This window comes from Rosa chinensis, chromosome 4 (genome assembly GCF_002994745.2).
Source record: "Rosa chinensis cultivar Old Blush chromosome 4, RchiOBHm-V2, whole genome shotgun sequence".
In the NCBI taxonomy this organism is placed as follows: Eukaryota; Viridiplantae; Streptophyta; class Magnoliopsida; order Rosales; family Rosaceae; genus Rosa; species Rosa chinensis.
In genome coordinates, this window is record NC_037091.1 from 14024205 (window position 1) to 14312408 (window position 288204).

At 38.3% G+C, this 288204-nt stretch overlaps 16 protein-coding genes, 5 long non-coding RNA genes, 1 other non-coding gene and 2 pseudogenes across 53 annotated transcripts; 11 read left to right on the forward strand and 13 right to left on the reverse strand.

Moving 5' to 3' along the window:
- The first annotated feature begins 10124 nt into the window (after nt 1-10124).
- On the forward strand, nt 10125-29939 carry LOC112196721 (U-box domain-containing protein 34). The gene is given in 10 exon segments (XM_024337129.2): nt 10125-10966; nt 11151-11252; nt 11459-11659; nt 25525-25632; nt 25725-25849; nt 26280-26370; nt 27676-27777; nt 28290-28715; nt 28944-29334; nt 29337-29939. Coding segments are annotated over 10 exon segments (2226 nt in total). The 5' UTR covers nt 10125-10648; the 3' UTR covers nt 29699-29939.
- A 1245-nt stretch (nt 29940-31184) lies between these two features.
- LOC112197702 (pentatricopeptide repeat-containing protein At3g42630) lies at nt 31185-33106 on the reverse strand. Of its 2 annotated transcripts, none has more exons than XM_024338490.2 (2): nt 32821-33106; nt 31185-32459 (listed from the first exon to the last, which is right to left on the reverse strand). In XM_024338490.2, exons 1-2 carry the CDS (start codon nt 32935-32937, stop codon nt 31302-31304), a joined length of 1275 nt encoding a protein of 424 aa, XP_024194258.1. In that variant the 5' UTR covers nt 32938-33106; the 3' UTR covers nt 31185-31301. The 2 variants fall into 2 exon arrangements, with proteins under 2 accessions (XP_024194258.1, XP_040373425.1); XM_040517491.1 differs by having other exon boundaries at nt 31185-32464; nt 32821-32981.
- Nucleotides 33107-63290: 30184 nt separating this feature from the next.
- LOC112197010 (FCS-Like Zinc finger 14) lies at nt 63291-67057 on the forward strand. The gene is made up of 2 exons (XM_024337528.2): nt 63291-64290; nt 66482-67057. Exons 1-2 carry the CDS (start codon nt 63737-63739, stop codon nt 66642-66644), a joined length of 717 nt encoding a protein of 238 aa, XP_024193296.1. The 5' UTR covers nt 63291-63736; the 3' UTR covers nt 66645-67057.
- A 322-nt stretch (nt 67058-67379) lies between these two features.
- Nucleotides 67380-69724, reverse strand: LOC112197011. The gene is made up of 3 exons (XM_024337529.2): nt 69533-69724; nt 69359-69439; nt 67380-67577 (listed from the first exon to the last, which is right to left on the reverse strand). Exons 1-3 carry the CDS (start codon nt 69644-69646, stop codon nt 67566-67568), a joined length of 207 nt encoding a protein of 68 aa, XP_024193297.1. The 5' UTR covers nt 69647-69724; the 3' UTR covers nt 67380-67565.
- A 26107-nt stretch (nt 69725-95831) lies between these two features.
- On the reverse strand, nt 95832-103694 carry LOC112197514. 4 transcript variants are annotated; one of them, XM_024338232.2, is made up of 5 exons: nt 103218-103694; nt 102707-102779; nt 100694-100770; nt 96842-97952; nt 95832-96624 (listed from the first exon to the last, which is right to left on the reverse strand). In XM_024338232.2, exons 4-5 carry the CDS (start codon nt 97947-97949, stop codon nt 96605-96607), a joined length of 1128 nt encoding a protein of 375 aa, XP_024194000.1. In that variant the 5' UTR covers nt 97950-97952; nt 100694-100770; nt 102707-102779; nt 103218-103694; the 3' UTR covers nt 95832-96604. The 4 variants fall into 4 exon arrangements, with proteins under 4 accessions (XP_024194000.1, XP_024193999.1, XP_024194002.1 ...); XM_024338231.2 differs by lacking the exon at nt 102707-102779; XM_024338234.2 differs by lacking the exon at nt 100694-100770.
- A 6280-nt stretch (nt 103695-109974) lies between these two features.
- On the reverse strand, nt 109975-116134 carry LOC112199879 (biotin carboxylase 1, chloroplastic). Its single transcript, XM_024340855.2, has 16 exons — nt 115683-116134; nt 115493-115547; nt 114722-115047; nt 114306-114447; nt 113838-113936; nt 113690-113746; nt 112990-113061; nt 112653-112742; nt 112478-112537; nt 112020-112205; nt 111834-111926; nt 111672-111753; nt 111240-111346; nt 111042-111117; nt 110761-110870; nt 109975-110299 (listed from the first exon to the last, which is right to left on the reverse strand). Exons 2-16 carry the CDS (start codon nt 115535-115537, stop codon nt 110243-110245), a joined length of 1602 nt encoding a protein of 533 aa, XP_024196623.1. The 5' UTR covers nt 115538-115547; nt 115683-116134; the 3' UTR covers nt 109975-110242.
- Nucleotides 116135-117844: 1710 nt separating this feature from the next.
- LOC112197469 (cytochrome P450 CYP73A100) lies at nt 117845-119698 on the forward strand. The gene is made up of 2 exons (XM_024338158.2): nt 117845-118714; nt 118913-119698. The coding sequence occupies exons 1-2, from the start codon at nt 117873-117875 to the stop codon at nt 119646-119648; spliced, it is 1578 nt and encodes a 525-aa protein (XP_024193926.1). The 5' UTR covers nt 117845-117872; the 3' UTR covers nt 119649-119698.
- Nucleotides 119699-120187: 489 nt separating this feature from the next.
- LOC112197468 (DExH-box ATP-dependent RNA helicase DExH10) lies at nt 120188-127946 on the reverse strand. 3 transcript variants are annotated; one of them, XM_040518076.1, is made up of 17 exons: nt 127761-127946; nt 126583-127587; nt 125376-125690; nt 125141-125245; nt 124964-125032; nt 124497-124664; nt 124308-124379; nt 124100-124216; nt 123366-123575; nt 123098-123256; nt 122694-122783; nt 122455-122547; nt 122119-122272; nt 121772-121920; nt 121598-121693; nt 120750-120842; nt 120188-120523 (listed from the first exon to the last, which is right to left on the reverse strand). In XM_040518076.1, exons 2-17 carry the CDS (start codon nt 127552-127554, stop codon nt 120413-120415), a joined length of 2973 nt encoding a protein of 990 aa, XP_040374010.1. In that variant the 5' UTR covers nt 127555-127587; nt 127761-127946; the 3' UTR covers nt 120188-120412. The 3 variants fall into 3 exon arrangements, with proteins under 3 accessions (XP_040374010.1, XP_024193925.1, XP_024193924.1); XM_024338157.2 differs by having other exon boundaries at nt 126583-127661; XM_024338156.2 differs by having other exon boundaries at nt 126583-127556; nt 127761-127945.
- A 123-nt stretch (nt 127947-128069) lies between these two features.
- TRNAP-AGG lies at nt 128070-128141 on the forward strand. Its single transcript has one exon. It is a non-coding gene; the product is annotated as a tRNA-Pro (tRNA).
- Nucleotides 128142-134653: 6512 nt separating this feature from the next.
- LOC112196873 (auxin response factor 19) lies at nt 134654-141330 on the reverse strand. Its single transcript, XM_024337334.2, has 14 exons — nt 140786-141330; nt 140372-140490; nt 139740-139838; nt 139586-139642; nt 139351-139506; nt 139187-139271; nt 138996-139086; nt 138609-138773; nt 138347-138469; nt 138047-138122; nt 137794-137932; nt 135776-137658; nt 135487-135677; nt 134654-135364 (listed from the first exon to the last, which is right to left on the reverse strand). The coding sequence occupies exons 1-14, from the start codon at nt 140841-140843 to the stop codon at nt 135226-135228; spliced, it is 3381 nt and encodes a 1126-aa protein (XP_024193102.1). The 5' UTR covers nt 140844-141330; the 3' UTR covers nt 134654-135225.
- Nucleotides 141331-153268: 11938 nt separating this feature from the next.
- On the reverse strand, nt 153269-176572 carry LOC112196928 (disease resistance protein At4g27190-like). Of its 21 annotated transcripts, XM_040518556.1 has the most exons (22): nt 176195-176572; nt 173331-173413; nt 169469-169563; nt 169248-169348; nt 163514-165900; nt 162312-162701; nt 161684-162160; nt 160346-161081; nt 160099-160163; nt 159844-159994; nt 159701-159759; nt 159554-159627; nt 159065-159151; nt 158846-158956; nt 158239-158317; nt 157513-157716; nt 157255-157325; nt 157044-157108; nt 155076-155270; nt 154873-155005; nt 154056-154326; nt 153269-153938 (listed from the first exon to the last, which is right to left on the reverse strand). In XM_040518556.1, the coding sequence occupies exons 5-9, from the start codon at nt 165896-165898 to the stop codon at nt 160114-160116; spliced, it is 4038 nt and encodes a 1345-aa protein (XP_040374490.1). In that variant the 5' UTR covers nt 165899-165900; nt 169248-169348; nt 169469-169563; nt 173331-173413; nt 176195-176572; the 3' UTR covers nt 153269-153938; nt 154056-154326; nt 154873-155005; nt 155076-155270; nt 157044-157108; nt 157255-157325; nt 157513-157716; nt 158239-158317; nt 158846-158956; nt 159065-159151; nt 159554-159627; nt 159701-159759; nt 159844-159994; nt 160099-160113. The 21 variants fall into 21 exon arrangements, with proteins under 21 accessions (XP_040374490.1, XP_040374485.1, XP_040374493.1 ...); XM_040518551.1 differs by lacking the exons at nt 158239-158317; nt 158846-158956 and having other exon boundaries at nt 176195-176241; nt 176346-176572; XM_040518559.1 differs by lacking the exon at nt 158846-158956 and having other exon boundaries at nt 158239-158508; nt 159565-159627.
- On the forward strand, nt 166049-166701 carry LOC121052750. The gene is made up of 2 exons (XR_005810102.1): nt 166049-166410; nt 166658-166701. It is a non-coding gene; the product is annotated as an uncharacterized LOC121052750 (long non-coding RNA).
- On the forward strand, nt 170936-172531 carry LOC121052749. Its single transcript, XR_005810101.1, has 4 exons — nt 170936-171188; nt 171472-171503; nt 172056-172210; nt 172339-172531. It is a non-coding gene; the product is annotated as an uncharacterized LOC121052749 (long non-coding RNA).
- A 438-nt stretch (nt 176573-177010) lies between the features above and the next one.
- LOC112196931 lies at nt 177011-181538 on the reverse strand. 3 transcript variants are annotated; one of them, XR_005810099.1, is made up of 6 exons: nt 181448-181538; nt 180744-180925; nt 180486-180556; nt 178543-178921; nt 177807-178134; nt 177011-177695 (listed from the first exon to the last, which is right to left on the reverse strand). XR_005810099.1 is itself a non-coding variant. In XM_040518570.1 (6 exons), exons 2-5 carry the CDS (start codon nt 179330-179332, stop codon nt 177915-177917), a joined length of 465 nt encoding a protein of 154 aa, XP_040374504.1. In that variant the 5' UTR covers nt 179333-179611; nt 179768-180373; the 3' UTR covers nt 177017-177695; nt 177807-177914. The 3 variants fall into 3 exon arrangements, 1 of the variants encoding a protein (XP_040374504.1); XM_040518570.1 differs by lacking the exons at nt 180486-180556; nt 180744-180925; nt 181448-181538 and adding exons at nt 179329-179611; nt 179768-180373 and having other exon boundaries at nt 177017-177695; nt 177807-178078; nt 178543-178646; nt 178729-178921; XR_005810100.1 differs by lacking the exon at nt 180486-180556 and having other exon boundaries at nt 177012-177695.
- Nucleotides 181539-185463: 3925 nt separating this feature from the next.
- LOC112197685 lies at nt 185464-190988 on the forward strand. Its single transcript, XM_040518652.1, has 9 exons — nt 185464-185570; nt 185722-185745; nt 185901-186154; nt 186288-186410; nt 186926-187007; nt 188467-188501; nt 189491-189580; nt 189684-189731; nt 190915-190988. The coding sequence occupies exons 1-8, from the start codon at nt 185464-185466 to the stop codon at nt 189728-189730; spliced, it is 762 nt and encodes a 253-aa protein (XP_040374586.1). The 3' UTR covers nt 189731; nt 190915-190988.
- Nucleotides 190989-192493: 1505 nt separating this feature from the next.
- Nucleotides 192494-196343, forward strand: LOC121048855. Its single transcript, XR_002935736.2, has 7 exons — nt 192494-192558; nt 193109-193269; nt 194074-194281; nt 194480-194538; nt 194684-194773; nt 194983-195227; nt 195324-196343. It is a non-coding gene; the product is annotated as an uncharacterized LOC121048855 (long non-coding RNA).
- Nucleotides 196344-208175: 11832 nt separating this feature from the next.
- LOC112198847 lies at nt 208176-211075 on the reverse strand. The gene is made up of 5 exons (XM_024339949.2): nt 210341-211075; nt 209549-210226; nt 208658-209396; nt 208481-208551; nt 208176-208366 (listed from the first exon to the last, which is right to left on the reverse strand). The coding sequence occupies exons 1-4, from the start codon at nt 211073-211075 to the stop codon at nt 208526-208528; spliced, it is 2178 nt and encodes a 725-aa protein (XP_024195717.2). The 3' UTR covers nt 208176-208366; nt 208481-208525.
- A 5897-nt stretch (nt 211076-216972) lies between these two features.
- On the reverse strand, nt 216973-241933 carry LOC112200619 (disease resistance protein At4g27190-like). 3 transcript variants are annotated; one of them, XM_040517935.1, is made up of 4 exons: nt 241635-241933; nt 241459-241492; nt 241078-241098; nt 216973-219608 (listed from the first exon to the last, which is right to left on the reverse strand). In XM_040517935.1, the coding sequence occupies exon 4, from the start codon at nt 219601-219603 to the stop codon at nt 217168-217170; it is 2436 nt and encodes an 811-aa protein (XP_040373869.1). In that variant the 5' UTR covers nt 219604-219608; nt 241078-241098; nt 241459-241492; nt 241635-241933; the 3' UTR covers nt 216973-217167. The 3 variants fall into 3 exon arrangements, with proteins under 3 accessions (XP_040373869.1, XP_040373868.1, XP_040373871.1); XM_040517934.1 differs by lacking the exon at nt 241078-241098 and having other exon boundaries at nt 216973-219605; XM_040517937.1 differs by lacking the exon at nt 241078-241098.
- On the forward strand, nt 219809-222831 carry LOC121052600. Of its 2 annotated transcripts, XR_005809577.1 has the most exons (4): nt 219809-219976; nt 220715-221076; nt 221853-222146; nt 222326-222831. It is a non-coding gene; the product is annotated as an uncharacterized LOC121052600 (long non-coding RNA). The 2 variants fall into 2 exon arrangements; XR_005809576.1 differs by having other exon boundaries at nt 219809-221076; nt 222326-222830.
- Nucleotides 241934-246964: 5031 nt separating the features above from the next.
- LOC112198850 lies at nt 246965-249674 on the forward strand (annotated as a pseudogene).
- Nucleotides 249675-251359: 1685 nt separating this feature from the next.
- Nucleotides 251360-252167, reverse strand: LOC121052786. The gene is made up of 2 exons (XM_040518653.1): nt 251789-252167; nt 251360-251692 (listed from the first exon to the last, which is right to left on the reverse strand). The coding sequence occupies exons 1-2, from the start codon at nt 252017-252019 to the stop codon at nt 251360-251362; spliced, it is 564 nt and encodes a 187-aa protein (XP_040374587.1). The 5' UTR covers nt 252020-252167.
- Nucleotides 252168-256899: 4732 nt separating this feature from the next.
- On the reverse strand, nt 256900-261588 carry LOC112198851. Its single transcript, XM_024339951.1, has 7 exons — nt 261435-261588; nt 261123-261127; nt 260300-260602; nt 259677-260153; nt 258265-259012; nt 257884-258137; nt 256900-257391 (listed from the first exon to the last, which is right to left on the reverse strand). The coding sequence occupies exons 1-7, from the start codon at nt 261586-261588 to the stop codon at nt 256900-256902; spliced, it is 2433 nt and encodes an 810-aa protein (XP_024195719.1).
- A 2191-nt stretch (nt 261589-263779) lies between these two features.
- LOC112198852 lies at nt 263780-265496 on the reverse strand (annotated as a pseudogene).
- Nucleotides 265497-266015: 519 nt separating this feature from the next.
- Nucleotides 266016-267607, forward strand: LOC121053039. The gene is made up of 4 exons (XR_005810550.1): nt 266016-266116; nt 266867-266971; nt 267118-267153; nt 267272-267607. It is a non-coding gene; the product is annotated as an uncharacterized LOC121053039 (long non-coding RNA).
- The last annotated feature ends 20597 nt before the right edge of the window (nt 267608-288204 follow it).

The following is a 288204-nucleotide window of genomic DNA, read 5'->3' on the forward strand; positions in this document are numbered from 1 at the left end:
TGGAATTTCTCGGGCCTCCTCTTCTGCTGAAAGGAAAGATATAAGTCACCCAGTGATTTCAAAAGCCTTTCTGGGCACGCCCAAGACTTATTTTGAAGTGATGCGGGACTGCGGGAGGATTCTGCCTCAAAACGGCCTGAAAAGAGTCTTTGCCAGAAAGACGAATGCGTCAGGCCTGAGGGGTCGCTTGCTCATGAAAAGGCAGAGGCACAGTAGGCGTCCAGGTTTTCGTTCTTTTTTTTTTTTTAAGAAAAAAAATAAATTGATGAGTACACAAAGGGAGATGACACATTAAATCTCAACTACTCTAACTAAAAAAAAGGACTTATACATACCCCAAATAACCATCAATTATAGATACCATGAATCGATTGGGGCTCAACTGCAACCTAATAACCTATCCCAAAAGTCTCTATATTTCCTTACAGCCAACCTCAAAAAGAGACGATCATCTTCTGACACCATATACCAAAACTGTCTGTATACGTGTAGGGGCTTCTCTCCATTACATTAACATCAAGAAAACATCGAAATTAAAAACAACTAGTCCCTAAATATGACACCATAGTAATGGCAGAACCACTGGACCAAACCAAACAACCCCAGTTCAAAAAGAGTACGAACTAATTAAACCTAATCAACACCTAACAACCAAAATAAAACCCTATAAAAAAACTGAAAAAAAAAAAGGTCGCCACGAACCACCTCATTTCTCGCAAGAGTCGACAATTAACAGTGAACAACGATCATCGGAAACTCGAGCAAGTGCCAAAAGGACATCAACCATTTGTATTTGACACCACCATTCTAGCAAACCCATCGAGAGCATATGCAGCGCCATTCCACCACCACAGCAGCAATCCACTTATCCAAACACCACCCTGACCTCCATCGGCCAAAGTCAGAAAATCCATATCCCTTCGAACCCCAAGCCCAGCCTCCGAGGAACCCAAACCAGATCAGCAGAAACAAAGAGAGAAGCGATCTCCGGCCAAAGACCAGAGAAAAGCCGGATCTCGAAGAACTCCGTTGAATATCCCGAGCAACCCAATCTATTTGGAATTTGTCGGAGAACCAGATTACAAAAACACAGCCCGTACGAGACTCCAATCCGAGAGGAAAAAGAACACAGCCACCTTCTGCACTAGCCTACATAAACCTCGACTAGGGAAACAAACCAACCCGTTCGGCTGCACCAAAGCCACACCGACTGGGCCGGCATAGCGGCACCGTCGAACAAGCAACGAAACCAAGGTGTTATCTGCCAAACTCTTTTCCCTTTTTTTTTTTTTTGCCGAACTCTTGAATAGGTTTTTGCAGTTCCCACGATGAATAGGCGTCCAAGTTGAAGACGCATGTTTATGAAATTTTATCTTTAAAGGGACGTGTAGGTTCCGGCTTCTCTAAAGTTATTGGTGAAGCTAAATTTGGATCATTAACATAATCTAATGGTTTAAATGTGCCACATAAGTGATTTTTTTTTTGTCATTTTTTTTTTGAAAGGGATTTGGGACTCAGCATAACTGGAAGGCACAGCTCCACACCCATACTCATTTATTATGATATTATTTGGACTCCGAGGGGACATAAAACCTGAACTCCGAGTCACATAATACAACTGATAACATCCTGAATAATCACAGGTGTCTCATCTAACCATACAACATCAAGTAAACTAGCCTTAACAAGGTGAACTAGAGTGCTTGACGATCAGCTACACCATTTGCATCTCTATAAATATGTCAGACTTGGATAAACTGGAAGGTAGACATATAGTCCTCACCGTCCTCTAAGACCCAGCCAACTTCAGATAAGTCCTCTCCTCTTCTTTTGAGGGCAACAATGAGTAGGATAGAGTCGCTCTCAATCTCAATTTCAGACCATCCTTGCTGTATACCAAGGAGCAGACCCGCTCTACAAGCTTCAAGCTCCATATTCAGGGCTGAGTGAGCATGCATAAAGGGTCTTGCGAAGGCTGCGACTCCCACACCATCCTCATTCCTTACAATCACCCCAACACCACCACTACCACTACTAGGATCAAAGGCTCCATCAATATTTATTTTGAGCCTCCCACTCGAGGGACATTCCCTGATTATATTCCCTGAAGAACTGAGCCCCCCACTGTGCAGCAAAAACTGGACAAAACACACCACCCTTCCATATAACTTTGTTCCGTTCTGACCATAATGTCCATAGGGCTGTAAAGAACACATCTAACTTTTCAGAACCCAGTACATCCATCACATGCAAAAGCCATTCCAATCGTGTAGGAGCAGGATAATCACATATATTGAGATCAAGGGCCCCACTAGACCAAAAACAACTTACCACTTCACAATCTTTATGGGCATGCAAAGGAGTTTCAATAGTAGAATTGCAAAATACACACACACCTTATGTCCTGCACGGGAATGTGTCTGTGGGCAAGGGCAGACCTCGTAGGAATAGTGCCATGCATTACTCTCCACACACACACCTTAATCTTAGGTGGAACATTGGCACCCCATATAGCCTTCCGGTACTAGCGCATATGCCCTCCCGGCACCGAGCTAGACGTAGAAGCCCTCAGTTGGCTCCTTAGTTTTCTTTGTCTCGTTTATTTCTAATTTTCCTGTTTTCAGCACAATCTCAAATTCAACATCAATCAATCTTCATGCTCCCTCTCTCAATTTATTCTTACCTTTACGTTATAGTACCCATGGCCAAATTGTACAACAACATCTAAATAAGTATGATGCTTGATAGCGATGAAAAAGTTAAATCAAGATATTGAATTCGTCAGACCAAAAAAAAAAAAGATATTGAATTCGAATCAGATCAAGAGGCTAGGGTTTGTTCTTCTCCTCATGAAACATATTTGGGTCACATCGCAGATTCGATAAAAACATTCTCACTTATCCCAAATTCCCCACATGCGCCATATATTAAGAGCATGGAACTTGAATTAAAGGACGAGATCAATTATGGATTAACAACCCCTTAGAAAATATATTAGAAGTAAATTTGGAGATGAACTCTACATGAGAGCAAATGGTTTTTTTGGTCTACGTGAAGAGAAGAATTTAACAGCAAGAGTGGCCATCAATTTTGAAGAAAAACCAAAACCCAGAAACAAACCAGGCCACAAAAGAAAAGAAGGAAGAAGACTGACGTTCTAGGACCTCATTAAAATAAATTTAAGTGGCGACATTTAAATCATTAGATTATGACTTTAGAGAGCCGGATCCTGTTGTGTATTTAGAGTAGAAGACTTATTTTGGGCAATGAAAAGAGTTTGAAATTAGCTAAGTCATGCGACAAGAAAATAGAAATTTAAAATTTAAATAATGAGAGAAAAGTATAATAGAAAAATAATAAGAGAAATTTTAAAGGGAAAAAATCACAAACATCGAGTACCCGAACTTAAACTCATTCTACACTTTAGTACCTCAACTTATTACTTCTATATAACATTCATACACGTCATTACTAACACCGCTAACTCAAGTGCTACATGGCTTTTTTCTATGGGTGTTTTCGTCCATTTACATTGGCACAAGCACTAAGAATAGAGATGGAAAACCAGGAGCCCGCAAGCCATGGAAATACGGATGCTTGGAGCAAACTTATGACATTTTGTGACATTCATGGCCATTTGTTTCCATGACATTTTATTATCTTCTTGTGTTGGAAAACAATTAAAATACAAATGATGTTGCTCATTTGAATATTTTGTGTAATAAATGGTTTTGCTTTTGAAACAATGCAAATGTCTTATGGAGGTTGTTAATCTATTTGAACATGGTTGTCTTTTGAAGCAATGAAAGTGCATCGGATTGTAAACAAGCTTGTTCATTTTCGTTTACTTGGCAATATTCCAAATCATGATTGCAGTCAATGTATTTTGGAGGGAATATTGCAAACCATGAACAAATAATTTGGAGAGAGTTATAACTTTTGGAGGGAACTGATTTGTGACCACCACTACTATTATGATCCAAATTAAAATGGGAAATGTACGTGTTAATTCATTGTTGTTAATTTCATGCTCCATTTTTTTCAAGGTTACCTTCGAGCAATCAAACCCATTTATACATACATTTCCATAACTTTGCACATGTAAAACGTGGAATGAAACATTTGATAGAGAGACATGAGTACATGATCAGAATGTTCCTCTTGTCCAAAATTCTACCTGATCTAGTGAAAGCTATGAGATTTTTAGAAGGAAAACATTAAAGGACGAAAACACCCATGGCAAAAGGTCACATGACACTTGAGTTGACGGTATTAGTAATGGCGTGTATAAATGTTATATAGAAATAATAAGTTGAGGTACCAAAGTGATTTATTTAGAAGATGAGGTACCAAAGGGTAGAATGAGTTTAAGTTGGGGTACTCTTTGTGACTTTTTCTCAATTTTAAATCAAAATATTGACAAGACCGAATAAGAATTGGGTTTTCCAAACTTGTATTTAGATGAAAAAATGGCAGAGTAAGTTTAATCGAAATTGCTAGAGTTAGAGCAATCTAGCTATGGAGTAAATAAAAGAGTACTTTTGCAAGACGAAGGAGTAGTTGATAAGAAAATGTTAAATAAGGCGAATAAAAATCCGTTTAGTAACATTGTTACTCAAATTCTTTTGGATCATCGGTCCAAGTAGATGAAATATTATTTGTAGAGGACATGACGTCTTAAATTCTACCCATCGATAAGAACTGAAGTAAAATAAGAAAATCATAAATATGAGCACACATAGATTTCAATATTATGCAAAGATGTTATCAGAGCTACAAGGACCTCCTCAGGTCAAGGTAGATGCTCGGGTCAATGGTGAACTAATTTGTTGGGCTAGGTTCACTAGCACTAGGGGTATGCAAAACATGGTACAAACCGGGCCAAAACCGAAAGATAAATATGGTTTGGTTAAGGTTAAAATTTAAAAATTGAAAGCCGGTTCACTACTGAACCAAACCATTTAGGAAATGGGTTGGTTTGGTTTCTCTTGTGCTTAAATTGCAAAACCTGAGCCGACCAATATGTTAGAAATATAATAGTAAAAAAAAAAAATATATATTTAATAAATATATATTCATTTGTCTAGTTTATTTGTGTAAGTTTTAAATCTCTAACTTTATTCTTAAAATGATATACTACCATATTAAATCCAAGGCCCAAAGGCCTAGAACTCTAGTATGTAATCGCTACAATCACTTTGATTCTCTCACATCACATCTCTCAATCTCTCATTCTCTAACCTTTAATACTAGCATATTAAGCTATTACTAATGGCTAAGCCATCAAATAAGTGAATCACTTTGAATCTATTCTAAATTTTAGTTTTTGATCGAATATTGGTTTTGGTTTTAATTATTTAATTTTAACTTTAGTTATTGTTTATTTAACATAATTTTTATTATTGAGATTGAATTTTACTATGATTTTTTTTTATATATAATATTATTAGTTAAACCGCCTTACCGACCGAACCAAACCATCTTTAATTGGATTGGATCGGATTGGACTATGCTTATTTTTTATGATGGTCGGTTGTTCAAAATGCATAAATCGCTCACTTTGGCATAGAGATGGTTTGGAGTCAAAACCGATCCAATCCAACCGTGTGCAACCCTAACTAGCATACTTGTTTGTTGGGTGTCTAAAGTAGATTACGGACCCTAACCCTAAGTTATTTTTGGCCCCAATAAGGTCCAAGCCCAAGCCATTTCCCGAAGTCCTTAATTAACAACCCTACATTTGATTGTGAAAAAAAAATATTATTTAGTCCAAAAGTGACGTTGAAAATTTCACGGGGCCTAAAACCTATAAGAGAGTTACTATTTCATTATGTTCAAAATGGGACTCGGATCAACTAAAAAATTTAGCAGTTTCAGTTTTTTTTTTTTTTTTTAAACTCCAATTTAGCCAAATGATGATTCATTGCAGAAGGAAAATTAAATTAGGTGCTTTCACATTTGTTTTCTTCTCAATATATGGTACTCCCAAAGGTGCGTTTTGTAGTTCTATTATGGGTAACTTGTCAGCACATGCAACAGAGGCTTTAGCGATGTTACATGGGTTGAAATTCTGTTTAAATGAAGGAATTAGAAGGGTTGAAGTGGAGAGTGATGCCAGTAATATTATTCTAGCTCTCAATAGCCATGAAATTGATCTTAGCATGGAAGGCCCTATCTTAGATGAAATCAAAGGTTTGAGAGCGAGTTTTGAAGCTGTCAGTTGGAGGAAAATCCCTCATACTAGTAATCGAGTTGCTCATGTGTTGGCTCAAGAAGCACTGAAGGATAGAAATACTAGATGGCCCTCCATGGTTGGAAAAAGTTGTAATGGAAGATATGTCTAGTTGATGCAAGGGGTGTGGTACTCTCTTTACTTGCAGCTCCTGTGCAAGGCTTTTAATGAGATCACTTTTTGCCCCTATTTTTGATTGTACGTAATTTTGCTTATGAATGAAATTCTTATTCAATAAAAAATATATATGAAATTGAAATGGAGCAGTTGCATTTCAATAGTATTTAAAAAGGGTAAACTGAAAGTGTATTTCATTAATTCTCCTATCTATAAGTTGTGAACTTATTATCTAGTGGCTTCGAATGTGACCGTAACCATTGTTGGACTCTATAGCTTATGTAGTATATATGCAGTTAACTTTCTTCTTTTAGTGGCGTGTATATATGTTGCAAATTAAGAGCATTTTCCCATATCACTCTAGTGAGCTTCTGGCCTTCTTTGGATTTGGAACTAGCTGGGAGGCTCAGTCCTCACACGGAGGTACTCTATGGGTCAGAGCATCTCCAACAGTGATAGCTATCTTCAGAGCTAAAAGTAGCTAAAACTGGAATATAGCTAGTTAAATATTGAGTTATGCTCCAGCAGTTAATCCCAAGTTAAATTTAACTTTTAGTTAAATTCTCTCTCCTCTCTAGCTAAATATAGCGTCTTTTTGTTAAAGTTAAATTTAGATTTTGTTTAGCTAGTCTGCTGCATATCAAACTTAGCTTAAAATTAATTAAATTTCAATTTTTTTTAAATAAGTATTGTGTTGGAGATGCCCGAATATAACTGCTGGAAGGGTCAATATATAATAGGCTTTTTGTCAATTTACCCCATTTTTAGATATTTTTTTCCCACTTACCCCATTTAGTTTTTTTTAATTCTTTCTTACCTAAAATACTCTAAGGAGGTCTTCTCTAATACCCCATTAAGATTTTTTTTTTGTTTTTTAATTTTTTTAATACCATTTTACCCTCACCCCTTTGTTACTTAGAGAGTGAGAGAAAGAGAGAGAGATAGAATGGAAGAGAGATCGAGAAACCATAAAGACTTCGCCGGAGTCCGGTCAACCGCCACTGGAATCCGACCAACTTTCCCTGGATTCAGGTCACCTGCAGCCGGATGCATGCCAACTTTAGCCAGATTTCAGTCACCGGTCGCCAGATTCCGGTCACAGGCTGCTGCCCACCTAAATTTGCTGAAAATCTCACCGGAAATGTTTTTTTTCCCCCAAATAGACATCTATTGCCATAGAGGTATACTGCCCCCCCAATAGACGTCTATTGCCCCAATAGTCTATTGCCCCTAATAGACGTCTATTGCCCCCAATAGACGACTATGGGGGCAATAGACGACTATCAGCCATGTATTGCTCCCCAATAGGACTTTCAGTCGCCAAAATGGAAACTAATCTCCCTAAATTTAGACAAATACAACTTTGATAACGGAAAAAAAAAAGAGATTACATCAATTCAAAACGTCTATTGCGCTCCAATAGCCGTCTATTGCCCTCCATTATAGGGGCAATAAACCTCTATTGCCCCCCAATAGACATTCAAATTTTTTTTTTCCTTTCCTTCTGTGCCGTTACTTAAAAAAAAAAAAATCTGATCTGATTTGGGCACCCAGAAAATGATCTGGGCACCCAATCTTCTTCTTCCCTGATTAACCGGAACCCTCTCTTCTTGCTACACCAAATCCCCCAGTCTATCGAAAACCATACTCTTCGTTTCGGCCTCACCATCTAAAGCACCGGATGTTTGTCCACAACTCCTCCTCAGGTGCTGAAAGGATCGAATTGGAGACGAGGCTTGAATAGAATTCGATCTGGCCGGTCACTGAAACAAATCCAAACTCGCCAGAGCCCGAGGCTGAAATGACGGCGGCTGGTGGTTCTGCAAAACGGAGCTGAGGCCCTCGCCGGATAGGGTCTTCGGGTAGAGCGGTGGAGATCGATCTTATCGAAGCCGGTGATGACCTTCTCAATGATGTCGCGAGTCGGACAGATCCCTGTTGTTGTTCTGCAAATCGTCAGGTCCAAAGCAGACTGTGTCAAACAGTGTAGAGCAATGGGTCTTCTGCGTCGCCTCCACGGTTGAATTAGTCGCCGTCCGGGAAGAATAGATCTCCATGTCACCGTGAAACTTTCTCCGGTGAAGGTGGCGGGTGATCTGTATGTGATTATGGAGAGAGAGAGAGAGAGAGAGAGAGAGAGAGAGAGAGAGAGAGATGAGAGAATGACATAAAATGAAGTTGTTTAATTAGACTGAGGGTATATTTGTCATTGTACTCTGAATTGGGTTAGTGAGAATACAAATTTATTGCTGGGGTAAGTGGGAAAAGTTTAGCTCATTTTGGTGCTTTTGGGCAAGGACCCTATATAATAATCAAATGATATTTAAAGGGCAAAATAATAATAATAAAAAAATTATTAAAAAAAAAAGAAAAAAAACAGTTCTATGAAACTTCTTCACAACCGGGAAAAAAAAGAAGGAAAAAAAATCCATCCACATCACCAATTGGCATATATGGGTAGCATTGCTATTCCAAGAATGCCCTTCAATCATAATTACTAGAATGAATTATCAGCTATATGTTAGTTTATTTGTAACTATTTATAAGTTAGGAAGAAAATGTGTGACATCAATTTTCTCATCGAGGTTTGCAACATCTCTAGATACTTTTGTTATGTTGGTGGACTTCGTTAATATTAGGATCGTTAAACTTCCCGCTAAAAACATGGTGCATAAAAAGGGTAGCTCAGAACCGAGTTTGTTTGGATTAACTTCTATTAGTTTTCATTAAGAAATCACCTATGGTCCTTATTGAGCAGTTCGTACTTAAGAACAGAAGGGATTTGAATTACAATATGCTGTTTCCGAATTCTAAAGGTCTTTGATTTTTAAGGTTTCCCTTGCCTCTGCATGTTTGGATCAAAGAATAACATGTTTTCTGTAGACTCATTTAACTTGAAGGAAGGAGGAGGTGGGAGGGGGGAGAGAGTGATGTGGAATTCGAATAGCAGCAATAGTGGAAAAAGAAGACAATACAATGGGGGGCCAATAGCAGTAGGAGTATCAGGAGACAAAGCCAGCCAAAATGCTTTGAGATGGGCCATTGATAATCTTGTCACTCCTCCAAGCGACGGTGTTGTTGTCAAGCTTATCCATGTCGCTCAAGGATCACCATGTCCCATTGTCTCCCCTGGTAAATCTCTCTGCTTGTGTATTATGTAGGTTTCTAACTCTGATTTCGAATGACTCCTTACTTGTAAGGAGTTGGGCATTGTGGGAATTTAGTGGGAAAGCCAAACTATTTACTTAAGCGTGGTGAGCGTGTGATTTAATCTTTTGAAACTATGCCGACTTTTCTTTTGAATTTTGAAACGTCTTACAGGATCTTTGAGAGACAAATTATCAAACAACCTGACTTCGATTGTCTATTTACTTATATATTCCCTTTAGATTTTGACTTCGTTTTCTAGTTGCCTATCTCCCTACTTTTAATGGTCATTTTCTGATAGATTGTTATTCGTTTTTGCTTGTAAAAAGTTGTAATTGGTTGGCAAAGGGTATCTTATAGTATTTGATATAATAAACCTAACAAGCACAAAACACATCTGCTTTAATGGCGATTAGGGAACAGTGGATTGATTAATGAAGGGCAAGCTTTTGATCCTATTGAGGAAATTTTACTTCCCTTTCGTTGCTATTGTACACGCAAACGAGTGAGTTTTCTCAACTTTTTTTCTTGTTACATTGGAAGATATCGAAACCCTGATCATCTATAAAAAAGAAGTTGATTGAATACTTAAACTTGTAAATAACTCCCAGTTAATTGATGTCTACAATGTCAGGTACCCTTTGAGATTGTTATACTCAAGGATCATGATGTAGCCAAGGCACTGATCGATCACATTTCCAGCCGTGGCATCGGGAATTTAATTCTTGGTGCTTCATCCAGGAATGGGTTTTCTAAGAGGTACGGCTACCATTACCAATCAATTTCATCTTTTCCATTTAGTGCTTTATCACATTATATCTGTTTCGTCGAATTAATGAACTTTTTTCTTTTTCTTTTTGGGATCTGCAGACTATTCAAGACATCAGATATTCCAAGTAGTGTGCAAAAGTTGGCACCGGATTTCTGCAATGTATTTACTATCAGCAAAGGAAAGATATGTGCAGTGCGTGCAGCCTGCCGCCGAGTGCCTGCCCTGCCGACCCTCCCGGAAGAATCTAATTACATGTAAGCATTATAATTGCACAACTACTTAGATGAACTCATATCTGCATCTGCGCTCTTGACAACATGACATACCATATATGACTAGAGAGCATTACCTTGACACTTGGTTTATAATGATTCTGATGCATGTCATTCTCCAGAGGCAGAGCCGCAAGCAGCAAATCATATGACGAGGTCTCAGTGCAAGAGCCTGACATGGACACTGGCCACTCTTTTGTAGGCTCAGAAAGACGAAGTACTGATAGCATGTTGTATTCTTTCTACGAAAACTTTGGGCAAGCTGAATCGACCCAAATCTCTTCTATGTCCTTGAAGGTGGACATCACTGAATCAGCATCAGAATCAGATTTCGGGAGTTTCGATGGCCTTAACACTATGCATGAAATGCCATCAGCGGAGCAGCACAATGGCTCAGGAAATCCATTCTTGTCGCAGAAAGTACTGGTTAGAATTGCACATTATTTGAACCAAAGAAATATATATATGAAGACTACTACTTGGAAATTACAGAGATAAGGACAGAAAAAAGAACATTTGAAATGTGGATTTACTAGGGATGAAAGTGAATTCATGTGAATTCATGCATGTGGTGAGAAAAAGACTTATTCTAATATCTTTATACTTGCAGGAAGAGATGGAAGAAGAGATGAAAAGTCTTAGAATGGAGCTGAAGCAAACGATAGAGATGTACCATGCAGCCTATAAAGAAGCACTAACAGCAAAGCAGAAGGTACTGGCCAGCTAGAACCCTCAATCATAAGTTTCTAACTACTTAGATGAATCCATATATTATGCAAGAGATCTGGTGTACAAATTGTTTTACTTCTTTAGGATTTGAATAGTCTCGAAGTTATTATACTCCCTATGATACTGTACAGTAATGTTTGATAGATTATCTTAAACTCCATGTACCACAATCTTATTCATTCTATATAGGCTACAGAGCTCCAAGAGGGGAAAATGAAAGAAGAACTGAGGCTAGAGGAAGCACTACTCACCTTAGAAGCAACTACAGCAGCTTTGAAGAACGAAAAAGAAAAGTCTAAGGCAGCGATATTGGCAGTAGAAGCAGCTCAGAGGCTTGTTGAGGAAGAGGTGCAAAAGAGAGTGAATGCTGACAAGATGGAGGAGAACAAGGTTTTGGATACTTTTGGCCAGTTCTTTTTAGCTCTCAAGTACCAAAGCTTATTTCATATCGTAGTTGCTTTGATTTTATTCTATGTCTACTTCTCAATCTTTTAGTGAGCTTGTCACTCTAGTTGGGTAATCTTTTAGCTATGCTAGGATTCCTGCATTACCCAGCAATTAATATAGTTAGTGCAAATAACAAGGAAATGAGACTGTTAATGAATTCAAAGCATTGAAATATTGAGGTACTCTACCAACGTGATGTTGTTTCTTTCTTTTTATTGAGAAAAATTAGAGAACAGTACCAGAATAACTGAGTTTAATATCTCAAACCTGCAGCGTAAACTCCCCTACATCCCTTGCAATGCCCTCTCTTCAATCCCAGTAAAAAAACCTCTCTAACTTGGTATTCAAACCACGGAAAAGATCAGAAAGAGTTCACACAAGAATTTGGCAATAGAACCTAAAAGAACGCCTAGATTCTAATGTAATCTATCAGCAGTCGAACTAGGAGCAACATGCCAACAGAGGAAGATATCCTTTGGAGGCCAAAAGATATGAGAATGCATTATGTTAAAATTATATGCATAATAGACTCTCACTTTCATATCGAATGCAATGACACTCGTTAGAATAATAGTCTACCAAAGACGAAAGTAAAATGTCAATCTAGCGGTCCGTAATCATCAGACATGGATAGAACAATGTACGTACTATATTTTGTTACAGTAGAGGGGAATCGAAAACTAACCTGACTTACTCTTAATCTATCAGTCAAATCTAGCTAGCTAGGAGCAACATGCCAAAAGAGGAAGATTTCCTTTGGAGGCCAAAAAATATGAGAATGCATTATGTTAAAATTATATGCATAATACTCTGTCACTTTTGTATCGAATGCAATGATTAATAGTCTACCAAAGACTAAACCAAAATCTCAATCTGGTGCCCATAATCATTAGACATGGGTAGAACCATATAGAATATATTGTTACATTAGAGCAAGTTCAGCGGTAAGCTTTTGCCCGGGTAAAAGCTGGGAATGATGATGTGTTGACCAGTTTGCTTCCACCGGCCCATCTTTGACCAGGCAAGTCTTGCCTTTTCATGACCAAGGCCAAAGAAACGGGCAAGCCCGTGACTTATTTCTTGACCCAGGCAAAAGCTCTGCCAGCTGGGCCCAAGCTCAGCACATGGGTGACGTCAATCACTGACGCCCATACCAAAACGCGCTGGACAAACGCGTGGAGAAGACAGACCAAGCAGAAAGCGCCGCAACACGTGAGGAACACGATTTTGTCGCCTAGCGAGAACAAGTGGGACGCTCTGTTGACGCGTGGAATGTTGCCGTTGGATATCAGCAAATTTGAAAGCAACGGTCCTTTGATCTGGGCGGTTGTTTTCAATTAAATGTGTGGATCCGACGGTAATGGAATTAATAGCAAATTTGAAAGCAACGGTCCTTTGATCTGGGCCGTTGTTTTCAATTAAACATGGGTGGATCCGACGGTAATGGAATTAATAGCTATGTATAGGGTTGTAACGTTAAGAAACGGTAAGAAAAAAAATTGTAAAAAATTCTAAAAATTTCTCTATAAATACCTAGCATTTTCTTTACATCTCACACCCAAAATACTAGAGTTCATAGTTACACCTTCCTCTTCTTCATATAGCTCTCATCATCCATATTTTTCATTATCCACTATGGCCGAACAAAGGGGAAACACACGTCCACTGGCCGCACAAGATGGAGATCAAAATGAAGATGAGAATACCCAAGACAAAAGGAGATGGACGGATGAGGAAGATGTTCAATTGTGCAAGTCTTGGAAAGTTGTAAGCCAATGTCCGGATATGGGCACAAATCAGAAAAAAAAAAAGACTTATGGTTGCGCGTGAAGTGACACTTTGAAGCAAATTGGCCCAAGAGCCGATCAGCCCAATTTTTGCAGGGAAGGTGGAAAATTTTGAAGGTTGAACTCTTTGAGTGGCATTGTGCATTAAGGCAAGCGAAAAATTGGTACAAGAGCGGTTCGAATGCGGTTGATGAGGTATGTATTTGTTGATAAATCATTTAATTTGTTGATACATTATAGTAAAATCATGATAAATAATGTAGTAATTATAATATCGTTTTAATTGTAATAATTGTTTTTCGTTATAATTAAAATAATTAGTTGATAAATAATGATGAAATTACAACGATGTTTATATTTGTACTTATTGATTTTTAACGCAAAATGGTGAGATAATTTCTTATTAAAATTATGACATTTATAATAGATGACCCTTCATAATAGCGTTTATATTTGTACTAATTGCATTTTTTAATGTTTTCTTTTTAATTACGTAGCAAGATGAAGCACAAAAATTGTGGCATGCTGGGATGAAGAGAAAAACTGGAAATGCCAAAAGACACAATTTTCAAAGCTTTGATAGTTACGCTGTTGTGGATGGCTTTGCACAATTTAAAGACATCCCTAGCCATACATCCAGAGGAACATCAAATGAAGGAAATCAACATACGCGCACACAACCAATTCCTGGAAATTCTCCCATCAACTTGGACATGGATGTAGATGAGGTAATTGCAGGTGAAACTGCATATCCTAATGTGAGGCCTCAAGGAAGGAAAGCTGCAAAAGAAGCAATATGGAAAGGAAAGAAGGTAGTGAAAGATCAAAGTCCTTTGTCAAGCATTCTCGAGAGTATAGCGAACAACCAAATAGAGGCAACCGCGGGCAAGAAAAAACTAGATGACGAATTCGCTCGAAGTCTCCAAGAGGAAGAGAAAAGAGCATGTATCCTCTTGCAAATCGAAATGCGAAAAGGGCAACTCCTATTTCAAGAAAGGCAAGATCGAATTAAAGAGAGGGAAGAGCGAAATAAAGAGAGGGAAGAGCGTATTATGGAGATTGATACAAGTAAAATGACGCCAAATAAAAAGCGTTATTGGTCAAGAAAACAAAAGAAGATAGCGGAGAAAGAAGATCTTGACGAGCAGCCGCCACCTTCTATGGGTGGATACTATCTGCAACCAAATTTTGGTGGTGCATTCCCACAACCAAATTTTGGTGGTGCATACCCACAACCTCCTTATCCCGGTGCATACCCACAACCACCTTACCCCGGTGCATACCCACAACCACCTTGCCCCGATGGATTCCCACAACCTCCCTTAACCGGTGGATTCCCACCACCTCCCTTCACCGGTGGATTCCCACAACTCCCTTACCCCGGTGGATACTATCCGCAACCACCTTACCCCGGGGGATATCCTACACAACCACAATTTTCACCTTTCTCTACGGGTGATTCCACCAACCCTAACCCTAATGATGAGCCTTCAAACACAAATTGGATTCCTAGAGAGGATGAGGATTATGATTTGAATAATTAGGTTATTATGCATGTTGTGTAATTGTATTGTACTTATTCCTAGTTTTTCATTTATGTAAGCGACAATTTAATGAAATAAAAGTTGTATTTGGAAATTCCCCTTATTAAAGCACACACCTTATATTCAAAATCATAGCACATAATAAACATAATACAAATATCTGATTTCTGGAAAATTTCAAGGAAATTTGTCCGTTGTGCCTTCACTCATTTCAAGATAAATTATCGGTTGCTCATAATTTGTCCACTGAAAATATTTTTGAAAAAAGTAAATTTGCATAATTATGACATTAATTATCCATAAATCTCCATTATTATCATCAAATATATTTTATTTTTTAAAATTTTTTAAAAAAAATCCGATAAACAGTTTTTAAAAATGAACAGTAGAATTAAACAGTGAAAACCCATAATGAACAAAAATTTACATGAATAGTAAAATGAACAGTGTTGACCGGGCAAGAAAAAAACGGGTGGAAACCTATGTCCAGTGGCAGTGAATAGTAACTTGACTGGTCGAATTCTTGACTTCTCAACTTTGCCTTTTCTTGACTACGGGTGAACTTGCTCTTAGAAGAGAATCGGATACTTAACTGGCTTACTCCTAAGTCCTAACTCAATTTTCTCTCTCTCTCTCTCTCTCTCTCTCTCTCTGACAGACATTTTTTTTTTTCTTTCTTTCTTTCTTTTCTTTTTCTCTTCAAAAGGATAAGCCTGTTGAAATTTAACAAAAATTACTAATGGAATTTGAAATTACTATAACAGCTGAATGACAGGATCCTGTTCAGCAAAACAGAATGACAAAATTATATCCATTTGAAAAGACATTAATAATATTACGTAATAACCATTAGCTAGGAGCCTAGGACTGGTCATTTTAAAATTTATACATGTCCCCTCCAGTAGAAATAAGAAACCCATCACCTTGCATTAGGTAGGGTGAGGATTATTTGGTTAAATTCATAAATAATTTCAATACTACTATTACTATTGAGAAGTATTAGCATTATTGTTAGACGACCACATTACCCTAATATGTGAAATTGTTCTAACATGATAAGGAATCTCTGTTCAAGGCATTCTATGCTTTTATGTCGATTGTTAAGTCCATAGTTTAACACGTAAGAGAGAGTGACAACTTGAAATATATTGTTAACTCATTTACTTACTAATATATAGAATAATTTTGTCAGTTTTGTTTATTAGTTATCTAAAAATGCCTCACTATATAAATGAACAGGAACATGAAACAAGCCTGCAAGATTTGTTAGGCTTAATTTGGTGTGAAGGAGAAGTTTAGAACCACGAAAATGCCTCAAAGGCTCAAACTCCTAGATTTGTTAGGCTTTGCTATTAACTCCTCTAGGTTCTTTGCTATAGCCTTTTCCCTATAGTGCATTTCAAGTTTGCTAAATTGGGAAAAGGTAGCAGGCAGAAGTTACAACTGCCCTTACCCATGCGGGAATATATGAAGCCTTATAGAGCATCTCTAACGCTAAATTTAACTTTTTATCTATAAATAACTAGTTTTTGTAGCAAAACTCAACTTCAACAGAGTAGTTAAAGTTAAGTTAAATTTAGCTTTTGATAAATTCACTAGTTATATTAACAAATAACGTATATCTAAAGAACTTCTAATATTTCTCTCTTCTCTTTTTATCCACATGTCACTTTATGATTTGATAAAACAAATGAAATAAATAGTATTCTTATAAAAAAAATTAGTTATAGAGTAACTATGTTTTACTTTTATAGTTAATTTAACTCAAAAAGTAGCTTACATTGTCGGAGATGTTCTTATATCCTTATGTGATAATTTATCATAAATTCATATTTGTAGAAGGAAAATCAGTTTTGTGTGCCTATTCAAACTATGATTAGTTTCATGGTTGTAATAGGAGAGAAGGTTATAAAATTCATAGTCCTACTCAGATTAGTTTTCCTTTTAACATTAGAACATGTACTCTGTAATCCCTATATATAGGGCTTCTATTCTCAATAATGAAAGACAAATCTCTCTTCAATCTCTCTCGAATTCTCTTTTCCTTAAACACGTTATCAGCACGAGTTCTAACCACAAAAACCAAAAATCCAAAAACCGAAATTCTCTTCAACATCACCTTTTCACCGTTGCACCTAGCCCGAGCTAGCCTAGCCACTGCTGCCCACCTACGCACCCTTGTGCCGCCTAGTGCCCCTGCAGCATCGCCGCAATCCTGCTGCCCCTGCAGCACAGCAGGACGCTCTTTCCTGTGCATATTAGCATGCTTGAACGCCCCGAAACATCTTGATCGGGAGCTCAGATCAAAATATTTCCTTCATCAAAGTTGTTCGTCTCTGTCTCTTCTATCTGACCTCCGAATTTCAGCCTTATCGGAGTTGTTTTGAGATCTTCACTCTTCCGCCAAAGCAAGCAGCTCCTCCAGCCTAGCCTAGCAATTTCCAGCCACCTTTTCTCAAGAAACAAGTTTTTCAAACTGACGTTGCAATCCTACACATCTAGACCACACAGCAGGGATTGAAAGATAGTTTGCAAACCCTGACCCAGGAGCGATAGTACGTCTGCAATCCTACACACCTGCATCAACACGCGTGTATATTGAGAATTTCAAGTTCCGAAATTCATAAGTAAGTTTTCACTAGTAAGTTGTTCTCGTTTTTGAAATTTAATTTACTTTTCTTCGGGGACTTACAAAATCTCTTCTTCTACATCCCACCTTTCTGTAATGTGGGTTCGATTTGCTAAAAGCAGAATCGTGAGGACTCACGCTATATACGAACTAAGAGAGTTCGTAATCTTCGGACTAAGAGCGTCCTTCAGCATCGATTTTTACGAACTAAGAGCGTTCGTAGGCTACGGACTAAGAGCGTTCGTAAGCATAAAAATTCCATATAAATGTCATTGGTTTCAATCCAAATCCAAAAAATTTGGACACTATCAATAAAGACAGTGGTTATAACTCTTTCTCACTAGGCGTACTCAAGAGTAATTGTGATGTCTAGGAAAGGTTTGAACCGAGAGAACGGTTTTAAAAGTGAGCAACGCTCCACCAAAATCTCGCCTTACCTTACCTGGTTACAACCAAATTGGAATTACCAAACGAATTGAGTAACTACTACTTGTCTAAGCTTGATTATCCTTTTTGGATTAAATTTAGAAACTTTGACGTAATCATTAGCTTTCATTGAAATAAAGTGTCGATTTTGATTCGAACTTTATTCATTCAAGTATGTTTCCCGGAGAGCTAGAATGTCTCGTGGATAGTGCTACTATGCAGACCATACTTCGGAATAGGCAGTTATTTCTTGAGATGATGCCTACTCGATCTTCAGTGACTACGATGGTAGGGTCATCTAAATTGATTCATGGTCAAGGACCAGTTCAATTCTTGTTGCCACAGGGCACAACGCTCCTAGGGTTGAAAGAACCCTTTTGAGCTTCAAAGATATAAAATCCAATGGTTTTCATGTGGAAACACATTGTGAGAATGGACAAGAGTTCTTTTGCATAAACTATAATGACTACGGACATAAAAGAGTCTTAGAGAAACTTATGTGTCGATCTAGTGGGTTGTATGCAACCATTATTCGTATAATTGAATCCAATCATGTTATGAGAGATGGTTTATGGGATTCCGACACGTATAGGCTTTGGCTGTCACAGGCCGAACTTTGCAATGCGCAAAGCGGACCGTGCGGCACTTGCTAGCAAGCAAGTCAGCCAAGTGAGTACCTTGCAAGGAACAATGAAAGCCACACGATATTAAAATAGTGCTAGCAACAAGCAAGAACACAATTATATAAACGTTGGGCAACCACGAAGAACAATGAATATTTGAAAGGAAAGATCAAAGGGCAATCTCACGAGACACAGATGATTGAATAATTCCTCTTTTATTGATGGTAAGACGGCAAGGGAGGCAAAAGTACATGTGCTTACCTATACTAGTTCCGTAGTCCAAACTATGCCGACTAGGAACCCCTCCCCAAAGAGCATATCGGCCTTACATAAACATGGCAGGAGGAAACATGAAAAAGGCCGAGGAGACTAAATGCTAAATAAAATAAATTACATAATTTGTAAATTACCAAAACACCCCTAGCACACAAGCAAACCAACCAAAGGCTTGACTAATGACCCTGGACAAGGTTGCTTGCAGCATTACAAGTGCGGCCCTTAACACTTTGGCATGACCGTTTGGGACACTCAGGTCATGATATAATGATCCGTATATTAAAAACTTCGCACCGACATCCATTTTTCAGAACGAAAAGAAGTAAAAATCGGATTTTGGACTCCGAAAGAGCCTCTGCGCCTCACGGTGCCGTTCACCCCCAAAACCGGCCATCCTTGGCTTGCGCCGCCGTCCCCCTGCGGCCTCAGGGTGGCATTGACGCCACCAATGCTCTTTCAACTCCAAACTTTACTTCTAAAGTCAATTGTGACTTCGTGGCTCAACCAAAATCCTCATTGGTTGTTTCTAAAGCCCATCATTCGTCTGCAAAGCTTGCTCTTTAGCAAAATTAGGATCGAGACTGATGTGGCTAAAATAGCCTCACAATTTAACCCTGAAAAATGTAGTTGTTAGTATAGGGATAAGCAGGGATCGTTCAGTCCGGGGATTGTAGGGTACACCTAAACAAAAAGGTCAATTTAAATTAGTAATTAATAAAACAAGTATTAACAAGTATTTATCTACAAATTTATACAAGAAACAACCATCAAAAGGGGGGATTCAACTTTTGGTTTCTAAGTTTCTACGAAATAAAACAAAAAGATAAATATATACACGTGATCGACTTCTTCACACTCAAATCAGAATTTCCAAACCATATCAACATGCAATGAATTATTTCAATCTAAACAACCTAAAATCGTGCCAACACTAAATATCAGAAATGAATTCGAAGTACAAGTCTGAAGAGATCGAGTACCACTTTAATTCTTCTTTTGAATCTCCTAAGTAAGGAAAAGTCCGTAACTTAAAATATTTTATAAAAAACATCACGTTAATACTGAAGAGCATCCGGCAATATTAAATATGAATCATTAAGTGTAATTAGAATTCTGAATCCAAACATGTATGCATCCATAAGAAGTTACAAACGCACAAACATGTAGCATATAATTTCGACCATTGCACATAGCCTTTACCACTTCAATTTATGCCCCAAAACGATTAGGTGAATTAGAACACAAATTTGGCTTTATTAACCTGCAGATTAACATAGTTATTCAACCAAAATCATATGCTTAAAGATATAAAGGATGGCACAAAATCAGATTATAAAGATATCATAAACAACTCAAGAGCATAAAGAAACAAATCTGAAAATTACTAACATAAACTCATTCTCAACAAAAATCCAATTCCAATAATAAAGCTCATAAACGAAATCTGAAATTCAATACTAAAGAGTACGAAAACAGAAATAAGGGCCATGAATTACACTTTTTGATCTTCAAGGAAGCTTGGAGAATGTCAAGAGAACACAAGGCTTGGCCTTCAAGAACACGAACAGTCTTGGAGAAGTCCTAAAGCTCTTCACGACAAGAGGCTTTTTCTGATTATTTGGAGAGGGTTTTGGAGAGAAAAGAGCTAAGCTAATGAACTGAATTTTGTATGAAGAAGTGATGATTTTGGAGTAGAGAATGACTGCTATTTATAGTGGAATTCTTACTCTTGTGATGCAATCATGGCCAATCATCTTGAGGTGATTTCTCCTCCAAATTTGCTTGATTTTCTCATGACAATGTCTTGATTTTTCTGATCTTTTTTCCCCTTAATGATTCATTGTATATTCCTTGAATAGTGACCAGATACATCCCTTATTCCTCTCCTTTAAATTGCACTAATATCTTCTTCCAATTGTGCACATAATGAACTCCTACAATCAAGAAAAATCAGAATTTAATTAGTGTTATAATCAATAGTAAATAAGATAATCAAGAATAAATATTGATTATAAACACTCCCTTTTATCTCCTTTAATTCTTCATGATTTTTGTTTTAAGTTTTCCTTGAATTCATCAGTCAAGAGTTCTTAATGTGATGGACTCTCATTAAAATATAAAAATCAGAAATAGAAAAGTTCAAATGAAGAAAGTTTCCTAAAACAAAATAGGAAATATTTCCTAAAATGAAAGAGGAAAGTTTCTAAAACGACTTGTCCTTAATTTACGCTCATTTTTGCTCTTTTTCGCCTGTTTTCTCCATTTCAGTCCTTGAATTACCTAAAAACATAAACTGTGTTATAATTATTAATTTTAAGAGAATAACTTAGCCAAATGAGGGAAAATACATATTAAAAACGTCACACTTTGTGCTCCTATCAGAGACCATCCTATGCAAAGGACACTAAAGAAAATATACCATTCTTGCAAAGAATCCAAGGTGATATTTGTGGACCTATTCAACCACCATATGAACCATTTCGATATTTTATGGTATTGGTTGATGCATCAATAGATGGTCACATGTCATGCTATTATCCACAAGGAACGCTGCATTTGCTAAACTCCTAGCCCAAATTATTAAGCTAAGGGCTCACCACCCTGATCATCCTATTAAGTCTATAAGATTAAACAACGCTGGGGAGTTTACATAAAAAACTTTTGATGATTATTGCATGTCCATTGGGATTGAAGTTGAACATCTAGTTCCTCATGTTCACACCCAAAATGGTCTCGCAGAAGCCGCCATTAAACGACTACAAATGGTTGCTAGGGCATTGGTAATGCGCACCAATCTCCCTATTTCTGGTTGGGGCTATGCAATATTGCATGCAGCTGTGCTTATTCGTCTAAGGCCCACTGCCACCCCAGATGGTGACTGGGTATGAGCCTGATGTCTCACACTTACGCATATTTAGGTGTGCAGTCTATGTGCCAATTGCGCCACCACAGTGCACTAAAATGGATCCTCAAAGACGATTAGGCATTTATGTTGGATATGATTCTCAAACATTTGTCCGCTACTTAGAACCCTTGACAGGCGATCTCTTTACTGCTAGATTTGCGGATTGTCACTTCGATGAGATAGTTTTCCCGTATAAGAACATAAATGTTCAAGAGGAACAACATGAATTGTCGTGGTCTGTCCCCACTCTGTCTCATCTTGATCCCCGAACCGCACAGTCCGAAATTGAAGTGCAGAGGATTCTCGATCTTCCGAACATAGCAGAATTGATGCCTAATGCGTTTTCTGATATCGCTAAAGAGACGAGGTCACACATACTTGCTGCAAATGTGCCTGCATGGATTGATGTCCCTAAAATTAGAGGACATGACGCCATCTCAGGGGTACCTGAGCATGGCGCCAACGTCCCCTCCCATGGTGACATTGTGGCTAGGCCCACGGCTCTTGCTAGGAAGCGCGGGAGGCCCATAGGTTCGATGGACTCTGGCCCAAGAAAGAAAGCGAGTTTGGCACAAAATAATCCATTAATCATCGATGTAAATAATCCATCTCATGAGAATATTCCGGATTATGGTTATGTCCAAGAGACATCATTGGGGGACGCTCCAATGTCAGAACCAATTCCAGATAATAGAGAGATCTCCATGAACTACGTACACTAGTGTACATGAGATGATGGATAGAAATTATATGGCAATTGATGATGCATTTGCATATCATGTTAAGACAAGGAATCATAGAATATGATCCTATCAAACCTCGCTCTGTCAAAGAATGTCAACGAAGAGCGGATTGGCCTAAATGGAAAGAGGCGATCCAGGCTGAATTGGATTCACTAGCAAAGAGACAGGTATTTGGGCCTATAACGCAGACACCCCCAGATGTAAAACCTGTTGGCCATAAATGGGTCTTTGTTAGAAAGCGTAATGAGAAAAATGAGGTGGTTAGATATAAAGCTCGCCTCGTGGCGCAAGTTTCTCACAACGCCCTGGAATCGACTACGAGGAGATGTATTCTCTCGTAATGGACGTTATAATGTTCCGCTACCTTGTCAGTTTGGTAGTTTCCGAAAAACTTGACATGCAGGTTATGGATGTGGTTACAGCATATCTCTATGAGGATCTAGATTCAGAAATATATATGAAGGTTCTAGATGGACTTCAATTACCCAAATCAAGTGGCTCTAAACCACGGAGCGCATTTTCAATAAAATTAAAACGCTCACTATATGGATTAAAACAATCCGAACGGATGTGGTATAACCGTCTAAGTGACTACTTGATTGGGAAAGGATATATTAATAATGAAATATGCCCATGCATGTTCATTAAAAGAACAAGTTCCGGATTTGCAATCGTAGTAGTTTATGTCGATGACATGAACCTAATTGGAACTCTAGATGAGTTAAAGAAAACTGCTAAATATTTGAAATCCGAATTTGAGATGAAAGATCTTGGGAAAGCAAGGTTTTTTCTCGGTTTAGAACTCGAGCACCATAGTGATGGGATTTTGATCCATCAGTTTGCATATACTCAGAAAATTCTAAGTCTGTGAGTACTTCCATGATTGGCAGTAGTCTTGAGCCCGAAAAAGATCTGTTCCGTCCAAAATATGAGGACGAAGAATCATTATAGGCCAAAGTGCCCTACTTAAGTGCAATAGGCGCATTATTGTACTTAGCTCAATGCACAAGACCGGACATCTCCTTCACAGTGAACTTGTTAGCTCGACATAGCTCTGCGTCAACATGCCGCCATTGGATTGGTGTAAAGACAATTTTTCGATACCTTAGAGGTACGATTGATATGAGCCTATTCTATCCCTACAGAGAAAAAATGAATGACGGAAATTTGGGATCGGACCCTAAGAGGCAAAATGCCACCGTCCTAGGGTCGGCCGCTGGCCATGTTGCCGCCGCCGCCGTCCATGGTGGCCGGCGTCTCCCTACTCCCCTCCATCAAAACGACAACAATGTTTTGATGGGTTTTACTGATGCAGGGTACCTCTCTGACCCTCACAAAGGTCGCTCCCAAACAGGTTATGTCTTTACCATGGGAAGCACTCTAATATCTTGGAGGTCTACGAAACAGACCCTTGTTGCTACTTCCTCAAATCATGCAGAGATTATTGCTCTACATGAAGCTGTGCGTGAATGTATATAGCTAAGGTCTGTAATTAGACATATTTAAAGAAGTTGTGGTTTGAAGTCCACCACGGATGAACCTACATGCATTTATGAGGATAATGCAGCTTGTATTGAGAAAATGAAGTTAGGTTTCATCAAGGGTGACAACACCAAGCATATATCACCTAAATTCTTTTATAATCAGCAACAACAATCACTTCTAAAGATTGAACTGAATCAAATCCGATCAGAGGATAATATAGCGGACTTATTCACTAAGTCGTTACCTAAATCCACCTTCGAGAAACATGTGAAGAGCTTCAGATTGAGAAAATTATCCGAACTCCCATGATTGTAGCAATCAGGGGGAGATATCGACATCAGGGGGAGTTATGATGTCTACATGTTCGATCTTGAAGAAGTGAAGGACGTGTTGTACTCTTTTCTCCTCCTCAAGCTTGTTTTTATCCCACAGGGTTTTTCACTAGAGCAAGGTTTTTAACGAGGCAACGGACGAAGCGTCACCACCAAGTTTGAGTGGCACAAGGGGGAGTGTTGAAGGAAAATCAGTTTTGTGTGCCTATTCAAACTATGATTAGTTTCATGGTTGTAATAGGAGAGAATGTTTTAGAATTCCTAGTCCTACTCGGATTAGTTTTCCTTTTAACATTAGAACATGTACTTTGTAATCCCTATATATAGGGCTCCTATTCTCAATAATGAAAGACAATTCTCTCTTCAATCTCTCTCAAATTCTCTCTTCCTTAAACAATATTCTATAAACATAGATATTATGCTCAAATCAGCTTAATATAGGAAATTTGGTAATATTGCTACCGTTAATTTCCTCCATAACACTCTTCTGGAATATGGATATTCTCTAGCTCTAGAACATTGATATATATATATATATATATATAGAGAGAGAGAGAGAGAGAGAGAGAGAGAGAGAGAGAGAGAGTAACAAAATTAACTGGTTTTTGAGAGAATAGCTTGCATAGTTTATGTGGCAAGGCATTGCCAGTTGTTATGGGGTGATGCAAGATCTTCCAAAGAGCATAAGTTCTCAAGCATATTAAGGTTCTTCATTGTGGGTTTGTTTAGTTCTGATAATCTAAGATATTCTTAGCTCTAGTTTGTAATAAAATTCATGGTAAGAGAAATGAGAAGAGAGAAAGCAGAAAACAGTACCATAGAGGCGGTGGCAGTCGCAATCGACAAGGACAGAGGAAGTCACCATGCTTTCAAATGGACAGTTGAAAATCTCCTCACCAAAGGCCAATCTATTACACTTGTTCATGTTAAACATATAACATCTGCGAATTCCACACAATGTAAGTCAATCTCTTTCAGCAACTGTGTATGCTTATGTTAAAAGTACAACAATTTGCTTTTGTTTCTCATTTCCTCTGTTTTCCAATCTTATGGTGCAGCCAGGGGGCATTCCCACGTCTGGAGAGAAGGAGGAGTTCAAGATAGTCAACAAAAACCAATTTGATGCTAAGATCAACGAGTTGTTTCTTCCATTCCGCTGGTTTTGCGTAAGAAGAGCTGTGAGTCATGCTTCTTTAAGTATCATTAATCTTGCTTCCCAATATAATTACTTATCCTTGTGATCTGATTTTTGTGGCAGATAAAATGCAATGAAGTTGTAATTGAGAACCCTGATGTACCAAAAGCACTGATTAACTATGTTTCCGCTAATTTAATTGACATTTTGGCACTTGGGGCACCATCGACAAGATACGGCCTTCTGCGGTATACGTCAATGATTTCTTATCAGAGTTTTCTTTTAGTTTTGTATGCACCACATTAAATGTCATTGCAAAAAAGTATCAAACAGAATCAGCATTAGCCAGTATAATCCACTATACCAATATGAGTACTAGTTTTCAAGTCTCATGTATATTCTTTTTTTAGTTTCTTCTCCAACATAACAGGATAAGTAACCAGTTATTTATATTTCATGGTGTGTGCTATGAGTTTTACAGCTAGCTTTAAGTTCCAATATATTATAACAATGTGAGCACCTACATCTATATGTCTCAACCAAAAACAAGTTTAGCCAGATCAAACTTTCGCCAACGAAATCAAAGTTTGAGAAATATATGTGGTATCTGATTCTGCATATTTTAATCTAGACTGGAACGAAACAAATAACAACAACATACCTTTGTTCTTGTCACAGGTTCAAAAGTACAAATGTTTCAACCACAGTGTCAAAGGCAGCACCAGAGTTCTGCACTGTGTATGTCGTCGGAAAAGGAAAGTTATCATATGTGCGATCTGCTAACTGTTGTCCACACCCAAAAGCTCCTTCATGTAAACAAATACAGCACCAATACAGCAATGTTTCTGAAGCAAATAAAAGCAACCAGCACCCCAGACGTTAGTTGACTTCCCATGAATTGTAGCATCTTGTTATTCCCTACCTCATATTTATCTATAGTTATGTCATTTCTCACTCAAGTTTCTTTGGTTATCACAGAATCACAGAGGACACAGTATCTAGCCAATAGCCATCTAGATAACATTGAAATCAAGTAAGCCCTTGATCCTGATACACTGATGATCTGTGAGTATGTCAGAGATGAGTGTAGATAGTGATGCTAAAAACAATTAATAATGGAACTGTCATTAAGATTTAATCGTCACCGTCTTGTTCCCCCATTTCAATCTCCCAATTTTAGCTATTTTTATTTTCATAAGTAGTCATCACCAAATAAGAAAAGTCAGGCCATCCGCTCACCCAGGGATATTAAAACAGTAGTACTTAGCTGTCAAAGAGATCTAAGGCTCTCATGCAAGCAGTAATGGAAGGCTTAGCTTCTACTTTTGTGACTTTCATTTAAATATGTCTCTGACTATGCTCTCATATACTCACTCAAGCACTATATGTATCTGTATCTCTGTTACAAATTTCACCCGGGTGCTCCCTCGATGAAGTTTTAATTAAATGTGTTAAAAGGGCTCTAAAGGCCTAGATATTTGTAGATATTTGTGTGTCTGTGTGTCTGTCTCTGTGCGTGCGTGTGTGTGTGTGTGTGTGAAAACATGATTAATGAGAGGACTAAAACAATGTAAACTATTCAGGTCACCATTCACCAAAGGAAACGCTTCAATGAGCAAAACATATGAACTCTCGACAGAAACTGATATATCGTTTGTCAGTAGTGGAAGGCCAAGCACAGACTGCATGTTTCCTGCTTTCTCTGAGAGTCCAGAATGAGGACCTCGACATTCAATCAGTTCATACATGGACTACAGAAGACCATCTTATTCAGGAGGCAAGTTTATTGACATGAGCTCTTCACAATGTGAAGTCTCATCATCCTCAATTAAAAGTGGAAACTCATGGTTATCACATAATATGGTAAGACATGTTCCAGCATAGTAAACTTGGAAGCACCAATACAAGCTTTGATAAATGCTTCCAACCATAAACTTTATTATCAGCAGAAGTCTACTAATTTATATGTTGTCGTATTGTTCATTCAATAACTGATAATTAAGATGCACACTTATAGCAACAACACAGCCAAGCAGAAAGAGTTGAGTGTATTAATACTTGCCTTGAAAATTAGGATGAAATGGAAGCTGAGATGATGAGGCTCAGGCTAGAGCTTAAGCGAACAATGGACATGTACAGTACGGCCTGCAAGGAAGCCCTCACTGAAAAACAAAAGGTAACTATTGAAAACCAGTATTTTGTGCATTGAATTTGCTTGAAATCAAGTTTCCATCAACTGAAATACAAGATGGCAAGCTTCACTCCGAAGGATGTAATGAATTTCAAGTAAATAACTGTAAATTATCAACTGTTTCTTTGAGTCCATGCCCTCTATGCACCTAACATGTTCACAAAGCAGACTTTAACTTCTAAAAAGAGGCTTGAGAATCATCATCTAGCACGCCTGATTGGTACAGTGGGCATTATCCATAATATTTCTATATAGCTCAAAATCTCTCACACACATATGCATAAGGAACACTTCATATATAGTCCAACTGTGCATCTTATGCCTTTTATGATACCTAAAAGAGCAAGCATATGCAAGTTGATTGTATTTAGCAACAGCTGGAATGACAAAACTACAAGTCCAACCACACAAAGAGATCATGGATTCAATTTAAGGAAAATAGAAATCTTGGGTTTAAAACAACTTCAAGCTTAAATTCTAATAGCATATCATCACAGAAAATGCAACTTCACCGATTGAAAATGAAAGAAAAGCAGAGATTAGAAGAGGCACGAGAAGCTGAGGAAGCTGCATTGAAACTTGCAGGGAAGGAGAAAGCAAAATGTCAGGCAGCAATGGATGCTGCAGAAGCAGCTAAAAGGATTGCAGAAGCAGAAGCACAACAGAGGAGGAATGCTGAAATGAAAGCCCCTAAAGAAGCTGAAGAGAGGATGAAGGCACTAGGAACAACGACATACGATCCCAGATACAGGAGATACACAATTGAGGAGATTGAAGTAGCAACAAATAATTTTTCACACGCTCTAGAGGTTGGGGAAGGAGGCTATGGGCCAGTATACAAAGGTGAACTAGACCACACACCAGTGGCAATAAAAGTTCTACGTTCAGATGCAGCTGAAGGATGGTCCCAATTCCAGCAAGAGGTTGGTTTCACACGATCAAACTACACTTTGTTCATATATTTCACAGATAAGCACATTTAACGGATACTAAAATCAGGCACTTCCATCTTAAATGAATTGAATATTGAACCTTTACAATTTTCCAGAATAGGGAACATATTGTCTGAAAACAAAAGCAGCTTGATCCAAAGGCATTTTGTATGATCATATACTATTGTTGATATATCTTACAACCTTTTGATTATGCAGGTTCATATATTGAGTTGCATACGCCATCCCAACATAATTCTTCTTCTTGGAGCCTGCCCAGAGAATGGATGCCTGGTTTATGAGTACATGGATAATGGGAGCTTAGAAGACCGTCTCTTTTGGCGAGGTAACACCCCAGTTATTCCTTGGCAGCTAAGGTTCCAAATCGCTGCAGATATTGGCACAGGACTGTTGTTCCTTCATCAGACCAAGCCAGAACCACTTGTACACCGTGACCTAAAACCCAGCAACATTTTACTAGACTATAACTATGTCAGCAAGATTTGTGATGTACGTTTGGCCAGGCTTGTCCCTCCATCAGTAGCTGATTCTGTCACTCAATATCATATGACATCTGCCGCTGGAACCTTCTGTTATATTGATCCAGAGTATCAGGGATAAAATCTGATATATACTCACTTGGGGACATGTTCCTACAACTAATAACAGCCAAACCACCTATGGGTCATCACGTTGAGCGGGCTATTGAGAAAGGGACTTTCTCTGAGACGCTTGACCCTGCCGTTCCTGACTGGCCAGTTGAGGAAGCATTGTGTTTTGCAAAGCTAGCTCTACAGTGTGCTGAAATGAGGCAAAAAGATAGACCGGATCTTGGGAAGATTGTTCTTCCTGAGATTAACAGATTGAGAAAATTAGGTGAGGATAGCATGAATGGCGTTACAGTTGGTAATGGTGAAGTATCTTCAGCTAGACAAGTGAGTACCATAGCAGACCTAGCATTGCACTTGAAGTAACTGCATGGATGATTTTTTAGGAGCATCAAACATCAAAATGCCAAAAAGAAACCATTCTAGACTACTGTTTAATGAAAAATTAAGTAAAGAGCCGGTGGAAGCTTCATGTTGGGGTCTTTCTATTTTAGATGTTTTTTTAACATTTATTTTCTTATTTTGGTTTCTTTAGGAGGTCATATATCTATCAAACTCAGGATATGATAGCTCAAGGAGCCGTTCAAGTACATCATCTTGTCCACGAAGAAAATCTTCCTTGGATTAGAAGCTTCTCTTCGCTAAAAGTCAAATGAGTTTTTCAAGTTTGTATATATTAGGATTTAGGACCCAATAATATGAGCAACCAAGCCCAAGCTTGTATCCTGGCCCAGAATAGCGATTTCGGTTGAGTAAGCCCATATCAGGTTCAAATATGTAAACGATGTCGTTTATTCTGATAGTATGTCTATCACTCCTATGTCATGTTGAAACATAGTCATACCAAATCAGCTGCTTCACCTGTGAAGTTGATGATTTGGTATGACCAACTATCACCAAATCAGCTGCTTCACCTGTGAAGTTGATGATTTGGTATGACTAACTATGAAGTCGATGATTTGGTATGACTAACTATGTAGCTGGATTCCAGCCTCATTGTCAAAATTATCCGAAGAATTAGATTGAATTCCTTTTGGCTTTCTATATTCTTAGTTTTCCATTTCTCTTGGGATTAGAACCCTAACAGTATCAGACCTGCCAAAGAGAAAAGGTGAATTCATTACACTTGGAAGTAAACTTGGGGAACATGCTTAAATTTCTTAACAAGCCCCAACTCGTTTTGAGTTCGTTAATAAAAGACACTGGATTGGGAAGGTAAACTAGGAATTCCCTAAAATATATGTCTACAGACACTGGATTGGGAATGTACTGTGCTGCTGTTGTGAGGCTGTTATGGTTCTGATATCTGTTGTGGAACTGTTAGTCGTTTGGTTGAGATTTTTATTCTGTCTGAACTGCTTTGCTTGGTACTGTATATTCATTCATAAATTTCCAAAAAGAGATCTCTTCTTTCGCAAGGACATTTGATGCTCGAGATTGCATTTCATACAAAAAAGAAAGGCATTTTCTGGAAGGACATACGGTTAAACTAATGCTCCGGTGATCTGTACGTAAAATCTTCTCCCATCATACATGATAAAGTTTTCCGGGTAACCGCTATTTTGAATAGCTTAAACTACTAGGTAAGTTCAGGCTGGCATCTATAGCATGATGTTGATACGTCATCCATCTCAACAATACACAACAGCCTGAACAAGGGGAGCCTGCATAAGATCTATGAGATCAGGAAAACATTATGATTATCTCGAATGGGCCTAACAACAACAGTACTCTGGCACAACCATGAACCGTGTCCATGCACAATGGAAGATGAATATTGGAGCTGATAGACCATCTTGTATAATAATATGCATGATCCATTCAAATGAGAATTCTACGAGAGTCACGAAGGTCACAAAAATCAAACGATCATCATCCATTCGTTTATCCAAACAATCGAGAAGTGTAACCCCAATCAAATGACAACAATTTCTATAAACATGTATTTACACATCGTGCAGGTCGCTATTCAGTAATTCCAAAATATCTGGTCCCTCCGATATTGCTTTTTCAAATATACTGAAATTAGCTTCCTATAAGTCCATTCCTTCTGCTTCCGAAACTCCAAAAATGCCTCTGAGCTTGCATGGAAGTCGCCTTTCCCCAGAACTTCAAATACAAATGGATCTGTTAAGACTACTGGAGAATCATCCAAGTTCATTTTGTTTAAAGCAAAATACAAGTTTCTTCCCAGTCTTCTATCCAAGTATACGTCAACAACACAACCACAAGTGACAAGATCAGGAACAACTTTCTCATGTTTCATGTGTTCAAGAGTAAGATGGAGATCCCAGAGTAGAGACATTCTTGAAAAAGCCAGAGCACGAATATTAAATGTAGTGAGATCAGGGTGGAATCCGGCTTCCACCATTCTCAGAAATTCTCTTTGTAAGCTTTTCATCTTAAAGTTGGCAGCATAGGATAGCAACAATAGGTTCCATAAAAGATTTCCCAAGTTTCTTCTACCTAGACCAACACTCTTCAGGAACTCAGCTAAACTATAAAACTTCCTTTTCTTTAGATACGCCAAAGACATTGCCCTGATTCCCTCTTCCTCTATCAAAAACCTGGACCTCTTAAGGCGACCATAAGCGGTCTCCATCTCAGTCAGAGAACCAAAAATGCTATAGTACCTAATGAAGACATTACCAGTGGCCGAGTCTACCGTGAAGCCCCTTGATACCATTTCTTTCAATGTATCTTCCATCAATTTAAGCTGGCCTCCCTTCCCAAAGCAAGAGATAGCTAGTGAGTAAACCTCCGGTAACAAACTTAAATTCCTCGATCTGATCTGACCCACAATTTCATTCACCTTTCCGAAACATCCCACATTGCCATAAACATCAAATAGCTCCGCCACAACCTGAATACTAGGCACAAAAGAGCTGTTCAACATTTCATCCCAAATTGCCTCAGCTTGAGGGAAAAGGCCATTCTTCGCATGACATAGCATTACAGCAGATAGAGTGGAGTTACTCGGCACAAGACCATCTGATTTCACCTCAAGTAAAACCTCCTGAGCTACATGAGGCATCTTTTGTCTACTTAAACTCTGTATTAGCGGTACACAATCTACATAATTATCTTTCCCATTGGAACACTCCTCCTGCTTCCATGTCCGGATTATCTGTTCTAAACACGCACACCAGAAAGAAGAATTCAAACACAGATAATATGAATCAAGACATTCAAACCAACTACAATCACATGTATTTAGACCATGAACTAACTGTAATGTTTCAGCAACTTCAACTATCTTTAACTATAAGGTTTCAGGCAATCACACAAGTCAATCTACATCAAGAATATTCATCAAGACTCAACTGGTGTTTACTACGCAAATTCTGGGCCGTTGTTGGTTCAAGTAAAAAGACCCAATTCTCACAAAGATAGTACCTTTCCTGCTTTTTAAAGTGAACTGCAACTAGTTTTAATTAAATTCAATAGAACTGAAGTAACCCAAAATCGAATGCTCGCAAAAGACTGACCTTGCGTGCTAGAGCTCGATTTTGCGAAGGTTGTGATTGATGGCAAAAAATAGAAAGACGTTTGGGGTTGAGAGACCCCGAAACAGAGGCTGTCCTCAGAACAAGAATGGCCTCCATTTTCGAACACAGCAAAGTAGTGAGTTTAATCTGTAATCTGTCCAGGGTTACATTAGTCTGTGCTGGGTTTCGGACAGTTGAAACTTTACAACTGTAGACGCATCCTTTTTATCTAGATGATACCGTCAAACCATTGACCCAAAAGAATGGACAACTATTGGGCTATGGAGAGGAAAACTATTCTATAGTCTCATCCATCACGAATACAATGGTTCGGGTTAATATCATATTCTATTAGTCTGAAACACCGCATGATAATGTAACGTGATATTTAGGAATTATAGAATAATAACTATATATCGTACACTTATTAGAGTCGGTTTGTAGTACCATTAAACGGTTAGCATTTTTTTTAAAAAAAAATAAAAGAGTTGCTGCGCAGCCTGCGCTGCCCTCAAGTTTTGGTTAATGAAACTGTCAAATATAAAGGGGAGACATTAAGTCTAAACCCCTTATTACAATAAGCATCTAGAGAATGTCCTGAAATAATATCGGGAGTCTCTACAAAATAAATCTATTCAACAACGCATCATGTTGAGTCACAAATTACTTATGCAATTGTGCCCCATAATTATGAAAGTTGATTTGTCTTCCATGCTATTTTACCTTTTTTAATCAATTTCCTTTTATTTGTAGGAAACCTTGCATTGAGAATAAAATGACTATTTGAGACTTGAAATGTGGAGATTTGAAGCTAGGAGAAGAAGACACGGAGATTGGAAGAAATTGCAAATCGACTTTTCCGACAAACTTTTCCGGCGAGCCGCCACTCATGGAGGGCCTTTTCTCCAGCAAAGGAGGACCATGGTTGTAAGAATTTCTCATCACTTGAAATTCAAATATCTCCCTACACCTAGTCTTTTTGTCACCTTGCCAATTTGGGACCATTTGGGGGACAATGGTGTAAGAGCATCTCTTGCACACTTTGGGACCAAAGAGGACATACATAGCTGATAAAAGAGAGGCAAAAGACCAATTCTTCAGCATTCTTGACTCCATTCAATCATCTTCATCCTATCCAATATTCATTTTCTCTCTAGAGAAGACCACCATTTCCACCACTACAACCTCCATCTCTTCCACAACTCACCTTAGAGATTCCAAATTTCACTATTCTTACCAATATCAAGAACTTAGAGCAAGGAGAAGGAGGTGACTACCACCATCATGTTCTTGGAGACCTATCTTCACCACCTCTTCCGGCATCATCAATAGTCACCCTTTACTCCCTATCTCTTTATGTATTTGGTGTTTAATAGAATGTTGAAGCTTGTGTATCTAGCTATGTGTGAGTAGTGAACTAGTTGGGGTTAGGGTTGAAAACCCTAGCCAAACTTGCTTGGATTGATGCTTTTGTTTATAAATTGATGCAAATTCATGTTGTCATTCTCACATGCTAAGTCAATAGTTGAATGCATTACTTAGACCTAATCAATTTGAGTTATGTGTTTGCCATGACATGAAGTTTTTCCAAGAGATTGATTACCTTTAGGAAAAAAAGGAGCATGAAAGCACACCATGTGTGCATGTGAGGGTAGTGAGATAAAATCACCTAAAGATAGGATTGGTTTGCTTGCTTGGTTATCTAAACTCTAAGCTTTATGCATTTAGGGGCAAAGGATTGAGACCTATCCGGTAATTGAATTTGTCTCTAGGTAGTTAACTCTAGACTTATCCGGTTAGAGTTAATAAAATGAAAGGGGTTTAAGCCTTAGTAGTCCTATCCGGATGCTAAGAGAGTAGTTGGACAATTTGCTTTGCATTATTCATATTCAATTGCTTTAATACTTGCAAGGGAGGCAAAAGGTGAAACCCGATGTCCTAACTCCCATCCATTTAACAACAACTTGTTTAGTTTAGCTTAGTTTATATTACTTGCTTTCATTGTTTCAATTTGAATAGAAACCAATCTCAAAATCAAAATCAAATCTCTACACACCATCTTGCACATACTCACCATGAACTTTGGTTCACTTGTGAGCTTTTGTTTGTGATTGTACATTTGCATATTCTTCTAGTTTTTCCTTAGGTTTTCCCTAGCTCGGAAAAGATTTACCAATCCTCGTAGGTTCGACATCCTTACTTAATCCCCTATTCTATAATTTGTACCTCTTGCACTTGAGGGTGGTTTCAATGCTAACACATCAACTAATAAAGAGTACTCTACTAGCTACCCTATTTGCTTTGACATAGCGGTGACATAACGGATAGATAACTCGATGTGTAACCCGATTACAATGTAGAATAATTACTATAAGCACAGTTGACAGAACCCGACCCGAGTTTCACCCCTAAACCCGGATACGAGCCTGCGGGACCCATTTCAAAGGAAATCCAGACGAAAAATCAGCAGAACCTCCCCTAAAATGGGCTAACCAAAAATTTCACCAAACCTGGACATGCTTAAATTTTTGCTTCTACTCAAACACACATTACCATATTTACATTTCAAGCATATATGTTACATTCAGAAGGTACGAATTCCATCACAACCTCAGTATGATAAACATCAACTCAAACAAAAGCATCCACCAAATTTAAAAAGGGTTATCCGAGTAACACTAATAGCTAAGCCGATATCATACAAGGTAGGTTAAGTAATAACCTACGGACAAAACGGAAGCGCTGATTCCAAAGTCTCTAGTTCCTGGACGCGATCTCGGCCAATCTGAAATCTGGGTATTTGAAAACGAAGGGCCCAAGGAAAAACATATAAAATCCATTAGAGTGAGTGGACAAAACTAAAATAAAATCTGAAACAATTAATGGAATGCTTCCCCATTTCTCTTTTCAACAAAACCAACATGCAGCGAGATTCCATAATATTTCCAACTCAATCCTTTTCCAAGAAAACTCATTTGATGATTAGGAAGGACTGCTTCCTAAGCATCTCATGCCATCTGGGAGGGACTGCCACCCAGATGACGCATCGCAAGGGACTGCCAACCGGAATAGGAGGCGGTGGTTAGATGGGACTGCCAGCTAGCCACAGGTAGTTAGAAGAGACTGCCAACTAACTACCTCATGTCATCTGGAAGGGACTGTCAACCAGATGACGCATCGGATGGGACTGCCAACAGGGCTGTAGTCTGGAAGGGACTGCCAACCAGACTATTACCTAGAAGGGACTGCCAACTAGGTAAGATACGCATGCGCCAAAACTAGCCTCCTTATCAACTACTTTCTTTTTTAAATCCTTTACTTTCCACAAAATCACATTTACTCAAAATAGTATGCCAACTGAAACTTAATACCATGCTGCATGCATTATTTAAACAAAATAAAAGTCCACTCACAAGTGAGTCCCGCAGCTAATCCTGCTGCCTGCCTGTGTCCTCCTCGTTCGAGGGCTCAGTATGTCCTGTAATAATTGGGCATGATAAAATTAATCTCACAAAGGAAATCATAAAAAAATTAAAACTCATTCCCTTGAAAAATTAAGTAACTCGTTACTCAACAATTCCTCTACAAATTTCGAATCTTTCCAATTTGGATATTTAACATCCGACAACGGAAATCCTAACATTCTCAACATCCACTAATTTCTTTTTAGCCTTCAAAAGTCTCTTGTAACTTCTCAACAATTAATTTCAATATCTTAACTACAATTTTAACCAATAAATAATGAATAAATTCTCCCTTTCAAGTTCTTCAAATTCTCTCTTAACTTCCTTTGATCCAATTCATTTTCTGAATTTTTCCCACAATCGCAACTACCACAAAACCACAACACTGATTGCCATGACCAACTTAACCAAATCTCTTGAGACAAAAATCCAAATCCAACCACTATAACTAATTACAACAATTCCCAAAAGCTCCAACTTAATATCCAAATCATAAAAATAAATTGGACTTCTCCATTAACACACAAATTAGATGTTTTCATAGAGCTGCCAGCGCCCCAAGGCGCCGTCGCCCATGGCGATGCGCCACCGCACAAACCACCACAACCGGTCAAGCTATTTTTACAAAACAACCTCCAAAACCAGCCAAGAATCAAAAATATACCTGCAACAGCCAACAATTTCCAACGATTTTGGCCGGAAAATTCAAAACAAAAACCAAGAATTCGCGGTTACTGTTCACAGTATCAAACACCTTCAATTCTTCCTCCACCGGCCATGAGAAGCTGCAAAAGGTTAGGGATGAAGATTAGCATCACCCCAGCACCCAAAACCCCAAAGAAATCCTGCTGGAAACCGCCAGAAAACTGAAGATCGGAGCCAAACTCCGGTTTTCCCCATTTTTGCAATTCTCTTCGAAACTCAAAAACCAATGATACCTAAGGTGAAAAACTTACATATCTAGGAAAAGGAGGGAGGGAGGATCATGCCATGGTGAGCGGTGTGCACTGGGGTGGCCGGACGACGTCAATTTTTGTGGAAGAAGGTCGGCGGCGAAAGAAAAAGAAAGGGGAAGGGAGAGCTCGGGCTTGTCCCGATTTTTTTTCCTCAATCTATCACTTTCTCTCTCTTCCCAACAAAAGAAACTCATTTAAGAAAAAACTCCACCATAAAAAAAATAGTAATTTCCATTTTAGTCACAACTTTCCTGATATAACACCGATTTAAACAAACTACGTGTCCACGAACTCAATTTTCCGTATACTACAACATTCTTAAAGAATTTTCTTAACTCAACGGACAAGGACATAGTCAATTTCTTGGTCAATAACGGTAAAAAGTAACTAGTAAAAACTTTAAGGTACGGGGTATTACAACAGCTTTCCTACTGTGTTGTTGCCGGAGGATAAATGCGACGACACTTAACTTCACCCTACCACTAGGCGGTAGTGACCATTTGACAGAGAAAGGACCTCGCCGCCTACCTAGAGCAGACAAGGCACATTGAGTGCATATACAAGCATAATGCCCGACTAACCCTACACAACAAGTCTAGAGATTTATTTCACAGTAAAGACGCGACCAAACTAAACAACTGCAGTAAATAAAATTAAAAACAGAAAATAATATAGCTGGGCCCAAGAAGGGAACCCAAGCCCAAGCAACAATCCAAGGAAGAGGAAGCCACGGTAGCATGTTAGAAAGATTAAGTTTTTTTTTTTATTATTATTTTTTTTATGCAGAAAGAACAACAGGAACCAAACTACAACATGAAACCTCTCGGAATGCCCCTGCCCAGTTGATCCAAATGAAATGCTGGGGACACAAACAGGGGAAAGCAGACAAACCAAACAGAAGGACTAGGGGCATTGTGAGCCAAATTAGCGAGCCTATCTGCCACAAAATTAGCTTCTCATCAACAGAATCAAATTGAGCCGCAAGTCTGTTGATATCCTTGAACTAGAGCCTTAATCCTCCATGGGATGGCAGTCCTCAAGTGAATGCAATCCAAGAGAAGTTTAGAATCACCTTCCACAATGACATTTTGATACCGATGTAACAACATTGTATGCAATCCATCCCTTAAGGTTGTAGCTTCAGCAACAAGAGCATTAGTGCTACCTAACCGACGACAAGCAGCAAACAACGGGTTTTCATTAGAGTTTCATAGCAGAAAGCCAATGGTAGCAACATTTTGTCTGACTGAACCATCAAAATTAAGCTTCACATGTAACTAGTCAAGTGGCTGCCATTTGATATGGAAAAACTTTGACACTTTAGGACAAGAGAACTTCGGGTTAGCCTTACAGTAGTTGACCCCCAAAATAAAAGCGCCAAACACCATTTTATTAGCTGAGGGCGTCAGATTCTGAGAGATCACTTTATTTCGAGTATGCCAAATAGACCAAGCAATTAAGAAAACATGACTTAAAGCATTAACATCTGAGTAGTGATTAGTAACAACATCTAACCATGCAAATAGAGAATCAATCATAATATTGGGAATAAGCATATTGGCTAGTTGCCAAACCTGTCTGGCAAAAGAGCAATGCAAAAAAAGATGATCAAGAGATTCTGTAGCAGAAGTGCAGAAAGGACAAGCAGAGGGGATATTAGGATTAAAAACAGAAAGACGATCTCTAGTCTTTAAACATCCTCTAATAAGAGACCAAGCAAAATAATTTACCTTCAGGGGAATATTTAAAGTCCATAGTTTCTATAAAAGAGGGGCCATAGAGTGAGCAAGGGTATGCTGTGACTGCATCCAAGAAGCACTTTTAACAGTAAAAACGCCAGAGGGGGACCGGCCCCAAACAAACTCATCTGCAGTATGAAACATTGGGATAGGAATAGCCACTATTTGACTAACAATGTCATCAGGCAGAAGCTGTAAGAGAGCATCTCTATTCCAAGAAAAATTATGAATAAAAGAAGAAACCTTGAGGGACCAATCCAAATCATTTCATTCATGTTCAGGAATAAGATGATATAAAGGAAAGGGGAGTACCCGATTAAAAGACCAAAATAAAATAGAATTACCATCGCCAACTATCCATCTCAAGCCTTCACAAAGAAGGTCTCTAGAATCTAAGATTCCTTTCCATGCTAAAGAAGCTGCAGTCTTTTTAGGAATTGTGAGAAAATGATGGTGTTTAAGATATTTTCTTGTCACTATCTAAACCCACCAATTCTCAGGTTGGGTTAGTATTTTCCAACCAAGCTTAGCCAAGGCAGCTTTGTTAAAACACTCTGCTAGTCTAATTCCAAGGCCTCTTTTCTGTTTAGGTAAGCAAGCTTGCTTCCAAGCAATAGAGGGCTGAGTATTACCCCAAAACAAGGATCTACATTCTTTATCTAATTTATCAGTAAGCTTCTTAGGACATTTAAAACAGGACAAAATATTGTTGGGCATACCTGAAAGGTTGGATTTGACTAATGTTAGTTTCCCACCTCTTGACAGAGTATGGGATTTCCAGCCAGCTAGCTTCTTTTGCATTTTCACTATAAGATCGTTCATATTTAACGGATCTTTCCAACAGATTATATTATGCACACCCAAATATTTCCCAATAGAGGATTTATGATGTATTCCTAAATAGTAGATTTGTGGTAATTGATTTGTTGGCCAGAAGCCTTAGCAAAAGTAGAGAGAATGGTAATAATTTGCTTAGCCGCAGAATGAGAAGCCTTGGCAGAAATGAGGCAATCATCCGCAAACATCAAATTAGAAACTCTATAACCATGAGTCGAAGTAAGAATACCCACCTGGGAACTTGCACTCTCAACAAGCTTATTGAACATTTTGATAAGCGGTTCCATTGCTAAAATGAACAAGTAAGGCGAAAGGGGGTCACCTTGTCTGATTCCTCGAGAAGGCCTAAAACAACCTTGAGAAACTCCATTAATCAAAATAGAAAAAAAAAAAAAAAAAAAAAAAAAAGCAGTAGATAAACAGTTTTTAACTAAGTCAATCCAGCTTTGGTTGAAACCAAACACATGAAAAGGTAATCCCAATTCAAAAATCATACGCTTTTTCTAGATCTAGTTTTATCGCCATGAAACCGGTCTTGCGATGTTTCCTGTTGAACAAAGAAAAATTTTCATGGACAATGAGGATGTTATCATGAATAGAGCTACCCGGAGCAAAAGCACCTTGATTTTGAGAAATACATTTATGTAACAAAGGTCGAAGACGCGCCAAACCCAATTTGATTTTCAATTAGATTTTTTGTTTATTTAAAGTAAGTAAATGAAACCAAACTCAAAGTCTGAAACAAACCGAATAGACTCACTATTTTTGGTCCAATACAGTATATGAGGGCCAAGGCAGTTGATCAATTTATTCTCAACAAGTTCGAGCGGAGAGCATCCTACGAAACCCTACGTGCAAAGAAAAAAGAACAGAGCAGAGTTCGAGCGATCTCTCCCGGCCGAAAGTCACCGGCATTGCTGCCGCTGTGTTCCGGCCCGAGAGAGGATAGTGATTCTGGCTAGCAGCGTTGTTCTGTGGCAGCGGTTTGGTTCAGGGTTGGAGAATGGTGGCGGGATCTCGGAACGGACTGATCGATCTCCATCTGTTCTTCTAGGATCGAGGATGAGGGCAGGCGTGGAGCAACGCTGGGGTGGGGCTTGCTGGCGACGGGTGATGGCTACATTGCGGCATCTGGGATCTGGGCAGCGGCTGGGACTTCGGTCTCGTACGTCTGCGTTACGGTGTGGCGTGGTTTGGATTGGGGGTGGCGCAGAGAGGCTGCGTGGTGACGACATAGCACGATGGCAGCAAGCTTGGTGGGCTCTAGCGCTGGGTCCATGGGGGGAGTGGTGGTTGAGCCAGGCGTTTGCTTTGGGGCCTTGCTGGTGGTCTTTAATGTCTAATTATTTAGTTTCTTGTTGTTTTCTTTCCGTTGTTTTTGTGGTGAGGCATTTTGATTTAGGTTTTGGCTTAGTTTAATAAGTCCCTACTCTTTCGAGCTAGGGTTCTGGAGTCTTGGTATGGTAGGTGTGTCATGTTATTCCTAGGATTTCAATTTACTTTTTTATGGTCAAAGTAATGGGGAGATGCTCCTGCACATGGTCTGCCGGTTTTGGGTCATGGTGTTGAAGGGAGTAGCTTTCTTCTTGAAGTTGGTTGTGAGAATGTGCTTTGTCTTCTAGGTTAGTATGGATGAAGTGCCGTGGATATGGCGTTATTTCCGGGGACTATATATTTTACTCTCGATGTTATCTTGTTGTCAACGTGGCTGTCACTTGCTCTTGCACGTGGTCTAGTTGGTTTGGGACACAGTGTTGATGAAGGGGAAGTGGTTGTTTGTAATGTTGCCTGCAGGGATTAATCGTGACTCTCGGAAGTGGTCTTATGTTGTAGCCCAAGTTGAGGGGTGATTAGGTTGGTTAGGGGTTGGGCCCGTTTGGTTCATGGATGTCATCGTGGATGACCGACCCGTAACGGAGGTTGTTCTTAGGAAGAAGAGTGGGGAATTTATGTCCACCACCAGATGTTCCCATTTGTAATCGTATTTTATGGAATAAAATGTTTCTTTCATTCTCAAAAAAAAAAAATATATATATATATATATATATATAACTGCCACATCAATTGTCACGTCATGTATTTTAAATGGCATATATGTTTTTGAAAAATATTATATAAATCGTAGTCTAATGAACAATATTTAAAGACAAAAAAGGCATTGCATTGGAAAAAATACGAAAATCTAAACCTAGGGATTCGTGCATAGCATGACTGTGTCTGATCGCATTCAGTGCAGGCCTCTGCTGGTGAGACGGTCCCAGTTCTCAATTTCCAGTTCGAAAACAATTTATATGCTATTGTGGTAATTCGACGTTGAGCTAGGTAAAGCACCGCGTCGGGGCAAATCGACGTTGGTTTGCTGGAGTCAGCTCAAGTTGTTTGTCAGAGCCTAATCGGTGCTTTGCTGGCATTGGGCTAGCAGCTTGGTCGCAGAAGAGATCTGCCTAAGGTTTGCTACCTCTTATCAAAGTTTATGGTTTGGTCGAAAGGTTAGTGGTGGTAGGGATAGTATCCTGGGGTGGATGTCCTCCAGACTGGGCGGCAGTGATGCGGGTTCAAGACGCGACACAAGGCGATAACCCGCATGACTATTGGGCTTGAGCCTCAAGATCTAGGCCTTGGTTGTATGAGGGTCTCTGTTAGGCCCTTGTTAGTAGGTTTGAGTCTTCTGAGACTTGGGCCAGGTGGGAGGGTGCCTTGCCAACCTCATATATTACTTAGTGCTTTGGGCGGGCCTGACCCAAGAGTTTGACCAACTTGAGTGGTTTTGGGCCTTTTATGATCTTTAAGGGCCAGTTTTGATTTAGATCATGATTCTGGTGAAATTAGTAAGGGTGCGGCTATTGCCACCCTACCATTTTCTTTGTTCACCGTACAAATATTTGAATTATTGAAAGACTATATTACCAAAATGCAAAATGACTAATAAGTACACTAATTTTCTAAAATTTAAATCTTTAAGGAAAACTAAATGCATAACTAATTAAATACAAAACTACTTAATTTCTCTTCTGATAACATTAATCTTTATCTTCTCCATCCAAATTTTAATTTATTACAATTTGCTTTTTTATATTTTTGTTGCGTCCCCATCATTAATTCGTTATGAGAGTTTCTATTGGGACCTCTAAATCTGCTCACTTGACCTCACTCTATTAAGAATTATAAAATGACATATATAACCTACTATAAAATGACTATTAAGGACAATAATTATACCTAAAAAAAATTATATTTATTTTATGTAGACTTTTCAATTCAATAATATTATATTGTATTCCTTATTATTTTCCTTATCTATTTTCATTTTCCAATTTCACTACATACTCATTAAAGTATTCATATATATTTAATAAGAATTAAAAATATGATTAAGATCATGTGACGTAAAAATATATGATATATATGTTGAACACATATTGGCGAGGGAAAACAAAATAAATCCTTTTATGATTTATGACCTAAATCTAAAACAATCCATTATATTTGCAAAAAAAAAAAAAACAATTAATCATGTGGTACAAAAAATACAGAAAAAAAAAAACATTAAAAAACGAATGAATTTTTTTTTTTAAGAATAAAAACAGATGATTTTTTTTTTTTTGCACAGCTAAAATAGAAAAAAAAAATTTAAACTAATAGTTCATGGCATTTTCTTATTGATTAGAAATTAATTTTTGAAACTCAAGTTTGATTAAGAAATGTATATTTAGTTAAGATTTATAGAATGATTAAATCATTGAAATGACTAAATTTTTTTATTTTAAAGATAATAATTTGTTTACAAATTAAATGAGTAAGGTTATTTGAGGAAGTTTAGTGAGGTTTAGTGAGTAAATTTAGTATTTGAAAATTTGATAAGAGGTGTAAAAAGCATAGAGGTCAAGTGAGTGAATTTGGAGGTTCCAATAGAAAAACTCATTCGTTATTCAATTCACAAAACCATTAGTGTTAACTTCATCAAAATCTTTATAATACTTTTATAAACACCGAAAGTAAAAAATTTAAAACACGAAGAAAAAAATCAATCTTTTTTTCATTGCTCATAGTAGCACTTACTATTTTTTTTTTAATATGGATTGAAATAAACAAACATTGAAACTGAATGGGGAAAAAATGGAAGTAAAGCAAATTATGATTTTATTAGGAAACTTTAATATAATTTAGGACATCTTTTTAATTGATATAAATTAAATGAGAAATTTTCGTTAAACAAATTTCTTTTTTTTAAATTTGATATGTCATATGATGGAAGATATTCCTGGATAGAGAAATGGGTTTGATAAGTAAATCTAATAATTGAAATTAAAATGTAGGGTGTAATGAATAATGAGCAAGTAGGGTGAACAAAGAAAATTATAGGGTGGCAATAGCCTTACCCAATTAGTATGGATAAGGATTTGACTCGTATTTGTTTGCTAAGAAGTAGTAGCTTTCTGTTTCATACCACAATTGCGTATAGGCGGATGGAGGGTTAGTCGATGATTTTTTCTTAGAAAACACGGGGTTGTTCTTTATTTATAGGTTCGCTTTAAAAAGCAAGCTCAAATTGACTTGTAATGAGTTTGCAGTGGTTAGATAAGAGCTTAATTGTTACCCTTTTTTCTAATGCAATGACTTGTAATGAGCCAATTTTTCTGTTTTTAAGTATTTGTAGACTCATAAAAAATATAATAATAAAAAATTTTAAAAATTGTTGAATTTGGCCTTTACCTGTTGTTCTAATCCAATGAACTTCTATTTAAAAATAAAAAATATAAAAAAATTAAATCATAGATGTGACAATCGATGGAAGCATTTGAGATGATAATAGTAGCTCCACCAAAACCTATATTAATACCACCTTTTCAACCCCTAAGGTCCTAACTTAATCCCTAAATCATACTACACAAAACTCTAAATCACTTTCCTTCTTTCTGTAAACGCTATGATGAGTATGTGTGGTCTTTGTTCCCCATTTCCCTTATTTAATATGAGATCCCACAAAATATTGAATGGTGTTTCTTTAAACTTTAAAGCAAGTACTTTAGCTTCGAGTTTTGATCATTTTTCATCTTAATTGTTGTGTTGTCTGCACTGGATATCGGTCGAAGAGGAAAACTACAAAGTTCAAGAACACTTGGAGTTGGCTTTCCCATCAGTTTCAGTGATGCACGAAGATGCTTGAATATATATAATCAACTTTGAAAATGGCAATCAATTAATTGATTATTGATTAAGTTCTACACCATTAGACAAACCTTGATCAATTGCCATTGCATGGATTAGAAGCTACTTGGCTACTTGCCTAAGAAAGATCATCAAAGATTAATATTTAAACTGAGCATATATGTAGGAAAAAGCCAGATATGATGTTTTTAAATTCTATGAGTACCAAATTCTTAGAATATTTGTGTGTAGTTAACAAGATTAAATACTAGAAATGTTGGAGGACCATCATAGGGTTTTTAATTCATGGTAGCTTGTTTCCACAAACTTGGTTAGTGGTTAATTAGAATTGGAATCTTGGAGATCAAGTGCTCTATATATTTAGCCTTAAAATAAAATGGTAATGCCATAGTAATATTGAATATACAATTCAACCATTGGCAGATGAAAAGGAGAATGAATAGGTTTTATGCTTTTGGGGTTATGTCCTCAAAAGCCACACAAGAATGCTTTTGTGGGTTGGTGCTTTTTTTAGCTGAGTTGCATTATAAGACCGTGGGATAAGTACTGATATGTCAATTTGTTCAAGCTGATCATGATCTATTATGTATATTGAGTTATAGACCGTAGCTTCACTATATTTATCATTAAAAATAGGGAGATGATTACTGTGGAGAATATGTGTCATTGAGAATTTCTGACCACTTTCCTCAACCAAATTGGTGTTTGATGTATGATTAGCATATTACTTTCTCACAATTACCATGCATTTATTATATAATTATAAGCGAGTCTTTTAGAATTCAAACGATAAGCCAATGAAAAATAACTTCATAAGCTGAATTTTGGGTGCTCAACAAAAACTCGAGAAGCTGAAGGAGAGTCCTAAGCTCAAAAATCCCAAGGAGTGATATATGAGAGCTCAACATAGGGTTTGGGCGGGTAACAATCCACTTCGAGGAGAGCACATGTTGTTTAAACAACATGGTTAGGGACTAAGATTATGCATGATTTACCTAGTTTGAAAGGAGGATACGAAGAGTAGAGCATGGCCACCACCCGTCAACAATACCATAGTAAATGCTTTAGCAATACTTTGTATTAGGGCTGATTACACTATGCAAGTCTATTCATCTCATATTCATTTCAGGTAAGTAAAAGCGACATTACTCTTTCAATGCTTCCTCGACATTACTCCTTCATATTCGTAAATAATCCTCGATTTACAGTAAGAAAAAGAAAGATTAGAGTTCATGGTTTTTGGTTCTGGCGTATGCATCCATGCATGGTCTTGAAGGAGTCTCATGGGACATTGTTACGGTAGATCTTTCCAAAGTGGTGTATCGGATTTTGTCTTGGAAAAATGGTGCAATAATTATTAGAGAACCAGGTTCGCAAAAGTTATAATCACTCAGAGTTGGAGTTGTCCCCCTTTATAAGTGCTTTTATATTTATGTGACGAAGAAATGTGAATCATTGACCTCAAACTCACATATGTCGCCTTTCTCTTTGTTGGCTTTTTGCATGGTGGCCTTGGGGGCTTCTAGATTTTATGGTGTTTGATAATCCATCCTTGCTTTTTCATACTTCTGCAACTTTGGCCATAACCTTGGATATTCTTGCAATGCCTCCCCATGTAAATATGTTTTTATTATAGGGTTAATGCTCATACACCCCAAATTTGGGAAAATACTTCTCATACACCCCAGTGTATTATTTTTGTTCCCTTTTACACAACTTTTTCTCACTTTCTTTCCTACCTACCCGTCTTTTCAAAATCCCTACCATTAGTACCCCTTTGTGGTTTTGGTCTGTTAGAGTCTGCATCTGCATATGTCTCTTTCATATATTTATATATATGTTGTTTTAGAAACGTGGTGGGCCCATCAGAGTTTGTTTCATTTGAATATATGTATGAAGCTGACAATCATCCTCTAATTCGAAAGGTAAACAGTACAATTTACTATTCATAATTTCAATTGTAGACAGACTTGAGCTTGTTGCTATATGCAAACATACTACTAAAGAACTGCAGAAAGAGAGAGAAAAACTGAGAAAATTAAAAACCTATCGGGACAGCCTTGATAGAGAATCTCCCAATTACTGGGATATTATTTATAGACTTCAGACTAGAATCTATAAGATAGAAGAAGAGATAGAAAATCTCCTATATGTTCTGGAAGAGGAACAAAAACCTCTGAATTATTTGAGCATTGGTTAGATCCGCACCTCACTGGTATCAAAGCTTGTAAAAGGCTCAAAGGAGAACCCCTCCTTAATGGGGACAATGTCAGAATTGTTATTAGAGAAAATAAATTCTCTACTAAAAGCTTCTGATGAGAAATATCAGAAGATGTTACTAGAAATATCTAGATGTCAGTCGACACTAGAAACAATACCTGCTATAATCCACCAATTAGAAAGATTGGAAAACAAACTGGATTATATCAAAGATCTTCCAAAAACGGAAGAAGAAAGACTGACAAGTGTCAGTAGAAAAATCAAAGAACAGCAAAAAACGCTGGAATCTATACTGAAGGACAAGAAATTGCCTACAGTAAAAAAGAAGACTAATGGGTTCAAACCATTAGAGAAACCAGACTCAAATCGTGTTCCTAACATGATTTTTCTGGAACCATCTACTAGTCATACTAGTATCCGGTATGAAAATCCGGAGAATACAGAAAAAAGAGAAATGAAGATGTTAAGCATCTTTGGAAAAAGAAAGGAGTTCAACTCCTAAATTCTGAAGAATTTGAATACAATGAAATCGAGCATGAGGTAAAAAACTCCTCAATTCCAAAGCTAGATTTCAAACAGATCTACCGACGGGGAACATTTGACCTGATGGACAGCCATCATTTCAAAATACTTGAATTCACAACCCCCTCAACAACAGGAGAAACAGATCTCTTGATGATCACCCCTGCTGAAGTTGCCAGAGCACAAGCAAAGCAATATCAATTTATGCACATTGGAGCAGTCCAAGTCGGCATAAAACTATTGGCAAGAGAAGGCATCAACTGTTCAGTCCTATGTGTCCTGCAAGACAACAGATTGACAGACTTCCAAGCTAGTCTGTTTGGGACTTTAGAAGCATCATTATGCAACCAGGTAGCATATTTCAACTGCTTCCCCAACTTTTCAACCAGCTTGAAAGATGCAGCCCACTGCCTCAGACTGAGAGTCAAGACAGACGGGATCTCAATGAAAGAAGAAATGCAAGAATTGGCAATAGTATACAGAGTGTACTATAAACTGATGAGCACCACAGTGGAACCAAAGACAAGGATCTCCAACATCCCTGGTCTCACTACTGGATTCCTCACCAACCAGAAGAACCATTCACAGCAGATTCACAAGGTTGCTTGGAATGAAGTAACTTTTCCTCTTGAATGGAAACTGTCCGGTCCAAAAAAGCTGCCGGAACGAGCAAAAGCAAAGATCTACGAGAGTAGACGCACTGGAGAAATCAGCCTCAACTTTGAAGATCACAGGAAAAGTGATGTCTGTCCTGAAAACATCAGGATAAACAGCAATCTTCTGAGAAGAAGCTACAGCACCAGAGAAGCCGGTGTCAGTGGTACAAAACCCACTATTGAAGAACCAATATCAGAAGAAGATCTGGAAGCTGATCTATGCAGACCAGTCCATATGCTCAGAGCTGAGAAGCTCTATGATCTTTACAAAGAAGCTGAGAATTGTGAAAGTCCTGAACGATTAGAAAAACTAATCGAGGAAATGAAAGAATTCAAATGCAGAAAGACAAGAAAAGTCTTTCCTTACCAAGATGTTGAAATGGAAGAAGGAGGAAGCTCCAGAACTTTCAAAAAAAAAGAAACAAGGGAAATGAAACTCCCAGTTCAGAAAGCCCCCACGGGTAAAAAAGGAGAAAGAAATTCTCAAAGATTCGTCCCCGAGGACAATCTGCCAAGAGTTCCAATCACGAACTACGGCATCTGGTTGAATCTAGACAAGAGTCTAGACAAAAGAAAAACCATTGACCAATGGGTAGATAGCCTGATGATGGCTTCTGCACTGACCCTTGGAAAATTTGAAGCACCAGATTTGCAGGTGTACTATGAAACTACTCTCACCGGAGTAGCAAAAAAGTACTACCTATCATTCAAGGAAACTACCAGAGGAAGAGACTGGCTTGAAGAAATAAAAAATTCAAAGTCTCCGTATGATTTTGCAGTACCCCTGTACGATCAATTCTGTGGAGATCTCTCAAATCTGAGTGAGAAAGCCAAAGAAACGGCAAAGTCGAATATCTATGCTCTCAAGATCTGTGACATGAGATATTTCGAAGAATACCTGAATGAATTTCAGGAATATTACTGTACAATTGGTGAACTAGAGAATACTGATCTAGTTAATCTGTTGCACAGAAAGCTCCCTGAACCATGGAGAACAGCTGTGAGAGAAAGCATAGCTGAAAAACCAATTGAAAGATTTTCAGTTGGAGGAATTGCCGACAGAATCCGGCAACTACTGAAGGAGCAATGCAAAGCCAATCTTAGAGCTAAGATGGCTAAGAAGCAACTCAAAGGAGTTGAAAATTTCTGTTACGGAATACTGGATATGCCCACAAACTGGGGATGTCATGAATCCAAATTCCACAGAAAGAAGAAAAAAGAAAAATATTACTCGAAAAAATTCAAAAAGAGTAATCAGAGAAAGAATTGGAGATTCAAGAAAAGCTCCAATTACAAGAAGCAACAGGATGAAGATCCAAAAAAGAAATTCTTCAAGAAAAAGAAGAATACTCAGCAGCATAAACAACCTAGCAAGAAAGCTTGCAGATGTTGGTTGTGTAAAGCTGAAGGACACTATGCCAATGAATGCCCGGAAAAGGGTAACAGATCTACTAAAGCTCTCTTTGAAGAATATGAGCAAATAGTAGAGGTAGCAAACATGAAAGGCTACGAAATAGCCTATTCTGATGATGAAGATGACGACAGGTCAGTCTATTCTGCCTGGTCTGAAGAAGAAGAAAGTTCATCAGAAGAGTCTGAGATAGATTCTGAAGTAGAGTACTTCGAATCCAGACAAATGAACGTTTTGAAAGTCAAAAACTGGGAAGAAAGCAAGACAGAATCCTTCATGTCTTCTTATCAGGTGAACCCTGGTTCATTCGTCTGTGACTACTGTTTATGTCACGAGAAGAATGGTCTCCCTATGTTCTGCGAAGAGTCTAAGAAGACTTATCACAAAGAATGCTTCATAGCTGAAGCAAGAAGAAAAACCAAGAATGGTCTTGTCAGCCAATGGGTTGAGCAAGAATATGAAGAGTATTTCGCTGAGAAAAAAGCGAAGGAAGTTGAAACTCTGTTCCAGGAAACCATGGAACGAGCAAAGACTGTTGCAGCAACTGTAGTCCAAGAAACGACTATGGAACAACCATCTTCCTCAGAAATAAAGGAAGAAATCATCGGTGAAGAAACAATCGATGAAGATATTGAACTGGTTGAAATACCAGAAAAGGTTCATCTCTTAGACAGACAAGAGATAACTGCGGATACTGATACATGGGATCTACTTGGCCAACCTTCCGGCAAGTTCGATTACAAAGTCAGATATGATCCTCCCCCCTGGTTCAGTAATCCAGACAGCAAGGAGATAACTCCTACAGATTGGGATGATGATGACAAATCACCCACTCAGGAAAATGTTCCAGAAGAATGTAAACCATTCATTCCAACGGAACAAGCTCAAGAAAATGAGCTTCACCAATCGAAAGTCGTCTCTACAAGTAGATACAGCAACTACATAGAGATCGGACTCAAGTTCCCTGATCACAGGAAATATCATCTACATGCTTTTGTAGATAATGGATCAGGCTTTACTGTTGCAAAGAGATTTGCAATTCCAGAAGAACTCTGGAACGAAGACAAGAAAAAGTCAGCTACTGGTGTTACATTCGATGGAAGCCATCTCACCATGAAGAAAGTAGCAAAAAATGTTCATATCACCATTGGTGGAGGAACATTTATCATCCAGAATGTTTGGCAATCTGAAGGCCAAGGATCTGATTTCTTGTTGGGCAATGATTTTATTCTCCAACAACGATTCATTCAGGATGAAGAAGCGATAGGCTTCAGAAAAGGAGAACGGGTGTTCAGGGCTGACCGCCTCCCACATGCATTCAGTGTGACCGGTCCCGGTTTTACTACTCAGTATCAGAGATCGCAACAGAATAGTGGTGATCTTACCCCCTACAAACCCAAATTTCAACCCATACTCCAAATCAAACAACAAGAAGAACTGCTTGTTGAAGAATCTTCAGAAGAAGAAGAAGAAGCTAGTGAAGATGAAGAAGCTAGTTTCATCCACGAGCACAACCTCAAGCACTTTCAGAACAAGCTTGAGTCTCAACAAATTCCCACTCTTGACAAAATCAAGAAACTACTCGAGCAGAATGTGGACACAAATCCTCAGAAGTTTTGGGAAAAAGACCCAGTGGTCTGTGAATTGAGATTGCATGACATGAATGCTATCTGCCATGTCAAAGCCATTCCTCAGTACAAAGAGGAAGATCAAAAAGAATTCAGAAGTGATATTGAAGATCTCCTGAAGAAGAGATTAATTCAACCTTCCACTAGCCCTCATCATGCTCCAGCATTCTACGTGAGAAATCATGCAGAGAATCTAAGAGGAAAAGCTAGAATGGTTATTGACTATAGAGATGTCAATAAGAAGACTGTCAAAGACGGATATCAGATCGCTCAAGTCAGAGTCCTGATCAACCAGCTCAGAGGAGCTAAAGTCTTTTCGAAATTCGATGCAAAGTCGGGTTTCTGGCAGGTCAAGATGCATCCTGAGAGTGTACCCCTCACTGCATTTGGAACACCACAAGGTCATTACGAGTGGCTAGTAATGCCTTTTGGTCTCAAGCAAGCTCCCTCAATCTTTCAAAGAAAGATGGACAACATCTTCAAGCATGTAGCGGAGTTCTGCGTCGTCTACATAGATGACATCCTGGTCTTCTCCAAAAACAGAGAAGAACACATGAAGCACCTCCACGAGGTAGCAAAGCTGATAGTCCAGCATGGAATTATCCTAGGTGAGAAGAAAATCTTCTTTATCCTCGATGAAGTTGATTTCCTAGGAATAAACATCAAGAATGGAGTCATAAAGCTCCAACCTCACATCCTTGAAAAGATCTGGAAGTTCCCAGACAAAATTCCTGATGCTAAGAGTCTAGAGAGATTCCTTGGTGTCATAAATTATGGGAGAGATTTCATCCCTAGAATCTCAGGGTTAACAGCAATGTTATCTCCCAAGACAAGTTCTAAAAGAAAATGGAACTTCACAGAAGATGATGAAAAGATCGTGAAGCAGATAAAAAACCTCTGCAAGAACCTCCCTCCTCTTCAACAACCAGAAGAGAATGATGAAATTATCCTCCAGACAGATGCGAGTGATAATTACTGGTCCGGTGTTGTTCTGGCGAGAGCGCCTGGAACTAACATTGAAAAGATCTGCAAATTTTGTAGTGGCAAGTTCAGCCCTGCAGAACTGAATTATCCCACAGGGGAAAAAGAGATTTTAGCTGTCAAGAAAACAATTTTAAATTCTCCAGCTTATCTGGGAAAAACCTTTACTGTCCGCACCGATTGTGCTAGAGTAAAGAATTTTAAAAATTTTAAACTTGACAAAGCTGCTGATAGAGGAAGATTAGCCAACTGGCAATTGTTTCTTAACCAATATGATTATACTGTTGAATTAATTGCAGGAAACAAGAACTATCTTCCAGACGCATTGACCAGAGAACTGGCAATGTTCAGCCAAAGAGAAGACGACGAAGGTCGTAATCCCAGAAGCAGAAGGACTGGGAAAGAACAGGAATCTGAAGAAGATCCAAAAGAAACCAAGGAGAAAATCCTTAAAAGGTTTCTGCTAAGCTCAAAAGGCTTGGCCTCAACTGATCAATCCCAGGGTAAAGGATTGGCTAGCCCGTCTCAAACGGCAGACGGTAAAGGCACATCAAGACCGTTGACGGCTGCTGCTTTGCCAAAAAGCAGACCAACTCCTAGTGGAGTTATAAATGTTTTTAATTACGAATTAAGAACTTTTGATACTCCTGTGTTCAGAACTGGCAGGAGACTAGCGTATCACCAGAAGGCAATCCTGGACAATCTCTTATTTGCCTTTCAAGAAAGAAGCAGTGGATTAATGTTCCCAGCTCTGTTTGCATTAGCTGAAGAACTCTACGAGAATGGTAGACCACAAGGTGAAGAGCTTCATACACAGCAGAGTGCTGTAAGGAAAGAAAAACTATCCTTCCTTGAAAGTCCAGAAAGTGCTAGGGTCCCTATCATAGCACTCAATGAATCAGATTGGTATGAATTCCATAATCTGATAGGAAGGCACAATCCTGAAAAACTAGTTCCTCCAACCCTCTTTATTGTCTCAGGACCATATGTTGGAAGATACCTGGTAAATGTTCAGAGTGAACATCCTCAAGAACACAAGCTATGGCTTGTTGAAAATGGTTTTGTCCATAATTTATGGACTAAAACTAATGATGATCTGAGAGGCTTGCCGCCTATTATTGTCAACACGGTCAAGAACATCAGAAAAGACAACTGTATGCTTCGTCTGAAGTTCAGATCCACACCTCCTGAATGGATCCAGAAGACAGATGGTGAAGTTGAATATATTCCTCCATATCATTATGTGAGAATTATTCAAAGAAGATATCTTCAACCAGCCTGTGTAGCATACAACGGCCAACCGAATTCTAGCATTCCCTGGATGAAGGCCATGGCTCTTGACTACATCAAAAAGATCATCTCTGAAGACATCAACAACACGTTCCTGGCAGCAGGAGAAAAGACAATTATCACTGCTTACGATCATCCTGACGTAGTCAGCAGCGATATATTCCTATCTCTAACCAGAAAAGAGATAGACTCGACAATGGCATGCATGCGGTGGGTGGAAAAGCTTGAAAATGACAACCACTACAAGATGTATGTTGATACAGACGTCGAGGATAATGCAACAACAACCCGCATGGCCCAGACAGACAACAACTCCTTTGTCTTTGGTCACCATTCTGAAACGGACGAGAACATGTGAAGCCACAGGTGAAGAATCAGCACCAAAATAGCAACTGTATAACTTTAGACTTTTCTAAAGCTACTTTTGCTGTTTCCTTTTCAAAAAGAAAAGGTTAAGTGAAAAACATTTCACTTTTTCCTTTTGCTTTTCCCTGACCGACCTCCACTAGCAGGAGCACTACGAAAAGCAGAAGTCACGGAGTTGTCCTGTAGATTTTTGTATTTTGAATTCTAGTTTGAGTTCCGCTCCCTATATAAGGAGCTTCAGCTTCTCTTAGAAGGCATTCGAAGTTGAGATCAGAAAAAACTCCTCTGATAATAAAAAATAGAATAGCAGTGTGCTTCCTTTCCTGTTTAGGTGTGAAGTAGTGTGCTTCCAATACAAGTAAGTAACTGTTCTCATTCTTATAGCTAAACAGCTTTTGCTGTTTACCTGAGAATGAGGCTCTGATTGTTTAAAGTTTTATATGTATATTTGAATAAATAAATTCAGATGGATGTTCACCCACTTCTTTAATTTATAAAATGTTTATGTCATTATCTTTACATTTTGTACTCATATTTATCATGCACAGTTTACTATGTCAAAGTTTGAACATTCGAATGCATGCATCCCATGGAAAGCTAAAGTTCTAAAGCTTTACTGTTCAGCCAAAAGAATCAGTTTTAAAACAGAAAAATTAGGACAAGCAGCAGTGATTCCGCCCTGTGAGTAGCCGTTTAGACAGGAAGTCGTTAGGCGAAATGTGGCATGTTGAAGGCTAGTCTTGTTTTTGTTTTAATGTTTTTTATTGTTTCCTTTTGACTGAATAGAACGGTAGAAGAATCTAAGGTCAACATAGGATACAGAGGGCATTTGTTTGTTAAAACTATCCATGTTAGTCTTTGTCTTTTGTCAATAGTGAAATACCAAAGTGTTGGGCAGTTGGGAAAAATACCAAGGATTTTTGGGTATGCGGGAATTACCCCTTTATTATAGAAGCTCAAAGATGACAATGCCTCTCTCTCTCTCTCTCTCTCTCTCTCTCTCTAGGACTCTTTTAGTGAAGCTTTTTTTTTTGTCATATTAAGGGATTGATTATTAAACCAATTTTTTTTATCACATATCGACATCTTTACTGTTTAATTTTAGATCTATATGAGTAGATCACTTTTGTAAATTTTCAGTGAAATTGATAATCTATAAAATTTTCGTAATTGTGATTTACAATTATATGCATGAATGGTTTAAGTTTGACATATTTAATTCGTCCATTGATTTAATCTAGTTCGACACCTTAACAGTCATAACTTTGGAGAAAAATTTACAAAATATTCCATTTTAGAATCTTAAAAATTGAACGGTTAAAATGTCGATATGATCAAAAAGTGAGTTCCACAAAAGATTCCTTAAAATGATAAAAAAAAAAAAAAACTAAATCCCTTAGTGGAATGGCTTTACACACACGCACACACATATAATTAATTAAAAACAAAAATTCTTTTAAAATAGTAAAACTGTAGTTTACTCAATTCTTCACATTCCTTCACCGTTTAGACTAACACCAAAAATTTAGTTTTATCCTCTACATTTTATAAACAGAATACTCATTGCATGATAAAGTGATCCTTTTTTTCTTCAGTAATGTGGTAGAAAGGGCATTTGAGATTAATATTCTTTTTTAATATAAAAAAAGAAAGACCGAACCCACACTCCGGGTTCCTCAGTCAACGTTTTCGTTGGGATCGGGAAGATTGTGCCATTATGGTGGCGGTTTGGGAGGTGAGGAAGGGGGAGATTGCGGTGATTGTCGGGTTTTGGCTTGTTCCTCCCTGGCTTGGTTGGTGGAGTGGATTGAGGGTGCAAGTTCAGAGGCTACTATCTGGTGTCGTGGTCGTGGCAGTGCGGCTTGTGTCTGATCATATTGATCCAATCTGGGTTAGGTCTTGTGGATCTAATCACGGGAGGATGGTGGTGATCCTGCAACTCTAGCGGCGCGGCGCGGCGCGGCGCGGTTGGTGGTTCATCGCCCGTGGCTGTGGTTGGTTTGGGACAGGCTTGGTGGAGGCTTATGGCTCTCTTGTTTCCAGGGTTGAGACTTGGGTTTGGGCCCGGCCTAGGCTGATTTTTTTTATATAATTTTTTTATTAGTTTCATTTGTTTTCGTTTGTTAGTGTTGTTTTGCATTTGACGTGTAATAAATCTCTATATGTATCTTATAGGGCTAGTCAGGCTAAATGTATTTGTGTGCACTCTAAATGCCTTGTCTAGTCTAGCAAGGTGACGGTCCATTATTAAATTGTCGCAACCTCTTAGTGGCATGATGAAACTAAGTGTAATCAGATTTATTATCTAGTGGCAACATATTCTTGTGATTTTGGTAATTATGTTTTGCTACAATCGAGTTATCTTTCTGGTATTTTTTGTTATGTCAAAGCAAATGGAGTAGCTAAGAGAGCACTCTTTGCTAATTGATGCTTGTTAGAATACATGTATTTTTGTAGAGACTCTTAATATTATTTTCAAGATGTTCTCTAGATGCTTATTGTAATCAGGGATTTAGGCACAATATTCCCTTTTGTATTCGACAATTTCATTAATCAAGACTTGTAAACAGCCGTACTAGCAATTCATTTATAAATTATTTTTTTTTAAAAAGGGGTCAATTGTTTGTTAATGGAAGGTTTTGAAAGAATTTAATTTGGTGAAATGTGCTCATAAACATAAATAATGAAGATTTTAGCGGAGTAAAAATAAATAAAAACACTTTTTTTCAATCTTTTGCATAAGACACACATGTGATGTACATTTTTTTTTTGGAAAATTATAATATCATTAAGGGACAGGCCCGAAGAGCCCAGCAAAAACTGAGGCCCATAAATACAGCCCGAAGAAAGAAAGGTTCTCTTTCAACTAAATCAGAAACTGAAATAGAGACAGAAAGAAAAACCAAGAAAACTGCAGATAGCAATTAAACAACAAAATCAAGCTACATCCTCCGCCATCGATGCGCACGGGAGTCCATCGTTTCTCAAGACAAGTGACAAAGAAGGTGGTGGCCTGTCAGCCTGTCTGTTAAGACCCACCCTCGACATGGCAAGCGAGGCTGCATTGTGCGCAGCCGAATTCGCTTCACCGGGAATCCATTCCCAGGTAACAGCTTCAAAAAACTTACTTCTCTTGTGGATATCATCAATGATGGGGAAGATTTTCCAGTTCTTAAACTTGGATAATGATTTGAGTTCAGATATCACTGACTAGGAATCCGACTGAACTCTTATTCTTTTTAGATTGAGTTTAGATGCCAGTATCACACCCAAGCGGACCGCTTGAGCTTTAGCTATCTCTACTGATCCACATAGGAGTTTATCAGAAGACCCTCTAATCGATAGGCCAGTCTCATCTCTGATTATCACTCCCAGGCCCTTATTATTTGGCTGGGTCCAAGCCGCGTCATAATTGACTGCCACATAGCCCGGAGGAGGTGGAATCCAGTTATGACAATCAAGTGAATCAGCAGTCGGTTGGCAACGAGAAGCGGTGGTGTTGTCCCAGAGCTCGAAAGCCAGCTTGCTTACAAATCGGATCACTTGTGAAGGGCATGGCTGCATATGTTGGTAGACCAAATCACGCCGAGCCCTCCGATTGCCCAACAAATGTAGCTGATTAAAGTAAGTAGCTATTTCTTCTCTGAAGATGTAGATATTGTTTCCATCATTGTCAATATCCAGGAATCCAAATTGGTGATCCTTTGTTTTTCAATTGTAATCCTCGCTGGCGAACCAAACCACACTTCCTTTACCCAGGTACATATATAGCAAAAGAGTATGCTCTATAGATTCCTCAAGAGCACCACAAATGGGGCATAGTGGTAAGGACATAAGTTTCCTTCGAGAGAGATTTAGGAATGTAGGAACTGCACCACTGAGGGCTTTCCAAAAGAATGACTTAATCTTAGGCAGAGTAGTCATACTCCATATAATCTTCCAAACCTTGGTACTGACTACATGTGATGATCCCGACTTGTTGGCCTTTGGGGCAGCAGTGGGCTGGGAGTGAGCCCAATGGTATCCGGTTTTAACCGAGTACCATTCATTCCGATTCCATGGCCAGATTAGCTTGTCCTCTCCATCCCTATCACCAATTGGGATGTTTAGTATCTTTTCAGCTTCGAGAGGTTGGAGAAGATGTAATATGCTCCCAAGGTTCCAAGAGTGAGTGTCCCAATCAATGAGTTCATGAACCATTAATGGGGTGTTGTCCTGGAGTGAACCGATCGAGTGGAGTGGTCGGATATTGGGAGGGTTCAACCAACTATCCTTCCAGATATTCACCTTGTAGCCATTGATGACTTGCCAACTAGTGCCCCGGAAGAGATGGTCTCTTGCTTGGAAAAGACCAGACCACCCCCAAGATGCTCTATACCCTTTTTCAGCATGTAAGAAATCACAATTAGGGAAATATCTTGCCTTTAGGACCCGGACCCATAAGGAATCAGGATGATCAATAATCCGCCAACACTAGAAGAGCTAGGTTGAAATGGTTTAGATCCCGAAAACCCAGACCCCCGGCTTCCTTAGGATTGCAAAGAGAATTCCAACTGCTCCACTGGAGTTTACTGCCATTATCGGACTCACCCCACCAAAAATTACAATTAATAGAGTTGATCATTTCACATATACTCTTTGAGAATTTGAAACAAGCCATGGGGTATGCATGGATAGACAAGGCAGCAGATTTTATTAGGACCTCCTTTCCTGCAGCCGATAAGTTCTTCTCTTTCCAACCCTCAAGCTTTCTGCTGATACGCTCCTTGATGTACAATAGAGCTTCTTTCTTGGATCTCCCCCATATAGTAGGCATCCCTAGGTAGGTACCCGGATTCTCTGCTTCCATAAAACTCAATAAGTTACACATGAGTCTCCTAATTTGAACCGGAGTGTTTGAGGTGAAAAAAATGGTAGACTTTTTTTTATTGATCAATTGTCCAGATGCCATGCAGTACTCATTTAGGATTCTCACCAAATGCCAACAATTCAACAGAGTAGCCCTTAGGAAGAAAAGTGAGTCATCAGCAAAGAAAAGGTGTGATATAATAGGGCAAGAACGTGTCAGCTTGACTCCCAATAAGGACTGATCCTGAACAGCCAATGTTAGGCGTAATGATAAAACCTCACTGACAAATAGAAAGAGGTATGGTGATAGTGGATCACCCTACCTCAGTCCACATCTAGGGCTAAAGAACCGCCCCGGATTGCCATTCAAGACCACAGAGAAAGAAACCGTCAAAACACACTTCATTATCAAGTTAACCCACAACTGAGAAGAACCAAATCTTAGGAGGGCCTCCTCTAGAAATCCCCAATCAACCCTATCATAGGCCTTGTTCATATCTATTTTTAAACCAAACTCATGACAATCACCTTCTCTCTTCAGCCGAAGGTAATGATATGTTTCATGGGCAAGCGAGACGTTGTCCTGGATCAACCTTTCCGGAACAAAAGCATTTTGATTGGGGGAGATCAAGAGAGGAAGTAATGTTTTTAATCTATTCGCCAGTACCTTAGCAAGTATCTTGTAGGAGTTGTTGCAGAGACTGATTGGTCGGAACTGTGAGGTTGTCTCAGGGTTAGGTACCTTAGGGGTTAGCACAATGTGAGTTTGATTTAATTGCTGCAAACTGATCTGACCCCCTCTAAACTCCTTGGAAGTGTTAAAAACCACTTCATTCACCAATTTCCAGTATTTATGGTAAAAGAGCCCTGGGAAGCCATCCGATCTTGGGGCCTTGAGTGCTCCAAGCTGTAGGGCAGCCCTCTTAACTTCCTCGAGAGTGAAGGGAGCAATTAACTCGACATTTATTTCCTCTTTAACAATAGGTGAGACCCACGGAAAGCATCTCCCCACACTCTTTGTGTATTGCTCTAGAAAAGACACTTAAAATGAGTTTCAAAAGTTGCCCTGATCCGTTGCTCTCCCGTAATCCACTCACCCCCGACATCTTGAATTTTTAAGATACGATTCCTTTGTCTTCGACGAAGAGTTGATAGATGAAAAAATCTTGAATTAGAGTCCCCAGCTTTGAGCCAATTCACCCTAGACCTCTGCTGCCAGAATTTCTCCTCCCTAAGCCACAAAGTTCCCAATTTTGATTCAATCACAGCTTGTTGTTGGTCACTGCTAAAAGGGGCTGCCTGTTATAGTTCCTCTAGTTCGAACAAGCAGGCCTTGATCTCTTCTTTATTGCAATTTGGGAATCGACTTCTGCTCCATGCTTGAAGATTCGAATTGCAATGGTTGAGATTCTTTTCCCACTGAATAAAACTTGGGAGATTAGGATTGCTACTCCAACTATCTTTTACTATCGAAAAGGACTCTTCCTCATCAGCCCAATATGCCTCAAATTTGAAGGAGGCCTTCCTTCTTCTTGTGCATGGGTTGGCAGTAAATAAGAGAGGATTGTGGTCCGATCCTAGTCTTGCAAGGTGTATGAGGCAAGAGTTTGGCCAACGAAGGAGCCAATCTTGGCAAACCAGGCATCTGTCAATGGAGAATAATCACCCCATTCTCTTTCCGGGCCCACGTAAACTTCTGGCCTTTAAATTCTATACCAAAAGAGAGTTAGTAGATAAGAAACTACTTAAAAATCTTCTTCTGTTTGGGTCCCATGGTGTTCTGCCCTCCATTTCATAATGAAATAACATCTCATTAAGGTCACCAATTACAAGCCATGGACACCCATCATTCCTGAAAAAAGACTCCTTTTCAGTATGGTAAGGGGGACCATACATCCACGTAACCCTAACCACCGATCCGGTTTCCAGAAGAGTAATCTTCGAATCAATGAAATACTTTGAATAATCAGTGACTTCAACCTTGTAGTCATCTCTCCACCAAAGGCACAAACCCCTCGCTGAGTTGATAGGATTAACTGTGTACTCATGGCTAAAACCTAGCTGAATACGGATACTATTTACATAATTGTTGCACTTGTGTGTCTCAGAAAGAAAAACAAAGTCTGGTTTGTGGGAGTGGGTGGTCTCCCGAAGTGATTGTACTGTCAAAGGCTTCCCCAAGCCTTGACAGTTCCAAGTCAGACAATTCATTGAGACCTTGCAGCTGCACTGGGCCAGCCGCCACAACCCTAGAGGTGGGTTAAATCCTCCATACCTTTAGTTTCCATAACAATACTAATCCCTTTGTCTCCTTTTTCCTTCATTGCAGGTATTCCTTGACTATCAACGGGGGAAAAAGTCCCTTCCTCCATTGACTCAGAGTCTTGTTCAAATGCTATTGTACCTTTGCCTCTCCCCCTTTTGCCCCTACCTCTTCCAACCCCTTGCGACAGGAGAAGGCCCGGGCTCTGCAGAACTTTTGTTTTCTTTGGGGTGTTCTTGGTAGTAGAGGTGGAACTAGTGGAACCCTTGTTTCTTTTCTTCAAAGTTTTATCATTATGGGGCTGGTCTTGTTTACTAACATCAAGGGAGTTGATGGCGGGTGAACCTAATTCCACTAGTCTCACGGAGGAGGCCTGTTGGGTTTGGACAACAAAGCTGTCTAACGAGGCTGGTACAGGAAAAAAAGGGTTCGCATTCAAAAAATCCTCCTTCTCACTAAAAGCCTAAGGGGGAATCACCTCTGGGTCAGCCCAAGATCTTTGATTCAGGCTCAGCCCATTGAAATCTCGTGAGACACTCCCATTACGGTACATTGCCCCATGAGCCTCTCAATTAAACATGTCAGGTCCCCCCTCTCTGATACCTTGGTTTTGGTATCACCACAGTGGTCAGTAATTCATCACGTGTCCTTTTGCTGGCCTGTAAGGTACTGTCACCATCCATGGTTGAAGTGTGTGCCTCCTTGTACCTATCAGTGCTCACACGTCCCTTTCTACTATCATTCAAACTAGAAAGTACATCTGGATCACCTACTCTCCGGCGAAAGATGTCGGAGGTCGGGGCATAGGGAAACTCTAAAGGAAAGGAAGATTGAGTATGCATGGGCTTCTGGGGGGATTCTGCACAGAGAGAGGTATCGTAGACAACACCGAGTTTGATTAATAATGGGTTTACCTGATGTCTGCAGGAGGTGTTAGAATGCCCTAGTCTCCCACAATGAAAGCAGAAGACTCTGAGGCCTTCATACTGTAGTCTGATTCTGGAAACTTTAGAGGTCGAACGGGGGAGTTGGACAAATGTGGCAAGGGGGAATCTCGTGTCAAAATCCACTATCATCCGGAGATAGCCTCTAATACCAACAACTTTGGGCTCTTCAACTTCCAAAACAGAGCCCAGCATCTCACCAAGCTTTCTTCCATTGATCTTTGTCATTTGGTCGGGGGGTATGCCATGGGCCTGTATCCAGTAGGTGGCACGATTGGTATCAATGTCATCAATGGAGTGGAAATGAGGACAGTGCCTGACTGAGAAGCAATAGCCTTTTATGTTCCAGGGGCTCTCGTCAATCAATTTACTTTACATGTGATGTACATATGCACGCTATGTATATACAAATTAGATTTCATTAATATTAATATTTGGATTCAGCATAAGAAATGTTGACTTATCAAGTTTTTCTCTAAAAGAAATTGAACTTTTTATTTCAACAAAATTGACAACTTCCTAATAAAATAAAATAAAATTCTTATGCATTCTACTAAGGAGGTTTTATTTTTTATTTCATTCTTAAGAAAAATTGTGAACACCGATTATAGTTTGGGAGTCATGCTCTAGTTGTCAATTAATTAGTACTCAATTGTGTATAAATTGTTCTTAAATTTAAATCCAAGAGTGAAAAATAATGAGTATTCCTGCTTACCAACCAAGACCAACCTCACATTTTGATGATTTGAGTGCGGGGAAGGATTCAGTGCACCGACGTGCACTTGCACTGACATAAATAGATTGTTAGATTATATTAAATACACTCTTAGGTTATTAATAACAATATTGATTATAAATATCAAGAGTTGAGATCATCTTACTTATGTTGGGTCATTTACATCATTGGTGCATAGAATAATTTTCATTTGGATGCTAGTATTGAAAAACAAAAAAAGAAGAAATCTCTAAAATGTATTAGCCAAATCAGAGAGGACTAATTTGAGAAATGCTACAGACGAAAAGCAAGGAAAGCGACAACCAATAATTATTACAAAGTGAGTAAGTACCAGCACAATTATTTCCAAGTATTAATTTGCATTACCAAAAATTGAAAATTACTGTTATGGTAGGAACTAGCAAGCAGTTGTTATATATTTTGCCCTTCTCCTCTGAAACCAAAGGCGTTAGAGAAGACCAGAGTGAGAGACCTCAGAGGTGGTCTTCCTCTGCATCTCTCTCTCTCTCTCTAGAAAGTCTCAAAGTCCCATTGATTAGAGAGAGAGAAAGAGAAGAAGGTGTACACTTCTCTCAAAGCCTTTTTACACTGAACTTTGTCAAAAACAGAATTCCTCTTCTTGCTTCCACCTCACTCCTAGAGTTTTCAGATTTGCACTCAAAATATAGCACACAATTCTCTCTCTCTCTCTCTCTCTCTCTCTCTCTCTCAGATCTCTCCAAGCTTTCATCTTTACCCAAGAAGAGTCAAGAACTCTTTATTTCTATCTATCTCTCACTCTGCTTTGTCAATTTTGTTTCTTTGAACCTTCATCTCTCTTAAATTGAATCAAGTTTGGACTATCTGATCATCTGAAGGGAAACCCAGTTGGGAATTTTCCGGCAAGATGGAGACTTTTTCCGGGAAAAAGAGACCCACAATCAGTCTTTCTCTTTTTACTTCTTTCTCCGAGTCAATTTCCAGTGACAAGTCTTCGAATTCGATCAAGTCCCCTAGAAATTTCCAGGATGGTGTGGTTGGGCTTGGCATAGTGGCTGCTATGACTGATTTGAGCAGCCCCAAAGAAATACCCATGTCTGCAAAGTCACCCAAATCGAGCCCAATTCCCATAGTCTCTGCAGCTAAGCCTGCTGCTAATTTCAGAGGTGGGCTTGTTGTGGAGAAACAGCTCCAAGGGGTTGTGGTGGATGAATTGTCTGAGAGCTATACTTGTGTGATTTCCCATTTTGGGAACAATTTGACAAAGAAACGTGTTTACTTTGATGACAAGCTCAGTGGAGTTGTTAATGATTGTAGTGATTGTGAGGTGAGAAGTGGGGTGTTCTCTGCTTCACCATTGAGTGTTGGTGAAGTGGGGAGAGAGTTTTGGTCTTCGGATTTTCTCAGTTCTTGTTATCTTTGCAAGAAGCAGCTTCAAGGACTGGACATTTTCATGTACAGGTATAGAGAATATCAGAATTAAGTAATTTTTTTCATGTTCTTATGATGCAAGTTTTAGGAATTTTGACATGCATATGATCAGTGTTTAGTGTGAATTTGGCGAATTTTTCTTTTTGGTTTTTGATGTTTGATTCACGACTGATAGATATGATTTAGAAAGTTGAGTGGATTGTGAACCGTGTTGATGTTTTTGAATCTGGGATTGGTTTTTCTTATTGATTATGTAGAGATTGTGAGTTGAAAATTAATTTGAAGTGATGAATGTTTTTAGAGGTCTGGATGAATTGACCAATCTTCTCGAGGAATGATGCGTTTGGTTTTGTCATAAGAATTAAGAAATAGATTTTTGGTCTCAATGATAAATGCTGAATAGGTTGGTCAGTTCAGTTCATTTACATAAATTTTGGTCTATGGTTGGTTTTTGGATTGGATTGGAGGATGTTACTGATGGATCTGCATCAGCAGCTTGATTACTTTCCATGTTCTTTTACACGTTTCACTAACAACAAGTTTTGCTTGAAGTCATCTCCTTAACAATGATTTCATCATGTACATTTCCCACAGTAATTTGGGCAGAAGCTATCTGAATGATAAAATTTCTAGTAGAGAATGCTTCTAGTTTTGTTTAGCATTTCAGAAAAAACTATTGTAAATTCTTACGTGATTGTTACTCTCTATTATTTGCAAGGAATTTGTACAGCTTCTTCTAAAACAAACAAAAAAACATAAAAAGGAATTTGTACAGCTTAACTTGGCTGATGTGTTGTTTTGGGTTTGTCATTGTGCAAAACTGCCAATAATTCTTTCTGTAATTTTTTGAAGAGTAAAAACACAAGTAGGCTAGGGAAAGTTGGAAATTATTCTATGCACCGACGGTGTAAGTGACCCAACCCTTATAAAATAATCTCAACCCTTGATATTTATTATCAACTTTATTTTTAATAAATAAAAAGTGTAGTTAATGCAATCTAACCATTCATTTATGTTGGTGCAAGTGCACGGCGGTGCTCTGAATAATCTCTGAGGGAAAGTAGCTTTTTAAAACCAAATGATAACTTGCAGCCAAATCATTTGAGTCGGTCAATCTTTGTTGGACTGTAGCACCTCTTCCATTATTGATATTTGCATTTGCATTCAATTTGTTTATTATAGCTGTTTATCTATTTGTGCCAGTCTGTAAACCAATCATCAGTTTGGCTATGCTTTGTCATTTATTTGTTGCATGTTTAAGAAGTAATGCCAGGTTTTGCGTCTTATAATTCATTGCAAACATGCCTTTTTAAAGACTTATGATAGGATGACAACTGTTTCCTTATTTAACACTTTGAAGTTACATATTTGATTACAACCACTTGTATAATATGAAAGATGCCATTATGCCGATCAAATATTGTAGTTACTACTAATCCTATAATAGAATGGTCCTTCTTCTTGTCTTCCTGGCAACCCCAAAGGTGTTAGTGGCTTTTCAGTTACATAGAATCTATAATTTGGAGAATCAGCAAAAAAAAAATTAAAAATTAAAAATTAAAAAAAAAATTTCAATACTACTACTGCTTTGTCTTCCCATCCACAAAATGAAGGATTACTGTTTTGCAATTCTGCACTCACCAATTTTCTTTTTCCTGCTAATGTCACATTGGGTGGTAGCTTATGTTCTTTGTTGGACTTCAATGACACATACCTATAATTAACAGTTCACTAGAATTTCTGTGATTGGAAATTAAGATCACCATTTCCTATCTTAGAAACGTTATCTTTGAGTTATGTGCGAAAGCAAACCTCTATCTCTGTCTCTCTTAGAGTACAAAACGCTCATTCAACATTCCATTGATCGGACATTTTTGCTGTTTTGTAGAAGAAAAATATCAGTACTGCAGAAGAATTTTAGGTTGACTAGTTTTGCACACCATTCAATGAGATATTTTGATGCAATTCTTAATTGAGAAAAGTCCACTTGCTTTTGTTGGTTCAGATTTCTGATTTTTAGGTCTCTTAATTGAGATATTTTGTGACAGTGATAGAATTATCTTTTGCAACTGTGGTTCTTGTCTGCTACTGCATGTGTGGTGTTGAATTGCTTGGGATGACTTTGAAAATGGGGATACTCTTTGCTATATACTTGGCATCTTCTAATCTAATGCCCCTCAGATTCTTCACTAACAAAAGATTGAATGGTCCTTGTTTGCAGAGGTGAAAAGGCATTTTGCAGCACTGAGTGCCGTGACAAACACATTCGAAGCGACAATTACAAAGAGAAGTGCAGATCTGAAGCAATAAAATCACTTGATTACTCTGTATCATCACCTTGCTCCAGTCCTCTGGTCTTCTCGGCCGGGGTTGCTGTGGCATGAACATTTTGACATACCTTTTATAAGTAAATAATACAGTAAGGATGAGAAAGGTTTATCCAAATAAAGTGGTATAACTGGCATAAGAAACAGTAGATAATATTTGAGAGGGTTCAAGCAGGTAGTACCTACTTCGTGCATCTACTACTCGAATTGCAAGTATTTTTCAATTAAATAGGATAAATTTGGTGGAGAAATTAGTAAAATATCAACTCAAGGAGTGAGACATTATATAGATTTTGCAATTTAATGGAGGTCATAGTTATTACTTGTACCTGTTGTATACTTTATGCTACTCTGCTAAACGTTTTTATTTACGGGGTCATAATGTGAACCGAGTGTGGAGATGGACTTGTATATCAAAGTTTGATGAGAATCATTTGTCCTTGTATAATAATGCAACTCTTTTATCATCATTTTTGTTATCTTACATCCCGTTCTAATGTTTCCCATCCACAATTGGAAGTTTAGAACAATGGTACTCAGAAACGAACTGTTTTTGCTGTTGCATGGGCAACTATATAGGGAGAGAAATATCTCTGTCTTCGCTAGTTATAGACGTGGTTGGTATGGTTACAGTGTAGAAGTAGAAATGATAATTAGGAACTTTGATCAATATTCAACATTTTTTCAAAATAATGACCGGGTCAAGCACCGCAAAATGTACACTGTACTGCAGAATTTGTTAGTGTGTATAGGAGACGGTGCATGGTAATATCCGAGAAATACAAAGATCACTGTAGTGCATGATGCTATGAGCAGCAAGTGATTTTTAGTAAAATAGTCACATAAACTCGGACTTGACCGTATAGGGAGTCAGCACATTGTAATTTCAACAAACAATAACGTTCAACCTGGCATCAAAAGCCAAATAAACTCAATACAAAGAGGCCAGCTTTAACTTCATTAAGCTCCAATAGAAATCTAGTCCTCGGCCTGCAAATAGAAGAAAGATTTCCTATTAAAAAGCTGTGCAGAAAATTAAAAAGAATGTATATGAAACAGATCTGAACAACCATTTACATATGCAAAAGCTCTTTCCTACAAAAAGAAAAGAGTGACAATCCCAATAATGAGATTTTCCGGATGCAGGATCAGTATATACAAGTTTCATATTGCCGAATGGTGACCATGCTGTCAAAATTGAAATTTCCTACGAGATTCTCTTGTTTGTGGAACTGGCAGCAGTAACTACTTACATGACAACTCATGTTTCCAGAAAGTGGTACCCTTAGTTATGCTTAAAACACATGCACATCAGTTATTGTGGAACTGGCAGCAGTAACTACTTACATGACAACTCATGTTTCCAGAAAGTGGTACCCTTAGTTATGCTTAAAACACATGCACATCAGTTATAACCACACCCCAACTAAGGACTAATAAAAATACATAATAAAATTGGAACATGTCTACCTGTATGCAACTCTAAATCTCCACAAGCAGTCTAAGCACAGCGTTATTTCCTTGGTTGAAAAAATAATCATTCCATGCAGTGAGGGAAAGTTCTCAGAAAGCATGCCTCTTCCATAGAATACAATGTCACTATCAATATTGATCATTTATTCGATTCGAAGGAAAGATTCCCATTCCTTTTAGAAGTCGACATATACATTGACAAAGTCAACACAGTCATAGGGGTTAATACAAGTCTAAAAGGAGATTGATCTGTGGCAATTATTGATGAGATGTATTAGAACAGAGCCATTAAGACAATGAACTGCTCCCACAGAATTATCTTTGTTGGGATGCAGTCCTTCTACTCCATTGAGAAGTATGAAGGCCTACGATCCGGGCTGGCCTAACCAATACCCTTGGAATCCAACATTAATTGACATATGAAAATGCTCGCAGAATAGTTGCAATGATGCAATGCTTGCACAGGAACAAAATCAGCTTTAACTAAGAAATCAATCTTTAAACACATGATCCCCCTTGCCCTTCCAAAGTTCTGTGACTCCATACCCCGTATCTAATAAATCCCCAAAGCACTTTGTCCTTCACCTTTAGAGTGGCCTATTTCTCTTAGTTCAGAGTCCAAACCTTTACTCGCCATATGAACATAACTATCCTTGCCTTCACACTCTCTTCCATTTCAGTTCTTGAATTTCTCCAACCACACTGACTCACATAGCATCTAAGTTCTTTCACCTCTTAATTTCCCACAAAAATCTCACTCAGACCATCAAACTTTCACCTCCATTTGTGCCAATAGACTCAATACACACACAAAACAGCATCGATGCAGGCAGATCACTGAGTTTTGTAGACAAAAACCAACACGTGAAATCTATATCAGCATCGTGTCTATCCCTCGAGACCTAGATCATAACCGACAAAACATCTTCCACCTTGGCATAATGCTTTTCCCAGGTAAAGAAACAGACCCTATCAGAACGAGACTAACTTAAGTACTTAACTAACTTCTAACATAATACTAAGTTCACGATTTATGGTCTGTTTCTTGCATGTTCGACATTTCGAGTTATCTCAACATTGAAAAAATGTGTCACCAAATTCTGAATCAGTAAATTCATCGAAACATGCCCAATGTGCATTGAAAATTCAATTGTAAAGTTTACACGCAACGAAATGTAGACATTGCTGAGATGGGTATGGAGCTAACAATCAATTCTAACAAACTAGCATAAGAGAATCAGAAACTGAACGATATTGCTTATACAAATCCAATAAACAAAAGAAAACCCAAATAATACCTGAGCAGCCGGATTGGGATTCTGATAAGAATGCTCCAGGTTCACGATTCTGCTTTCAAGAGCAGCAAACTTTCGCATCACCTACAAAAAACCCAAAAGAAAAAAAATTAAAAAAGAAGAAAGAAAGCAAAAAAAAAAAAAAAAATTGGTGGGTTTGATGAGGTTGGGTTTTACATCAGAGGAAAGAGCGGTGCGGTCGACAATAAGATCTCTCCAAATAAGGTGAGAAATTGCAGCTCCGGTGGAGGAGAAGCCGAGAGCGAACCAGAGCAAACGAGCTCTCATCATTTTTTGGGTTCTGGTTTTAATCGAGGATTTCTGGTGAGAGATTTTGACATTCGTATTTCTATTTCATGTGTAAAATATTTTTGTTCCAAAAGCTCCCCCGAATTTTTACTTTAGTCCCGAGCATTTAGAAAAATGAAAAATCATACTACGTGTACGTTCGACACTCGATAGGAATTTTTTTTTTTTTTTGAAATTCAGTCATAGACATTTCATTTATCTTAGGGCAAATTTTAACAACGGTACACGATAAAGTTTTAAAGAATTTAAATGGTACATTACTTTCAAAACCTGACACACATTTATCACATAATGTCAATAACATCGATAACTCTATGTAATTATTTATTTTTGAAAGGGTAATTTGGGATTCCCATCCCCCCTCTCTCTCGAACACGATCACAAGTCCACGAGTCCACAACCAACATGATTTTAATAACATCATCAACCCTATGCAATTATTCATTTTCAATGGATAATTTTGGATTCCCCTCTCTCTCTCCCTCTCACACACGGCCACGACCAACCTGAAACACTAAAGTAAAATACCAAACCCTCACAGTTTTCCATCATCTTTCTCTACCATTGATTTCTTCTACCAACAATAGTCAGAGTTCCAATAACAAATGTTATGGAGATCAGGGCACATGTCAAGGTTGTAAAATCAGAAGAGTGGTGCCTTTGTGGGTCATCAATTGAAGAAATGGAATAATCCTGGCCTACAAAGTTCTGGATTTCCTTGGAGAAACGAAGCTGGGAGACCCGAAATAAGAGAATAGGGGACTCTACCAGAAAGTTGATTAAATGAGACATTGAAGAGTTTTGCCAAAACAAAATAAAAAGACATTGAAGAGTGTGCGTCACGTTCTGAAGCTCCTGAGGAATTTCATCTAATAGTTCTTCTTCCATGGATTTCAATCCTGAATTATGAGAACTCTGAAAATACCCTCAGCAGCGATGACTCCTCCCTGCTGGAGGGGAAGGACGTTACAGATGGTGGTGGAGTGCATGAGGTCTTGGTGCATCTCAATCAACGCACTGCCGGTGTAGGTCTTGGCGCTCCAGGGCCTCCACGAGGACATCGGCGCCTTTTCTAAGCTGGTCAGGGGCAAATAGGGAAATTAGAGGTGCTGGATCTGGAGGAGCAGTGGTTGTAGTGGTGATCAAGGTTTTAAGTTTCTCCGAAATTGCTGAAATTTCCGTCGAAATTTTCGTAAATTTGAAGTACCGAAACGAAATTCATATGCTATATCATTTCCGTCAGGAGTTTCCCAAAATTTTCTGTACATTTCCGCGAAATTCTTAATTTCTGAAATATCTACACACAAAAAATATATTAAAAAATTCACATCAAAATTTTGTCCGAAATTTCTCTGAAATTTCTGTGAAATTCGTTTGTCATTGACAAAATATGAAATTTTGATTTTTTTTTCCAATCAAGTTGAAATTCGATACAACAAAACCCTCTTTGCTTTATCTTCTACCAAAGTACTCATGCTCCAAGTCTCCAACCACATCATGATTCTATTTGCATTGAGGCAAATTATGGAAGTGACGGGAGGAGTGGCAAATCATGGCACTATAACCAATATAGTAGTGATGATCATACTACTTATCCTGGTGCAAATCGTGAATACAATTTTAAACTAGGGATGCACAAGGAAGACGCGATAACCATTTGTCTCTAAATGAGTTTGAATCACTTTCTTCAAGTCTTGACTCAATGGACATTGGAACTCAATATAGTGATAACCCTAACCCATTCCATTCTCATTATCCTCATCATGAAATGAGTTCTACCTCAGAAAGTACTTACAAAATTGGATCAAGCTCACAAGGTGGAAGCACATATGGCATTTTTGATCATTCTTCATCCCAAATGCCATATGCTTCATACAATGAAACACCATATTGGGTAATTCTACAATATCCAATATATGGATTGCATGTGGGAAGAGATCAACACATATACATTACCCATGTGATGAAGTACCAAAATCATTTCCAAAATTCATGTACTTAGGAGCAGTATGCCAGTATTGTATGATACTAAATGGGACCAGTTCAACCACATGGATCGAACTACATCATAGTAGCTCTTATTACTAATATTTTATATTGCTTTTGTTGTACTTGTTCATTTTCATTCATGGGATTTTGGTATTACATCCCCCCCCGGTTGTATTTTTCTAATTATTAGTGAAAAAGGCGTGATGGCCAAGCCTCTCACTGGGTTCCAGCCATTAAAAAAATAAAAAAGTAAATCACATTCACATTGTCAATATACATAACATTTATAATTACATATAGATAAAAACACTAGTTTAGCAACTTACTACAATTTTAGTTAATTACTCGTCTATATAAAATATCACAATTCTATTATTTATGTATAATTTTAGAGAGGTTATATTGTAAATAGGTTTATTATAGGTTAGTTTAGTCTATATAAAAGTTTCATTCAAAAATATTATTTTATAAATGCAATTAATGTGATTTCTTTATTTTTAACAGAAATCGAAACTTTCTTAAATTTGAAGTACCGAAATCGAAACCGAAACCGAAATTTGAAACCTTGGTGGTGATAGAAGTGGTGCCTTTTTTTTTTTTTTTTGGGGGGGGGGCATGGGGGAGCTGGAGATGTGGAGAGGGCGGGAGGGTGTGTGTGGTATCTAAAGATTTTGTAAAATTAAATATATGAATACATATATTATCGGGAAGCCTAAGAAGTGATAATTTATTTCAAATATCGTTATGGGCTCTAGGATGCAAGTTTACCTTACGGAAAGTCCTTAAGTAGTATAGAGAATTTCTTTCGAGTACCCAAGTTAAGTATTATAATTTTTAGAAGATTGAAAAATAAGGGAATTAATTAAAATTCAAGATGGGGCAATTCGAGCCATTGATCTTGGTACCGCTTGATTAGGACAGTCCATTTTAGGTCAATTTAGGTATATATAAATACCAAGATCAGGTGGGGGAGGGAGAGCAGCATTGTTCCCATCTCTTTCACGATCTGTCTAGAAACCTCATGAACACTCCCTTAAAAGAAAAAAAAAAAAAAAAAAAAAAAGAAGAAAAAAAGAATGTTTTCTCTCCAGCCTCATCAGCGACAACGATCTCGTCACTGGTGAAGGGAGATCGCCCAACCAGTTTTTCTTAAATACTATGTATCGATGGTTTCGTCAGGGGATCGTCACTTGATCTTTGGTTAAGTTGTGACCATGCGATCGTTGTGGTGAATCAATTAGGTTTCAGTCATTCTGATTATAACAGTCATCATTAATATCGACCCAGGTATTGATCTAGTAGATGTTGTAGTTTGATTTTCTTTTTTATTGATGCCTTGACAATTAAAAATGGGCTAAATACTGTTTAGTACTATGTGGTTTGAGTCCAACATCGATTCAGTCCATCGACTTTCAATTTCATCAAAAACATCCTTGCATTATCAAATCTCATATAATAGGTCCTTCCGTCAATTGGAGCGCTTGACTCGCTGATGAGGCATGCCATGTCAGATCATGTACGTGTTGCCCCTGCCTCTATTTTACCTCCAGATCCAGCGCCGTCCTCCATAGCTGCAGGGGGTTCCCGAAAATCAAATAAACAAAAAGAATATCGACTATGTCCAATACATCATAACATCGCAATCTTTTACCTACGGTGAAGATAAAGATCAAGGGTATTGGGGCTCAAAAATACCCCAGGGAAAGCAGATAAATGTTGGTGCCTAGAACAAAAAGAGTAGCAATGTCAAAAACAAAAGACAATAACATCACATTACAAAATACAGATTACAACAAAACTTTCAAAAGTAACAAATGACCGGGGAGAACAAAACGTCGACAATCACTGCTTCCAAAGCACTATTCAAGGACAAGAAATTCTTCTCGTAAATGGAATCAATAGTCACAGTGTTCGAAAGCTTCCTTCGCTTATGCTTCTTTTGCAATTGCTTCACACATTCCGACCTTTTCTTCACATGCTTATCCCTATTTTGCTGATGCCATGCCTAATCAAATCAACATAATTCTGATAAATTTTTATCATCCCTAATTTTCTCAGCAACTAAACACGAACCGTAAGCGAGAACCTAGATCGGCTAAAAACCCATACATGGGAGAGATCGGAGAGCAAAATCCTGTTCGTAACGCCGTTGGAGTAGGCACTAGAGGTCTTGAGAATCCGAGAGGCAATCCAATTCCAGCTGCGCCAGGCTGTCTCTGCCGCATTTTCATTGGGATTCGAGAATGATGGTGTCGGTGCCACGGACGCCGACGGCGGTGTTACCCTCTGCTTCGGGACCCATGCAAGCACTTAAAGAAAACAACGTCATTAATTTAATTGGAATCTCAGACAATGCTTCTCCGCTGTTGATCCTCCCCTATGCCCCCCACAGACTGCCGTTAAATGTAGCCACTTTCGACTTCGCGAACGAGGTCTGTCGAACCCTCAATCTTCTCAATTTGTTCAATTGCTGCAGAGTCATCCACACACATGACGTTGAGGCATCGATACAACGTTGGCTCATGAGGTCGTGCTGAGAAAAGAGAGCTCTTGGATCCAGAATCTCTTCGCTGTCAAATCATCAACACCATGAAAAAATTGCATCAACACCAAATATGTAGGGCGAAAGTGAAAAGTAAAATGCAAAAGAAGAGTTAGAGAGAGAGAGAGAGAGAGAGAGAGAGTTAAACCAGATTCTGATGAGGTCAATCTGGTTGAGATTCTTGCGGTTCATCTTGGCATGCATGGTGGTGGCCATCCTTGAATACAAAAAAAAGAGAACGAGTTAACTTGAAACAAAGAATCTATGAAGAAATAATTGAAACAAAGAGAACGTTGCATTTTCGAAGAGTTTCGAGCCAAATTATGTAGAAACAGAGAGAAGATGCAGAGTTTCGAGCCAAAGCCAAGTTCTTCTGGAGCTATTAAAGGGACAAGAGCAATTTTGGAATTTTGCCTGATAGGTGGGGCCCACATGATCTGACATGGCATGCCTCGTCAGCGAGTTAACGACTCCAATTGATGGATTATTGATGGAATGACCTATTAGATGAGATTTGATAATGCATGAGTGTTTTTGATGAAATTGAAAGTCGAGGGACTAAATCGATGTTGGACTCAAACCACAGGGTACTAAACAGTATTTAGCCCATTAAAAATATACAAGTTTGATTGTGGACACAGTGAAATTTTTATAATCTCACCCTAAATTCGGACTAAGTTCTATTTAGTTCGGGTTTGGAGCGTTACAGTGTGTGCTTGTGGGGGCAAGGGATCGGGAAAGTGGGTTTGGAGATTTGAATGAAGGAGGATGAGAGGGTTTGAAGAAGAGGAAGAGGGTGGAGCTATGGTCGCCATCGTTGACAAGGTTTGGGTAATTCCCAAGAAATTTTCTTCATTCTTATATTTGTTTGTTTTCTTATTTTTCATCAGTTCTTGAAGACACGGATTTATCCTTACACATTTGACAGAAACACACTAACTAACGGAGCAGGTAATGACATGTACCAATTTTGGGTCGGGTTTAGAACATCATGTACCATTCTAAAATTTTAGAGATTAAATGAATAAAACTGCAGAGTGGGCCATTTGTTGGGTACTGTTCTTAAAATTTTCTCTTTATCTTAAACTATAATAGTTATTACATATCTTTCCGCTGCCATCTATAGACATACAAGAAATTGTGGTTGTATCACGGTGGTACATCGGGATATGTTCACTCATTAGACATTCAGTGCTCATTTATTGCAGCAAACCTATGAACTATGATAACATTAAGACATAGCACCTAAGCTAAGTAAAAAAACTTAAAATTGGTAATTTTTATGGCAACCATAAGCGCATTTAGTTGGATCCCTCCTTTATGGTCTAAAGTTCGAAGACCTACATGGCCGGATCCCGCCAGCCTGGACCGCCCTTAGGTCTAAATCCAAAAACAAATTTTAGTCACCTGAACAGGCACCTCACTTAATTTAGGCCTCCAGATTTGTTTGAACATCCAAATCAATTTGGTCACCCGACAAGATTTGGCCATCCAATGTGATTTGGGCCCCCAACTAGAAGTAGGCACCTAATTTTCCGCATGCTACCAAGCATGCACGACGCCCTTCTCTATGACCTCAATCCTTGGCAGACCAGCAACCATAGTGCTGTGGACACCTTCGATGCACCACTTCAAAGCCAGTGCCAGGCTGCAACTAGCATCGATCTACTTCAAGCCCTGTCACGCCCCGAATTTCAAATCACAATAACAAAACAATTTCAAACAACACAAGAACTCCGGACGTGATGGTTTGGACATCAAACAAAACAGCTAAGAAAATTTTTCTTTAAACAAACGCAACCGACTATGTCCCGAACCCACAATGTGAATATATACAGACTCGTTTTTTAGAGTCACATATTATACTACATAGATTTTACAAATTAAATTGCGTTAACAACATAATAAGTAACCACTCCTCAGAGCTTACTACACAACGTAAGTCGTAACAATAGTAAAGCCACAAAATTAGCTTCCTACTCGATGCTGCTACAAGGTCTCAACTTCAGCCATTATTTTCCTGACCTGTAGGATTAACCCCTACACCATCAAATAGTGTACCGTGTTGCCACACAACAAACCCTGTAAACTTATGAAAGCTTGTATGAGTAAACTCAGAACCCACAAAGCAGAAACACATTCTTAAGTCACCTCAACCTAAACAATAATAAGCATAACTCACAACTACAACCGTCAGGTTCATAACCTTCCATATCATGCTATGTAGGTCAACTCGTGACTAAAACCACATGCTTTGATGCTCAACCTAGCATCCAATTACACAAATTCCAGTTAGACAAAACCTCCTCAAGAAATGTTTGAAACCATTTTAATGCACTACGGCAAATTACAAAATCACACTCCTTTCCTCCATGCAGGGTGCATTTGTCATCAACTTCACATCAAAAGTAAAAAATTCAATGAAATCACCTTCCTATCCTCCCCACAGGGAACACTCGTCACCACTATAGCCCTTCAAGTCATTCAAACCCTCACTAGTAAAATTAAGAAGAAAGCAAGGCAATCACAAATCAAATAAAGGTAAATCAATTCATAGTAACCCCTGCATATATTTTTTAGTTCAGAAGGTTACATTAAAACAAACAATTCAAGTCATAGTAATCGTAACAACTCCATGTCCCACTTCGATAGGTAGCTCCGATCATCACGGTTACCATCTCATTAGTTGTTACCTTAACAACAAACATACCTTCTTCACAGAGAATCATCACAGCAACCGTCTCCATCGTTGTTAACGTAATAAAATTCAACTCCTTTATAGAGCTGTCATCACACTGATCATCACGCAAATTTCACCGGTCATCACTCAGATACTCCCACATTCTTCACACCGAAATCATCACAAAGATTCATCACACTGATTTCACCAATCATTACACAGATATTCCTACATAAGCTACCATATCTTAAATCACAATTTAAGATAGTCATACTAGACCCATGGTATCTGAACAAATGAAGTTCTATAATCACAACTCAATACACAATTTTATTATTCTCAACAATAATGAACTCAATTCCAATCATTGTTTAAAATCTAAACAAATGATATTCTATAATCACAACTCAATACACAATTTCACTATTTCCAAACGATAATGGACATAATACATCATATGCTACCCATATCACAAAAATTGCACCAATACATATATATTTCACGCAAAAACACACACACACGTAGTCATCCACTCAGGAATGCCATTAATACAAACTATAGTCATAGTTAAACAATAACTCCAAGATAATATGGTAACCTATTCATAACAAATATTGTGAGATTTACTTACCTCTGAATCCTGTTGCATCTTCACATGCTAACCACGACAAGCACAAATTGCGGCAATCTGCTCAACACAAGTGTGTCAAGTACCTGAACACATACGGTCTCAATTAAGTGCAAGAATCACAAAGTGATTAAAGTCCAAACCCCCTATTTGAACTAAAATCATAAAGTAATACCAATCGAGGCGAAACCTTATCTGATACCACCCAAAGTCTTCGAACAGTCCTACGATATACTAAACAATTCAAAAACGCTAAAAACCCTAACATGCTCATACAATCTCCAAATCCTACATACCATGTATCAAAATGTTCGTATCGACAAGGAGATGATATATAAAACTAGAAACTGCCTTTGACATGGCCGAAAACACCACCAAGGGCCGTCACAGGCGGTGGGCCATTGGCCAAACTCAAAACCACAACAATCCAACTGTTCAAAATGGAGATAATACCAAGTGGAGCAACTTTAATACCTGGAGTTTTAACCAACTCGGCCTAGATCGGCCGGAATCAAGCTCACAAGCTGGAATCCACTGTTCACATCTAGTTGACTCTGCTCTGGCATGAATAGTCTGAAACCACCACCATGGATCGAACGAGGAAGCTCCCACGAACCAAATAAGACCAGGTTGAGCCGCTGCTATAGCCGGAGGAGAAAATTCTTGTTGGGTCTGACTACCTCTACCTTTGCCACCTCAATGCCCCACCGTGGGTGAGATTCGATGCAAGCTACCACCATAGGGAGGACCGCGAGGCAAATCTTAGTCGATCTTAGTTGGCGCCGTCGCCTGAAGTCGCCGGAGTTCAGAGTTTCGATTGGGTCAGATTTGCTGGTCTAGGTCAGGTCAAACGCTTTGAGGGGAGAGAAGAAAGCTTTCCGGTTTACTATTTTTGAAAGGTTTCCAAAAATATCAATTAATGAATATCTCAAAATAGAAATTGCTATTTATAGGAATTTCTAAAAATGGAAGAAACTTCCGCTGACCATAACTTTCTCATACGAATTTCGATTTTCAATTTCCACATATCTACGAACTTGTATCGACGCGCTCTACATTTTTCGTGAATGAAGTTTTTAGAGAAACCCAATGAATAAAAAGTCAACCTTTTGACCCCTCGAAAATAAAACGTTTCGAGTAATTATTCGTCTGAAATACCTCAACCTCATCCTCGAACTACGTACTCGTACCAATAACCACTGAAAAATCCTCGAAAAATAATAACTAATTTCTGGGGTAGTACAAGCCCAGCCTCTGTTGTGAAATTTTAATTAAAACTCGCAAGCGCACGAATCGTCGTTAGTATAGTGTGCAAGTACGAGGTCGTTCCAACTAAGGATTGATAATCAATTTAAATCTTAACTCAATTAATCCAAACACAAAATCACAAAAGCACAATGAACAATTAAGATAAAGAAAGTATTGTTTTTAGATTTTTCGAATAAGGAAATAATGTAAAACAAACAAACAAACAAAATAAAGTTTATAAGTTGAAAAGCAAAGATGATAAAACCTAGGGTTTCGGAATCAACCACTGACAATCATATTTATGTTTCAATGCAATTAACAAATTCTTTTATTTCTTTTGATGACAATTCCCGTATCTAAGTCCAGGTACGGCACTTAGACCATAGTTTTCCTTAAGTGTATGATTCTCTCCAGGTACGGTAGAGGTCGTATATCCTAACATGCAATTTATCCAGGTACGGCATAAATTTAACACATAGGACTCATTACGTTCTAGAAAACAAGAGAATCATGCAAACCATTACTTCAGGTACGACAATAATGTAATTCACAACTCTTAATCACAAGAAGCTAATTTGAATTATATTGCAGGTACGCCTCAAATTCATCTTCTAATTACTAGATGCAAAGTCCTAAGGTGATCAATCAAAGAACTTAAACATAAAACATCAATTCAAATAGTGACTAAGAATTCATCATAAAGAAACTATAAATCCATCAATAAATCATCAAAGTACATAAATAATCTTGCTAAGGCATCATCTTAATCCTAGAAAAAGGTTTAACAAAAGATAACTAAGTAAAACATAGAAAGAAGATAAAAAGAATGGAAGGGAAAATAAGGGGAAAGATGGATGAGTCGTCTCCGCTCCTTAGGCATCTTCAATGTGCTCCCGAGACTCCCTTCTCATGTAAATTCGTGCTCCCTTATATAGGGAAGATTTCTGCTCATCTTTGGTTTCATGGTTCCTTGTAAAACTTGGGTTTTGATTCCTTTCTTTATTTGGAATGGGAAAACCTTGAAATATCTCTTGTAGAAGTAGGAATAAGTTCCTCATTTAATATTCATCTGAATTAACTTCCTTGAAACATTAGGATTGACAATCTTGTGCCACGGAACTTGAGTTCTCCACTAATGGTTGTAAATTCCCAAGCAGATTTCCTGTCTGACCTATCTTCACTCAAATAATTATAACTTTCTCCAAAAGTATCGAAATCAAGATCCGTAAAATTCTACAAAAAGTAGATATCTGTAGATTTCCATGCATATAAGGTTCATTATCTGATTCGATCTGGGTAACTCCCAGTAATTCGGTGAAGTTGGGTGTTCTGCACAGGCAGATTCCCAGTCTCAGATTGCACATTGTCTTTTCAATCCTAGTTAGCTCATTTAAGCTTCTTTTATTCTGTTAATGCTCAAAGTTCAGCGGCAGCTAAACCTTTGCTAACGCCGGTCCGATGGGCGGACCGATACTTGTGACGTTCTCAAAGCCTCTGCTACCTGTCAAGTAAAATACAAAGGGCGTCAGAGGGAGACCGCGCTGGGCGGCCTTCTACTCTCCGATGCCTAAGTTAGTCGATGTATTTATGTTGACAACATAACAGTAGGTAAGTATTGAATGCGTAATTAATGAGGAGAGAGAAGAGAACCTTTTATAGGTGAGAAGAAAGCTGATCTTCTCCTTGTTTTCGATGTGGGACTGATGTGCTTCAGTTCTCAGCTTCAGAGGCTTCTGATGCCATCTTGACACGGCGCGTGGCGGCGCGTCGGCAGTGATCTGGGGGTGATCCGAGGCTCAGGCGGTAGCTCTCCTGGCAGTGTATCTGTAGGCTATTCCCTTGGCAGTACAATGAGCGTAGCCCATTATAGCTAATTATGCTTGTCAATGTATATGTATGTACATATTCTTTCTATGGAACAAAACCTACAAAAACACTAAAAGATGTAAATGAATTATAAATAAGGAGAACTAAACACAAATATCAAGATTAAGAGGCATAGAAATATATGACAATATGAGCACATCAGCCTCAAACTGCCAAGATTCCCATAACTTGAAAACCTGGCACCAATCCAGATCGACAGCCATCTCGCTGTCCCTGCTGTCAATCGGAGCTCCGTGACCTGATAACTAGTTTCACCTCCCTGCCCAGCTCTATTAACATGCTTTTTCTTTTGCAATACTTAATAAGGTCTCTCGAGCCTCTTATTGGCTTGTTCAGAATTGATGCACCCAGTGGCGGAACTAGGATTTGTAACTTGGGGGGGTCCAAAATAAGAAGTTAAAAAAAAAAAACCAACACTAAACAAAGTTAAGCACTCGACGGATATTGCGTAATCTCATTAAGAAAATAAACCATATATATATACACATAATGTAGATATATACAAAACATTAATGCCCTCTTAACACTTAAGGTTCATGCGACGTCCATTCTTTATACATTTTTGATTTGTTTCCTATATAGATTTAATCTCACTAATCGAATTCTTTTAAATTTTAGTAAATACTTAATGAAAAGTATTTTTTGGTAAGTACATAATTATCAGATTTAATTAACATTTCTATCTCTTGTATTACAATATACTTTTAAGTTTCTTGTTCATCATACGTTTTAGATTTATGTATTTAATATATAATTATAATTTATGACTACGTAAGAAGACTGAAGGGGGGGGGGAGGTCCAATTGGGTAAGATCGCGCAAGGTATATATGATTTCATTGAAATCATTCATTAATTAGCGTATCAGCTTAAGTCTTAGGGGGAGTCCGAACCCCTGCAGACCGAACAGTGGTTCCGCCACTGGATGCACCCAGCGAGAGCCAATCATCAAATCTCTTTTTACCGTCTAAAGCTGCGCTCGACTTGGATGGCTTGATCTAGATCAAAAGCGACATCCTTCCCTGCTACCATGCATCGGAAGGCCCTACCACCCACCAACAGCCAACATGAGAGTCCGACACTCACTCGAGAATCCATAATTGATTCCCTCTGCAAGAGAGGTTGGCTTTGTTGGGTCGCCGAAAAAGATCGGTGTTGGAGGTTTAAGGACAGACTGTAGAGTGTGGAGAAAAAAACTCCACATAGAGGGGAGGATAGCAGAGGCAGTCATTAGAGAAAACCAAAGCCGACGCGGCTAGGTCTTGGATAGAGCTGGGGCAGCATTTTTTAAATTTAAATTCTTAGAGCTTAATTATTTTTTTTTTGTGGGAACTACAGAGTCTTCACTGCTCTATTAGTTTTTATTAAGCATCCTACTTTTGCTCAGACCTATTGTTTGTACAATTTGGGCAATATGTGTTTACAGGAATTGATTCCAATAGCTAAGTACTCCTGTGTTTACTAACATATACAAGTATGAGAATCAGTATGGGTCCTATGTCAATGTCAGGATTCAATTCTTGAATATCCAAGACTTTGAAATAAGGGGAGAGTAGTTATTAAAGTAAGTCCACCAATGCCATTTTAGCCTAGTTACCAGATCAATTTGCCCCCAAACCCCAAACATTCACACTAGAACTTAATGTAAAAGTCAGATCTTAACATATACGAGAAGAAAAGTAACACACGGTAGCAAACATTTCTTCTTGTTTGGAATTCAATAAATTACTTTACCTTTTGAATTTATACATTTTATTAAAATTAATGATATTCAAACTAACCAAGTTAACATACTTTCCTAATAAATAAGATTGGTCCTTGAGAGAAATGTGAATTTCTTACAAAAGGAATACCATAAAGTTCTTTTTTCTAAAAACGTGAATCCTTATCAAATCAAACTTAGACAGATTTGATTTTGTTCCCATTGTTTTCTTACAAACTGTAACGCCCCGAATTTTGAATAACAAATTTAAATCCGAAACATAAATAATCAACTAAACAAAATTAAGGTTCTGAATTTTTTTATTTTTTAAATAAACACACCACATGCCACTCAAATTACAAAATCCCGAGATCCTCTAGTTAATTATTACAACACACTCTCACAAAGTAAAAATGTAAAGCTCTAAATGAGCATAACAAAAACTCACAAAAAGAAATGCGAATAAACAATGCTACTACCCTAAACAACTCGATCACCGCCCTGATTCTCCTGACCTACAGGATTATCCGCTACACCATTTAAATAGTGTACCAGGATTGCAAACACAAAATCCGGTAAGTTTCTTGCAAAGCTCGTATGAGTAGATTTAAAATAAAACATTACGAATTCATTTATGTAAATTCATTTATTAAGCCAACCTCAAATCGATAAATCAATTACCAAATCATAAAATCAAAATTAATTCCGATAATAACCAAGGGAACTAATCGTACATCTTTCTTCTCAAAACCCCGAAGTCGTATTTAAACAAATACGGTGACTGACTGACTAGAGTTCTAACTGTATCGTAGCCCATCACCTGGCCTAGGTTATGGCATCCGACATACTTGTCACTATCGTAGTCCATCAACATAGTTTAGAACATCCGATACGTATACTCAACCTAGCCCGTCACTCGATAAGGGTCGTGGCATCTATTTTACTCAAACGATCGTAGCCCATCATCCAACTAGGATTAGAGCATCCGATTCCCTCATACCGGTCACTACGTCGACCCTAAATCCAAAATCGAAACATATAGAATAGCTTTCACACCTCACGATTAACATATCATTACTCAACAATTAAATACGGAAATAATAGCTTGAATGATAACCAATCCATTCACATTCATTTAATCACTCAATGTCACATCATTCCATTCATATATATATATATATATATATATATATATATATATATTCCACGTAAATATATATACGTAATCATTCACTCAGGAATGACCACTAATACCAACTATAGTCCATACATAGTGAAATCGAGAATTTCATTTTTATAGTTTAAATACCTTTTACTCACCTACGGGCCGTAGAAGAACAAGTCCCCATATTTTAAAACAAATATTCATTTCCATAAAAAATTTTGAATCCATTACTATATAAATAAAGTAATTTCGGTTCATAAAACGAACCATGTGAGATTTACTCACTTCTGAACCTGCTGCGTCTTCTTAACAGCCCAAAAAAATGATATGAAATTGTCCACCAATATGATCCGTCAATCACCTAATCAAACACGATCTTAACTTAGCAAGCGATTCATAAAACACACTTATACGACGATCCAACGGTCAGATTATAGTTTAACGATGATCCAACGGTCAGATCCAATTTAAATGATGATCCAACGGTCTGATCCTCACGGACCGTCCTTGAGATCATCCTATCAAAATTATACGAAAATCCAATGGTCAGATTGAAATTAAACCAGGATCCAACGGTCAGATCCTCACAGATCGCTTTCCTAAACGCTAAATCACAATTAAACGAAGATCCAACTGTCGGATCTTCGCCCATAACCACACAAAGTCATCGGTACAATCATACAATCAATAAATCAATATTTGAAGCAAATCAAACGGTCAGATCCTCGCGGATAGCAAACCGAAGATAACGCGTAAATCCGTAAACCTAGCATGCACCAACTTCCTCCAAAATGACCTTATAATATATCAAAACGACCATATCGATGCGTAGATTAATAAACTGAAAGAAAAACACAAAAAAGGACCCCCGACACGCCGCCGCAAAATGTGGGTCAATGTCGGGTCAACCACCTCCGATGCAAAAGTCGTCAACTACAAACTTATTCATATTGAAGAGATGAGCAACTTTCAAACCTAAAGCTAAGCGCGATTCGGTCTAGATCGTCCTAGATCAAGCTTTAAATTTGGATTAATCATGGCCATTGATTTCAAACCCAGAATCACTGTGGACCGTCCGCTTTCAATGCTTGATCTAGCGGCCTACACTCCAAATCGTGATGAAAGACGGGTATGGTGATGATCTAGAGGAGGAGATGATTCTAAAAATGCCAACAAAGCGTCGAGGGGATGCCGGAAAAGACATTTTCTGGCCGAATCCCGTTTTGCGCCTCTTTTCTGGCCGAATCTCGTTTTGCGCGACTATGGGTGTTTCGATCTCGGTCTGGGGGTGGCAGAAGAGAGAGAACGGAGAGTTTTGGGGGGTTTGAAACGCAAAATTTGGAAAATTCTTTCCTGATGAGAAGAATCAGAATTTTCCAATACTTATAGAAAATATCTAATTTTCAAAAATTCATAACTAATTCATACGAACTCCGATTTTTGCATTCCATATATGCACGGGATCATATCAACGGGCACTACAACTTTCATGAAGGAAGTTTTCTAAAATTCTGAACGTATAAAAATCAATTTTGTAGTAAATCCCTAAATAATGTTCTTTTCGAAAATAAAATCGATTCGAATATAAATTTCTCGTTCTACAATATATGAAATCAAACCAAAATCACAATTCAAATAATGGTTCAAATGACAATTTATGAAAAGTAATTAAATGAATTTTCGGGTCTTCACAATCCACCCACCTTAAAGGAATTTCGTCCTGAAATTCAAGCACACTCATCGACAAACAGCTGTGGGTATTCCGCCCGCATGTCAGACTCTAACTCCTATGACGCGTCACCTCGTCATGATGGCTCCACAACAGTTTCACCAAGTCATCCTCCTTCCTACGAAGTCTCCTCGTAGACCTATCAAAGATACAAACAAGTTCAACCATAAAGGTCACATCCGTGTTCACCTCGATAGTACCGTGATCAATCACATGAGACTAATCCCGAATGTACTTCCTGAGCATAGATACATGGAAGACATTGTGTACACTGGACATGCTAACAGGTAAAGCAAGCCGATATGCCAAGTCTCCGACCCTTTTCAGAATCTCAAAGGGTCCAACATACCTCGGTGCCAACTTCCCCTTCTTGCCAAATCTCACCACACATTTCATAGGTGAGACTTTCAAGAATGCATGATCACCCACCTCAAACTCTATCGGTCTTCTCTTCAAATCAGCATAACTTTTCTGCCTACTCTGTGCGGTACGGATCCTGTCTCGGATGGTAGTGACCTTCTCTGCAGTCTCCTGAACAAGCTCGGGACCCAAGAGTTCCTTGTCTCCCACTTTTGCTTAACAGATAGGAGTCCTACATGGCCTACAGTAAAGAGCCTCATATGGAGCCACGCCGATACTAGAGTGATAGCTGTTGTTGTAGGCAAGCTCTACCAATGGCAGATGATCCGCCCAACTTCCCTTGAAGTCCATAACATAAGCTCTAAGCATATCCTCCATCACCTGATTCACTCTCTCGGTTTGCCCATAAGTCTATGGATGAAAAGCAGTGCTCATGGCTAAAGATGTGCCAAATTCCTTATGGAATCTACGCCAAAAATTCTAAAGTGAAATGAGCATCCCGATTTGAAACAATAGCCACAGGCACACCATGAAGTTTCACTATTTCATCAAGATATAACTTACACAAAGCATCACCTCAGTAAGTCTTCGCCACAGGAAGAAAGTGTGCTGACTTTGTCAATCGGTCAACAATCACCCAAATCGAGTCATAACTTTGTCTGAACCTAGGCAATCCAATCACAAAGTCCATGGAGATCTCTTCCCATTTCCATACAAGAATTGAAAAGTGTTGCAACATCCCTGCGGGCCTCTGATGCTCTGCCTTCACCCGCTGACAGGCACTTTGAAACATGCTCTACTACGTCTATCTTCATCTCCTTCCACCAAAATTGTCTACGTAGGTCCATATACATCTTAGTACTCCCTGGATGTACCGTGTATCGAGATCGATATGCTTCCCGCATGACCTCCTCCTTGAGGTTTTCAACACTTGGGATATACATTCTCACTCGAAATCTCAACCCTCCATCTGCCCCAACAGTCGACTCAGAAGAGCCTTCCTCATTTGAATCAGCAGTCATCTTAGCAACCCTCAAATGAGAGAACTCATCATGCACCTGACTCTGAATGATCCTGTAAATCAATGTAGGCTGCAAAGTTATACTACCAAGAAAGACTCCCTGCTGTCCCCATGTTGGCATAAGGTCAAACTCAGACGCAGTCTCCAACAATGGCTACTCCTGAACCATAAGGGATTCCATGATCCCTCAGGGTTTCCTACTCAAAGCATCTGCCACTACATTGATCTTGCCGGGATGATACTCTAAAAGTGAGATCATAGTCTTTGATGAGCTCCATCCATCTCCTCTGCCTCATGTTCAACTCTTTTTGGGAGAATAGATACTTCAAACTCTTATGATTAGAAAAGAGTTTGAACTTCTCACCATAAAGATAATGCCTCCAAATCTTCAAGGCAAAGACCACTGCAGCTAGCTCTAGATCGATCATGAGTGGGGTAGTTCCACTCATGCACCTTCAACTGTCTAGAACTTTATGCAACAACACCACTATTCTGCATCAACACACACCCCAAACCCTGATGAGACGCATCACTGTAGATAACTAAACCACCGCCACTAGTAGGAATAGTCAACACTGGAGCTGTAGTCAATTTAGTCTTCAGCTCAATGAAAGCCTTCTTGCATTCATCCATCCACACAAACTGAATGTCATTCCTGTTCAACTTGGTCAAAGCCGAAGCAATACCAGAAAATCCCTCAATGAATCGCCTGTAGTACACCTGCCAATCCAAGGAAACTACGGATCTCTGTAACAGTAGTGGGGCGACTCCAACTTATCACGGCTTCAATCTTCGAAGGATCCACAGAAACTCCATCTTTCGAAACTACATGACCAAGGAACTTGACCTCTTTCTGCCAAAATTCACACTTCTCAAACTTTGCATACAACTCTTCCTTCCTCAAGGTCTGCAGTACAATCGGCAAATGCTTCTCATGTTCATCGGACGACTTTGAATAGATCAAGATGTTGTCAACAAACACCACTACAAACTGATCCAGATAAAGGCTAAATGTGCGGTTTATCAAGTCCATGAATGCTGCAGGTGCATTAGTTAGACCAAAAGGCATGACAAGAAACTCACAATGCCCATACCTGGTCCTTAATGCCATCTTAGGGATATACAACTTCTTCACCCTCAGTTGATGATATCCAGATCTCAAATCAATCTTGGAAAACACAATAGCCTCCCTAGGCTGATCGAACAAGTCATCAATCCTAGGTAAAGGGTACATGTTCTTGATGGTCACCTTCTTCAGCTGCCGATAATCCACACATAACCTAAGTGAACTATCCTTCTTCTTCACAAACAATACTGGTGTGCCCCAAGGAGAAACGCTGGCCTGTATGAACCCTTGTGCAAGTAATCCTTCAATCTGAACTTTCAACTCTTGAAGTTCAGTTGGAGCCATCCGATAAGGTGCTTTCGATACAGGAGCAGTACTTGGTATCACATCAATGGAGAAGTTCATTACCCTTTTTGGAGGCAACCCTGTATCTCTTGGAACATCAGCATACTCTGAAACTACAGGAATCCCTGCAATCACTAAAGTACTACTCACTGATTCAATGTGTGCCAAGATCCCTGCCCTCATGGCAATGTCGGATTTCAGACAAAGGTAAGGAAACACTGGTTGTCCAGGAACATGGAAAGACACAATCATCCTAAAGTAATCAATCCCTGCATGGTTCGGGCTCAACCAATCTAAACCCAAAATCACATCATATGTGTGATCCGAAATCATAATCAAAGATGTAGAGAACTCTCTACCACATATCCTAATAGGGCAATCATCACAAAACATATCAACCTCAAGAGAGATGCCAAGTGGCGATGTGACACACAAAGATCTAGTGAGAGGCATAGCAGTCAAACCCAACACATCCAACACGGAACTAGATATAAAGGAGTGGGAGGCCCCGGTATTGTTAGCTAAATAGCCACCCTCAACTATAAGGGTCAAGTTATAGTGTAGGGGATATCATACCCAAGGGATTGGAAAACCCGCTCTAGCTAAGGAAAACCTAAATGATGCTAGATGAATATGCAAATGTACAAGTCATAAATAAGGACTCACAAGTGAACCAAAGTTCATGGTGATATATGCAAGATAGTGAGTGGTTTGCCTTTTTTTGGCTTTGGAAATGGTTTCGAATCAAATTAACACACAATAAAAACTTGAAATGTAAACTAGGCTATGCTAAACTAGATGTGACAGATTGGATGGAAGTTAGAGCTTTAGGTTGTTCACCAAAGTCTCCCTTGCATGTTTTGATGTTCAAACTATAAGTAAAACAATCCCAAGTATCCAATTACCCTCTTAGCATCTGAATAAGACTACTAAGGCCTAAACTCCTTTGATTTTATCAATTCCCATCGGATAAATACGAACTAACTACCTAAGAACAAGTTATATTACCGAAAAAGTATCAATTCCTTGCTCCTAGATACATAAAGATTTGAGTTTATATAATCAAGCAAGCAAAAATCAATCCTAGGTCTTGGTGATTTTAACTCACTATCCTGACATACACAGCTAGTGTGCTATCATGCTATTAATGTTCAAAGCTAGCTACTCTCTAAACATTGTTTATGTAATGATAAATGCAAAGTATTCAAATTAGCTAGATTCAAATACAAGCATTCACTTCTTGAATTAGCATGTGAAGATGATCATGGAAAATGTATTATATAAGACTCAAACATCAATTCATTACAAGTTTGGCTTGGGCCTTCAACCCTAGCCCCAACAAATTAACTACTCACTCATTATCAAATACATAAGCTTCAACATGTTTATGAACATAAACTAAAAAGTAGGGATAGAGAGAGGACTAGTGATAATCAAGTTGAGGATAGTGTAGATGAACTCATGAAGGCATTGACAACAATGATGGTGCAGATGAACTCATGAAGGCATTGAAGATGATGAGCTCCTCTCCTTCTTCTTCACAGGTTGATGATGGAATATGAGATGTAGAGATGATCAAGTGGTGAAATGGTGGAGTAGTGAAGCTTTTTGTCTATGAAATGGAATGGGTATATGGAAAAGATGATGAAGTTTGTGGTGGCGGTAATGGAAGTTATGAATTGATGGTAGTGGTGATGGGGGTTTTGTGGAGGAGATGATAGTGGATTGTGTAGAGAATATAGAGAGAAAAAGATGTTATGAAGTGGTATGGGTGGTGCCTTAAGAGTGTAATGAATGGATGCTTATATAAAGAAGAGAGAGATAAGTAAAATGATAAATGAAAGAAAAAGGGAGCAGCTCAACCATTGAAGAAGCATGGAGGTGGAGTATGAGAATGGTAATAGATCCTAAAATTAAGGGAAATGGTTATGGACGAGATTGAATAAAAATAGGGAAATAATGATGAGCTATGAGAGTGTAGAGCATAAAAATATGTCTTAGGAGAAGAGAGGAGCATTTGCTCTCTTTATTGTGCATGGGAAACATGAAAATGAAGAGTGTTGGATTGGTTTTGGGTCACCAAAGTCAAGATGACAAGCATGAGAATTTTCTTTTCCTTTTCTCCTTCAATTAAATCCCCACCAAAATTTCAGATTTTGCCTTTAACTTCTTCATATCAAATGTTCAATGATAAGTGTAGATTATCCTGATCAAATTTCAGAAGTTATGGCACGAAGCTTTTGCCGGAATTGCTTCAGGAATCCGTACATGTCCTCCTTTGCAGTTTTTTTTTGTCTTTTAACCAGTAACTTGGACTGATCTTCTGAAGGCTTTCTACTCCGAAATAACTCTTGAACTATTCATAAGAAATTATCCTTAGGATGTCTAGAATGGATCTGGAAAGTTTCAGCTCATTTGGAGTTTGTTTGATTAGGCTGCTGCCCCTCCTTCCTTATTTAGCTCGCTTTCCCCCAGCCGGATTAGGAAAATGTGTTAAAGTTGACTTTTCATTTCCATGCTTCTCCATCATTTCCCAGTATGATAAAAAACATAATAAATATTCATATAAATAAACACAAAGTTTAAGCAAAAGTCCAAGATTAGGAAAATAATGGAATTGGATTAGTCAACATCAAATTGGACTTTAGAACAAGTAATTTCCATGTTTTAGGGCACAAATATGTATATGAATTATAATCCAACAAATACCCCAAACTTGAACTTTGTTTGTCCTCAAGCAAACTAACCCAAATCCGACACTACAACAATTACCTTATCAAATTGGACTTTAGAACAAGTAATTTCCATGTTTTAGGGCACAAATATGTATATGAATTATAATCCAACAAATACCCCAAACTTGAACTTTGTTTGTCCTCAAGCAAACTAACCCAAATCCGACACTACAACAATTACCTTATCCTTCCAACAATTCCTCAAAGAACACAATATAAATAGGGCATGGAAATCAAGTTCAACTTTTAAAGCTTCATGGTTTATGGATCAAATGCTTGGGTTTTAAAAAGTGTACCTGATTTGTCATTTCAATGTATCAAAATTGAGAATGCATGTCAAACTATGTTAACCATAAACTCACAAGATATTCACTTCTTTTTTTTTTCACACAAGTGTTTAGGGGTTAACTATTCTACATTCAAAACAATCTCACGCAATACCACCATATACTTGCTCTTCAATCTTATCTCCACTTATCCACAAAATCTCATCTTGAATGAAAAATGACTGTTATTCGATGTAATGAGGCTTAGAGTGAGGCGTTAAAGAAATAAAATGGAATGGAAAAATAATTTTCAAGCAACTTAATAAGCAACAATCTTTTTTATATTAAGAACTTAAGAACTAAAGATGCTCAAAATTTTCACTTTCTTACCACTCCCCCAAACTTGAACAAAAACTACTTATTTAATTGAAATAACATTCTTTTGAGATTTTCTTTTGTTTCTCCTTTTTTTGCTTTCTTTTCAACTTTTTTTTTCACTAATATAAAGTAAGATTGCAAAATAAAAAATACCCCCACACTCATTCTTTTCCGAGTGCCCCCAAATTTGTTTCTTTTAGCATCATGACATAAACAATCTCGTATTGCTCATTAAGTAAACTTGAAAGGGTAAGACAATTGTTTAAGTTAAAGGGACATACATTTATGGTGTGAAGAATTGAAAGGCTAACATAAAGGCTCAAATGACAATCTAAGGATATTTAATCTTTTGGGACATACTCATTTGGCCATGGTGGATTCGTAGATAAATTATTTTCAAGATGTAAAATTGAGACAAAGAGTTTCGAAAGATATGAAGCAAGTTCTAGAGATGCAAAGCAAATGAGATGTTCACTCATGAAAAAATTAGTGCTTAGAACAATGCATGCACTTCAATTAAGCTCAAATCTCACTATATGGCATGTAATAGCTCCCACAAGTCTCACTATGCTTCTCAAGCTCAATATATTGATATGACAAATATAGATATAAATGAAATCAAACACTTGATCCATAATGGTTTATTTGGAAAAATAAAGCTCATAAGACTCAACTATGCTTTCTAGCCCATATTTCTATTAAGCTGAAGTTCATCATTGTTGTTGGAAGGAACCTAAAAGAAACACAAAAAGCACTAGAAAAGAAAAGACTATTTTTTTTTTTTGAATATAAAACACTAACACACATTTCCCCCACACTTGAACTTAACATTGTCCCAAATGTTACAAAGTATTTTCTTGAAAGCAATTTCAATGGAAAAGTCTAATCATGGAGAGGAAGAGCCAACACACATTTACACACAAAGAATACAAACAAACTAATAACTAAGTAAGAAATATATGCCAGAAATATATTTGATGATTTATATTGATTGAAAAAGTGATTTGGAGTTGTGATGTGACATTTGTAGTCGTGCAGGATTTCTTTAAATGTTTTGTTCCGAGTGTCAAATAGTCTCAAGTCCGAAGGTTACAATGGTAACCTGGGTTTTGTTCTGAGGGCCAAAGGGTCCAAAGTCCGAAGGTTACAGTGGTAACCTGGGTTTGTTCTAAGGGCCGAAATGTCTAAAGTCCGAAGGTTACAGTGGTAACCTGGGTGCAAAAATATCGTAAGGCTGAACCTCGGCCAAGAAGACAGGTTACGATTCAATTAGAGCTCTAGTCTGTCGTAGTTTCGGAGAAGGTTTTTGGGGTTCTTTATTTTGTGTTTTCGTGAGATTTGGATTGTTATTAAGTTGTGGTGTTGATATGATCGTATGAGTTGTCCTTGAATTGAAGAACTATTATTCATGTGGGTTGTGTCTGTTGATTTGAGTTTACTCGTATGAGCTTCAAAAGCTTACAGGGTTTTTTGTAATACCCTGAAAAATCCAAATTAAATTCTATGGATTTTTAGCAATGATTTCGTGGTCGTGCGCACGAGTACGAAGCTTGGGGAGGTTGTGGAATTAGTTCGAACGATTTTATTTTTTAAAAATGAACGTTATTTAGGGGCTCGTGAAAATTGACTTTTTATACATTCAGAATTTGGGAAAACCTCCTTCATGAAAGTCGTAGAGCTCATCGATACAATCTCGTGCATATACGAAACGCAATATTCGGAGTTCGTATGAATTAGTTATGAATTTTTGAAGATATTTCCATTTTGGTATAAAACCAATTTCCATTTCCGGAAATTGCAAACGAGGACACAATTTTCTGAAACCAGAAAATCGTCCCCCTCTTCTCTCCCGAGCCCAGCCGCTGCAACTCCCTTCACCGGTAAATTTCTTCACCGTCCGACCACCATTTGACTAATTTCTTTAGGGGTTTTGCTCACTTTGCTCGTGTCTAGAGTTCTGTGGAAGCCATCAAACGTGGATCGAACTATAGCTCAAGTTACAATGCCGAGAAGAGGTTGAGACGAAGCCGAAATCGCCTCCAGTCACCGGCCTTCGTTCTCCCTGCTCCGGCCACCTTTGGCCGTGGTTCCAAAAGGGATTTTGCACTTCAAGGGACGTAGATCATCTCTCCCCAAGTGGTTCTCATCTATTTCATCCGTGGAGATCGAATTTGATCGATTTCAAAACTAGGATTTTTCAGATCCAACTGTTTTCGAGGTAATTTCTATCAAATTGGCTTATAATCCGACTTTGATGCTTTGGAAAATTTGAAATTGATGTTGAGATGAAGAACTTTCATGTTGGAAGTTTTGTTAAATTGTGACTTTTGTTCGGCAGCAGCGCCACCACTGTGATGGTGGTTACCAGCGACCTCTGGCCACCCCAAGGGCAGTTTCTGCCCATTTTTGTGTTCTACATGTCGATACGATCATTTCAACATACAACACTTAATTTTTTGGAGATCGTATGATTAATTTATGAATTTTACGATTTCGATCTTTCAATTTGTGATCTGTGAAGATCGGACCGTCCGACAGACTTGTAGTTTTAATATATTGATCATATGACTATCCCGATGACTTTGTGTGGTCACGGATGAAGATCCAACCATTGGATCTTCGTATATTAGTTAAATAGCGATTCGAAAGGTGATTCGTGAGAATCCGACCATCGGATTGTAGTATAATTTAGAATCTGATCCTTGGATCGTCGTTTAAGTACATTTATGAGTTGTTGGCTAAGTTGAGATCATATTGAATTAGGTGATCGACTGATTGATTCGGCAGACGATTTGTAAAATCGTTGTTTGAGCTGTTAAGAAGACGCAGCGAGAATTTAGAGGTGAGTAAATCGCACGTGGTTCATTTACGAACTAAATCTTGTATTTTATATTTATTCTTAATTGTGAAAATTATTTTATGAAAATAAATGTTTGTTTTAAATAAAATGGACCTGATCTCTACGTCCATGGGTATGTAAAACCAGTTTTATTATAAAAATGAATTTCTCAGTTTTTGATGCATGTGGACTATAGTTTGTATTAGTGGTCATTACTGAGTGGATGACTACGTATATATATATTTACGTGGAAATATATATATTTGGATGGGGTGACATTGAATGAATTGATTAGTGATAGTGATGATTGATTATTTCGAGCACATATTTTCTGTGAAAATACAATATATCATGTAATTGTTGATGTTATTGTGAGAAAGCGTAAGGGAGTCAAAGTATAACATTTGAGTCAGATAGGATGACGTTTAAATATTTGATCTACGGATCGTGTCACAATAGTGACTGAGGCAATATTATTGTAAGACTGAACATTTGCCAAGGTGACAGGTTACGAATCAGTTAGAGCTCTAGTATGTCTGTCATCGTATGGCATGAGAGTAACATGCGGGTTACTTGGGATCATGAATACAAAATTTGTTATTGAGAGGATGTTGAGTGTGAAATATTGCTTGGGAATGGTAGAAATTGAGGTTGATTGTTTAGAATTATGTTAAGAATGCTTTGAGTTGTTATGTTAACTTAAATTGTGCAATTTCTAAATTTACTCATACGAGCTTTCAAAAAGCTTATCGGGTTTTGTGTTGTTACAATCTCGGTACATTATTCAAACGGTGTAGCGGATAATCCTGCAGGTCAGAAGAACCAAGGCAGTTTAGAGTATTTGTGATCATGCGGTTTAGAGTATTAGTATTTAATTTACAGCATTTGTATTTGTGAGGTGTGTTATGCTCATTTGAGCTTTATAATTTGATTTAGTGAGAGTAAGATGTAATAATTAACTCAAGGAGTATGTGACTTTTAATATTGAGTGGTGTGAGGCGTGGTTGTTTATGAAAAAAATTCAGGACGTTATTGTTTGAGTTATTTAATTCATGCTTCGGATTTGAATTTGTTATTCAAAATTCGGGGCGTGACATTTTGTGTTTGCAATCCCGGTATACTATTCAAACGGTGTAGCGAATAATCCTGCAGGTCAAGAGAACCAGGGCGGTGATCATGCGGTTTAGAGTAGTAGTATTTGATTTATAGCATTTGTATTTGTGAGGTGTGTTATGCTTATTTGAGCTTTATAATTTGATTTAGTGAGTGTGCTGTAATAATTAACTGAAGAAGTACGTGACTTGTAATATTGAGTGGTGTGAGGCGTGGTTGTTTATGAAAAAAATTCAGGACGTTATTTGTATTAGTTGTTATTCATGTTTCGAATTTGAATTTGTTATTCAAAATTCGGGGCGTGACACCGCGCCCCAACAAATTAACTATTAACTCATAATCAAATACATAAGCTTCAACATGTTTATGAACATCAAACTAAAAAGTAGGGATAGAGAGAGGACTAGTGATAATCAAGTTGAAGATGGTGTAGATGAACCCATGAAGGCATTGACATGGTGAAAATGGTAATGGTGATGATGATTCCTCAAGTAATGCTAGACTCCTCTTTTTTTTTTTCAAAAGTTGATGATGAAATATGAGATGTAGAGATGATCAATGGTGAAATGGTGGAGTGGTGAAGCCTTTTGTCTGTTAAATGGAATGAGTAGATGGAAAAGATGATGAAGGTTGTGGTGGTGGTAATAGAGGTTTTGTGGAGAGATTGAGTAAAAATAGGGAAATAATGATAAGCTATGAGAGTGTAGAGTAGAAAATGATGCCAGAGGAGAAGAGAGGAGCAGCTGCTCTCTTTATTGTGCATAGAAAACATGAAAATGAAGAGTATTTGAGTAGTCTTGGATCACCAAAGTCAAGATGACAAGCATGAGAACTTTCTTTTCCTTTTTTCCTTCAATTAAATCTCCACCAAGATTTCGGATTTTGCCTTTGACTTCTTCATACCAAATGTTCATTGATAAGCGTAGATTATTCAGGTAAAATTTCAGAATTTATGGCACCATGGTTTTGCCGGAATTGCTACAGGAGGACTAGGAATCTGTACAGGTCCTCCTTTGCAACTTTTTTTTTGTCTTTTAGGCAGAAACTTGGACTGATCTTTTGAAGTCTTTCTACTCTGAAATAACTCTTAAATTATTCATCAGAAATGATCCTTAGGATGTCTGGAATGGATTTGAAAAGTTTCAGCTCATTTGGAGTTCATTTGATTAGACTGCCGCCCCTCCTTCCTTGTTTAGCTCGCTTTCCCCTAACCGGAGTATGAAAATGTGCTGAAATTGACTTTTCATTTTCATGCTTCTCCATCATTTCCTAGTATGATAAAGAAAACATAATAAATATTTATATAAACAAACACAAAGTTTAAGCAAAAGTACAAGATTAGGAAAATAATGGAATTAGATTAGTCAACATTAAATTGGACTTCAGAAAAAATAATTTCCATATTTTAAGGCACAAATATGTATATAAATTATGATCCAACATGTATCAAACAGTATTCTAGCAAGATAGTTATAAACAAGAGTACCTTCCGCCTCAGTGCCTCTCTGGCCAATAACGAAGACTCTAGCCGGTGCCGATGGTAGTAGCCTCTTCTGGTTTCCCTGTACCCTACCCTGAGATCGGGTACACTCCCTGGCAAAGTGCCCTTTCGCCTTACATTTGTAGCATACTCTGCCACGCGGTTTCGTGCACGCACGAAAGATGTGGCCATGCTCACCACAGTTATAGCACCTCACAGGTGCAGCTGGTGCAGCAGGTGCAGCTGGTGCTGCCTGTCTCACAGGTAAAGCCTTAAATAGAGCTGATGCTGCCCTAGCTGGGGCCTGGTGCTGATAACCTATCCTGGCTAGGGCCTGTGGATGGAAATAAGTTCGCTGTCGCTTCCATGACCCACTTCCATGATCCCTGGAACTGCTGCTCCTTACAATCGCCTTCCCCTTTCCGGGGGATTCCCTCACAGCCCCCTGTTCACTTGCACAGATGTTGGCCGCTTGTTCATGGGCCATGGCACTAGCAAAGATGTCTGCTTTGGTAGCCAACCGAAAGGGATGCAATATTTCCCTAATCCTGTGATTTAGTCCCCTTAAGAACTTCTTAGCCAAGGCTCGAGCATCCATCTGCGGAACGAACCTGTATAGCTGGGTGAACCGTGTCTCATATTCTCTCACCGTCATGGCCCCCTGTGTTAGAGCAATGAACTCGAACTCTATCTGCTCCCTCGCTGAAGCCGGAAAATACTTATCTCGAAAGAGTCCCACAAAACATTTCCAGGTCAAGGTGGCTATATCCTTTGTCTTCAGTACAAAATTCCACCATTGTTTTGCCTCATCCTGGAGGAGAAATGTAGCTACTATCCACTTCTCAACGTCAGTACAGATAATCATTTTAAAATAGGTCTCCATGTTCTCGATCCAGCATTCGGCTAGCATATAATCTGTACCACCAGGAAATGTGATTGCCCCCAATCTCGTAACTTCCTCAGTCACCCAAGATAGGCAAGTAGTATTGATGCCCTCAAAAACAGGCAAAACAGGTTGCACCAAAAGCGGTGCTTCCACTTCATCTTCCTGATAAAACTCCTTCTGAAGGGGAAACCTGCCTCTGCCTTTAACACTGCCTCTCTGAAGATCCATCACCTAGTGAACATAGCGTAACCATAAGATATTCTCAGTATCACACTAAGAACATAAGCCATAGTCATAGATCTGCTTAGATACATCAGAGTCACTTTAAACACATCAAAAATATGTCGAATAAAATTACCTACTAAGACGCCATGTTATATAACCAAGTAACTATCCATTATACGTGTACCAATGCTAGATACAAGCATAGATCAAACACCATGACCCAACAACCAAACAATCACAACCGTACAAAGGATACCATTTCCATGGAAACAATCCTCGATAACTAAACCAGAGTTCAATCCAGAGATTCCCATTCCTCAAAAGATTGCAACTCAAAGACGCTACACAAGTTCTACAACGAACCTACATGGCACCCCTATAGTTTTATGGACTTACGCCCTGACCAACACCACACTACAACATACCCAATTATTATACCAGTATCGAAGAGCATCAGATGGGGAACCACTAGAGACGAGTCATCACTCGAGTATACTGATTATCACCAAATATGTTACCTTAACTGATTATCACCAAACATGTCACTTTACGCTCTGATACCAAACTGTCACGACCCGATTTTTGAATAACAAATTCAAATCCGAAACATGAATAATCAACTAAACCAAATTAACGTTCTAATTTTTTTTTTTAAATAAACACACCACACGCCACTCGAATTACAAAATCCCAAGATCCTCGAGTTAATTATTACAACACACTCTTAGTAAAAAAATGTAAAGCTCTAAATGAGCATAACAAAAACTCACAAAAAGAAATGTGAATAAACAATGCTGCTACCCTAAACAGCTCGATCACAGCCCCGATTCTCTTGACTTGCAGGATTATCCGCTACACCATTTGAATAGTGTACCGGGATTGCAAACACAAAACCTGATAACCTTTTTGCAAAGCTCGTATGAGTAAATTTAAAACAAAACATTACTAATCCATTTATGTAAATTCATTTATTAAGCCAACCTCAAATCGATAAATCAATCACGAAATTATCAACTCAAAATCAATTCCAATAATAACCAAGGGAACTAATCGTACATCTTTCTTCTCAAAACCACGAAGTCGTATTTATACAAATACGGTGACTGACAAACTAGAGCTCAAATTGTATCGTAGCCCATCACCTGGCCTAGGTTATGGCATCCAACATACTTGTCACTATCGTAGTCCATCAACTAGTTTAGAACGTCCGATACGTATACTCAACCTAGCCCGTCACCCGATAAGGGTCGTGGCATCTATTTTACTCAAACGATCGTAGCCCGTCTTCCACCTAGGATTAGAGCATCCAATTCCCTCATACCGGTCACTACGTCAACCCTAAATCCAAAATCGAAACATATAGAATAGCTTTCACACTTCACGATCAACATATCATTACTCAACAATTAAATACGGAAATAATAGCTTGAATAATAACCAATCCATTCACATTCATTTCATCGCTCAATGTCATGTCATTATATATATATATATATATATATATATATATATATATATATATATATATACAGGACCCTTCTTATAGATCAATTCTGCAAATTTTCAGCCAATTTGATGATCGTTAAGGCATCAATAACTGCAATTTACCATTATAAACACGAACGGTTCCGGTTCGACAGATTCGGTCCGTTCATGTAAATTACAGTTTTGGATGCCTTAACAATCACCAATTTGGCTGAAACTTTGCAGAAGTAATCTATACATTAGGACCTAAAAACTAAACTGTTAAGATGTGAAAATATGATCTAAAAGTTGGTATAATGCCTATCCCTATAAAAGACCAAAAAAATGGATCCCTTAGTGGAAGCCCTCTATATATATATATATATATATATATATATATATAGACACACACACACACACATGTAATCATTCACTCAGGAATGACCACTAATACTAACTATAGTTCATACATAATGAAAACCGAGAATTTCATTTTTATAGTTTAAAGGCAGAAATATCACTTTGGTCATCGAACTATGGGTCGCTCGACACTTTGGTCATCCAACTTTTAAAAACTTCATTTTGGTCATCGAACTATATCATCATATATCACTTTGGTCATTCCGTCTGTTTTCTCTGTTAACTCCAAGGGTATTTTGGAGATTTAAAGGTTTACTCGCCATTTTTATAACTTAATCCAACTTTTCCCGCCTAAACATAAAACTTCATCCAATTTTGCCAACTTTTTCCCTCCTTTTATAATTTCTTGATTTATTACATCAATATTTTTCTTCCTCTTATATTCCCTCACTTTGAATCATTCTCTGACTCGATTATTTTTCTCTGTTGTATGCTTTGATTACTGATGATGAATGCATGAATAAAAGGAGGGAAAAGTTGGTAAAATTGGATGAAGTTTTATGTTTAGGCGGGGAAAATTGGATTAAGTTATAAAAATGGCGGGTAAAACATTTCATCTCCAAAATACCCCTGGAGTTAACAGAGAAAACTGACGGAATGACCAAACTAATATACGGTGATATAGTTCGATGACCAAAATGAAGTTTTTAAAAGTTGGATGACCAAAGTGTCGAGCGACCCATAGTTCGATGACCAAAGTGATATTTCTCCCTAGTTTAAATACCTTTTACTCACCTATGGACCGTAAAAGAATAAGTCCCCATATTTTAAAACAAATATTTATTTCCATATAAATTTTCAATTCATTACGATATAAATAAAGTAATTTCGGTTCGTAAACGAACCATATGAGATTTACTCACCTCTGGTCCCGCTGCGTCTTCTTAACAGCCCAAAAATAATGATCTCAAATCGTCCACCAATATGATCCGTCAATCACCTAATCAAACACGATCCTAACTTAGCAAGCGTTTCATAAAACAAACTTATACGACAATACAACTGTCATATTATAGTTTAACGATGATCCAATAGACATATTATAGTTTAAACAATGATTTAACTGTCAAATCCTCACGGATCGCCCTTGAGATCATCCTATCAAAATTGTACAAAGATCCAACGGTCGGATCCTCACGGATCGCTTTCCTAAACACTTAATCACAATTGTACGAAGATCCAACGGTCGTATCCTCGTCTGTGACCACACAAAGTCATCGGGACAGTCATACGATCAATATATCAATATTTGAAGCAAATCCGACAGTCGGATCCTCGCGGATCGCAAACCGAAGATAACTCGTAAATCCGTAAACCTAGCATGCATCAACTTCCTCCAAAATGACCTTATAATATATCAAAACGACTGTATCGATGCGTAGATTAATAAACTGAAAAAAGAACATAAAAAGGAGCCCCAACGCTCCACCGAAAGCGGTGGGTCAGCATCGGGTCAACGGCGGCAGTCAACGCCGGGTCAACCACCTCTGATGCAAAAGTCGTCAACTACAAACTTATCTCTACTACTATAAAGTCAGGCCCTCTTTTGATGTCCGATACTAAAAAGCTAAATGGAGTAACGAATAGAGTGGAAAGTATTATTGGGCATAACAGTAAATACAGCGACCATTCCCATTAACTGATAAAAGAAAACAAATAGAAGCACAATTGATCGAAGAATTTGGACGTGTCGTGGGAATCGGAGAAGAGATGACTTCATCAGGTTGATTTCTCATAACTACCGAATACAGTTTCATTCTCAGAAGAAAAAAAAAAAAAAACCTACCGGATACAGTTTATAAAAGAAAAGAGCCACAACCCAGAAAGAGAAAAGAGGAAAAGCATACGAATATCAAATTCGGGTAAGGTAAAACCTATTCGGCTGAGAATTTGCAGATTTTACAATATGACCAAGCCTAATTATTTGTTCTTTGGATAACTTTTGGGATTTAGTTTTCAAAAGATTTTGGGGTTTCTCACCTAATTGATTTTTCCCTGTGGTTTTCTTTAAATCTTGCAGGTATATGAGTGATTATGGTTCTAGGTAACCTCTCTCGACGTTCGTCTCTATTAAACTAATTTGGTTTCCTAATAGCACAGTTTTTTTTATATTTAATTTTATTTTTTCATGTCAATGGGTTGTGCTTGCACCACACAACCATGTGCTTTAATTTATGCTTTATCTCTTTTTTCATTGGATTGTTTTGTTTAGCGAAAGATTTCTATGTCTTCTTAGTTTTATTACTTTGGTTCGTGTTTAGTGATTGATGCTACTATAATTTTACTTCTTCTGTTCTTTCTGTCGTGATTTTAGTGGTGGTTATCGAAAGTTGGATTTCTTCTGCTAAGAGCTTTTAGCGAAATTGGTGAATGCCATCAATTTGTGGGTTAGATATCAATTTGGACTGCAATTAATAATTGTGTTTGAATATCTTATTCGTAGATATTGATGTTGGTCTTCTTTTCATTCTTTTTAGTGCATTGGTTGTGATTCTGATGTTTGCTGCTATGTCTTCTTGTTATGTGTTTTTCACGTTTGGATGTGTATATTACCATATCGACAGTTCTGTTATCTTATTTGTTCTTTGCCTTTGCCTTCATATTTGTATGTTTTGATCCATTGTGGAAGAAGCTTTGATTAACTTATGAATTGGGGTTGAATTTTATTATTTGGATGATGCAGCATTGCAGCATATTATTTTTCAATTATGGTAGCCTTCAAAATAGTTGTAATTTTTTTGCATAAAAAATCACTGTCAACCGAATGTTTTTTGTTTCAATGAAGCTGTCAACCGAATGGTTGAGAAGTAGAATTTGCAGATAGAAAGAGGGATCAACATCCTGCCTATCATTCAGACCAAAAAAAAACATCCTACCTATCTGCAGTCAAGGAGGAATGGGAAGAAAATGGAACAAGAGTACAGCCACCAATGTCTAGCAGATCCTCTTCTGCAGATTGTTAATTGTGTTAACTTCTGTTGTTATTATTATTGTAATTGTAATTTGTAACTCTTTTATAAATGTAACAGAAAGAGGGCAACTGAGAGACTTCTCTAAAACTTTTCTTTCTGAGTTTCTAATGTGTAGAGACCAGACCCTAACCCATAATATAGACCAAAATAAGAAAATTATAACACAGTCTCGATGAACCGGTTGGGAATATAAAGTCATAAACCAAGTCCTATCCACTTTCAAGGAATATAAATGAAACGGAAATGTAAGTACCTCTTTTTGCACATGCATATTTTGTCAATAGTCTATCAATGCGTGTAAAGAGTAACAAAAATGAACTGATAACAAAATTAGATTACCAGAAAAACAATAGAAAACAAATATTATGCACGCGACTTGGCTAGTTCATTTTAAAGAGATAAGCAACTTTCATACCTGGAGCTAAGCGAGATTCGGTCTAGATTGTTCTAGATCAAGCTTTGAATTTGGATTAATCACGACCGTTGATTTCAAACCCAGATTCACTGTGGACCGTCCGCGCTTGATCTAGCGCTCTACACTCCAAATCGTGATGAAAGGCGGGTATGGGGATGATCTAGTGGGGGAGACGATTCCAAAAATGCCAACCAATCGCCGAGGGGATGCCGGGAAAGACGTTTTCCAGCCGCTCCCGTTTTGCGCGACTGTGGGTGTTTCGATCTCGGTCTGGACTCTGGCAGTGGCGCCGGGGTGAGGCGACGCCGTGGGGAAGACGGGGAGGCCGCGCCGAGTCGGTCTGCCTCTGATCCGCGGCCGGAGGACAGGAAAACTCAGGTCGGGTCGAGCGTTTCGCGTCGTGTCTGGGGGTGGTGGAAGAGAGAAGACGGAGAGTCTTGGGGGGTTTGAAACGCAAAATTTGGAAAATTTTGTCCTTATGAGAAGAATCAGAATTTTCCACTATTTATAGAAAATTTCTATTTTTCAAAAATTTATTGATTTTTGCGTTTTGCATATGCACAAAATCATATCGACGAGCTCTACAACATTCTTAAAGGAAGTTTTCCCAAATTCTAAACATATAAAAATGAATTTTTTAGTGAATCCCTAAATAACCTTCGTTTCGAAAATAAAATCAATTCAAATATAAATTTCTCTTTCTACAATATACGAAATCAAATTGAAATCATAATTCAAATAATAGTTCGAATGACAATGTACGAAAAATAATTAAATGAATTTTCGGGTCTTCACACAAACCATACGTATTTGATTCAAATATGAGAATTTATATCAACCATTCAGTTTTCATATAGAAAATTAAAACCATTTATTTTCTAAAACCGCATTTTCTTAACCTTCCCGGCTTCCCCATTCGGTTATGAAGATTGCTTAATTGAATTGTAGATGAATCTTCTGTCATCAAATATTCTTTCTATACTGGATACGTTATTGTTTCATGAAGGGAGTGATGAAACTTTTTAACGAATCTGAAGGACATGGTGTAGTGGAAGACGATCTTATTATTAAAGAACCCGACTGTGCTTCTGCATCATTAATGATTTACAAGAGGTACATTATTATGAACCAATAACTTGTCAATCATGATTTTCTTTTTTTATGTGCTTGTTACTCATGATTTTGCTTGAAGTCTTTAATTATTTTTATTTAAATGATCTTTTCAACATAGTTTTCTCTATCAGTGATGGTGGTTTCTTTCCAATTTGTACTTATGTTTGTTTGAAGTTTTTAGTTGTTTCTAACTTTTGGATCTGTGATATGATCTCAAATAAGCTCAAGCTTTTTCGAGTTAAGATTGTCATCATAGATTTCAATGGGTGCCTAGACTTGGATAATGGGTCCATTGTCAATAAGACCCATGTTTTTGGCGGCTTAAAGCCGTGCGTTTCATTACCAATATGTGTTAATGCGATCAAAGGATCATGTGATAGCTCACCCAATAGTTTTCTATTGTGGTAACATGTCCTAGTTATTGCTGACTATTTTTGTTCATTGACATATCAGTTTCTTCTCTTTCGAGCGAGGATGTTTAGTCTTAGTTTATTGGTGTTCGTCATTGGATGTAAATGTTGTGATTGTGTTCAGTATGTAAGTGCACTTTATTTAAGTGAAATTACTTTGAGAAGTTTTAAATACACACCCCTAATTACTTAATACACACTCCGTACTTAATACACCACCCATTTAAATTCTCATTCTAATATTTTACTAAATACACAACCAAAAGTACCTAAAATATCCTTAATCTAAAAAATTATGAAATATCCTACTTTTTTTTTTTTGAATAATGATTTCATAGCAAAACACAGGCCAGAATGGCACAGGTACATAGTTCCCACCAGGGGGTGATAGGTGCCATTACATTTGAAACATTTCCGCTCCTCTATTCAGGAGCCTATCAGAACTAGAATATTCTAGCTAGGAATAATAGCAAAAAAAGCTTCCGAAGCCAATGCGCTCAATTGCGGTGCTTCAAGAAAATCTTCCTCTATGGATGTAGAATACAACATTCCGTAGGCCAGCTTCCTAATAAAAGGAATTTATTGTAATTAGACAAACTAAAAACATAGGTTGGGTCTAGGGCAAAAACACCCCAGCCCCAATTAGTAGGCCCAAGAGCATCCAAAGGTAATCCAACTCCAGAGTCCATTTAGCAGCCTTGGTCCCAGCCCATCATCCCAGACGACATGTCGTACGTCACCAGCCCAGCGCCTCCACCCGACCTGCACTGCCACGACCCAGTCCGCCTAGATCTACGCCACCACGACCACCCGCCGCGACCTCCCACCGCGACCATCTGCCGCTGTGACCCAAACCGCTGCGCACCACGCCATCTCAGCGCACACCGTCATGAAGGCCCAACTCCGAATCGCCCCGGTTCAGCACCCCACCATCTGCACCACCACCAATTCAGAACCAGACACTTGTCTTGATTAGCACAGTCACGCCGCCGGTCATCAGAGCACAAGCCGCAAGCCACCTGGACCTACCTTGAGCTCAACCACCCATGGAGCACTCTTGAAAACAAATCGGGTCGAAGACCAGTCCGGCAGCAAATCCCAACACCAGCGAGGCCAGAGGCCCACACTAGTCGGGTCGCCGCTGGACGAGCTCGAGGTATCAATCAGAAGAAACCGGTCTTGGGTATTAGGGTTTCTCGAGGAAGAGAACTCGAGAAAAACTAGGACAAAACTGATCTTGGCATATTAAATATCCTACTTTTTTACTATATTAGGATTACTATTTAATACGATTAGTATATTCTATTATATTGACGTTTTGTAAATGACAATATTGATTACTTGTGTTTGTTATTGAGAAATCCATAAAGATTTATTATTGTTCCCTTTAAATATATGCATATAAATAGGTTTTGTGTTATTTGAGCTCACATCCACCAAACACCATGTTAATCAAGTATAAAATTATGAGTTGAACATTCAAGCAAAACTATATCAGTAGTTTCTCACTTTCTCCACAGTAGTGGAACTAAAAAGTTGTCATTAGAGGGATCAAACAAATTAACAATTACAAAGTTTTTTCACATGTGATGTTTTTATTAGAAAATAAATTGATTAATCATAACTCTTAGAACAAAAAAGGAAATTAACTAAAAAATGGGAGTAAAGTGATATGCTTTAAAAATATTTAATGCCATTGATTTTGAAATTCTAAATATTATGGTTTCTAACCTCATTTAATTACAATTTATTTAAGGAAAAATTAAATTAGATAGTTTCTAACTTTATTCTTGTATTAAATTGGGAGGCCATGTATAGAAATTTTTTGTGTTTATCTAACTATTTATACATAAATATTTAAATAGAATAATATAAGGAAAATATGACTTTTTTTTCTTTTAGAATGCATAGATCTGTCATTTAACCTACCTACAAAATCTAATTTGAAATATAAAATAATAAGGATGTGTATTAAGTGATTAGGGGTGTGTATTTAAAATTTCTCAATTACTTTTGATAAAAAAATTATTAAAAAAAAAAAAAGAAGAAGAAGAACTTTTGCTAATTAGATTTCCTTTTTTAGTGTAGATCGTGTTATGCTTATTCAAAGAAGAGATCCATATTATTATTATTTGTGTGTTTGGTCATCAAACCTTTGAGAATATCTCGTCATTAGATTTAGACTTTATTTGAGATTGATTCTCTACAAACAGTTTTGTAATAAAGTGTTTTTGCTTGAAGCAGCTTTGTTAGGCATAGGTTTTTAAAATATGAGCAAATGCTTTTAGGAAGCAATGTCTAATGTCCTTAAAACACCACAAAAAATTCACTTTTATAACTCAATAAGTATTTATAACTTTGCCCAACGGCCCCAACCCTATCAAAAAACACTTTACATAGTTTGAAAACACTTTTAACCTATTTTAAAAGCTCCCAAACAGAGCCTTAGAACTAGTTTGTGACTCGCCTTAGCTTGTCCATTGCAGATTTGAGTTATTTTGTGTTGTAGTGCTTGTTTGGGATTCATTTTTATAACAAAATCTCTTGCTCATCACCATTTTTTTTTTTTTTGGCGGAATGCTCATCACCATATTTGACAAGAGCATTGTAACTTTTGTTGTCAAGAAGTTATATTACCATTCTTTTTTGAAAATAAAGTATAAATATATGTCAATTGTCATAGTCAGGTAATAAAGAAGTTGCTTTTTATAAAATAATTCTCTCTTTTGACAGAGTCGTTGAGTTTTTCTAAGAGAAAATGGAAAAAAATCTTTGTCGAAAATAAAAGAGAGAATGGAAAAATATAATGAGCAAAGAGGGGTAAATCATAATGGGAAAAAATTCAACCATTGTTTTACCCCTAGAATTAACCCTTTGTTTAGTCGCCATGTTGTTTCTGCGACTCAGCCATTGTTTTCTCTCAAAACAGCCTTCATCTTCCTATAAAAAGGACCTAAACTCTTATCAATCTTCATCCCAGTTCTGCAATCACTGATAGCTATAGGTTCTAATAGAAAGAACAGTGAAGGTTTTTAAGACATGCTTAAGGTTAGGATGAGGAGGAAGAAGATGATCGTAGGGCAGGAGAGCCTTCAATTACTCATCGGATCAATGATATACCAGAGGTATAATCTTTCTACCAGTTTATTAATTTGGTCGCAGTTTAATATTATTCTATTTTCATGGTGTGATATTGATTGTTTCTGTATATTTCATTCAGTCACAGCACTCCCTCCATGTATGGACTTACCCTGGGGCCAAATTCCATCAATACCAAACCATGGCTAATATAGGAAGCCCAAGTTATTCCAGCAATGGGGAGGAGGCAAGCCAAGACTAGCAACGGTTCAGGCCAACAGAGCCGCAGTCACAGCCTGTTTCAAGCCGGCTGTTCCAGACGCAATCAACATCAGCTGGGCTCTCACAGTGGCGAGATTTTGGTGCATCAACCTCTAACTGAAGGCTATAAGTTTATCAGACATAGATGAATGGCTCCTAAACCATTGAGAATCACAGCTCCCATTCATAGCTATCACCTGAAATCTCCACAGGGTACCAACATGGTGCCATTTGATCTTACTTTCTAGACTGAGGATTTCATGATCTGTTTTCATTGATGGTTCCTTGAGAAAACCAAAGCTTATACTGAAGAGCAGGCAAAGGGTCAATGAGAAAACCAAAGCTTATACTGATTATTTGCAGTGGAACAGCAATTGAATTTGATCAGTTGGCACAGAGCTGAGCTGAGGAGGAAAACTTTCAGTGATACTGTCAAAGACTCGAAGTCTATTTGTTCAAATACTGAAATAAATTTCAAGATTTGTGTCGGATCTCGCATAAAAAAAAATCTAAAATAATACATTATATTTTGGCTGTGGTATTATGTTGGATGCATACATAGGAACTATTCATCTACTACTTCCCTCCTGACTCGTGTGGTTCCGTTTTGAATTGGATATCAGTCTTGTCATTTTCAACTTCTGATGAATTGACCTAATGACATTTTCTCATTTTGGGTTAAATTCATTGTTAAGTTTACTGCTTTAGTGCTTTATCTCAGTGTATTTTGCTAGTAAGAAACGCTAATTTGGTATTTTGGTTTGTGAGATGAGGATTAATTTGTAGGGCATAAGAGAAACGTTTGCTATCTTAATATCTACGGTAGACCATAGTTTATTTGAGTAATTACTCTATCAACGCGGTAGTAAGCACAATAAGATTATTCAAATTTGGTGAGCAGTGAGCACTATTGCACTAACGTAGAGAGTGAAACAAAAAATTCAGTTTACTTGGACCTCATATCAAAATGTGTGTGTGTGTGTGTGTGAGAGAGAGAGAGAGAGAGAGAGAGAGAGAGAGAGAATTATATACCAAGTTTGATACGAAAACTATTACCGCTACTCTTCATCCTAGGGTCACTGCTACTATACACATTAACCTCTTCATTCGATCGCAGCAAATGAAGTCAAGACGGCTCGAGTAGTAGCAGCAGTAGCTCCTCTGGACTACGCAACACTTGTTGATCTCACCGGTGTTTAAGGGGTGTGTGTGTTTGGTGGGGTGGTAAGGTTTTGGTCTTATATATAAGAGGTCAGGAGTTCGAGCCCCAAAGGTGGGAGTGGGGTGGGGTTAAAAAAAAAAAAAAAAAAAAAGCCACTCCAGATTAGTGTTATTTGATGGGGTCCATGGGGAGATGATAGCTAGGAACTAGGAAGGACGTTGTGGAGGTCGTCCGTCCGAAGACCTTCTATGGTTTCGCCCGAGCTGGCTAGGTTCTTGGAGTCAAACACGATCTCAAGTCACCAACACTTCTGAGACACCATTTTTTTTAAATAATAATTAAAAATAATAATAATAATAATAATAATAATAATAATAATAATAATAAAATAATAATAATAATAGTAATAATAATAATAATGATAATAATAAATACACGGTCGGATCGCTTAGAAACTAGAACAAGCATAAGGAGACTTCGGCTCTATGTAGCAAATAGTGTCGATAACCATGTTATTTGACGTAACAAGCTAATTTAACAGGAATGAAATTTGAGACTACATATAACATGACACCTAGGTCTTCCTACCCTATTTCCCTGGATGACATGGGAGCAGCAAAAGGGATCACCGGGCCACTGCCTAATTTAAATGCCACCACAGTGATATTGAGTTCCGTCAACAACCAAACACGGAAAATTCAATCAAACATGATGCCTCAAATTGGAATTAGGATGAAACCCAGTAATGAAAGAAAGCATCTTGCATAGTATAATGGCATGAATGAGTTTGCAAAACCCTTATCATTTCTACATATACGGTGTGAGCAACACAAGTTTTTACAATAGGAACATATCAAAATTTCAAATGGAGTTCCATAATGCAAGGCATCTCAATTTTACAACCAATAAGGGCAGCAATTAAACACTAACATACAAAAAAGTGAACGATTTTGCCGCTTTTGACTAGAACAGAAAGGAGTAGCAATTCCCGAGCCGTCCATCTACGTACTTGCACTAGCTAGTTCTTTGGGTGGGAATGCAGGCAACACTTGTTGGGGCTGTATACACAATGAAGGGATACTACAAGCATTAGCGAACTGAAAAAAAAAAACTCTGATATTTGTTTTCTTGAAGAAATATAAAAGAATTGTACAATAAAAACATTTTGAATTACGATATCCCACATTAACTATAAATCTCCACCAGATCATTTTAGTAGTACTAGGTTATGGATTAACAAGATATGCAATTTTTTCAGAGTGAGCCAAGTGGCACAAAGGACTTCAAATATGAAAGACTTTACAGGCATTACTATAAACCGAATGTAGAGCCAGGATCATAATAAATTGCAAAGATATAGGAAATGTTACTTGACTAATTAACCCTTTAAAAACATTATCTAGTTTAAAGTCTGTTCAAACTTGTTTCACCAAGAAAACAGTTGTGACCACCATAATACCCAGAATAAAAAATCAAAGTCACTGGTAAAGTCATGTTCAAGGTTAAAATAGCTTCTTACCGCTGCTAGCTCCTCTTCATGCTTGGGAATAAAAGCAGTATCAACCTTCCCATTTTTGAAATCGTCTATCTCCAGGATGAGCTTATGATATTCAATAGTTGTAGGAACCCCTGTGAAACAAAGGTGCTAATTAAAAAATACAAAATAAAAAACCAACCGCAAAACTTGTCACTTCGGTTGTAAATTCAATTGGTGCACACAAATTTTCTTTCATAAAAAGTGTACATACCGACAAAAAGAATATAAATATGAATTATTTCTATAATGAACTTCAACATTACCTATTATAATAGTGTCGTTAAGAGCTCTTTTCATCCGATCAATTGCCTTTTCTCTTGTTGGTGCCCAAACAATAAGCTATTTAAAAAACAATTTTGACAAAATATTCAGAAAAAGAACCTGAAAGCTCATTTTTATAGTGTATATTTAATTATTTATAAAAGCAATGACGACTATACATGGTTCTTTGGGGCACAAACCTTTCCAAGAAGGGAATCATAGTTTGGAGGAACCACATAATCAGGATAAACATGACTATCCATTCTAACAAATGGACCTCCGGCGGGTAAGTAAGCTGTTATTCTACCTGCAAATGAGCAGAAGATTAAAAATAGATTAAAAAACTAAATCACAGAATGTCATTGTTCCATCCGGTACAAGCCCGAGCACCCTAAAAGCGACGGAAAGCTAGCAGTGCTGATAGTTATTGACACATTAACCTACGCAAAAATAACTTAGAACCTATGTCACAACTTAACGGGGCCTGGGTAGACCCCAATAACCCAATACTTGATAAAATACTGCAAAAGGTCAACTGCATGCATAAATGTTCTTATGTACTGAGTATTCACTGAGGGATCACAAAGTAAAGGGTTTCAACAGTTACCACAAACCAAAACATGTACACATACCTGGCCCAGGTCGGAATCCTTTAAAAGCATCTTCTGCATTGATACGACATTCAATTGAATGCCCTCTGAGCACGATATCATCCTGTAGTTGAAGCCAGCAGAAATATCATCAGAAAACTATCCTACTATAGATAACTGTGTGAACTGAAAATCGTTATATACCTGTGTGTATCGGAGTTTTTCTCCCATAGCAACACGAATTTGTTCTTCAATCAAGTCAACAGAGGAAATCATTTCTGTCACAGGATGTTCAACCTGTGGTGCAATTGGGGGAGAGAATTAAGTTCAGCTTAACTGAGCAAAATCTTGTATTGGTTGAAGAATTTGAATCTCAAAGATTAGTTTAACCTGAATCCTAGTGTTCATTTCCATGAAGTAAAAGGAACCTCTTTCGTCCAAAAGGAACTCAATGGTTCCAACACCAATATAACCAATAGATGCTGCGGCAGCAACTGCTGCATCACCCATGGCTTTTCGCAATTCTGGGGTCAATGCAGGAGAGGGTGCTTCTTCTAACAGCTTTTGGTTCCTTCTCTGTGATAGTTCAATAGACAAAAAACAATTTGTCAGTTGACATTGGATTTGACCTTTTTATGAGAAAAAAATAGAAAACAAGCTAAATAAGTAAATAATCATTTTTCTTTGGTCTGAAATTGGATAATATACTTCTGAAGTTACTAGAATTGTTACAACGTAAGATATGACCAGGTTTTGCTTTGCCTCATAGACAATTAGAAATCAGAAACAAATTTGTTTGCAGACAGCTGCATACCAATACATAAACCAATTAGACTGCTTAAATGTACCTGGATGCTACAATCACGCTCTCCAAAGTGAACAACATTACCATACTTATCTGCAAGAACCTGTATTTACGAGGGATGAATCAAGAGGTTATATGCCAGCATTAAATATCAAATTGTATTCGAGTTGCAATGTATGACCATGAGATTTTACAGGAATATTCACCAAGTACTTTACCTGAAATTCAATGTGTCTAGGATTCACGACATACTTTTCCAAATAAACTCCATCATTTCCAAAAGCAGCTGCAGCCTCGCTCTTTGCTGCCTGAAACCAATTCAGTGAGGAAGAAAATTAAGACGCTGGAGCAACACTGCTAATACAAATATATAATATTTATTTACAGATGACAAGATCAATTAAACTATGAACCAAATAGTAAAATGGTGAACTTATTTGACACAAAAACTAAAATATACCACCAAAAATGATTTCGGTTTTTTTTTTTCATTTTTTACGTCAGAAAGTATTTCAGAAAAGGCAATTATAAAAAAATAAAAAAGAGCAGGCATACCTGTAGCAACTTTACAAACTCTTCAGGCTCTTTAGCAAGACGCATACCACGTCCTCCACCACCTGCTGTTGCCTTAAATAGCAAAAAATGCTTATCACTTCACAGAAACAAACAAAATAACATACAAATTTTTGCATTTACTCCATAATACTTAGGTACCCACTCCTGTAGAAACTTATGTTTACTTCATTCAAGTCTTAAAAACTCTCTTTTAACTCGAATATATTCAGTAAATAAATAAAACACACAGTAAAGATCAATTAGAAAAACTCACAAAATGAACAGCCTCCTTCAAATTTCAGATATAACAGGTCAGAAATCACAAGAGTTAACTAGGAATTAAGCCTCTTAGTGAAGTCTTTTCTTACTAGCCTTCATTCTTGATATAAATTTAAAGCTACAAGCTACATAAAGTAATTACCAGCTTCTAGCGTTAGTAAATTTTCAGAGCCTTTTTTTATTCAACTGATACAATTCTTGAGCAGCCATTCTTGCATACTATGTACTCAGCCTCATTTTAATACTAATTTTTATCAAATAAGTCTAATATTAAACCCTTAGTCTTTTACACCATATCATATCAGAAGAATTGTAATTTTGAATTTTCACAGTTACATGACAGTTTGGGCAGTGCAAATTCTAAGACACAGAAAGAGCATACCATATATAATTATCATGAGATACTATTAAGATCATTTACCTTGATCATAACAGGATAACCAATCTCATCGGCAAGCTTGATTCCTTCCTCTGTGCTCTGTAGAAAGATATTATTGAAAAGATAAGCAAATTACTACGCAATCCATTCATATAGCTATCTAAATAATACCAAGAGTTCAGTCACATACCTGTAGTAATCCATCACTTCCTGGTACAGTTGGAACACCTGCTTGCTTCATTGTTTCTCTGGCAGTCGCTTTATCACCCATAATACGGATACTTTCGGGCTGCAAAATGTAAGAAGAATGGAGAAAACTTCAGCCACATGACTTGAGTATAGTTAACCATATGGAGCATATACAGACAAAAATGTATACAATACAGAATCTAGATCAACACAAACGAAAAAGAATTCGACAAAAATAATATAGCAAAGATTTTATGCACAGTTTTCTGCCAAGTTCAATATTCGTTACAGAATCATTCCAGATATAAAAAATAAAAAATAAAACTATTTAAACTATTATACATGAACTTTGACCTTAAGCTATACACTATCATTGTTACATGACTTGCATCAAGTATCCAACCATGTGATCAATGGAATATATTTGAATATTTCGTATCATGAAGCTTTTTTCATTTGAAGTACGTACCTTAGGACCAATAAAGTTGATTCCATGTTCTTTGCACATTTCAACAAAAGATGCATTCTCAGACAGGAAACCATATCCAGGATGAAGCATTGTACATTTACGACTGATGGCAGCAGATAAAACATTTGGAACCACTAGGTACCTGTAGTCAGACAGATCAAAAGCACAAGCTTAACATTTGCCATCTAAAACAAAACAAAGATGAAGGATAACTATAAATATTAATATAATATAACGTAAAGAACGTAATTTATAGGTGGTTTACAGAAAAACATTCTTTTGTGATTTAGTGGTGGTCTTTTCCTCATAATTCCTCATAACCTCCATTTTTCAATTGTATCAAGTTCTTCGCTAAAAAACCAGAGAGGAAAGGAGAAAAGCATTGGAAAATAACAAGTCAACAGATAACCACTTACGATTGACTGCTTGCTGCTTCACCAATACAAACTGATTCATCAGCCAATTTGACATGAAGTGCATCCTTGTCTATTGTTGAGTAAACAGCCACACAGGGAATGCCCATCTCATGCGCCGTTCGAATAACACGAACAGCAATTTCTCCTCTATTTGCCACCAGGATTTTATCAGCAAGACACGTAGCATGGAGAGCTCCGGCATGCTTCCTTGATCTATAACTAATCTGAGCGCCCTGAGCTCTCTGCCTCAAAAAGCTAACTTTATTTCCCACCATAAAGCTACATTGTGAACTCCTGATCTCTCCAGTTTTCCCAAAAAATAAGCGCTTCCATAGACACAAGAAACCAGAAACAAAATGTTAAAACACACACAATAACCAAAACCAATGCACGCAATCAAAACACAAAAAGGTAATTCCGAAGACGGCATAACAAAAGAAAACTCATCAGTAATTTATCGACGAAACCGAAATTTAACTTCTTCCTAATTATAATCATTCGATTATCATATGTTTGCAGCATAAAGCTAGAATATTGTGATTTTCTACAAAACTGAACTCCCAGTCTTAAATTCATGAAGATTACCAAATCGCAGTCCAACTATGAGCATAGAAACTGGAACCAAATCTTAACTAACATGCATTACAAAGACGATCCATTCACACTATACAAGCATCAAATTCTTGTTATACATGACTTCAATTTCAACCGATCCAAATTCAGAACCGTACATTCAAATAAATTGAGCTTCGGAAAATATAGGCAACTCACCGGAGTTGGAGTAACAGTCTTGCAAATGGGCATGGTGGCGTCCATTTCACCAGACCTAATAGGTAAACCCAGTCAATTCAAATCAAACAATCACAAGCAAATGAACTCGAGAGCAAGCAAGCAATCAAACGATTCTGCTACAAATGTAGCACAATCTAAGGGCTAAGAAGAAGAAGAAGAAATGGAGTACCGTTTTGAGTTGTCTCAGAATGAAATGAAGCGCAAGAAATGTGAGCCTGGAGCGGCGAAAGAGGGAGAGTGTGAATATGAAGAGGGAGAAAGGTGGGAAGGTCCGAAGAGGAGATGTGAATAATAGTGGAGTCGTCGATGAAAACGAGGGGAGTGGGAGATTGATTGCTCCGCCCAAATGGAAATGGCTGTCGCTCTGATCTCTCAAATCGGGTTCTCTGCTTCACCGAGTCTCGGCTGTCTGCTGCCTTCAATGTGATCGTGACCGCGTTTGATACACTGACGGATGAGATCGCGCCGTGTCAGCGTAAGTAGATGCACCAAAACTCATAAATTTGGTAGGGTGGGGGCGCGGTCCCGTCCCGGTTCGGTTTGCTGACCTCCCAAGCCGGAACCAAATCGAAGCTTTGTGTATAGCTCGGTTTTGATGAATTTGAGTTGTGGAACCATTGAACCGAAATGCAAAATCTGGTTTGATCTGGTTAGAGTGTTTTGACTCTCATGTTCATCACACTTAACTTTTTAAAAGACATAAAAAAAATACTATATGTCAATCGTAGTATTGAACCTATAAGAAAAGGATTATGTCCAATTTAGCAACTGTGGACTAGTCAACGACTTTGACTCACCATCATGACAATTAAACTTTGCCATAAATATACGAGTAATGACGATCATGAATACGATGATAATTGTCATTGTTAATACTGCAATGAAGGAAGCTATTAAACGCGGCATGATGGCAATCATAAATCTGGCTATTAAACACGGCATGATGGCGATCATAAATCAGACTATTAAGCGCGACATGATGGCTATAATAAGTACAGGTATTAACGATAATAATCGCGACTTATTGTGCAAGCCCTCCCTCACCTATGAATAAGGGGCACGATGACCAAGTAAGATATCTGATCGACTATTGTTACTGCACACAACTCAAACAGTTTCTAACTTGAGCGTCGGAGAGTTTTTTGCATGTACCCCCTCCCCACCTCCTTCCCACCGCAGGTCAACTCCAAGTCAACAACGAAGGAAGCTTCTCGATCAACTCTTACTCCAGTCCGAATTCATTGGCAAGCCAAATTCCCCATTGAAATTTTTCGTCACCAACAACAACGAACAATACAACTTTTTTAAAAGGGAATGGAATTCACATTCCCTAATTTGTAATCAACACTCCATTTTTCCTTCTTTGGTTAAAATTCTCATAAAAAGACAAAACTCAATTTGAAAAAATTTAAGTTACTAAAAAAGGAAATATAGAGTGTGAATTGTAAAATAAAGTGTGGACTTCACTTTTTTTTTTCAAAATACTAAATCATATCAATCGGTTTGCCCACCCCTTTTGGCCTAATGATTAATAAAAGAGGCTATAGGTTTTTTTTTTTAATTATATAAAGAGGATCAAAAGATTTCGTTCCTACCCTCGTGGTGACTCAAACCCAGAACTTGAATCCTAGGTAGTGAGCGCTCTAACCACTTAGCTAACACCACTTTGTCATATAACTTCTCAACTATTATTGTTCGGTCACAATTGAAAAAATAAGTTCAACAAATTATCATAAAACGTTTCTAAAGCAAGTAGATTGATGTCACATATTATTTTTTGCTATTTAGAAATGAAATTATAACTTTTGATATAATCGAATGTTTTAAAAATACATTCTTAAAACTTGAAAGACATAAAACACAATCAAGACATAATCTAATGGTCCAGGCAGTTCTTTAGCTAAGTCTTCAACTTGGTTCAATATCATTTAAAGAAATGAAGCAATGCAATGCTATGAATTTTTAACTTTCAGATTTATTGTTTCATCGAATTCAATAGTTGAAAAGCTCAAAGTAAAAATGTCTACGGAAGTGCTAGAAATATGTAGAAAACTATTGGAAAAATAAATGAGTGCATGTGGAGAAAACTATTGTCCTTGGGCCGAATAAAGCTGTTTCTCTGGCACGTAATTCATTCACGATCAAATATCAAGCAAAGAATTGAAATTGCTTCTGTTAGTAGCACTTTACCTACCCAACTTGACTTCTATATACCCCCACCTTCCTACCTAGATTTTGAAACAGAGCCCCCTGAAATCCTCTTAAAACCATTTGAGACCAACTCCACCCACCAACCTTATACACCTATATAAAACCCACGTCCCTTCTCAAATTCATAATCCTCACTCCAATCTTAACGATGGCTCATCTAGTCACCAAATCCATCTTGTTTTGCTCTCTTCTCACAGTAACAATGCTTGTCACACCCTCCAAATTCCTAAGCTACCACATTGTCCTCCCACTAATTCCCATTATTGCCTACGTCTTTTATTCCGTTTCCACTTCCTCTAATCTTCCTCCTGGCCCGTTCTCCCTCCCAATCTTTGGCAACTGGCTCCAATTAGGCAATGACCTCAACCACCGCCTTCTCGCAACCATGTCACAAACCTATGGTCCCATATTCCTCCTGAAACTTGGCTCCAAAAACCTGGCTGTGGTTTCGGACCCCGAGCTAGCAACTCAAGTCCTCCACAGCCAGGGAGTAGAGTTTGGCTCTCGTCCTCGCAACGTTGTCTTCGACATTTTCACTGGCAATGGCCAGGACATGGTGTTCACAGTGTATGGTGATCATTGGCGCAAAATGCGCAGGATCATGACACTACCATTTTTTACCAACAAAGTTGTGCAACATTATAGCAACATGTGGGAGGAGGAAATGGACCAAGTTGTGAATGATCTGAAGAAAGACGAGGGAGTGAAGACTAAAGGGATAGTCATTAGGAAACGCTTGCAACTGATGCTGTACAACATTATGTATAGGATGATGTTTGATGCCAAGTTTGAATCACAAGAGGACCCGTTGTTCGTTGATGCTACCCGGTTTAACTCCGAAAGAAGCCGGTTGGCTCAGAGCTTCGAGTATAACTACGGAGATTTCATTCCATTGCTCAGACCGTTTCTAAGAGGGTACTTGAACAAGTGCAGGGACCTGCAAACTAGGCGGCTGGCCTTTTTCAATAACTTTTTTGTTGAGAAAAGAAGGTAATTTGTTCTTATTGTTGTTATTAATATCGCATCCTTTATCGCATTTCCCATAAAGGTATAATTCGCTTATATACGTAGATTTTATATGAAATTTGTAAATTTATATGAAAGATGTGATCAGTAAATGTGGTACAAATAATTTTATTGTAGATTAATCTAAACGTGTTATATTATTATTACTCGATATTTTTGTAGGCAAATCATGGCTGCCAATGGAGAGAAGCACAAGATAAGTTGTGCCATAGATCACATAATAGATGCTCAAATGAAGGGTGAGATCAGTGAAGAAAATGTGCTCTACATTGTTGAAAACATTAACGTTGCAGCAATAGAAACTACCCTATGGTCCATGGAATGGGCAATAGCTGAGCTGGTCAACCACCCTACTGTTCAATGCAAGATCCGCGATGAAATCTCAACCGTCCTTAAAGGCGCTCCAGTAACAGAATCCAACCTACATGCATTACCTTACTTGCAAGCGACGGTAAAAGAGACATTAAGGTTGCACACCCCAATACCTTTGTTGGTACCCCATATGAACCTTGAAGAAGCGAAGCTAGGGGGTTATACCATCCCCAGAGAGTCTAAGGTGGTTGTCAATGCATGGCGGCTAGCCAACAACCCTGCGTGGTGGAAAAACCCGGAGGAGTTCCGGCCGGAGCGATTCTTCAAAGAAGAACTTGGCACAGAGGCTGTGGCTGGTGGTAAAGTCGATTTTAGATATGTGCCATTTGGTATGGGAAGGAGGAGTTGTCCAGGGATCATACTTGCACTGCCAATCCTAGGGCTCGTGATTGCCAAACTGGTGTCGCATTTTGAGATGAAGGCTCCACATGGGGTGGAGAAGATTGATGTGAGTGAAAAAGGAGGGCAGTTCAGCTTGCACATAGCAAACCATTCGACTGTTGTGTTCAACCAACTTGTGGCATAACTTCCAAATTGGTTTCATGAAACAAAGTGTTCCATTTGAAAAACTATTTAAGTATTTATCAATACCTTGTCCCTTAATTTCTGCCCAGATATTACTACATATTTGGGGAAAACAATTTTCATTTCCATAATTAATTTCAATTTCTTTAAAAAAGAAATATTAGCATTGCTATAAAGCATATTTTTGTACCAATTGGATGGAAAAGAAAAATTCAGATGGTAGTGAAGTACATGTGATTAAACTGATAATGAGCTTAGAATAATATAATGAAAAGTTCGATGAATATGCTCCAATCATGCTCCCTATCTCGCTCCTAAAAGCAACTTCGAGTCTTCGACTATATCTTGACACCACATTCGATAATGGTCTCATGAAATAACATTCAGGTCACTTGTAAAGACATCATGACTTCAATTATGATCCAGTCACTTCTAAATAACATGAGAAGGGGAAGCATGATTGGACCTGATCTTGAAAGGAAATTGAGGATGACCAAATAAAAACCAACTCAAGAAGGGGTTGAGGGGTTAACACAAGCATTTAATTCAACTATTGCAGCACCCCTTTAATTTCATTGATGTTTCTGGGTATATTACTCCACAGTCTCGGATTTCAATGTATGAGACGTGGATTAAGATGAACAGGGGTAAAAAAAACTTGTAGGCCATTCCAAGAGAGTTGATGTATTAAGTCAGACGGCAACCAAGCATCGCTAGTGAAACCTTTGTTTCCAGCATAAACGTGACAGGCCTGCAGGAAGAATTCTACAGATAAAGGGAATTTGCAAACATGATACCTCGGCGAAGGCTTTCACTTGCTGCTTCAAATTTCTTCTCTAAATCAACTTCTCCAACAGCATTAGCAGCAGTGCGTAACTGAAATAAGGTCAGTCAATTATAAATCCCTCAGACAACTTTGATGCAACCTTGAGTTCTCAAGCAGTTACTATTTAGACACTATTTCATGGAATTTGTACCACTATTTCAGAAATACATTTAATGCAAAACTGGAATTTCATTTAGAAAACTGAAAACCTCTTAGCAGGACTTGTACAACATTTATGCATAACAGAATGAAAATGATGAAAAAGTCAATAAATACCTGGTTCAAAAATTCATCAAGTCTTCTAGCAGATCTAATGATACTGCCCTCAAATATTTCAGTCATTTGTATAACATCTGCAAAACTTGCACCCTGACAAAATATTTATTAGCAAAAGAAAATGAGAAAGAATAGCCCAACACGAAGATAATACTGCAAAAGTCCTTATTGAAAAGAACAAAAGTCTAAAAGATGAAATCTCTAGCACACAGAATAAATAAACTGAACACTCCAAGAAATGCAACTTTTTTTTTTTTTTTTTTTTTTTGAGAATTAAGCAATGCAACTTCAATCACCAATATCTAGAGCCATAAAAAGTACAATAGAAAAGAAAGAAAGAAAGAAAAAAATGCAAAATAGTTGGACACTCCTAGTAAGACAAATGTAATACATTCACGTTTTATCAAATCATAATCAACAGATAGATAAGTGATCAGTAGTGTAAAACTAAAGTACTAGAAAATGAGATGATAGCAGAAAGCTCTAAAACCATGTTGCACTAGTAAACATGAAGAAATCTATTACCGATTTGCAACAGCAAATGGATGTTGAATCATAACGAGATTAATACTATTAAAGTTTTCATTAGAAAGACAATGGTGCAGAATCCAAAATGTTATCCTACTCACCATGATTCCTCCCAGTTATTACTAAAAAAAAAACTAGAATAGCAGTATTTTCCTGTTTAACATTCAAAGTACATCAAAGCAACCATGACCACTGGAACAGTTGTTTTACTGATCTCACACTTTTAAATCTATTGAAATCAACATGAATGCTTAGCTTAATCAATTAGATGTCATTTCCTTGCTCCATTTTTGTCCTATACAACAAAATAACACACTTACCTTTGACCAACAATAAATCACATCCATCAAGAATGGCCTCACTGTTGATTCCACATACTCGTCTACATCTGTTTCCAGTTTGCATTCATTTTGTATCTGCAACCACGTACAGGTATTAATAATTGTTCATAAATTAAACATATGAACAAAAATAAAGCCTATACAATACAGCACCTCTGCTATTCTTCTTGCACTGTCTTGGAGTTGTTGTAAGGGTCTCGCAAGCTCTGACCTCAACTGTATCTGCTCATTTGATCTATCTCCTGGAATAAAGCAACTTGCAAGAGCTGCAACTTGATGATGATCTAATTCGTTGAATGTACCTGATTTCAGCATTTTTGAATAGAGGAAGTCAAAGCGGGTCCTAAAGTAAACGTACTTTAAACTATAACTGGACGCATCACTCTGAGCTTAGCTAAGCCCAAAACTTGGCTCCAATAGCTTTCAGCAGTTGCACATTCCAACCTAGCCTGTTCAATATCAGGCCTTGAGAAATAAAGAGGACAGGTGCGTGATAATACCATTAAACATCAGTTCAGTAACAAGAAGTTCATCTCCGGTGTCTATCAAGCAGGCTGCCCGCCCCTTTAACTGAACAACGCCCTCAGCATTAATATGACCAAGCTTCTTTAAGACCCTTGAACGGTTCTTAAGTTCATCACGAAATTTTTGAAGCTGCAGAATCAAAGAAAATGAAATTAGATAACAAAACAAGTGCAAACAGCAGAGTTGAGTGCATATATTGATTGTATTCTTTACAAACTTTGAAGGACGCAACATCACAGAGGCTATCACAAATGCAGCATAATGTCAAGTCCTCAACCAATAAGAATGCAGTAGACCTTAAGATAGCATACCTGTGATTCACGCATCTTGGACTTAAGTTGTTGAATTTCATGATTAACCTCTGCTTTCCTTTGGAAACATTTAATCTGGTGCACATCTTGAGACTGCAGTGAACCAGATAGATAGAATAAGGGTAATGATGAAGACAATTCCTTGGAAGTAATCATAATTTTTTTTTTTTCTAGATAGAACACTGCCTTGGGAATTTGATTTGTAGATAATAAAAAAAAATTTAAGTAAAATGGCAAACCTTATGCAGTGGGTGTGCATACAATCTCTGTTCAAGTGCTTCTATTTGATTAACCAGCTCAACAATTTCGGGATCTTCAATACCCATATCCTAAAAACCAATATAAATTTGAGAAAAACATGATATACATAATTAGCAACTCTGGCCTAGTTGCAAATATTGACACCATGAGATGGTCCAGAGAAAAGTAAATGACTATTTGTCTTGGAGAAATTGTAAAGAATAATATCCTTTAAACAAGACACTGGAAAATACAGCAACTCCCAGTTTCAGGCTTGCAGATCAAGACCTTTCAACAACGACCTAAAAGGTAGATTTAAAAACGAGAAACTATCATAGCAATATGGGAGATAACAAGAGTATTTCCTACCAAACCCACCCCACCAAAGACATTTATCAAATACCTTTACAGGATTCAGCTTTGGAAGGCCTTGTGGAAAACGTATTCCCAGTTCCTGCACTGCAAGAAGAATACTTTGCCTTGCCTCCAGTGGCCGCAAATCAGAAGGAACATTTATTCGGAGTTTGCTTAGAGCAGATATCAGGGGCAACTGAACAGGGACCTAATACAAACGATTAGAAAATTCAGAAACTGTGAAAATAAACTAAACTGCATTAAAATGCTTGATGAACCATTATTAAAATTTATTAGCTAAGCCACTTGCAACTTACTACATGCATTTCACCCTTCTCTCCAGGACGAGGGGGACACGGTTTTGGCTGTGAACTGTTTTCACTTGAACTAGGAGAACAGTGAAGCAAAGTATCCACTATATAACCACCACCACGTGAAGAAGCTGCGCCTACCCCCGATGAAGGCTTTTTAACAACATTAACTACAACTCCCCAACCCCAATCTGTTCCACCTTCCCTTATTTTGACCTGCAAAAATGAAACCGCTTTCTATTAAGAACAAGAAGCAAAGCCTGCGTTCATTGAATAAAAAAATCACCGCCTGCATACTTACTTAACAAACAATCAAGGTGAACAAACCAATAACTTTTTATTTTTGGTCAAACTGACTTCTGTATATATGACTGACAGCCTATATGAACAACCATTATCAATCACTGTATAACAATTGGCATGACAAGAAAACAAGAGTGAAGTTCTTTTTAGTTCTACCTAGCACTGGAGCACTTCCATTCAGAAACACAAAGCATTAAATAGGATTACTCAAATTATGGAAAAACCGGACCAAGTTATTCATTTTTAATGCCATTAGAGAAAGACTTCTATATTTAAATCAGAATTAAACTTCAACCAGCTTGTATTAAGGGTAAATAAAAAATCTAGAAGAGAGAAAAATCCAGTGAACCAGAATAGTCAGTTTGAATGCATTAACAATCAACTTGAATAAGGACAGGATCAAATTTTTATGCAGTCTGATCGTTCTCGCCACATACCAAGCGACCAGTAAGAAGAAAAATTAGAACTCTTTCAGGCCTCATTATCTCTGACATCATTTTCTTCTCAAGTTGGGCTATATCAAGTTTTATCTTATCATACTCTGCAACTTCAGCCTGCAAAAAAGATAAAATTAAAGAATTAAAAAATTAAAAAAGTAAAAATAACAATCAACAACAAGAGCAACAATAATGGTAAAAACACTACCTCTCCTGATGAATCAAGCACTTCCGCTTCCTGCTCAAGCTGTGAAACCTTCTTCCCTATATCAGGTAAGGCCTGAATAAGACATAAAGATCCTCAATGGTTGATTACTTTGCACAAGGCACCGGTGCAGGGAAAACTCAATATTCTTGCTTTTAGTCAAAAAAATGAATTAAGCAATTCAGTAGGAACCTTTTCATGCTGAAATTGGTGAAAGGAATTCTTTATCACGTGTTCAGCTGTGAATTGGCCTTCTGCACGGCTCAGCAAATTCAAAATTGAGTAGTAGCTGAGTCTGAAAGTACTAACCAAAGGAGCTGGTTTACCCAACACCATGTCCTTGAGCGTGTTCATTTCCATCTGGAAGAAGTAATGAGAAAATCATTCAATTAGCTTTCTTGCATCTCTCAGACATCACATGGGGCTGTTTGCATTCATGCCACACAACCAATCATAATGAAATAACAGAAATTTTTGTTCCTCCATTTTTATTGTCATTAAGAATGAAACTTAACAAAGCATTAATAAGTCCCAAAGTGAAGATTAAATGGAATTTTAACATATTGAAAGGAGGATATTTTAAGGATTTTGAATATCAATTTAGAAATTAGTAAGTGGGACTTGTATGCTATAAGAGAGATGACTAGTAGAAGAATCACCTGCTCATCAATCATTATGATACAAATACCTTGCTCATCTTTGCCACGACGCCCGGCCCTACCACTCATCTAGAAGAATTAAGATAATCATTTATAATGATCAAAATATGATAGACAACCGTATTTACTTTCGCTACTTATTTCTTAAAGTTAATAAGCATAGGCATCTTAGCTTACCTGGATATACTCCCCAGACCCAATATATCGATGACTATCACCATCCCACTTTTTCACAGCTGTGAAAACAACAGTTTTTGCTGGCATGTTTATACCCATTGCAAACTGTCAGAAAGTACAAACATTGAAAAGTTATTCAATCTTAACATCTAAGCTACAATCTAAATAAGCTACAGCTACTAAATGTGCCTAAGGGGAGAGAAAAGACAGAATGGTTCCCAAAAGGTGGTCTTACTGTCTCAGTAGCAAAGAGGGCCTTTACAAGGCCCTCCTGAAAAAGAAGTTCCACCAATTCCTTGATAACAGGAAGAAGGCCAGAATGATGAACAGCAATGCCTCGCAGAAGGAGTGGCAAGATTAACTCAATAGCAGGCAACTCTCTGTCTTCCTCATTTAAGCAGAGTATTGCATTGCGAAAAACCTGTTCAACAACATCCTTCTCCTCTTGGGAGTTAAAGTCAAGCTTAGCCATGTTCAACGCATGATGTTCACATTCTCTTCTACTGAAGCTGAAAATAATAACCGGCTGAAATTTCTTTTCCATAATCATCTGAAACATAGGGAATGCAATTTAAGTAAATGAACTGCCAAAGAAAGGATAGTATTTATAAGCAATATCAATGCGATATAATCACCAATGAAGGTGGGGAGAAAAATAAAGCAATCAGCATTTATTATATAAAAGAAAAATGCAAAATAATATCTCACATACACAACTGAAGGAAGATGGTAAACCTACACACATATATTCTGCAAAAGTTACCCTTGGCATAATCAAATCAAAATATTTGCTCTATCAGCATAGGGATGGGGACTGTAGCTTAATTGCTCGCATTTTATGCAATAACCCAACAGCTATTTAACTTGCCAACAAGCTACTTCGGAAGCTTTTGCTTAGTAATAAGATATTAGATCAAGGAATGGCATACTCATTTGTAGTGGAATGTATGAAACCTAGACTGTTAGGATTGACCATCTTACTAGCATATCAATGTACCATCTTACTAGCATATCAATGAAAATCAATGAAAACTTGTTAATGCTCATCAAATAAGAAAGCATCAGAAAAGCCAAGCACACTTTTGAAAAAAAGGCCAGCTTCACAAGGGAAAGATATTTCCGTGGTGAGAAACTATCAAGAAGAATAAACTAAAACCTTGATTGTAATGATTCGCCGAGTATGTGGGCCTTCTTGGGTTGTCACATCTATAGACCACGAAAAACGTCAGCCAGAGCTGGTGCATTTGCATATTTACAAGGAATTTGAAAATTCATGCCTACAATGTCTTAAAATGCCGGCTCATTAAACACCTTAGGCCAATTCCACAAGTAAAAGTCATGCTGTAATGAACTACAATAATAGACCAGCTACGAATCTGAGAAAAACCACCCAACTCCACTCATACAACAAGGAAATCAAGAGTTAGAACTAAAGAGCACACCTTCACAATTTTGAATATGTCAGAACCCCCAGATGCAGCACTCCCGCCTTTTGCAATTCTCCCACTTCCCTTGCCATTTGCACTCCTGTGACCATCACCCACTTTCTGCTTGGAGAAATTATCCTGCAGCTTCATAAAATTGTCCTCCTTGAATTGTTCATTCTCGTCCACCACAAGATACAAGCCATTCCCACCCACTGGGAAAATGTAATGCTGCAGAGGAGTCGGTCGAAAATCTGTGTACACCACGTGACAAGGCTGTTTGTGCACATTACAAATCCATTCTGCAAACTCAGTGGCATTCGACATTGTGGCCGAAAGAAAAACCATTTTAACAGCCGGTGGCATAAATATAATACTCTCTTCCCAAACCACCCCTCTTTCCCGATCCTTCATGTAATGAATCTCATCAAAGATCACCCACGCAACTTCCTTCAAAACCTCCGAACCCCTGTAAAGCATTCCTCTAAGGATCTCAGTAGTCATGACCAAACAACTCGCATTAGGTGATATTGTAACATCTCCGGTCATCAATCCAACATCTTCAAACTCCTGGTTGAACTCCCGATACTTCTGATTGCTCAATGCCTTCACCGGCGAAGTATATATAACCCTCTGCTTATCCCTAAACGCCATAGCAATCGCATACTCCGCCACCGCAGTCTTCCCCGCCGAAGTATGCGCCGAAACCAAAACCGACTCATTCCTCTCTAAACACGCCACAGATATCTGCTGAAACGGATCAAGCTCAAACTTATATGTCTTAGCCATCTTCCCTTCAAACACAGGATTTGAAAGGGTTCCATGAACCGACTCATCCTTGGTGGGAGCATACCCACTAGGAACTGCAACCTCATGCATACATGTTCTAGTGAAGTTTCTTCTCTTCAGGGGAGACCCTTCATTAGGGTTTTCTAAATTCTCAGACCCTTCAGGCTCTTTTCTTTTTCCGAGTGTTTGAGATTCTTCCATTCCTAAAATCACACACACTTTATCCACTTGAAGCTTAATTGAATAGAAATGGTGAAACCAACGTAAATTAGGGTTTTTGTGTTCGGACGAGAATCATGAAAACAAAACTGAACCCATTATACAACAACGAATATATAATCAGAATTTTTTAGCTTCAACTAATTTTTGGAGATGAGTGAAAAAAAAATGTGGGTTAATTTGCGTACCTGGAAGTGCAGTGAGGTTTCTGGGTGAGCCAAAGCCGTAGGTTTAGAGAGAGAATGGGTGCAGTTGAAGAAATCCAGAGAGTGTAATTTGGGTCTGCAAATTGAAAGTTAGGGTTTTAGTGGAAGAGTGAAATAGGGTTTTACTTGATTTACAGTAGCCGTGGTCGTCGCCTTGGCTGCTCAGCTGGTTTTCGGTTCCGTCTGTGTCGTCTGGGCCGGGCTCCTTTTTGTTTGGTTTTGGGCCGTTTTAAGACCCAAAAAGAAGACAATGTCTATAAATTGGGATGTTAGGCAGTATGTACCATCAATGGGCATTTGGTCTAGTGGTATGATTCTCGCTTAGGGTGCGAGAGGTCCCGAGTTCAATTCTCGGAATGCCCCATTTTCTTTGTTTGTTTTCTTTTAAAATTCATCGGTTTTTTTTTTTTGAACTTTAGTGTTTTTCTTTCTGCATTCTAGTTTCTTATCAGCATCCGCAGTCAAAGAGATTATTTTTGGACAATTTTGATAGTCTAAAACTCAAATACTGTGGTCTACCCTAAAATCTTGAATTGTGTTGCTATGAAATACTGAATTGTGTTTTCTTAATTATTCTCATCGATTTGAATTTATGGATAATGTTATAATATGTTAATATTTCTCATACATCAACTATTTTTATCACTTTGAGAACTCATTTTAACACTTTTTTTTTTTTTGAGAGAAGGACGTCAAGCATTTTAACACTTTAAGAACTCATTTAACCACTTAAGAACTCATGTAGAATTTCCCTGAATTTATATTACGGTTCAAAGAAAGTTTAAACAATTGAATTTCAATTTATTGATATAGATCAAGACACTAACCGATATATTATTATGATAATATATTAATCAGCAAAAAAAAATATTGATGAGAATAAATAACCATACACATCAAGTGATCTACATTATATCTTTACGTTAGTTGAAAGATTAGGAATGAGAACAGAGACAGAGTACTAATCACTCATTTGAGTCAATGTCTACTAGAAAATACTTGACCATTGAAGAGACAGCTAGCTGCATTGCATGAGTTTTTTTTTTTTCCTAAATCAATAAAAAGTCTATGACAAAAACCAATGGTTTTAAGACATCCCTAGTGGGATCTATGTATCGTGCCATTCTAGCATGTGTTTGCTATGAATAAAATTGTTTCTTAAAAAAAAAAATGATTTTAAGAAATTAATAGCAATCTATTAATTTTTTAAATAGTCTGTGAACTTTTCATTTAAAAAAAGTCTACACAAATCTCAATACAAAACACTACATCCTCCTTAACATTTAATTATAATTTCAGTGACACAGTTTGTTGTGAGTTTGAAATTAAGCAGTAGGTATTGCTTGCATCATAACATCTACTTATTTAGCTTGTAGCCACTCTGTTTGTTGCCTTCTTGAACCGTTGTGAATAACTATTAACATGACTTTCAAATTTGATGATCTGTAGCAAGGTTTAAAATATCGATTTTTACATATTTATTAAAAAAAATTTAAAAAAAATATCGGAAATATCTGAGATAATCTAGAAAATAATTTTTTTTTGAAAGAGTCAATTTATTGAATTTACATATACATAAATATAAATATCAACTTCATCTACATCCAAAAAAAGACTCTAAGCTGTTGAAAAGTCTCTCGCTGATCTACGAAAGTACAATAATCAGACCAAAACATATGATCCATATAGTACGAGTTGTAGTAATGAACATTATAGTTATAAATCTCTTTGGAGTTGTCAGCTGTTTCCCCTATTTTTACGAATTCCAGACAATATCTGCCATATTTGTCTTGAGGGGATTTCTCTTCGCTCGGATTTCCTTTGAGAGGATTTCTCCTCACCCGGATTTCCTTTGAGAGGATTACTCCTCACCTAGATTTTTCTCGAGGGGATTACTCCTCACCCAGATTCGCCCTAAGGAGATTACTCCTTACCCATATTCACCTTGAGGGGAATCACATAGTTTCACCTTTAGGGAATTACTTCTCACCTATGTTCACCTTAAGAGGATTTCTCCTTACTCATATTCATTTTGAGGGGATTTCTCCCCACACCAATTCGTCTTAGGGAATTACTTCTCATCAAGATTCGCCTTGGAGGGATTTCTCCTCAATGAGATTTGCCTTAAGGGGATTTTGCCTCACCCAAATATGCTTTCAGAGGTTTCACCTTGAGGCATTTTTCCTAAATAGGTTACGTTGCCTCTCCTCTCTAATGGTCATTTCTTAACTTGAAATCATTCTTAAAATTTTACACCCCCACATAACCTCCATATTTCATAATGTATGTTACTCTGTGAATAATTGAGTAACTTTTTAAATTTTTGTTGTTTCTCTGATCAGATTTTACAAATATATCTTCATTTTATCAGGATATATCTTAAATATTTTATATATTGAACATTTTTGACGGTATCAGAGAAATTTCACAAAACGGTGGAAGGAAAATATCCTCTATAACATATCAGTCGGTATATCGGGTATATCAGAGATTTCGCAGTATTTCAATCCACTAGTGTTGTAAATCGAGGTTGCAAGGAATCGAACTCGAAAGTCTAGGCCTGGGCATAGTCGAGCCGGGTCGGTTTCAGGCCCAAACCGAAGTCAAACCGATCCAATCGGAAATACCATTTTTGACACCGAACACCACATTTTTGCTAGTTGGGCCGAAAATTCGGTTGGGCCGAATTCTGAAATCGGGGCGGGTCGGTTTCGGTTTTATTATGGGCCCAAATTTTCATTTTCAAGCCCAATGTGAAATATTATTTCTAGGCATATTATAGTCAATTTTCAGCCCATTTTCAGCCCATAATGACTTTTTCAGTCTATTTTCACTTTCAGTATTTCACAAACGTGAAAAAAAGCATCACAAAAGCATCACTAACATTACAAACACTATTCAAAATTCAAGCACTGAAACTTGCAAAATCTAAGCATGAATGGATGATAACCTAAAATTTCAACCATAACTCATAACATGATAACATCATAACTCAGCACATCTGCAAATGCATCAATCATCATATTATGTTATCAACATTTCAAACCTGCAAATGCATCACCATCACAGACAAACATGCAGCAAATGATAACCATTTCAAAATTCAAACCTGCAAAAGACTTGGACCCAAATCTAAGCAATTCAAACGAATCAAACCTGCAAATTATCAAACCTAAAATTTTAGACATCACTAACTCACTAAGCAGTTCAAGTGTCCAACATTAGTCTCTCAAGTAAGTTCAAAGCAATAAAGCTAAATAAGTTAAGTTATTACAAACCGAATAGCTAGCATTGTAGGGGAAAAAAAAAACATTGCTGCCATCAAAAACAAGCCTTCAGCAGCTCAACTCATCATGCCATCATCACAAGCAGTTCATTCCTCAGATGCCACCTGAGTAACCCCTGATTCTAGTTCAAGAAAAAGAAAACAGATAAAAGAACATGTATTAGACAAAAAAAAACTAAAAAATATATGCAAATAGTCAAATAGACAAATACATATAATGATTGAAATTAAACAAACTTTTACCTGATTCAAGCTTTTCCAGCTCACCATACATCTCCAACTCAGTTCTAGTAGGTTCTTGATATAATTGGGCCACACCATTAGCCCTTAACCAGTCACTGCAGCAAACCAAGCATTCAACCATCTTTGGTGTCAAGCTAGCCCTAAAAGGATCGATAACCCTTTTACCAAGGCTGAAAGCACTCTCGGATGCCACTGTTGAAGCTGGAACTCCAAACACATCTCTAGCCATTTGGGACAGAATAGGGTACCTCGGTGCATTCTCTTTCCACCAGTCCAATAATGGAAAATCCTTATTTGAAGGGTCCTCAGAAGCCTCTAACAGATACTTGTCAACCTCATTTTTAATCTCCACAACGTCTTTCTCTTGTCTTAACATCATAAACTCATGCATGGTTTGAGCATGGCTGTCCTCTTCAGAAGCATCCGCAACTGCAGTGTCGAATTTGGGAATGGTTGCATGAGCAGAAGCTTGGGCAGCTTCTGGATCAGCCTCCAAATACTCTTGAAACATGTCCAAAAAAAGGCTTTTGATCTCAGCAACAGCGTCTGCAACCATCTCCTTGTCTTGCATCAGCTTGGGGAAGAAATATTGAAGATAAAGCAACTTGTATCGAGGATCCAAGACAACAGCAATCATGAGAACCTTGTTCATGTCTTCCATTTTCCTCCAATACTTGTCGAACTTCTTCTTCATAGATGTCCCAATGCTTACTAATAGAGGATCATCGCTGCAAATGCATTTGTCTAGCTCTTGGACAATGGTGCACATCCACAACAAGGGCTGATTTGCTGTGACAACCTTGGTTCCACTAAACTTAAGTGTTGCATCATAAAAAATCTTCAGAAACTTCACCAACCTTGCTGCCTTGTCCCAATCTGCAGCAAGTGGAGGCCCATCCCTCTTCTTGCCGCCAACCCTTTCTTGAAAATAACTTTCAAATTGAGAATCCTCATCCTCCAATCTCAGAAATGCCTTTCTAAACTTAACAGCAATGTCCAACATAAAATAAGTGTTGTTCCACCTAGTACAAACATCCAACGGAACTATGGACACATTTGAATCTACTTTTTCTTGCGAAGCACACTTTCTAAACTTCTCCAATCTTGTAGGAGAAGACCTGATATATTTGACACAGTTCCTAATGGCATCGATGGATGAATCCAACTCCTCCATGCCATCCTTAACAATTAAGTTAAGGATATGGCAGCAGCACCTCATGTGCAAAAACTGACCATTTAAGACCAGCTCCTTCCAATTTCCTATCTTTTCCTTCATATAATCGAGGGCCACCTGATTAGGGCTAGCATTATCGACAACTATGGTAAAAACCTTTTCTATTCCCCATCCTATCAAGCATGACTCCACAAGCTTCCCAATAGTCTTACCCTTATGGTTAGGAATGACAATGAAATTCAAGATCCTCTTGTGTAAAACCCAATTTTCATCGATGAAGTGGGCTGTGAGAACCATATAATTGACATTTTGGATCGAAGTCCAAGTGTCAGTGGTGAGGGAGACTCTCTGAGAGTAGGTGGCTAAAATGTTTTTAATCCTAGTCTTCTCACCTTGGTAGAGATCCCAGATATCTCTAACTACTTGCCTACGGGAAGGTGGTTTAAATAAAGGCTGAGTTACCTTCACAAAATCAATAAAACCTGGTGCCTCAACAAAACTAAAGGGTAACTCATCCCTAATGATCATTTTAGCACAAAACATTCTAGACCTGCTTTCTTCATACCCAAGTGCAGTAATATTACCTCCATTATCAGCATAATCAAAGACCAGATGCTTCTGTTTCTTCGACGGTATGTATAAGGGACACTTCCGACAGGCATACAACATGTGGTTCCTCATACTTGAAGTCCCATTCGACTTGGAGTGCACATAATATGTTTGCAGGCAGTAGTTGCATTTTGCTCGAGGCTTGTCCATCTTCGAACCATCAGGATTGGCGAGCTTAGTGAAGTGATCCCAAGCTATGCTCTTGTTCTTCCTTTTAGGCCCAGAGTCAGCTGCAGGTTGCTCAGATGCTGCAGTATCAGTAGTAGTTGCAGTAGTAGAAGCAGGCTGGGCTAATGGAATAACTCCCATAGCTGCTGCAGGATCCAGCTGGGATTGAGTGGTGCCTATGCTTGATCCAGTTGGAGTTCCTTGAGTTCCTTCCATCATCTGCAAAAAATATCGAACACAATTTTAGCCTCAGATGTTCTAAAGGCTGAAGAAACAATTTCTTTAACTATATGCAGTAAGCCAATAACAAATGAAACAAATCAGAACAATATCCCAACAAAAACAAATCAAGTCAGAAACAAATCATAAATCAAGTTCATAATCTGAGCAAACAAATCACAATCGGTTGCAAAGTAGAAACCAAAGTAGTAAAACCCACAAACAATATCAGAAATCAACGCAGAAAACTAGAAAACCTTAAATCTAAATTCCCAATTAAACAAACATGCATCACCTACCAGAGCCCAGAGAAGATAGAGACGTCGGAGATGGCTGAGAGAGACATCAGAGATGGAGATCCGTGGTGTTCGTTCGTAGAGACTGAGATCGCCTGTGTTGAGAGATAGAAACCAAAGTTGTAAAACCCACAAACAATATCAGAAATCAAAGTAGAAAATCCTAAATCTAAATTCCCAATTTCACTAATTTCATCACATACCGGAGCACGGAGAAGAGAGAGACGTCAGAGAAGAGGGAGACGTTGGAGATGGCTGAGAGAGACGCCAGAGAAGAGGGAGACGTCGGAGATGGCTGAGAGAGACGCCAGAGATGGAGATCGGTAGATCACCTCCGTTGAGAGAAAGTGACTCGAGAGTGCGAATGTGCGAATGTGAGGTGAGTGCGAATGTGCGATCGGTATTAGGGTTTTCTTTTAGATGAATAGATTCAGTGAGGTAAGGTGTACTGAAAGAAAAAATAAAACCAATCAAATATTGACACATAATATAAATTATATATTTTTAATATATATTAGGAAATTCGGTCGGGTCGGTTTTCAACCGGTCGGAAACAAGTTCAACACCGATTCCGACCCGCATACATTCGGTTTCGGTTCGGAAAATATGGGTTTTTTCCCTTCTTTATTCGGTTCGGTTTTCCAAACCGAAAAATTCGGTTCGAAACGGTCGGAAAACCGTATGTGATTCGGTTATGCCCAGGCCTACGAAAGTCTTCGGGTTTCATTTATCCATCTTTTTCACCACTTATTTTCTGGTCACTGTGAACTTTGTTCAACAGACACATTGAAGAGTCAGGTGACAACACCCAGATCTTGCTGCTGGTTCTGATATGAAATAATGCGTATATAGAGTATTGGTGGCTTTAATCTTCATTGTGTATACAATTTATTAGTCGATAACTTTCCAAACTCATACAAGATACAACCACTTTCATTCTTGAGCTCTACACATTTACACTTGAAATTGCGCAATAAAAAGTTTCGTGCTACTGCTTTTTACAACGTACTTCAATTGGACAATTCCAATCGAGGAACCAAAAAAAAAATCAAAGGCTAATGAACTTTAATACTGATTTTACAACAGCATTATGGTATCAACAAATACAAGTATACCATAACAGGTTCTTCAGTAGCCGAGAAATCGGCCCTCCCCCTGAACAGAATCTACTAGAACATCAAGAAATCCTGTATATGAATACTACGTTCAAGAACTTCAGCTTCATTCCAGTGCTTATGTTAGAGCTGTGCCGAAAAGTTAGAAGCCACTCTAAATATCATAGATCACTTCTTAACTTAGCATGCTCTAGCAAGTAGCAAGTGGCGAGTGACCAGAAAGACCAACTTTTGGTCTTATGCGATGCTGATCACCATGAAAGATAGTCCTCGTAACATTTTAAAAATTTTAAGTCCTACGAGGATGAAAAACTTGTCAGCATTTTGGTACACTATACTAGGCATTTCCACCGTCCGAGCTGCTGCAAGCTTGATTTGGAAGCACTGCGTTGCCCCCAAAGTCTCCATCCAAGCTCATCTGCTGGACTTCTTGTGGGGACAGAATCTTGATGCACCGAACACAGTTCACGAACTCCCTGGAATACCAGTAGCCAACTATTAAGAGACTAGTTGCACAATAGAAAATGCACAAGGAATAAAATTATGCAAAACAGAGAGATAACTCATAGATGTAACTGGAAATGGGACTGCTACTTACTCCCAAGGGTCATCTCCAACTAGCAGAACATCACTCTCATGATCTACATAAACTAGTTTCCAACCTACTCTCCCTCGGTCCTCTAGCTGTCCTTCTATGCCAAACCGACGAGCCAGATCATGTTTGAGCTCATCATAACCGGAATAGCGTGTAATATCTATAGATCTCCCAACAGCTCCACGTTTGTATACCTTTACAAAAATATTAACCACAAGTCAGGGCCAAAGATAAATGATATGAAAACTAGCATGAAATGGATTTGCTTTAATTTATATCTAAAACACCCAACCTTGGTGTATGTCCGCATCCGCTGAAATTGTGCTGCTGGTGCCCATGGGGCACTGTCCAGAAAACTGCTGTCATTTATAGTGGAGTCAATTGACTGAAATGTCATATCTGGAACTCCAAAGGACTGGGAAACCATTGAAGAAGAAAGCTCCTGCTGAGCATCTTTTGAATTTTCAAAGTTGCCAAGCATGCCTGAAGAGAGGTTATTTGTAAAATCCTTTCCTATCCCCACCATGCCCTTTTCCAACAAAGGATCAGAACTCAAGGGTATTCCCAATTGGCTATCAATGTTAGAACCATATGAAACATTGTTTCTCTGATCGACCTGGACTTCCACTTCTTGACTAGGTTCTCTGAACAACATTGACTGTGGATTGAAAGTCAACGGGGTATTATTGTGCTGTAAATGGACATCATTCTGAGAGAGGCCAGCTGAAGTTGTTGAAGATGAAGTGTCCAAGTAATCTGTTTGGGCAGCTGCACCATTCAGGTATGTTTGTGGGTTAAGCATCGCTTGACTTTGATTCCTAGTGATGTTCACTGAAGGCTTGACTTCAGACTTATGCTGAAACCCTTTCACTGAGTTACCATTAGATGGCGTTGTTTCCAAGGCACTTGAGCTTATAACCATGTTGGCAGACTGAGCCATGTCCTCCCCAGTTAATGAGTTTCGACGGCCCCTGTTGTTCATCAATGGTTGAATTACGGTTGGACAGTTGTTTGTGGAGGGTGAAGTGGAACATGATGGAACCTCATCTGTTAACCCGGACTGCCCTGCTCCTGCAACTCCTGCCATAATACCACTACCAGCTCTAGAGAGCTGATTGGTTGTTCCAGTTGGAGGAAGTCCCATATGCCCGGACATTTCAGCCAGCATACCAGGTTGCTGCTGTTGAAGCTTTGGCTGCAGCTGTGGATGCAAGAACCGACCACTAGGTTGGCTAATATTATTAACAGTCATCTGCTGTGGCATAGCTCTTGACTGAGGATGTGAGGTCGGTGCTGATAGAGGCATATCTTGCATTTGGCTAGGAGTTGAGGGCCTCGGGAAGCTCTGAGACGCATCTAACAGATGCCTCTGCTGGTCCTGGAGCTGGAGAAGTTGAGTAGGCTGTTGTTGCAGTGCCTGCTGTGCGAGGTATGATTGCTGGTGCTGCTGAAGCTTCTGTAATAGTTGAAGTTGAAGCTGATTATCAGAAAGATGGTGTAATTGTTGGTTCAATTGATCAGGCTGTGGAGCCTGAATAAAATTTTGCTGTTGATTTTGACCCACATTTTGTTGTTGATGCTGCTGCTGCTGTTGATGTTGTTGCTGTTGTTGTTGTTGGTGCTGCTGCAAGTTCTGAGGAAGGTTTCTTTGAAGTTGATTTTGAGCAGATGATTGCTGCTGAAGAATACTGTTAGCTTGGGCAAGGGACTGAGGTTGCAGAAGCGGGGACTGAGCTTGGCTGGACGGTAGACTTTGATTAACCAAATTTTGCCTGGGTACTTGTGTCATATCACCCAACTGTTGCTGTCGTTGTACCATGGATGCTATTGGGTTCACAGTGGACTGCATATTTGGTAGTTGGTCAAGCTGTTGCACTTGCTGAGGTAACCTCTGAGCATTGAACTGTAGATTATTTGGCTGAGGTATTTGAGGCGCTGACAAACCCATCTGCCGAGAAAGATCCACACCAGGAAGGTTTTGCATAACAGAACCAGAAAATGAAGGGTGCATATAATTTGGCTGCATGGAGCTAGCCACAGAAGAATTTTGCTGCATGTTCATCCACTGGACTAAGCTTAGACCAGGTAGCACCTGGGGATCCTTCATGCACATATCATCACCAAGCCAAGGCATTGTCCTTTTAAAAAGGTTATCTAGATCAGAGGATTCATCATCTGCAGAAGCCAAATCAAGGTTAATCGGATGTCACCAAAATTCAAATTTACAATGCGGTGAATCAAATTTCACATGAAGTTTCCAAGCTAGCTTAAGAGGAGGATATAATTTATGGCTCTCTAAACATCCTTTACCTGGCATTCCTGGTTGCCTAGGCCGCTTTGACCTGAAGAATGGTGGGGGACAGATGAAAAATGGAGCAGTAACAGGCTCAATTTCCCAGATTGATACCCGATTACGCCTTTCCCCAGCAGTTGACTCGTCCCAACCGACCTACTCAAAAATATCCGAATAGCTATTACTTTACCTTACTGCTAGAAGCACACACAGAGAGAGAGAGAGAGAGAGAGAGAGAGAGAGAGAGAGAGAGAGAGAGCAATCATTTACCTGCAAATTACGCCATTGTGAGTTCTTCCATCTCACAGGATCAAGATCACTGATTCCTGTAATTGTACCCATGTACCTGCAGAATGAAAGCTTGTCATTTTCAATTTCAAAATTACCATCAGATTTTACTTGTCAAAACTAAAGAAACTGAACCTACAACTTATATAAGGTGCTAGATCATTGATTATCAGAATCATTTTTCTATGTTATAAACGTCAGCACTTCTAGATAGTGAAGTAAACAACTAGCATTACTGATGTCCTACATAGAGCTTAGACTGCAATACTGGTGTACAACTACCTTCTTGTTCCTGACTCTTCAGTTTCAAACATCATACGAAAGCGCATGCCCAATGATAGTTGATTCGCACAAACTGCCTTGTAGTACTTAGCCAAAGGGATAACAAATTCTGATGGACTAGCCCTGCACATAGAAAAGAATAATCACTTTACAACTTTAGAATAAATTCATTTAAATTGACTCCCACAATGGATTCTATCGTCATAGAATAAAGAAATGAATGATGCTCTGGAAAAAAATAAATAAAACAAACGATGCTAACCTAGGATTATAGAACACCGTGAAGGGGCTATTGTTCGCAGCAGCATGAGCTGCAGCAGCCAAAATCCCAATATGCATACTGTCACTTGACAAAACTGATGATGATAGGTTGGTTGGTTGCCTGTTAGCACGTCTAATGCCCAAGAGAAGCTGCTGCTTTTCATCCCTGGTCATGGAAAGTTGAAACTATCAGATGTTGTTTATGCAATTCCAAAATTTTGGAGTTTAAAACAAGGAAGTCAACAAAAGCACATATATATATATATATAACATATATAATATATATATATATATTAATTGAAATGAGGCTTTTACCACAAAAATATTCTTTCGACCAAATTAATTTTTTGAATGGGAACTGCCAGGATTTCCAATTTGTTGTGATTACCTGATGAACAAGACAGCATCACCAGCAAAAAGCCTCTTCCCACTAACAAATAGGCTCCATCCTGTCGTAAGCAAGTGGCGTTTTGGTTGTCCTGGATAAGGCAAAGTAAGGAGTGAAAGCAAATGGTTAGGAATAAGATGACAATGGCACTCTATCGTATGTCACCTTCCAGTAGTTAAATGAGAACCTACCCCGATAGATATGACGGAAGGTCCAAACAGTATCATGCAAATCCCTGGCAGCGAGTTCTTGAGCAGGTGGTTGCATGTTGAAATCCTATGTGCATATAAGCAGGAACAATATTAAACTTTGTATTTAGTATAGCAAACCGTAGAAATAAGGTAAGACTGCTTACAAGAGGAGGAAAAATCTTCTCTGCTGCACGGCGGGGAACAGAGAAACCTCCATGAGTGCTTGTATCACTGGCAGTCAATGTTTTACAGAAAAACTCCGGTTGGGGCTTATTGGACTTCAGGGCAAGATCTGATCTCAATAATGCGTCCTTGTCAAACTGCAGACCAGGAATTTGATACATTCAGCTTTCATGAGTTTTAAATTAACTTTCTACTCAATTTGAACACAGTACTTACTGAGGGTACAGGTTGAAGTGTCATCTGAGCATAAACTTCGTCCGTTTCGGGGTCCGCCTAGAAGATCAAACATGAGTGCAAAAATCAATTAAGAATGATCAAGAACAAAAATATATGTATACGGTGATACTTGAACTTAGATAGCCAGCCCTACATGCAAGGTGACATTGTGAAGGAGACATAGTAGCTTGGAGGGAAGATTTGGATAGTTTGGAATTTGAGCATCAACATCCTTTTTCATAGAAGCAGCAACCTGAAATCAAACATTTCATTATTAGAACTTTGACTAATTAATTAACACAAGAAATTACCTCTAATAATGTTCGATAGCTAAAAGCTAATTCTTAACTTTTCCCAAATCCCACCACTAATGCTAAAAGAATAAAAAGGCCACAAAACTTTCCACTAACAAACACAACTACCCTAATTACTCGGTTACCACTAAAATAGTAGCAACACAAACCGCCCAGAAATAACGAGCCCACACTGCACTGAATACCTTCCTCTTTTTGCTAAGCTTTAAATCGTTCACACTTCACAGTCAATGAACCAGACTACTACTTCATGAGGCAAAAACTACTCCCACACCACAATGGATTTAAAAACGATAACATACCAATCATAGTAACAAGAAAAACCAAAAGTTGCCTATAATTTACCAAGCCTTTCGAAATCGAAGCTCATCAAGGAGTTGCTATTAAAAGCAGCTGAGGCACATACTAAATGAGCTCGATATCATAGCAGCATTGAAACAAGAATTCAATTCATACAACAGGCAAACTATACCTGTTCGCTGTGGCCTTGAGGGAAGTACACCACGTGGGTCCCAGCCGGCGGCAAGTTCACCAGCGGCCCGGCGCAGGCCTGCCAGAGCTCCGGGTTTATGATCTTCACATTCTCTCCGCCTGCACACGTGTCAACCATCCATTCGTCACAAAAAACAAAATCCCCATCCCGGAATTTTCTCTCGTGTTTCCCGGGAAAACGGAAAGAAAAAGAGAATTTGAGAGAATCTGGAATCTCGAGATAATCAGGAGACAGTTAAGAGAGTCACAGAGTCCGTACAAAAACTTTGTAACGAACTCAAAACGGTGCAAGAAACACACAAAAATCCAAAAGACTAGATCCGTCCACGGCGTTTCTAGAGAGAGAAAGGAGTAAATATGAATTTGTAGAGAGAGAGAGAGAGAGAGTGCTGACCTTCGCCGGAATTGAGTGCGGCGGCGCCGGACGAACCTCCGTTCGCCGGCTGCTTCATTGCTTCCTCCGGCGAGTTGGATTTTATTGACGAAATAATTAAACACAGCACTAAAATCTCACTTGCTCATCTCGCCGGAAAAAAACTGAAATCGGAGCTCTTCTCAGCTTCCGGGTCGCGCTCAGATCAAATCAAGTAGTCTGAGCTGAGCTCAGATCAGCTCAGCAAAGAGTGTCAAAAGACCCGGAAAAAATAAAATCTGGAAAAGTGGGAAAAAGAGGGGAGACTTTTCCGGGAAAGGTAGAAGGTTTTTTCCGGCAAGGGGAAGAGGAAAACGGCGATGAAAAAGGAGGGAACAAGGAAGCAACAAAAAAGGAGGGTGTGCTGAGACTAAGAGCGACCAAATGCTGAAGCTTTGCCCCCTATCTTCCCCTACACAGCCCGGACATTTTTCCTTTCTCTTCTTCCTCTCTCTTTCTAATGCTCCCTTTTTCACCCTCTCTCTCTCTACATCAAAAATAAACAATTTTTCATTTTTGTTTGTGCTTCTCTCTCTCTCTCTCTACCTGACCTTGAAAATGGCACTGACTAATGGGCTTTGGCTCTTAGTTGACCTCGGATTGGGGGTTTGTTCTTGATTTTTGGTTAACCATGGTTACTTCATTTTAAATTTTACAATAATGCTTTAATGAACAGTTGTTCTTGAATTTCTTTTAAAGATATAAAACAGTTGTTCATCTTAATTTAATTTTAGAAGCAATGTCTTTTGCTTTTTTCCCCCCCCCCCCTCTCTAGAGACTGAAAGCTAAAGTTAATTGCAGACGGAAACTTCAAAAGTAACAAGCGGTGACCGGAGGATTTTCATTGCTCCATCACCCATCAACTACGAGGTTACCCGTTTTTCCTAGTCAGGCATTTCTCTTCGGTAGCGCGCATTTGTCAACTCGAAGGTGGTCTTTTTTTGGTTGCATCTTTGTGGGCATTGCTACATTCATTCAATGCAAGCTGGGTGGTCCGCATGGTGAATATGACATTGTGCTTTAAAGTTTCGAGAAGTGGCATGCAAACTGTAGGAGGTTTTGCATGAAATAGGTGTTTGTTTTGTTTTAATTTTGTGGACTGATCAAAACAATCTTTAAATAGAAATAATAATTGAGTTCTAAAAAAAAAAAAATTTAACCATAGTTAAATATGAATTTGTTGTGGCAATCATGTATTTGTTCCTGAAATTGTGCTCGACCCTTCACAATTATCAACCAACCCACTATGGCACCATAAGAGTATAAGTAATGTAATATATGATTATTAGTCATTGGCTAAAAACCATATTTGCTTTATGTGCTATTAACCATTTTGTTGACCGTCCCATCATAGCTTATATTCTGAGCATAATGAAAAGAAAAGAAAAAAAGAGGAATTTGTATATGTTTTTCCTTGTGCTTTCTTGTTCTTGTCATCATTAACATAAATATCAGACACAAATGTTTAGGGAAAGTGAATTTTGGTGCTGTTAAATATCATTTAAATAATTGGTTGTTGTCTTAAAATTCTCAAGTTAAATGTCAAATCTCATAGAATTATCAAAATGATGAGTTCACTCTTTTTTTTTTTTGAGAAAAAGAAACCTTTATTGATAATAACCAAATTACACCATACGGGAATGACCGGTGGTGGACATGAACTCCCCACTCTCTTCCCTAAAACCTAAACCAGTTATGGGTCCGTCATCAAGAATGACTTCCATGAGCCGAAAGGGCCCAACCCCTAACCACCTATACCGCCCAACCACTCGGGCTACAAGAAATCCCGAGAATCCTGATACCACCTCATAGACAATCGCCAGAAAAACCAACGCCCTCTTCCACACCGTGTCCCAAACATACCAGACCACGTGCAAGGATCGCTCGTCAACACATTGAACATAAGATAACATCGAAATTAAACCAATTCGTCCCCAGGAATGACACCACATCCATGGCACCTCAAATTGACCCAACCCTAGCTCATCAGAGTAGGGACATGCGAATGACCAGAAAGACCTAACCAAAATCCTAATCAAAAACCTAACCAAAACAATTACTCTAATTAAAAACATGAAACAGCCCCACCTACCGTCTTCCTTCGCCTTAGGTGACCCGCCGACAATCCACCTCCATAACACTGCCCCGTCAAACTCACATCGCCGGAAACACACAGTCCACACAGCAAGCCACGCCGACCTCAACTGTTGTCGGTCGAAACCAGAATTAATCCCAGATCCAGACGAATCCACACCAAAATCCAGTGCGAAACTCGCCATGCCTTGCCGCACGACCTTGTCCGTCCGCTTGATCCGCCTATCAACCCATCTCAGAGAGATAGCCAGCGCCATACAATCCATGGCATACCGCCGCCACGATCTGGCCTCAGGCCACCTGCTCCAAGCCTGCGTCAAAACCCAGCCACCCATCCTGCACGCCTGCGCTGCCATCCAAGAAGAAAGAAACGTAGTATACGACCCAGAAGGATGAAGCCGAAACCAGATACGGAGTCCCGATCCCCCACGATCCCGTCCGGCAACACCCATTCGTCGATGAGGCCGGAACCCACAGTCGACGTGGAGGCGCCGCCGGACAGGCAGCAAGCTCTCTTTTTTTTTTTTTGCGATTACCAAAACCCTAAAATGCTTACTTGATTTCTTCACGTTAGGAGCTACTTCCTTACGAAAAAAAAATGATGAGTTCACTCTAATTTATAACTTATTCACTAATTTTTGAATCTCTCACTAAAAAAAGTTACAAAATAAACTACAATTTAGATATACATGGTTTGTATACTACATATGAAGACATAAAATCTTATATCTAATAAGTTCAGAACAATATTGAAACTTCAACTATGATTTTGTACAAGACTCAAATCCATTTTAAGAATTATGTGGCTTTAGTAAACTAGTAGGATGCATTATCCACTCTAGGTGCACAGAAAATGGGGCATGTGCCTGTGGATCATGAATTCGGAAATGTATAAAGGCCATAATAAATGGTCATACAATTCACATCACTATTTATGTAGGGCGCATAAAGTTTTACACATCTATTCCCCCTTTTTTTTTTTTGAAAGAAGCTCAGTACAGCTGCCCGTAAGTCTTGATCATTAATGAAACTGCTGAATACATGGGAGGACATGAAACATGAACCCCAAACTACAATAAGTATATGAGAATGTCTCGAAATAATAACGAGAGTCTTAACAAAAAGTACATATTCTACCACCATACACCAATTAGTGAAAAGCGCACTTCTGGCTACTTCATTCGTTTTACAGAGGTGATGACATACTAGAAGGTAAATGCATACTCGAAACCATAATATACTAATAAGATTAGCTTTTTCACTATGTTGCCACCAGAAAACGCGTTCAGTGATACTTAGTTTCATCCTGCCACTAAGAGGTTGCGACTATTTGGGAACTCGTCATCTAACTACGGCAAACAAAACACACAAGGTGTGCAGTCTGAGACAGAATCTTCGTTGCCGACATAAAATCACGTTTAATTAAAATAACAATATAACATAAATAGATTAATAGAAGGTAACATACTTAATCCATAAAGAAAATAAAAACTTAGCCCATCATAAAAGGCCCAACAGCCTAGGGTAAGCCCAAAAGCCTACAAACCCATCCAATTTGCCGCGCGGGTCAAAGTTTGCCCACCATTGATGTCGGAATTGCACCTCAGCCTCCAGCGGATCACATGCCTCACTTGGTCGCTGACTGACTTCGCCAACCGGGATCTCCTTGGAACCTGATCTCAAATGGAAACTAGACCCAAGGCAAGATCAACCACCAAGACCTCCATCAACTTTCCTCAACCCTACCCTAGGGGAAACAACCACGATATCCTGCCTTAGAATCCGAAATCCTCCCCACCAAACACCTGCACCCCTCCGCTGCTCCACCCTTTCTCGTATCCTCCACCTAAACAGATCGGTAACAATCAAGGAGGTGCATCTCCGCTAGCCTTTAGATAATTAATAATTGGGAACCTTCTTTTCTTCCATCTTTAGATAACTAATAATTGTAAACCCTTCTAATGAGGAACATTAAAATGAGGACCAGTTGAGGATTTTTTTGTGAGACTCACTGTTCAATCACATATCATACATCAACTGTTAGATATTTAGATATTCATGTGTAGATCATTTATGCAATTTTTATCCAAATTGAAAATCATTAAGGTACTTATAATCGTGATTTATTAATTATGAACTTGAACGGTTCATGTTTTACAGATTTGGTTCGTCTATTGATTTGATCTAGTTGAGTACCTTAATGATTAATAATTTAGAATGAAAATTTTTGAAGTAATTTACTCATGCATACATAAACATCTAACGTTTGATCTGCCATAATATAATTGAAAAATGGGTCACCAAAACCATTAATTAGAAAATACTCAACTAGTTCTCATTAAAGTGATTCTCATTAGAATGGTTCCCACTAACCATTAACAATTTGCTATAACATATTGCAAGTACGATACTGATAAAAAAAAAAAAAAGTTATTACATGATGTGGTAATCTTTCATTTAAATTATTCCATGCAAAATTTTACTCGTTTTAAAGAGATGGAGAGGCTTTAATCAAAACTTCTTTATCCTATTACTTTCACATTTCCTACTCTATCCGATAAGTTGGAATTGTCTATGTTTAAGATCATCATCTAAAGGTAATTATATAGAAATAAATCACATTATAATTATTTTTGAATAAAAGGATTCAACTTTTATAGATTAGTGACAAAAGCCAGAGAACTACACGCATTGAAGAATAAACTCTTGAGCTAGTACCTTGAAACCTAGAAAGTTAGGATACATATTCGTACACTTTGACAAATAAAGCTCACTAGTCACTACTCAAGCCACTCGCAACAACAATAGACTTGTTTTTCAACAAACCTAAAAAATATAAATATATTCAGCACTTATCAATGGTGAACTATATGCCTATATCTAACGCTATGTTGTAACTTGTAAGCATGCAATTATGGTATAAGTAACCAATGTTACTGTTAAAGAAATTTTTTTATATTTTGGGCAACTTCCTTCCTAATGAACAGAATATTTATATATATATTTTTTATAACATCAACAGCTGAGAATTACAAAAATTAGTATAGTATTTATAAGTTTAATTGACGACCTCTCAATTTAATGAAAAACATATATCACTAAACCAAATAATACTGGTCTTACTCAATATTTAAATAATTTAATAGTGATTACAAATATAAATAAACAAGTATTGAAACAAGCAATATATTATGAAGAATAAATTACATTGCAAAATTAGAAAAGAAAAGATAAAAAGTACTATTATGAACCATTAATTTCATTGAAAAAGCTACAATAATTACAAAGAGAAGATTAACAATAATAGTGCAAATGGGGCAGAGCATAGGCACACGTCACAGATAGGTTCAATAGTTCATAGTAGTTTCTCGATTATTGTTTTAGGCTTATAGCTCAGCCAACCATGCCCGACCCACCTCATAATCCTCACATGTGCATGGTCGCCCCTCTAAAAATATCTCTTAATAACTGGAAAATTAAGCAAATTAAGCAACTTTGCTTTGCTCTAGTTCCGGGGCCCACATAGCTACTTGATAACGTGGCTAACGATGTCGGCTCCTCTCCGCTGCACGTGGGATTTCTTTTCGTTTTGCAGTCTGCTCCCCAAGAAATCATATTACATTGATTTGCCCACACCTTTTGTACTTCTTATGATTTTCTCCACTTTTACACAGTTATTTCAACTTCCACCCAATAAAAAAATAGATTAATTCACTTAAATAAGGTCATATCTCACATGTGAGGATGATATACGAGAAAGAAATGTGTTGTCTTACTCCTACATCAGTTAATAGTGATTTTGGAGGTTAAGATCTTATTGGTGCCTAGTTATTTTAAATGCGTAATTCAATACAAAAATAATTAACAAAAATATGAAACTTCATGCATAGATGTTGTAATATTAGTCATTTTCAGCATCTTCATCTATTAAGTCCGTTTGCCACCAAACAACCAAAGACCTTTTCAAGGGGCCTGTAGCATGTCTTAGAACTGCTCTAGCCTCTAGGTGATTTGGAGGGTAAAACAATCCTCTTTTTTGGAATAGTAAAATGTTCCACTTTGAATTATTAAAATTCAATACTTGGCTGTAAATTTTTGTTATATATGCTTCTCTTTTTAGGTCTGAACATTTTTCTATAATCCTACTTGCAGGTAATTAGCTGGTGGATAATTAAAGCATTTATCATCGATCTTCTACCTAATTCATATAATGTTGAAAATTTATTCTTTTATCTTTTATTTTCAATTTTTCTTTATACATTAGAATTAGAATTTATACGATTTATTGTTGATAACAACTTCCTTTAACTTTTCATTGACAAGATGTTCAACTGTTGCCATTATACAGAGGCCAAAATATATATGGCCTAAAGCCCTAAACTAGGGTTTAGGTTTTAAATTAATCATAGTTATTTATTAATTTCTTAATACCAACAAATGCTTAAAGTGATGGTGTTGATCAACATGCCATGTTTCCTGGAGAGTTGGTGGTGGAAAGGCCCCTTTGATTCGATTATCATCAACTCATGCATTATTCATCAGACATTTAACATAAGCCGCTAGCGTGGCAGCACCAATGACCTATGACCTATGACCTATGACCTATCAAGTTCAACGGCCGCCACCCAAAACCGTCAAAATTACAACCTTTGCTCCATCGTCGTTGTAGACAATGGAAACAAAAACAGTCCATTCATGAAAATTTGATATCTCAAGGAGAACCCCGGTTGAAAAGTATGGTTGGAGCAAGAACTTTCAAGCAGCAGTGGCCTACAACCAAAATTCCTCACATTTTCTCGCAACTAAGTTCTGTATTTCTATATATATTCAGTTGCTCTTTTTTGATAACTGATGAGCAATGCGTGTGAAACCCAGCAGATTTAAAGCACCTCACAGCGACCAACGTTAGGGCACACAAGGATCACAGCCATACAGACGAGGCCACGCGTAGTATGACAAGAAGAACCCTAGTAACATAATGGAACGTAGAAAAGACTGGATTTGACAAATGAAGTGCCCCACAAGGCACAAACAAGGCAAACAGCCCACGCGAACATCAAATCTAGCTTCGTATAGGGGGATTTGGGAAGTGGGAATAGTCAAATGTTGGACCCTGAGTACTGTACTGTACTGTGTGAATGGTGGAGGCAGTTGGGGTGGGGGAGAGATATAGGAAAAAGGCACGCCTGCATAGCCTCCCCTAGCTAAGTTTCTCTCCTAATATTCTTTTTCTTTCTAGCTTTTCTTTTACTTTTTGGAAAGCCAAGGCCAATTGCTATTAGTTTCTTCTTTCTTTTTTGTTCTCATTGGTGTGAGATATTTCAAAAAGAAAAAAAATATATATATATGTTTTTCCATTTTGAAGATGTTCGGCAATCGACACATTTTTTTATGGCATCTTTTGACATGATTATTGTTGTTGTTGTTTTTTTTTTTTTTTTTTGGTCCGATTATTCTTAGTTCACTTTTCGAGTCAGGGAGAATATGCTTGTTTGCCTAATCTGTGATTGACCAATTCTAGTCTTTTATTTTGTAATGTGAACGTTAACATCTTAAAATATATTAGAGATTATTTTTCCAAGTGATCAAACCAATTGCAGTTTTTCTAGTAATGTAGAGAAAAATGATTTCAATTCGCCTTTGATGAAAGAAAACGTTTTAGGTTTTTTTTTGTTAATTATTATTATTATTATTATTATTTTTTATCAAAGTACAGAATTTCAATACAAATCATATATCATGTGGAAAGTGTTTTAGAGTCCACAACGTTTCTCCATTATCCACAATACCATTTTCAAACTTGAGAACCATCATATAATGCTTGACACCAGCCACTACTCATGCCGCTCCACACTATGACGCCCATTATGAACAAAACTAGTATATTCATCATGTTCTACAAGCATTAGCCACGACTAACCACCCAAGTTAGACCTAAGAATCATTGAAACAGGGCCGGCCCCTTGGTGCAACCTGAGTCGGCCTCAGGCCATCGGTCTTTGGTGAGCCTCTGCTCCATTTTTATATGTGAACCTTGTCAAGAAAATCACACGTCGCTGCTCTAGTTCAATGGTTACAGCTGTGTGGTTTTTTGAACAACTTAGTTTTGAATTACACATATAGCTTTAGAATTTTTTTTTCTGGGGTTCTATAGTACTGAACGTGTTTTTTTCATTAGATCATTTGTTCAATTTTCTTTTGAAGATAAAAAAAACTTTCATTCATCCTTCAAATAGCAAACAAATAAATTTATATCTTTTATATATATTATTAATTTTTTTTTTCTTTCAATTTTTGCAATGAATGTTTAAATATGATAACCAAAAAGTAGGTTATATAAATAATAGCTGCTAAGTTTTTGTAAGGTTATATCATAATTGTTTACCTCAAGCCTCTAAAATGTCAAAACCGATCGTGCATTGAAATCAAATCCTTAGGAAACCAAAACAGACAAACACCAATACACCGCCACAACTAGTTGATTCATCACCATCACCCATCATTGCAAATCATCACAACTCAAGCTCAGTGAGCTATGTACATACATGAGCATTATCAAGCATAATTAGCTACGCCTTAGGCCTGCTTCAGTCCATCTCCACACACCTTAACGCCACCATGGGTGTAACATTCGAAAACACTAACATGCGAGCTGTGTCTGTATGGGAAGAGGTTGGTTCTTTTGTAGTGGAATTTTCTGGAATGTTCTATTTGTTTAGGGCTCTTGTTCATTTCTGGGTACAGCTTTGGCTTGGTCCTCTGCCCCATATGTACTTTTCTATTATTTTCAATAATATCTCGGGGAAGGATGAGGAGTTAGTCCTCTCCCAGCTTCATTAAAAAAAAAAAAAAACTATAACCTGAGCTCAAACCAAGATCACCCTTGAAGCGCCATCACGCGCTGTACCAAGACAACCTCGTGTAGACATCAGAAGGCACAGACTGATCCCTATCAATCCCACATCGGAAACTAAATGGAGTTCACTATCCATTCCACCTATAAAAGGTCCACTATTCTCTTCTCATTCATTACGCATTAATTACTTACTTAATGCCAGTCTGTCAACATAAATACATTGACTGACTTAGGGATCAGAGGAGCGAAGACCACCAATTGCGGTCTCCTTCTTGGCACTAGTATATTTTACTTGATAGGTGAAGCTGGCGCTTACTAAAACACCCTCAAACCCGAATTAATAGAAATTATTGAGGATGAGATAACAACGGTCACGATTCAAAACTTTGACAAAAACTTGCAAATTATATTCAATAGACAGCCTAAAGGAGGTGGAACAACTTTAAACCTTGGGGTTTCGCCAGATTACTCACCGTTTGGTCGGAAAACGTAAACTTTCATTAGAATTTTTATTTGATTCGTCACTTATAGATGGAGATAGGGTGGAAACTTATATAGATGTGTTGCTCGTGACGTGAGGAAGAGATTTATACAAGAATTTCCGCTGACGGTGGCCGGAATCGGCGGCGGTGGTCGGAAAACGCGGACGACAGTTATGTCCTCTTTTCTTTTTCTTTTCTGGCTTCCCCCCTTCTTTCCCCCTTCTCGATTCTTCCCTTCCTTTTGTGTTTTTTTTTTCCACCGACTTCCATTAATCTTTTTTCGTCTTATTTATTTTTCATTGCCTTCAATTTAATTCTTTGTATACATATACGAATATATTTATGATAACTAATATGATTCATTTTTCCATAATAATTTTCATTCAAGCTCGCGACTTCGTGTCATGAATAAATGAAATTAACATAAAATAAACCTTGTAATGAAAAGTAATATTATTTAACATAACCAAACTTTTACTTTTTTTTTTTTTGGTTCGAGGTATCACACTTAATTACCTCCACTATATCATTTGAAACTCCAGACACCTGTTTGCGTTAACAAGGTCAAACTATCGTCAAGATCTTGAGCACTAACAAGCTAGACGCTAGGAGCGAATATTATTATCAACATTTTTTCCCGCTAATTAGACCAAAGAATGAAAGTAGAAAGAAACTCATTCCTATGGATGCACAGAGCAAGTTCAACTTAAGATTTTCAAATGGTTCGACAATCACAAAACCCTAGCAGATCACTAGGTTAGGAGAGGCTTAACAATACATTTCTTTAGCTTAATTTAATTATTTGTTGACTGTGGAGTCTGGACTATATCTGGACACATTACTGTGGTAATTTTTGGTACTTCACGGTAAGGACATGGTCCATTTTATTATTGTTTATAGCCTACATTGAAAAAGAATATTGATAAAAGCAATTATATATATCAAATAATGCACTGAAAAATAACAATTGCCAATTAGATCATGTATCAAATGTCAACATCTTTACACAAGTTCTCACAGCTAACAATTGGTTTTAAATTCCTCCCCATGTGCGGTCGATTGAGTCCAAAAAAATGCTGTTATTCCGGCTCAATTTGCAAATATCTATATATTTAAGAGGTTTGGGGTTCTGAGCTGTGCATAAACAAATGTAACTCATTTGTTTTATTAGGAATGGAGTGTCCAAAGCAAGTTCTTAATGCAAGGATACGATTCATAAGGAGAAATAGGAGTTCATCAAATGTATATTTTACAGTGTTGGTTGGTTGTTGATAGAACATGAAAATGGATATTTACTTTTTTTTTTTTTTTTGGATGACCAATATTTACTTTTCAGTTGAAATTCAGCTTAAATGCATATGATTTATGTCCAATTAAAAAAATCATGATCCATTTTGAGACTTTGAAACCATATATCTTAAATTTCATCAATGTTCAAAGCACTGAAAGCAACATCTCTTTCAAAATCGTAGATCTCAAATTAGTGCATTTTAGTTAGTTAGTGTTAAGTCAACACACCTAGTGACACTCTAAGAGTGAAGACACACTTATTTGAGGAGTTGAAAGTTGTCGAAATTATTATGATAAAATCAGTTTTTAGTTGAGAAGACCATATTGATTCAAGAACAAGAATTAATAAGAATGTTGTGGAAGACATTTTTCCAGGAAAATCAGACGGGATCACCCAAGGGTGACTTTCCAGAACCAAGGATTGTGCTTGTTATCAATGGCTAGTATCTAGAGAAAGAAGATTAAAAAATTGGAGAAATACGAATCATGAAAGTTTGTTTTTTCGAGTTGGGTCTTTGGAAATCAAGTTAACTATTAAATCCATCTCTTTCTAAGTAAATGAAATATAAACCAAACGATATTAGGATCAAACTTTAATTCATTGACAAATGAAGTAAAATAAAGCAAGTGTGAGACTAGGAATGGCTCATACCTACACTTATTTAACATCTTTGGTGCCCTAGAAAGAGACACAGTGCATCATCAAATGTTTCCTCAAACGAAGCTTCAAGCGAGTTGAAAAGAAGCATATGTACTCATCTAGAGGAACATGAGGTTTCCGATTGCTACAGTAGCTGTTATATATGGCAAGCATCAGTAGTAGAGTGGGTAAAAAACAGCCTAGTCTTTTGGCTTGCTATTTAGGGTCCCATGGCGTCCCTCATGGTCTCTGTACTGTTGGCCAGAAGAGGCACGGCATTGGCAGGTTTACCAATCAGGGTAGGCCACGTTAGCTGAGTGTAGGGGGCAGAATTTTCTTGATTGGGTATTTTTGAACCCAGGATAAACCATGGGTGGACAAGTTGTCAAGTAAATCGTCCTAATTTTTTCTTCAAACAGGCCACGGTAAGATTATAACTTAATTGAATGGATTTGAATATATTGAACTAGGGATCAGACCCATCTACTCTAGATTTGTATTGAATTGGTCCGCTTAATAGATCGTAGATGAATCGCTATATAACTCTCACAACAATTTGTGATGCAAATTATAATTGGTGTAAAGTTCATATTCATGTATTCTTGTGCTGCTCAAAGCTCTAAAAAGTACTTTTGTTTTCCATGTTGGGTTCAAAATTCTAGAAGGGATTCGAATAAGCTCCATATCGACTTAACATGTTGAACTTTCTATAAGTTCCAGTGCTACTCAATCACGATTTTTTTCCAAATGGCAGATTTGAATGCATGAATTGAAACTTATAAGTTCATAGGGTATTGTGACAACGTAAGCATGATTCGTAATCAACTCTACTCCCCAAGTGCTATGCTTACTTCTTAGGGATCATGTGGTCAGTTACCATTGTGCGTACTTGTATAGTGTTTGTACATACTCTACTAGTCTGTTAGTTCTTCTGTTCTTGGGGTTTGACGAGCAAGATAAAACAATTATATACACAAACACGAGGGGAAAAAAAATGTTGACTAGGTTAGGTCAAAATTGACCTACACCCTGCGTCGCTAGAATTTTACTATTGACCTAGGAAATACACCCGCGTTTTTTATTTATTTACTTTATACGTAATATAGTAACAATCATAAGTTAAAGGGACCTACGTTAAAAAACGTTTACCAAACATCTTTATGAAATTTATACATATTACAAAAGCCGGTGTTCTAACCGGATGTGCATATTGACACATTTTAAAAACGTAAATTCTAAGCAGGCTACATAGACACAATACACTGTCTCACTCTCAGAGGCAACAAGCTTCCTCTTCATTTGCTTCCAGATATCATTCATGTTATCCTGATGCTCAGATGAAGCTTCATCAACAGACTATCTTTAGAGCTCTCATCCTCAGAATCTTCTTCTTCACTTGCTTCCATGATAGCATTCATGTTATCCTAAAGCTCATATGAAGCTTCAGCCACTGCCTCATCTTCAGTGACCTCATTCTCAGAATCCCCTTACGTGCTGGAACCTGATTCAAAATCTAATTTCCCATTGTAATCACCCAATGCCTTAGCCTTGAAGCTTCTTTAGGCTCTATTACAGTGGCAGCCACATTCACATCAGAACTCTTGCTTGCCAGTCTCTTAGTGGGAGTTGAACTCAAAGTCAATGAAATAGGCTCAACAATTTTCACAGCACTTAGTGATTCGTTTACTTTGTGTCGCAACGCAGATTGAATAGTATTAACATAATTACAATCTTTGGCAACTATCAAATCTTGTGCTCCTTCACAATGAGGTTCTACAGGCAGCAACCACAATGACATTCAAAAAAGTTCAATAAAAAGGATAAAAACTGAAGTTAAAGCAAGCAAAAGGATCTTGGTCACAATAATGAATAAACTCCAATTTAACTTACCCTTTATACTCATCTGAGATCTTTTCATCAGATTCATCCAGAAACTCTGATATCATTTCATAATGATATCTGAAGCTGACTTTGGTACAGACACCTCACATTCCATTCCTACTTCTGCATTGAACCATCTATCTGCATCTCAGTCACATTCATCTTGCTATCTTTGAACAGACTTCCATCCACAACTTGTCCATTTGATTTTAGCTCCGACGAAACTTCAGAAGCATCAATTCTATTTGAGCTTCCCTCTGATACTGTCAGCATACAGATCCTGTTCCACACCATGTAAGTCATGTGAGAGAACAATATTTTGGCTCCACATGTCATCTAAGAAACAACAAATTTAGTAAATCTCAGAACACACCACAAAAAATTTTCATTAATCAGAAAACATAAAGGACATTTGACAACGTGTTGTGAATGTTAAATCTAAAAAGGGCAAAGGTGCAGAAAACAGGTTTGAATCATACAACTGAAAGGATTTGTTTGAAAGAGATGTATGCTTTTTCACGTACCCCATGAATTTATCAATATGAGGGTTTGTCATAGTATTCTGCTAAATTATTTCTATGTTGAGTGACATTCACCAAACCATAGATCATAGTTTCAAGAAAGCAAAAAGAAAAAAAGTATCAATGGCAAAAGTAGAACTCGTTTGTTCATAATCTCATAAGTCATAACAATGAAAACCAGGTTGGTTATTCCCGGCCTAAAAGAAGAATCAGCAGTAAGGAAAAAAAGGATATATGAGAGCTATCTAAGGATCGAAAAGATGATAAGCTTCCAAAAATGATCGAAACATAAAGTCTATACTTACCAGCGAAGGTACTGTCATCAATGATTCCTGCTGGAGGAGATAAAGACTTTGAGCAGGGAAAACAGAACTTCATGATTTACAGGGCTCTTGGCAAATTGTGTTCGGTCCTTGATAAACTTATCACTTTGACATTCTGAATTAACAAATGGAGATTAAACTATGATAACAAAAAGTAAAAAATAAATAAAAATAAATAAACTCACATAATCTCCTTAATATAGCATAATGATCGGATCAAACCACAAAAGTAACTTCATCTCTCTCCCAATAATTTTTCCATCTCCACTTCCTCTGATGCAAACATTGGTCTGTATGGTATAGCCCTTCCCAAATGTAGTCCTCAAAAACTCGATTTCCACTTCATCTTGATACCCCGGATGAGCTTCACTGTTTGAAAGCTACAACAAATTCGATCAGTTCATGATCAGCACAATTAATTGAAGCAAAATCCACTATGCTTATGAAAATTATGAAAGCTTTAGTTTCCTATTTCAGATCTCAAATTCAATATATAACATCAAAAGGAACATGCTTACACTCACTACCAGAGCTTATCATATATAAAATAACACGTGTGCCAAATACAAAATTCAAGACTAGTATGGACTATGGACAACCCCAGTTCAGAGCTACCTCAAATAAACCCAAAAAAACAACAAATTCAAGTAAAATCCAGATTTCAGGAATCAGTAGGTAAAGACACAATCTGAAGCAACCCAGAAACTGCTCAATCAAAACAATTGTTCATATGAGGCTTTAATCAATTAGAAGAAACTCAAATAAAACACGAAATGAAAAAGAATTACCCATATTCCTCCTCCTCTTCCTCAGATTAAAACCAAAGTACCCAACAAATAATACACAATTTTCTCAATGCAAATAAAGAGGAGGTACAAAGTTGAGAAGCTAAAGTTGGTGATCATTGTTCATCGGCTTAAAACCCAATTGCTTCTGACAATGCTTCAGCTAGGTGTCTCTTTTAAATGCCAATGAGCATATGTATATAAGCCAGCCCAACTCCTGGAATGAAAAAATAGCTTAATATTCATACAAGAAAATCCATTTCTTGCAAACATTTTAAGTACGCTATCCATCTTAACCACCACTCTATCCATTCTCACTCTACACCGAAAACTAATGCCTCTCACAATTTCACCTTCCAATATGTGAATAGCTATTACCTAGACTTCAAAACTCAGTAGTTTCATGACTATTTCCTCTTTTTCAGTTGTCATTGCAATAAAAAATTGAGCATATATTGTAGGTAAACCTCACTCAATCATACTGTCCCGAATCAAATTTTACAAAAATAAAAGTTAAGCAACCATATCAAATTTCTAACTCAATCATTCAGGCTCAAAATTTCATCATACAAATCAACACCAAACAGACCAAGCAAGCCCAATATCAAATTATTCAAGACACTTAATAACTGAGCAAAACGCAAAATTTGATGAATTCTTGTGGAATTTTATCTGGGTTGGACTCGATCATGCACCAAGACATGATCAAAAACACTCAGGCTGAAACAAAATTAAACAATTCCACAGCTTTAGATGTATGAACTGAAATCAATGGCAATCAACTAAAGCAGTAAAAGCCCTAGACTCAACTCTATTAGGTCAACAACGACGCCATTTGCATGGCTTCGGTGGGAAACAGAGAAGAAGAGAACTCACCAAAAATGATGGGAAGCCTTTCAGACACGGTAATGATTTCTCATAAAAGCACTCAAACATTTAATGAACACTTATTCTTATTTCTTACTCCTAAAAGCCTTATTCAATAAGGCCTGGGGCCAATTAAGCAAAAAGACATGGGAAAACACAACCAAAAAATGAAGATCCCAAATCAGCAATTACAGTAACACATATTAAGCTGACAGAAAAAAACCGAAAAGAAGCTACAGAGCTCTCGATTGGAACAAAGCACTAGCATGACCAAAGGTTGCACAATAATGGGGAGAGGTCCAATATGAATCACTCTGTTTGTTTTTTTTTTTTCTATCGTGTTCTTGTTTTTTCCTTTATTGCTAAGTAGAAAGAAAGTAAAGACTTGTACACATGTGAATCAATAGAAGCATAAGAATTGAAATGCAGCAAAATCCCCACACTAGCATTTTCCCAAACACGTGGTATGCATGTCACAAGTCATATAAGTTTATAACACACCATTGCAAACTTTGGTGAACAAATCTTCTATTGAGGAAGATTGCAGCGAGGCGGAGCAGTAGAATCTGGAAGGTGGGGTAAGGAATTTTTCAGAACAAGTAATAACACATTTGAAGGTAGAAGCAAGCAAGAAATTGTAATGCGTATATAGATAACACAAAGAAAGAAGGTTTACTTATTGTTAAGGCACTCGCATAGAAGGTATACTTACAGTGAAATCTGATTAAGATATCAAATTAGTACTTGCCGAGTTCATTTCATCCTCAATAGTCAGCAACTCCTCTGGAAATATTATATAGATTGTCGCGAATCAGCATTTCATATACAAAATTTTTAATATGAGGACTCTAATTGTATAGATAGATAGATCTATACATAGTGTGGAAATTTCATGATTGGGACACCGGGGAGAATAATATATATTGGGAAAACACAAAACATTAAATATGAATGGTGAATTGAGACTTACCCCAACAATCGACATCTGTGTCTGCCTCTTCGTTTGTTAGCTATAGCGTTTTATCATGAACTTTGGAAATCTTCAATTTGAGGCAGTTGCTCATGGTCGAAGTTGAAAGACGAAAATCTAAGTGATTGTCAACCATTAACCACCACGATAGTCTTCGGCTTCCAAAAAGAATTTTCCTTGACAATTTGATTTCCTACAGTTGACCTGCAAAAATAGATAATTAAGAGCATCGTTAAGATGATTGAAGAGAAGTATTGTAATGCAAATTATTTGGCAAGTTAATTTTCTTATGTAAACCTCAGCTTTTAATGTATCCAACAAAGTACAATATATCATTTATAGGCCAGACAATGGGATTGAAAAAGGCAACACAAGAACACAAAAAAGTAAAAATCAGGACTGAAAAAATGCAGGAATGTAATCGAATCGAAACTATAAGGCTCCAACTGCAGTTTAGTTTTCTGCTCTAAATAGAATTATACTCCTGTTAGATAGCCAATGGCAAAAAATGCAGCTACATAACCAAAGCATTCCCATTTATATCACCACAGCTATGTCTACAAACATTATGAAGTGCCTATCAGCATGACAATGTGTTGAGCCAAGGGCATTACAGAAAACCAGACTTCATTTTCAACATTAGGAATTCAAGAAAGCAATGAATTTGGCTTTGTCTAACATAAATAGGCTTTCAATTAAAAAACGAAGAGGGAATAGTTTGTTCACCTGTTTAATGCCCAATTTGTAATGCCTTCTTGAATAAGATTGATTGAGGAGATTTGTGCTCCAAAGTGTAAACAGTTATCTTATTGATGAACAAATATAAATTTATCAACTCTTTTAAGTATTACCCCTTCATATTCTAAATTAAAGTTCTCATAAAACCATCACCAAAAAATTACTTTAGCTGTTATGTCTATTTGATATTAATAGGATTGAAAGAAAACTGCTTCTACAACAGTAACAACGTGGCGGCCTAAACCTCTTCCACTTTGCCTACATACAGAACAATAGTAAACATCAATCTCAAAAGGAGTACACACCACACAAAGACATAGTTGATATTTCAAAACATAAACAATCACAACTCCGACAGGCAAGACTCTTTGTCGGGAATCTAGTAGTTGGAACCTCAACGCATTTTTTCTGTGTAGCCTTTGCTGTAAGATTTTTATAATTCTATTCCATGTTCCTATTCTCAAACAGAAGTTATAGTCCTATATCTCCGAAAAAGCCAGATGAAGTTTATATATTGCGATTCAGTTACCAATATCTGAATTTTGAACTTTGATCATTCTCTGTACACTATGCTAAGGAAGAGCTAAGAACTCACCTCATCTCAGCCATATCGGACAAATCAAATTTATCCCAATAAACCGACCCATATCAGAAAGTACATAATCTCAGTCAAGTTCTAAGCATGACATGTTCTCAATATTGATATCTGCTCCACAGGCACCAGTTATTAAATGGATATATTGCAGATCCGAAAATTCCATTACTTTGACATACAATTTTGCATCAAAATAGCCAAGGAGAACAAAAGTCTTACCACTTCTCATCAAACATAGACGATATTTCCTTCCACACCCCATTATCCAAGAACAGATAATTTCCTTCTACTATGACCACTTTATTCCTGCAAAGAAGAAATTAGAGAGTTACCTCCACCTGTGAAAGATGCCAGAATCAAAATGACACAATTTTTGGCCTACCATTACGGCTTAATGTTCTTGGCATCCTAAACCGTTTATATCAGCTCATTTGTTACTGATAGATACTCCTGAAATAGCTAGTTGCATTTACTAATTTCAATCCACTAATGGCAAACAAATCCACCATCAAACTAAAATATTGGCAGATGAACAATGATATTATCTTTCTGACCTACTGAGAGCCCCGTTAACTTTCATTGTTAATACTGTTCTCAGACATTGTTTGAGTTCCCTGCTTTCTTTTGCTTTCCAATCAGTCATGTTTCTCTAGAACATGCCCCATATTTCTAAATGTTTAGCTAGTGTAAAAGGGACAGATTACTCACTGAATACTCACAAAGATATCATCCTCTACTGGATCTCCAACACCATGGTCAAATGAAGGTGCATATACTGATCCCTGCAACAATCTTTTGTTTAGAACGTATGTGACAGAGACAAGTAATCATAAGTAGTGAGCATCAAATAATCACCTGACTTCTCAGAGTCTTCAAAGACTTGATTAGTAGCTCAGGGTTGAAGGTCCATAGAGCTGATCCACCAATTCATAACATCAAAGGTTAAATTGCGTACAAAAGGTTTCAAACTATAACTAATAAAATATAGAAAACCTCACCTCCCCTTCTTGCATGAGCTTCCTCAGGATTCTAATATGCGAGAAAATTATGGCAAATTAGAATCACCCCAAAGATATTCATCAACATAAATGTTTGGTGAACAATCTTCCACTTATGTCAGACCATTGCGGCCAGGTGGAGCAGTAGAATCTGGAAAGTGGAGTAAGGAATTTGTCAGAACAAGTAATAACAAATTTGAAGGTAGAAGCAAGCAGGAAATTGTAATGAGTAACAAAGAAAGAAGGTTTACTTACGATGGAATCTGGTTATCAATCAGTACTTGCCAAATTCCGTTTATCATCAGCAGTCAGCCACTTCTCTGGAGATATTACACAGATTGTCACAAATCAGCATTTCATATACAAAATTTCCAATATGAGGGAGGACTCTAATTGTATACATAGATAGACATACACATAGCTTGGAAATTACTTGATTTTGGGCACCGGTGAGTACATATTGGGAAAAATCTTTAAACATAAATGGTGAATTAAGACTTACCACTAGCATCGACATCTGTGTCTTCCTCTTCGTTGGTTAGCGTTTGGTCATGAGCTGTGAAAATCTTCAACTTGAGGCGGTTGCTCATGCTTGAAGTCTCCAAGGACGGGAATTTAGCGATGCAATTTCCGGAGCAAAAGCCTTGCAGTCTTGGTAGACCCAATAGTTTCAAATGTTTCAGCCGCCTGAATGTAATCTCATTTCTTGAATCGTCATCTTCATTGCCTCCCACTATTTCCACTAGTCTTAGGCATCCCTCGACTTCCAGTTTTGTGAGTTGCATTAAACTTTTGGCCATGGAGTAAGTCATCAAGTATTTCAATCCGTAGCAAACACTTACTTCCAAACTTGTTAGATTGTTGAAGGATATTGCGGATGATCTCAGATTCCTTAAGCTGTGGCAACAATTCACGAATAGAATTTGCAGGTTTGGAAAATTTGGGATGCGGGGGGCTGATTGTGAGTTATCCTCCTCATCATCCTGGCCTAGATGCATCAGCTTCTCCATTCGAACAAGCCACAACTCTTTTAAATGTGGGAGCTGCTGGGTCCCAATCCCAACTGCACTGTTTCCTTCTGGGTCGAGTAATTTTTCAAGGAAAACAGCTGATATGGACTCTGGACAACAAACATCCAGAAGCTTTAGTTTGCTAAACAACTGCGCTGCTGCTGGGAATGGACCATTCGAAAACTCCATTGCATTCACGCTCAAACATTCCAATTTGGGAAATGAATCCTAAAAAATATAGACAAGATCAGAGAACCTGATTATTATTAAACAGTTGTTAATTTGATGTGCTGATTCACATTTTAGTACTTAAAAAGCCTTTGGACTGCGTTTATGTGTGCGTATTAAACAGGGGGTGAGAGAGACTGCATATATGTGTGCGTATTATTATGCATTACAAAATATGCTAACTAAAAATAAATTAACCTTTCCTCTCTCTTTTATTTTTTATTTTTTTTATTACAGTTAGAATTTAGTTATATACCTCTCAAGTACTGCCTCTTTGATTAAAACAAATATGATGAACCAACTCCAAATTGGAACAAAAAGGGCCCAACTTTTTACATATATGTGCATTTTTAAGTTTTGACTCATGGTTCTTGCTTGTGCAAAAAGACTAGTTTTGTGTTCTTCTTCATTTTTTTTTATTGCCTGCATAAACATGTTTTTCTTTCATGAACCTCTCATTTTAGTGACATTCTAATCACAAGGTCAATAAATCTTAGAACATTTTAGATGCTTAGACAAAAGTCATAGAGGTATCAAGGTATGTCATAATATATTTTAAATTAATACTTTTAATAAAAAGAAGGTGTAAATTGTGCTCATACCTTCTCAATTAAAAAGAGAGACTGCGGGATAAGAACACTGAGACGTTCCGACTCATTATGTCCTTGAAAATTTGAGATTTCCTCGGCAAATACTTTGACTTTAGCACATTGAACCACCCTTAACTCATTAAGTGATGGCCAGATGGACACATGCATCCCTGGGTAGAAATTCTTGAGTTGGGACATATTCCCAAAAATCACTTTTGTTACTTTTGGAAACACAAACTTAGGTGTTGTTTGTTGTCCCTCCTCTCTTGCAATGATTTCCTCCACTCCACAGTTCCTCACTATCAGCCTTGTTAACTGTCGAAGATTTCTAGCCACTGAAACAGGGAAAATACTTTTCAAACTGTCACACGAAACAATTTCTATTGTCTCTAGATTTTTTGAAATCTCTAGAGAAAGTTGATTGTTCCATATTGTCGTCAACTTTGCTAGGTCATCAATGGATAGCTTCTTCAAGTTTGGAAACTCTACCTGCATATATACATGATATTCATCTCAATCATGGACTCGTGAAGAAACAATATGTAATTAATTGATTGAGAATATTGGAAATAAAATGTGAAAAAAAAAAATGTCAAGGTATTAGCCAAAAAGAAATAGAAAAAAAAAATATATTAGTCACCTTATTGTCAAAAAGAAAGTGTTGAATCACAATGTCAAGGCTTCTAGTTGAGTCTATCTCTTCAATTTCTTCACAAGTTGTATTTGTTTTATTACAATCCACTAATTGCAATTTCCCAATGGATGGATTTGAAAGTTCAGTATAATTTCTTGAGCAGAATTTAGTGAGATTTGGAAGGTCCTTTAACTCCAGATCTTGTACATGGCAAAATAAGTTGTCTACAATTTCTTCATCAGATTCATCTAATGATACTATCTCTTCCATTGTTTGACATCCTGATACCTGCAAACGTTTGAGTTGTGCAAGGCTTCTGGCCATTGAAGATGATAACAAGAATTTTAAACCATTGAGGTCATTCACCGCCAACCATGTTAAGTTGGGATACATAACCTGTACATATGGCACAAATAGATCATGTTTAGAAATCATAATGCAGATGCTATTGCTAAAGCATTAGGAAAAATGACGAAAGAAATTAAATGTCCAAATAAAACAAGAGAGCAACTAACAGCATGGAACTGTATAATGAGTTAATGATATTCTCAATTATCTGATTCCTTTCTCATAGATTGTGGACTAGGCATCTTTAAAAGAATGTTTTTGTATTGTATTAAGTTATTGTTAAAATGTTAATGCACATTGGGAATCTCTATATCCTCGAACAATGATGAAATTTTGTCCTGAACTACATTTACATAGAGTAGTCTAGAACAATCATGTACTAATTAATAATGCCGAGAGTCCTAGACGTGTGTAAAAATACAATAGTGGGTGGAGCTATGGACCAGTATAGTAGGTTGGTTTGCAAAACCATACATGCATGTATGAGGTATCAAACACTCTCCAATTCTATTTCTGCTATCATGAGTCCCAAAGTCCTGCTCCTAAAAGGCTTGTCCTAAACTCAATCTATCACTACCTAAACACTCACCAAATTGTATCAATGTTGCCATAGCACCAATTCTAGCTAACCGTTATACCATGGTTTTTGATTGAAAATAAAAGAGATTTAAGGTCACAAAATGAAAATCATGTAGCTTCACAAAATAAAAATCGAGTAGCTCTTGCATCTCTCTGTGAATTATTCTCCATGCACAGGAATAATGACTTTAATAAATGCAAGAAGTCTATAACTCAATAATAAAATAAGTACGAACTAATTATAATATGACGGTAAAATTGAAATATTTGGAGGAGCGCACCTTCCCGTTTATGATAGACAAAAATTTGGTAAATTCAACATTGTTTTGGACATGCAGATGCTTCAGATTGTGAGAACCTTCAGCACCTAGTTGATATACAATACTGCTATAAACACCCTCCATCCCCTCCAAGTACAAGTCTTCAGTTCTCTTTAGCAACATTTCTAGTCCTTGGTCAAATTGATTGCTGGCAGTGAACTGGAGCTTTAGTGCATTGATGGCTTCATCCACATCATCCCATTTCCACACAGAGCCAATACATATTTGGAATCTCACTAACTTACAACCAGTGAATAAATCTGGTGGAAGAATGTTAGCATTTGGGATATGTAGTTGTAATTCGGTTAGGTGAGGCAAGTTCTTTAGTTCTTCAAGATTTGCATTACTTCCTTCTGTGTCGATGACTCCTCCAGCCTCCCACCCGTTAAAACTATTTCTCATTCTCAAGTGCTCTAATCTTTTCAAGCTTGATAGAACATTAGGTGAAATCACTTCGAGTTGAGAGCAGCCAGTCAAATCCAACAATCGCAGACGTGTTAGTAGCCCAATTTCTTTGGGCAACTCTTTGAATTTGGAGTATAGAAAGCTGAGAATTTCCAAGTTTTGTAGCTGTCCGAGCAGAGTTACATCTCCCAATGTGCATTGATCCAAACACAACGTTTGAAGACTTTCTAGGAATTGAAGAGATGAAGGCAGCAATGGGATGCTGAATCTAGTTAAATCCAACACCCTGAGTTTTTTCATCTTTCTAAAAAGATTGCATGGGATTTCCTGGACTACATTATCTAAAAGAAACAGTGTCAGTTCTTGGCATTGCAAAACTTCAGGAAACTCGGGGATATCACATTGGTCAAGAGAGATCATAGTGCACTTTGAACAGAAATCCTTGTTTGGCCATTCTTTCAACTCACTTCCAGGTGATAATGATAAGACGTGTTGCTCTCTAGAAGCAATTCTCTTAGCAACATCTTTTACAAGATCATGCATTCTAACAAGCGTATTATCATCACTCTCTAGCAATAGACAAGAGTACTTGAGTTGTTCAATCATCGAACACAATGCATCCCACGCTTCTCCTACTGTGTCGACATCTTTTAACAAACCCAAACCCATACTATATTTCCACAAGTCAGAGATAAAAAGAGTGTTGGAGGCACCAACCACAACTCCACAAAGTATGAACAATGACTTGAGCTCCTCATTATCCAATTTACTATAATTCCACTCAATAGCAGAGTATGCTTTCTCTGTCAATCCTTGTCCATCGAACTTTTTTAGGCGTCTGAGGGCATCTTTCCATTCATGTATTGTACCATTTTTTAGAGCTCTTGCAACTGTAACAACCAATACTGGCAAACCTCCACACCTTTTGGCTACTTTGGTTGCTATACTTTGTATAGCAACATTTTTAACAATCTCACCCGACATCTTCTCAAACAAAGTCCAAGTTTCTTTTTCGTCTAAAACGTCAAGAGGAAACTCTTTTTGTGTACCCATATCAGAAGATAATACTCTTCCACTCCGTGATGTCAAAAGTATTTTAAGAGTGGATAAGGGAGGAAGCCCCACAGACTCCAAGTCAATTCTTTCCCATACATCATCTAAAATTAGAAGCATCTTCTTGCCTTTTATCCTGTCGCATAAATAGCGTGCTCTTCCAGCTTCTGTCTCATTCTCACGATGGTCCATACCTAACTTCTCAGCAATCTCTTTTTGAAGTCTTTCAATGCTTGGATTCTTCTTCACATCTAGTACCAAAACCACATCATCAAACAACTTCTCATGTTCTGTAACTTGCCTATAAACTTGTTTGACAAGTGTGGTTTTCCCAACACCCCCAATACCATATACCCCAATCATGCAAATCTTAGAATTTCTAAGTTCATCCATGATTTCCTTCACGACTGAGATCCTGGAATCAAACACCTCGATATCTTTAGTAGGTATGCTGCACACTTCTTTAGGGTTAACCTCGTATGCAAAACTGGAAAAATCTTTCTTTTCATGGAGTTCAGCAACATCCTGAACCAATTTTGTTGACTTCCTGCTTAGCTGATGACGGAGCTTTAAATTAGGACAAAAGCCATGGAGACACTTGACATGGCGTTCATCTTTCAAGATATCTTTTGCCTCCCCAGTAATCTTGTTCACATCCTTCAGCCAGTTGGTTACAAAAGCTTCAACTTTTCTCCCTCTTCTTTCTTCTTGATCAATCTTGCGCTCCACACTCTCTCTTGTAGCATCCAAGTCGCTCAATTGACTCTGTAATTTTTTGAGGTTTCTGTTGTAATGGATTAGGTAACCCACTTGGCGTGCAACTGGGGCAACTGTGTACTCAGCAATCTTTCCAACAATTCCAGTACCAATTGCAACAAGAAACTCCATGTCTGTTATTAAAAATATATCAAATCAATCTTATATACACGTCCATGATAGAAAAAAATATGAAATGATATTCAACTTAAAGAACAGATCACACTACTACAAAACAGGACAAAGGGGGCAGATATGTTGGGCACAGAAGAGTTTTGTACCCAGAACTGATTGACAATTGAAAGATTGAGGCACAGATAAATGTCTAAATTCCCCAATATTCTTTATTACGAATAAGTCCTTGAATACCACAAAGCAAACGTATCTCTAGTATCACCGACAGAGATCTATCAACACCGACGGTAGTGGCCCTCACTCGCTCTCTCAGTTTCTTTTGAAATTAGAACACCCATATGGAGACTTGTCCCCAAAGTGTCTGGATTTGCCATATCTTTATCGAGCCACTGTCCCACGCTGTTCTTCTGGTTTATCAAGCGTTTCGGTAGGGTATCTGATGCTGGGCAGTGGGCTATGGTTCAGATTTAAGAAAGAAAGACCAGTCTCCGGGCCATCAACCAGTTAAGGTACTCCAATCACTTCCTCAATTGTTGTTTGTGTGAAATTGAAGGATTGGGTTTCAGTTTATTTGTCAAGGGAAGGTAGTTTGTGCATTGAAGGCATTAGAGGGTTCTGTGGTCAATTTGTGGGGTAGTTTGGATTTGAAGTGATTTTAGGGTTTTTATTTGAGTAATTGGTGAGCAAACCATTTGAGTCTGAGAATTTGACTTCTTTGGAGCAATAGGTTTATACTTTTTTTTGCTGAAATTGCAGGTCGTGCTTAAGATTTGAGTTTGGGGTTTCATATATGTCTCAGTGTTTAGATTTCGATTTTATAAAGGCTCAGTTTTTATTTCTTACTCAATGTTAGATATCTAGATTTCAATTGGAAGAAACCCAGTTGACATATTCACGCCTTGGTGGCTTCCCTTCCACGCATTCCTCTGTTATTATTAGTGTTTTTATTATTGTTATTGTTTGAATCAGGGGACTTTTGGATTCAGTATTTGGCTTAACTGTGGTTTATGCTAATCTTGTAATGTATGATGTCCAACTATCAATGTTCACATCTCTCTTTCTCTATCCATCGTTTCCTTGATCCTATTAATTTGATGAAACATTTTTTGATAACTAAAGATTTGAGCTGAAATACTCTTTAGTGATTAACGAATTGAGGGTATATGCCATTTATTTCAGCTTGCTTACAGCCAAAAGTACTTGTAATAAGCGGTTTGTATGAAGAGGAATGTTTTTTTTTTGGTTAACTATGAAGAGGAATGTTAACATGACTCTGTACTCGTTAACCATGCTCACCAGCATACAGTTGATGTTACAACAATATACTAGAAAATTAGCGTTTATCTTATGGGTTCTAGTCCAGAGCTTATGTTTAGACAGATGGCAACAAGGGCACCAACAGTAGATTATTTCCAGTCTGACAGTCTAGTACTGCAATCTACTAAGCTTCATTAGGAAGGGATATGTTTCACTTGATTATCAGATAGTAATGATATGAATTAGTTCGATTTAATTAATTAGAAGTATTAACGTCAGATCATGCATCAGTGCGCATCTTCACTTCATTATTTTGCCATAATGTTTGTGCACACTTGTCTTTGCATATGGGTCTGAAGTTTTGAACCAAAACTGGAACAAAATTCTTACTTTTTCAAGGGGTGAGGAGTAGTGAACAAAACTTTGCCTCAATTAAATTACGAACATCATCTTCGTTACAGTTGGATAGGCTCAAGTCCCTTGCATTGGGATAGAGAAGCAGGGTGTCATAGCCATCCATAGGGTTAAAGGGAAGAGTAAGCAGTTGGGAGTTGGGAAAGGGATGTTATCACTACGAAGTTAGTGAGAAGGAATCTAGACAATCTTTTCTTAAGGTATAAGTCCAAATTTCTTTTATAACTTGCTGTGTTTGTGCTACATTATGTTGGTTTATTTATTTTTTTTATGCCTTGAGTAGCCGGTATGTTTGTTCTATCTCAAGAGAGCTAAAGAGAGCCGGCATGTTTTAGCATACACAACAATGCTGGATTTCTTAACAAACCTGTTGCCTCAAACTTGCAACTTCTCCACTACCGCTGCGTAAATATTTCTATTAACTTATGCTCCTCGCTTCGCATCCATTGCGAGGCTGCTGATTGCCTGGAAAACGAATCATGGTTGCTCAGGAAGAAATTCCTTTGGGTGAAATTGTAGGGGTTAAAGTTGAAGCTCTGGATCCTCAATACAAGCTTGCACATATTGCCACTACTCTAGAACCCATGTTTGATTTGGAGTATTGTTTAGCCTAAGAACAAGACTAATGTCTGCTCGTTCGGTAGCAAGAACAAAATTTAAGGGACTAAACCTTTCCCTGGTGGATGTTCCTAACTTCCTATTATGGATGCTCAAGCATAGTTGAGATGTTACATGTATAGAAATTAGGGTGTGCGATTAAATGATGTTTGATTTCTTGTATCGCTTGTCTTTTAGCTCTGTGCACGAAATGGTTTTGTGAAGTGTAGTATTACTTTAGGAAAGTTCTTTTTTATTAGCAATTTATGCACCCCCTCCCATTTGTTATGAAATGCTTTTGTTATGTGAAACATTCATGGAAAAAGAAAAAGGGGTGTAGTTTAACACTCCCCTTAATAAATTGAACTTTGTTTTGAAAGAGAAAACAACCAATTTGAGTTGAGTTGTAATTTGTAAGAACTTGATCAAGAAAAATTTCATTGTAAGAATAAGTTTTTATTATTAATTAGTTTTGTTAATGTTTTAGTTTTAGGAAAAATCTCCGGTACATTAATGTATCAATACATTGAGTAAACTATATTTAATACAGAGATAGACTAACTCCATGCATCAGTAGATTAGCTTGATTTGATCTCAAATTAGTCTCTACTTGTGTATCGAGCTTGTTTGCCTGTATATCGAACTACTCTACTTGATATATCAATACATTAATATACCATAGATGAAACCCTAGTGTTATTCTTTGTATTATCTATCCTACCAATTGTATACACGTTTTGGGCGGGTGGTATTGTGAAGTCAGTGGGTAATGACTTCTTTGGGTTTATGTATATACTTTATGCTTTCATCTTTGCTTTGGTCTATTATGTAATAATAGATATTTTTGATTAATCTAGCTGGCTTTCTCAATGAGCTTTAGCTTTCTTTGGTATATTATCACATTGTCAAAGTTTATGTCTTTTTTTTTTCTTTTCCCTGTCACGAGAAAAAGTCAATGAGGTGGAACTATAAAATAAACTTATTTGGAAGAGCTTTAGATCTCAGTGATTCAAAAGTGAAAAAGAAAAGAATAGAAAAACAAAGCAGGTGAAGTGGAAGAAAGAATTTAAGGACATACCTTAACTGTTTTGGTAATGATCTATGAATGAAGTTGTAGTTACTCCTTCAAACTCTCTGCTTGAAACTTAAAACAGGATAGTGTACGAAGGAAATTTGTATCTGAGAAAAAACGGAAGAACAAAGGTAAAGCAAAAGGATGAGGCTTTTAATGTTCTTTTAAATATATTAAAAAAAAATTAACAACACCCAGAATCAGCAGAAATGATGTAAAGGCAGTACCTTTTGTTATGGCTGTTTTGCATGTGAGAAGTAGGTAGAGCAATAATCAAAGTAAAACTGAGAGAAAGTCGCTAGCCACAAGTGTGCAGGGGAGACTTGAATCAGAAGAAACAATGGACAAAACTCAGAAGGTTTTGAGACTTCTCCAGAAAACTAAAGATTATATGCTAGTATATTGAAAGATTGAAAACCTAGAACTTGAAATAGTTGGTTATTTAAATTCAGATTATAGAGGCTGCCCAGGTGATCTTCAAACCATTTCACATTTTATTTTTATATTAGGGTGTCAAACAAAGTTTGACATCCACATCTTCAATGTAGGCCGAATGCATTGCTGTTCATGAAGCAACTTGTAAGGAATTCTATTAAGGAAATTCATATTATAGATTCCATTGAGAGGCCTGTTAGGATTTTCTGTGCAAAGAACCAGCTATTTTCTTTGCCAAGAACAGTAAGAGATCCTTAGCTTCCAAAAACATTATGTTAAGTACTTTTCTGTAAGAGAATGTCAGGAATGATGAGATAGCAGTTATACAGATTACTACCTACGAGCAGTTAGCTGTTCCTCCCACCAAACCATTATTAGTTTATCAAGAACATGTGAAAAATATGGGATTCTTGAGTAGTTTAGAGGGGATAAACTAGTGGAAGTTTTAAGTCTGTTGTTTTTATTTAACTTGTTTTCCTTCATTAACTTCTTGTAACTTCAGTTAGTAATGACATTATAAAGCCGGTATTATTCAGAAATTCTTCATTAATTCTTATGCAATCTTATGCGCGCTATTGAGAATTCAGCATGTATTAGTTTATTTGATGTATAGTTCAAATATGTGTGGCTTAAATGCAGATTTGATTTCATTATTTGCATATGAATACTCTCTTCAGTTGAGCTTTTAGCATGTAGTTAAGCTATAATACATCCTGCATACAGTTTTGATCATTGAGTGCAGGTCATGTATGTATTACTTTATGTTTCATGTTCTGAAAATCGCCTCGTGTGGTTGAAAGTTGCTGCATGTGATTATGGAGTACTGGCATTGCTCAATGCTCGTTTTTCCATAGTCCGACTCATGCAAATTTTGTTTTGACTCCGCTATGATTTAGGTCCAGAAATTCTTACCATCCCATGTGCACACTTCAGGGTTAATATATCCGATTATATGACATTCTTGTTGACTAAAATAATATACAGTCGGTGGGAGAATGTAAGACTTATTGTGGATTTAGTATTGCTTAAGCTTCGTCTAACTTGTCATACTCCATTTGAAAAAATAACCAATTAAGAAAGTATGGCAAGCTCTATTCAACTATCCTGAGATTGGCTAGGAATCATAGTCAATAAGGAATGCAAACATATTTCTATTGTATCTGGTAGAACATGGTTTAGGAAAGCTCCCCCTGGCAATTCAGCCCATGACCCGTTAACCGCCCGCTAAAAACCCATTTATTTTCGCCTGATAACTTAACGTGTTAATGGGCTGCCAACCCATTAACAATCCGTTAATTAACGGGCGGAAACGGAAACGGCAGCCCGACGGAACCCATATAATCCGACTAAAAAGAGAAAAATGAGAGCTCTCTCATTCACATAATCACACAACGTCACACTACTTTCGCATTGCTCAGTCCCGATCTCATCGCTGCACTCTCCGGCACCTTCGCAGCCCAACTGCTCCGGCCTTTTCATCTTTCCGATCTCCGCCTCTGTCATATCTCTCAGGTACCTTTCTTCTGCTACTTCATGACTTCGATTTCTTTTTCAGCTATTCTTAATCAGTTTAGGGATTTTGATGTAAAATTTGGGGTTGATCCTTTGATTTGATGTAAAATTTGGGGTTTTGATGATAAAGTTTATATTTTGATTCATGGTAAACCTGATGTTAGCTTGGGGTAAATGAGGTGTTGTTTCTCTTTGTTTTCGGATTCTTGGGTGAGTTTTCTGAATTGGGTTATGTTTGCCACTGCATTTTATTGCCTCAAAAATTTCAGCTTTTGTGTTATAGGTTGCTGAGCAATTCGAAATGGGTTTTCTTGGGTGAGTTTTCTGAATTGGGTTCTTTTTGCCTCTGCATTTTATTCAGATATAGGCCATATGGAATGGTTTGAGTGGTTTAGATCGTGAGGAACTAATTGTAGATGCTCAAGATCCATGTAGAGATATATTGCACCTTTCAAGATACAATGCAGAGCTTTAGAAATATATGTTCATAATCAAGTTGGAGATAAAAACGTTTCTTTCATGTAGAGGAGAAGATGTAATTGCTTTCTGATTTTCTATATTATATGTATGTCCTTTCATGACTGATGAAGATCCTAATTTAGTCAGATTTCAACAACTTACTGGTAACACTTGGATTAATTAATTAATGGAGTCAAATTCTTGTGTTCTATATACTGTTGGCTAGCTGCCAATTATGAATGCATTTGATGGTTATAGTTTTGCGCCTCATCATGTTCAGCTTTAATGGGGGCTGCTCATAGTTTTGCGCCTCTCTTATCAAGCATTCTAATTCTCAAATAACATGTTACTGTAAACTTCTTTATGCCATTGCCTCTTGTAACTGTTATAATTGTTATGCATCTGCAGAAACTATTGAAGAAGCGTGGTTTGATCTGGTTGCAATATTGGAATCTGACTGTGATGAAGATTACCCAAGTGTTCATGGTGGTAAAATTTTACAGATTTCTATTTTCAGTCTTATATGTATTGGTGGAATGCCATGTCTGAGATTGTTTGTATTGGTGGGTTTAACTTTTTCTGACAATTTTCCCAACATGATTATTGCTTCTTCTCATTCCATGTGTACTGCAAGTTTTCTAATCAGCTCTATATATTTTAATTTGCCTCTCTTTCTTTTTGTGTAATTTAGACCAAGACCGAACTGATTTAGAGCAACTCACTGAAGACGTGTTGGATTTGACATTGGACGGACAAAGCCACACCAACTAAAGACCTTTTTAGTTTCATGTAATGATTTGCTTTGAATTTGTAATATTTTAGTTTTACATAACATTGGATTTAACCTATTATGAGAATTATGAGCCTAATATGTATTAACTTTTGATAGTTTGATTTAATGATTGTCTTTGAATTTGTTGATTTTCAAAGCAACAATGAAAAAGAGTTTTAAAGGGTAATGGGTTGGAAGAGGGTTTAAAAAAATAAAATAAAATAAATTATTTTTTAGAAGAGTTTTAATAGATAACGGGTGCAAAAAAGAGTTTTTAAAAAATGCAAATTTTTTTTTTTTCATTTTTATGTTAGCGGGTCTTAATTTATTGTTAACGGATATTAACGGGTTTTAGTGGGTAATTGATTAGAAAAGAATTTTAAAATTAAAAAAAAAAAAACCTCTTCAGTCTTAAAGGGTTCCAACGGGTAACCCGCAAACCCATCGAGCTCAACCCGTTATTTTAACGGGTTATAACGGGTTGAGCCTGTTAAGACCGCCAACCCGTTAAGTCCGCCCGCAACCCGCCTGTGACCGCCCAGTTGCCGGGCCTAGCTCCATGCATGTCCACTTTAGGATTAGGAATCTTTATGGGAGGTTCTTGATTCTTGTATGCCTATATAAGGGATTCTAGCCGTACCTCTATCAATCACAACAAGCAATACAGATACAGTGTGTCATTGTGTGATTGCAACCGAAATCTGAAAGATTGATGAGAGAAGAAGCAAGATCGAGTTCTATCAAGTTCATCGACTTTGATTCATTATCTATTCCAAGTAACTCACCAAACGTATTCTTAATATTGAGCATATTTAAAACACATAGTATAATAGTTATTGCTCCAAAAGTGAAAACGAAAAGAAAAGAAAACGAGAGCAAATGAAATTGAAGAAGAAACTTAAAGGACATACCTTAGTTGTTTGGTAATGACATACGAATGAAGGTATGTTCCTCTAAATTCTCAGCTTAAAATAGGATAGAGTACGAACGAAATCTGTATCATGAAAAAACACAAGAACAAAGATAAAACAAAAGGATGAAGATTACAATTTTCTGTAAGACATTAAAAAAACAAAGCCAATAAAACCATGAATTAGTAGAAATAATGTAAATGCAATACCTTTTTATGGCTGTTTTTGAATATTGTGAGAAATGCGTAGAGCAATAATCAAAGTGAAACTAAAAGAAGGTCGCTAGCCACAAGTGTGCAAGGGACACTTGAATCAGAAGACAGATGAAAACAATTGACAAAACTCGATTTTTCGCCTTTAGATATCAAAGAAAGAGAGCAAGGAAAGCTTAATCAGCGAGCTGATAGTCAAGCTGTCAACGTAGATGAGTCAACGTTTCAAGAGATAGATCCAAGCCAAGCTGTCAAGTCTATGATTATAAAAAGGGAAAATTCACGTCACATGCTTTGCGCTGAGTTGCTTGCTTGCACCTTAATTTGCGGGGATTTGATGCTTAATGGCTGTGTATTATATGGTGTTGGCAAAAAATTATGTCCGCAATAGTTGACTCAACTCAATGATGAACTTAATAATTGAATTTAAAAAGTGAATTATATGCAGATAATTGAGGAGATTAATATAAAACCCTGACTTGGTAGCTGAACCGGTAATATGTAAGGTAGGTATCATTTATACCAAAGAAAGAGAGCAATGGGCGGAGCTCTGTCCCACTTATTAAACAGCGACACCTATCAACCCACTAACAGAAATTTGACTCCGTTAGGTCATATTATTTCAAAGAAAATTAACTCTAAATTTTGGCTGCCTTTCTTCTCCACTCAATGAAGGCTGACATTTTCGAGCGGCAGAAATATCACTTTGGTCATCGAACTATGGCTCGCTCGACACTTTGGTCATCCAACTTTTAAAAATTTCATTTTGGTCATCGAACTATATCATCACATATCACTTTGGTCATTCTGTCTGTTTTCTCTGTTAACTCCAAGGGTATTTTGGAGATTTAAAGGTTTACTCACCATTTTTATAACTTAATCCAACTTTTCCCGCCTAAACATAAAACTTTAACCAATTTTGCCAACTTTTCCCTCCTTTTATAATTCCTCAATTTATTAAATCAATATTTTTCTTCCTATTATATTCCCTCACTTTGAATCATTCTCTGACTCGATTATTTTTCTTTGTTGCATGCTTTGATCATTGATGATGAATGCATGAATAAAAGGAAGGAAAAGTTGGCAAAATTGGATGGAGTTTTATGCTTAGGCGGGGAAAATTAGATTAAGTTATAAAAATGACGGGTAAAACATTTCATCTCCAAAATACCCATGGAGTTAACAGAGAAAACAGAGAAAACTGACGGAATGACCAAAGTGATATACGGTGATATAGTTCGATGACCAAAATGAAGTTTTTAAAAGTTGGATGACCAAAGTGTCGAGCGAGCCATAATTCGATGACCAAAGTGATATTTCTCTCTTTTCGAGCTCTTTTATCTCCAGATTAATCTTGCTGGATCCTTAAAGGATTTCTTTTCGCTGTTTCTTTAAATTTTTCCCCCTCTTCAACAGTTGAAACCCATATCTTTCTTCTTTTGTTAAAACCAAAACTTATAGATATTTCTTCTTTATTTTGTTCTTTTCGCCGTTTTTTCTTTTTTTTTGAAACCCAGATCTTTCTTGTTGTGCTACCCCATACTTGATTACAGATCCAGATTAATTGCTCGTGAACCCAAATTAAATTGATAACAAAAACCCCAGATCTTAACAATAGCCATATAAAGCAACCCAGAAAACCCCTCCATCAGTGCTTTCTTTCTGTGAAGCACTTGATGACTTCAATATATATTCATCAATAACATGTTCTCTCTGTAATTGAGAACCAAATGGCATGTATAACATTAGGATAATTGAGATAAAGAGGAGCGGGTTATCGACTAGGCTGCATCGGCCGGAATTCTTTTGAGTTCAGAACTTGTTTGTACGACAATGGCGTCGCAGCGGCAAGTAATGAATATTTGAGTTTTTCCTAGTATGACTCATTCCAGAAATAAGAAAAAGAAAAAGAAAAAGTTTAATAGACTTAGACTAATGTTGAATTGAATACAGGTGTCAACATATCATTGATGGGTAGAATAGGGAAGGAGGCCTTGTTTATTAAAAGGGGGGGATTTTGATGTCTTCATTATACGTATTCACAAGTTGGCAAGTAGGTAAATGGTCTCAGTACTCCATTTAAATTATACTACTGTTCTTTTGTTTTTATGTTAATCTACCATTCTATTAAAGTCTTCAACGCATATGAAGTTATGAACACAGATCACAGTTAATCTACCATTCTATTGAAGTTAGTTTTATCTACTTGGGTACCATTCATAAAATTTTCTCAATTTTGTAAACTAAAACGTAGTATCACATACCCCACATATTCCCCCCACCCCAAAAACAAATACTGTTGCAAATCGTCTTCCTCTTCTTTTTCTCTTTTTTTTTTTGGATAGAATCTTCCTCGTCTCTTTAGTTGTTTCCTTTCTTTCTTTTTTTCGCTCTTTCTTTCTGGTATAAAATTTGTTATATGGATATTCAAACATATATAAACAATTAAATCTCTGATCTCTCAGAGAAAAGGAAATTAAAGAAGGAAATGAGTTTAACTCGATGTTTTTGTTATGAAGTAAACTGAAACGCAGAAAGAAGATGATCATGTACCAAAATCAAATCAAGTGAGATTGCAGAATACATCAGCCGGTAGATCTAAGATCGATCATATATATATATATATATCATCTATTGAAACGCAATTAATACCTGGATCTTCTTTTTGTTTCTGCTTGGTTATGATTTGGCATATAATCCTGAAGTAAAACCGAAAGAAGGTTGATGTAAGATGTAGGGACACTCTCAAATCAGAAGGAAACTGAAGAGCTAGCTGCTATTAGTCTGCAGTCTGCACTTTAACCTTGGTTTGGTTTAGTTTACAGAGAGGAATGACCAGAGTCGATCGGTGAGTGAATACTTGAAAGTTGAGGAAGCAGCTATATAGCTAAAACGCAACACTAAAGTGACTAAACACAGAGAGAGACTTGTGAGGTGCAGAAGTCAATGAGCAAAAAACCTCATCACTTTCGTCATTACTTCATTTCCATGTGGTTTCAGTAAAGCTGCCGGGTCATTTACGACTGTGGGACGCGTTAATAATGATGGGTTTACTCGTTAATACTGTTTCTTTTCCAATGATCATATTCGAGCAAGCTGCTGGTCAAGGACAACAAACAATCCACTGAGGATGCGAAACACATGCTTTTTCTTTTTCTTTGAAATAAAAGTAGAATGTCCTGGTTATTGTAGAAATCTCTAGTGGATCTGCAGCCCCCCGTAACCCACCAATTAAATATCTAAAAATATTGAAGAAGTACGTGTTGGTCGGTTGAGAACAAGATTTAAGGTCTCGCGAATACGTTTCAAAATGCTTTTCTCATCTCAACATGTGATCTTGATTTTAATTACAAACGAGTAACAAGAATTAAATTACATACTTTTCGTACATCTTTCTCAAGCAACCAAACAGAGCAAGCCAAAATCAAATTGCCACAAATAAGAAAAAGAGAGAGAAAGAAGAAGCAGATGTTAACAATGACAAAAGAAACACTTTGATGGGTGCAATTGAACTTGGCTTGTATATAAATATATGTTAACAAAGAGCATAATCGATGAAAAGTGAAAAAGCTCAGACTTGTTTCATGGGCATCCTATTTCTACTTCCAATCAGAATAGTTTGCTTTCATTCCGGTATAAAACTACAATAGCCGATCACAACATAAGAAATAAGAATTGCAGCGCCTGAAAAATACACATACCAATGGCAATGCCAGTCTAGATTCTCAGCTACCAACCAGAACAACCCACCCATATCCAAAGTCTGGTTTACCGCTCGAAACCAAACACTGCTACCACTAACAATACTAGAATCAACGTAAAGTGGAGGATTATTCAACTTCTAGTGCCCTCATCCTCAGAATCTCCTTCCACGCTGGAACCCGATTCGAAATCTAATTTCCCATCTTAATCACCCAATGCCTCAGCCTTGAAGCTTCTTTAGGCTCTATTACAGTGGCAGCCACATTCACATTTGAACTCTTGCTTGCGTGTCTCTTAGTGAGAGTTGAACTCAGAGTCAATTAAACGGGCTCAACAGTTTTCACAGCACTTGGGGATTCGCTTCCTTTATGTGGCAACGCAGATTGAACAATAGTAACATAATTAGAATCGTTGGCAACTACCAAATCTTGTGCTCCTTCACAATGAGGTTCTGCAGGCAGCAACCACAAAAAGGTTCAATAAAAAGGATAAAAACTGAAGTTAAAAAGAGCAAGCATAATGATCTTGGTCACAATAAAAAATAAACTCCAATTTAACTTACCCTTTATCCTCAGCTGAGATCTTTTCATCAGATTCATCCATAACCTCAAATATCATTTCATAATGATATCTGAAGCTGCCTTTGGTACAGACACCTCACATTCCATTCCTACTTTTGCATTGAACTATCTATCTGTACCTCAGTCACATCCATCTTGCTATCTTTGAATAGACTTTCATCCACAACTTGTCCATTTGATTTTAGCTCCGACGAAACTTCAGAAGCATCAATTCCACTTGAGCTCCCCTCTGATACTGTCTGCATACCAGATACTGTCCCATACCATATAAGTCTTGTAAGAGAACAATATTTTGGCTCCACATGTCATCTAAGAAACAACAAATTTAGTAAATCTTAGAACACCAAAATTTTCTTTAATCACAGAACATAAAAGGACATCTGACAATGTGTTGTGAATGTTAGATCTAAAAAGGGCAAAGGTACAGAAATCATGTTTGAATCATATAACTGAAAGGATTTGTTTGAAAGAGATGTATGCTTTTTCACGTTCCCCATGAATTTATCAATTTGAGGGCTTGTTATAATATTCTGCTAAATTATTTCTATGTTAAGTGACATTTACCAAGCCATATATAGATCATAGTTTCAAGAAAACAAAACGAAAAAAAGTATCTATGGCAAAAGTAGAACTCGTTTGTTCATAATCTCATAAGTCAGAACAATGAAAACCTGGTTGGTAATTCCCAACCTAAAAGAAGACAAAGTCTATACTTACCAGCTAAGTTACTATCATCGATGATTCCTGCTGGAGAAGATAAAGACTTTGAGCAGGGAAAACGGAACTTCATGATTTGTAGGGCTCTTGGCAAACTTGATAAACTGATCACTTTGATATTCTGAATTAACAAATGGAGCTTAAACTATGATAAAAAAAAAAAACAAAATAAATAAATAAACATACATAATCTCCTTAATATAGCATAATGATCGGATCAAACCACAAAGTAGCTTCATCAATCTCCCAGTAATTTTTCCATCTCCACTTCCTCTGATGTAGACATTGGTGTGTATAGTGCAGGACTTCCCAAATGTAGTCCCCAAAAACTTGATGTCCACTTCATCTTGATACCCTGGATGAGCTTCACTTTTAAAAGCTGCAACAAATTTGATCAGTTCATGATCAGCACCAATTAATTGAAGCAAAATCCACTATGCTTGATGAAAATTATGAAAGCTTTAGTTTCTTATTTCAGACCTCAAATTCAATATATAACATCAAAAGGAACATGCTTTACACTCACTACCAGAGCTTATCATATATAAAACAACACATGTTTGCAAAATACAAAATTCAAGACCCGTATGGACTATGGACAACCCCAGTTCAGAGCTACCTCAAATAAACCCAAAAAACCACAAATTTAAGTAAAATCCAGATTCCAGGAATCAATAGGTAAAGACAAAATGCAACCCAGAAACTGCTTAATAAAAACAATTGTTCATCTGAGGCTTTAATCAATTAGAAGAAACTCAAATAAAACACGAAATGAAAAGGAATTACCCATATTCGTCCTCCTCTTCCTCAGATTAAAACCCAAGTACTCAACAAATAATACAAAACTTTCTCAATGCAAATAAAGAGCAGGTACAAACTTGAGAAGCTAAAGTTGGTGATCACTGTTCATTGGCTTAAAACCCAATTGCTTCTGACAATGGTTCAACTAGGTGTCTCTTGTAAATACCAATGAGCATATAAGCCAGCCCAACTCCTAGAATGAAGAACACTCAGGCTGAAACGAAATTACACACAATTGTGCACCAAAGCAAGATCAAAAACACTCAGGCTGAAACGAAATTAAACAATTCCCCAGCTTCAGATGTATGAACTGAAATCAATGGCAATCAACTAAAGCAGTAAAAGCCCCAGACTCAACTCTATCAGGTCAAAAACGGCTCCATTTGCATGGCTTCGATGGGAAACGGAGAAGAAGAGAACTCACCAGAAATGATGAGAAACCTCTCAGACACTGTAATGATTTCTCGTAAAAGCACTCAAACATTTAAACAACACTTATTCTTATTTCTTACTCCTAAAAGCCTTATTCATAGTCAATAAGGCCTGGGGCCAATTAAGCAAAAAGCCATAATGGGAAAACACAACTGAAAAATGAAGATCCCAAATCAGCAATTACAGTAACACATATTAAGCTGAGAGAGAAAAAAAACTGAAAAGAAGCTACAGAGCTCTTGATTGGAACAAAGCACCAGCATGACCAAAGGTTGCACAATAATGAGGAGAGGTCCAATATGAATCACTCTGTTTTTTTTTTTCTATAGTGTTCTTGTTTTTTCCTTTATTGCTAGGTAGAAAGAGAGTAAAGACTTATACACATGTAAATCAATAGAAGCATAAGAATTGAAATGCAGCAAAATCCCCATACAAGCATTTTCCCAAACATGTGGTACGCATGGCACAAGTCATATAAGTTTATAACACACCATTGCAGACTTTGGTAAACAAATCTTCTATTGAGGAAGATTGCGGCGAGGCGGAGCAGTAGAATCTTGAAGGTGGAGTAAGGAATTTTTCAGAACAAGTAATAACAAATTTGAAGGTAGAAGCAAGCAAGAAATTGTAATGTGGTAACGCGTATATAGATAACACAAAGAAAGAAGGTTTACTTATTGTTAAGGCACTCGCATAGAAGATTTACTTACAGTGAAATCTGGTTAAGATAACAAATTAGTACTTGCTGAGCTCATTTCATCCTCAATAGTCAGCAACTCCTCTAGAAATATTACATAGATTGTCGCGAATCAGCATTTCATATACAAATTTTTTAATATGAGGACTCTTATTGTATAGATAGATAGATCTATACATAGTGTGGAAATTCCATGATTGAGACACCGGCGAGAATAATATACATTAGGAAAACACAAAACATTAAATATGAATGGTGAATTGAGACTTACCCCAACAATCGACATCTGTGTCTCCCTCTTCGTTTGTTAGCTGTAGCGTTTTGTCATGAGGCGGTTGCTCGTGTTCGAAGTTGAAAGACGAAAATCTAAGTGATTGTCAACCATTAACCATCACGATAGTCTTCGGCTTCCAAAAAGAATTTTCCTTGACAATTTGATTTCCTACAGTTGACCTGCCAAAATAGATAATTAAGAGCAACGTTAAGATCATTGAAGAGAAGTATTGTAATGCAAATTATTTGGCAGGTTAATTTTCTAATGTAAACCTCAGCTTTTAATGTATCCAACAAAGTACAATATATCATTTATAGGCCAGACAATGGGATTGAAAAAGGCAACCCAAGAACACAAAAAAGTAAAAATCAGAACTGAAAAAATGCAGGAATGTAACCAGATCGAAACTATAAGGCTCCAACTGCAGTTTAGTTTTCTGCTCTAAATAGAATTATACTCCTGTTAGATAGCCAATGCCAAAAAATGCAGCTACATAACCAAAGCATTCTCATTTATATCACCAGAGCTATATCTAAAAATATTATGAAGTGCCTATCAGCATGACAATGTGTTGAGCCAAGGGCATTGCAGAAAACCAGACTTCATTTTCAACATTAGGAATTCAAGAAAGCAATGAATTTGGCTTTGTCTAACATGAATAGGCTTTCAATTAAAAAACGAAGAGGGAATAGTTTGTTCACCTGGTTTAATGCCCAATTTGTAATGCCTTCTTGAATAAGATTGATTGAGGAGATTAGTGCTCCAAAGTGTAAATAGTTATTATTGATGAACAAATATAATTTTATCAACTCTTTTAAGCGTTACCCCCTCATATTTTTCTATATATAAAGGATGAAAAATACTGTTTTACTGTTTCTTATAAGGGGCGGAAAAACCCTATTTGTCCTCACTGTTCCAGGATAATATCAAGAAGGCGGAAAAGTCATTTTTGTCCTTGATCTTCTCTGTGTATCCAAAGTTAAAGGATGAAAAATACTGTTTTACTGTTTCTTATAAGGGGCAGAAAAGCCCTATTTGTCCTCACTGTTCCAGGATAATATCAAGAAGGCGGAAAAGTCATTTTTGTCCTTGATCTTCTCTGTGTATCCAAATGATCGGGGGAGGTTGGTATTCGGTGGCTTTACATCAACATCAACAAAACCCAAAGAAGAGAGCAGAGAGAAAAGAGGCATAGAAGAGGAGAAAGGAGAAGGTCTGTGAGCTCTGGAAATAAGAGAGAAGAAGGAAAAGACCATCAAGATTAACAAAAGCGAAAGAAGAGAGCAGAGAGAAAAGAGGAATATAAGAGGCGAAAGCAGGAGATGTGTGAGCTCTGGAAAGAAGAGAGAAGAAAGAAAAGACCGGTTGCAAGGTATTGGATTTGTGGTTTGAATCGGTCTGTGTTGTTTGTTGTTTGATTTTTTTCTTCTTTTGTTAGATGTTTTTGAGGGGGTGGGGGTTTTGTTGGGGGTTTTGTTGGTTGATTGAATTGGGGGTTTTCTTGGTTGATTGAGGTTGATTCTAAGTTGTAGGGTCTATTCTTTTCGATTTGATGTAAGGTTTTTGATTTTGATGGTAGATTGTTGGGGTAGGATAAAGAAGTGGAGAGATTGAAGAATTTGGTCGAAGAGGTTACTGGGTTTTGGAAGAGATGTGTGTTTGATTTGGGTATATGTTTGGTAAAATCTCCTGGCAGCCACAAGTGATTATACTCTTATTGTAGTTGCAAAATAATAACTGAAGCTCTCAACTCTCTCTCTCTCTCTAATGCCTCATGTTCTCAACCTCGCTCCTCGCAGCTCAGTTCTCTGAGTTTTTTTTTTTTGGTGAACAATATGAGCAACTATTATTGTTAAAGATCGGAGCAACTAATTATTTCTGTAATCAGAGGTTCATGGGATTGCTTAGTTTTTGGGTATGTTAGTCTGTAATATATGGGATTAGATAAACTTTACGAATAATATATATAGTCATTTAGCTTTGTGTTTTCATTCTATCAGTTGGATTTATTGTATGCAGATTAGGTAGCATTTGAGCTGTTGTCAATTGTCAAGCTGCTGTTGACATTCCAATCATCTTTCTCAGGTTGGTTGCCTATAATTCCCATCTCTTTTTGTGTGCTGTACTCTTTGTATATGTATTCCTTAATTCATACTCATATATACACTAAGAAGCACGGAAACGGGTACGAGTTTCCGGATACGATACGATCGGAAACGTGGAAACGGCAAATCTTAAATGTAATAGGAAACGGAAACGTGAAGGAAATGGCAATTATATATATATATATATATAATTAGAAAAAAAAATATGAAACATAAACAAAATACTAGTTTATGACAATCAAACATTATCAATCCAAAGGTTCAAATAAAAGATTAACACAACTAATAACAAGTCAACAACCATCAACTTCATTCAACTTGGACCACTCCCCCATACCCAAAGGCTCAAGCTTTTGCAAAATAAATAGAGAAAACAAATAAAATAAAATAAATGGAGGAAGAAAAAGAAATGGTAATAACAAAGAGAGAAGAAAGTAGCAGGGTCCTATAAGAGGGAGCATCAGTTGTAGTAGTAGTACTACTTGTCAGAAAAAAAAAAAAAAAAAAAAGAGTTGGGAAAGAAAAGTCAGTTTTTTTTTTTTTTTTCAATTTTTCCAAGTAAAAAGTCAGTTTTACCCCCACGTTTCCTATTTATTTACATTCTGGCGTTTCCACATTGGATACAGACGTTTCCAAACCGTTTCCAAATTCGGATACGCGTTTCCGAGCGTTTCCGGGCGTTTCCGACCCGTTTCCGCTTCCGAAACGGGAAACGCGAAAATGCTCGCGTTTCCGTGCATCATAGTATATACATTTAGTGATATAGATATATGTGTATTATAATTTCACCAGGACCATACATATATATAGATATAGATGCATTACATATAGCGATATATATATATATATATTTATACTCTTATACTGATACATGAATACATATAGTGGGGTGTGTGTGTGTATAATATATACTATTTTATGATTTTCTGTGTGCTGCAGCTTTTTATATGAATTCTTATATGTTCAACTTAATCCTGCACGTCTCTCTTTTTAGTTGTACGATAAGAAACCTTTCTCTCTATAGTACTGCATATGAAATGAGGTGAAATTAGTACACTGATTCAGAAACCTTGAACAAGCTTAAGAACATCTGTAAGTAATAACTACGTGTGTATTTATATACATATATCTTCAAGGCTCTTGATCATATATGGATGTTTTGACCACCCATATGAGCTTTTAATTAGTACCAGAAAGATTGGGGAAGATCGAAGATAATAAGCTAATTGCAAACTCAGATGGGGTTTAAGTACTATATATATGACTAAAGCTCTTGATCATGTATACATTTGAACCACCCTTTTGAACTCGATCCTACCCAAAATCTCTCTGTAATGACCAGAAATGTTGCTGGAGATCAGAGATGGGTAGTACTGAAAAGCTCTGTGAATATAACATATGATGGCTGGTGTGGACTTACCGGCCGATCTGAAACCGGTTGCTGATGAAGTGAGAGAGAGTCCTGAAGAGAGAGAGAGAGAGAGAGAGAGAAGTTTGATGAGTTGTGAATTGTGATGTTTGAGATGCATGGGATGCCCAACATATATATAGATATAGGCAACCATATATATACTATATGTATTCATACTCATATATACATTTAGTGATATAGATATATGTGTATTATAATTTCACCAGGAGCATACATATATATAGATATAGATGCCTTACATATAGTGACATATATATATATATATATATACTCATACTGATACATGTATACATATAGTGGGGTGTGTGTGTGTGTGTAATATATACTATTTTATGATTTTCTGTGTACTGCAGCTTTGTAAATGAATTCTTATATGTTCTTCACTGGGATTTGGACTTTGTATGTGTATGGTAGTATGAGACAGTGTTTTGGGTTGGTGAGGATAATAAAGATGACTCCTTCAGCCTAACTGAGATACCAAAGCCTCGATCTTTGAAAATTATATATTCTTACATCAACATATTAGATGCTATTACCCATGTAATTGCAATTGTTTTGTGCAATATGGACTTAATTCTTCCAACTGAAAACTAAAATTCAAACCAGAACGGACCCAAAAATAGAAGAGTTATCCAGATTGTTGAAAAAACAGTGAGTAATCACGAATGTAGATCTAATGAGCATGTCAACTCCAATCATTTGGATACACAGAGAACAGCAAGGACAAAGATGAAAAAGTTATCCAGATTTTTTTTTTTTTTTTTGCTTTATTAGGAAAAAGTTCTTTGTTTTTCTTTTTATTTTTTTTAAAGTGGATCTTCACAGACTTTTGGTCTGGTCTCCTAATTCTAAACTCCATGGTTAGCTTCGAAGAGTACCAACAGTTGAAATGAATCCAATTTGGCTGCTGAACTTAGTTTTCTTCTTTTTTTTTCCTAGGTCCTTGCAATTCTATAAAAGTTCAAATAATGCAACAATGAATATTTAAAGCCTAACTATATGAGCGTGGTTGTTTACGTACTTTTATCAAATTGAAATAAGAATTTGTTTTTGTAAGAAAAAAAATTTTCCTTTATTTTTGTTCTTTTTTTTTTCTTTTGTTTTTGGTTTGGTTTAACAAATATGGTATTGGTATTGTTTTCTGTAGTTATATAATTAATTTGATAAGTATGTTACAGTTATGTTTGCTTTTTACAGAATTTATGCAAAAGAGTCTAAACATCATTTGGCTGCCACTATTCCTTGGTCTACTGTTTCACGTTGTCTGCATCTTTCATTCTTATTCAGGTATGAACTTTGAATTTTTGTTTGCTCAATTAGCGGCTTTGTTTGCTTTCATTGTGTGTTTTTTTTGTGCAAAATACATTATATAACTATGTATGTTTGAGTAACTATGTTGTATTTTGTAATTAGTTTTTCCTTTATGTTAATTTTGCAGAGCTTTGGGACAGTGTGCACTCAGGTTGTTGTAATGTTTTGGATTGAGGTTTGATTATAAAAGTGGTTTTAAGTCATTTTTGATTTTAATTCCCTTGGTTTTCAATGTAGTTATGGCATCAGATATCAGGCACAGAAGAGGAAAAAGATTGCTAGAACAAAATTATTCTATATATAAAGGGTGAATAACACTGTTACACTATTGCTAAGAAGCGGAAAACCCGTTTGTCCTCACTGTTCAAGGAGAATATCAGGTTGGCGGAAAAGTCGTTTTCGTCCTTCCTTTTGTCAGCGTTGGACAGGTATAACGATCGGGTCATTTTCGTCCTTGCATTTCTCAGTCTTGGATAACGATCGGGCTGCGATTCAGTGGCTTACAAACAATTTCAGTTCTGTCCAGGCGAAAGAAGAGAGAGGAGAAGATCTATTGCAAGGTATGTGGTTTGAATCGTTCTTTGGTTTTTGTTGTTGGATTTTTTTTGTTTTTGAGGGGATGATAGTTTTGGGTTATTTTTAGAAATTGTTTATGGAGGATAATTGTTTCTGATTGTTACATTTGTAAGAAAGAGGAAAGGAGGAGATCTATCGGGTCTGCAAAGAGGGATAGAAGAGAGGAAAGGAGAAGATCTATTGGGTCTGGGATCGAAAAAAGCGAAAAAAGAGAGTGGAAAGAAAAAACCGGTTGCAAAGGTATGTGGTTTGAATCGTTCTGTGATTTTTGTTGTTGGATTTTTTCTTCTTTTGTTTTTGAGGGGGATGGTGGTTTTGGGTAAGAGTAGAGGAAAGGAGATAGGTGTTATCATTTAGCTACCCAGAAAGGGGAATCATCATTCAGTTCTTCTTACTGACTGAAAGTTAGGCTTATTTGGATAAAAGTAAATGTATTTTATTTGTTAGTGTATGATTTTGATGTCAGTTTTGATATGAGAACAGAAAGAAGATTTTGATTCTTGGTTGTTGGGTTAGTTGGTTTTGGCCTTTGGGTTTGGTTTTACCTTCCTTTCTTTTTTTTCCTGTGTTATTGAGTTGTGCGGGTGGTTCAATAAAGCTAAGCAACTGTTAAACGCCATTGGTTTTCAGTAAACTGCTCTTAATTGCTTCTTTGATTTGCTTTTGTGTTTGATTTGTAATCCTATTTCGTATTGGCATTCTTATGCCTTAGTTTCTCCTTAAAGCCAATCTAACTGTGTCTTTAATTCCCACAGAATTTTATCATCAGATACTTCCCAAGGCTTTAGCACATTTCTTTCAATCGAAGTTTCTGGTCATAACTTGGTCAGGGCTTAGGTAAACTCCTCTGCTATATTAATATAATTCCCAATTTTGTGATAATGATATATTCATATTCCTAATTATAGTGCCAGATATATAACTTGAAAGCTTTCCAATTGTAATCTAATTTTAAAGCTTTAGACATAAGTTGCTTAGTCTAAATTTTATGGCAGCTTTAGACATTACTGTTTTAAATAGTAGATATATGACAGTCAATGCCAATCGATGTTAACCAATCTGATTCGATAATCTAATTTTAAAGCTTTAGGTATAATTTGCTCAGTCTAAATTTTATGGCAACTTCAGATATTAATTAGTGTTTTAAACATTAGGCATTTGAAAATCAATAGCAATCAATGTTAACCAATCTGGTTGAAATGAGTCACCATCTATGCTTTTGATTTTAAAGGTCGTTTGTGTAAACGATTTTGTTAGTTTTCAAATTGCTATTATAGTGGCTACTTCGGGTGTTTACTACATGCTTCGATTAAGTGAAAAAAGACCTTAGTATCTAAGGAATGGTTAAATTTCTCCATGGACTATTCACTATTATTAGGCTTTGATTCTGGGATGGTTGTAAACAAATCTTTGTAAAAATTTCAAACGTGGGAAGTATTGTCTTTGAATTTGGTGCAATTTGAGGTCTGAGTCTTTTGTTTTCTTGCATGTTATGCATGACTATAGTTGTTTTTTGAATTATACTTGCCTATGAGCTGCATACCCTAGGGTATGGATGTGTGTGTGGTCTATCAATTCCTTTCGCCCTATTTCAATCTTGGGGTATACCTCTCAGCGCAGCTTTTAAGATATTGTGGTTGCTTTCTTGAGCTGAAATATTTCAATCCATGGCAGCAAATCACCAAACAAGGAAGATCTGAAATAAAAAATATGCAACTAATTATGAAAGTTTTTTATTGGAAAATGAAAAGTCTCTTTGGTATATTGTTGTGTGAGTTTTATATATAACTGTGAAGATGACAAAGAAAGAGTTATCAATAAGAGAAAATTTATAATAAAAATAAGTAGAAGAATAGTGAAAAGAGGTGTTACTGTTTTTGGGTGATCAGGTTTTACTGGAAGAAAAAGAATGTTGTTGTCTTTAAAGGGATTTATTGAGTTTAGTTCAGTTCAGCAACTAATAAAAATAAAGATTTTAATTCTAAGAGGGACCCCTGCATCTTTGAACGAATGATGGTGTTGTCTTTAAAGGGATTTATTGAGTTTATTTCAATTGAGCAACTAATATAAATAAAAATTTTAATTCTAAGAGGGACCCTGCATCGTATGGGAAGACCAAGTGTGCCTTCTTCTAATCTCCTATCTTTGTTTGATTTTCTTTTCTAATTTTTTATCATTATTATGATCTCTTTTTCTCTTAATCGTACATTCTACTATAAAAAAGCTTTCATTCGCAATTAACTACAGTTGAAGAAGTGGTCCATAATTTGACTTTCTTATATACTTCCTAAGGTAGGCTGTGGAGAGTGAGGGAGATAGCTCCTTTAAGAGGTAAGATGTTTAGGCAAAGGCAGTCACCCAGGAATTGGATCTAGAGCATAATTATGAATTTAGCAATTGATTTAGAAAGCACTGAAGTACAGAATTCCCAAATAATGCGAGTTTGTTTTTGTGTCTGCAATTTAACAAAGTTAGATATGATTTTGTATATCAATTTGGATAGGACAATCATAGTATGAATTGTTTTCTTTTGTTTGGCAGCTATACCTTTACACACCCATTAAGGCTTAGTTTCTGCATTTATCCTAAACATAATTGATCAACTGTGCATATTCAAACTCTTTACTAAATAGTATTAGTCGACTCCAATATATTAAAATAGGCACCCACTGCTAAATCATTTTGGTGTCCTCCACATTTTGTTGATCCAATCTGAATTAGTTCCATTTGAGTTTCCCTTTTTCTCTGTCAATGATTACAATTGTCGTCTATCACAATTTGTATCAGTCAATGAATTATTAAGTATACAAGGAAATTGATTATAAATTGTGAGATAAGTTTTATAAACTGATTATAAAATCAGGCATGGGAGTTGATGATTCTGAAACTGACGCTATAATGAGCATTTTTTGAAATTTCATCCTTATCTGTCATATTGTCCATTGCTTTAGTTCATTTAGTAAAATGCAGTTATGTTACTATGTAAGTTTAGGCAATAGTACAGATGTCTACAGCCCACTCTGCAGTACCTTTAGCATCCAACCTGTGGTCAAAATTAATATCCATCATAGATTGAAAGTAAGTATAGGCAATGTATTGAGTATAGAAGGAAACTGATCATAAATTGTAAGATCAAACTAAAATTCTGATGTTCATATAGTCTGAACAATAAATGAATCAAATATTTCTATATGTCTGGCCTCTGATATCAAAACTAACTCTCTCTTTTTTTCGCATACAGAAACTTTGTATTGAAATTAGTGTTTGTAGTTTAACAATTAATTTCAATGTTTCATTGTTGTTTTATTTGGCTTCTTCAGATTTTATGCAAAAGAATCTTAGCATCGTTTTGCTGCTGCTGTTCCTTTGTCTATCGATCAGTGTTATCTTGCTTTTTTATTGTTATTCAGGTATACACTGTAAAATTATATTAGATAATTTTTCCACTTAGTTTATAGTGTGTATACCGATGGTATTATTAAATTCTTTGATTGTTGCCACTGTATTTTGCAGAATTTAGGAACAGTTTGCAGGCAGATTCTTCAGTTGTCTTGCATTGAGGTATAGATTTTCAAATTCTTTATATACAAAATGTAGTTAGTGTGCTTTAGATATTAGAAATCACTCTTTTCAATAGTTTTGGTAATAAAGAATTGATACTTCTGATTGGCCTGGTCTGTTCAAATTGCTGTTATGATTTTCAAATGGATTTAAAAAACATCTCTTGCTTATCAAAACCAACCATTTAAGTTGGTTTCAACTGTATTCACTCTCTTTGTCTAATGTTAAACTCAATTTTACAAATGCATATACTTAATTAACGTTGATTGCCTTTGGATTTGTATTAGTTCTCTGCCAAATTCTGTTAGTATTTTGATCTTAAGCAGTATTTTATTTTATTTTTTAACACCTTAAAATTGATCTGCAATAAATTCATATTCATAAAATTTATAAGTTTTTTTACACCTGTTTTGTGCCTTTCATTATACAATGAATTGAGCCTTTTTCTATTGTTTTTCCATATGAATATAGTTGATTTTTGGTTCTTCAATCTGGAATCACATTTGTTTCTTTTTTATTACTCAGGAAATTTATGCAAGCTTCAATAAGATGTTCTCACTGTTTGTCTTATCAAGTTTAAGATTAGCTTCTGATGGTTTAAGTTTTTTGATGCTTGCCTTTGATCCATAAAGTTATTAATTTCGTGTGATTTTAAGTCAGAAGTTCAAACATTGATCACCTGTTTCTGCGATATCATTCTTTAAATTCTGCATATGTGTATTCTTCTCTGGAAACAAGAACCCCAAATGCATATCAGTATTAATTCAAAGAATTAGTATTTGTTGATATGTTATTGATATTGTTACTGTGGTCTTATCAAAACAAGTACTCGACATTAAGGTTTTGATTTCGTCGTGTTATACAATCAGACTTTAAGTAGCTTTTGATAATTATTATTAATCCCTGAAAATGCTTATGGTCCTTTTACTTTAGAAAGTTGTTCATTGCTGTATGTTGGTGTGGAACAAAGATAGTTAACATTCAAAATTTTGGAAATTAAAATGTCAGCTTTCTAATTAACAATTCGACTTCTACACCACACTCCCAAAATGTAGAAATAAGTGTAGAAATGCGTTTTCAGCAGTCCTTGCCTTAAAACACCATGTTTATTTCAACAATCTTGATTGGAGCCAATAAACAATTGATAATTGTTATAACATCTCTTATTTGTCTATTTATGCAGGTCTGCTGTAGGAAAACTGAGGCAACGATTAGGGATTCCGCAGACATTGAATCGACATCACTGTTGACTGCAGGTAAAATTTATCAGTAGTTCATTTTTCTGTTTATGGGGCTTTGATGGTTGATGCATGCTATGTATTCCTTTACTTCTTGATGTTTTGACTTTCGATTTGGTTTGATTTGTTTCTGTTTACAATGTTTGTTTTTTTCATTGGCTTATATGTTTGTTCGTTGCTACATTTCCAATCTATAATATAGATAGAGTTTTTTAATTCTTTCTTCTTTTTTCGAAAGGGAAAAAAAAGGCAGAAAGGAGGACAAGATTTAAGCTTTTGGTAATGAATACCCATGTTCTGTTAAAATTTTCATTCAGGGAACCAACCCATTTTTATTTATCTTTAGTAGAGTTCAATTTTTATTTTGTACTTCACCTTAGTTTGTTTTTGGTTTTGGAATTGTTAATATGGTTTGTATTCATGGTATAGATTTGATAAATGTTAATACGGTTTGTATTGATGCTAATCATGTTTTGGATTGTTCTTATGTCTCAGTTTTTTATTCCATGTTTACTTCTACTTTATAAATGTTAGTATGGTTTGTATTCATGGTATAGATTTGATAAATGTTAATACGGTTTGTATTGATGCTAATCATGTTTTGGATTTTTCTTATGTCTCAGTTTTTTATTCCATGTTTACTTCTACTTTATAAATGTTAATATGGTTTGTATTGGTGCTGACCATGGTTCCAAACTAACTGTTTCCAAACTTTGCAAATAGGTCGACATTCACGTTCCAGTCCAGTTGCAAACCAGAGTTTCTTTATTGACAGAACCGTATCAATTGAAAGGTATTAATTTTTATTTTATACTGCCTCTGTTTTGATTTTTGTTTTTCTTTTTTTTTTGTGAAACTATTCTTATGTTTTAGTCATGTCTGTAATAGATATCTTTGTTATTTAATATTGGAATTTACATCTTCAGCTGGAATATGGAATTATGGACCATCACATAAACAAATAAAATAGCCAGTTCAGTTGTGAGTTGACAGGCTTTTTAAGTGCCAAACTTCTTTATCTTCATTGAACATTTTGATTGTTTTGGTTTTCTTCCTTTGTGTTCTTAAGCCGAGTATGAAAGAACTTCGCTTGCAGTTTGTTAATTAAGCCTTCTTTTGTGTTATGTATATCCGAACATTCATTCTTCTCTTTTTTTTTCTTTTCGTCTTTTCTTCTCTTTTCATATTTAGATAGCAGCACATTTAATTGGATCTCCTCTTTAAATTTGCAATGATACCACTGATTCATTCTTTTCTGTTTAATTCACAAAATACTTTAATTTATATATGTACGTAAAAGACAGTATACCCCAATTGTATTACAAAGTACCAAAGGTTGTAGCTGACCGGCCTCTTTTCTGCAGGTTTAAAACGGAACAGCAGCTAAACTGTCAAACCTCTAGAGTTTAAAATCAAGGGTGAGGCATTTTGTTTTATATTTCTTGCTGGCGCCTTTTGTTTTGTTTGTGTTGGCTAAACAGATAAATAGAGATTGGCTGTGATTGTTTGCTTTCCTTTGCACAAAGACAGAGAGAGAGAGAGATAGCTGATATTCAGAAAAGGAGATACTGACATCATCTCAGTACGAGGTTAGTTGTCTCTGAGCCAATTTACTTTTTAATTTGTGAGTTGTGAGTTCTTTCTTTTTTTAATTTCTATATCTGAATTTGTGATTAATTTATGTTTCTCTTTTTAACTCATCTTATTTCTGTTTTGGTTGATCAATTAATGTGGGGAATTAATTTATGTTTCTCTTTTTAATTGCATTGAAACAAAGAGTATAGTTGTTTCAAATATTATAGAGTATCGTTATTTCTTTTGTTTTGTTTTGTTTGTGTTGGTGCTTTAGAAAGAGAAACTGGAGATTGGGACAAGCTTTAGATATATGATTTTGGGGTTACCAGTATATGGTTGTCCATTTTCCTATTGTCTTTTCAGTGGATGTAATTTTTTGACATTTAATTTGAAGTGAAGGCAATAATGATACTGATAGCTTAGATACTGACTGAATTCTTATGCGTTTAGCTTAATTGTACATCGATTGTACGTCTTACATCATAAAAAATAAAAATTCAGTTATCTAGCTTCATGTTTCAACTTCCACTAAGCTGTGCTGTCTTTGGTTATATATATTTTCAGGTATTTTGATCCATTTCAATTCGATCACTTATCAAGAACGATCCACACAGAAATAGAGAGATTTGCTGTGATTGTTTGCTTTGCTTTGCACAAAGACAGACAGAGAGAGAGATAGCTGATATTCACAAAAGGAGATTGTCACCTCATCATCTGAGTACGAGGTTAGTTGTCTCTAAGCCAATTTGCTTTTTAATTTGTGAGTTGTGAGTTCTTTCTTTCTTAAATTTCTATTTCTGAATTTGTGATTAATTTACGTTTCTGTTTTTAATTGCATTGAAACACAGAGTATAGTTGTTTCAAATATTATAAAAATTGATGGATTTGATAGATTTTATGTTTAGCTGTTTCAAAATCTTTTGGGTTTGTTACTTTCGGATTAGTTTGTATAGATTTGATCTATTTACTTACGAAACAGAAAAATAGATACTAGATCCAACATGTTAGTCTGTACATGTCAAAAATGGAAATCATATGAAAATATGGTTATTAATATTTATACTTGAACTTTCTGTTGTATAATTTATTATAAATTCATCTATTGTGAGTTTTGCTTCCCAGAAATAATTTCCTGAATTTTTGCGATTTCATTTCATTCGATTTTGAGTAAACAAACCTACCCCTAAATTTACAAGTGATAGCGATAGACAATATACCAGTATCTAAGCTTTCTATAAGAGGCATTATGCATTTATCATTATTCAAAAAGAATGTCAGTATATTTTGTATTCAGTATATCATCTGAATGCCAACAGTTCCGGGAATATTGTAGGGCAGGAAATGGATAGTGGTATGTAATCACATAGATACGTATCTTCCAGTATAAAGAATCACAGCTGTGGCTTCATATATATTTTAAAGGAAACGTTGGCTAAATGCTTTTCAAATTCATTATCAGCTTTCCTATATATATATTTTTTTATATTTTATATATATTTTTTATGTTAAGAGGTTATTGTTTGGAACAGCACACCAGAGGATCACAGGATGATTGTTACTGATATTCGAATTAGAACAAATCTCCTGAACAGAAAATGAACCAAGTATGATGGTAGGGTTCGTATAAGTTCAGATTCGATGAGTAAAATAGAGGCAGAACTTGAACCTGAATTTCAAAGGTTAGGGCTAAACAAGAATACTTCTACTTTGGAGAGAAGATTAACTGATCTTGATGAGGTAAAAAGTCTATGCTTATCATTGCAATTTTAAGTCTAAGCAGCACAAATTTATCTTTTAGTAATAACACATCTAACTCTTTTCCTACTACTGAGGTAATAGTATATCATTTATGCATGTAAAGAAAGCTGCTGCATCAGTTTGGTCAATTACTATACTAAAAAAGTATTGTTCTTTTGTTCTCTAATTTTTATGCAGTTTGACGAATTGGTAGAGCTGGAGTGATCTGATTGCCAATATATGAAATTAACAATGAGGTTTTGTTCTAACACTATTATCTAATGTACTGAATATTGATTGTCTCTTTTGGTGGATTTATTTCAATTTGTTTTGAGTAGTATGTTTAAAGCCCATGAGACTTAAGTGCATACATTTAAAAAGGTTTAAATAATTTCCCTACAGTCCAAGCTGCTATCATCACAGTTGAAGGGGGTTATACCCTGGTGGAGATCTTCCCTTCCTGTCCAAGACCATGAGTTGTTAAGAATGAAGGTGTGGTATAACAAATCAGCTTATACTTGGTATCATATTTTTGCATAGAGGAGAAGAGGGAGAAAAAATTCTATAATTTTTTTTTTTTTTTGGGGAATACGCCTTTGCTTTCTATTATGTAGCAACTAATGTATAGCTTTCTTTAATCTTGAAAGATCTATGCTTTCTATTTATATAAAATTGATTTTATCTATTGGGATTGTTTGCAGATCTATTAAGAGTTTTGGTGAAAATTGAGAGCTTCGAAGCCATTCACAAGCAGGAAAAAATCATTAAAGCTTTCTATGGAGTCATGATTGCTCGGATTGATCTTGGAGTTGAAATCCCACTCAAACAGATTCCAATGGTCCAAGAGAAAATAATTCAAGTGTGTGGGCAGCTAAACAATCAAGTATTTGTAGCTTCTCAACTACTTGAATCAATGATTGAATACCCAACCCCAACACACGTTGAGGTACCACACTTAATTGTGCTAATATTAATTTCCTCTATATTGAAGTCAAATGTAGTGCCATGATGAATACTAATCTCCACTGCTTTCATTGATCAGGAAAGGATATTTCTTCCTTGCCTTGGTGGTGAATTGGACAGTGAGTGTGATGAACCAGTTTCAATGAAACTGTCTACACACAATCAAGAAGAGCTACTAGATTGCAAAACACTATAAGAGGTTTTAAAGAGCTTGGAAAAGAAGGTGCCTAACTTGAAAATTTTCACCTATGAACGATTGGATCGATTGAAAAGAGTGAGAATGTGACACAGAATGCGTTTAGAAGTGATGCAGAATACTTAACCTGTGAATGTTCTTTTCTGATTTTGGGTTGGTTTCTTATTTGAATCCTTTTCGTTTGATTTTTGTTGGTTGTTAGTTCAGTTAGGGAAAAAGCAATTTACAATTGTTATATGACTAGAATGCATTTATACTACCCGAGGCAAAGTGCGGTATCGCAAGGTTTGTTTATCTCAGATATACTGCATGTATGTCAACAATGGAAACTTGGAGCAGTAACTTCATGGAGGTATCCGTCACCATGGGTATCTCTATTTGCCTTTGATGCCAACGTGTTCTTCTTATTCAACGAGTCACAAGATATACTTTTTCGCATTCTTGCTTATTTACACAACGCCATTGAACCAAAGTTGATACATCGAGACATTAAGCGGAGGCTTCTTCTTAGCTGCTAAGTACTTTGTAAAGGAATATCCATTTGCGGAAGAGAGAGCAGTTACTGACTTTAGTTTGCCAAATCAAGTCTGACTGATAAGAAAATTGAATTCAAGAGGGAGTTCCGTCCAGGTGAGTTACCTCCAGGTGAGGTACTGCTAATGTCGCTGGATGCAATTGTTGCATGGCTAAAACAGAAAGCTGATTGTTTAGAGGGATGCATATTCTATCACAGAACAATGTGGTAATGGAAATCAAAGGCTTCGAGGAATCAGATGATATTGAAGTACTTTCTAGAGCAATTCAATTGGGAACAATTTGTGTCTCTTCACAAAAATACTACTGCAATTGATGTAATATATGGTATTTTATCAGTTTGATCAATAATAAAGTCATTTTCAATTATATCTTTCATTATTGTAAATTATTACCAACAACAAATCCCCGCAGCAAAGCGCGGGTACCATTGCTCGGACTTAAAATGTCTTCCCCACTGTACATACATGTACATTTGCAAGCATAATTAGCTATAATGAGCCACGCTCACTATACCGCCAAAGGTACTAATTCCAACTAAAGGAATGACATGCAGACGCACCGCCAGACAGGCTACAACCTCAGCGTTGGGCCATCCCCAGATCGCCGGCGACGCGCCGCCACGCGCCACGCCAAGATAGCGTCAGAAGCTTCTGAAACTGAGAACTGAGGCATATCAGTCCCACATCGAAAACAAAGACAAGATCAGTCTCTTCCTCACCTATAAAAGGTTCTCTCCTCTCTCCTCATTAATTACGCATTCAATATTTACCTACTGTTACTTTGTCAACATAAATACATTGACTAACTTAGGCATCGGAGAGTTGAAGACCGCTCAGCGCGGTCTCCCTCTGACGCCCATTGTATTTTACTTGACAGGTAACGGGAACTACTATAACAACACAAGTATCGATCCGCCCACCGGATCAACGTTAACTAAGGTCCAGCTACCGCTAGACTTTTAGACATTAACATTGGCGCCGTCTGTGGGAATCTTTTGAACAAAAGGTCATCCCGCTACAATCACCATGGCTAACGATAGCGGGGGAAACGCTGAGGAGCAGGCAGGGCTCCCCGCCATTCCCCAACCCTCCGACCCCGCGATCGGCGTGAACCGCGCACTATTCACAACCCCATCCAACCCCGGCGATGAGGCAAATCCAGGCAGCAGCCGCCCGTCAGGCCAGGATCTCGTCACCATGTACGAGATAGCACTGGCGGATCTTCATAAGGCAAATAGAGAACGTGAGGAGGAGCGCAGGGAGAAGGCCGAGGCCCAGAGACAGATGGCCGCGCTCATGGCACGTTTTGAGGAACTAAAAAACACTTTGAGGACCACCGACCGCCCGGCACAGAGCGAGCAGTCACGCAGCACCAGACGCAGTCGACCCAGCGCCGGCACGGTGGCGCCAGGGCCGGTCGTACAAATGCATGTACCACTGAACCCACCTGGGTTGTCAGGAAGGGGACCACCACCCATACCTCAACTAATGTCAGAGCAGGTGGCGGAATCACTTCCGCACACCAATCGCTCGAATACCAGGACGATGACCGGGGGAGATCCGCCCATGCCTAGGCACAGGCCAACTCGGCAGGTCAGTCAGGCCGATTCCATCGGCGACGCAACCGCCCAGCTATTGGACAGGATGCACCAACTGGAGCAGAGGTTGATCCGGGCGGAGACGGGTGTCCCGACGTCAACCCGGAACCCGCTATTTACTTCCAGACCCGGCCCCTTTTCCGCCGCGATCCTGCAGGCCGTCAGACCGACACATGCAAAAACCCCAAAGATGTCACAGTACGGTGGATTGACCGATCCCTTTGTCCACATGGACACCTTCAAGAAGGTCACCAACAACAAGGGCTTCGACGACGCCACCTTGTGCCATTTATTCAGTGAAACATTGGACGGCGAGGCAATGAACTGGTTTTTTGAGTGTCCGCCAGGGTCTGTCGGCTCATTCCATGCACTGTCGCATGCTTTCCTCTCCCGCTTCATCTTACTATCCGCCGGACATCACAATACAAGTCAGCTTTTCGGCGTTAGACAGGGGGAGGACGAATCACTGAAGGCCTTTGTCACCAGGTGGCGGGCGGCAGCATCTCAATGCCGCGACCTGGACAAGACCATGGCATCAGCGGCCTTCAGGAAGGGACTCCTCAAGGGACCGTTCCTCTATCACCTCAATTACAACCATCCCAATGCAACGTACGACCACGTCATGAGCGAGGCGGTCATTCACGCCCAGGCGGAATTTATTACATATGGAGAAACCCCACCGCCGACAACGACAGCAAGGTCAACACAACCATCTTCTAGTCACCAGGAAACCGCTGACAAGCCCCCCTCAGCACCACCAACTGACAAGAAAAGAGAGTGGCAGCAGGGGCACCACCAAACCAAGCGGCAGAAGGGGCAGCATTTTTACAAGGGACACCGTCCAACCCATGGGGATAGCAACAGCAAGCAGACGGAGTCCTCACAGCGGTATGCAGTGTTCACGGTCCTAACGGCCTCATATGAAGATATCTACAATCAGTGCAAGGATCAGATCCCATCGCCACCCCCTCCAAAGTACCCAAAAACAGGCAAACCCAGGAACACCGGCAGGTGGTGCAAATACCACGCAGACAGCGGTCACAATACAAACAGCTGCAATGCTCTCAAAACGGCCATTGAGACTTTGTACCGTGACGGCAAGTTGGAGCAGTTCAAGGTACGCCAACCACCACCAGTGATTGCCAACGTCGAGACCCTGGGCCGCATCAACACCATCGACGGCGGTGCTCCAATCACCAACATGTCTCACAGGGCAAGAAAGCGCTATGAACGCGCCAACCACCCAAAGGAAGTTTGCAACATCCGCTACGAAAGATCCGCAAAACTACCGAAATCAGGTTGGGAACCTATTACCTTTTCAGAGGAGGAGGAGCGCGGAGTGCATTTACCCCATGACGACCCATTCTTGGTCGATGCCATTCTTGGCAAATTCTCCGTGGGGAGAATCTTGGTGGATAGCGGGTCCGCTGTCAACGTCATCTTCAGCGGTTGCTACGACCATCTCAAGCGAAACAGAAAACTACTCCAGGATCACGAGCCACTGCTCAGCTTCTCCGGTGACATCACACAACCACTAGGGTCGGATTACATGCGACTAGTTGTTGGCACTAGTCCCTGTATGGCGGAGGTACACACGGAGTTCATCATTGTCGACTGTTTTAGCTCGTACAACGCCATCATTGGTCGACCAGCGCTTAATAAGCTCAAGTGCATCATTGCCGGATACATGCTTCTCATGAAGTTCCCCACGCCCAACGGCACAGGCTGCGTGAGGGGAAGCCAACAGCTGGCACGAGAATGCTATTCAACAACTGTAGCACGGTCAACGCGCCGCCATGAAATCCTGACAGTGGGTAATGACCCACCACCACCGAATATCTTTGAGGATCCTAGAGATGAGGAGAAAAAATATGTAATGAAGGAGCCGGTCAACCCGGACACATCGCTGAAGGTCGTCTGCATCTCAGACGAGCATCCCGAAAGGACAGTCCGCATAGGCGCACAGCTAGACCCAGAAGTAGAGGCAGAACTCACTCAATTCCTACGTGACAACGCCACCGTCTTTGCATGGTCCTATGCGGACATGCCTGGCATCTCCACTGAAATAATCACCCATAAGCTGACCATCAAACCTTCCTTCTATCCCATCAAACAGAAGCGGAGGGCTTTTGATGAGGAAAAATACCGGGCAATCGGACAGGAGGTCGCCAAACTACGGGACATTGGATTCATCCGCCAGGTCATCTACCCTCAGTGGATCTCAAATCTGGTAATGGTGAAAAAGCCCAGCGGCAAGTGGCGGATGTGCGTCGACTTCAAAAATCTAAACAAGGCATGCCCAAAGGATAGTTTCCCGCTACCTCGTATCGATCAACTGGTCGATGCAACCGCCGGGCACGAACTCCTCAGCATGATGGATGCCTTCTCCGGATACAATCAGATCAAAATGCACCCCAGCGACCAAGAATGCACCACCTTCACCACCGACAAAGGCCTCTACTGCTACAATGTCATGCCTTTTGGTCTGAAGAACGCCGGTGCAACTTATCAGCGGTTGATGAACGCCATGTTCGCTGAGCATCTGGGAAAAATTATCGAGGTCTATGTGGATGACATGCTAGTTAAGAGCATAAAGGCCAGCGGACATGTGGCAAACCTCAGGATCATAGTAACCATCCTCCTGGCCTACGGTATGCGTCTCAACCCGGAAAAATGTTTCTTTGCAGTCACCGCTAGCAAATTCCTGGGCTACATCGTCAGCGAGCGAGGTATCGGGGCTAACCCAGATAAGGTACAGGCCATCCTTAACCTGTCGGACCCCAAGTATAAGGTAGACGTCCAGTGTCTCCAAGGCAAGTTAACCGCCCTCTCTCGATTCATCTCTCGACTTACTGACAAGTGCGCCCCATTCTTCAAACTCCTCAAAACAACTCACAAGAAGGTCATCGACTGGAACCCAGAATGTCAGGCGGCGTTCCAGAGCCTAAAAGAATATCTGGCGGCGGTCCCTCTCCTTTCTGTTCCTGTGCAAGGAGAGACATTATTCATATACTTGGCGGTCTCGGCAACAGCAATAAGTTGCGCCATTGTTCGGCGGGAAGGCCAGGATGAGCTCCCGGTATTTTACGCCGGCAGAGGCATGAACGGAGCAGAAACAAGATATGCACCGTTGGAACGGCTGGCCCTCGCACTTATCATTGCCGCCAGACGCCTCCGGCAATATTTCCAGGCTCACACGATCCACGTGCTAACCAATCAACCGCTGAGGCAGGTAATGCAAAACCCTGAGCACTCGGGGCGCCTCAGTAAGTGGGCGATTGAACTTAGCGAATTTGACATAGAATTCAGGCCAAGAACCGCCATGAAGGGCCAGGCGGTAGCAGACTTCATCGCTGAACTTACTGAGCGCCAGCCGGAACCCGATACTCAAACAAAGCCCGGAACAGAAATAATAACCAGTACAGAGGCAACTCCCCCACAGTCAGATTGGGACCTACATGTGGACGGCTCCGCTTGTGCCAAGGCCAGCGGCGCCGGAATCATCTTAACCGGACCCGGGGGATTGAACGCAGAGTATGCATTGAAATTCAACTTCAAAGCTTCAAACAATATGGCGGAGTACGAGGCGCTCATCGCCGGCCTACTCCTCGCCATTGACTCAGGAGCTGACAGCGTCAACATATTCAGCGACTCCCAACTAGTCGTCAACCAGGTCAACGACAGCTTCCAAGCCAAGGACCAGCAATTAGCAGCATATTTGGGGTACGTCAAAACATTGCTAAAAAAGTTCAAATTCCATACAATCACACAGATTCCCAGGGAAAAGAACGCCAAGGCTGATTCACTGGCGAGACTGGCAACCGCTCAACCACATCAGAGTCCAGCGGACACAAGGGTGGAGTGCCTGGACAAGCCAAGTATCACAAAGACCCTGGCAGAAATCTTCAACGTTCAAGTCAATCCCAGCTGGATGGACGAGATCATTGCATATAAGCGCAGCGGAACGTTGCCAGAAGATAAGGTCCAGGCAAGACAGCTCCAACGGAGAGCAACCCGCTACAACATCCAGCACGGCAAGCTCTACCGCCAGGGATTCACCCATCCCAACCTCCGCTGTCTAACCCCAGAGGAGGGAAGGGTTGTCCTAACTGAAATCCATGGCGGGGAATGCGGAAACCACTCGGGCGCCAGATCCCTGACCAACCGCACAATGCGACAAGGTTACTTCTGGCCCACACTTGGCGATGACGCTCGGCGGATTTCGAGGTCTTGCCACAAATGCCAACAGTTTGCAGATCTCCCACACGCACCAGCAGAACCACTATCAGTCATCGTGGGCCCATGGATTCATTCCACGTGGGGCCTTGATCTGATGGGAAAGTTCCAAACTGCCAAGGGTCAGTTCAAATACATCATTGTTGCCGTTGATTACAACAGCAAGTGGATAGAGGCAGAGCCACTGACGGCAATAACTACCGCCAAGGTAATTCACTTCCTTTGGAAGAATAGGTTGGAACTCAGACTTAATCCTAAATGACGGCCCTTCTTCGTTGGACCTAGCGTGATACTCCCAACCGTCGGTAGCGACGCAAAAGGTCCCCCGCCAATAGGACATGGAGTCCCTCAGATTCTCGATCAGCTTGGGCGCTCCCTGCCGGCGACTCAAGTTTACTTGCCCGTGGCAACCTTGGCGCTTCACATATACTAACTCGTAGAAATGGAGCACTTCCGCCACGGTAGGCCCCTCGCACCCCGACAAGCGCCACAGGGAGTTCATCGCCAACATCAACCGCCACATGTTTGGACAGATCTGACCGAAGGCAAGGCCAAACTCGCAAACAAGAATTTGGAGATTGGGCACCAGCGGAAATGTCACCCCTTGGCGGAATATGGCCTCGTGCACGGCCGCACACCCCGTCGGGAGAATCGACGCCTTCTCGTCAGCCGTCGGTGGGCGCAGCTTCACCGACCCCGGCAGCCGGAACGCCTGCTTCAGTCGAGCGACAGCAGCACCGCTCATCCCCCCTCCTGCCTCGTCAACGGCTGTCCCATCCGGGAGGAACCACGCTGACTCAACATTCTGCTCCGCTGTTTCTCCCTCCCCAGCGGAGCCGCTGGCAGCACTGTTACTCGCCAGACGCTCGTCGCGCCTGGCTTTGGCGGCAGCAGCCTCGCCCGCCTTAGAACTCTCCGGACGCGAACCCCGACCCATAACTACTTCCCAGGGGATGGTCTGTAGCGGCTCGACGTCTAGCACTTCTGGCAGTGAGGTTCCTGCAGGGGCAGACGGACGCAACGAATCAATAAAAACCCCATCCGCCGCGCTGAGCGACACGTCAGACTCGGATTCCTCACTGCTCGAAATCTCTATAACGCTAGCCATCCCAAAACCCTAAAACCCACATCAGTTAGCACAAACATAGATCTAGCCTATTCTCGCATCAGATATAGCCAAAATAATCAAGAACAAAACCCAGAAAACTCCAACGTGTAAACAGACACTCAACCCAGACTCGGCTATCCAAATCCTAAACCACTAAATGCATTGGCCAACCATCATTCAACCCCCCACAAAGAACCCCATCTCACACCTCAGAGCACACCCAGAAAAGCAAACACAACAAAACCCAGAAACTAGCAGAAACAACTAGCAGAAGACAGAGATCCGAATACCAACCTCAGTGGTGCAATCTCCGGCACGGTGGTGCACAGGTACGACCGACGTCTCTGGGAGTGATATACCCAAACTTCAGTAGGCTCCTTCTCCGGTTTCGTCCAAACGGTGGCTAGGCTTTCAAAATTTTCACAAAGTGTCGAATCCCCCCAGAGTTTCCCCCCTTTTTATATCGACCCCAACGCGTCCTCAGCCGTCCGATCCATACCAACATCCCTTGTTAGCCGAACACGTGTCATACGTCTCCACTTACACTCCGGATTGCCCGAGGCGTCACCTCGGTTACGAAACCCACAGTTACTGTCATTAAAGGCTAGAAGACGGACAGGCTTAGCAGACAAACCTACGCACGCTAACCCGCTATGGGCGCGACACGTATTAACCACCGAAGGGGCAACTTCGGAAACCCCGCCAGCGGAACTTCTCCCTTGTCCGTCTCCAAGAGACGATGTCTCCGCTGAGCAAACCCCGCCAGCAGAACTTCTCCCTTGTCCGTTTCCAAGAGACGAAGTCTCCGCCGAGCAAACCCCGCCAGCGGAACTTCTCCCTTATCCGTTTCCAAGAGACGAAGTCTCCGCCGAGCAAGCCCCGCCAGCGGAACTTCTCCCTTGTCCGTTTCCAAGAGACGAAGCCTCCGCTGAGCAAACCCCGCCAGCGGAACTTCTCCCTTGTCCTTTTCCAAGAGACGATGTCTCCGCTGAGCAAACCCCGCCAGCGGAACTTCTCCCTTGTCCGTTTCCAAGAGACGATGTCTCCGCTGAGCAAACCCCGCCAGCGGAACTTCTCCCTTGTCCGTTTCCAAGAGACGAAGTCTCCGCTGAGCAAACCCCGCCAGCGGAACTTCTCCCTTGTCCGTTTCCAAGAGACGAAGTCTCCGCTGGGCAAACCCCGCCAGCGGAACTTCTCCCTCGTCATTTTCCAAGAAACGAAGTTTCCGCCAGCAAACATCCCGCCAGCAGGACTCTCCTTGCTACCCTGCAGGCGGGATGTCTTTCACTACACACCGCTGGCGGAACCTTTCTTTTCGTCTTGCAAAAATACCGCCAGACACGTCTATCGGACGCTGGTTCCTGCTACATCTAGCGGGGGGATATCCGCCAACGGAAAATCCCGAGGCCACGCCTCACTCTGACAACGACCGCCACGCGGCGTTACCTTCAGACCGTCCCTACGGGACACGGGGACTAGTCAAACAGTCTACGACGGCCCTGATCAGGCACGTTGACCCCCGTCATTTGGGTGCTAAACATTGGGCTCGCTACCCAACACCCTCTGCTCCGTGCAGTTCCCCCTCATCAAACAAATTACCGACCATCCGGAGGTCTATCTTCGCCGGGGAGTGGGGGACTCCCTGGGGGGCCCAGCAGGGGCCCACCCGAAAGGGTATAAAGCGTTTGATCAATAAAACCAACGGTTGACAACGCACTGACGCTAATTATGCTCTTGCAAGTCTAGCGGAAGAAAACGCTTCAAACCGCTGAACAACTCCCCAACCAAGATTGCCCTCCTTGACTGGGGACTTGGGGACTTGTACATACATGTACATTTGCAAGCATAATTAGCTATAATGAGCCACGCTCACTATACCGCCAAAGGTACTAATTCCAACTAAAGGAATGACATGCAGACGCACCGCCAGACAGGCTACAACCTCAGCGTTGGGCCATCCCCAGATCGCCGGCGACGCGCCGCCACGCGCCACGCCAAGATAGCGTCAGAAGCTTCTGAAACTGAGAACTGAGGCATATCAGTCCCACATCGAAAACAAAGACAAGATCAGTCTCTTCCTCACCTATAAAAGGTTCTCTCCTCTCTCCTCATTAATTACGCATTCAATATTTACCTACTGTTACTTTGTCAACATAAATACATTGACTAACTTAGGCATCGGAGAGTTGAAGACCGCTCAGCGCGGTCTCCCTCTGACGCCCATTGTATTTTACTTGACAGGTAACGGGAACTACTATAACAACACAAGTATCGATCCGCCCACCGGATCAACGTTAACTAAGGTCCAGCTACCGCTAGACTTTTAGACATTAACACCCACAATGAATCTTCCACAATTGTTTGTAAATTTTTCCTTATAACCCTTACCTATAGTATTTTATAGCATTTCCTTCCCTTTTTTTATCTTACCTAAACCTCCAAAACCCGCGGCAGAGCGCGGGCGTCTATTCTAGTTCTAAATTATAGTTCTCATAAAACCATCACCAAAAAATTACTTTAGCTGTTATGTCTGTTTGATATTAATAGGATTGAAAGAAAACTGCTTCTACAACCTGGCCTAAACCTCTTCCACTTTGCCTACATACAGAACAATAGTAAACATCAATCTCAAAAGGAGTACACACCACACAAAGACATAGTTGAGATTTCAAAACAGAAACAATTATATCCTAATGCTATCTCCTTGTAAACTGCAACTATGTCTTAAAACTCCAAGATGACCAATTTAAACCATAAGAATAAGATTGTGAATCCTATCAAACAAAAGGACCAAAACTGCAATTACGTCTTTAGAACATTATCGTATTGGTTGCAGAAGAGTGAAGTGAACATTCTCTATATAATATTTGTTTGATCATATTTAAGATTACGTTTCAACTGCAACTTCATTCATTCTTCTCTTCTGTTACTATCAAATAGAAATAAATATTACTAAGGCCTGTTTCATTAAGTAAAGACTTAAGACTTTGCCTTACTGGCCCAGAGATTTCTATTGTATCAATCTACCCTTGTGTGATTCTTGTTGAAGCATAGAAATAATAATGTCAAAAAGAATAGAAGGGGCAGAGCGATCAATCAGTTTTAAGATTCAAAATTAGAACAATCTTAACCAATCAGAAAACAGTGCCTCTAAATGAACACACAGAATCAAAGCATAAAAGCAGAAATACAGATAAGAGAAATGTAAAAGAGGAAATGGGAAAAAAAAAAAATTTTCACATAAACCAAACAATTCCTAGGTATCAAGTTCCAGACTTCCCAAAATTATAAGATTTCCAATTAAAGATAGCAGAAAATCCCCTATCAAAACATTGAGTTCTGTATGTAACAACAAAACATGCAATTAGATAACCAATTCTCTCAAATAAACCTGATACACTCGTTCTTTCTTCAGCACTATCGTAATAGCAGGTACTCAGTCTTGATAACTAACCTGAAGAACTATCTGAAGCAGCACACCTGATAAGAAAAGGAGAATAGCCTTAAATCTTGTTCAGTTCAATTGAATTGTCATAGCAATTAGACACTCCATGCAATACTGAGTTAATTCTTTGTAAAATCCAACAATTGCAATTAGAAATTCCTATTAAAAATGCAATAAAGCTCAACTTCATAGTAGTGTGTTACGTACAATCCAAAGGAAAACTGGTGACTGGCTCCAGAAGTTCAAATGCTTTCTTCCAAATGATGTATCCCTTGCATACCTAAACCTTTGTAGATCTACAATACAAAGACTGTATAAGAAAGCTTAAAATTTGTCAACAGGTGTCTGAGATGACATTACAGATTCCAAAAAGGAAAAAAGAATAGTCCACAGAAGCTTAATTCGTAGGAACGTACGCTTATATGATAAGAAAGTCAACCTGCAGATTAACTACTTCTATTGTTCCACACCTTTCAGCTTGTTGAAAATCCATTTTGAGTGACGGCCCAGAAAGAAGGAAGCGAAAACAAGTGGGAGAGTGACGGCCAGGTCTGCCACCAAGGATAATATTTTACTTTCTAGCTCTCCGACGACTTCTCAGCAACAGAACCCCACTCCACTTGTTACTGCCTTGATGGCTTCAGCTGAACAAAATGCTGCTACCTTTCACTTTCCTGGGAACAACAGAGGTCAGGCTGCAGCAAATTTTATAGCTGAACTTATTGGTTTTAAACCATTTCTTCATGACTTATCGGGGGACATACAGTTGAATCCCCAGATATTAGAAGTTAAAAGAGTAACGGCATGTAGTGATATCCCAGTTTACACTAGTCTACAATGATAAGCAAATTCGTAGCTTCCAATTAGCCCTGGCTCACAAGTTGTTCACCAAATCACTAGTTTAAGTTGATCTTTAGATTACTAGCTAGGTATTACTGTGAAATCTTGATGGAGTTCACTACAGAGATTATTAGTTTTAGGTTTTATTCGCCTTCTGCAAGCAGCAAAAGATGCATTATTAATGTTGAAGATTCTCTGTTTCTTCAGAAGGATAAGGATAAGGTACATTAGTGCTTCTAGCTTTGAGCCTTTGACAGATTTTGGTAATTTGCAATATATTTGGACAGAGAATTATATGCAATCACGTACTAGATTAAATACCAAGATTTATGAATGAAATGTAATGTACAGTTTGAAAAATACAGTGGAGTGAAGCAGAGCAATTAGACATAAAAATGAGCACACTGAAAGATGGCAGTCAAGATAAGCAAGAGTAAACAAAACTACGAAAGACAGACAAGACTTTAACAGGAAACTGGTTGACGAGACTCGGATCCAAATTGACCTACATCCCTAGCCGTTCACTATTAATGAATCAAAGAAGACTCTGAACTCAACAATTAGACTAACAAAGCTGGGAGAGAAACCAAAAGGAAGAGTGTTGTGGATTGAACTAGATTAAGGCACAAGCAGCAAAGGCATGTAAACATTCGGGAGAGGTCCAATAAGAACCACACTGATTTTTTCTTGTTTTTCCTTTATTGCTAAGCAGAAAGTAAATACGACATACACATAAGTCCACACAAGCATAACAATTGAAATGCCGTAAAATGTTCATACAAGCATTTCCACAAACACTTGGTGTGCACAACATATTAAGCTGAGAGAAAAATAAAAAAGAAGCTACAGAGCTCTCGATTGGAACCAGCAGGACCAAATTTTATACACCAATGAGAAGAGCTCCAATAAGGATCACTCTGTTTTTTTTTTCTCCTTTATTGCTAGGCAGAAAGAAAGCAACGCTTACACACATAAATCAATAAAAGCACAAGAATTGAAATGCAGCAAAATCACCACACAAACAATCACACAAGCATTTCCGCAAACACTTGGTGCACATAGGACACGCCACAAGTTTATAACACCATGAATGCACAATCTGGTGAACAATCTTCCACTTACCAGAAAAGAGGAGCAATTGCAGCGAGGTGGAGCAGTAGAATCTGGAAGGTGGAGTAAGGAATATGTCAGAACAAGTAATAACAAATTTGAAGGTAAAAGCAAGCAGGAAATTGTAATGTGTATATAGATAACACAAAGAAAGGAAGTTTACTTACAGTGAAATCTGGTCAAGATATCAATCAGTACTTGCCGAGCTCATTTCATTTGTCAATAGGCAGCATCCACTCTGGAGATATTACACAGATTGCCCCAAATCAGCATTTCATATGCAAAATTTTCAATGTGAGGACTCTAATTGAACATTAATGGTGAATTAAGACAATAAGACTTACCCCATAAGTCAACATCTGTGTCTTCCTCTTCGTTTGTTAGCTGTAGCGTTTGGTCATGAGCTGTGAAGATTTTCAATTTGAGGCGGTTGCTCATGCTTGAAGTTTCCAAGGACGGGAATTTAGCGATGCAATTTCCAGAGCAAAAGCCTTGCAGTCTTGGCAGAATAGAAAGTTTCAAATGTTTCAACCGCCTGAATATAATCTCATCACTATTTCCAGAATCTTCTTCTTCAGTGCTTCCCACTATACTAACAAGTCTCCTACAATCCTTAATTTCCAGTTTTGTGAGCTGTACTAAACCTTTGGCGACGGAGTAAGTTAGCAAGTATTTCAATCCCTTGCAAAAATGTACATCCAAAGTTGTCAGATTCTGAAAGGATATTGCGGATGATGTTAGATTCTGTAAGCTGGCACAAGCACTCAGCAGTAGAATTTCGAGATTTGGAAAATTTGGGCGGGGGGCTGATTGTGAGTTATCCTCGCCGAGGTGCACCAGCTTGGGCATTAAATGAAGATGCAACTTTTTTAAACGTGGGAGGGTCCCAATCTCAACTGCATCCTCTCTTTGCCTAGTACTAGAGCTTCCTTCATCGAGTAATTTGTCAAGGAAAACAACCGACTTGGACTGTGGACAACAAACTGTAAGAGATTTTAGCTTTCTAAAGAAGTGGACCGGAAGTGGACCATTCCAAATCTCCATGCTGCATAAATTCAAGTCTTCCAAGTTGGGAAATGAATCCTGAAATTGATGTAAAGAACGAAAATAGAGTCAGAGATATTGTCATTTATATCCCCTCCATAGTTTTGAAAAGTATTCATTAAGTATTCATCCGGTTGATTAGTGTTGCACCGAAAGATATGTAAAGAGAATTAGTGTAATAGCACCCGTACCTTCTCAATTGAAAAGAGAGTTTGTTTAATTGGAGTGGACGGATTTGATTCATATTTCCCTTGAAAGCTTGAAAGTGCCCCACAGAAGATCTCCAATTTGTGACATCGAACAACAGCCAACGTTTGAAGTGCTGGCCAATTAGAAACATGCATGGCTGGATAGAAACTCCTAAGTTGGGACAGTTCTACAAAATACACAGACGTGACTTTTGAGAAAACAAACTTCGGTGTTGTTTGTGGTTCCCCTTCGTATGCAATGATTTCCTCCACTCCACAGCCCCTCAGTATCAGCCTCTCCAACTGTTGAAGATTTCTAGCAACCGAAGCTGGGAAAATGTTTCTTAGACTCTCACAAGAATCAATTTCTACCGACTTTAGATTTCTACAGTCAAAAGGTTTCGACCGAGTGACTGCTGATGTGTCCTGTTCTTCTATAACATCAATTCCTCCAAGTTCAAATACAACTTGTACCGACTTGCACTCTTCTATCGATAAGGTTTCAAGGGCATTCAATCTTCCCATAGTACTGGACGCAAAGATATTTATTAGATTTCCACATTCATGTACTGCAAGGTCTTTTAGACTGCTAAAAGAGTTTAGAGAAAGTTGACCGTGCCATATTGTGGTCAACTTTGTTAGATCCTTGAGAAACAAACTCTTCAACCTCGGAAATTCAACCTGTATAGACAATATATATATTATTCATCTTATGGAACTGTTAAAGAAAATTTATAAATTTGATATAAGTAAATATTAAAGAATGTTAAACAAATGTATAATTAGTTTTTTCACCTTATTGTCAAAAAGAAAAGGTTGCACTACTTCAGTCTCGTGGTTTTCGCTTGAGTCGGTGTCTTTGATGTCCTTGCTAATTGTATTATTTTTACCCATAGAATCAAAGATGAACGTCTCCAGTTGAGTACAACTCATGGATAATTTTTCCAAGGATGGGAATTTGGCAATGCGAGTCGCAGAGCAAAAGCCTCTCAAACTTGGTAGAGCAGAAAGTTCCAAATGTCTCAACACCCTGAATTCAATCTCATTTTCTGAATCATCATTTTCATTGCTCCCCACTATTTCTATCATTTCCTCACAATCCTGGACTTCCAATTTTGTGAGTTGCATCAAAATTTTGGCCATGGAGAAAGATATCAAGTATTTCAATCCCTTACAACGACTTATTTGCAAAGTTGTTAGATTCTTGAAGGATATTGCGGATGATCTTAAATTCTTTAAGCTGTCACATTCCTCTAGCTTCAGAATTTCCAGATTTGGAAAATATGGGCATGCTGGTCCGAAGCTATCCTCCCCAAGATTCATCAGCTTCCGCATCCCGTGAAGGTGCAACACTCTTAAATGTGGGAGGGTCCCATCCCCAACTGCATGTATTTCTCCATTGACTTTTTCAAGACCAAGTAATTTCCCAAGAGAATTCAACGATGAGTTGGTGTGTGCACAAATACAAATAGATTTTGGCTTCCTAAACAAGTGGAGCGGCGGACCATCCCAATTCTCCGTTACGGCCATGCCTAACATTTCCAAATTGGGGAACGAATCCTGAAATATCAATCACATATCTTCTGGTCAGTTATGATCAATAAATATTTTAAGTAGAGCAACAAAAACTCAAATATTGATTTTTGGTCGTAGGTTTGAACGGAGAATTTGATTAAGTGCTTATACATAGATTCTAACACAGGTATGAATAGGAATTATGTAAAAGTATTGTTACCTTCTCAAGTAAAAACAAAAATTGTTTATTTAGAGAGCAAGGATTGTTAAACTCATGCCTGCCCTCTGCAAATATCTGCACCTCAGTACAACCATACACTACCAAACTTACGAGTGACGGCCACTTCGAAGAATACAATCCTGGATAGAAACACCTAAGTTGGGGTAAATCTTTAAATTCCACATATGCTAGTTTTGGAAAAACAAACATAGGTGTTTTATGTACACTGTCTTCTTTTGAGACGATTTCCTCTACCCCACAATTCTGGACTTTCAGTCTCCTCAATTGTTGAAGACTTCTGGCCCTTGAGGCTGGAAATATACTTTTCACATTGTCACATGAAATAATTTCTATTGTCTCTAGATTTTTTGAACTATCTAGAGAAAACTGATTGTTCCATATTGTCGTTAACTTTGCCAGGCCATCAATGGATAACTTCTTCAAGTTTGCAAAGTCTACCTGCATATACATGATATTCATCTTAATCATGGGCTGGTGAAGAAACAATTTGGAACTAATTGATCGAGAATATTGGAAATAAAATGTGAAAGAAAATATGTCAAGGTATTAGCCAAAAAGAAATAGGAAAATAAATGTATTAGTCACCTTATTGTCAAAAAGAAAGTGTTGTATCCCAGAGGATGGATTTGAAAGTTCAGTATGGTTGCTTGAGCATAATTTAGTGAGATTTGGAAGGTCTTTTAGCTGCAGAATTTGTAGATGGCAAAAGAAGTTGTCTACAATTTCTTCTTTTGATTCTTCTATTGATATTATCTCTTCCATTATTTGACATCCTGATACCTGAAGATGTTTGAGTTGTGCAAGGCTTCTAGCCATTGAAGATGATAACAAGAATGTTAAACCATTGAGTTCACTCACCTCCAACCATGTTAAGTTGGGATACCTAACCTGTACATACGGCACAAATAGATCATGTTTAGGAAATCACATTTGCTATTGCTAGATCATTACGAAAAATGACAAAAGTAATTAAATACTAAAAACAAAAGAGCAATTAAATGACCATGTTTTTTTTTTTGAGGGGAATGAAAGACTAATTCATTGATTGAGAATCATTACAATCAGAGATTAATATAGCCTCCACAGACGGAGGAAGATATGAGAAGAAATCTATTTGAAAATCAACATTCTTAGCCTCCTGAGCCAAGACATGAGCCACACCATTGGCCTGTCTTCCAACCTTGAGGACACGAGCTCCCAACGCCTCAAGCAACAAAACCCGCAAATCTTCCAACAAAAAACCGAGTTCCGACCCATCTAGTGCAGCAGACGCTATTCCGGACACCAAATCCAAACAATCTGTTTCCACAATCAAGGGGGTAAGATTATTCTCAATAGCCAACTGCACTCCTAGAACTAGAGCGAGCAGCTCCGCATGTCGAGCTGAGTGAGCCAACGTGATAGAGTGCCTAAAACCATGAAGAAAAGCTCCCTCATGGTCCCTAAACACCCCACCTAATCCCGAACGACCTGAGCCTTGATCAAAGGCAGCATCAACATTCAGCTTAACGAAGCCCAAAGGAGGTTTCGTCCACCTCTTAACCGGCCTAGCAGCCAAACCCGACTGGTTAGAAGAACGAGCAGCTTTAAATTCTTCCAACCAACCCAGAGTCACTGGAACAATCTGAGACGCTTGTTTAAAATCACCCTCCCAAACTTTAGCGTTTCTATTTCTCCAAATAGCCCACAAAATCATCAAATAATAGTCAAATGACCGAGGACTCGACGAAGAGGCTAACAATAGCCAGTTTGCAACACTTGTAGGGGTCGTGTATAATGGGAGGTTGGCCCCCTGAAACAAACTAGTAGCATGGGGACAATCTCGAACCGCATGCAAAGGAGTCTCTATTTCTTCATCACAGAGAGGGCATTGGGTATCTAAATCAATACCACGATCACGAAGCCTACTCCGAGTAGGAAGAACATTGGAGGCTGCTTTCCATGCACAGATCTTTACACTACCTGGGACTGGCGCTTTCCACAACTGACGCCAAAGTGCAACACTTGGGTTAGGTGTGGATGAATCTTCAAGAATCCGATCCCGTGCAATATGATAGGCTGATTTAACCGTGAACCGACCTCTTTTATCACCACCCCAAATCCACCTATCCTCATGATTTCGGGGACTAAGGGGAATAGAAAGGATTTTCTGAACAATGTGAAGAGGAAACAGTTCTGATAAGAGGGTGGCATTCCACATACCCGGGGAGCTAAGAAGATCAGCTACAGTAGTCACTCTGTCCGAGAAGAAAGCACTCAAGTCCTCTCCCATTAGCCACGGGTCCAGCCATATATTAGTAGTGAAACCATTACCAACATGTCGTTTAATACCCGCTTTAAGAATGTCACGACCCTGTAAAATACTCCGCCAAGCGTAGGAAGGCTGTTTGCCTAGATAAGCTTCCCAAAAAGTACAATGGGGAAAATATAGAGCTTTGAAAAGTTGGCCAATCAAAGAATCAGGACTTTGAAGTAGCCTCCACCCTTGCTTAGCTAACATCGCCAAATTGAAGGCAAAAAGATGTCGAAAACCCATACCTCCCAAACTTTTAGGTTTACAAAGCTCATCCCAAGCCCTCCAATGCATAGTCTTCTTCTCTTCCGTACTTCCCCACCAAAATTGGGCACACAGTTGGTGAAGCTCCTGAATAAGGTTCTGAGGAAGCAAGTAACAATTCATTGTGTATAACGGTACTGCTTGAGCTACCGCTTTGATTAGAATTTCTCTACCTGCAGCACTGAGTAATTTAGATCTTCAACCTGTCAATTTTTTGGACAAGTTATCTTTAATATAGGCAAATGTATCAGATCTAGACCTGCCAACAAGGGTCGGGATCCCTAAATACTTCTCATGCTTATCCACCACCTGAACTCCCAGAATCTGGGCCATACTGTCCCTCATATGTGGCAAAACACTTCCACTGAAGACAACATTACTCTTCTGTAGGTTCACTTGTTGCCCAGAAGCTCTTTCATAAATATTAAGCAAATTTCGTACCATACGACAAGCTTGAGGTGTTGCATTGGAATAAAGCATACTATCGTCAGCGAACAAAAGATGACTAATAGTAGGAGCACCATCACAAATACATAATCCCAACCATTGGTCAGTAGACACCGCATGTGATATAAGGGCAGATAGACCTTCTGCACATAATAAGAATAAATAGGGAGACAAGGGATCTCCTTGCCGCAACCCACGCTGCGGTGTAACATAACCTCTAGGTGTGCCATTAACAAGAAAAGAATATCGTACCGTAGAGAGACAGGACATGATAAGATCCACCCATTGAACAGCAAACCCCATTTTAAGCATGATGCGCTGCAAGAAACCCCACTCCAATCTGTCATAGGCTTTACTGATATCCAGTTTAAGTGCCAAAAAACCTTCTTGACCACGGCGCAGCTTGTGCATGTAATGAGCTAGCTCTGACGCTACCAAAGTATTATCCGAGATCAACCGATTAGGAACAAACGCACTTTGGTTGGGGGAAATAATATCTGGCAAAAAACTCTTGAGCCTGTTAGCAATAACCTTTGATGCTATTTTATAAATGACATTGCATAAGGAAATTGGTCGAAGATGGGACATAGTCACAACTTCCTTGATCTTTGGAATAAGAGCTACAAAGGTGTAATTCAAATCAGGAGGGATTTCAGAGTGGGATAACATCGAAATCACCGCTTGACTAACCTCTTGTCCGACAAGATCCCAGTATTTCTGGAAGAAAAAAGGTGAGAGACCATCTGGCCCTGGTGCTTTTGAAGGGTGCATTTGAAATAAAGCAGTGCGAACCTCCTCCGCACTATAAGGAGCCAATAAAAGCCCATTCATGGCTTCCGAAACTCGAGGCTCAATAGTCTGAAGAACTAAGTCTTGAGCCTCCAAATCAGAAGGTTGGGAACTGAACATATTCTGAAAATAATCCACCACAACCCCATCTATACCGGCTTTAGACTCTTGCCATAACCCATTCTCATCAAAAAGACCCTTGATCTTATTTTTTTGACGCCTATTCGAAGCTTTTGTGTGAAAAAATCTGGAGTTCCGATCACCGTCCTTAAGCCAAATTGCTCTAGAACGTTGCCTCCAAAAAGTCTCGTCGATGGACATCAGTTCATTCAAACGTTGCGAACACTGTAGTTTGAGAACATTATCATTTTGGTCAAAAGGTTTCTGCAAGAGAGCAGCCAGCTGAGCTCTCACCCCTTCCACCTCCTCTCTTCTACTACGAAAAACAGTTCTGTCCTAATCTAGGAGTTGAGTCCCCAATCCCCGAACTTTGCGGCACAGTTGGAGCATAGGTTCCCCACCATAAGGAGTACGCCATGCCTCCTCCACCTTTGACGAGAAGCCCTCATGAGCACACCACATCTCTTCAAACCGGAAGTGACGTCGAACTTTATCATGGTGCATTTGTTCCTTACGAACCTCCAAAAGCAGGGGTACGTGGTCCGACCTACTGGGGTGGAGATTAACCACACGTGAAAAACCGAATTCCGATATCCAGGTTGGGGTACAGGTGCCCCTGTCCAACCTCTCCTTCGTGTGCGAATCAGACCACGTATACAATCCTCCAGCAGAACCCATATCCTTCAGGTTACAATCCGAGAGGGCATCCCGAAACACCTGCATCTGTCCTTGACTGCGCACCCTGCCTCCTGACTTCTCTCCCAACTCCAATATTTCATTGAAATCACCAGCAACTACCCAAAGATCCCCTGGATTCCGGGCTAGAGATCGTAACATATTCCACGATAAGTGGCGTTGTCCAGTCTCTGGATGACCATAAAACCCCGTGAAACGCCACTCCACCTCGTTAGGGGCTTGTATATAGGCATCAATATAATACCGCTTCACGTCTTGAACCCTAACCGAGATGGAGTCATCCCAAAGTAAAGCGAGACCCCCTGCTCTCTCCACGCGGTCGAAGTGGGCAATATGAGGAAACCCAATAGAGCGCCTAAGAGATTGATGTTGCTCCTTAGTGCAATGAGTTTCGCTGAGGAAAACCAGATTGATGCGATGCTTTTGAATTAACATCTTCAAAGCATGTCTAGTTCGTCTATTCACAATACCTTGACAGTTCCAGAACAGAATATTCATTGAGGGATCGAAACAAGGTGAACTGAGCACCCGCTGAAGCCGCCCGGCGGCACTACAGAAATCTGGAAAACCCTAGACCAAGGCACCAGGGCTCCGCAGTTTTCGCTTCTCAACTTAAATATTAAATGACCATGTTAAGAATGACTAATTGATATTTTGATATTCTAAAATATCTAATTTCTTTTTCATATATTGTGGAGTAGGCATCTTCGAAACAATGTTTTAATTTGTACTATATTTAAGTTGTTAAAATGATAATGCACATTGGGAAGTCTCTACATCATCCTGGAACAATGATGAAAGTTTGTCCAGAACTACATTTACCCAGAGTAGTCTAGAATTTATTTAGAGTTATCATGTAACTAAGCAATCAAGCAAGTAATCAAGTAAGAATTTATTTAGAGTTATCATGTAACTAAGCAATCAAGCAAGTAATCAAGTAAGAGGCAATATGAGTAATCAAGTAAGAAGCAATATGATTAGAAGTTCAGCCTCCTCCTAATAACATTTAAGTCCCAAAGTCCTGCTCTGATCCACTTGCCCACCGGTCCCAACACTCACCAATTCTAACAACAGCAAAATAACAGGACAATTGTAATACCATGGTCTGTGCTTGATAATAAAGGAGATTAGAATTTCGCAAAATGAAAATCAAGTAGCTCGTGCATCTCTCTCGAAATTATTCTCTATGCACAGAAATAATGACCTTAATACATGTACGACGTCTATAATATGTACGACCTTAACAAAGTAATAGAATTAATTATAATATGATGACAAATTTGAACAAATGAAGGAGCACACCTTCCCATTTATGATATACGTAAACTCGGCATTCGTTTGGAGATGGAGATGCTTCAATATCTGAAAACCTTCGGCACCTATTTGATCGACAATACTATTATTAACACCCTCTGTCCCCTCCAAGTACAAGTCTTCAGTTCTTTTCAGCAACATTCTTAGACCTTGGTCTAATTCATTGCTGGCAGTGAGTCGGAGCTTTAGTGCATTGAGGGCTTCATCCACATTATCCCATTTCCACGCATAACCAATACATATTTGGAATCTCTTTAACTTACTAGTGGTGAACAAATCTGCTGGAAGGATGCTAGCATCTGGGATATGTATTTGTAAAGCAGTTAGCTGAGGCAAGTGCTTTAGCTCTTCAAGGTTTGCATTTCTTCTTTCACCACTGATGACTCCTTCACCCTCCCATCGATTAAAGCTGTTACCCATTCTCAAGTTTTCTAACCTTTTCAAGTTTGATATAACATTAGGTGAAATCACTTCGAGTTGAGAGCAACCATTCAAATCCAAAAATCGTAGACGAGTCAATTGCCCTATTTCTTTGGGCAACTCTTTGAATTTGGACTCTATAAAGCTGAGAATTTCCAAGTTTTGTAGCTGTCCGATCAGAGTTACATCTCCCAAGGTGCATTGATCCAAACACAACGTTCGAAGGCTTTCTAGGAATTGAAGAGATGAAGGTAGCAATGGGATACTCAACTTAGTCAAGTCCAATACCCTGACTTTCTTCATCCCTCCAAAAAAGTTGCTAGGAATTTCCAAGTAGTGATCAACATCCCTACTAGTAAAGTTAAACATTTTCAGTTCTGGGCATTCCAAACCTTTCGGAAGCTGGGGGATACTGCAGCTTTTGAGAATGATCATAGTGCAATTTGTACAAAAATCCTTAGTCGGCCATTCTTTGAACTCGTCTCCAATAGCAACTTTGAAGACGTGTTTATCTCTCCAGGCAATCCGGTTTACAACTTCATGAACAAGATCATGCATTCTGACAACTCCATTATGATCATTGTCCTCTAGCAACAGACAATAATCTTTAAGTTTTTCAACCAGTGAATGCAATGCATCCTGTGCTTCTTCCATTGTATCCACGTTTTTAATCAAACCCAAGCCCATACTATATTTCAGTAAATCATTAAGACATATAGAGGAACCCTTGATAATTCCAGAAAGCAAGAACAATGGCTTAAGCTCCTTATCATCTAATTGCTCGTAACTCCACTCTAGAGCCGAGTACGCTTTTTCCATAAATCCTTGCTTGTCAAATATTTTTAGGCGTCGCAAGGCATCTTTCCAAGCATGTAATTCACTTCTATTCTTCAGGGCACTTGCAACTGTTACCACTAAAACTGGCAAGCCTCCACACTTTTGGGCTACTTCTGTTGCTACTTCTCGTATGGCAAAATTTTGAACAACATCACCTGCCATCTTCTCAAATAAACTCCAGTTTTCTTCTGCATCTAAAAGGTCAAGTTGAAACTCTTTTTGTGTATGCATCTCACCCGATAATACCTCTCTGGTTCTAGATGTCAACAATACTTTACAATTGGACACCAATGGAAGTCCCACAATCTCCAAATCAATTTTTTCTTGTATGTCATCCAAAATTACCAGAACTTTCTTCTTTTTTATCCTACTACAAAGACGACTAGCTCTTTTGTCTGTAGTCTCATCTCCGAGAATGTCCATTCCCAACTTTTCAGCAATTCTTTTTTGAATTTCTTCCAAACCTGGAATCTTTTTTACATCTAGTACTATAACAGCATCATCAAATAACGTTTTATCTTGTTGAGCTTGCCGATAAACTTCTTTAGCAAGTGTTGTCTTCCCCACGCCCCCAATACCGTACACCCCAATCATGTCGGTATTAGATTGTCTCAGTTCATTCATGATTTCCTTCGCAACTGAAGTCCTTGAATCAAAGGCCTGGTAATCTTTAGCAGGTGTGATGCACACCTCCTCTGGTTTGACATCGTATGCAATATCGCCAGAATCTGTGCGAAGGAGCTCAGCAACTTCTTGAAACAATTTTGTTGATTTCCTGCTGCGATGATGGCGAAACTTTAGATTAGGACAAAAGCCATGGAGACATCTAGTCTCTGCATGCTGTTCATCTTTCAAGAAATCGTCTGCTTCTTTAGTCATCTCATCCACTTTAGTCAGCCAGTTCTTGACACCTGCTTTAATTTCTCTACCTTTTCTTTCCTCTGTTTCAACAGCACGCTTCATGCTTTGTCTGGCATCACCCAATTTATCTACTTGACTCTCTAGTTTTTTGAGGTTCTTGTTGAAGTGGATTACATAACCCACTTGGCGTATAACTGGTGCAACTGTGAACTCAGCAATCTTTCCAACAATTCCAGTACCAATTGCAACAAGAAACTCCATGCCTGCTATTGAATACAAACAAATCAAATAAGATCAGGGTTGCAACAAAACTGAGTTGAAAAGAATGGACGAAAGAAACAAAGGTCATCAAATCTGGGTATTTTTAGATATTTTCGTTTACAAGGTAATTGGTACTGGTCCACTGGAATTAATATTTAACTCAAAGAAAGGACCAGCACCAATTACCTTGTAGAAAGAGGAAAAAAATAAAGGAAAGAAAGAGAGAAATAGAGCAAAGAAACTCAAAGAGAGAATACAATTGGTCCGTATATAAATTATTTTCCTTGAAAGATTCTTAAATTTGGAAACGACGATAGCAGAAAATGGATTGGATGATCTTGCGATTTCTTCCGGTTCCATCGCTGATCTCCAGGTTTCTTCTACACCATGGGCTTTTCGTTTCTCTTTGCAATCTAGGGCTTTATCGTTTTAGTTTTTAGGTTTCTCGACTTTCAATTTGGGCGATCCAGTTACGTGATACTATCCTTGATAATTCTTCATTTGCTTCTGCAATTTCTGCATCAAATTTGATGTGATTGGCCTGCTGGCTTGCATTCTTTCCATTTGAGGGATGTTCTCTATTACTTCCGGTGTTTTGAGTTTTGGGTTTCATACATGTCAAGAGTAAACAAGAAGCTCAGTGTTTAGGTTTCCACCTGATAAAGCCTCAGTTTTTGTTTCTTACTCAATGTTAGATATCTACAATTCAACTGGAAGAAACCCAGTTGACATATTCATAAGTTTAATTAACCCCAAAATCATCTAGATAGGCCATAAACTCTGCATTTGAATAGTCTTGGTCGGATTGGATGTGGTTTCTTTGCTCCCCCTTCTTGCTAGTTTCTATCTGTGACTATAAGTTGAGAATATGTTCAATATATGTTCACCAAGGCTATATTTGAATCACCAAGTCTCTATTTGAATTAGGAAATCAAAATGTGTGAATTGTGAACGAATGTATGATGAAGTTGATTACAAATCATTGTTTGTAAAAATTGTCTTTTGTATTTTTAAACTTGATCAGCTACTGGATTTCTTTATCATGTATTGATGGAGTTTGCTAAAGACTTGGAAGTTCAAGATTGTGGTCATCTCTGTGTTTTTTATATAGGTTATGGTTGCAACTGGTGTTTGTGCGGCAATTGGGCAACTGTCCAAGCCGTTAACTAATGTAATTCTGTATGGGAAAGAGTTTGATTTCAAGGCAACCACTGCCGGCTTCCCTTCCACTCATCCCTCTGTAAGCTATAAGAATCAAATTTCAACATTGGGTTCAAAACGGCGACTGGCTGCCGTAGAAGGAAGCTGATTTGGTGCTTGGGGTCTGGAAATTTTTTATCCCATCATGTAACTTTATAATCAAATAATTTGTCATACTCTCTGTTGGATACTATCTAATGCCGGAATTGCTTTTGTTGTTGTTTTCTCCATGGGTAGTTTAGTGGTGGCTACTGCAACACTTGGCCTTGAAAGGTATGCACCATTTCCTTTTTTTTGCACAGAAATTTGATTGAAAATTAAACTATTAAATTGATATTCAGTTCATCACTGTATTATTATTATTATTTTTTAATAAGGGACTTCTGGATTCAGTATTTGGCTTAACTTTAGTTTATGCTAGTCTTGTAATGTATGATGCCCAGCTATCAATGTCCACATCTCTCTTTCTCTATCCATCTTTTCCTTGATCCTATTAATTTGATACAACATTTTTTTATAACTAAAGATTGGAGCTGAGATACTCTTTAGTGATTAACGAACTTCAGGGTATATGCCATTTATTTCAGCTTGCTTACAGCCAAAAGTAAAAGCGGTTTGTATGAAGAGGAATGTTAACATGACTCTGTACTCATTAACCATGTTATATCTGAATACCTACTTAGGATGCTCACCAGCATACTGTTGATGTTACCAAAGTATACAAGAAAATTAGCTTTTATCTGATGGGTTCTAGTCCAGAGCTTATGTTTAGACAGATGGCAATAAAGGCACCAACAGTAGCTTATTTCCAGTCTGACAGTCTAGTGCTGCAATCTACTAAGCTTCATTAGGAAGGGATATATTTTACTTGCTTAGGAGATAGTAATGATATGAAATAGTTTGATTTTATTAGTTAGAAGTATTAACGTGAGATCATGCATCAGTGCTCAGCTTCACTTCATTATTTTGCCATAATGTTTGTGCACTTGTCTTGGCGTATGGGTCTGAAATTCTGAACCAAAACTGGAACAAAATTTTTACTTTTTCAGGGGGTGAGAAAAGAAGTCGGAAACCAAGCAAGAGTAGTGAACAAAACTTTGCCTCAAATTACAAGGGGTGAACACAATCTCATCCAAAGATAGAGGTAGACACACTTCTCAGCCTAAAACATCATCTTCGTTACAGTTGAATAGGCTCAAGTTCCTTGCACTGGGGATAGAGAAGCAGGGTGCCATTGCCATCCATAGGGTTAAAGGGAAGAGTAAGCAGTTGGGAGTTGGTGGGACAGCGATATTATCATTCAGAAGCTTAGTGAGAAGGAATCTAGACAATCTTTTTCTAAGGTATTTAGTTCAAATTTCTTTTATAACTTGCTGTGTTTGTGGTACATTATGTTGATTTATTTCTTTTCTTATGCCTTTAGTAGCCATCGTATGAAATTGGTATAGTTTGAATTTGATTATAGAAATGAATATATGGTTCATCTGATATGCTAATTGCTAGTTGGGTTATGTCATTGTAGGGTGTGAGGCTTCAATTGTGCACTGGGTATATAGATGGTCTATAATCTATATGTACTCAGTTAAATGCTACATGGTCTAGCGTTTTCAACTGCATGTGGATATAGATGGTCTATAATCTATATGTACTCAGTTAAATGCTACATGGTCTAGAGTTTTCAACTGCACGTGGAAAGGAGCCGCCTTCACGACCATGTAAGTCGCCGCCCCAAGATCAAAACCCCTAGAAGAAATGAGCAGATGACCTCAATCAGGGTTCAAAAGATCTAAGGATCAAAGGTTGCAGAATGAGTACACGACACACCCTCCAAGCTCGAAATAGATACAAATGGTCAGGAAATATTTATTAATTTTGTCTTAGATTCCTTTTTCAAATTTCTAGTGTTTTTCATGGTTTTCCATTTAAATGGAAGTTTTGGAAGTAATATTTCATTCATTGTTCCGTATCTTATTAACTGGTGAGCCACAAGTTTTTTTGTTTTTACATTTATTTAGTTAAAAAATTGCAATTCACCTCCAGAATTCCATAGTACAATATAAAAGAAGATTAATTTCTTTGATAAAAAAAAAAGATTAATTTTGTCAAAAATAAGAATATTAACATAATCCCAGCAATGAAAAAAATTACCCAAACAATTCAATTATAAATTTCATCACTTAAATCCCTTCATTGTAAGCTTCCTTCATCTTAAAGTCCACTCACCTTAAAATCCCATTACCTTAAAAGTTCCTTAGAACCTTCAAATTCCTTACCCAAACACTCCTTTAGATTTTGCTGATGTGTGTATAGAAGTGTATTTTGGGTAACTGTTCAAGCTTAGTAGTGTGATGTGGTTGATAACTGGCAGTTTAGGTTTACCTATCAACTGTCTGATCAAAGAGTACGTGCTACTCTGTTCAGTAACACTTGCATAAGTGTTATTGATGATCAATAACATGTATATGTTAATGACCATTAGTAACAATATATCTTAGCTATTCACTGTCAGTGACAAATGTCATCTTAGTTATTGACTTTAGTAACAATTGTGTATCTGCTATTATCAAGGCATAGCAATAGCAATAGCAATATTTTTGGGTTTTGCTTTTGCGTATGGTATATTTGTGTAGTTCAAAGCCTTATTTTACAAATAAACCAAAACATTTGTTATTGGCTGTTAGTAGCTATATTTGCTATTGATCATCAGTAGTATCATTTGCAATAATTGATCTTCAGTAACACCATTTATTATGGACTTTTAGTAGCTAAGGACTGATATGGATACAGGTATGTAGATAAAGTACGGTGCCAACACGTGAAAACGACAAATTCTAAATGTTTCTTGATACATGTATGAGAAGAATATGGCAAATAAATATATGCTCTTAATTTATTTATATATAATTATAAATGAATAACAATAGTATAACAATGAGATGAACAAAAAACAAACATGAAAACGTCAAATTCTAAATGTTTCTTGATACATGTATGAGAAGAATATGGCAAATAATATATGCTCTTAATTTATTTATATATAATTATAAATGAATAAAAATAATATAATAATGAGATGAACAAAAACAAACATAACAGTGTTATTGAGTTTTATATCTAAGGTTTGTTATTTTTCTCTCCACAACCCTAGCAGCAGTGGCGTCCTTGGCTGCCTCGGATCTCCTTAGGTCGATTCAAGCGTCGATTTGTCTTCGTTAAGAGGAGCACAATGCTTTCGACTGTTGTTGCTCAACACTGAGATTGTGGAAGGCTTTTGAGATTTTCCAATTGATCAATAGCTTGCTCTAGATCAATTGGTGTTTCTTGATTGGCGGTGAAGGATTACGATGGCAACAGGGTTTGTGGGTGTCTTGTGGCTGCAACATCTATTGCATAGGTGAGTTCGATGTGAAATTTCTATTAGTCCGTTAGATTTGGGGTGCAAAGGTTGTCTTGGTGGTGCTGCTTAGGCTCTCGTCCATGGCTTTCGAGGGTGGGGGGACCGTCAGAGGTAGAAGTTGTGGTGATGATGTTGGGGGTGGTGGGGGCCTGTTTGTTAGCGGTGGTGGTCATGAAGGTGGTGGCTTGGTGTTGTGGTGGGTGGGTTTTTACAGAGGCTGCTAGGATTGCTTGATTAGATTGATGTCCTCCATTTTACCCCTTCTGAGTTCAGGAATTGGGTCCAAAGCTTCAAGAAGCTTTGTAGCGTCTTCTCTTAAGCTTCCCCACATTAACGTTGGCCTGCTGCGGTGGCATGCTTCTTGAGATATATAGGCAGAAACCTCATATAGTATTACTAGATGAACAAAAGTACATGAAAAGGCTTGCAAGAAGGCATGTGGTGTGGGAGATAAAAATACACGAGTTGTAGAAGATGAGAGCTTGCTATAGCTAAAGGTTTGCTGCGGTGTAATTTACTATAGTGTGGAGAGAATGGATTTTGGTGGTGGTTGATGGGTTTAGGGTTGTTTAGAGCTTGAAGATGGTTTTGGACTGGAGGCTGGGAATGCTTGGCCTGTTGCTTGAGGCTTGCTTGAAAGATGCATTGTTTAGAGGTTTTGAGATCTGTTGCCTATAGGTTGTGTAATGTCCCTTTGCAGCAACTAGAAGCTTTAATTTATAGGCTGGAAGAGGTGAGGCCATGATACAGGTTCATGGGATGAAACTATTTGACTTAAAAGAGAACTACAATATTAAAGCCAAATCTACAAAACAAGGCAAAAACCACATGGCTTAGAGGCAGTGTCTGTTGTACTAGTTTGCTTGAATCTAGCAGACTTCTAGGGAATAGCAGCTATGGTTATAGCCTAACTTGAATTGATCGTGATAAAGGAGAAGTTAGAAGAGGTAATATATCTCATTGGGAAGAGCTGCATGTTACCTTCGGAATAGTTTGTAGCAATGTAGAACTGAGAATAAATAAAAGAACAAATTTGATTGAGGTTTTGTAATTGGCGTAGAAGAAGAAGAAGAGTTACTGCAGGGAAAAAGCGAGTACTATTCTTTGTGCGGCTGGAAAAAATATTGGTTTTATGGTTAGGGCAGATAATTGTGTTTTTATGGATTATCATGTTTTATTGTTTTAAAGATGTGTTAGACTCTAGTCAATGATTATGATTATAATGATAACAATTTTTTTTTTTTTTTTAAAAGACAAAATAACAATAATATATCTATCCCAAGTTGTCGCAGAATTTTGCTCGATGATCAAGTGACTGCTCTGTTTGAGTGAACAGGAAGAGAAGGAGAAAAACAGCAGATTGATTTTTTGGGAATCACGATGAAATTAGGTTTATCCTCTTTTTTTCTTGTACTGTTCGTTAGGGTGAGAAAGTATAATATTACCCCACATATTCCTTTTAATTACAAAAAAAAGGTATCCAAAACCATATCTGGGTGTGTTGGATACGCATATGCTATCCCATACCAATACGAGATTCGTTTCAAATTTGGCATATACTTGCATCATAGGTCAGTAGCAAAATTTATGTGTTTTGCTTTTTGAGTTTTCTAATTGATGTTTTAATGGGAGTTGATGATAGTTTATGCTTTATATACTTTTCTACTAATTGAACAACCGTTATGGGCATCTCCAACATACTAGATATTAAAAAAAAAACAGTGTTCTAAAACTCAGCTGCCCAAGCCGCCTAGGCTAGGCGGGGGCTCTCCGCCTCGAGGAATGCCAAATCGGCTGGGTTGGGCTGGCTGGGGTTAGACGGCCGCCTAGGCGGGCGACTAGGCCCTTGGGCGCTCGGTTGGGCGTTAGTCAGGTTGTACGTCTACGTCGCTTGCAAAGAACGCTGAACATCCAAAACTCATCTCTAAGATCCCAGCCATTCATTTTATGATCCAAATTCTCAATATAAACTCAAGTCATCGTCCCAAAACCTGAGAAATCCGAATTCACAAATCAAACAAGGTCTGATCGCGAAACTAAGGTCGCAGTGGCGAAAGCTATAGCTTTTCAGGATTGACAAAATATGTGAAAAGGGAAGAGAGAGAGGATTGGAGTTATCTTCTTCGATGTTTGTGTGTGATGGTTGACCGGAGCGAGAAAACAATAGAACGAGAGAGAAGCTGGGTTTGGCCTCGAGTTTGACGATTACTTTGGTTCTCCAGATCTTTTACTTTTGCTGGTGTCTAATTAATATAGTGTGTTGGGTGTTTGTGTTGAATAGGGAACCCATCAGGTTATGTGTTTGACTATCATTGAAATATGGGAATAAAAATAATTCTTATTATTCTTATCTATAATATGTTTATACGGAGGCGTTCCAAAGAGGACGTCCGCACTTTCGTTAAAGTGCGGACGGCGCTGCTGCAGCTCAGCTCGGGGCGCGACGGAGCGGCGGAGGTTGCCGGAAGGATGCCAGGGGTCGGGCGGAGAGGTCTGCAGTCGGTGGAGTCGCCGGCGACGTCGTTGCAGCGCTGCCCAGAAAACCTGCAGTTGCAGGTCGGGTTGCTGCCCAGAACCTGCAACTCGGACCTCCTTCGACCTCGAACGCTGCCCAGACCCGTCCGCCAAGCCTCCGGCCTCCGTCTGCCAAGCCCCGAGCCGCCGTCGCCGCCTGGAACGCCGCTGCTGCTTCGGTGTCCGCACTTTAGCAAAGTGCGGACGTCCGCTTCAGAACCGGCCTCTATGTTTATATATCTTTTAAGTCTATATATAGTTTCTTCTCAAAAAATAAAAGTTAATATATAAATATATACTCTTATTTATATTTTTATATGAATAAAAATAAATCAAAATTAAAAAAGAAAACTAAAACCGTCTAGGCGCCTAAGCGCTAGTCCCCTAGCCATCGCCGGACTAGCGCCTAGCGATTTTTCGAACCTTACAAAAAAAAAGTTAAAAATTTCACTAATTTGAGATAGTTTAGCACTTTAGAACTCTAGCAGAATAGTTATATAAAAGTCAAATTTGACTTTTGCTAAAATCTCTAGCTAAATTTAGCGAGGGAGGAGAGAGAAAAAAAAAAAAAAAAAACTAAACACTCCACGTTCAGTTTTTTTTAGTTCAGCTAATACTGCTGGAGCAAAAACTAGAAATTTACTAACTATATTTAACTTTTAGATGATTTAGCTAAAAAAAACACCTTCTACTGTTGGATATGTTTAATCTGCCAACTAACTAAGGTAGTTGTGGCAGCTATCTTTGCCACCAATTATGTTGTTCTTATTTCTTTCATGATGCTCTTTGAGGAAGGAAGAGCCTGCTAAAACTTATAAGCTAGAATTATGTTCTTTGCCTTTTATAACATGATCACTCAAGATGCAATTTGCACACCGTAAATGATTTGTTTTCGTGTAGTGTTTATTTTTATTGTATTATGTAAAATCATTATGTTTGACTTTCTAGTTTGATTCCTTTTGAAAACATATATATGTAGAAGAACATATATAATTGACAATAAAAGAAAATGTGATTACTAATGTTGAAATTTATAATATATTTATATTAAAACAGAGGATTAAATTCAGTTTAACCCCCTGAACTTGAGAGCTAAAATCAGTCTGGTCCTTAAACATTTTTTTTTAATTACGTTGGTCCTTGTACTCTCAAAGAACATCACTAGAGTCCAAAAATTGAATCCGGGTCCAAAATATAACGTCATTTGCTAAGTTAGAGCCTATATGAGGCCCACACTTCAGTTTTTTAAACCCTGAAGGAGGGTAGAATGGACATTCTTACAATAAAAGGATTAAAAAAAAAAAAAAACTCATAGAATATCTTCTTCTTCTTCAGAACCCATCAAAACCCAAACTCAAACCCAGTTGCTATCAAATTCAAATCCAAAACCCAAACTCAAACCCAGTTGCTATCAAATTCAAATCCAAAACCCAAACTCAAACCCAGTTGCTATCAAATTCAAATCCACTGTCTTCGATCTCACCTTTGATGGCCATGAGCAGAGACTTAGAGCCCCAAATCCATCACATCCCCTAGTTTATAGAACTAAGATAGGCCTCAATTTCCAACTTCCTGATTAAAAATTCCAACTTCCTGATTAAAAATTCCAACTCTAATCCACTTGGTAGCTAACATTCAAGGAAGCACAACCAAATCTACTAAGAATGATCAGCTCCCATAACTAAAATCTCTGTAGAAACCCAGCATGCAGTAGCAACAAGATCCGGAACCCAAAAATAGAAGAGACCCAAAAATGGAAGAATTAACCAACTTTTGTTCACTAAAACAAGCAATTGGGGAGAAAGCCCCCAACTTTGAATCCTAGAAGACTTGAAATTGAGAAAACAAGGGAGACCCAGATGCGAAAATATGGAAAAATCAAGGAAGCAAAGAGAAAACTCATCGGCCCAGAATATTGAAGAACAGAAAAAATTGAAAGAGACCCAAATGAGGAAATTGAGGAACTTGAACAACCCATAAGAGAATGGCTAGAGATGAGTGTGGTGAATAATGATGGCAGCTCCGTCGTGTTGAAGTGTACTCTCTCTCTCCTTCCTCCGTCACTTCTCACTGCGCCACTGATCAGTGTTCCGCCGCTAGTTCTTCTACAGGTTTCATGTCCGGCGGATTGCTACATGGCCTGGAGAAGGGCGCCGGATTGGCGAAGGGTGTCGTTGGAGTGAAGGTCCGCTTGGATCTGAGCAAAGAGTAGGTCCATTTTAGAATTCTGAGGGTTTGGTTCAATCCAATCGAGGAGGAGAATGGGGGCTTGGTTCTGACGCCTCTTGGGCTTGGCGGGGGAGGAGGGTTTTGATAGTGATTTGAGAGTGGAGGTGGTAAAAGGGGTTTCGGCGTCGTTAGAGTGGTCGCTGATATAGAGAAGAAGAAAAAGAGAGAGAGAGAGAGTATAGAGAAAAAATAAAAATAAAAATTAGAAATTTGTTCAAGTAAATCCCTATTTGTGTGTTTGGTCCAAACCCTAGGTTACTTGACCTAGTGGTAATATGGTTTAATTAGAAGGATCTAGATATTCCTATTCAATGTATGATCACATTTCCTTGTATGATTCGGATTCTATGCATTGTAATCCTCTATATAAAGAGGCCCCCTATTATTAATGAGAATACACAGCAATTTACTCTCGAATATTGATTCCTTAAAACACATTATCAGCACGAGCCCTAACCCTAGCCTTAGCCTTAAAAACCATAAGCCTAAAACCGGATTAGCCTCGCCTGCGCTACCACTGCCCCCGTGTCGCAAACTCATCGCTAACTCTACCTAGTTAGCCTCGCTGCCCCTGCAGCACCCGCAAGCCCGGCTTGCCTTCTCCTCCCACGAACGCTCGCCGTCTTCCACGAACACTCGCTTGCCCTTGAGCTCGCACACCAGCGACCCCGCGACACCTCGACACCGCGACAAGCCCGCGACACTGCAATCCCGCGACACTGCCCACGACACTGTGACCCCGCGGCATCCCCACGATATCTCAGCAGCAACCTCGCGGCATCCCCGCAGTGACCTCGTGGCATCCCCATAGCATCCCAGCGGCATCCCCACAGCATCTCCGCAATGGCCTAGCGGCATCCCCGCAACATCCCTGCACAGCCAGCCTAGCACCGGCCACCACCTTTGGCCACCAGATTCCGGCAACTTTTCAAGGTAAACTTTTCTAAAAGTTCCCGTTTTTTGAGTTTTTCTCCTTTTTCTCTTCTTTTCTCGGGGACTTGCAACATCCCTTCTTCTACTCCCCTTTCTTCTTCATAAGGGAGACCAATAGCCGAACTATGGGGGTTCGTGCTCACTCCAAGCTTGGAGCTTGTAGAGTCCTCCAAACTTAGAGTTTGTTGAGAAGAAAATGATCGACCACATACATCGTTGTTTCGATCTAATCCAAAACCCCTCTTGGAATCGGATTTTCTTGGAAGCAATTATGCTCAGAAATCCTTAATTTCTTGGAAGCAACTACGCTCAGAAATCCTTATTGTTTTCGTGGTAGCCTTTTCGCTCCGAAACTACCCCTTTTTTCTTGTTCTCTTTCAGGATGAGTAACCTGAACAAATTAGACTTTGCTCCATTGGGAACAACTGGCTCTGGATATCACTGGTGGGTTCGTGATGTCTGCCAGCATCTCAAGGCCGATGGAATCTTGGATATGATTCTCGAGCCTAGCCAGGACGTGCTAACTGTTGAGCAAGCTCAAGCTTTGGAAGCAAATAGAGCAGCCTTAGAGGCAAATAGGCAAAAGACATCATCCTAATGACTCGTCATATGGATGATTCACTCCAGTACGAGTGTATGAATGAAGAAGACCCCAGAAGGCTGTGGGTCTCATTCGAATAAAAATTTGGCAATGTCCGTGACTCCCTGCTTCCTGACCTAGAAGTGAGATGGCATAGCCTCTGCTTCTGTGATTTCAAGTCAGTTCTTGACTACAATTCAGAAGCACCTCGCATAAAATCCTTAATGGAATTCTGTGGTAAAGAGATCACAGATGCGATGTTGATTGAGAAGACTCTCTCTACCTTCCCCGTCTTTGCATTGCTAAGAAATATCGAATCGATGTTACTGCAAGACGGATCACAAGGTTTCATGAGCTAATTGGAGCTATGAATGTCGCTGAAAAGCATGACAATATCCTTGTGAAGAACTATAATTCAAGATCTCTGGAAACAGAGCATATTCCAGAATCCAATTATAGTCGTGCCCCTAAGAGAGGGCGCCAAGAGTGAAACTCTAATCATAGGGATACATCTGGACGTTCTGGTCTATATAATCGCTCTAATTGGGAAGGTAATCGCCAAAATAGGCGAACACGGAACTGAAGAGGTCAACGTGGAAAGAGAGAGGGAGGCAATGCCTCTGGCCATATTGGTGGCACACCAACACTAGGAGCCATCTAAATGACACTTTCAAAGCACCTAAATCAATGGAGTCTGAGCAAAGAGATGTATGTTCTCAATGTGGAGTATCCGGTCATTGGGCACATATTTGTAGAGCTCGTGAAGAAATTGTTACCGGCTATAAAGCAAATTGTGAAGCAAGAGAAGCTCACTATGTGGAACAAGAAGATCAAGAAGATGATCTAGAATGAAAGGTTGAAGACTACAAATCTGGCTTGGATCAATAGATCGCCAATTCTGTTGAAGTCTTTATTTTTCCAAGAGATGTAATAGGCAATTGCCATACATTTTTGTAGTAGATGCCAATGGTTTAGTCTTTCTTCAAAGTAGGCTCATCTAAAGTAAGTGTGATGTCTAGGAAGGTTATGAGATTAGTGATACTTAAGCGAGCCTTGCTCCACCGACATCTCTCTACTCACCTGGTCACATTTATTTTGGAATTACCGAAAGAAGTTAGACGACTACCATTGTTTTTGCATTAGCTAGCATTTTGGATTAGATTTTCTTTGGTCAAAGAGACAATGACGTAACTCCGTTGGCTTATGAATAAAATTTTGAGTTCTTTTCGTTATGACTCTATTTTGATTTTGAGCATATACTCTGTGACTACGATGGCTGAGCCATCAGTATTAATTCGAGGACATGAAATAGCCCAAGTTCCCCTTACCAAATGGCACAGTGATTATTGTCACATAAACTCTCTACGCTTTTAGGGACAATCGCACCTATGATAGCTAATGGATTCCATGCAAAAACGCATGTAGAGAACAGAAATGAGTTCCTTTACCTCTAATGATTTCGAACAAAGTCGCATCTTAGAGAAGTTTATGTGTCTCTCTTCTGGACTTTATGTCACTATTCAAGTGATTAAATCTAATAAAGTTTTGAGAGAAGTTCTCTTCGATTTAGACACATATTGGCTTTGTCACGACATGATAGGTCATCCTAGTCTTCATATGTTGATCCGTCTACTAAAGTCTTCACACGGACATCCATTCTTTAAAGCGAAATGAAGCACGAATCAAAAGTTGATTCCTGGACTAAGTATGACCGCCACTGCTGCATAGGGCACCGCCGCCGTCCGCCACCAGCCTAGGCCTGGCACAGACCCTATCCATGACTCCATGGATGGCGCCCCAGGTGATGTTGCAATCACCAACTTTGCTTCAAATAGCATTTCAAACGCTTAAGCCCAACCAAAATCCTCATTGGTTGATTCTAAGGTCCCTCGCTCGTTTTACAAAGCCCGTCCCTTAGGGAAATTAGGACTGAGACCGCCCTATGCAAAGGATATGAAAATACTCATTCTGTTCTTACATATAATCCATGAGGATTTTGTGGACTGATTCAACCAACCTGCGGACGTTTAAATATCTCATGATGTTGGTTGACAAGCAAACATGCTGGTCACCTGTTGTGCCATTGTCCACTTGTAAATATTACACTCCTAGCACATATCATATGACAACGAGCTCACACCCCGAATCATCCTATTCAATCAATTGGATTTGACTATGCTAGAGAGTTTACATCGAAGACTTTCGATGATTATTGCATTGGGACTAATGTTGGACATCATATTCCCATGTACACACCCAAATGGTCTGGCGGAAAAGACTACGATGGTAGCTCGAAATTTGGTAATGCTCACCAATCTCCTTATATCCGCTTGGGGTGATGCAATATCACATGCAGCTATGCTAATTCGTCTACAACCCACCGCTACTCAATCTACCTCTGCGTTACAGCTAGTGACTGGGTACAAGTATCGTACTTACGCATATTTGAGTGTGCCATTTATATACCAATTGCGCCGCCACAGCACTCTATGATGGGTCCTTACAGACGAATGGACAACTACGTTGGATTTATGACTCCAACAATCGTCCGCCACTTAATGCCCTTGCAAGGCGATCTCCTTACTGCTAGATTTGCGGGTTGTCACTTTGATGAGACAGTCTTGCCGTCGTTAGGGGGAGATAAGAACACGAATGTTCAACAGGATCGACAGGAGTTGTCATGGTCTGTCCCCACTATGTCTCATCTCGATCCCTGTTAAAGTGACGAGATCACACAAATATGCTGCAAACAAGCCTGCAAGGATGGACGTCCTTACGAGAGGACATAGCGCCACCCTACACGGAGGTAGGCATGGCACTAATGCCAAAGAGAGTGGCACTCTAGCATTACAGGCTATGGCCCCAACAAGGATGCATGGGAGGCCCGTGTGTTCGAAGGATACTTTGGCACATCCCAATCCTTTGATCATCAAGACTCAAAATCCGTCTCATGAGAATCTTCCAGATTATGATTATCGTTGGGGGACGCTTCAATGTCAGAACCTATTCCAGAGAATATAGAGCTATTTGAAAATTACACTAATGTACATGAGACATGGGATAAAAACTCCATCATAATTGATGATGTGGTTGCGCATTTCGTTGCACATAAGTTTGTTGAGTCCGATGATATCGAACCACGCTCCGTTGATGAATGAATGCCAACGTAGAGAAATTTGGCCTAAATGGAAAGATGCGATCCAGGTAAGTTGGATTCTCTAACGAAGAGGAAGGTTTTTGAGCCAATGATGCCAACACCTCCTAACATAAAACCTATTGACTAATGAGTCTTCGTTAGAAAGCGTGATGAGAAAAAGAGATGGTAATCTCGCCTTATGGTGCAAGGCTTCTCACAAAACGCCCTGGAATTAACTACGATGAGACATATTCTCTTATAAAGGATGTCACTACACTCCACTACCCTGTCAGTTTGGTAGTTTTCCGAATAACTGAACATGCAGCTTACAAATGTGATCACTACATATCTCTATGGGGATCTAGATACAGAATGTACATGAAGTTCATGACGAACTTCATTTACCCAAGTCAAGTGGCTCTAGACCACAGAGTGCGTTTACAATAAGGTTGAAACGCTCACTAAAGTGACTACTTGATTGGGAAGGGATATGCCCACGCGTTTCCATAACAAGTTTCGGATTCTATCACGGTTCATGTTGGACATGATCTTTATTGGAAGCCCTTAAAAAGTTAAGGGAAACCATTGACCACTTGAAATCTAATTTTGAGATGAAGGATTTTGGGAGAACACGATTATGTCTCAGTTTGGAACTTGAGCATCGTGTTGATAGATGCTTAGACATTTTGACAAGGTCAAGCTTTTAAGCAGCCCCATGATCGTCCGTAGTCTTGGTCCTGAAAAAGATCCTCTTCGTCCAAAGGATGATGACGAAGATGTGCTAAAGGCAAAAGTGTCATGCTTAAAGTACAATAGACTTATTATTGTACTTAGCTCAATGCACAAGACCAGACATCTCATTTACAATGAACTTGTTAGCTAAGGTATAGCTCTGTGCTAACGCGACGCCATTGGATTGGTGTAAAATATATCTTTCGATACTAGAGATGTACGACTGATAAGGGCATGCTTTATCCCTACAAAGAGATGATGGATTCGGACCCATCACACACCAGGAACGCCGCCAACATTGGCCTGCGTCCTCTATCCCCATCCTAAAACAATAAGTGTTTTGGAAGGTTTTGCTGATATTAGGTATCTTTAGCCATACAAAGGTCATTCCCAAACTGGTTAAGTGTTCACCATGGGAAAAGACCGTGATATCTTGGAGGTCTACAGAACAGACCTTAGTCACTATATCTTTGAACCATGCAGAGATTATTACTCTTCACGAAATGGTTCGTGAATGTTTATGGATTGGATCCATGATTACGCATGTTCAAACAATTGTGGTTTGAAGTCTACCACAGATGAGCCTACAAGCATTTAGGATAATGCTGCTTGTTTTGAACAAATGAAGCAAGGCTACATTAAAAGCGACAACACCAAGGATAATCAACAATAACAGACTCTCCTCAAGATGAAAGTGAACTAGGTTCAATCTGAGGACAGTATGGCAGACTTGCTCACTAAGTCATTGCCTCAATTCCAATTTTGAGAAACATGTTGGTAGCATCGTTTGCGGAAGTTATCTGGACTCCTATGACCGTTGTCATCAAGGGGAGATGCAGACATCAGGGGAGATGTCTCCATGTATGGTCTCGAAATGTGAAAGGTGTGTTGTACTCTTTTTCCCCTTCGACCGAGGTTATTTTTGTTCGATAGGGTTTTTGTTACTCGGCAAGGTTTTTAATGAGGCAACGAGAGGAGCACCACGTTTGGGCGACACAAGGAGAGTGTTCAAGTAAATCCCTATTTGTGTGCCTGGCCCAAACCCTAGGTTACTTGACCAAGTGGTAATAGAGTTTAATTAGAAGGATCTAGATATTCCTATTCAATGTATGATTACCTTTCCTTGTATGATTCAGATTCTATGCATTGTAATCCTCTATATAAAGAGGCCTCTATTATCAATATGAATACACAGTAATTTACTCTCAAATATCGACTCCCTCAAACAAAATTATTTTAACTTAGAAATCGGGAGGGTTTTGATAGGGATTTGAGAGTGGAGGTGGTAAAAGGGGTTTCGGCGTGATGGAGCTAGGGTTAGTGTACTAAACCTATCAAGGTTAGTGCGTTAATTGCATAGTCATTTATTGCTTTCTGTTAAATAAACCCTAGATTTTAGGGATTAAGAGATTCGGTTTTGACTTGTTCCTTGTTCACTAAACCACATTTCTAGGAGTGCTTAACGAGGGTTGTTTATGCTTTGATTTCAGTTGTAAGGCTTGGTTTATAAGCCAAAGTTTACGTTCAATAATATAGCTTGGTTCTCCCAATTATGTGAGTTAATAGTGCAAAGAGTATTCAGGTTGCAACAAGTGGTATCAGAGCTTCATCAAGGGGCCTGATCGAGAGAAAGTAAGAATCTGCAGCATTCTTATAAGAGAGCAAACTCTAAGTGAAACACGAGAGGGAGAGAAAGAAGTGAGAAAGAAGGAGTCAAGATCGAAGGCATGGCAGCTGAAGGGAACTTTATTCAGCCAGCAATTCCCAGGTTTGATGATCACTATGACCATTGGGCCATGCTAATGGAGAACTTTCTCTGATGCAAGGAGTATTGGAGTCTGATTGAAGTTAGGATACCTGCAGTTGCAACTGGAGTTGAGCCAATCGAGGCATAGAGAAAGGCTATAGAGGACCAGAAGTTGAAAGATTTGAAAGTGAAAAATTACCGCTTTCAAGCTATCGATCGTAACATCATGGAGACTATCCTGAACAAAGATTCTGCAAAAGGCATCTGAGATTCAATGCATCAAAAATATCAAGGATCTACTAAAGTGAAATGAGCTCAGTTACAAGCCTTACGGAGGGAGTTTGAGCTGCTTGGAATGAAGGAAGGTGAGAGTGTTGACGATTATTTTGGAAGGACTCTCACCATTGCTAACAAAATGAAATCCCATGGTGAGCGTATGGAGCAGACTGTTGCTGTAGAGAAGATACTAAGGTCCATGACAACGAGGTTTGATTATGTAATGTGTTCTATAGAAGAATCAAACGACCTCGCTATGATGACTATTGATGAACTCCATAGTAGTTTGCTCGTGCATGAGCAAAGGATGAAAGGGCACAAAGAGGAGGAGCATGCTCTCAAGGTCACTAGTGGTGAAAGATCTGGAGCAAGGGAGGATGATCGAGTTGGTGGCAGAGGCAGAGGCAGTGGAGGCTGCAGAGGCAGAGGGAGAGGTCGGGGAAGGCAACCTCTCAACAAATCCATCATCGAGTGCTATCGGTGCCACAAATGGCATTTCCAGTATGAATGCCCTACTTGGGAAAAGGCTATCAACTATGCAGAGCTGGAAGAGGAGGATGAAATGCTTCTCATGTCGTACGTGGAACTCCATAATTCAAAAAGAGAAGAGGTATGGTTTCTAGATTCTGGCTGTAGTAACCACATGAGTGGTAATAAGTTGTGGTTCACTGAATTGGATGAAGGGTTTAGACAAACTGTCAAACTAGGAAACAACTTTAGAATGGCTATGATAGGTAAGGGCTACATTAGGTTGAATGTCGGAGGAGTGATACAAAAGATTGGTGGGGTGTTTTATATCCCTGAATTGAAAAACAACCTATTGAGCATAGGCCAGTTGCAGGAGAAAGGCCTACCAATACTTATTCAGCATAACATGTGCAAGTTGTTCTATCCAACTAGAGGTATTATTATGGAAACAGCCATGTCTACGAACAAGATGTTTGTGATGTTAGCATCTATGCCTCCATAGGAACAAGCATGCTTTCAAATAGCTTGTGACAGTGATACACAATTGTGACATTGCCGGTTTGCTCATCTTAGCTTCAAGGGGCTAAGAACATTATATTACAAGAAAATGGTCAAGGGTTTGCCATCACTCAGAGCTCCTGCAAAAGTGTGCACCGATTGCATAGTCGGGAAGCAACACAGGGATGTCATTCTGAAGAAAAGTCATTGGAGAGCCTCACACAAGCTGCAACTAGTTCACTCAGACATTTGTGGACATGATCCAACAGTGGAAAAAGGTACCTAATCACTTTCATTGATGATTTTAGTAGAAAGTGTTGGGTATATTTTCTTTCCGAAAAGTCAAAAGCATTTAGCATGTTTAAAAAGTTTAAAACTTTGGTTGAGAAGGAGTCTGGTTCTTTGGTGTGTTGCCTACGCATTGATAGAGGTAGTGAATTCACCTGTAGTGAATTTAATGAGTATTGCAGCGTAAATGGCATCAAAAGGCAACTAAGTGCAGCCTATACCCCTTAGCAAAATGGGGTTGTCGAGAGGAAGAATAGGACAATTATGAATCTAGTTATAAGCATGTTGTCGGAGAAGAACATTCTGGCCAGAGGCAGTGAATTGGTGTGTGCATGTTCTAAATAGAAGCCCTACTTTGGTGGTGAAAGATCTCACACCTGAAGAGGCATGGAGTGGCATTAAGCCATCAGTAGAGTATTTTCGGGTGTTTGGTTATATTGGTCACGTACATGTTCCAGATGCTAGGAGAACAAAGTTGGATGCCAAGAGCTCAAGGTGTGTTTTGCTTGGTATAAGTGAAGAAACAAAAGGCTACAGGTTGTATAACCCGGTCACAAAGAAGATAGTGATAACCCGAGATGTGGTGCTTGAAGAAAATGAAAGTTGGGACTGGGGAAAGAGTGTGGAAAAGGCCACAAGTGACTTGCTTGAATGGGGTGATGAAGAAAATATTACAACAGAAGAAGAACTCAATGAAAACGGAGAAGAGAATAGAGAGCATGAACAAGCAGACGCAGCAACTGTGACTAGCCCTTCTTCATCGAGCTCAGCTGAAAGTAGTGATATAAGTCCACTTGGAGAAAGAAATTTAAGAACACCTTACTGGATGGAGGACTATGTTACAGGAGAAGGACTGTCCGAGGAGGAAGACGCTCTAAACATGGTACTCTATACCTCTGCCGAAGATCCATACACTTTCGAAGAAGCATCAAAGAGTCAAAAGTGTAGAGAGGCCATGGATAGCGAGATAAGGGCTATAGAGAAGAATGGCACATGGCAGCTGACTGATTTACTAGAGGGAGCAAGGAAAATTGGGGTGAAATGGATATACAAAACGAAGCTTAATGAACGAGGTGAAGTTGACAAGTACAAGGCTAGGCTTATAACAAAGGGGTATGCACAAAAACACGTGATTGACTACACAGAGGTGTTTGCACCGGTTGCAAGATGGGACACAAACCGGATGATTCTAGCCTTAGCTGCACAAAGAGAGTGGTGTGTGTATCAACTTGATGTGAAAAGTGAGTTTCTGCATGGAGAATTGGAAGAAGATGTGTACGTTGAACAGCCTCTTGGCTATGTGAAGAAGGGTGAAGAGCATAGAGTTTTCAAGCTAAGAAAGGCACTGTACGGATTAAAGCAAGCACCACATGCCTGGTTCAGCAAGATTGAAGCATACTTCATGAAGGAAAGGTTTGAACGATGTCCAAGCGAGCACACATTGTTTATCAAATCTCAAGGAGAAGGGAAAGTATTGATTGTGAGCTTGTACGTAGATGATCTAATTTTCACTAGAAGTGATGGAAAGATGTTCGAAGATTTCAAGGCCACAATGAAGCAGGAATTTGACATGACAGATTTAGGCAAAATGAAGTATTTTCTTGAGTGGAGATTGTGTAGAAAAGTGAAGGGATTTACTTGAGTCAAAGAAAGTATGCACATGAGATCTTAAAGAGGTTTGGTTTGGAGAGTTCTAACTCAGTGAGGAATCTAATGGTACCAGGCTGTAAACTCATGAAGAATGAAGATGGAGCTCAAGTAGATATAACACAATACAAGCAGCTGGTGGGTAGCTTAATGTATCTATTAGTGACAAGACCGGACATTATGTTTGTGGTTAGTTTGGTCAGTCGGTACATGGAAAGGCCAACGAGTTTACATATGCAAGCTATAAAGAAAATATTGAGGTATGTCAAGGGGTCTGTTGGTTTGGGAATTTGCTATAAGAAGGGAGCTGCAAGTGATGGAGAGTTGAAGGGGTCTGTTGATTTAGGAATTTGATATAAGAAGGGAGCTGCAAGTGATGGAGAGTTGGTAGCGTTCTCTGACAGTGATTATGCTGGTGACATTGATGATCGAAGCAGTACTTCTGGATATGTGTTCATACTAACCAATGGAGTTGTGGCTTGGTGTTTGAAAAAACAACAGGTTATTTCACTCTCAACTACTGAGGTCGAATTCATATTTGCTGCTCATTGTGCATGCCAAGGAGTTTGGATGAGAAGAGTGCTCGAAATGCTGGTTTGCAAGCAAAGTAAGTCTACTGTCATACACTGTGATAATATGTCTGCTATTAAATTGTCAAAGAACCCAGTCATGCATGGTAGAAGCAAACATATAGACATTAGATTCCATTTTCTTCGTAATCTTTGCAAAGAAGGTGTGGTTGAGCAGGTACATTGCAACTCACAGAACAAGGTGGTAGACATCATGACCAAAGAATTAAAGATGGATACATTTGAGAAGTTGAGAGGTATGCTTGGACTGTGCGCTGTGCCAAGTGAGTAAATTGCTTGCTAAATGCAATGCAGTTTAAGGGAGGAATTGATGGAGCTAGGGTTAGTGTACTAAACCTATCAGGGTTAGTGCCTTAATTGCATAGTCATTTATTGCTTTCTGTTAAATAAACCCCCAGACTTTAGGGATTAAGAGATTAGGTTTTGACTTATTCCTTGTTCACTAAACCACATTTCTAGGAGTGCTTAACGTGGGTTGTTTATGCTTTGATTTCAGTTGTAAGGCTTGGTTTATAAGCCAAAGTTTACGTTCAATAATATAGCTTGGTTCTCCCAATTCTGTGAGTTAATAGTGCAAAGAGTATTCAGGTTGCAACACGGCGTCGTTAGAGTGGTCGCCGATATAGAGAAGGGGAGAGAGAGAGAGAGAGAGAGAGAGAGAGAGAGAGAGAGAGAGAGAGAGAGAGAGAGAGAGAGAGAGAGAGAGAGAGAGAGAGTAGAGAAAAAATAAAAATAAAAATTAGAAATTATATTAACTTAGAAATGTCCATTCTGCTCTCCTTCAGGGTTTAAAAAGCTCAAGTGTGGGGCCCCATGTCAGCTCCAATTAAGCAAGTGACGTCATTTTTGGACGTAGATTTGAATTTTGGACTCGGGTGAAAGTACAAGGACTAACGTGATTTAAAAAAAAAATTTAAGGACCAAACTGATTTTAGCCCTAAAGTTCAGGAGGTTAAACTGAATTTTTCCCTAAAACAAACGAACTAATGAGCTAAAACTTATAAAATAAAATCTAGAAAGCCTTAGATCACAATTATAATTACACACACACACAAGGCCCTTCTAGTGAGGGATCCCTCTTTTGATTTTTTCTAGGGATAGGGCATTTGACCAACTTTTAGATCATATTTTCGCATCTCAACCGTTCAGTTTTCAAGTCCTAATGTGTAGATCATTTCTGTAAATTTTCAACCGTTATTAGTAATGGTCTGTGAATAAAGAAAATTAAATGACACATACCTTGGCTGCTTTGGTAATGATCTGTGAATAAAGCAACCGTTATTGTTCTAAATTTTCCACTAGAACAGGACATAGTATAAACAAAATCTATGTATGTGGAACAAAAACACAAAGACAGAGGTGAAGCCGAAGGTTTTACGTGTGTTTTGAAAACAACTGCAAAAGATTGAAAAAAGTAAAATAACAAAACCAAGACAATATGTTTTTATTTTAATATAATAATACACGAGATTGAGTTCTACATGTCTCTTACAATCCCTTAAAACTGTCCATTAAGTGAGTAAGACTATATAACTATGTGGATATTCAAACATATATAAACAATTAAATCTATGATCTCTCAGAGAAAAGGAAATTAAAGAAGGAAATGAATGAACGTACCTTTTATAACTCGATGTTTTTGTTATGAAGTAAACTGAAACACAGAAAGAAGATGATCATGTACCAAAATCAAATCAAGTGAGATTGCAGAATACATCAGCCGGTAGATCTAAGATCGATCATATATATATATATATATATATATATATATATATCTATTGAAACGCAATTAATACCTGGATCTTCTTTTTGTTTCTGCTTGGTTATGATTTGGCATATAATCCTGAAGTAAAACCGAAAGAAGGTTGATGTAAGATGCAGGGACACTCTCAAATCAGAAGGAAATTGAAGAGCTAGCTGCTATTAGTCTGCAGTCTGCACTTTAACCTTGGTTTGGTTTAGTTTACAGAGAGGAATGACGAGAGTAGATCGGTGAGTGAATACTTGAAAGTTGAGGAAGCAGCTATATAGCTAAAAAGAAACACCAGTGAGGTTAAGCACGTACAGAGAGACTTGTGAGGTGCAGAAGTCAATGAGCAAAAATCAGTTTCGTCATTACTTCATTTCCATGTGGGTTCAGTAAAGCTGCTGGGTCATTTACGACTGTGGGACGCGTTAATAATGATGGGTCTACGTACAATTGTTGTCGTTACGTACTGTTTCTTTTCCAATGATCATATTCGAGCAAGCTGCTGGTCAAGGACAACAAACAATCCACTGAGGATGCGAAACAAATGCTTTTTTTTTTCTTTTTCTTTTGAAATAAAAGTAGAATCTCCTGATTATTGTAGAAATCTCCAGTGGATCTGCAGGCCCCCATGACGCGTAATCCACCAATTAAATATCTAAAAATATTGAAGAAGTACGTGTTGGTCGGTTGAGAACAAAATTTAAGGTCTCGCGAATACGTTTTAGAATGCTTTCCTCATCTCGACATGTGATCTTGATTTTAATTACAAACGAGTAACAAGAATTAAATTACATACTTTTCGTACATCTTTCTCAAGCAACCAAACAGAGCAAGCCAAAATCAAATTGCCACAAAATAAGAAAAAGAAAGAGAAAGAAGAAGCAGATGTTAACAATGATAAAAGAAACACTGATGGGTGCAATTGAACTTGGCTTGTATATAAATACATGTTAACAAAGAGCATAATCGATGAAAAGTGAAAAAGCTCGGACTTGTTTCATGGGCATCCTATTTCTACTTCCAATCAGAATAGTTTACTATCATTCCAGTAAAAAATTACAATAGCCGATCACAACATAAGAAATAAGAATTGCCCTGAACCAATACACATACCAATGGCAATACCACTCTAGATTCTCAGCTACGTACCAACCAGAACAACCCACCCATATCCAAAGTCTGGTTACCCCTCGAAATCAAACACTGCTACCCCTAACAATACTAGAATCGAGGAAAAGTGGAGGATTATTCAACCTCCGACTGCTAGTCAATTTACTAGCAACAAATTCTAATCTACCATGGACAAAGTTAACCAAGCAAAAATCTCAAACAAATTGATTCAAAGTTATTGGTCCACACCAACATCACCCTGCTGGACTTTGTATATCTTTTTTTTTTTAGAAGAGAACTTTCATTGATAATAAATCCGATAGATACATCATTTTGAAGTACATCGGAGAGCCATTGTGGCCCTTCATCTACCCAAACTTGAAATGCAGGAAACAAAAGCGCGTTTTAGCTAAAGCATGCGCTGCCTGATTACATTTCCAACGGCAATAATTACATAGAACAGAAGAAAAGAGAGAAAACATGTTCTTCACCTCCTCAATTAACATTCCTTCCACAGACCAATCATCCGTTGCCTTACCAAGATCATTGATGACTGATAGAGCATTCGATTAATTCTAGGATAAGATGAGAAGTGTGGAAACCTGATTGGTATAGCACCTGCAGACCCAAAGCTGCAGCATAAGTCTCCGCTGCCTTGACACCAAATCTGCCTCGAAAACCCTTAGAAACAGCTATCATGAGTTCACCCCTTTCATTGCGAAGCACCGCTCCCATTCCTCTAACCCCATGTAACTCATCTAACGCAGCATCCACATTCAACTTGAGGAAAGGGAAATTTGGTGTAACCCATCTATTTAGAACAACCACTGAATTTGAATGATGAGGAGCATGAGTGTGTGTTGAAATCCACTCATTTATTGAGGCTTGGATTTGGGAGAAGAGAACAGTAGCAGGGAGGTACTTACATTGAACCTAAAATTACTAACTTACTCCACTAAGAGTTTTTTACTCCCATTTACCCAATCTACCATTTATTGACAGTTTTAACCTTATTTTAATTAATAAATTATGCTCATCTCTCTCTCTCTCTCTCTCTCTCTCTCTCTCTCTCTCTCTCTCTCTCTCTCTCTCTCTCTCATCCGCCTCCTCACCCAGACCACCGTCGTCGAGCCCCTGGCCTCATAGCTTCAATCACCCCCGGCAACCAATGGGCATTTCTCAGCCATCACCGTCGCCTACTCCATCGTCGAGCCCTACGCCTCCATAATCGTCACTCTCTCTCTCCTATCTCCCTCCCCCCTCCAAATCTGGGACGAGGCTTCGGTGAACGAAGCCATCCTCGAATCCTTGGAGTTGATTGAGGTTTTGGACCGCAGCCAAGGGATTCCGATCATGGATTCCAGATCCCGAGTCACTACCATCTCTGCCAGACGTCAATTGACTAGGCGATTGGGGATGGTGATCTCGTAGCCGGAGTCGGTACAGGAGTTGGGCGTCGGGGACTGGAGGCAGCGAAGGAGGAGAAAGGGAGGAGGTCCTTGAAGAACTCGGAGCTCTTGAGGGACAGAAGCTCCAGGTCAAGCTGCGACGGCCAGTGGCGTGGCTTCACAACGCTGTCTTTCTTCTCCACTTGTTCCAGTTCTTCTTCTCCATTCAAGCTTCTCCGGTAATCTGCGACAGCCTCGCAGTCCCCGGTCGATCCGATCTGGTGCCCAGAGCAATTTCTGGGTGCCTTGAGCACTTTTTTTTTTTGGTATACTATGAGCTCCGAGAATGGGGAAGGAAAAAAAAAAAGAAAGAAAAAAGTGAACATATAAATTGATCAATTGTGTCTGTAATAGTGTATTCCTTTTGGTTTTGAGAGTTTTTGCAATTCACTTGAGGGCAATAATATGATTATTGAAGAGTAATAATATGATTATTGGGGGCAATAATATGATTATTAGGAGGCAATAATATGATTATTGGGAGGCAATAAAAAGAGCATTGGGAGGCAATAATATGATTATTGGGAGGCAATAATATGATTATTGGGGGCCAATAATATGGTTACTGGGTATTATTATGGGGCAATAAATTTAGACGCCGGAATCCAGTCACTAGTCCGGCGACCGGATTTTAGATTCCTGTGACAGGTCGCTGGATTCCGGTCACCGGTCGAGGGAGTCTGACACCGGAGTCCATGGCCGGCCACTGGTCACCGGAGTCCGGCAAGGTCTCCGATGAATTTTCTCTCTAAGTGACAAAGAAGGAGAGGGCAAAATTGTCCCAAAAATAAATAAAAAGGAATGAAAAAAATACTTAATTGGGTATTAGGGAAATGATCTCTTAGAGTGTTTGGGTAAGTGAGGTTAATTAAACCCAAAATTGGGTAAATGATCATTTTCCCTTGAAATATTTCTTCATTCCGTGGTTGCCAAATGCGCCGACAAAACATTATAGCATACGCCAATTCAGATTTGGAGAGAACAGAAATAGCAAACCTGAATAATTCTCTAAAGGAACCCGTTTTCCATCCACCCATAACAGTACGGAAAGGAGAGAGCAGCCAAACCTCTTTAGCTTTAGAGCAAGACCACAAGGCATGAATAGTAGTTTCTGAAGCCAACTTGCAACGGGAACAGACCGGAGAAGAGAGTAGATGTCTTCGATGTAAATTATAAGCACAAGGCAGGATGTCATGAATTGCACGCCAAAAAAAGACCTTGGCAGCAGCTGGGACCTGTAATCTCCACACAAACTTCCAAATCGGGTCCTCCTGCAAACTGGAACCACCCTCGTCCCCCCCCCCCCCCCAAGTCATTGTCTGCAACTTTGTGCCACTTGATACCCACTTTCAACAGTATACAAAATAATGTGCTGCAACATGACACAAATATCGATCGATGCCCAGACATACTTCCTTCTGCTACTGCACCACGCTTGTCGATTCAAACCAGAAATGAAAATCGCAACACAAATGTAATCTAAAAAAATAAACAAAACTTAAATTGAATTGAAACAAAGCAACGCAAGCGAGTCAATTAGGGCATATTCATCAATATATCTCGCCGGAAAGACTAAATCACAGACCAATACACAAACTAGAAATCGATTAAGGCGCTATTGTGAGATTGAGAGCAAATCGCTAAAGTGCAAGCGAAATTTAAGCGGAGATATCAGTAATGGAGCGAAAGCCTCCAACGCTGCCGTCATGGCCGGATCTAAAATCGGTCGCAACGCTGGAAGAGGCGTGGTGGCACGACTCGCTCAGGCTCAGCCGGGTCATTCCGGTCAGGTTTGCGATGTCCGTGGGCCTGCACCGAGAATGACGCAGCCTTAGATTTCTCGAATCGAGAGAGTCAGGGTCCTCTTTTTTAGACACTCAATTAGGCACTTAAATCATTTGAATAAAATCGCTAGATGATGTAGTTTGTTGTTAGACGAATAAATCACATGGATGGTATTGTTTCGAGAGTAGTGAATCCGTTATTACATCGAGTAATATCGTGTAAAGTTTTGAGACATTAAATAATACAATGCAATTGTTCCGATCTACACCATCTAAATCTACTTTGTCGAGAAATAATGTATGTATTAATACATGTAGTATCACACAAATACTGCACAGGTGGTACTACACTAATGCAAATATTGATACACAGAGCAATACCGCCCAAATGTAATTGAAACATGTGATACTACACTAAGAATATCATGCACGTGCTACTGGACTGAAAAATATCATGCAATGTTACTGTACCAATTAAGCATGTTCTAGTCCAACGGACAATTTCGCACAAGTGATGCTGCACCGAATACTACGCAATGTAGAATTTTCTCTAACATGTTGGTGCACATTCCATGCTATAACACTAGCATGCACAAACACTTTGGTTACACAATCATCCTCTCAAACCAGCATGCCCCTCACACTAACTCTCATTTCCCTAATCATCTTCATTGGTTTCCACTATTTCCACCAGTCTTGGGCACTTCTCAACTTCCAGTTTTGTGAGTTGAGGCAAACTTTTGGCCATCGAGCAAGTTATCAAGATGCAATGGCTTTGGTTCAAAAATATGGTAGGCCGGATCTTTTTATCACCATGACCTGTAACCTCAATTGGGAAGAAGTTAGAAATGAACTACTCCTTGGACAAATACCACAAGACCGTCCTGATTTAGTCACCAGGGTATTTCATGCCAAGTTTGAGCAATTAAAAGAAGACATCATCAACAAGGGGGTGCTGGGAAAAGTGGCTGCACATGCTTTCGTTGTTGAATTTCAAAAACGGGGTCTACCACATGTTCATATATATGCTGATTATGTTAGAAGAAAATGACAAGCTTAATAACTCTGATGAATATGATCGCATTGTTAGAGCTGAAATACCATATGAGGATGAGGAGCCTCAACTTTATGATGCAGTGTGTACACATATGATTCATGGTCCATGTGGAACTCTTAACCCAAGGCAGTCATGTATGAAAAATGGGAGTTGCAATAAAGGCTACCCAAAACCATTTGCAAATTTCACTGTGCAAGGGAATGATGCATATCCTGTATATCAGAGACGAGCAAGTCGTTTACCTGTACATTTGCGTAGACGAGAAGATGTGATGGTGGATGACAGTTGGGCGGTTCCCTACAACCCATGGTTGCTATTACGGTATAATTGTCACATCAATGTTGAAATATGTGGGAGCATAAAAAGTGTCAAGTACTTATATAAGTATATCTACAAAGGTCCTGACATAGTGGCACTTGAGCTGCAATCAAACCCAGAGTTTGATGAAATTAGACAATTTGTTGATGCAAGGTGGGTCTGTGCACCAGAGGCTTTATGGAGGATCTTCAAATTTGCAATGAACATAATATATCCAACAGTAGAGCGATCACAAATACATCTTCCCAACATGCAACAGATAACATTCAATGTTGATGAAACAGTAGAGAATATTATGGCAGAAGAGCAAGCACAAATGTCAATGCTTACTGAGTTTTTCACCATAAATTTTTGGATGAGGATGCAAGAGCATATTTGTATCGAGAAATTCCTGAACATTACAGGTGGGATAATAGCTACAAAATTTGGGTGAAAAGAAGGAGAAACTACAAGGTTATTAGGTGAATATACAGTGTCTCACCGTCTGAAGGTGAGAAATTTTACATGCGTGTCCTTCTTAATCATGTCAGAGGTCCAAGATCATTTCGTGATTTTCTTACTGTTAATGGTGTTCTACAACCAACTTTCAAGCAAGCAGCAGAGAAACAAGGTTTGCTAGAAAATGACAATAGTATCCGACAGTGTTTGTTGGAGGCCTCTGCAATTAGGATGCCATCAATTTTGAGGAGATTATTTGTCACAATTTTGGTGTACAATGAGCCAATCGGTGTCCGAACATTGTGGGATGAATTTTTTCCTTTTATGGTGGAAGATTATCCTTCATCTGGTGATATTGCAAACTGAAACAGGCTCTTACAAGATTTAAATGGAGTACTTGAACAATTTAGCAGGAACATTAGAGATTTTGACCTACCTGAAATGACAACGGAGCTAGAAGAAAATTCAAGAATGCCAAGGTGTATTGAAGACGAACTTTCCGTACATATCTCTCAAGAAGACATTGATGCAATTGACCGCCTTAATGATGACCAAAGGATCGCCTTTAACAGGATCATGGATGCAGTTCAGAGAAAAAGAAGTGTATTAATATTTTTTGTTGATGGTCCTGGTGAAACTGGGAAGACATATTTATACCGTGCATTGCTAGCAAACATACGAAGAACGAATCATATAGTCTTAGCCACAGCATCATCTAGAATAGCTACAAATATACTGCCCGACGGGAGGACAGCTCACTCTAGATTTAAGATTCCACTCAATGTAGATGCGTCATCTATGTGTTCCATAAGTAAACAGTCTGCTCTAGCACAACTGATACAAGATTCGACTGCAATTATTTGGGATAAGGCACCTATGACACATCGACATGTCTTTGAAGCACTTGATCGAACTTTTAGAGACATAATGGATGTCGACTTACCATTTGGTGGAAAGATAATGATTTTTGGGGGAGATTTTCGTCAAGTCCTCCCTGTTATTCCTAAAGGAACGAAGTTTGAACTCATTCAAGCCTCCATTGTGAAATCAACATTTTGGACACAGATAAAGATATTGAGACTGAGACAGAATATGAGATCCATAAATGACCACCAATTTGCAGAGTTTCTTCTTCGTGTAGGCGATGGGAGTGAACAAGTCATCAATGACGAAATGATAAGATTACCGGAATGCATGGTGGTTCCATGGGAAAGCGACCAATCATTTGGGTGATCATGTAAATGATGCAAGATACATGGTGGACAGAGCATTGATTACTCCTAAAAACGACAATGTGGACGTGTTGAATGAAAAGATAATCAATATGTTTCCAGGTGAAGAAATTACATTGTACTCATTTGATTATGTTGAAGATGACATCAGAAATTTGTACCAACCAGAGTTTCTGAACTCAATAACCGCAGGTGGGCTGCCACCCCACAAGTTAACTCTGAAAGTAGGTGCTCCAATCATGCTTTTGAGGAATATTGACCCTAAATTGGGACTGTGTAACGGTACTAGATTGTTGTGCCGTGGTTCGTACCAAAATCTGATTGATGCTGAGATACTAATAGGACAATTTGCTGGGACTAAAGTTTTTCTACCTAGAATTCCTTTGAAAAGTGCAGAAAATGCTGGGCTCCCATTTCAACTAACAAGAAAGCAATTTCCAGTCAAACTGAGCTTTTGTTTGACCATAAACAAATCTCAAGGCCAGACCATCCTACATGTAGGTGTTTACCTCCCAGATCATGTTTTTAATCATGGAAAATTATATGTGGCATTGTCGAGAGGAGTATCGGAGTCAACCACAAAAGTTTTGGTTAAAAAAGGATCCATAGTTGGTGAAGATGGCGTATTTACGAAGAATTAATGTCGTATTTAAAGAAGTTTTGCTTCATTCAAACACAAATGATAGATCGTCTTCATAGGTATTTTGACATTTTTATTGATTAGAAATGTACATATTTGTTTGAATTTTTTTGGATTATAACCCTGTAACTTTGTGTAATTCTTTCTATTTGTAGGAATAGTACCAGATCGTCGCCCTCAACAAAAGAAAAAGTTCTAAAGAGACGAGGGCCATAAGAGGCATGTTTCTGTATTTTTCATGTGGTTGGTGCATGGAAAAATCAGTAAAAATGAACATTATTATCTCAGTCAGCTTATTTTGAAAGAGTGGAACAAAAAGAACTCTTAAGCTCTGCTTCTTTTCCTTTAAATATGTTTTTATTTTGTGGCAGTTAACTAATTTCAATAATAAGTAGATTGGTTTCCAACCATTAAAATTATATATATTTGTATATACCAGCGCTCATTTCTATACAACGGATTGCTAAAGACATATTTGTTTCAACCATTTATGTTTTTTACTGATGGATTGCTAAAGACATATACAATATTTTATAATATCTGTATGGGGTAAGAGTTAGGTAATCTGCAACACAGAAATTATATTGCACTCATGAGTAACATTTCAAATATGCGTAGCAAAAGAGGAAGGACAATACGCACGCGCCATTGCTCTTCCGGGCGTGTGTGTTTCAATTGCTCTGCAGCCATTTTCAAATCTTCAGGCCTCATGTTCTTCATGCTCTCTGATGCCATCTTCATCAACTCTGGATTAGCCATCATCTGCAATGCCATTCAAAAACACATTACAAACACTTAAAACTGAAAAAAGCCTACCACCAGCAATGCCCAAATCTCAAGTACGTACTGCAATTCTCACACTTTCACAGACCAATTGACCAGAGAATACAAAGACGAAACTCAAATAACCAACCTGTACAAAAAAGTTAAGACGATTTTGAACGGAATTCACAGGTCATGATCAAATGAGAAAAATAAAACCGAAACGGGATCAGGAAAACAATATGGAAACTTTGAAGAAGAAGAAGAGACCTGTTGTTGCATCCTGGCGAAATCGGTCGGCAACATCCGACTCATCTACTCATGAGCGAGTTTCATCAATTCTGGATCCATCATATTCATCCCGTTGAACATTTTGACTTCCCAAGCAATTGGCGGTCTTTGATCGCTAACAACTGAGACGGATTCGAGAATTTTGGGTAAAGGGAAAAAAGGGTTCCGGGAGTTAAATAGGGAGAGAGGAACACAACAAAATAAGGGTCTCGATACCAAGGAAAGTCGGAGCTCCAGTCGCCCACCAAATCTGAAATAAATAAAAGTAAGAAAGAAAGGTCCTCCTTCTTCTTCTCCTCTTTCTTTGTTTCTGTTTCGGAATGAATTGGAAAATGAAGTGTCGTAGAACTGTCGAATATTTGGGCTCGCATCACTTTGAAGCGGTCTCTGCCGCGTCATCACGCACATTTTGTGTGTATTTCAATTGCTAGTGGTAGGCTTTTTTCAGTTTTAAGTGTTTGTAATTTGTTTTTGAATGGCATTGCAGATGATGGCTAATCCAGAGTTGATGAAGATGGCATCAGAGAGCATGAAGAACATGAGGCCTGAAGATTAGAAAATGGCTGCAGAGCAATTGAAACACACACGCCCGGAAGAGCAATGGCGCGTGCGTATTGTCCTTTCTCTTTTGCTACGCATATTTGAAATGTTACTGTCCTTTCTCTTTTGCTACGCATATTTGAAATGTTACTCATGAGTGCAGGAAGGCTACTAATAATAAAAACAAAAAGGTTACTTCTAAAATTGTTAGATTCTGCAAGGATATTCCAGACAACTCTAGATTAGTCAATTCAGAATTCTTCACCTCAGGAGTTTCCATCTTTGGAAAAGCTGAGTCAGCTGCAGGTTTGGTGTTCTCCCAGAGACGCATAAACTTCTCCATTCCATGTACCCTCAACGTTCTCAAATGTGGAAGGGACCCATCTGTACTGGTAGCAGGAAAAAGAGCTTTCTCATGGGCAGGTAGACCGTACCAGATGTTCGCGGGGCCGAAGGTCAAAACTTCCAGTTTGGAAAATGAACTCTGAAATATGAACAATGCGAATGTTATGTTAGTATCAGTATAGCAGGAAGAGCTATAGATTGTACAAGGGGGCTCATGTATATTTGCATAAGTTACCTTCTCAAATAGAACATGATATTGTTTAACCCGAGTACGCAGATTCCCCAAGTCATGTGTTTTTTGAAGGCCTGAAACTTCCGCGGTAAAGATATCCATTTTCTGACAATCAGACAACACTAATGTTTTGAGTGGCCAGTTGATAGCAGGCATCTTTAGATAGAATCTCTCAAGTTGGAATAGACTTGTAAATTCCAAACATGTTAGCTCTGGGAAGAACTGATCAGGCATTAATTTTTCTACGCCCTCTTCCTGGGAAACTATTTCCTCCACTACACATTCCTTTACTATCAACTTTTGTAGCTGCTGAAAAACACCGGCTATGATGGAGACTTGAAAAATATATTTAAGACTGTTGCATTGTTGCACTGTAACGTCTTCCAGTTTGTGGAAAGAGTTTGGAGCAAGTATTGTTGTGAGCTTCGGTAGTTCATTGATAATCAATCTCTCCAACCTTGGAAGCCCTACCTGCATGTACATCCATTTTGAGGAAATGTTAAGAAACCGTTGCTTTTTAAAGTGACTGTGTAGGAAATACAAGATGAAAGAAATAGAAACAGATTAATGTAATTCACCTTTTTGTCAAAAGAAAGTATGGTACTACTGTCTCAAGGCCGGTTCTCATTCTTGTCCACTCTTTCCATTTCTTTTTGGCTTGCAATACTGTTACTCGAGGGATTACAGATGAATGTCTCCAATTTAGCACACTTTTCTAATTGCAATATCTCCATAGATGCAAATTCAAAATAATTTCCTGAGCAGAATCTAACAAGATGAGGAAGATCCTTTAGCTCCAGTTCTTTTAAATCAGGAAACATGTCATCCTTGTTTTCTTCACTGTGTTCTTTTGTCAATATGTACTGCTTCCATTCTTTGACATTCAGATATCACAAGATGTTTGAGTTTTACAAGACTTCTTGCCATGGAAGATACCAGTAAGAAATTTAAACCATCACATCGGTGAACCATCACGCTTGTCAAGTTAGGCAAACCATTCTGTAGCAAAAAATTCATGGAAAATGTTAATGTAGTTAGCCTTTTACATAAAAAAATAACATACTCTTCAGGCTAACATAGCTGATTATAAACAAAAGAAAATATTTCAAACAGTACCCGAACTTAGGCCGACTCCTAACTTCAGTGCCCGACTATGCAAAACTATTACTTTGTTACCCCAAGTTTGAAGCCCGACCCAACAATGGTACAAGCCGTCCATGGCGGCTTTAACTAGCTAACCACGTGGCATATTTGGAGGGGTAATTCGGTCCAACTCTTTTTCTTTTTTTTTTAAATTTAATTAAAAAAAATTTTGAGACCAATTTTTTGGTCTCACCAATAACACTTGTCCCTACGCGAGCTCTTGCCAAGATGACCAAGAGCGAAGAAGCCATCACCGCTGACCTCCAAGGCCTCTCCAACAAAGAGATCGGGAGACCAAAAACAAAGAGAGAGAGAGAGCTAGTTGCTCTCTGACCAGGACACCAACCGCGACCCAAGAAAGAAATCCGACTGGAGGGACGACGTCCGGCCACCCCACGACGGCGTACAACCACCATTCCCTTCTTCTTCTTTGCGTCGCCTATGTCCCTATGCCTTTGGATCACTCATGCATTGAACGGAGAAGGAGCAACGATGACTGGAAGCTCGGAGACTTCTCCGGCGAGCTCTGCAATTCCCGGCGATTCCGACCACCATTTTGGCTACCTGTGGTATGAAATCTCATCTTCTCGTCATGCCCAACAAGCCTGTGCAATTATTTTTTGAATTTGATTGGGTTTTAATGACTTGGTTTCTGGGTTTGGTCTCGGGCAGCCGTGTTCTTGGACACCGGCGACATTTCCGACTGTTCTGGACTCATTCCTGCCTAGTTTTTGGTTCGACTGCTTCTCTGGATGAGGCCTGACCCTGCGTGGAAATTAAACTCCGAAGATTTCTGGGTTGTGGTCATTGAGGCTTGAATACCAGTTCATCATGAACTTCCTCATGAACTTCCAATCACAAGCTGACAAAACCCAGATGAAGGAGACGAGGAGAAGAAGAAGGGATCTGCTAAAGAGGCAGCCATTTGGTCACTGATGTGTGTTTGTGTGATATGAAGCTTTACCAGAATAAAAAAGGACTCTCTCTCTCTCTCTCTGTGTGCAACAGGGTTTACGAATTTCATAGAGAAATTGATAAAGCCATGAAGGATTTGGTTGTGTATTGTGTTTGTGAACTGCGATTCCATGGATGTTGGGATTTCTTGGGTTATGGTTTGAGTTAGTGGTGGTGGAGGAGGCGAAGGAAGTGGAGGAGTTGGTACCGGTGCTGTGATTTGGGTGGCATTCTTGAATTTAGGTTTGACTGAGAGAGTGAGAGTGAATTTGGGTTGAAATGACCCAATTACCCTTCATGTATTGTCACGTGGCTGGGCTCTTAACATTGTTATGGACGGCGTGTACCGTTCTTGGGTCGGGCTTCAAACTTGGGGTACCAAAGTGATAGTTTTGCAGAGTCGGGTACTGAAGTTAGGAGTCGGCCTAAGTTCAGGTACTATTTGAAATATTTTCTTTATAAACAATAGTTCAACCATTCCAAGTTGGGAAATGAATCCTAAAATAGACAATCAAAGAATTTGATTATAATTAAGCAGTTGTTAGTTTGATGTGCTAATTAACTTTTTAGTACTTAAAAGAGGTTTTGGTAAGATTCTTGTTTTCAGGGTGTGAGAGAGACTGCATATATGTGTGCGTATTGTTATATATTACAAAATAGAGAAAATGTTTCAAACAGTACCCGAACTTAGGCCGACTCCTAACTTCAGTACCCGACTATGCAAAACTATCACTTTGGTACCCCAAGTTTGAAGCCCGACCCAAGAACGGTACACGTCGTCCATGACAGTGTTAACTAACAATCCACATGCTAAATTTGGAGGGGTATTTGGGTCATTTTGTTACCCATACCTTATCATTTCCAGATCCCCTCCTCTTCTTCTTCCCTTATTTTTGCAGATCCTTTCTTCTTTATCTGGGTTTTGATAGGTTGTGATTGGAATATGGATTTGAGTGATTTATTCGATTTGAGCCTTTGTTGTTTCCCTAACCTTGAAAATTAGGAAAATTCTACACAACAATCAAGAAACATTTAGAAACTTGAAGATTAATAGTAGCTTTGACACAAATCATTTGTGCATAAGATCAAGGAGCATCAATCAGAAACTTCAAGTCTCTACTTTTTCTGAAAAATCTATTGCCTTTCTTTCCCAAACTGGTTCCGATGATGCTTGAGGGAAGAAGAGATTTGGTGCAGGTGTCCATTTCATATTATGAGAGTAGAGAATATGATTTGAGAGTGTAGGAGAACCACCCACCATACGAAAGCTACAGATTGAAACCTCAGAGTCTTCAAATTCTCACAATACAAAGTTAATCAACCACCCACCATCCATCCTATGATCACAGAAACTCAAATCCTCGAACATAGGGGCATTATCGATCATTACCACATAAGCTGAAAATTACCCTACCCGGATCCCTAAACCCGGATCTTTATGTGGTGAAATGGTTTCTTCTGAGATAGAGATAGTCTCATCGTCATCCTCGGACTCAAAACCCCTTGACCAAAACATTTCCAACGTCGCTGTTGAGGTCCCTATAATCGATGTCTTCTCTGCTTCTGCTTACGACTATTTTCCAAAACTCAGGTTGTCTTCTTTGCTTCCCTCACACCCAGAAAGCTCAAGCGTCACTAGCCTAGTACACTCCTGAGCCAAAATCGTCAACCGAAACAAGCAACCGACACCAAAAACCCACCATGATTAAGCAAAATCCTCTCCTTGAAGATTAGCTCCACCGAAAACCCAACTCACATTTTCCCTTGTTCACAGTCCCATCATTCTTCTCTTTGAGCTCACACTACCAATGTCTGAGATTGTGATTGCAGAGCCCATCTATGATGGTGGAACAGAGGAAAAAAAGACCCATTACAAGGTATCTCACTATGGGCAGTAGGAGCGATCACAATCATGTTCTCGAGCCATTTGAAAGCGAGAGATTGCCTGCCACTTTGGCCTAAAAAATCCAAAGCTTTCTTTGGGTTGCAAATTTGATCGAAAGCAAGGAGCCTCATATTGCTTATCTATGTAAGTTGTTGATTTTTTGTTGAATATGTCTTGTGTTATAAGGTCGAGAGCCCAGGGATCAAAGTCACTACTTCGTCGCTCGTTGATTGGGATGATTGACATGTTTGTTGAACTGGGTTTTGGTTGGAATTGAAGATGGATTGACAAATCAAAGCAAGTGATCAAGTGCTGGGGAGTAGTTTAAGCAGTGACGGGACCGAATTACCCCTCAAAATATGCCACTTGGCTGGGCTCTTAACGCCGTCATGAACGGCGTGTACCGTTCTTAAGTCAGGCTTCAAACTTGGGGTACCAAAGTGATAGTTTTGCATAGTCAGGTACTGAAGTTAGGAGTCAGCCTAAGTTCGGGTATTGTTTGAAAAATTTTCTCTACAAAATATGTTAAATAAAAATAAATCAACCCTCTCTCTCTCTCTATTACAGTTAGAATTTAATTATACACCTCTCCAGTACTGCTTCTTTGATTAAAACAAAAAAGATGAACCAACTCCAAAGTGGAACAAAAAAGGCCCAACCTTTTGGATATGTGCATTTTTAAGTTTTGACTCATGGTTCATGCTTATGCTAAAAGACTAGTTTTGTGTTTTTTATTGTTGTTGTTGTTTTATTGCTTGATTGCATAAACAAGATTTTCTTCCCTGAACCTCTCTTTTTAGTGACCTGCCAATCACAATGCCAATAAATCTTAGAACATTTTAGATGCTGATTCAAAAGTTTTGGAGGTATCATGGTATATGTCATAATATATTTTAAATTAATACTTTAATAAAAAGAAGGTGTAAATTAAGTGCGTACTCTTACCTTCTCAATTAAAAAGAGAGATTGCGGGTGAAGAACACAGAGACGTTCCGACTCATTATGTCCTTTAAAAATTGAGATTTCCGCAACAAACACTTTGATTTTAGCACATTGTACCACCATCAACTCATTAAGTGATGGCCAGCTGGACACATGTATTCCTGGGTAGAAATTTGTGAGTTGGGACATATCACAAAAAATCACATTTCTTATTTGGAAACACAAACTTAGGCGTTGTTTGTAATGACTCTTCCCTTGCGACAATTTCCTGAACTCCACAACTCTTCACTATCAGCTTTTTTAACTGGTGGAGATTTCTAGCCACCGAAACTGGAAAAATGTTTTTCAAACTCTCACAAGAATCAATTTCTACCGAATCTAGATTTTCAAAGTCAAAAGATCTCAGCTGAGTTGTTGCTAACGTGTCATGTATTCCTCTAACACCAATTCCTCCGAGTTCAAATACAACTTGTACAGACTTGCACTCCTTTATCAATATGGTCTCAAGAGCATTCAATCTTCCCAAAGTACTGGGCACAAAGATATTTATTAGATTTCCACATCCATGTACTTGAACGTCTTTGAGTCTACTAAAGGAGTTTAGAGAAAGTTGACTGTGCCATATTGCGGTCAACTTTGTTAGACCCTCCATAGACAAACTCTTCAACCTCGGAAATTCAACCTGTTTAAAAATGCATATTAATCATTATATGGAACTGTAAAGAAACTTTGAAGATGTGGTATAAATGAATAGTTAAAGAAAGTTAAACAATTATTTCACCTTGTTGTCAAAAAAGAATTGTTGCACTACTCCAGTCTCAATGTTTTCATTTAAGTAGGTGTCTTTGATATCCTTGCCAATTGTATTACTTTTATCTGTAGGGTCAAAGATGAATGCCTCTAATTGAGTACAACTTCTCATCGATAAATTTTTCAAGCACGGGAATTTGGCAATGCGAGTTGCTGAGCAGAAGCCTCTCAGACTTGGTAGAGCAGAAAGATCCAAATGTTTCAACAACCTGAATTCAATCTCATTTCTAGAATGGTCGTGTCCATTGCTCCCCACTATTCCTATCATTTCCTCACAATCCTAAACTTCTAGGTTTGTGAGTTGCATCAAACTTTTGGCGATGGAGAAAGATATCAAGTATTTCAATCCCTTTAAATGACTTACTTGCAAAGTTATTAGATTCTTGATGGATATTGCGGATGATCTTAAGTTCTTTAAGCTGTTACAGTCATCTATCTTCAAAAATTCTAGATTTGGAAAATATGGGCATGCTGGTCCCAAGCTATCCTCCCTAGGATTCATCAGCTTTCGCATCCCGTAAAGGTTCAACCCTCTTAAATGTGGGAGGATCCCATCGCCAACTGCATGTATGTCTGCATGTATTGCCGAATTCATTTCATCCTCAGCCATCAGCTTCTCTAGAAATATCACACAGATAGTCGCAAATCATCATTTCATAGATAGATAGTGTGTGTGTGTGTGTGTGTGTGTATTGGGAAAATACAAAACATTAAACATGAATGTTGAACGAAGACTTAGCCGCACCATCGATATCTGTGTCTGCCTCTTCATTTGTTAGTTGTAGCGTTTGGTCATGAGCTGCGAAAATCTTCAATTTGAGGCGGTGGCTCATGGTTGAAGTTTCCAAGGACAGGAATTTAGCAATGCAATTTCCCAAGCAAAAGCCTTGCAGTCTTGGTAGACCAGATAGTTTCACATGTTTCAACCGCCTGAATGTAATCTGATGACTTAAATCATCATCTTCATTGCTTCCCACTATTTCCACCAGACTTCGGCACATCACGACTTCCAGTGTTACAAGTTGCATTAAACATTTGGCCATAGATTGAGTTATCAAGTATTTCAATCCCTTGCAGTTAATTACTTGCAAAGCTGTTAGATTGTTGAAGGATATTGCGGATGATCTGAGATTCCTTAAGCTGTGACAAGGATTCAGGAATAGAATTTCCAGGTTCAGAAAATTTGGGATGCGGGGGGCTGATTGTGAGTTGTCCTCCTCATCATCTTGGCCTAGATGCATCAGCTTGTACATTTGAACAAGCCTCAACTTTTTTAAATGTGTGAGTTGCTGCTGCTGCTGGGTCCCAACTGCACTACTACTGATGTTGCCTTTTGGGACGAGTAATTTGTCAAGGAAAACAACTGACTTGGACTCTGGACACCAAACTTTAAGTTGCTTTAGTTTGCTAAACAATTGCGCTGCTGCTGGGAGTGGACCATTTGAAAACTCCATTGCATTCACGGCCAACCATTCCAAATTGGGAAATGAATTCTGAAATAGACAAGATCAGAGAACTTGATTATAATTAAGCTGTTGTTAATTTGATGTGCTGATTCACTTTTTAGTACTTAAGAGAGCATTTCGTAAGATTCTTGTTTTCAAGACGTGAAAGAGACTGCATATATGTGTGTGTGTATATTGTTATACATTACAAAATATGCTAACTAAAAATAAATAAATCTTTCCTCTCTCTCACTTTTTTATTTATTTTTTGTTAAAGTTAGAATTTAGTTATATATCTCTCCAATACTGCCTCTTTGATTTCAAAAATAAAAATAAAAAAATGCTGAACCAACTCCAAAGTAGAACAAAAAGGGCCCAACTGTTTGGATATATGTGCACTTTTAAGTTTTGACTCATGGTTCATGTTAATGCAAAAAGACTAGTTTTGTGCTCTTTTTCAAATTTTTTTTTTCTGTTGCCTAATTGCATAAACATGTTTTTCTTCCCAGAACCTCTCTTTTTTAGTGACATTCCAATCACAATGCCAATAAATCTTGGAACATTATAGATACTAAGACAAAAGCCCTGGAGGTATCAGGGTATATGTCATAATATATTTTAAATAAATACATAATATATTTTAAATAAATACTTACATAATATATTTTAAATAAATACTTTTAATAAAAAGAAATTAAGTCCGTACTCTTACCTTCTCAATTGAAAAGAGAGACTGTGGGATAAGAACATTGAGACGTTTTGGCTCACTATATCCTTGAAAGCTTGAGATTTCCTTGAGAAACATGTTGACTTTAGCACATTGTACCACCCACAACTCATTGAGTGACGGCCAGCTTGACACATGCATCTCCGGATAGAAATTCATGAGGTTGGACAAATTTCTAAAAATCACTTGTGTTACTTTTGGAAACACAAACTTAGGTGTTATTTGAAGTCCCTCCTCTCTTGCAACAATATCTTGCACTCCACAACTCTTAACTATTAGCCTTTTTAATTGCTTGAGATTTCTAGCCATTGAAACTGGGAAAATACTTTTCAAACTGTCACACGAAACAATTTCAATTGTCTCTATATTTTTTGAACTCTCTAGAGAAAGTTGATTGTTCCATATCGTGGTCAACTTTGCTAGGCCATCAATGGATAACTTCTTCAAGTTTGGAAACTCTACCTGCATATCAATGATATTCATCTTAATCATGGACTCGTGAAGAAGCAATATGTAACTAATTAATCGAGAATATTGAAAATAATTAAAATGTGAAAAGAAAATATGTCAAGGTATTAGCCAAAAGTAGGAAAAAATGTATTAGTTACCTTATTGTCAAAAATAAAGTGTTGTATCCCAGATGATGGATTTGAAAGTTCACTATAGTTTCTTGAGTAGAAATTAGTGATATTTGGAAGGTCTTTTAGCTCCAGAATTTGTAGCTGGCAAAAGACGTTGTCTACAATTTCGTCACCAGATTCTCCTATTGATACTATATCTTCCATTATTTGACATCCTGATACCTGAAGACGTCTGAGTTGTGTAAGGCTTCTAGCCATTAGAGATGATAACAAGAATCTTAAACCATTGAGTTCACTCACCGCCAACCATGTCAAGTTGGGATACCTAACCTGTACATATGGCACAAATAGATCATGTTTCGGAAATCACATTTGCTATTGCTAGATCATTAGGAAAAATGACAAAGTAATTAAATACCTAAAACAAAAGGGCAATTAAATGACATGTTAAGATTTGTTATAAGAATTAATGACTAATCAATATTTTCGATATTCTAAAATATCTGATTTATTTTTCATAGATTGTGGAGTAGGCATCTTCAAAACAATGTTTTTGTACTGTATTTAAGTTGTTGTTAAAATGATGATGCACATTGGGAAGTCTCTACATCATCCTGGAACAATGATTAAAGTTTGTCTAGAGCTATATTTACCCAGAGTAGTCTAGAACTTATCTAAAGTTATCATGTAACTAAGCAATGCAAGTAATCAAGTACTATGCAATATGAGTAATCAAGTAAGAAGCAATATGATTAGAAGTCCAACCTCCTCCTAAAAACATTTAAGTCCCAAAGTCCCCGCTCCTAAAACACTTCTCCTAATCCACTTGCCCACCGATCTTAACACTCACCAATTCTAACAACAGCAAAATAACAGGACAATTGTAATACCATGGTTTGTGCTTAATAATAAAGGAGACTAGAAGTTCACAAAATGAAAATCGAGTAGCTCTTCCATCTCTCTCTAAATTATTCTCCATGCACAGAAAATAGCGACTTTAATAAATGTAGGACATCTATATATAATTCTATTACAAAATATCTACGGATTAATTATAATATGATGACAAAATTGAAACAAATGAAGGAGTGCACCTTCCCATTTATGATATACATACACTCGACATTCGTTTGGAGATGGAGATGCTTCAATTTCTAAAAACCTTCAGCACCTATTTGATAGACAATACTATTATTAACACCCTCCGTCCCCTCCAAGTACAAGTCTTGAGCTCTTTTCAGCAACATTCTTTGGCCTTGGTCCAATTCATTGCTGGCAGTGAACTGGAGCTTTAGTGCATTGAGGGCTTCATCCATATTATCCCATTTCCAAGCAGAACCAATACATATTTGGAATCTCTCTAACTTACTAGTGGTGAACAAATCTGCTGGAATGATGTTAGCATGCATTTGGGATAAGTATTTGTAAAGCAGTTAGCTGAGGCAAGCGCTTTAGCTCTTCAAGGTTTGCATTACTTCTTTCTGGAGTCATGACTCCTACAGCCTCCCAACGGTTAAAACTGATGCGGGAAGCGTGAACACGATAGTAAGAGGCTCCGTCAAGCGTCGAAAGCCATATGAGATGAGCTAGAATCCACTAGCAATTACGGGCACAGCCGTAAGAAAGATAGAGAAACTTCTCTAATATTTGGGTTTTTATTGATAACTTGAATGAAAATTACAATCGAAGAGGTGCCTTATATAGGGCACATAGAATAAACCTAATACAACTAGAAAACAAAAAGAACAATTTATTATAGACTAAAACTAGGAAACCTAATTAAATAAAAATCGGAAATAAAATCCTAGACATTAAAGAATATTACGCAAACATATATTTGGAATCCCAACCAAGATTTCGCTCGAGAATCCCGATATATCCAAAATAGTAATTTATGATTAATTCCATCATTAAGAAGCCTATTTGAATACCAATTTTCAATATTCAAATCATTCTTCTTAATGTGCAAACGCTTCTTTCTTTTCGTGATTCTTTGTTGAAGTTGGCTAAAATCTCGTCCTACATCAGTCTCCTCCACCTGAAAAGAACTCGACCTCGAGTTCCTCTTGTATGCAGCTCGATCGTTAGTAGGAATAAAACATGATAAGCCATCAACTTCAATATTTTCGAAATTAAAAGGTATCACCATGAATCCAATACCGTAGACAAGTTTAGAATCAGCATCTTGAAGCTTGAACTCCTCCACTTGAAAAGGAATGGGCAATGACTTCTCCTTGGGTTGATCTTGAACACAATTAGGCATGCATGACATGGATATCGATGTGATGAATGAATTAGCTTCCTTGTCCTTAATGAGTTTCTCTTCAATCTTCAAAGTGGCATCTTCATGTTCCTTTTCACAGACCTCAGGATGGTCATTGTTGATGTTCTTCATTCCAGGCTTGATTTTAATTTTATGCGACTCCCACCTAAATAAATATGTGTTGTCCTTGCAATAACCATCTTTGACGCTTTCATGCCATGGTCTTCCAAAAAGTACATTAGTGTCGTCCATGTCAATCACATGACAAGTAATCTCTTCTTTATAAAATTTTCCTATAGAGACAGGAACTTTACAAACCTCTGTTACTTGTGCATATTCATCCTCTCCAAATGGAATCCAGTATGGATCACTCAGCTTCACTGTCGGTAATTGAAAATAATCTACAACTTTGTTTGCTACAAAGTTCTCTCGTAAACCACTGTCAATTATTACAGAGCATACCTTGTCTTTGATGACACATGTAGTTCGGAAGTCGTCGTAATCCGGCGTTGTGAATATCCAACGTTCCATGTTTTTTTTTTTTTTCTCTCTCTCTCTCTTTTTTTTTTTTTTTTGGATTGATGAGGTTGTCCTAGGGCGAATCCCTTGGCATGTTCCTCTTCAACGAAACTTTCTTTGATAGATACTCTACGACCAGCGTCGTTGAGGTTGGTGGTAGTGAACTTCTCCCTTGGATCGTCGTCTGCTAAGAAGCGGGCGATACCCGCTTTGATACCAAATGATGCGGGAAGCGTGAACACGATAGTAAGAGGCTCCGTCAAGCGTCGAAAGCCATATGAGATGAGCTAGAATCCACTAGCAATTACGGGCACAGCCGTAAGAAAGATAGAGAAACTTCTCTAATATTTGGGTTTTTATTGATAACTTGAATGAAAATTACAATCGAAGAGGTGCCTTATATAGGGCACATAGAATAAACCTAATACAACTAGAAAACAAAAAGAACAATTTATTATAGACTAAAACTAGGAAACCTAATTAAATAAAAATCGGAAATAAAATCCTAGACATTAAAGAATATTACGCAAACATATATTTGGAATCCCAACCAAGATTTCGCTCGAGAATCCCGATATATCCAAAATAGTAATTTATGATTAATTCCATCATTAAGAAGCCTATTTGAATACCAATTTTCAATATTCAAATCATTCTTCTTAATGTGCAAACGCTTCTTTCTTTTCGTGATTCTTTGTTGAAGTTGGCTAAAATCTCGTCCTACATCAAAAACTATTACTCATTCCCAAGTGCTCTAATCTTTTCAAGCTTGATAGAACATTAGGTGAGATCACTTCGAGTTGAGAGAAACCATTCAAATCCAACAATCGCAGACGAGTCAATTGCCCTATTTCTTTGGGCAACTCTTTGAATTTGGATTCTTGAAAGCTAAGAATTTCCAAGTTTTGTAGCTGTCCGATAAGAGTTACATCTCCCAATGTGCATTGATCCAAACACAACGTCCGAAGACTTTCTAGGAATTCAAGTGATGAAGGTAGAGATGGGATACTCAACCTAGTGAAGTCCAACACTTTGAGTTTCTTCATCCCTTCGAAAAAGTTGTTAGGAATTTCCAAGTAGTGATCAGCATCCCTACTAGAAAAGGTAAACATTTTCAGTTCTAGACATTCCAAACCTTCAGGAAGATGGGGGATACTGCATCTTTTGACAATGATCATAGTGCACTTTGTACAAAAATCCTTAGCTGGCCATTCTTTGAACTCATCTCCTATAGCAACTTTGAAAACGTATTGATCTCTCAAGGCTATCCGGTTTACAACTTCATGAACAAGGTCATGCATTCTGACAAGTTTATTATCATCACTGTCCTCTAGCAACAGACAACAATCTTTAAGTTTTTCAACCAGTGAATGCAATGCATCCTGTGCTTCTTCTAGTGTATCCACGTTTTTAATCAAACCCAAGGCCATACTATATTTCAACAAGTCAAGAAGACATATAGAGTAACCCCTCATAATTCCAGAAAGCAAGAAGAATGGCTTAAGCTCCTCATCGTCCAATTGCTCGTAACTCCACTCCAGAGCCAAGTATGCTTTTTCCGTAAATCCTTGTTTGTCAAATGTTTTTAGGCGTCGCAAGGCATCTTTCCAAGCATGTAATGTACTTGTATTCTTCAGGGCACTTGCAACTATTACCACTAAAACAGGCAAGCCTCTGCACTTTTGCGCGACTTGTATTGCTACTTCTCGTATGGCGGAATTTTGAACAACTTCACCTGCCATCTTCTCAAATAAACTCCAGTTTTCTTCTGCATTTAAAAGGTTAAGTTGAAACTCCTTTTGTATACGCATCTCAACCGATAATACTTCTCTGATTCTAGATGTCAACAATAGTTTACAATTGGGCACCTGTGGAAGTCCCAAAATCTCCAAATCAACTTTTTCTTGTATGTCATCCAAAATTACCAGAACTTTCTTGTCTTTTATCATATGACAAAGACGACAAGCTCTTCTGTCTATAGTCTCATCTCCGAGAAATTCCATTCCCAACTTTTCAACAATTCTTTTTTGAATTTCTTCCAAATCTGGAATCTTTTTTTACATCGAGTACTATAACAACATCATCAAATAACGTTTTATCTTCTGTAGCTTGCCGATGAACTTCTTTAGCAAGTGTTGTCTTCCCCACGCACCCAAGACCGTACACCCCAATCATGTTGGTATTAGATTGTCTCAGTTCATTCATGATTTCCTTAAATCAAAAGCCTAGTAATCTTTAGCAGCTATGCTGCACACCTCCTCTACTTTGAGATCATATGCAATATCACCAGAATCCTTTTTCGCACAGAGCTCAGCAACTTCTTGAAACTATTTTGTTGATTTCCTGCTGCGATGATGGCAAAGCTTTAGATTAGGACAAAAGCCATGGAGACATCTAGTCTCTGCATGCTGTTCATCTTTCATGAAATCGTCTACTTCTTTAGTCATCTCATCCACTTTAGTCTGCTAGTTCCGGACACCTGCTTTAATTTTTCTACCTTTTCTTTCCTCTATTTCAATAGCACGCTTTATGCTTTCTCTGGCATCACCCAAGTCATCTACCTGACTCTCTAGTTTTTTGAGGTTCTTGTTGTAGTGGATTACATAACCCACTTGGCATATAACTGGTGCGACTGTGAACTCAGCAATCTTTCCAACAATTCCAGTACCAATTGCAACAAGAAACTCCATGCTTGCTATTGAATACAAACAAATCAAATAAGATCAGAGTTGCAACAAATCTTGATATTCAACTCAAAGAATGGACGAAAGAAACAAAGGTCATCAAATATGGGTATCACTTACTAAAGGTTCAGAGGATTTGAGATATTTTCGTTTATAAAGTAATGTTGTGTCGTAGAAGGAAGGAAAAAAAGAAGAAGAGAGAAACAGAGCAAATAAAATCAAAGTGGGACTGAAAATACAATTGGTCCCTATATAAATTATTTTCCTTGAAAGGATGTTTAATTTGGAAACGATGATAGCCAAAAATGGAGGCAGAATGAAAAGTTATGATGACATCCATATCTTGTGATTTCTTCTGGTTCCATTACTGATCTCCAGGTTTCTTCTTCACCATGGCCTTTCGTTTCTCTTTGCAATCTAGGGCTTTATAGTTTAGTTTTTGGGTATTTCGACGTTCAATTTGGACGATCCAGTTATGTGATATTATCCTTGATAATTCTTCATTTGCTTCTACAATTTTTGCATCAAATTTGATGTGATTGGCTTGCTGGCTTGCATTCTTTCCATTTGAGGGATGTTCTCTATTGTTTGCCGGTGTTTTGAGTTTTGGGTTTCATACATGTCAGAGTAAACAAGAAGCTCAGTGTTTAGGTTTCGATCTTATAAAGGCTCAGTTTCTGTTTCTTACTCAATGTTAGATATCTATATTTCAACTGGAAGAAACCCAATTGAATATTCACAAGTTTAATTAACCCCAAAATCATCTAGATAGGCCATCAACTCTGCATTTGAATAGTCTTGGTGGGATTGGATATGGTTTCTTTGCTCCCCCTTCTTGTTAGTTTGAATCTGTGACTATAAGTTGAGAATATGTTCAATATATGGTTTACCAAGTCTATCTGAATTAGGAAATCAAAATGAATGAATTGTGAAAGAATGTATGATGAAGTTGATTACAAACCATTACTTGTAAAATTTTCTTTTTTATTTTTATTGTTATTTTTAAACTCGATCAGCTGCTGGAATTAATTATCATGTATTGATGTAGTTTGCTAAAACTCTCTGTTTTATTGGAGCATAAAGACTTGGAAGATCAAGATTGTGGTCATCTCTGTGTTTTTTATACAGGTTTTGGTTGCAGCTGATGTTTGTGCGGCAATTGGGCAGTTGTCCAAGCCTTTAACTAATGTAAATTCTGTATGGCAAATAGTTTAATTTCAAGGCAACGGCTTGGTGACTTCCCTTCCACGCATTTCTATGAAGCTATTTCTAAATTTTTTTATCCAATCATGTAACTTTATAATCAAATAATTCGTCATACTCTGTTGGATACTATCTAATGCCGGAATTGCTTCTGTTGCTGTTTTCTCCATGTGCAGTTTAGTGGTGGCTACTGCAACACTTGGCCTTGAAAGGTATGCACCATTTCCTTTGTCTTGCACAGACATTTGATTGAAAATTAAACTATTAAATTGATACTCAGTTCATCCATCATCATTATATTTTTTTTTATTATCTTTTTTTTTGAATCAGGGGACTTTTGGATTCAGTATTTGGCTTAACTGTGGTATATGCTAATCTTGTAAAGTATGATGCCCAGCTATCAATGTTCACATCTCTCTTTCTCTATCCATCTTTTCCTTGATCCTATTAATTTGATGCAGCATTTTTTTATAACTAAAGATTTGAGCTGAAATACTCTTTAGTGATTAACAAATTGAGGGCATATGCCATTTATTTCAGCTTGCTTACAGCCAAAAGTACTTGTAATAAGTGGTTTGTATGAAGAGGAATGTTAACATTGTTGAAGGAAGTCAACATCATGTGTGCCTCTTCAAACTAGGGTTTAGTCCTAGAGTTGTAATAGGAGAAGGTTCTAGATTTCCTAGTTATGTTCGGATTCTATTACCTTTTGTGTACTCTGTAAATCCCTATATAAAGGGCTCCTATTATCAATAATACTACTACAATTCTCTCTGCAATTCCAATTTACTTCAACACGTTATCAGCACGAGTCCTAACCCTGTAACAAATAACCGAAACCCTAAAACAAGTCAAAACCCTCAAACCCTAGTTGCCTCAGCCTCCCAACTAGTAACCCTCAAACCATCCGCTGCGATCTCTCCACCGATTCACCACCTTCTGGACATCCAATTACCACCAAATTTTGTCAGCAGCACCGTCTCTGTCCTAGGATTCAGGAACGTGAAGCAGAACACCAAGAACTGGTCCAGAAGCCCCTGAACCGGCAGTCAAACCAACTGGTCCTCCTACAGAAAAACCGGCAGAACCACTTTTTGCCCAGTTTTTCCTGTTTCGGCTAATACCAACTGCCGCCAGCTCCTAACCCTAGCTATCCATACCGTGCACTGCCTCTGAAGCCCTTGGGCCCTATTGCCCCTACAGCATTGTCGCACGCCTGCTGCCCCAGCAGCACAGCAGCACGCTTGTTCCTGTTCAGATCAGCCTATTTACACACCCCGAAACTTCTTGATCGGGACCTCAGATCAAAATCCTTCCTTCATCAAAGTTGTTCGTATCTGTCTCTTCTATCTGACCTCAAAATTTCAGCCATTTTGGAGTCGTTTTGAGACCTGTACACTATTCGAAGTGGGAGCTATTCAGAAGCGAATCTGCTCCGAATTTCAACAAGTAAGTTTTAAAGATTAAAGTTCCTGCTTTCTTGTCTTTTAAATTTCTTTATTTGCTACAGGATTTTCCATATACGAACATGGGTTCGATTATTTAATAAGCGGAATTGTGGGGATTCACGCTAAATGAACTAAGAGCGTTCGTAATCAATGAACTAAGAGTGTTCATAATATTCGAACTAGGAGCATTCGTAATCAATGGACTAAGAGTGTTCATAATATTCGGACTAAAAGCATCTGCAAGCATCAATTTTTGACCATATTAAACATCATTGTTTCGGTCTAATCCAATTATTCTTGGTAGCATAGCTCGGAAATCTTATTATTTTAATTTTCATAGAAGTTTAGCTCCGAAACTAATTCGTTCTTGTTTCCCCCTTTTTCAGGATGTCAAACACGAACAAACTCAATTTTGTTCCATTGGATTATGCAGGCAAAGGGTATTTAGAGTGGACCATTGACATTGAGATCCATCTTACTGCCCGAGATTTATTGCATACAATCCAAGAACTTTGTCCTATAGAAACAGCTCCAGATCCTCAAACTGAGAAAGATAATTCCAGGGCACTTGCCTTCATGAAACGTCACATGGATAGTGACCTCCAGTTTGAGTTCATAAATGAGGATACCGCCAAAAAGCTTTGGCAAGCGCTTCGTGAACGTTATGGCAATGTTCGTGACTCCATCCTTCCAAATATAGAAGCAGAATGGAATGATCTTCGCTTCTCTGAATTTGTCACGGTCATGCAATTTTATTCGGAAGCTCTTCACATCAAATCAATGATGCGTCTCTATGGAAAGACAATCACAGAAGACCAATTGATTGAGAAAACCCTCAATACCTTCCCTGTCTATGCTATGAGGTCCTCAGAATTATTCCGGACTCATGTAAATGCAAGACGGATAATAAGTTTTCAACAGCTTGTTGAAGCTAGGAACAGAGAAATTGATAGGCCTCAAGATGGCCATCAAGAGCATCGTCCAATGGCTAGAGAAAGTTGCCATCGACGTCATGATCCATACGATCGAAATGCTCAAGAAGGTAATCGCCCAAGGCAACAATCACTCGACTGTAGGAGCCGTGATTTTGAGGGAAGAATGGTTGGAAACCATGGAGCCAACTTTGGCCATGGTCATCATTTTCCAATGCCACCGGTCCTAGGGACCATTTAAATTGCGCCAATGCACCTCAATCAAGGGAGAATCCTCTTTATGGTGTTTATTTCTAATATGGAACGTCTGATCAATGGACCCGAATTTGCAATGTACCGCAGAAGGTAGCCGCATCATGGTGATCAAGACATCGAGTTCAAAAAGACATTAAATCTGGCGATGAAGACAAAATGCCGCAGATTTTTATTTTGAAGTCTTTTATTTTTCCAAGAATTATGTAATGGCAATTATGCCTTAATCAATAAATGACAATTTTGTATTAACTCTTTCTCAAGTGTCGCATCCATGAAGTATGATGTCTAGGAAAGTGATTGAGATTAGCGGTACTTAAGAGAGCCTCGCTCCACCGACATCTCTCTCTACTTCCCTGGTCATATTTGATTGGAGTTACCAAACGGATTGAGTGACTACGATTTATCTAAGTTTGATTTTTATTTTGGATTAGACTTTGGTTAAGAAACTTTGATGTAATCATTGACTATTAATAAAGTGTCGATTCTTTTACTTAATGTCTTGGACATACCTTAATTCGAACTTTATTTGAAAGATATAAAAGCCAATGGTTTTGATTTGGAAACACATTGTGAGAATGGACAAGAGTTCCTTTGCATCACCTCTAATGACTACGAACATAAACGAGTATTAGAGAAACTTATGTGTCGCTCTAGTGGGTTGTATGCAACCACTATTCGAGTCATTGAATCCAACCATGCCATGAGAGATGACTTACAGGATTCTGACACATATAGGCTTTAGCACGATCGTTTGGGACACCCAGGTCATGATATGATGATCCGTGATACTAAAGACTTCACACGGACGTCTCTTCTTCAGAACGAAGAGAAGTGAGAATCAAAAGTCGATTCAAAGAGAGCATTGCACCGCCGCCATGCACCACCGGCCGGCTAACGCAGCTAACGCCAGTGCCGTGATCCCCCAGCGGCAAAATCATGGCTTTGACGCCATGTATGGAGACTTGGCTCCTCTCTCTACTTCTCAAAGTAAATTATGACATTGTGGCTCAACCAAAACCTTCATTGGTTGATTATAAGGCCAATCTTTCATTCTGTAAAGCCTGTTTTATTAGGATCAAGACCATCCTATGCAAAGGACACTAAAGAAATAATTCCATTCTTACGTAGAATCCAAGGGGATTTTGTGGATCGATTCAACCAACTTGCAGACTGCTTAGATGTTTTATGGTGTTGGTTAATGTGCGAACACGCTGGTCACATGTCGCGCTATCATCCACTCGTAATGCTGCTTATGATGAACTCCTAGCCCAGAACATATGGCTACAGGCTCGCTACCCAGATCATCCCATTCAGTCAATTTGACTTGATAATGCTAGAGAGTTTATATCGAAAATTTTTGATGACTATTGCATATCATTAGGTATTGATATCAAGTATCATATTCTCATGTACACACCCAATTGGTCTCGCGGAAAAGCCACCATTAAAAGACAACGATGGTAGCCCGGACTTTAGTAATGCGCACCAAAATTTCCGCTTGGGTTATGCAATATCGCATGTAGATATGCTAATTCGTCTACAACTCATAGCAGCCACTCAACTTTTATTTGTGTTACAGCTAGTGACTGGGTTCGAGTCTAATATCTCGTACTTATGCATATTTGAGTGTGCGGTTTATGTGCCAATTGCGTCGCCATAGCGCATCAACATGAGTCGTTGCAACGAATGCATATATATATATTTGTGTTGGACATAAGTCTCCAACTATAAGTCTGCTATGTAGAACCCTTGACAGGTGATCTCTTTTTCGCTGGATTTACGAATTGTCACTTTGATGAGACAGTCTTCCCATCGTTAGGGGGAGATTAAAACGTCAATGTTCAACAGGAATGACAGGAATTGTCATGGTCTGTCTCCACTATGTCTCATTTTGATCCCCTAAAAGTGACGAGATCACATATACCTTCTGTAAACATGTCTGCAAGGATTGATGTCCTCACAAGAGGACATGGTGCCACCCAGAGGAGATGGGTACGGCACCACTACCATGGATGGTGGTATGGTGATGCCACAAAGGTGGCATAATGGCGTCATAGGCCATGGGTTCCGCTAGAGAGCGTGGGAGACCCATAGGTTAGATGGATTCTCACCCTAGGAAGAGAGCGAGTTTGGCACAACTTGATTCATTGATTATTGATACTCAAAATCTGTCTCATGAGAATATTATGGATTGTGGTTATGTCCAAGAGACATCGTTGGGGGACGCCTCGATGTTAGAACCAATTCCTGAGAATATAGAGATCTCTACGAATTACACTAGTGTACATAAAGACGTGGAATTATTGAGACCAATGACATCGAACCTTACTCCGTTGAAGAATGCCAATGTAGAGAAAATTGGCCTAAATGGAAAGATGCGATCCAGCTTGAATTGGATTCACTAACGAAGATGAATGATTTCGGGCCTGAGATGCCAACACCTCCTAACATAAAACCTGTTGACATTAATAAGTCTTCGTTAGATAGCGTGATAAGAAAAAGAGATGGTAATCTTTTCTTATGGCGCAAGGCTTCTCACAAAACGCCCTGGAATCGACTACGAGAAGACATATTCTCTTGTAATGGATGTCATTGTACTCTACTACCTTGTCAGTTTGGTAGTTTCTGAATAATTGAACATGCAGCTTACGAATGTGGTCACTACGTATCTCTATAGGGATCTAGATACGGAATATAATGAAGGGTCTTGTGTACTTCATTTACCCAAATCAAGTGGCTCTTGACCACGGAGCACGTTTGCAATGAGGGTGAAACGCTCACTAAAGTGACTACTTGATTGGAAAGGGATATGATGAACTATGCCCCTGCGTTTTCATGACAAGTTCTGGGTTTGCAATTGTCACGGTTTATGTTGATAAACATAATTGGAACCCTTGAGAGTTAGGGAAACTGCTGAACACCTAAAATCCGAGTTTGATATTAAGGACCTTGGGAGAACACGGCTTTGTCTAGATTTAGAACTTGTATACCGTGTCAATAAATGCTTTGCATTTTGATGAAGTCAAAGATGCACTCCCATGGTTGTCCATAGTCTTGACCCTAAGAGGGTTACGTTTCGTCCCAGGGATGATGACGAAGACGTGTTAATTGGCAGAAGTGTCTTACCTAAGTGCAATAGGCGCATTACTGTACTAAACACAATACAAGACCGGACATCTCATTTGTTATGAACTTGTTCGCTAGGTGTAGCCCTGCTCCAACGCAACGCCATTGGACTGGTATAAAGACAATCTTTCATTACTTAAAATGTACGATAGATATGAGCTTGTTCTATCCCTGCAGAGAGAAAAGAATGACGGAAGAATGAGAATGGATCTCATTAGCCCAAGTGGCACCGTCCAAGACGCTGTGATCGGCAAAAACCGTCGGCCACCCATCCTCCTCCCTTACATCAAAACGATGATGATGTTTTGATGGATTTTGCTGATGTAGGGTATCTCTCTGACCCTCACAAATGTCATTCCCATACCGGTTATGTCTTTACCATGGGAAGCACTGCGATATCTTGGAGGTCTACAAAGCAAACCCTTGTTGCTACTTCCTCAAATCATGTAGAGATTATCGCTCTACATGAAGCCGTGCGTGAATTAGACACATTTGAGGAACTTGTGGTTTGAAGTCTACCATAGATGAACCTACATGCATTTATGAAGATAATGCAGCTTGTATTGAGCAAATGAAATTAGGTTTCATCAAGGGCAACAACACCAAGCATATATCACCTAAGTTCTTTTACAATCAACAACAATATTAATCACTCCTAATGATTGAAGTGAATCAAATCTGATCTGAGGATAATGTAGCGGACTTATTTACTAAGTCATTACCTAAATCCACCTTCGAGAAACATGTGAAGAGCATCAGATTGAGAAAGTTATCCGAACTCCCATGATTGTAGCAATCAGGGGGAGATGTCGACATCAAGGGGAGGAATGATGTCTACATGATCAATCTCAAAGAGTGAAGGACATGTTGTGCTCTTTTTGTCCTTCGACCAGGGTATTTTTGTCCCACAGGGTTTTTGTTACCTGGCAAGGTTTTTAGTGAGGCAACAATCAAAGCGTCATCACCAAGTTCCAGCGGCACAATGGGGAGTGTTGAAGGAAGTCGACATCATGTGTGCCTCTTCAAACTAGGGTTTAGTCCTAGAGTTGTAATAGGAGAAGGTTCTAGATTTCCAAGTTATGTTCGGATTCTACTACCTTTTGTGTACTCTGAAAATCCCTATATATAGGGCTCCTAATATCAATAATACTACTACAATTCTCTGTACAATTCCAATTTGTTTCAACAAACATGACTCTGTACTCGTTAACCATGTTATATCTGAATACCTGTGTAGGATGCTCACCAGCATACAGTTGATGTTACAACAATATACAAGAAAATTAGCATTTATCTTATGGGTTCTAGTCCAAAGCTTATGTTTAGACAGATGCCAACAAAGGCACCAACATTAGATTATCTCCAGTCTGACAGTCTAGTGCTGCAATCTACTATGCTTCATTAGGAAGGGATATATTTCACTTGCTTATCAGATAGTAATGATATGAATTAGTTCGATTTAATTAATTAGAAATATTAACGTCAAATCATGCATCAGTGCTAATCTTCACTTCATTATTTTGCCATAATGTTTGTGCACTTGTCTTTGCATATGGGTCTGAAGTTTTGAACCAAAACTGGAACAAAATTCTTACTTTTTCAAGGGGGTGAGGAGTAGTGAACAAAACTTTGCCTCAATTAAAATACAATTGTGAACATCATCTTCGTTACAGTTGGATAGGCTCAAGTCCCTTGTATTGGGATAGAGAAGCAGAGTGTCATTGCCATCCATAGGGTTAAAGGGAAGAGTAAGCAGTTAGGAGTTGGGACAGTGATGTTATCACTATGAAGTTAGTGAGAAGGAATCTAGACAATATTTTCTTAAGGTATAAGTCCAAATTTCTTTTATAACTTGCTGTGTTTGTGCTACTTTATGTTGGTTTATTTCTTTTCTTATGCTTTTAGTAGCCGGTATGTTTGTTCTATCTCAAGAGAGCTAAGGAGAGCTGGTATGTTTTAGCATACACAACAATGCTGGATTTCTTAACAAACCCTGTTGCCTCAAAACTTGCAACTTCTCCACTACCGCAACGTAAATATTTCTATTAACTTATGCTCCTCACTTCACATCCACTGCAAGGCTGCTCATTGCATGGAAAACGAATAATGGTTGCTCAGGAAGAAATCCCTTTGGGTGAAATTGTAGGGTTGAAGTTGAAGCTCTGGATCCTCAATACAAGCTTGCACATATTGCCACTACTCTAGAACCTATGTTTGATTTAGAGTATTGATTAGCCTAAGAACAAGACTAATGTCCGCTCGTTCGGTAGCAAGAACAAACCTTAAGGAGCTAAACCCTTTCCTGGTGGATGTTCCTAACTTCCTATTATGGATGCTCAAGCATAGTTGAGATGTTACATTTATAGAAATTAGGGTGTGCGATTAAATGATGTTTGATTTCTTGTATCGCTTGTCTTTTAGCTCTGTGCACGAAATGGTTTTGTGAAGTGTAGAATTACTTTAGGGAAGTTCTTTTTTATTACCAATGTATGCATCCCATCCCTTTTGTTATGAAATGTTTTTGTTGTGTGAAACATTCATGGAAAAAGAAAAAGGGGTGTAGTTTAACACTCCCCTTAATAAATTGACCTTTGTTTTAAAAGAGAAAACAACCAATTTGAGTTGAGTTGTAAGTTGTAAGAACTTGATCATGAAAAATTTCATTGTAAGAATAAGTTTTTATTATTAATTAGTTTTGTTGATGTTCTAGTTTTACGAAAAATCTCTGGTACAATAATAATGTATCAGTACATTGAGTAAACTATATTTAATACAGAGATAGACTGACTCTATGCATAAGTAGACTAGCTTGATTTGATATCAAATTAGTCTACCTGTGTATCGTGCTTGTTTACCTGTATATCGAACTATTCTACTTGATGTATCAGTACATTAATGTACCATAGACGAAACCCTAGTGTTATTCTTTGTATTATCTATCCTACCAATTGTATACATGTTTTGGGCGGGTGGTGTTGTGAAGTTAGTGGGTAATGACTTTTTTGGGTTTATGTATATACTTTATGCTTTCATCCCTTTTTGTGTTTCTTAGTTTTTTTTTTTAATAGGAATTGATTTTATTAATAATCAAGCCATGGAAACAGGCCAGAGCTCACAAAGCTTACACAAGTAAAGTAGTCGATGACCAAGAAAACCTATCTAAGCCTAGCAAAAACTCATTAAAAAACTAAGGGACGCTCGCTGAAAGCAAGCCTAACTAAGCAAGACAAAACCTCGCTTTCTAAGGCAAAATCAATCATCTAGCCTCTTTTGCCAACACGCAATTGTGGTAAAAAAAAAAAAAAAAACTAGAAACATCTTAGAAAAGCCTATAGATATTTAACCCTACTTTAAACAAGACTTGCATTCAAAATGTCTAAATCATATGAGAAAACTAGATAAGAGCCAACTCCTTCCCCTTAGGGTTGGAATTAGCTCCATCTTCAGTAGCTAACAACCTCGGCATCAGGTTGGTCTTCTTGTTGTTCCTCTTGTTCTGTTTACCTTGGTCCTCATTCTTTTTGACCATTTTGTTTTTTCCTGCAGTACCATATGGCATTTTGTTGAGATTGCCTACAGGACGACAACGCTTCCTCTTTGGTTGCTCCGTAGCACTAGTATGTGCTTCAAAAAGACCCATACTCACTGCATCTACGTTTTTTTTTACCTATAGCCAAACTGAGACGAAGCTTCTTAGGAGAGATGAGTACCTCCTCTCCTTCGTGGTGACGACACACCCCTGTAATGGCTAGTACCTCCTGTCGTGGCTCCTCAAGTTCCCTAATCTGCACCGGCCTTTTAACTTGGTGCATGTTCACAGCGTTCTGCGGCAGGAGGACTTCTGGAATAGCTCGAGGAACCTGGGCTGTGAAAACTAGGGTTTGGCCATTTGCCAAAACCCTAGGTGCAGTTGCACTTGGTTCCAGCCCACCACGCAACACCGCCAAGGCTGATGGAGGCTCCACTGTCCCTACTGGTCCCTGATCATCTTCCAGCAACTCCGGCCCGGAGCATGGCAATCCCACATGAGTAACCAGCCCACAGTGGGTACACCGGCCAAATAACTTGTCGTATTTGAACTGTACAACAAACTGGACCTTGTCCTCAACCCAGAAACGACGCCGGAGTAGCAATTAATGGCGTCGCATATGCAATTTCCACCCGAATTTATAGTACTCTCATCCCGAAAGCTGTCCGGTCAAACTCCATAAACTCCCCGATTGTGCTGCCTATGAGACGCAAGATTCTTTCTGACCTAAACGCTGGAGGAACATCCAGTAACGTCATCCAGTACGATGACTTCTGCAGCGACACTGACATCACAGGGCTCACTCCATCATACCCTAGCCCTGTCGATTGGATCCGAAAAAGAAAATAGAACACTATCATCTTCTCCCGCCTCGTCGACATGAAGAGTGCCATTAATCCTCCACGCAGATCTGAACATCCCCATGAAAGACCGGCGTGAATAATCCCTGGCAATCAGTAACTTCCCAAGCATGAAAACCTCTGGTTGTCTCAATCCCTTGGACGGACGCAGGTCAACAGGCCGCTTCCCATCTGCAATAGCGAGGGAGGAGGCAAGTCTTGTTGCCATTGCATCAACAGAGGCCATCCTTTGTTGAAATTTTTTTTTTTCACAGACGCCCTAACCCTAGGAGAGAGTTTGCGGCTTCTGGCTTTGCCTATCTTCCTTGTGTTTCTTAGTTTGCTTTGGTCTATTATGTAATAATAGATATTTTTGATTAATCTAGTTGGCTTTCTCTATGAGCTTTAGCTTTCTTTGGTATATTATTACATTGTCAAAGTTTATGTCTCTTTTTTTTTTCTTTCTTTTTGTCACGAGACAAAGTCAATGAGGTGGAACTATAAAATAAACTTATTGGAAGAGCTTTAGATCTCGAGAAATTTTAAATACACACCCCTAATCACTTAATACACATCCCTATTATTTTATATTTCAAATTAGATTTTGTAGGTAGGTTGAATGACCAAAACAGACATCTATGCATTAGAAAGAAAGAAAAAAAAAGTCATATTTTCCTTATATAGAATAATTTAGGTATAAATAGTTAGATAAACACAACAAATTTCTATACATGGACTCCTAATTTAGTACAAGAATAAAGTTAGAAACTATCTAATTTAATTTTTTTCTCAAATAAATTATAATTAAATGAGGTTTTTTTTTGAAAGGATGTAATTAAATGAGGTTAGAAGCCATAATATTTAGAATTGCAAAATCAATGGTATTAAATGTTTTTAAAACAGATCGTTTTACTCCCATTTTTTAGTTAATTTCCTTTTCTTCCTTTTTTCGAAGAGATACGATTAATCCATTTATTTTCTAATATAAAACATCAAGGGAGAAAAAACTTTGTAATTGTTAATTTGTTTGGCCCCTCTAATGAGAACTTTGTAGTTCCACCATTGGAGAGAAACTAGTGATATAGTTTTGGTTAAATGTTCAACCCATAATTTTATACTTGATCAACATGGTGTTTGGTGGATGAGAACTCAAATAATATATAACCTATTTATATGCATCTATTTAAAGAGAACAATAATAATTCTTTATGGATTTCTGAATAAGTAACACAAGTAATCAATATGGTCATTTAAAAACATCAATATAGATATTTCATGATTTTTTAGATTAAGGATATTTTAGGTACTTTGGGTTGTGTATTTAGTAGAATATTAGAATAAGAAATTAAATGGGTGGTGTATAAAGTATGGAGTGTGTATTAAGTAATTAGGGGTGTGTATTTAAAACTTCTCTTAGATCTCAGTGATTCAAAAGTGAAAAAGAAAAGAAAAGAAAAACAAAGCTGGTGAAATGGAAGAAAGAAATTAGAGGACATACCTTAACTGTTTTGGTAATGATCTATGAATGAAGGTGTAGTTACTCCTTCAAACTCTCTGCTTGAAACTTAAAACAGGATAGTGGACGAAGGAAATTTGTATCTGAGAAAAAACGAAAGAACAAAGGTAAAGCAAAAGGCTGAGGCTTTTAATGTTCTTTTAAATATATTAATAAATAAATAAATAACAACACCAAGAATCAGCAGAAATGATGTAAAGGCAGTACCTTTTGTTATGGTTGTTTTGCATGTGAGAAGTAGGTAGAGCAATAATCAAAGTAAAACTGAGAGAAAGTCGCTAGCCACAAGTGTGCAGGGGAGACTTAAATCAGAAGACAAATGAAAACAATGGACAAAACTCAGAAGGTTTTGAGACATCTCCAGAAAACTAGAGATTTTATGCTAGTATATTGAAAGATTGAAAACCTAGAACTTGAAATAGTTGGTTATTTAAATTCAGATTATAGAGGTTGCCCAGATGATCTTAAATCCACTTCACATTTTATTTTTATATTAGCTGCTAGTGTAGTATCATGGAAGGGTGTCAAACAAAGTTTGACATCCACATTTTCAATGCAGGCCGAATGCATTGTTGTTCATGAAGCAACTTGTAAGGAATTCTATTAAGGAGATTCATATTATAGATTCCATTGTGAGGCCTGTTAGGATTTTCTGTGGCAAAGACCCAGCTATTTTCTTTGCCAAGAACAGTAAGAGATCCTTAGCTTCCAAAAACATTAATTTTTAAGTACTTTGCTGTAAGAGAAAGTGTCAGGAATGATGAGATAGCAGTTATACAGATTGCTGCCTTAGAGCAGTTAGCTGATCCTCCCACCAAACCATTATCAGTTTATCAAGAACATGTGAAAAATATGGGATTCTTGAGTAGTTTAGAGGGGATAAACTAGTGGAAATTTTAAGTCTAAGTTGTTTTTATTTAACTTGTTTTCCTTCATTAACTTCTTGTAACTTCAGTTAGTAATGACATTATAAAACCAGTATTATTCAGAAATTCTTCATTAATTCTTATGCAATCTTATGCGTGCTATTGAGAATTCAGCATGTATTAGTTTATTTTATGCTATAGTTCAAATATATGTGGCTTAAATGCAGATTTGATTTCATTATTTGCATATGAATATTCTCTTCATTTGAGCTTTTAGCATGTAGTTAAGCTATAATACATCCTGCATACAGTTTTGATCATTGAGTGCAGGTCATGTATGTATTACTTTATGTTTCATGTCCTGAAAATTGCCTCTTGTGTGGTTAAAAGTTGCTGCATGTGATTATGGAGTACTGCCATTGCTCAATGCTTGTTTTTCCATAGTCCGACTCATGCAAATTTTGTTTCCACTCCGCTATGATTTAGGTCCAGAAATTCTTACTATCCCATGTGTACACTTCAGGGTTTATATATCCGATTATATGACATTCTTGTTTACTAAAATAATATACAGTCGGTGGGAGAATGTAAGACTTATTGTGGATTTAGTATTGCTTAAGCTTCGTCTAACTTGTCATACTCCAGTTGAAAAAGTAACCAAGAAAGTATAGCAAGTTCTATTCAACTATCGTGAGATTGATTAGGAATCATAGTCAATAAGGAATGCAAACCTATTTCATTAAGGGAATAATTGTATCTGGTAGAACATGGTTTAGGAAAGCTAGCTATATGCATGTCCATTTTAGGATTAGGAATCATAGTCCATAAGGAATGCAAACCTATTTCATTAAGGGAATAAGTGTATCTATTAGAACATGGTTTAGGAAAGCTCTATCCTGGGAGGTTCTTGATTCTTGTATGCCCTATATAAGCGATTCAAGCCCTACCTCTATCAATCACAACAAGCAATACAGATTCAGTGTTTCATTGTGTGATTGCATCCGAAAGATTGATGAGAGAAGAAGCAAGAGTTCTATCAAGTTCATCGACTTTGATTCATTATCTATTCCAAGTAACTCACCAAACGTATTCTTAATATTGAGCATATTTAAAACACATAGTATAGTTATTGCTCCAAAAGTGAAAACGAAAAGAAAAGAAAAGAAAACGAGAGCAAATGAAATTGAAGAAGAAAATTAAAGGACATACCTTAGTTGTTTGGTAATCATGACCGCTATGAATGAAGGTATGTTCCTCCAAATTCTCAGCTGAAAATAGGATAGAGTACGAACGAAATCTGTATCGTGAAAAAACAGAAGAACAAAGGTACACTTGTGAGAAATACATGAATAGGATAGATTCTAATTTTCTGTAAAACAATTTTAAAAAAAACCAATAAAATCATGAATTAGTAGAAACAATGTAAATGCAATACCTTTTTATGGCTTTTTTTGAATATTGTGAGAAATGCGTGAGCAATAATCAAAGTAAAACTAAAAGAAGGTCGCTAGCCACAAGTGTGCAAGGGACACTTGAATCAGAAGACAAATGAAAACAATAGACAAAACTCGATTTTTCGCCTTTAGATATATCAAAGAAAGAGAGCAAGGAAAGCTTAATCACCGAGCTGTTATATAGGACCCGAGGATAAATGAGAACGAGTACGAGAAAACGTTATGTGAAGGTAGATGAGTCAACGTTTGAATAGTTGGAAGAGATGGATCCAAGCCAAACTGTCAAGTGTATGATTATAAAAAGGGCAAATTCACGTCACATGCTTTGCTGAGTTTGCTTGCATCTTAATGGCTGTGTATTATATGGTGTTGGAAAAAAATTATGTCTGCGGTAGCTGACTTAACTGAGTTAACTCAATCATGAACTTAATAATTGAATTTAAAAAGTGAATATTCATGCAGATAATTGAGGAGATTAATTAGCATAAAACCTTGACATGGTGGCTGAACCAGTAATTTAGGTATCATTTGTATCAAAGAAGGAGAGCAACGGGGGGAGCTCTGTCCCACTTATTAAAGGGACAGAAAAATAAGTGATTTCTAATCAAGTATGGGATCCTTCATCAGTAATTTTGGCCGCCTCTCTTCTCCACTGAATTAATGCTGACATTTTCGAGCTCTTTTATCTCCAGATTAATTTTGCTGGAGCCGTAAGGGATTTCTTTTCGTTGTTTCTTTAATTGTTTCCTCCTCTTCAATAACTGAAACCCAGATCTTTCTTCTTTTGTTAAAACCCAAAACTTGATATTTGATTATAGATATTTCTTCTTTATTTTGTTCTTTTCGCTGTTTTTTCTTTTTTTTTTGAAACCCAGATCTTTCTTGTTTTGCTTCCCCATACTTGATTATAGATCCATATTAATTGCTCGTGAACCCAAATTAAATTGATTACAAAAACCCCAGATCTTAACAAGCAATAGCCATATAAAGCAACCCTGAAAACCCATCAGTGCTTTCTTTCTGTGAAGCACTTGATGACTTCAATATATATTCATTAATAACATGTTCTCTCTGTAACTGAGAACCAAATTGGCATGTATAACATTAGGAACTTGTTGTTTCGACAATGGCGTCGCAGAGGCAAGTAATGAATACTTTGAGTTTTTCCTAGTACAACTCTTTTGGAGAAAAAAACGAGAACAAAAAAAAATAGAGTTAGACTAATGTTGTATTAGAATACAGGTGTCAAAATAATATTGGTGGGACAGAATAGGGATAGACCAGTTAGAATAGGGAGGCTTAATTAGTGAACTGTTTCATAGGCCCAGATGAACGTGAATATAGGGCCGAGCCCTTGTTTATTAAAAAGGGAGGATTCTATGTTGCGGGGGCTTTGATACTTGGTGTCTTCATTATATGTATTCACAAGTTGGCGAGGGGGTAAATGGTCTCAATACTCCATTTAAATTATGCTAATGTTCTTTGTTTGTTTTTATGTTAATGTACCATTCTATTAAAGTCTTCAACGCATATGAACACAGATCACAGGTAATCTACCATTCTTTTGAAGTTAGTTTTATCTTCTTTTTAATTTATTGATTTCTTTTTTAAAGTCGATGATTACTTTGTTGTTTGTTGAAGTCTCCTCAGCTTATCTGTTTTTATACCTTATCTGTTTAATTTTAATTATAATGGCAAACTTAATTAGTCAATTTAAAAGCCAGTGTTCACATGCTTTGCCTACTGAGAGGGACTGGATTCGCATAAAACTTTGGCTTGAATGCTTGATATCTCCACCAGTAACAATTGTGTAGAGGGGTGATTCAAAAATTTCTATAATTATTGATATGCAATCAAGTGTATCAGATGAAAAAGTGAAATCTATTAATGAAATGTGAATAAAGATTGTTTTATACATCGAATAATGGAAAGATTTGAACTCGTTCACTGTTTTTATCAAAAATTGCATTATCTATGAATTCGAGCCATGGAACATTGTATGATGTGGTGAATCACAACAATTAGACAGAGTAAGAGTACACAAAAGTAATACAATTAAGTATACAACAGCACATGGAAGAATTTGTTGACAAGTTCAGTCAACATTCTTACATTGCTGGAGATGCTAATGACGGTGATATTCTTCATCATCCAAGCCGCAATTTTTTTTTTTTTTTTTGGAGAATCGTCTAAGTGTTAATTTGATGTGAAAGAATTTTGAAATCCCCAAGCTTAACTGAAAATTCTTCTATACACAGCGATGCAAGTCCACATACAACAATATGCAATCTTAGCTGTTCATATGTGGGGTCAGTTATTTATAACTCAAAACCGTTCAATTTCAACTGTACGTGAAGTTACATCCTGTGTACCAAAAACCTTCCGAAGTTCAACAACGAGATTCTTGTTTCTTGTATGGCTTTCTTTCTTTCTAGCTACTACTACCTATGATGGTTTATGTGGATGAGGCGAATTAAGCAACGGTTTTTTTTTTTTTTTTTTTTTATCAATGGGGGTGTCAATCCATCGAACGTAAAGAAGAAAATATTACAAAATGACTCGCCCAAACAACTGGACTACAACAACATTGAGCCATTAATGAAAAACCTAAAGAAAAAGAAATCTAGGCTAATCAAACATAATGTAACCTTCGAATTAAGGGGCTCTAAGTAATACAGTAACCTGACACTATCAGGGAAGCCTCCGAACAAAGTCAAAAAGTTTTTCCCAATATTATTCATATCCCCAAAGAAACACCATGCATGAAATAAATATGTTTCTAGAGACTAGAAATGAGTCCATACCCTCTTTAGATATAGAGATCTGTTTCTATGCAATTCACGAGCCAAGAAAACACTTTCTCTAACCACAAAAGTAGACATCGATGTTTGATGTAAGTTACATTGTTATCTTGCTTTCAAATATGTTCAGGATTTAAGATATTCAAGTAAGACTAAGGCAATAGTTTGCCAATTTCAATAATAGACTTGGCATGACGTCATTAGGGTTGACTTAAGGAGGAATGGGGGTTTAGAATTAAGTTAAGATTAGACTTAATCAAACGTTCGAATCCTCTTATTATTTTTTTTTTTCAAAGAGGATCAAAGGGTTTCACTCCTGCCCCCATAGTGACTCGAACCCATGACTTCGTACATAGGTAGTGGGTGCTCTAACCACTGAGGTAACACCACTTCGTCAATCGTTCGAATCCTCTTAATATAACCAACTAAGATTTTATTTTTATTTTTTATTTTTATTAAAAAAAGAAAAAAACTGTAATATACGTGGTATGTACTAACAGATGAACTTGATGCCATTCCTGATGCTTGTAGTTGATCAATAGTTATAGGCTATTGTTGACTCCTTTTTAACATTCATCTGTTTGGACTTGGTCTCACAACCAATAAGACATCAGTAATGATGGGTGAATCATCATTTGGGAAATCTCTGCATCTCATCTTAGGTGGTAACTGATATGACATAAAGCCAAACCTATTAAAACAAAGGATGTGTTTTAGGGAATCAGAAATTGAGAGAAATTCGCTGTGTATTCTCATTGATAATAGGGGCCTCTTTATGTAGAGGATTACAATGCATAGAATCTCAATTATACAAGGAAAGTAATCGTACATTGATTAGGAATCTAGATCCTTCTAATTTAACCCTATTACCACAAGGTCAAGTAACCTAGAGTTTGAGCTAAACACAAATTAGGGTTTACTTGAACACTACCCCTTGTGTTGCCCAAACGCGGTGCTTCTCTCGTTGTCTCGTTAAAAACCTTGCCGAGTAACAAAAACTCAGTGGGACAAAAATAACCTTGGTCGAAGGGGAAAAAGAGCACAACACACCCTTCACTATTCGAGACGAATATGTAGACATCTCCCCCTGATGACTACGATCATGGGAGTTCAGATAATTTCCGCAAGCCAATTCTTGCCACATGTTTCTCGAATGTAGATTTGGGCAATGACTTAGTAAACAAGTCTGCCACATTGTCCTCAGATCGAACCTGGTTCACTTTGATCTTGAGGAGCTTCTGTTGTTGTTGATTGTAGAAGAATTTGGGCGATATATGCTTGGTATTGTCGCCTTTGATGTAGCATTGCTTCATTTGTTTAATGCAAGCAGCATTATCCTCATAAATGCTCATTGGCTCATCTGTGGCAGACCTCAGACCACAATTGCTTCGAGCATGCATAACTATGGATCGAAGCCATATACATTCACGAACTACTTCGTGAAGAGCAATAATCTCTGCATGATTCGAAGAGGTAGCAACTAAGGTCTTCTTTGTAGACCTCCAAGATATCGCGGTCTTTCCTATGGTGAAAACATAACCAGTTTGGGAGCGACCTTTGTGTGGGTCAGAGAGGTACCCAGCATCAGCAAAACCTTCCAAAACACTTATATCGTTTTGGGATGGGGAGAGGGAACATAGTCCACCATGTGTGGCGTCCCTGACACTTGATGGGTCCGAATCCATCTTCTCTCTGTAGGGATAGAACAAGCCCATATATTGTACCACTTAGGTATCGAAAGATATCTTTAATACCAGTCCAATGGCGTCGTGTTGGCGCAGAGCTATATCTAGCTAGCAAGTTCACAGCGAATGAGATGTCCGGTTTTGTGCATTGTGCTAAGTACAATAATGCGCCTATTCCACTTAGGTAGGTCACTTCTTCATCATCATCTTTTGGACGAAATGGATCTTTCTTTGGATCAAGACTACGGACGATCATTGGGGTGCTTGAAGGCTTAATCTTGTCAGTGTTGAAATGCCTAAGCATCTTTTGGGTATAAGCTGATTGATGAATCAGGATACCATCTCTACGGTGCTCAAGTTCTAAACTGAGGCAAAACCGTGTTTTCCCAAGATCTTTCATCTCAAACTCGGATTTCAAATGTTCAGCGGTTTCCCTTAACTCTTTAAGGGTGCCAATTATGTTCATGTCATCGACATAAACCGCTACTATTGCAAATCAGGAACTTGTCATTTTTATGAACACACATGGGCATAGTTCATTGTTGACATATCCCTTACCAATCAAGTAGTCACTTAGACGGTTATACCACATCCATCCGGATTGTTTCAATCCATATAGTGAGCGTTTCAATCTAATTGCAAACGCGCTCCGTGGTTTAGAGCCACTTGACTTGGGTAACTGAATTCCATTTGAAATCTTCATGTATATCTCTATATCTAGATCCCCATATAGATACGCAGTAACCAAGTCCATAAGCTGCATGTTCAGTTTTTCGGAAACTACCAAACTGACAAGGTAGCGGAACGTTATGACGTCCATTACGGGAGAATAGGTCTCCTCGTAGTCGATTCCAAGGCGTTGTGAGAAGCCTTATGCCACAAGGCGAGCTTTGTATCTTATAATCTCGTTTATCTCATTGCGCATTCTAACGAATACCCATTTGTGACTAACTGGTTTGGTGTTGGGCGGTATTGATACAACTTTGCCAAATACCTTTCTTTTCGCTAGAGAATCAAGATCTTCCTAGATCGCATCTTTCCATTTTGGCCAATCAGCTCTACGTTGACATTCATCAACGGAGCGTGGTTCGATGTCATCGGTCTCAATAATCTCACGCACAACGGAATAAGCGAATACATCATCAATGATGATGGAGCTTCTTTCCCACGTCCCATGTACACTAGTGTAATTTACAGAGACCTCTACGTTCTCAGGGATAGGTTCTGACATTGAGGCGTCCCACAATGATGTCTCTTGGACATAACCATAATCCGGAACATTCTCATGGGATGGATTTTGAGTATCGATGATCAAAGGATTTGTTTGTGCCTTATTCATTCTCTTTCTAGGGGGAGAATCCTTCGAACCAATCAGTCTACCGCGCTTTCTTGCGGGACCTGCGACCATAGACTCCACATCATTGCCATGTTGGGCAATGGAACCATCTCCTCGTGTCACAGGAGTGGCATGATGTCCAGTATTTGGGACATCAATCCTTGCAGGCACGTTTGCCGCAAGTATGTGTGATCTCGTCACTTTGGTAACATCAGAAAACAAATCAGGCAGAGTGTCTGCTACGTTCTAGAGCTCGATTATTCTTCGCACTTCAAGTTCGGACTGTACGGTACGGGGATCGAGATGAGACATAGTGGAAACAGACCACAACAATTCATGTCGTTCCTATTGAGCATCTGTGTTCTTATCTCCCCCTAACGATGGGAAGACTGTCTCATCAAAGTGACAATCCGCAAATCTAGTGGTAAAGAGATTGCCTGTCAAGGGCTCAAGATAGAGGACGATAGTTGGAGATTCATACCCAACATAAATGCCCATTCGTCGTTGAGGACCCATCTTAGTACGCTGTGGCGGCGTAATGGGCACATAAATTGCACACCCAAAAATGCGTAAGTGCGAGATATCAGGCTCGTACCCAGTCACTAGCTGTAATGCATAGTAAGATTGGGTTGCAGTGGGTCGTAGACGAATTAGCGTCGCTGCATGCAATATTGCATATCTCCTAGCAGAAACAGGGAGATTGGCACGCATAACCAATGTCCGTGCTATTATTTGTAGTCGTTTGATAGTGGCTTCTACGAGACCATTTTGGGTATGAACATGGGGAACTGGATGCTCTACATCAATCCCCAGTGACATGCAATAGTCATCGAAAGTTTTCGATGTAAACTCCCCAGCATTATCAAGTCAAATTGACTTAATAGGATGGTCAGGGTAGTGAGCCCGTAGAAGAATAATCTGGGCAAGTAGTTTAGCATAAGCAGCATTTCGAGTGGACAACAATGCGACATGTGACAAGCGTGTCGACGCATCAACCAATACCATAAAGTATTTAAAGGGTCCGCATGATGGTTGAATTGGTCCATAGATATCCCGTTGGATTCTCTGTAAGAACGGAATGAGTATTTTAGGATCCTTTGCGTAGGACGGTCTCGGTCCTAATTTCCTGAAGGAATAGGCTTTGCAAAATGAGCGAGGGACCTTAGAAGCAACCAATGAGGATTTTGATTGGGCCTGAGCGTTTGTAACGCTATTAGAAGCAAAATGTGTGACTACATCTCCCATTATGGCGTTAAAGCCATGGAAATTGGTGTGTGTAGCGTCATGGCCACTAGGAAGAGCAACCATGGTGTCATGCTCATGGTTGGCGTCATTGATGGCGTTATCACATGGGACTTTGGCGGCCCTATGGCCCCCTAAGACGGCTGCAGCGCCAGATGCTGCAATTTTTGTTGTCTTGGTCAGTCCAGGAATCAATTTTCGATTCTTGCTTCTTCTCACTCTGAAGAATGGATG

What these genes read in the sequence shown, in the direction of transcription:
- LOC112197702 (XM_024338490.2), bottom strand. Translation starts at nt 32,937, where the DNA reads ATGGAGGCCATTCTTGTTCTGAGGACAGCCTCTGTTTCGGGGTCTCTC. An exon ending in ATCGAGCTCTAGCACGCAAG is followed by an intron (nt 32,460 to 32,820) that starts GTCAGTCTTTTG and finishes TGTTTAGAACAG; the next exon opens with ATAATCCGGACATGGAAGCA.
- LOC112197010 (XM_024337528.2), top strand. Translation starts at nt 63,737, where the DNA reads ATGGAGACTTTTTCCGGGAAAAAGAGACCCACAATCAGTCTTTCTCTT. An exon ending in CTGGACATTTTCATGTACAG is followed by an intron (nt 64,291 to 66,481) that starts GTATAGAGAATA and finishes CCTTGTTTGCAG; the next exon opens with AGGTGAAAAGGCATTTTGCA.
- LOC112197011 (XM_024337529.2), bottom strand. Translation starts at nt 69,646, where the DNA reads ATGATGAGAGCTCGTTTGCTCTGGTTCGCTCTCGGCTTCTCCTCCACC. An exon ending in GCACCGCTCTTTCCTCTGAT is followed by an intron (nt 69,440 to 69,532) that starts GTAAAACCCAAC and finishes GGTTTTTTGTAG; the next exon opens with GTGATGCGAAAGTTTGCTGC.
- LOC112197514 (XM_024338233.2), bottom strand. Translation starts at nt 97,949, where the DNA reads ATGGATCTTCAGAGAGGCAGTGTTAAAGGCAGAGGCAGGTTTCCCCTT. An exon ending in GAGAGGCACTGAGGCGGAAG is followed by an intron (nt 96,625 to 96,841) that starts GTACTCTTGTTT and finishes TTATCATACTAG; the next exon opens with GAAATGATGGAGAAGCATGA.
- LOC112199879 (XM_024340855.2), bottom strand. Translation starts at nt 115,537, where the DNA reads ATGGACGCCACCATGCCCATTTGCAAGACTGTTACTCCAACTCCG. An exon ending in GAAGCAGCAAGCAGTCAATC is followed by an intron (nt 114,448 to 114,721) that starts GTAAGTGGTTAT and finishes GTCTGACTACAG; the next exon opens with GTACCTAGTGGTTCCAAATG. An exon ending in ATGAAGAGGAGCTAGCAGCG is followed by an intron (nt 110,300 to 110,760) that starts GTAAGAAGCTAT and finishes TTGTGTATACAG; the next exon opens with CCCCAACAAGTGTTGCCTGC.
- LOC112197469 (XM_024338158.2), top strand. Translation starts at nt 117,873, where the DNA reads ATGGCTCATCTAGTCACCAAATCCATCTTGTTTTGCTCTCTTCTCACA. An exon ending in TTTTTTGTTGAGAAAAGAAG is followed by an intron (nt 118,715 to 118,912) that starts GTAATTTGTTCT and finishes ATATTTTTGTAG; the next exon opens with GCAAATCATGGCTGCCAATG.
- LOC112197468 (XM_040518076.1), bottom strand. Translation starts at nt 127,554, where the DNA reads ATGGAAGAATCTCAAACACTCGGAAAAAGAAAAGAGCCTGAAGGGTCT. An exon ending in ACATATTCAAAATTGTGAAG is followed by an intron (nt 125,691 to 126,582) that starts GTGTGCTCTTTA and finishes CCTATGTTTCAG; the next exon opens with ATGATTATGGAAAAGAAATT. An exon ending in TCATAATGATTGATGAGCAG is followed by an intron (nt 124,665 to 124,963) that starts GTGATTCTTCTA and finishes TACTTCTTCCAG; the next exon opens with ATGGAAATGAACACGCTCAA.
- LOC112196873 (XM_024337334.2), bottom strand. Translation starts at nt 140,843, where the DNA reads ATGAAGCAGCCGGCGAACGGAGGTTCGTCCGGCGCCGCCGCACTCAAT. An exon ending in ACGGTGTTCTATAATCCTAG is followed by an intron (nt 138,470 to 138,608) that starts GTTAGCATCGTT and finishes TTCTATGTGCAG; the next exon opens with GGCTAGTCCATCAGAATTTG. An exon ending in TAGGCAACCAGGAATGCCAG is followed by an intron (nt 137,659 to 137,793) that starts GTAAAGGATGTT and finishes TGGCTTCTGCAG; the next exon opens with ATGATGAATCCTCTGATCTA.
- LOC112196928 (XM_040518551.1), bottom strand. Translation starts at nt 165,898, where the DNA reads ATGGAGTTTCTTGTTGCAATTGGTACTGGAATTGTTGGAAAGATTGCT. An exon ending in TGTCTATCATAAACGGGAAG is followed by an intron (nt 162,702 to 163,513) that starts GTGCGCTCCTCC and finishes CCATATGTACAG; the next exon opens with GTTATGTATCCCAACTTAAC. An exon ending in CACAGATGTCGATGCTAGTG is followed by an intron (nt 160,164 to 160,345) that starts GTAAGTCTTAAT and finishes TAATATCTCCAG; the next exon opens with AGAAGTGGCTGACTGCTGAT.
- LOC112196931 (XM_040518570.1), bottom strand. An exon ending in TGCTATATTAAGGAGATTAT is followed by an intron (nt 178,647 to 178,728) that starts GTATGTTTATTT and finishes CAAAGTGATCAG; the next exon opens with TTTATCAAGTTTGCCAAGAG. An exon ending in CGATGATAGTAACTTAGCTG is followed by an intron (nt 178,079 to 178,542) that starts GTAAGTATAGAC and finishes GGTATGGGACAG; the next exon opens with TATCTGGTATGCAGACAGTA.
- LOC112197685 (XM_040518652.1), top strand. Translation starts at nt 185,464, where the DNA reads ATGTTTGCTTTTTACAGAATTTATGCAAAAGAGTCTAAACATCATTTG. An exon ending in GGAGATAGCTCCTTTAAGAG is followed by an intron (nt 188,502 to 189,490) that starts GTAAGATGTTTA and finishes TGGCTTCTTCAG; the next exon opens with ATTTTATGCAAAAGAATCTT. An exon ending in GCTTTTTTATTGTTATTCAG is followed by an intron (nt 189,581 to 189,683) that starts GTATACACTGTA and finishes TGTATTTTGCAG; the next exon opens with AATTTAGGAACAGTTTGCAG.
- LOC112198847 (XM_024339949.2), bottom strand. Translation starts at nt 211,075, where the DNA reads ATGGCCGTAACGGAGAATTGGGATGGTCCGCCGCTCCACTTGTTTAGG. An exon ending in CTTTTCTTTTTGACAATAAG is followed by an intron (nt 210,227 to 210,340) that starts GTGAAAAAACTA and finishes TTGTCTATACAG; the next exon opens with GTTGAATTTCCGAGGTTGAA. An exon ending in CTCTCTTTTCAATTGAGAAG is followed by an intron (nt 209,397 to 209,548) that starts GTACGGGTGCTA and finishes CATCAATTTCAG; the next exon opens with GATTCATTTCCCAACTTGGA.
- LOC112200619 (XM_040517934.1), bottom strand. Translation starts at nt 219,603, where the DNA reads ATGGAGTTTCTTGTTGCAATTGGTACTGGAATTGTTGGAAAGATTGCT.
- LOC121052786 (XM_040518653.1), bottom strand. Translation starts at nt 252,019, where the DNA reads ATGCCTGATCAGTTCTTCCCAGAGCTAACATGTTTGGAATTTACAAGT. An exon ending in ATCATGTTCTATTTGAGAAG is followed by an intron (nt 251,693 to 251,788) that starts GTAACTTATGCA and finishes TTCATATTTCAG; the next exon opens with AGTTCATTTTCCAAACTGGA.
- LOC112198851 (XM_024339951.1), bottom strand. Translation starts at nt 261,588, where the DNA reads ATGGATGAAGCCCTCAATGCACTAAAGCTCCAGTTCACTGCCAGCAAT. An exon ending in CTCTCTTTTCAATTGAGAAG is followed by an intron (nt 259,013 to 259,676) that starts GTAAGAGTACGG and finishes TGTCTATTTCAG; the next exon opens with AATTCATTTCCCAATTTGGA. An exon ending in AGAATCTAATAACTTTGCAA is followed by an intron (nt 257,392 to 257,883) that starts GTAAGTCATTTA and finishes ATTTTTAAACAG; the next exon opens with GTTGAATTTCCGAGGTTGAA.